This window comes from Onychomys torridus, chromosome 18 (genome assembly GCF_903995425.1).
Source record: "Onychomys torridus chromosome 18, mOncTor1.1, whole genome shotgun sequence".
NCBI lineage: Eukaryota > Metazoa > Chordata > Mammalia > Rodentia > Cricetidae > Onychomys > Onychomys torridus.
In genome coordinates, this window is record NC_050460.1 from 11,800,866 (window position 1) to 12,089,223 (window position 288,358).

At 39.0% G+C, this 288,358-nt stretch overlaps 1 protein-coding gene across 3 annotated transcripts; it reads right to left on the reverse strand.

Annotated features, from left to right (window-relative positions):
• Window positions 1–27,946: 27,946 nt before the first annotated feature.
• On the reverse strand, window positions 27,947–217,500 carry Ptchd4 (patched domain containing 4). Of its 3 annotated transcripts, XM_036168404.1 has the most exons (4): window positions 217,357–217,500; window positions 216,415–217,000; window positions 155,958–156,438; window positions 27,947–37,162 (listed from the first exon to the last, which is right to left on the reverse strand). In XM_036168404.1, the coding sequence occupies exons 1-4, from the start codon at window positions 217,359–217,361 to the stop codon at window positions 35,529–35,531; spliced, it is 2,706 nt and encodes a 901-aa protein (XP_036024297.1). In that variant the 5' UTR covers window positions 217,362–217,500; the 3' UTR covers window positions 27,947–35,528. The 3 variants fall into 3 exon arrangements, with proteins under 3 accessions (XP_036024297.1, XP_036024298.1, XP_036024296.1); XM_036168405.1 differs by lacking the exon at window positions 217,357–217,500 and having other exon boundaries at window positions 216,589–217,016; XM_036168403.1 differs by lacking the exon at window positions 217,357–217,500 and having other exon boundaries at window positions 216,415–217,016.
• Window positions 217,501–288,358: the final 70,858 nt, after the last annotated feature.

Genomic DNA, 288,358 nt, shown 5'->3' on the forward strand with positions numbered 1-288,358 from the left:
CCTCTGATTAAGATGAGCTGACAGTGGCAGGCATATGAAGTAATTCTCTTCTTTGCCCCTCTAAACAAGTCACATTTAGTATTTCTTCAAGGTCATGTTCAATGAAAATGGGACAGGGCTATAGCTCCTTAGGTGTGTACTAATGAGTGGGCATTCTCAGCAGAGGCCTTCTGGCAGAACAGCAAAGCTAACTTATCAAAATGCTTAAGAAAGCAAAATTGCTTTCCAGACAGGAGCTCCAGAAGATTCATGGCCCATCATAACCAGATTTTTCTTTTAGAATATAACAATAAGCCTAACGCAAGAACAGCAATTGCAGGGAAGGCATGCTTTCATAAGCAGAACAGACGTTTCCCCTCTCTCTGTAATTTTCAGTGTTTCTTTCCAACTGGCTTCAGTGTGTGTTAGAAAATGTATGAGAGAAGCCAGTCCTTTCCATTTTGGGGGCAGCAGTTTGAGCGATGCCTGGCAAGCTGTAGTCAAAAGACAATATTACTTCCTCATCTAAACTTTCAATCATTCCTGGCTCACTGGATTCAGAAGACCATGTTACTTCCTCATCTAAACTTCCAATCATTTTAGTCACAACTGGAGGTGTGGAAAAGTAACTTGGTTATCTATTGAGTCAAGAGAATGTAGACAGAATGGATTTACCTGATAGGTATCACATAAAGGCTCACATTTCCAGAATAAGTCTTGCTTTGAGAACATGGTGTGGGCCCAGGCTCTATACTATCCTGGGTTCGAAAAGCTCTCTGAGCCTCAGTTTTTTAACCAGGAATAGAGGGGATCTTTACTTCATTATGTATTCTGGATAGGTAAGTGAGATGAGTTATTGAAATATTGGAAGCATTTAGGACAGTAGTTGGTATCTATTGATTGCTGATGGAAGTGAATACCACCTGTACAGCCACTATGGAAAGTCAGGGTGGTGGCTACTCTGGAAACTGGGCAAAGATCTACCTCAAGATCCAGCTATACCAGTCTTGAGCATATACCCAAATGACTCTACATCCTACTACAGAGACATTTGCTCAACCATATTTATTGCTGCTCCATTAATAGTATCCCAATTAGAAACAGCCTAGATGTCCATCAGTGGATGAATGGATAAAGAAAATGTGGTATGTTTACACAATGGAATGTCACTCAGTTGTTAAAAAGATGAAATCATGAAATTCACAGGTAAGTGAATGGAGCTAGGAAAAGAAAATCATCCTGAGTGAGGTAATTCACACCCCAAAAGACAAACACAGTATGTATTTGCTTATATGTGGATTGCTGTCAATTCTTCAAGCAAGATGGTTAGAATCCACATAGTCACAGAAGTTAGTTATAGAGAAGGGACTGGAGGGGGAGGATCTTCCTAGAAAGTGGAAAGAGCATAGCTAGTTACAAATAGACAGGGGCAGTGGTGGGATCAAATGGCGAGGGGAGGGAAATGAGAGAGATAAGGGAGGGAACATGGGGGGAGCAGCTAAAACTAAGTTTCCTTTGAGGGGTTATGTGGAAACCTAATACTGCAGAAGCTTCTTAAAATATAGACATATATAAAAGAAAATTAAATGCAATCAGGAAATACCTGGAGAGATAAAAGCTGAAACTAGCCATCTCTCACCACTAAACAAAACCTACATGCCAAGGATAGGTTATATCTACTCAAGTTGTCGGCCAGAGGGGCCCCATGGGAACCTCTACACAACCCAGGCATTGACAAGGCTATTGGTTGCTCTCTATAAACTTATGGTAAGGCCCTATTGCTGAAGGCAACACGTACATAACACACTGAACATGGAAAAGTCAAACTGGCACCTACCTAGAGTTTTCACTCTTACTGACTGGTGTTGGTAGTACTGGAAGGTACTCCACATGCTTCCAGAAAAGAAAGGTAAGCACTATCCCAACTGCAGACACTGTGATCTATAGTTGTGACCTTCCTGGAAGATACATTGGTGCAAAAGTGACAAAATGTGGTGGGAGTAACCAGACATTATCTGATTATAGTTAAGGCCCATTCCATGGGATGAAACCCACGCCAGATGCTGCTAGGGTAGACAAGAACCTGAGACCAGATAGGCCATGGGCTTAGGGGGAAAACGATTGTTCTGTTAAAGTAACATAGAAATAAAATGACTCCTCCTAACAACATTCTGCTATATTCATAGATGAATGTCTTGATCAGCCATCATCAGAGAAGCTCCTTCTATGGGTGATGGGAACAAACACAGAGACACACAGTTGGACAACATTGTGAGAGACGTTGAAACACTTAGTCTTAAGAAGGATGTGTGGTGGCTTGAAAAGGATTGGTCCCCAAAGGCTCATAGGTTTGAATGCTTGATTATTAGTGATACTACTAGGAGGTGTGTCCTTGTTGGAGGAAGTGTGTCACTGGGGGTGGGCTTTGGGATTTCAAATACTCAAGCCAGACCCAGTGTCTCTCTCTTCCTGCTCCTGCCATTCCAGATGTAGAACTCTAGGCACCTTCTCTAGCACCATGTCTGCCTGTGCACTGCCATGCTTCCCACCATGAAAATAATGGATTAAAGCTATGGACCTGTAAGCCAGACCCAATTAAGTGTTTTCCTTTATAGAGTTGTCATGGTCATGGTGTTTCTTCACAGCAATAGAAACCCTTACTAAAACAAGATGACTCTATCAAATCCCTTCCCTTAGGGCTCAGCCAACTCAGGAGGCAGAAAGATTGTAAGAACCAGTAGGGATGGAGGACACCAAGGAAACAAGGCCTTCTAGACAAAAATAGGTCTGATGCACATATGAACTCACTGAGGCTGTGGCAGCATGCACAGGGCCGGCACAGATCTAAGCCACATAGAGTCCCAGTGCTGAAGGGGAAGTAGGCACAGCCCGATCCCTCACCCTGAAGCTAGATCCAATTGATAACCACTCAAAGAAGGAAAAGTTAGTTTTCTCCAATGGAAAACAAGTATACAAACTACACTTAAGGCCAGCAGTAGATGGCCAACACAAAACGCACTTAATGGTATTTTTGGAGGCTTTTTTGTTTCATAATGCTTTGTCTGGGCATTTAAAAACATCTTATAGGTCAAAAGCTTATACTTTTTGGCTTTTGATTTTGTTTCTCTATGTTTTCTGCATGTGCAAAAGTGTGTCTCTGCACACTTTTTTTTTCTGCATCTCTGTGTTTTTCTTGTTCTTTTGGCTCTTTCTTTTCTGTTTGTTTTGCCCTATTCTGGTGTGATTATTATTATTAGATTCCTGTTTGTTTTCTAATGAGAGCAAGAAAAGGTGTAGATTTAGGTGGATGGGGAGGTGGGAAAGATCTGGGAAGAGTTGGGTGAGACATAACCACAATCAGAATATATTATATTCAAAAACCATATTTTACATAAGAAAAAGAGGCAGTTTTTTATGATATAAAGAGAAAAAATTCAAAAATTTTTAAACTGAAACTTTGCTTTTTAAAGTGGAATTAATTGCCATTTATCACAAATATAGCACCAAACTATGCCAATATGTTAATTAAAAATACATATGCAATGAGAGACAGAGAGATAGAGATAGAGATAGATAGGTAGGTAGATAGATAGATAGTAGATAGATAGGTAGATAGATAGATAGAAAGATAGATAGATAGATAGAGAATGGGGTTCATGGTGCAGTTATAGATTATATGGACTCATGGACATGTAGGTACAAATCATCACACATAGTGTGGACTGCTAGAGGTTGTAGCCTTGGCTATTTTTGCCAATACTTAATTCTTTGTGTTCTTTGAGCCTGATATTCAGATCTCATTAAATCATGACCTGCTCTTTTAATGTTATGCCTTCATATTCTCAAACCTCAGAATCACATTCTCAAGGCCCAGAAGCCATCTTGACTCCATATGCCTGTGAGGCCTGTGGGAAAAAGGATTCATTCCTCTGGTTGGAAAGAGGCAGGGAGAGGGAGGGGGGAGGGAGGGAGGGAGGGAGGGAGGGAGGGAGGGAGAGAGAGAGAGAGAGAGAGAGAGAGAGAGAGAGAGAGAGAGAGAGAAACTTTAGATATTCAGTGATCAGAGAAAAGCCATTTGATTTGAAGGACTGAACTAATTGGATCTGGGAAATGAACCCTGAGACAATGTGGGGATGATAAATATCATTTCAAGATACTCAGAGAAGGAGCCACTTTCCACAGAGCCTGAGGCTTAGCATTTTCCCTCCAAACAGAGTGCAAACACTGGAGTAAAAAGGACTTGAGGATCAACATAGCTGGACTGTTGTCTGTTCTTCCTTCTCACTCTGCTCTCTAATGAGCTGTTAGATGCAGGCCAGTTTTCATCTCACAAAGAGCATTCCCTGTGGAGGACCAGACCGTTGGGTATTGGAGATTTGGGTTTGTTCTATCCTCCTTCCATATGTTCCTCAGGTTGCTTTGCTTTGGTGATTGGGATGCGCACAGGTCATTATTCATGTACTTGAGCATATAAAATTTCCCAATACTTTCATTTACCTTTTTATCGGGCTGGAAAAACCATATACTACTTTAGCAGAGGACTCAAGTTTCCTTTCCAGCACCAACAATGAGCAGCTTCCAATTGCTTGTGAGTGCACATCCAGGAGAACCTGACACTTCCAGCCTGTGCAGCTGCAAACATGCATGTTCATGTACCAACATTCAGATGCTTGCATAAATATATAACTAAAAATAAAATAAATCTTTAGAAATAATTTTTATATATTTCAGGTATAGTAGACTGTCTCTTTCTGTGTATATATACATATATATCTCTTATTTATAAATACACACATATATATCTAATATGACTATTGATAATATACAACAGACATGTATAATATATAACATAATACATAACACACATACACACCACTATATATAAATAAACACATACAATACACACAAATACATAACACTATATGTAAATACGTACATACAATACATAATACAGTGCATTCATGAAGACTAAATGAAATAATTATATGTGGAAAGGGGGAAAAGAAAGGAGGAAAGAGAGGGAGAGGGATAGATGGAGGGAATGAATGAGGGAGGGAATTTCTCTTATTCTTTTTTTTTTTTTCCTAGACAGATTCTCACCATGTAGCTCTGGATGTCCTGGAACGCAATCTGCTTGCTTTCACCTCTCTAGTGTTGGGATTAGAGAGGTACACCACTATGCCCAGCTGGCAATTTTTACCTATAAGATAATTTACAAGTAACTCACCAAGGGGAGACACAATGGCCTGGGAAGGTCACACTTTTATGCCTTTCTGTCATAGTGATAGCACAATGAAATTGTAATGACAAAGGATCCTGGATTAGGTAGGTCATAAACAACAGACACTTATAAAGGAAACTCACTGCTAACTAGTCTCTTCTTTCTGATCAGAAGATCTGGAGGTACAAAAAAGTGCATCAGACTCCCACAGAGTCTTCTTGAATTCGGTCATGGAATAGATGGCCTGGTTTGGTACCTGGATTCAAAAACATTTAGTTACAAATTGTCACATATGGCATGAACTGCTGGAGGTTGTGGCCTTGGCTATTTCCTGCCAATCGTTAATTCTCTGTGTCCCTTGGGCCTGGTATCCAGATCTCATTAAACCATGGCTCACTACTTGCTCAATGTCAACTCTGTATTCTCAAGGCTCAGGAGTGTCCGACTCCACGTGCCTGTGAGGGCCAAAAGGAAAATGAATGAATTGTCTGGCTGATTTCCAGCATTGTTTGTGGTGCAAAGTGGCCCACCATGAGCCTGTCTTTCCAGGATGTCCTCTGTTTAAGGTAGAACACAGGAAAAGTCCTTGGTATTTAGTTCCTTCCCACATCTCCAGCCACGTCAAGGACTTTCCTAACTAGGAAAAACTGGAAATATTCATGTCTATGACCCTACCTTAAGGTTGAAAAATAACTGCTTGGAAACTATGTGAAAAAAAAATCCTTCCTTGCTTTTAATTTTGCCTTGTTATTGGTGATTATGGCTGAATAAATTAGAGCTTTGGATGACTAAGTTGAAAATAGTTGAAATTAGTATTCCAAGAATATTCCATTCAGTAGATTTTTATCTAGAATCAAAATTAATTTTGACTTATTTAAAAATTTTATCTATCTATTTATTTTTTATTTTGTGAGTTCATTCATGTGCATGTTGTACATACTGTGTGTTTGTGGCAGCCAGAAGACAATTTGTAGGAATAAGTTCTTGCCTTCAAATATGTGAGTTCTGGGCATCTTCAGACTACATGGCAAAATCACTTACCTGGTAAGCCATCTTGCTAGCTTCTTGGATTCTTGGGGCAGGCAAAATATTTCAAATGGGTGAAATTATTCTAGTAAAAAAGAGGACTCACAAAAAGAGAGACAGCCCAATACAAGTTCATGTATCCTGCAGAAAACAGTTATATGCCTATCTCTTGGATCCAAAGCAATTTATTTCTTTTAGTTTAATAAGGGAATTTGAGAAAAGTGAAAGGCTTCCCTTGCTAGCTTTTAGTGCCTAGACTCCACCTTTCCTGATGCTATGGTAGTCTGTTGTGGCCTACCAACCACTTCAGGACTTGGTGGTGTGAAGCAGTGCTTGTCACATGGGTCGCCCATCTGGACTTGGGTCCACGACAAAAGCTGTTCTTGCTGGTACCATTTAAACTGGTGTAAGGTAGCCATGGAAAGAGAAAGTTGGAAGAAAAGGAAATGAAAACCAAAAAGTTGGAGTTGTTTTACTCATTACTCAGTTTATAAGAACTAATAAAATATATTTCATCATCAGTAGTATATAATAAGATAACTTAGTTTGTAACTTGGTCAATACCAAAAATTCCATCTTCCTCATCTCCATAAGACATTGAGAACAGGGATTTGGTTTATAACTTCAAGGGACTGAAGAAAGATTTTTCCATATAATTAATGGAGTGCTGATATTAAGTTTAGGTCCTTATCCCCTACCTCTGGAAACATGAGACAGGTTCAGTAGTTAGGGTGTAAAATACTTCTGACTTCCTCAAGGGTGCACAGGTGGGGGAAAGCTCCAGGCAAGTTGATGGGCTAATATGCATTTAGAAATCAGCAGAAATATATATATATAGTCTTTGTAAGGAAATTTTCCTTCCTCAAGAATGGAAGACATGATAGCAGTAATAATACTTACTATATAAGTAAGTGACAAAAATCCAAGAACTGTACACATTGTTTTGTGCAAACATCTAAGCACAGTATGAGAACATGGAACAAATATTTGATGAGTGGAATCAATGATGAAACAAAAAGATAATTGTCTCTCAATGCATTTCTGTTGCAGTTAAGTCTTCACATTTTAAAATTTTTTTTCTTTAAAGCTTTAGTTCATTTTACATACCAACCACAGATCCCCCTCTCATCCCTCCTCCCTCTCCCCCCATCTTCCCTCCCCACCCCTCATTCCCTTCTCCAACATGGTACGTTCTTCCATGGGGGAGGGACAGCTAAGCCTGGTACATTCAGATGAGGCAGGACCAAGCCCCTCCCCACTTTATCAGGGGAGAGCAAGGTGTCCAACCATAGTAGATGGGATGCAGAGATGCACCAGGGATAGATCCTGAAGCCTTCACATTTTTAAGGGGTAAGAAAGCCTAAGTATTGGATGAGAGAAGTAGCTCTCTGAGTCTTAGACTCAAGTGATTGGTAGATTGAAGATTTAAAGTTGTTGTTGTTGTTGTTGTTTTTAATGCAGAGTTTCATTGTAACTCGGTAGAAAACAAGGAAGGAAATAGGTATTTCACATTATTGTTAGTTATGACCTCCAATTCCCTTCTAAGGTTGTTGGGACCTTAGAATGGATCTAGAAAGTTCTTCAGGTCTGTTCTTGAGAGAGAACAGGTGGATTTCTTTTGGGGGGGGGGGTCATGGCACAGAGATACACTAATGTCCTCCATGAAAAAGCTCTGAGGGAGACCAGAATTATCATGGGTCCCACTGGGTAGTGACTTGTAAAGAAGCTTAAGGCTTGACGAGGATGTTTTCATTACAGGGAGGTCTTCAGTTTCTTCCAGAAGCAAACCCCAGAGGCCATCTTGGTCTTTGTGTTCTTAAACAGAAGTCAGATGGGGGCAAAGCAAGCAGTCAAGGATTTAACTAGAGCGATCAAGGAAGCATGAACACAGTCTCCGAAAAGAGGAAGAGTGGGCTGAAGAGAGCCACAGCAGCCCCAGAGCTTTCAGGCACCGGACATGTGTATCTTCTCTCCCTGTTAGTCAGCCCTAATGGCTCCCTCCCTAGGGTGGCACTTCCAGGGAAGAAATGTGTTTTCTCAGAACCCCATTTGTACCTGGAATCCAAACTGCTAAAAGGAGATGTATTGTATACAAGACTATGTATAGAGGGTTAAACTTTCTGGACATGCTCTCTTGGTGAGGAAGTCCATGAAGTTGGTTTGATCTGATCTAGAGTTCATCACTACCGCCGCCGCCGCCGCCGCCGCCGCCGCCGCCGCCCATTGTCCTTTACATCCTGCTTTCAGGTCTGTAAGCTGACTCACCTAGACAAGTCACCGTCTGCTATCTTCTGTATCTCTGTATCTTCTCTGGAGGGCTCTACCATCACGTATTGTTCTTTAGGTCCTGTTCATTGTTTGGTCTCTCCCAGAGCGAAATTCCTTCATCTCCCTTTCTAAACATAACTCAGTTGTACCCTCACTAACTTCTTAATGTAAGCCATTTAAAAAATTTCTCTGAAGATTGAGCTTATGCTTAGCTTTACCTCAAAGTTGGCATGGGTGAGAACAAATCCAGAAAACGATTTCCTGTCTTTTGAGTGACAGATGATGGCCTCCCAGATTCTATCACAGCCATAGGAAAGTATCCTTGTGACCACACAATATTGTCACATTTGAATCTGTGTTCACTAGGAAAGATTTTGCTGCTGAGACAACCAGGGGCAAGGAGGCAGGCAGTGCTCAGTGGATGGCCACAGTCAGGCTGAACTCAAGGTCAGGGACTGGGGATCTTTGTCCTGACCAACCCATGACTGGAGTATACTTCCTAGACCTTCACCATAGGAAGAGTCACAGCTTTTGGCCTCTGGGTAAAGAGAACCTTTCCTTTGAACTTGGGAACTGTAGAAAAACTCACTGCCTCAGTCTCCCCCAGGAACTGAACTTTTGGCTGACCCTCTGTCAGGCTCCGTGAAGGACAATAGCAAACAGGTCAGGGAGGTCTCTCTCCTCACAAGCCTATAAATGCTTTGCATGGCGTTTTTCTTATTTCTGCTTCCCTTCTCCACTCACATAGATGTGAATTGTCTTTCCTTTGCGCTCTCTTGACTCTGCATGGACTTCAAATAACCTACTATTCAATTTATCACTTTTTAAAATTATGTCGGTCACTCCTTACCAAAATGCATAGGACTTTCCACAGAAAATTAATATCTTGCTGCTCATCTCAGAGTCTACCATGGACTAATTGTTAAACCAAAGATTACTGAGCAAGGACAACTGAACAGAAGATTCAACCGTATCTCAGTGTGGTGGTACCATAAATGGACTTGGAAAAGAATGGAAGATCCTACAAATAGGCACAGTGCTTCTCAACATCCCACAGCCACCAGAGGCCAGGAGAGAGTGTAGATGAGCATCTAAGGAGTAGAAGGACCGTGAGTCCATGTGGAATGTAACGATGACATCTTCATGTCACCAGGTTGAGTGACATTTAGGAATAAAATTTAATAAACACAGGGAAAAAATAAGTAAACTGGCATTGAGCTCTAGCTTCATAATTTATAATAGTTATTGAATATGCTTTTATTCATGAGGACAAGAAGCATCTATGTATCATGCAATTTGTCAAATATCCACAGCTTACAAACTATAGAGTCAGGGTGTGCACACAGGTCTGAGAGTCTCAGAAGATAACTTATCTCTCAGAAAACCAAGGCCATGCCAGGCAAAACCTTCTAGGGAATTTTTCAAATGCAAGATAGCACATGATTACTGGTGTCAAGCACTAAACACGTTAGAACATATAATTTTATGTTTGAGATGTGGTGGACATGATGCATAACTGTGCCCCTCCTGAGAGTAGAAAGGGAGGGCACATGAGTGCTGCAAGAATAACTGGTTGAATATACTATGACTTTGTAAACACACAATAAAAATCAAAGTTGAGATCAGTCTAGTGATCCTCTTTAAGGGTCTAGCAGTGAGGTACTTGTTCACATCATGAATGATTCTCCAAATGTGAAAGAATATAATGGGACTACACAATAAATGTAGGCTGCCTCCATAAATGAATGAGTCTCTTCTGATACAGCAGTAGAAATGGAAAGCACTTGTGACTCAGATGTTTGGAGGGCCTTACAGAAGACCCGAGTCAGGGAAGCTGTCACGGAGGAACCTCTGGGTTTCCTCAAGAAGCCAGGCACTGATGGAGCATGACCACCCAGGCCTTTTCCTTTCCTGAATACTGTCAGGAAATCACCAAGGCATGAATTCTCCAATTTAAATCAGCAAGAAGAGGATCAAAGAGGCATGGACAGTTAGTTAAAAAGGCTCTTGTGAGATCATGGTACCTGCTAGCCTCAACAATTTGATGTGGCTGCCAAGACAGCTAGTGTGGCCATAGCCTTCATGAGGGGGGCCATAAATCCCCACCCCCAGAATAAAACAATATTGATGTGTTAGAATTTCCAGTTCTGGGCAAGATGCTTCCAAACTCCATTAAAGAGCCTTGTCATGTTCACATAGGGTGACCAGTGTGATGGGGTGTCTACAGATCATGTCATCTGAAGTCAGAAGGACTGGAAACTTCATTTTTTCATTTTCTCATGAGGATTTTCTTTAAATATTTGGTGATCTCTTATGTGACCAATAGGTAGATTTATTCTGATTGGACTGAGTGAACTTATACATCAGATCAGCCTAAGGCAGGCATTTCTAACCATTACTTGAGAAAAACTGTTGCTTTTGGAGGAAGTGAGGTTTCCATTGAAAGGTATTTGCACCGGGCAGTGGTGGTGCACACCTTTAATCCTAGGATTTGGGAGGCAGAGACAGGCAGATCTCTGAGTTCAAGGTCAGCCTGGTCTATAGAGTGAGTTCCAGGATAGCCAGGGCTTCACAGAGAAACTTTTTCTTGAAAAAAAAAAAAAAGATATATGCAAGCAGAGCTAGACATTTGGGCATAAGATCCCCAGAACCCACACAAAGGCTGAATGGGTGTTGTGGATGCTTGTAAATTGAGCACCTGTGAGGTAGAGTCAGGGGCTCTCCAGGACAAACTGTCTTGGTAGATTAACTGAAATTGGCAAGTTCATGGTTCAGGGAGAGATTTTGCCTCAACAAACAAAGTGGAAGGTGATGGAGGAAGAAACTGGATTCAGCATCAGGCCTCTATGAACAGACACAACAGTTGGGTATATATGCAAGAATGTGTGCCTGAACACACACAAAAAGAGGCTCAGTATTTGGAGAAAGGATTGCAGCTTTGACTAGAGGCTTAGGCAATACATATCACACAATCTAGAGGAGACACAAGCTGATGAGACACAGGGTCTTCATTTCTGGTATAGTTCAATCAATCAGTAAGAGTTTGCATGTGAGAATTTCTTTAGCCAGATTTCCAGAAGGCGGGGGATTTAGATAGTTTTCATTCATTTTATCGATAAGGACAACCATTGCCATTTAGCCACTTTGACTCTAAGTGGCTTTCAACCTGTGCATTGCAACCCTTTTGAGGGGATCAAACAACCCTTTCAAAGGGATTGTACATTAGGTATCCTGCATACCATATATTCATACTACAGTTATGAAGTAGCAACAAAAATAATTTTATGGTTGGGAGTCACCACAGCATGAAGAATTGTATTAGGGGTCACAGTGTTAGGAAGGTTGAGAAGCTCTGAGTCTTAGAAGCATAGTTACAGGAGCCTCTCTCTGCCTTTGCATTCACTAGTGAATGACTATCCAAACTTTCCAAAGACCTTGGGGCTTCAGAAATAAAGTCAGAGGAATGACAGGCTCCTCTGTTCAGAGGTATGGATCTCATTTGCTCTAGGTATTCAATTTCTGCCTTTGAAGAAAGGGTTCTACAATGGCAAATTCAGAATCCCTGCTTAGCATTTCTTTGTCTGCTGCAGTCTTCATGTGTGTGGGATAATGGCACCGACTCTCTGGATGCATCAGCTGCCTCTTCAATCATCTATCAGCATGAGAACCCAACCGAGAATGAACAAGCAGTACATATTTTGTATTCCCTGGCTCAGATCTGTTATGTTCCTCCCAACTTGCACTTCTACTGTGTCTCTGTTCCAGTTTTCCTATCTTTGTCTATTTCTGTATGTGTACAAATCTAACCACGTCCAATCTTCTCTTATACTATTGAGTCTTGCAATTCATCCCAAACTCTTTTGGCACTGGAAGTGGCCAATCTTCTTCATTTCAGTGGTACATAAAAACTATTTTCATCTCTCAGACTGATGCCACAAGTCACCCCAAATAGTGCTGACCTATTTATTTCTTATTAATATTACAAATGCACTCACAGCTTGCTCTCTCACATCTTTGTCTAGCTTTTTTAGCCCACCCCTTCTCTATAGTGCTTCTCCTCACTGCCCTTCTATACCCAGGTTTCTGGTCCAATTCCCTGTGTAATTGCTCAGTCCAATTATTTGAGTTCTTCCATGCTTGCCTCTTTGTGCCTGTACTTTATTTTTTTTCCTCTTTGAGGCTTAGCAACATCGCCTGCTTTAGGATAAGTTGTAGATTTCATTTTTCAGTGGTTCTGACTGGGGAATGTCTTTCTGTAGTCTGTGAATATGTGTTCCTCTGATTGGTTGATAAATAAAGCTGTTTCGCCAATGGTGAAGCAGAATAAGGTTAGGTGGAACATTCTAGAGAGAGAGAGAGAGAGAGAGAGAGAGAGGAAGAAGACAGAGCAGGGGAGATGCTGCTAGCTGGTGCCATGAGAGGCAAGTTGTAAAGATACCAGTAAGCCACAAGGTACATGGCAAAGTATAGATTTATAGAAATGGGTTAACTTAAGATATAAGAGCTAGTTAACAAGAAGCCTGCCATGGCCATAGTTCAAAAACAATATTAGCCTGTCTGTGTTTATTTGGGTCCAAGCAGCTGCAGGACTGGTGGGTGGGAGAGATTTGTCCAGACCATGGGCCAGGTGGGACATAGGAAAACTTTCAGCTACATGGTTCAGAACTGACAATGAAGATGTAAAACAAGATTTGACTCTAGGGGGTATAGGTGACACCTCCCTGTAGCAAGATTCATTTCTGCTCATTTAGTGATGTTGTCAGCTTTCCAGACACAGGAATATGCAGAACCTGAGGAATTTGCAAGCAAGGTTTCAGGAACATTATCTAAAATGCCTTTTGAAATTTGACTGTATGAACACATTCTTTATATATTCATTTTCCATTCCATATTGGATGATTTTTTTTTATTAAAGCATGATCCTCACAGTTCCTTTTGTGATGAATGAATTAGATATCCACTGATTTTTCCCTTTGCCATTTTTTTGTGTGTATGTACTTGTGGGTGTGTGTGTCTGTAGGCCAGAAGTCAATATTAGATGCCCTTCTTATTCAATCTCAAACTTATTTTCTGAGACAGGGCTTCTCATCTACTCAGCCAGGGTAATTGGTTAATTAGATCCAAGAACCTCCCTGTTTCATTCTACTCATAGTACTGTGGTTCCAGATGTGAGGTACTATGTCCAGCTTTTGTTGTGGGCTGGGAATCGAATTATAGTCCCTGTGCTTGCACAATAGGGTCTTTACAGCTTAAGCCATCTCTCCATCTTCTCTTTATGATTGTATTCATTTTTTACCATACTAATGGTAACTTTAACAATAGTACTTATTGAGGTCTTTATTGTTCAAAGTGCCATCTTTATTCTCCTCTCCTGTGCTAACTTCTACTAAGAACATTATACTCATGGTGAAATATTAGGATATGACATTCCCAGTGTAGTCTGCACAGCAGTCATATCTAGACTGCCAGTGTTGTAAAGTATGAACTAGCTAATTCGTAAGTAAAGATCCACAGGTTATAATGCCAATGTTAAGAGCAGAGACAGGCAGCTTGGTTTTTCATTATCAGGGGCAATAGTATTTATTAACTTGACCAGTTTTGTTTTAATGTTAAAATATTTATCCTGCAGAATGATGCTGAGTTTGAGCTAGCTTGGACTACACAGAGATACCACCCACCAGCCCTCCCACTCTCTGTAACACTGCTTTGAAGCCTGTTATGACATCTGTCCTTTCAGCTATGTATATTTTGGGACATGAGGATTTTCTATTGCGAATAGTTACAACTGATTGACTTTTAAAAAGGGTTTTTGGACTTTAACAGGTTCTGGAAGAGGTGAAAATTATTTCAAGCTATACTTTATTCCAGTTAGAGCAATAATGCATTGCTCCTTGGTGGGGGGTGGTGAGGAAACAATTTATACTTTTGCTAAGTCCTACTAAAGTGATAATGACTAAATGGACTCTTATCACATTTCCAGAGGCATGGTGAGCGGTTATGTGTGTCAACTTGACACAAACTAGAGTCATCTTGGAGGAGGGAGCCTTAGTTGAGGAAAAGTCTCTATTTCAATGGACTGGAGGCAAGTTTGTGGGACATTTTCTTGATTGATGGTTACTGTGGGAGGGCCCAGTGGTGTCACCCCTGAGCATGTGATGCTGGGTTGTATAAGAAAGCAGGCTGAGCAAGCCCTGGGGAGAAAGCCAGTCAGCAGCAATCTTCTCTGGTCTCTGCTTCAATCCTAGTCTCCATGTGTCTTCCTTGAACTTCTGCCCTGGCTTCTCTAAATGACGGACCTTTAAGTCAGCCTGTCTTTCTTCCCCAAGTTGCTTTGGGTCCTTCCATTTATAACAGCAACAAATGTCTAGCTAGAACACTTGGTATAGGAAGCTAGTAGGAACAGGTAAGCCTTCAAGATCAAGGGAGTGTGTTGGGCCCTGACTCTGTTCCTTGAGTAGCTGTTGCCTTGCTTGCTGACCTTGATCAGATGTCCTCCCAATGCTAATTCCCTGCCGGTTTCCTTCCTCCTGAACAGCCTATGGGAGGTTCCTTGTTTGTGTATCCTGCTTTTGGTATAAACAGCTAGGATGCAAGTATGTAAAGTATCGGCAGCAAACTGGGGGTTCTCCCACTGTGCTGTAAGACCTCTTCCCTCCTTCAATAAACTGCATTCAGCATTCTACTGAGATGAATGACCCGCTGTCTTGTCTCTGTTTTTAATCCTCAGCCCCTTGCTCCAACATGGTGAACGGGTGGGAGGTGGCATGGGCGCTACAGGAGTGAAATTACAGTGATGCCCGACCTTCAACTTCATCTTTTGGAGGATTCTTTTTGTTTAGTCTTCCCATTTTCCTCAAACAACTTGTTCCTAGCATAGTGGCAAGTCAGACTCTTTGGAGAAGAAAACATTGCTAATATTTTCCTTACTAATTAATGATTTCATAAGGGATTTGTCAGTGGCCATGCTATCACACATTATTTAGTTCATGCCTTTTTCATTATTCTTACTCATATTTTCTAGGGTGTCTTGGTTGATTATGACTGCCAGCTTGATAGGGTTTAAAATGACCACAGAAACACACCTCTGGGCATTTCTAGAATGGAATTTCTAGACTGGGTTATTAGAGGTGAGAATACCTCTAAATGTGTCAGCATTTCTTGGGTTGGGATCCTGGACTGGAGAAAAAGAAGAGAGCTGAGCAGAATGCACAGATGGCTGTTTCTTGGCACAAGGACACAATGTGACTAGATGCCTCAGACTCCTCCCAGCAGGGTTGACAGCCGTGATGAGCCAGAGTAAACATTTCCTTCCTTCAGTGGTTTTCCTCAGAGACATTGTCTCAGCAAGATGACAAGGAACTCATATACTAAGACACTAGGGTGCTGAAATTCAGTGGTATGGGCATTTTCTCTTTTAGGATATGGGATGGACAAAGATTTGCTAGATATGGACATTTCCCAGAGTTCTTTGGAGGAAGCCTGGCAATGCTAGGGACATGATGTTAGCATTTTGCCCACTTAGGGAGTAGATACAGAAAGTAACTTTTAAGTAAACATGATAATGTCTTTAGTCTAATCAGCTTTTAGTTCCATGGAAGTTCTGGTGTTAGTGTGTTGTGATAGCAGTGAGATGTGACTTCATTGTTTCCATAGTAGTTGGGATTTAACAAGCCCTTAATCCAGGTGTGCTGGCTGCATGCAGTCCCATCTGCAAGCCACAGGCAGGAGGTAAGAAGACCTGGAAATAACTTTTGACACTTTAATAGTGTGCTTCCTTGGAGAAAGAACCACACAATTCATTTTCTTTGACAAAACTTTAATTAGAAAACCAGACTCTTCTGCTTATAAAAATTATACAAGCTGATAAATTCTGGTAAGTTATAGAGAGAATATTTGTATGAACATTTTATACCTAATAAAAAAGTTAAAATGGTTAACAGCATTCATCAGATTGATTTTCTTTTCACATGGTTTTTCTAGTATAAAAAAGCAGTATAGTCATCAACCTTTATATAAATATGTATATACTTATAATAGCTTTTCATATCAGGAATATTCATGTTTAAATAGTGCTACCACTAAGTGGTAATGAATCCAAGCTGCCACAGCTGAAGCAAAGTTTATGATCGAGGCTGCGTAAAGAAACTTTTGAGTCTTTTAGGTCTGGCCAAAATTATCTTTTAGAGAAAACCCAGCTATAACTCACACAGTGGCACTCCACCTTAAAAACATTACTTATAGTTACTGTTGTTTTAGAAGATTCTAGAAGGTTCACATTTTGTTTTCTCTTGTCAGTTTTGTACCAGAGGGATACTGTGTGCTGGTGTGCTGTACTGCCTTTGAAAATAATCTTGGTCCAGCAGAAAAAGGAAATTTTATTTTATTTTTCTCTTTAGATAATAAGAATAGATAGGCATCCACCATGTAGCGATTTTCTTTTAAATGCCGTCTACCAGATCACTATACCACTTAAAAATAACTCGCCTCTTAAAACTTCTGTCCTGGATGGTGTTGGCATCATACTGCCTGACCATGCCAAGATGCAAGAATAGCTTGTGTACCCAATTAATAAACAAGGATGCAGACAGCGTGAATTAGTCTCCTATAACGACATTTCTTTATTACATTCTGATTTTTTTCGGTATTGCCTTGCAAGGCTGGCTTAGTTTCATACCACCTTAACCCATAGTGTTTCCTAGTGTTTAATGTGCTGAATGAGTTAACGGTTCCATACTTTCACCTGGGAGGCGGTAACGACAAAGGTGTAAAGCAAATAATACAATGACAATGGCTCTATGCTGAACACACAGGTATTAAACACACTAATAGATGCCATTAAGCATTCTTTACAAGCCACTAAAGTTTATTTCATTTATAATAGCTTTTGGATCAACCTGCAGTTATGTGCATTCAGGACTGGTTCCTTGAGGAATGAGGGCGGCACATTTATGGACACAGTTACGTGTCTTAGACCCAAATCCATCCAAAACAGTCCTCAATGCATTCCAGTTGGCTTTGCTTGTAAGTGGGAGGGCTTCAGGGTCAGCTCGTTTCCAGATCGATTTAATTGATTGTTCACCTAGTCTCCTGTATGTTCCCTCGAAGCTGTTGGCAGGAATGATTGCAAAGGAGAGACCAGAGGAAAACACCATGTTTGTAGGACAGGAGAGGCTCTCAGGCAGAAACATGGCTAGGTAGCAGGCACCCCCAATTTTAGATGTAAGGGCAGATGCGAGAAGAAAACGATTGTGCCCTGCCATATTCACCACTCTCCACAAGCCATTGCCCTATGTAGGACACACAATGTGTATGGCAGAAATAGCAGTTGAATTCAGATCACCTCGCCTTTAAAGTTCCAGCAGGTAAAAATGTAAGTAGCAATTTCAGCAGACAGCAAGGCAGACACAAAACATTAGAAATAAAAGTTATCGCACATCCTAAGACACTGTTACCTGTAATCATTGATTCACAGAACTTTCCACATGCTAAAAACTGCATATAATTAATAATGCATTTAAAAGCAAATATCTCAATGCCACTTCCTCAACACAACACTTGTTATTTTGGAGAGAATCTATTAACTGAGTCCTAGGACACAAAAGTAGTGAGATCCTGAATGGACAACATGACTATGTTCTATTTTCTGTCTGAGTCCGAATTCCTCTGGATAGAATTAAATGACAATTTTGCCAATGTTAAGGAAAATGAGGCAGGTCTGACATGAGAGAAAACTCACAAGAAGAGAAATTTCTCTGTGAGAGAATAAAAAAAAAGCAGTACCGTTTGTATAGAAAACATCTATCATCCTTAGACCTGAGGTTGTAAACCAATCACTTTCCCCTTAACTCTTCCAGCCGTTAGAGGACTAGTTGTTACCTATCTTCTAGAACCTGTGTTTCGTTATGAGCATCTGATTTAAGACTGAGAAAAAAAATCCTTACTGTGTCCTTGGAAACAGCAGGTGCAATGCTAATAAATTATTCATAGCAGGAAGAAGGCAAGGCTCTAAGCATTGGATGATGTATTGGTCTCGTGCATATGCCAGGCTGGCTTTGTGTGCTTGTGCGCGAAACCCAAAGATTCCAGAAGAAAATGGCTTAGGGTGGGATCTTTTACTTCCTTGTTATAGCAATTATCCATGTTTTACTATTACGGATGCATGCTAACTTTCTCCTGATTCAAATGTATTTCTTTTTCTTTCTATTGACAAGCTAGGATGTGAACACAATGCCTGTGCTACCAAAAGAGATCGTGGCTTTAGTTAATATATAAGCTACCTAGAAATATTTAAAGGATGGTTGGCTATAAGCTAATATTACTGGGAGGGAATTCACAGGCTTTCAAATTCATTGTGAGGTTGCCCATGCCTGTACTTTGGACACTCTGGAAGCAGAGCCTCTCTCGGGTATTTATCTGATACTCAGGAGAATCCAAAAAGAAGTGAGACAGGAAGTGAGAAGGTGGAGGGCAGACTGAATGATGTCTCACCTCCTTCCTGAGTCTTTCACTCAGAGTTGAGGTGTGCAGAGTGCTGGGTGGATCCAACATCTTCTTCAAGGTACCTGAAGTGCATTTCCTTTACAAAACGACAATCTAGTGTCAAGGCTCATAGTTCTCAAGCATGCAAATTACCATGAATCACCTTTTGTGTTTCATTGCTTGTGACCAGTTTCCCCATGAGCATCTTCTAATAGATTACAAGCAACTGAATGGTAGAGACCACACCCTGGAGTCCGTCTTTATCCCCTCCATGATTTAATACAAGTTCAGTTCAGTCATATGATACAAATGCATAAACTCATCTATTAAGAAAAGTAAAGAATAACACAATTTAAAAATAAATGAGCAATTTCGAGCACTTTAGACATGAAAACATACATTAGCTTGGAAATCAATAGACAAGACACATTCTTTCCTGCTAATATTTCATGGTTTATGTCATTGTTTATACTAATTTAGAGATTATAGCCATATGTTCGTAGACTTCTTCATCCTCCTGCAACTCTCTCTCTTTTATTAGTACTTCTACCCAATCTCTTAATAGTTACCTTATCTTCTGATCTCTTTTTTTCTAAACTCACATTTCTGATTTCCCAGAATATTCTTGGTTACTTCACAGGTCCGGGGCTATTAGTGAAGTACAGGTTATAAATAGATCCAAACAGACAAATGACAAGGTTAAACATCCACTAGATGGTTCAAACCATGTGCTTGAGGTATATCCAAGTGGGTAATTATATTAAAATTGTGTTCCCAAAATTTAGTTGCTTCTTCTGTCACAAAATCTTAAGATTATAGACTTGGGAATTTTGTGTGGGTTTTAGGTTAGGTTAAAAGCAGGGATATGATGGCTCTAGTTTTGGAAAATGTTTCATTTAGTTAAAGCAAATGGTTTACTGTTTATCTTCTGCTAAGATATAATTTAGTCCTCTGAACTATTTGAAATTGTTTTGCCTACCATGCAGAATTTGGGATATTGCGGCACATTCCAGATACTTAACAAATATTTTTTGGACGCATGATCCAGTGAATGATATAGGAGCCCATGGTTGCATTTTCTATTCCCTCATGTTAGGTAACTTCCCACATTTCCAACTGATGAGCAGTTTCTTCCAATTAAGAGTTTTTCTGTTTCTTAAACTTTGGCCGTGCCCTCTTGGTGTTAAGGACAACCAAGAGCTGTATTTAGTTATAACACCTAAATAGCAAATGAACAGAATACTACTGGAACATTTTCAGGGGAGCTATGATATCACCTGATACAAAATTTACAATTCCTTATTGTTTTGGTATGTCCACATTGACCTTTGGTGACCCAAGAACTAAAACATCACTTTTGTTAGAAGGCTTAAATAAAATATTCATTTACTGGTCACAACCATCTTCAGCACACACACAATGCTCTCTTGTAGGCAATTCTCTTTTTCTAGTTGTTAAAGTTCCCAAAGGAATAACTTTCTCCAAGTGTGTTAAAACAAAGATTTCCCAACCATATTATAATGAAACTATAACACTTTTCAGAAATATGAAAATATCCATTCATACAGTTGGTTACTTGGAAATTCTTTTTTTCACATCCCTTTTGGTCTGGTCCAACATGGTTTCTATTTAATTACTTTCTTCATCCTGAACTTCTACTGGAATGAAAGGGTAAGTCAGATCTGAGTTGTCTTTGTTGAGGTCCAGACTCTCATTCTAATTACTCAAGCCGATGAGTTGTTTTTCCTTAAGTAGTCTGTCTGTTCTGCAAGTAGTTATCTACAAAGCATCAGTGTTCTTTAGGAAATAACTGGTCTTCACCCTGACCTGAGAATACCTTCTCTCTCAGCTTTCTAATATATACTTATTAATACTCTGGCAACAAGGACACAGTTTTCTAACAAGGCATGACTCAGTGTCTACCAAATGCATGGATAGTAATGTTAAGATGCTCCATGGTCAAATGTATTTGAGAAATGGAATGTTTCTGGTGTGGTGCCAGAGTGCTTCTGGGGAAGCTACCCTTTGCCAGTGTTGAGGACTTTTAAGTTTCTGGTCGCTGTTCTTGATGAAGCAGGGGCAGAAAGATTTTCAAATGCTCTGAGATTTATTGCATGATTTAAGCCTGGAGTGTGTACCTGGAGTCTATGATGGTTAGTATTGGCTGTCAGCTGGACTGAATTGAGAGACAGTTTCTTTGTATAAAAAATGATACAATAATGTTTGACCTTTGCAAACTTCATGTAACATTGCTTGGGATACTTCAGCACCTTGGGAAGATTTATGCAATCAAAAGACCTTTACACTGAAGCTACTGTGTGTTCAGTCTCTTCCATACCATGTGAAAAATAACACTTGGTCTATTTAGCCTAATAGTGTTCTTTCCTCTTTGTTCTTTCTGGTCCTCCTGCCCATTTGACATATGCCATGGCCTTAGAGTTGTCAGATTCAGCAAATTAAAATAGCAGATACATTGCTACATATGCATTTCATATAAGCAACAGAGAGCCTTGCATGGGATCTGCTGTATTGAGAGTATCCATCGTTATCTAATTTCAGGTTTAAGTCAAGTCCTGTGCATTATCTGACACCTTACACATTCTAGTTAAACCCTTTGTACTAGAACCTCTGTAAAAATAATTATCTTTCATGCTATAGGCCTTAGTATGTAATTTTTATTCCTAATAGGAAAAGACTACTTGGCAGATTTGTTACAAACACAGATTCCTTCGTCTTATATCCAGAGATATTAACAGCTTCCCAGAAGAATCTCATCATCAGTTTGATGTGATAAATACTGTCTCAAGTGGGGTGGGCTCCTTTCTGCAGCCTGGAATGCCTTCTACTGAGTAATTAGGCCATGTAGTCTTGTAGATTCATCAGCAACATGTCTTGCGAAACTATTGCTCTTTTTAAACGTCTATCCCTGTGACATAAAAGTGAATGTAGGTTCCACAGGCCAGTGACCTCAGCATCAACGGGGAGCTTGTTAGACATGAAAAAACTTCAGGCCTTATCCCAGACTTCCTGAATTTGAGAGCTGATGGTGAGGTCAGGCATTTAGGTCTGAGTAGTTAGCCAGGAGGCATGGCGCATGCTCAAGCTCGAGAGTCACTGGAATCACTTTCTTTCTCCTAGCTGTGGACAGTTGCTTTGCCTACTGGCTTACCACTCTACAATCCTTGCTGGGCATTTGTACTCTTCTCCTATCTGCAATTACTCTCAGACCCTGGCACATGCATGGTATTTAAAATTTTTCATGGCGTCCAAGGCTTGGTGAGTAATTGAGTTAATGGACAATTATGTAATTTTTGCAACCTGGTGAAAGCTATGACTCAAGGGGTACAGCACAAAGGTAGGCGGATGACCAACCTGCAGCCACCACACTGTGTGGCAAGGGGCCAGTAGATCTCAAAGCGTTTACATTCTTAAGCTGCCACTTACACACACTGTTGTTCTCTGAGGAGCGTGCAAGGAGTGTATGAATGACCCCGATGATGAAGTGCTGTGTTGGCAAGCATGTACTTATAAATGAAGACTAGCATTTCTGGTATTGACAGGAAAGGAGTTGCAGTAAATAGAGGCATTCATTGAATTATGCAACCGCTTTGTGTATGGATATGTTGTGAAAACAACTTTATATACATGTATCTAGTATTAACCAGTGCTGATGGTTACAAACAACAATATCTACATGGTGAAATAAGACATATACTTTACACAAATCTTCCAGAGGAGGTGATTCACGACCAAATCTCAGGTCACAGGAGAGCCAATGATCTTATATCTAAGCCTGAAATGCTAACCTCCCTGAAACACAACATTTTAAGAATCATTTGCTTATCAAGTTAACATGATTGTTACAATTGTAAACATTGCAGACAAATCTAGATGGTACAGATTTCTTAGCTACAAGACATACATATAAGAATATATCATGTGCCTGAGTGTCTATCAGTCTTATAGAAGATCAGATATACTTACTTATTTTTCTAATATTTTCCTTCTTCTTCTTTTGACTCATCTTTTATTTATTGTAGTTAAAGAATTTTGATAATGTAAACCATTTTCCCCTAGTATAAATATGTTAGAGGATCAGATCAACCACTATATAGATAAATAATTTCCTGATTTTTTTTTGTTTTTATTTTTTTAGGCTGATATTTTGTTTTAAGAGCTCTGTAAATAAAACCATGGTACCTGAATGCTCAAATCACAGAAATATGATTATTAAAATAAAATTAGAATATTACAGTGAAGATATTATGCAAAATATGAATGATTGTCTCCTATAGTAGTACCCTACCAAATTTGAAGGTACTTTATTAATTTGAATTAGTACAGAGGCTAATTTTTAATTGTGTGACACCATAAGCTGGTGCTTTGTAGAATAGAAATAAACCTTTGATGTCTATGTTATATTGTGGGTGGAAGCTTTTCCCTCACAGTACTGCATTCATTTTTCTCCCTTTTTTTTTCTCCTTCAATTCCTCACTATCACATCCTTATTTCTGGCCAATAGTATTACATTTTTCCACTGTGACACAATATTCTGCTAACTTATGTCCTTGGGTCCAGGTCTTTTATTACCCAGTCAGCCTAAATTGATATCATTAAAGAATAATATCAGTACTTCTTTTGGCTCTGGTAATAATAATTTTGATAAGGAATTCTTGAGTCCACAGAATTAAATATAAAATCTTTGGTCCCATGTTCATGGGTTCTCATACCAAACTTTCAACTCTTCTTCTGATAAACAGTGAAGCTAAACTGACCTTTGCTCCCATGACTTTGTTGGCTTCCTGTCACATGGGATGTTCAGTCTGTAAGTTTCCCTGTTTTAATGGTAAAAATAATGTACTGTTACTGGATTTGCCTTTACTAGAATTAACTCCTTTACCTTTGGATATGCCATTCAGGATTTAAGTTTCTGACTTATAATAATGGATATCCCCATTATTTTGTTGTGTTAATTTTTCTTTTTGTAACAGGGTCTGGCTATGTTATCAAGAATGATTTTGAGAAATATGCCATTATCCTGCCTCAGCACCCTAAATGGTGGGCTCATAGATATAGTATTATCATTCTTTGTTTGGGACCTTAAGAAGATTTCTCTGCTTAGGGTAATCACTTTGTAAGTGTTCATTGGTTTGTCATGTTTGACCTGTGGTCTAGCTACTAGTTTTGAAATTCAGATGCATAATGGTTCACTAGGGGGACTTGTAAATTACTGACTTCATTGTCTGATATCCAGTCAGGGCACTAAGGATTTTGAAAAATTTCTCTAGGTCATATCGATGACCACAAGACGTTGAAAATCACTGAGTGTGTAAATTCAGACATTATTCAAATCATCCCTTGGGTTGGATTTGTTGACATCTGTCTCCTCAGGCCATTTGGCTGGTGGCTTTAGTGTCTGTCCCAACTCTGTGAACAAAGGACCTTTTCAAATGTTCTGAAAGATAGCCTCTCTATATCAGTTGCAGCCTCATCTCTAACTTGAACTGACATCACTGGTAAATTCTTATTTCACATTCAAAGATTAAAATGTCTTCCTCTTAACTTCCTTTATTACAGTAACAAAAAAATAATTGGGGTTGCTGTTTTATTCGGAATACCAATCATTATGACTAACATTTCAACTATATACAATGAAGTTGTTAATATTCAAATGAGTTATATCTAGACTTAAGAATTATGCACATGTGTTATATTTCACCACAGTTTTAAGAAAAAGTAAAGGTGAATCATATGCAAGTGATTAAAAAAATGATTGAGGGCTGGTGAGATGGCTCAGCTGATAAAGTTGCTTGCAGCCAAGCCTGATGACCTGAGTTCAGTTCTCAGGATGCACGTGATGAAGAGAGAGAACCTACTCCAAAAAAATTGTCCTCTCACCTCCACATATATGGGGTGACATGAGTGTGCTCCTACATACAAAATAATAAATAAATAAAGTAATTAATGTAATAAAATTATAAATATGATTTAGAGCATTTTAATCAACTCATTGTCTTAATTTTTACATGTAGAAGAGGATGAGCAGGTGGAGGGGTAAGCTGTGTGGTTATTTCTCATGCCATGTCATTTGCAATTGGACTTATCTGTACAGACAGCTGTTATACAGGCACACATGAAAAGATGAGGCATTGTGCCACAGCAACAGTGCCGGTTACAATGAACTCTTTCTTGAAACAATCTGTAGAGTAGGACATTAATCCGGGCTTTGTGGTATTATTAACTTGAGTGTAATGGCTGAGTTGCTTTTCTTGGAGGATTTGGGACCCAGTTTATCCAGGTCCTATTTATGGGCTGCACTTTGAGGGCCACCTGATGCATATGATATAAGCATGTAGTGGCTGGCATATGCACAAGCCCTTGCCAGAAACTGGCTCTTGCCACCACTGCATACTAAGTAACAAAAATCTTATGTGATGTTGCTGAGGTTTGAGTACCTGACTTTAATAATAACTACAGAAAAAAAGAAATGAAGACTATTGTGTATGAACATAACTGTAAGCCTGAAAATGTTTTTTAGAAATAATTTTCTTCTTCATGAATGCACTTCTCATTCCAAATAACCCCCTTAGGTCCTGGCAAGCATTTACAGCATCCTTACAATATATTCCATTGCACCTGTATCCATTCTGCGAGGTGGTGCCACAGCCTTAGCCTGCACCACGTGTCCAGTCCTCACCCCTAATACTTTTTCTTCCTCTTCTTGTGCCACATTTAGACTCTTAGTGTAGACGTTCATGATTCTCTCTTTAGTTTCCTTAAATATCACATAAAGGAATTTCCTCTAGCCACCCTGTTGGGAGATCTAACCTTGGTATTCTTCTGAATCCCTTTTTCAGATGTCAGTGTGGGTACCCCTAATAACTGCTGAGTAAATGAACAAGATCCAAGCCATTGAGAGAAGACATAAATAAAATCCAGGCCACGAGGAGTGAAGAGCAGCTTGAAACCTCTTAAGAGATTTAGGTATGTCAAAAATTTTCTGATCTCTTCCAATCTTTTTCCCCCCAAAATGCCAAAATAAACCAATAAGAAGATGCCAAACCAAATCATTCTTTTCAAATATTTAAAAACATTTGCATTTGTTTTAGTTTTATACTGATACGATATTTTAAAATTATATTTAATATCACACTGGGTAAAGTTCTAGGCGGCACCATTGCAGCTTATTGGCAATGGCTATGTGAACCAGCATAAATTTGTTCCTCATTCATGCACAACTGGATAGAAGGGAGAACATCCCAAGAAAACAAGAAATAAAAATATATTCTAGGTATAGTTCTTCACAGGTTGAGTTGGCTAAAAAAATTCACTTTTCATGTAGATCACATGTGTGAAGCTTCAGGCTTCTTTTTTAAAAAACTTTTATCATTGCATATATAATTACTGAATGTTCTCTAAGAGGAATGCCCCGTGTTGTGGCAGCTTCTAAGACTAAACCCTGAGGGGAATTTCTGCCTGATGCACATAAAGTATCAGAGAGCAAAATTTCTCTGAATTGTGTGCTTGCAAGCATGCACACATTGCTATCTTATATTTTACTAAATTCTGACTTCACTTCACACAAGACATGCTTATTCTTAACCAAAGGGAAAGCATTTTAGTTGTTACATGGAAAAATAATTTTACCCGAAGAGGAAAAGAAAGTTAATTACAAATTAAAATATTAAATCCCAGATGGGAAACAGCTAATGAATAAATTAAAAACATTTTCCTCAGAGTAGCAAGAGCATCTTTGTTTTTTAAAAACTGTGAGAAGTTGCCCCAAATGAGACATTCCAAGGCCCATGGCTCTAATTCTGAAAATGCTGTTATTGAGGACAAAGGCTGAGCAGCGATAGCCTTTGATGTGGGCTGTGTGCTCTTAATTTGTTTCCATATTACTTTGTGATTGGTGCACTTAATTCTCATGCATGTGGGCTAACTATGTATTCCTCACAATTCTTAATTTGAATGACTTAGGAGTGATCGCTGACAGCCTGTAATTTCATCCAGATGTGGAGCTGTATGCTCTGAAGTGTAGTAGAGCTCCCTTTCTAAGCCTACATGCTGCCTAAGGGGTCACTGTCTTATTTATTGTTGATGTTCTTCAGTGGTGAGAAAAATGATAAATTAAAGCCTTTTTTAGACCTTTTGTCAGCACAGGAATTCATAAATTAATGCAATAAATTTCAGAGAGAACTGGCTCAGGTAATTTTGGGCAGAATTTATTTGTGCCAACTACACATTACTTCAGATTTTAAATTAGTACAATGATTTTGGTAATAGATTCCTACTTTACATATTGTATAGATATTTATGGACTTAGGGCCTCATAAAAATGTCTTGTAAGACTGCCAAGATGTGTAAATTTGCTTTGATTGGTGAATTATCTTGACTATGTAGGGCTTGCTGATGTACATCATAGTATTATTTTTAGTAAATAATATTATTTCTTTTTTCTTTTATTTTAATTTTATATGCATTGGTATTTTGCTTGCATATATGTTTCTGCGAGGGTGTCAGATCTCCTAGAGCTAGAATTACAGACAGTTATGAGCTGCCATGTGGTTGCTGGGAATTGAACCCTCGTCTTTTGGAAAAGTGATCAGTGCTCTTAACTGCTGAACCATCTCTCCAACCCCAATAAAAATATTCTTAAAATTCAAAGAATGAAAGGATCCAAGAGTTATGGTGCACACCTAGAATCTGGGAGGTTGGCAAGAGGGGGATTATGAGTTCTAGGTCAGGACTAGGATATACACTGAGATCCAGGTCAGCTGGGGCTGCATAGAAAGATCCCATCTCAAATTATTTAACAAGCAAGCAAAAATAACAAAGAAAACAAATCTCCAATGGGGATTAAACCCATGGTTGGGAGTGGTAGCCCATGTTTTTAATCCCAGTACTCTGGAGACAGAGGTGGGGGATCTCTGAGTTCAAGGTCAGTCAGGACTACACAATGAGACCCAGCATCATGAAGCAAAATAAAATAAAACAAAACAGCAAAAATAAAACCATGCATATGTCTATATATAATGAAGCATTTAAAATGCATGGCTTATGCTATGTCACACTGTGAAGTCAATATCTGAAAATATCTTGACAAGATTTGGAAAGAATACAAAATTTGAAAATAACAATGAAGGGAATATTTAGAATACAGTTTCTATTCATCAAGATGTGAGATTCATTCAGTTATTGAATGTACATTTACATGTGAAAATCCAGAGAGAATCTCATTTATTTATTCCTATGACACTGACAAAAGCCTCCCTTTTAAATTATTTTAGTTTGCTTGCCCAGAATGGAAATGCATATAAATTTTGAACATTGACAAAATTTGGGCAAATTGAAAACACTGGAATGACTTTTTAAAGTCATCTTAGTAAGATCTAAGATGTGTATTTGAGCAATCCTCTATTTTAGAGAAGATATTGACACTGAACTAAAAATTAAGTCACACTTTTTGGTATCAAATTTGTTTCCTTCAAGTTTCTGTAAATAAGGTAGCTTTAGGAGTGGAGCCCTGTGTACAGAATTCTGGAACAGGTGTCTTTAATCCATTTGTTGGAACTTGGGAGTGATATACGAAGCTTTTTTTTTTTTTTACAAAAGAATGCAAAGAACCTATATTTAAAGAATACCATATTAATAATCGATTCTCATGTCCAAAGCTAAGTGGCAGTGGTATTTTGCCATGTGGTTTGTAGTGTTAAGATTCTGGAGCCTTACAATTCCATGTGTGTTTTCATTCCTCTTCATTTTGTTGTAGAGAATAGCATCTCACTGAGCCAGGATTGGGAACCAGTGGGTATTTCTTTTGGGAAAGGAAAAGAAATAAAACACTCAGTTTCTATTTTCATGCCTGTGGTTTTTTAAGTCCGAGGGTGAGGTGGTCCTTCCTAGTAGTTTTCTCCTCACTTATTTCATCAGTCAGTGTTTCAGAATCCTAACTGAGGTGAAAATAGTAGTTTCCTACTGGAGGAAAAAAACCCTTAGGATGTAAATGTATCTTTAACATTATTAAAGACACAGATTGATTTTTCCTGTCCACTGAAAGGAAGAGCACATAGGCTGCTCTTTGAAGTTAGTCACAGAGCATTTGGTGACACATCTTGCTGACAGACTGCTGTCTCAAAGTTAATTCTAGGCAATACTCTTTCTAAAGCAGTACTCTTTCTGAATTAATTTTCATTCTCTGGGATGTCCATGAAGAGAACAGCTTCCCCAAGTGATGTCATATTGGTGAATACGTACAGTAAATGGTACACACAGGTAAAGCTGCACACATGGGTGTTCATTTTGCAGCTAGCTTGGTACAAGTTTACAAAGTGAAAGGGCAATAAATGTATTATATTACCATTTAGTCAAAGGCTGTATGCCATTTTATCTTTAAGTATCCCTGTGAGGTAGCTTAGTGAGATCTCTGCCCTTTTCAAACAGTGACAGATTTCCTACTTAAAAGCAAGGAAATCTATTGCTGAAAAGAGATGCATAATTAATGGGAACATATGATAAGCTTGCTGCATAAGCTCTGCAGATACCTTGCAATATTCACACTGGTGAGCAGAAGGTCAGATATTTCAGTAATGGACTTTTATGTTAGAGGAGAGAAGATGCTGGGATATTCTGAATCTATAGAGACACACATGTTTTAGATTATACCAGACATGTCAGACCACAGAAGCTTGTTCTTTTCTTTTTCAAGGACTTTTACTATGGCTGCTAGTACTTGCAATCTACCAGCTCTGGTTGTGGAAGTGATTTCAATTTTCAGTGGGAGATTCTACTTCCTTCTCAAATTTAGATAATGTAGTGTTTCTCACAGTGTGCTGTGGACAATCTTTTCCAAGAATCCAGACTAAATCTATTCAGGACTGGAAAGTGACACATTTGTCATAAGCTCCACTTATCTTTTTCCCACAGCAGTCACTCCTAATACTTTCCAGGAAACTCTTCAATGAAATCTTCCCAAAAAATTAAAACTCTTATTTTTCCACTGGTTTGAGAGAGCCCTGGAGATAATGAAGTCGCTTTAGTAACTGTAAAAACAAAGGAGAAGGAAACCATATCAGGCATGCCATGAGCCACACAGCAAAGTGGAACACAATTACGAATGACTACTACCAGCTCCATCTTGGATGAACAGGAACCCGAGAAATGGAGCAAGAATCACCAAGAGCTTGTGAATCATTCCTACTTTCATGTTCTCAACTTTCTTTTTGCTTTTTAGAATTTTCAAATTAGTTTGACCTATGACAGCTTTCTTAGGGAAAATTCAGCTGGGTGAAATAGTAGGGACTGAATTCCAATAGTTTATAAAAGTGCAAAATTATCAATGATCTTACTTATAAATATTTTGTTGAATTAAAAATACATATCTGGCAGAGGTTCCCAGTGTAGCCTAAGCTCCTATTATCTTGACAACCTAAGGATGTAGAAGAGCTAAGATGCAGTCAATACATTAGCCACATACACTGCAATACTGGTTCCATATATGTCTTTCTTTGAATTGTTTTCCATTTCACAAGAAAAGCAAATGACTTCTTTATTAACAATAGAGAGGAGGCCCTCATTAAATACATAAAAAATGGTCAAAATCATTATATGTATTACAGCATCTGGAAAATGAATACTTTCCTGGGTGTTAATTTGAAGTCTCTTTCCAGAGTCCTTCAGCTTCTTGCTCTCATTCACAAAAGGGTCTATATACATGGTCATGCTTAGAAATCTAGAAGCAGGCTCGGTGTCTGAATCTTCCAGACAAGAGCATGATCTTCAAGTGTGATATAGTTGCACATAGCTATGTTTGCTAGCACCATCTGATCCTCTGTGCTATTTTATAACCTATAGAGTCTAGTATGTAAGGACTTAAGTGATGTCACTCTTTCTATTACACCCACACACTATCTTGATTTCTTAGATGTAGCCTTGTCTGTCTTTCAGTATCTTCCAATTTCATCTAAATGTCATCGACCTGAATTCCAAAACATTTGGAACACAGAGCACTACCTCTTGCTCTCCTGTCTACAACACAACATAGATGAACATTGATCATCAGATACAGAAAGGGAAGTGTGACTATGTTCATATGCAGCACCTGTGTGCTGAATGTCATGAAAATATCTTTCATTTTGGTCTCCATCACTGCAGTCATTTATAAAGAAAAGCTATAAAAGAAAATGTAATTATTTTATGTGCAGTGTATCTGCAGGTCATTGCTGAATGAGGCTGGCATGAGTGCCTGTCACAGAGATGATGCGGAGTTTTGTGTTTACATTTGAGATGGGGAGACTTCAAGGGCATACTAATTGAGCTGTAGATGTTTTGACTTGATGCCATGAAAGTTTGTCATAACTGTTTGTTACTGTTTTTTGTTTGTTTGCTTTTGTTTTGTAACAGGAAGCACAAGAATTTTGTTGTTTTTTAAAAGGGAATGAAAGTGTTCTTGAAATTCCCTTAAAATAAATGAAAACTTTCAGGGTTACCTTTGAAAGAATTGTCAGAACACTGTGCAAACAACAACAGAACTGGCTGAACATAGACTTCCCTCTGGGCAGAGTGAGTAACTCACAGAATTCTCTAGTCCCAGGAGACAACATCACAAGTCCATTCTTAAGGAGTGATAGCTTCTGGTTTACTATGGCCTTAGCCAACCGAGGGCATGTAAGCATGTTTAATCACTGGCTAATGCAGACTGCCTGTTCCTTTACACAAGAGACCAGAGCCAGTGGCCATCTTACTGCAGGCAGCAGCTGTTGACACTACAAGAAGGCAAGTCTCTGATTGCTTCCCTTAGTATGAAGTTTTCTGTGGACTTTAGGCCTTTGTGACCAAAACCCTATGAGACATTTACAATAGGGGGATATGAAAATTTTAATAAAATGTGTAATATCCCTGAAAATAGTGTCTTTAATAATCTACATACATTAGTAACCATGCATGCATTGTGCCATGCATTTCTAACTATTTGGCTATAAAAATATCTGACTGTAAGGACAATATTTACGTCGATGTATAAAAATACACACACATTCTGAATGGCAATAGTTAATCCCCAGCTCTCGTCTAGAAGGATTAGCTTGTTATGATAAAGTGCAATGAATAATTACAGAATGGACATAGCTCTCACACTCAAGTTCAACACACAAGAATGGCTATTATAGCATCCTAGGAGCTTTGTGTGTCACAATTCTTCACTTCACAACATAAGATAAAATGTGGATTTATTTCTATGCAAATTAAATGGAAGTCAATTGGGAGAAAGACAAGCTCTATCATAGACTATTCATGCACAGCCTTCAAAGAGGTTTGTGGTCACCACAGGAACTAACGGGACAATGCATAAGTACACATTCTTTCAACAGACTTACACATGAGGTAAGTTAACCCATGGAACATTTAGATAAATCTTGTCTGATTATTTAGGTGAGTTCCTCTTTGAAGAGAGTAGAACATAAACGACATTCTGATGGGGACACAGTCCAGTTTAAACAAGAAAAGCTGTGGGGTTCACAAGTTTTTTAAAATCTCCCATTTTAAGAAAAAAATGCATTGCAGTAAATTAAAATATTCCACAAATCTAAAAGATTTTCCGCTGATTACTTCTAGTGTTTGAATGGTCCAATAGTATTTAAATTCCTAACTTGAATGCCATCAATATTTCACAAATGGACAAAATGAGCATAAACTGTAAAAACTAGAGAGGGGAGTTTCCATCCTACCAGAAATGGTTGAGAATGGAGGGTTACCTCCAAATCATAACCTCATATTTTAGGGTGCATCTTGATACACAGTAAAGGAATTTTTGGAAATATCTGCTTCACAGTGAGGTTGGAAAGTTTGGATAATGCTTGGTGAGATTTTTCTGGGCTCAAATTACTTCCTAAGACCAAGTCAAGGCATTTTGGGTATTTTATTAACTCTTCCAGAACATGGAGTTTCATTTCAGTTAATTATTGCTACAATTCCTTAGAGAAAATCACGGTGTTCTGGAGAAGATAACATCTCTTCTAAAAATGCTACCACTCTAGCCAGTTGGACAATGAGAAATTTCTGTGTATACTACACATTTGATCCTTGAAGACATCATCTAACACACAAACAAGTCTCTTCCCTTTCAAGTGCATTGGGAGAGATTAAAATTATTGGTTTGGCAGAATATGTGGCTGTATTCCCATAAATCTGGCAATTGGCAAGATTGCCATTTAGCTTGGCAATCATTTTGTTTGTTTGTCTTTGCTTCTGAAATGATTTATCGTAATTATAAAACTCAAATAAGTTAACATTAAATGCAAAATAGGTAGAAGAATGGAGTATCACTGACTACAGCCAGAAATGGAGTGACACGGAATCCTCAATGTCTTAGTGGCCGTCTTTACGAACAGATGCGAATGATAGCAATCTTCATAAATGTTGAGGAACTGAGAAAGAGGAATTCTGTTCTCCAACTCCAAAGACTGCTCAGAAAATTCAACTTCAAATATAAGATCATGGCTTGGAGGTCAACTGTTTGAAATCCAGTTTTCCTTTGTGCAGAAGTTCATGAGATGAAAGGCTGGCCTCAACTGTGACATGATTTTACAGATACAGAGAAAACATCAAATGTAGCTATAGGCAGTTATGTTCCCTACTTAATTCTATAGTTATTGCACTCACAGTCAGGGAGACATTGAAACACAGTGGTCTTAAGGTAGAATAGAACAAATGCCATTCCATAAACTAAAATTTTATTTAACAAATGTCCATTAAAAAAAATCTGCATGGTTTACCAAAGCAGAGCTCTTGCTTCACGAATCTATTAACATCATTTCCAAACACTGTAAAAGGAATGGAATTTTCTAATAGTTCTAGTAATGGTTTGCCTTTTAAGAGTATTAATATTATTAATGCAATTAAATTATACAACCCAAGTTGGTGGGAAATATCAACTTTCTTCGGGAGAAAGAGCTTGCCACCAGATTGTGTCATTGTTGAGCTTTTGTTTTATTTTACCTGGAAATAAATTGCTCCTTAAGGTCCCTACACGGCAAGGAAAAGGAATTTTCTAGTAACTTTCTCCAACATGAAAAACAGCCTTAGTCCATGTAAGTACCCAGCAGGCTGAGTACCTGCCTAGGGCACAGATTTAAACACTAACTCAATGGAAACATTACCTCAGTACATTTTTTTTAAATACAATGAATCCAGCAGCAATTACACATGGTTAGTATGGCCCCTGCAGAGAGCTATGCTTGCTGTAGGAGCTTACTTTCTAGTTAACAAGACAATGATAACTGCAAGAAACTACAAAATGATGCTACAGCCATAGTGATGATGGTCTGGGTTAATGCTCCAAATTTATTCCAAGGAACATACTAGAGTCTATAGAGTTGATACGTTTTTCTTAGACTAAGGACTGTCTGATGCTGGCATGATGAATAGCATTGGCCCATTTTACTGTCTGAGTCTCCCGTGCATTTTCTTTCTCCTGTGTTAATTGCTATCTGCCACAGCCATGTACTTTCATCATCTAAAATGAGAACGCGTAACTTTGGAATGTTATCTCATTCTTCCTTTCTCTCTCACACATATACTGTGTACCCTTACATATGTATACAAGGACAATATGCTTAAAGTGCTCATTTGCAGGTGGGTGAGATATCCATAAGCAGCCATGCTGGCCTTCCAAATACACAGAAATGTTAAAGGTTAATGATAAGTCATCTCAACTACTTTAGGTTTTAAACATTTGTCCACATGCTAACCAACTCAAATACCTTTTGATGTTTTTGTAAAGTCATCCCAAAGTTAGAATCTCAATGACCAACAACATGAAATGTAGAATTTAATGGATTCAAATTTCTATTTATTTTTTTTAATCACACAGTTGAAAACACTCTTGCTGTCTAGACAGTTGAGTTGATTTTAAGTGGACATTTATATATTTTGCATCTCCCCTAGTGAGCTTATATATTTGGCTAAAGCTGATTTGACTTTCTACAGAAAGGCCAGCCTATCTGCAAATGGACACCTTCCTTCACCCAAACACCAATGTACACTGAAGACAAGTATAAGTGTCTATATACTTATATGTACACACAAAAAGAATTGGGTGGTCCTTTGGTTTAGACAGGATTAAATATGTACTTCCCATGTGCATAGGTTTCCTTTGACTGACCTGTTCAAAAAACAAACATGAAAAGTGACGTGGCAATTTAGACATTCCCTATGTCTGTCCTCCCGTCTGGAGACCACCTCTCTTCTCCATTTCTTCTAAGCATTTCTTTTGAATCATTAGCTCTTCCAGCCTTCTGTCTTAACATATGATCCATCCATTCCTTGGGAAAGCTCTAAGAACAGTGTCTGGAAATTCATCTTTTATGGAGAATAAGGTTGCAAAGAACGTTCCCTCCTTTCAGTCCCTCCCCCTGGAAGCAGACCCTCGGACATGCCATGAATAATGCGCTCTTGATCTGACTTGCCTTGTTACCCCTGGCCAGCCCAAGCAGCTGAGGTCTGAGCTTGACTTGCCCTGTATCGTTGTGCAACACTGGAAAAGGAAAAGTCTCCACTCTCAAACTGTGGTGACGTGATCAGGGTTCTCCTGGATTTCTATGCATTCGATTTCCTCTCTCTCCTTTCGTTTGGCACGTTTCTTTTTCTTGTGGTGCTTTTTGGAAGGAGGGAAAAAGGTTAGAAACACAGGTAAGATAACAAAACAGTGCAGAAGCGTGCAACCCCCGGTCAGCAGCAAGCATTTGAACAGTGTAAAGGTCAGGTTTGAAGGCACAAATAGGAGGGGGACCAACCCAATAAGAAAAGAAGTAATGTTTTGCAAAATGGCTGTCCCATGCTCTTGCAGGGAGCGTTTTATACATTGTGTTCTGGTGTGCTCAGTTGCTAATACAAATGTGTAAAGCAGTGGTGCACAGTGGTCAATGGCAAAATTTAAAGTGTAGATAAGGCACAAGATAGAAATGCAATCCATGTCGACATTCCACAAGGTCATTAAGCCCAGAACACCCAGCTCAATTGAGGTGACACTAAGAATGAGCCAGAAGTTTCCCAGAGGATGGATCACTAGGATGAAAGTCAAGATTAACACCAGGAGAACTCCAAAGCCTGCAATCAGAACAGGCACAGTGACTGACAAACTGTAATGGTCTGTGAAAACAAAGGAAGGGTTAAACACGATGAACCGGATGCTCTTAGAGAGAGACAGGGGCCTCAACTTGTCTAGGACTTCAATGACTTCTTTCTGCTTGTCCCTGCTAGTCCTGGCCACAAGATACAAGCGAGAAGCAATGATGTTGTTTTCATCCCCCGCCTTAGAGAAAATGATATCATTCCGAAAATGTTGGAATTCTGGCTTTTTTAAAAACGAGCTTTGTAGGACACTGATGAAGTCAGTCTTGTTATTGGCACTGATGTTGCTGACTTTCAGAAACTGATAATACTGCTCCACCCAGGACACTGCAGTGAACCCACTACAAAGCCTCTGCAAATCCTCCTGGACACTGCTGTTCCAGTACTCAAGGGGTTCATAGACATAGAATCCTATTACAGGGCTATAGTTGCTGAAATATTTTTGCTGAACCATGGCATAGGAAACACTTGGGGAGTCACTGGCTAGTAGGTTGATGATGCTAGCTCCGTCACTGATCTGCAAGCACCCCATGAAGGAGAAGGAGGCATAAATGAGATATAGGATGACCACAAATGGCTTCACATAGATATTGGTAATCCATTCATTGTAATGTTCTCGGAGAAAGTGCTGAATGAAATGGTGCTGGTAAGGGTTTGTCTCATGATGGGATGTTTGTTGGTGCCCATCACTCATTACTGTCTGGAACCACACAGGTTTGCGGTCCAAGTATTCTGCAGAAGGGATCTTACAGCAAAAGATGCTGTGGTATCGATTTTGCTCTAGTTGTCCAGCAAAGACTAGGCAAGAGCCAAAGAAAGAGAAAATGTAGAAGTAGTTCAATAGAATAGAGACACACATATTCTGACAGAAGATCTTCACAGCCTCTATGTTTGTGAAGGGGCTGGCCCCCATACCAAATGTGATGAAGTACAGGGAGCTGGTCATGGTGTAGGTGACCATCACATCTGAATAGGCGTCTGCTACTCTGTCTTTGAAGGGTAAATTCTCTTTGGTTCTCCGCCATCCAGACAGAAGCTCAAATACTCCTTTAGTTCCATGACCTAATGATAAAAGAAAGAAAAAGAATAGTTGGTTTTATTTCCACCTATGGTTCAAGTGGATTTCATATAGATTATTGATATTAAGTGTATGTACTCTATTCTTTGAAGTAGTGTTTTTTTTTGTTGTTTTTTTTTTTTTTTTTTTTTTTTTTGTTCTTATTAGCAACTCCAAGGAACTATTTGGTCCCTATTTACATTTGAGCAAAGATTGAATTTATTGCTATTCTGGGCAAAATAAAATATTCATTATCTATTCTATTTTCCTGTAAGTTGTAGACACACTGCTGTATCCACATGATATTTTCTCCCTGAATGCTCAGTTGTCTTAAGTTGTCAAGAGCAGAGACAGTGACCTGCATCTTTATTATCAATGCACGTGCTTGGATAACTCATCCACAGTCCCTTTAAATGGATTTATGTGCTGATTTATAGAATTATAAGATGATATTAAACATTTGAATGAACACTTTTAAAAATAGTGGTGATAATATGCTTATCATCCATTCATATAGGCTTTTTTGTCATTTTTCTCTTATGGGTGCATGCGTGTTTACAGGTGCATGCACATATATGTGCTGGATATGTTCAGGCCTACAGATGATGTCAGGATTTCTCTTTTATAGTTCTCCATCCTCATTCTTTTGAGGTAGAATCTCTTAATGAAGCCCAGAGCTCACCAATGAAGCATGTATCACTGGCCAGCTTATCCTAGGGAGCCAGTCTCCACCTTCCAATGCCAGATCGTAGATGAGTTGCCATGACCACCTAGCATTTAAGTGGGTTTTGAGGACCTGATTAGAACTCTGGTTCTCTTGCTTGAGCATCGGGCACTTCAAACACTGAGCCTTCTTCCCAGACTCCTTCTATGAATTTAAATGTAAATTAAATAAAATTTCATTATATGTGTGCATGTGTGCTTGTGGTGAGCAGAGGCACAATATGCCCTGGAACTAGAGTTACAGGTGGTTGTGAGCTACATCATGTGGGTCTTCTGCAAATCCAGGTCTTCTTTCGAGAGTATTACGTGCTCTTAATCACACAGTCATCTTTTCAGTCCTAGGATTTTTATTAATTAACACTGGATGCAACTGAAAAAACAGTTTCCTAGGTCACACAAAAGATCCCCAGGCCTAGAGATCACCACAAATGCTTCTTTTGAACCCCTTAAAAGCTTTTATATCCATGGCAACTGAATAAGCACCATTGTTTCCTGTCCGTGGCTGAAGAATACTTCTTTCTAACCAATTTCTGGGCACCCTCATATATATTGTATATAGGAATGAACAGGCAAAGGATTTAGTGAATAAATATTACTTGTAAATCTGGTGTCTGCTCTCAGCTCTATTGGGTCACTTTCAAGAAACTGAGAGGTTGTAAGAAAGAGTTACTTTCTTACTAGCAAAAGAAGAAAGTAGCTGGGGAAGCAAAGATGTTAGACTATAATTGTAATTTCCCCTTTTCCTCCACTTCCTTGAATCTGATCTATCAGTCATCACCCAGAATATATGCATTGGTAACTTTCTGCATGGGTGGAAGTCTTCACAGATTATTCTTCCCATTGTAGGCATAGCAATCCCAAACTTGAACTATTCCTGGGAGCTGACACAAGCTGTGCTTGGGTTGTTCTCCAAGAAATGCCTTAGACAATGATGACGTTGAAGAGCACAGAATGACCCAGTTCACAAAAACCTGCATGATGAATCTTGTATGTTACCTACATACCGGAGTTAGTTAAGAGTTCCACACATGATTCAGTGAGTAGTGCTTTAGCTAAGACATTGCAGTTGCTACAGTCTCAGCACTAGCCCTCTGAGTTTGTATTGGTGGTAGATTCTGTGATTTGATCCCCCCACATTCATTTCCTTCCTTCCTTTTATTTCAGACTTTTTCAACTATGGTGTTGGTATGACACTGACACTGTGCTATACAAGTCAATGTAACTGGAAATCATCCAAGGAGCCAATTGTAAAACCAAAAGGTAGCTTATCCTATCCAGCACTGTGGAGTCACCTGGGAGACCATGAGCTACCTCTCGAGACAACTTGTGAGTTTGTTAGATGTGACTGAATCTCTTCCAAGGGCAATGATGCTTTGCAGGAGAGTGAACATTTATAATATTTTTTATGGATTACTAATGAGTCAGGTTTCATAAGTTTATTTGATGATAGTGTGCATAAATTTAAGTACATATGATGTTAATCTTTGATTTTCAAAGCCTATCAGCTCTCTTTGGGGAGCTATTAGTAATTACTGGTAACCATTAAAGGGAATTAAGCAGTAGAGTTTTTACCTCAAATATAAAACCTTTGGTGTCTTTTTCCTGAGTCTCCTGTCAGGAAAGATGTTATCCTAACAAGCAGAGAGGGTTATGAAACTGTAGATGGGTAAAAGGAAGGATTACCAATATTTTTGGAGGCAATTATTTATTACTTCCCATGTATAATTATAAAGTGAACACTGGTGTTGAAAAAAATTGATGAAACAAATGACTGTTCATTTGTATCTTCTGTAAGACTCATTGACCAAGAGGAATTCTTTCTTTCCTACTCTTTTGACAGCAAAATCTATTATGATAGTGGTTAGGATCATTGAAATAAGACTTTAATTATAGCAACTCTCTTTAGAAAAGAGGACATTAGTTTTTCTTTGTAGTCACTAGGGATAGAAAAGCCACATGGTGCTGAGACTAAATTTGGCTTGCCTTTGTTAATGGTCATTTTAGTGGAGCATTAGCTAGCCTATGTAGGGCAGGTTTTTGCTTTATGTAGTACAAAAGTCTTTGTGTGTGGGACAAAGATGATGGGTCTGTTAGGTTTACATATTCATTGAGAGTAAAAATGTGATCTCTGGGCATGGCATGTTTTATCTTATTTGTAGGGGTAGTGTAGATATTTTACAGGGCTTTTCCATGATACTCACTCTTAGGATTATCACACAGTTTGGTCACTTCTTAGCAACTCAAATTCATAGACTGCCCCAGTAATGGCTGTTGGTTTATGACTTCATGAATTTGGCCGTGACCAGCCTTACCTTCTCAGTTCTGTTCATCCTGTTTTCTGTGTGTCTCATTGCTCCTTGTGCTCATTTGTCTGTTCAAGGTCAGCTCAGTCCTCTTTGTCACAAAACCATATTGGATGATCCCAGCTATGTTGACATTTTTTGGCTTTCTAAAATTCACTTACTTAAGTCCTCAACCACAAGCCAATTAGCTATGGAATGAAAATGTCTCAGGATAAATTCTATTCTGGTTAGGGTGTATAGTCTTCCAAGTTAGGAAATGAATTGCATACTTTGTTCTGGAAAATATTATTTTTATGCAGAATATATCAGACCACTAAAGACATCTAGAACATACCCATTAACATCTTCTGTTTTTGAGACAGGATCTCATGTAGCAAATGCCTGCCAGAATTGTCTATATGGCCAGGATTACCGTGAACTCCAAGCCTCTTTTTTCAACCTCTCTAGTGCTGTAACTCACCACAGAAACTACTAAGTAATGCTGAAGATGAAACTCAGGTCTTTGTGAATGTTAGGTAGGCATTCTACCCACTGACTTACATCTCTAGCCCATTTACTTCTGAATTCTTGACTATAAATAAGCCCTCAAACATATTTTTATATGTTATAAAATAATAAATAAATAGCGCGCGCGCACACACACACACACACACACACACACACATATTTGGAAGTTTTCCTGTGTCTTGGCTGGCTGGCAGTCAGGACAATAGCTCCTACTCATGTTCCCCAAGTAAACACAAAGAGGCTTATATTATTTATAACTGCTTGGCCATTAGCTCAGGCTTATTACTGACTAGCTTTTACACTTAAATTAACCCATAATTCTTATTTATATTTAGCCATGTGGCTTGGTACCTTTTCTCAGTTCTGCCTTGTCATTTTGTTTCCTCTATGTATGGCTGGTGACTCCTGACTTGCCTTTCTCTTCCGAGAATTCTCTTCATCTGCTTGCCCCACCTATACTTCTTGCCTGGCTACTGGCCAATCAGCATTTTATTTATTAACTAATCAGAGCAACACACACTCACAGCATACAGAATGATATCCCACAGCATGTGTGTCTGTCTGTCTATCTATCTGTCTATCTATCTATCTATCTATCTATCTATCTATCTATCTATCTAAAATTATATCAGTATCAATTCTATCCAGAAGAACTGCATACTGTTTAATGCTATGCAAACCAATATACATCTTCCTAGGGCTTTTAAATAAGTCAACACATAAGATGTAAAGGCAAAGAAGAAAACTTTTCTCTACATGTCAGTCATCTCAAGCCGTTTTGACTTGCATGGTCCTGATGAAAGGAGATCACAGTTTCTAATACAACTGTTTTAAAAGTAGGAATATATACATGCAAAAATAGTGTTGGAGCTGGAGAGATGGCTCAGAGGTTAAGAGCACCGGCTGCTCTTCCAGAGGTCCTGAGTTCAATTCCCAGCAACCACATGGTAGCTCCCAATCATCTGTAATGAGCATCCTCTTCTGTGTTCATAATAAATAAATAAATCTTTAAAAAATAGTGTCACTATGATCAAACTGTTAATATTTCTGTAAAAAATAAAGATTCAGGAGCATAATCAAGATGAGAATAGGTCAAAGTGATTTAAAGGTAGATACTATTCATACCATAAATCCAGAGAACAGAACAGCCACTAGATATAGAGGCCAGAAAATGGTGGCACACACGCCTTTAATCCTAGCATTCCAGAGGCAGAGATCCATTTGGATCTCTGTGAGTTCAAAGGCACACTGGGAACAGCTAGGTGTGGTAACAAGAGCCTGTAATCCAAGGAAGTGATGGCAGAATGCAGAAAGGTATTTAAGGTGTGAGGATGAGGAACTAGAGTTGGTTAAGCTTTCAGGCTTTTGAGAAGCAGTTCAGCTGAGATCCATTTGGATAAGAACACAGAGGCTTCCAGTCTGAGGAAACAGGGTCAGCCAAGGAATTGCGAGGTGAGGAAGCTGTGGCTTGTTCTGCTTCTCTGATCTTCCGGCATTCACCCCAATACCTGGCCCCAGGTTTGATTTTATTAATAAGATCTTTTAAGATTTGTGCTACAACAGGCAGATGTGAACTGCACATATGAGCTCACAGCAGATGTAATAGCATGCACAAGACCTGTGCAAGCCCAAGCCACACCAAGTCCCAGAGTGAGGCAAGCTGGGTATGCATTTCTGCCCCGAGCTGAGGAGCAACTGGCAATTTCTGGGTGCTAGGAGAGGAGGATCAGTTTTCCCTAAGAGTTGACCATGCTCCAAAGGAGCACCATATGATAGCACACATTGGCTGTGATGAGAGAAAAAAGGACACAGAGTTGGGTGGTAAGGAAACGGGGTGTGAATACGGGAAGAGTCGAGGGAGTGAGAGTGAATATGATCAAAACACATTTTATTAAATTCTCAGAGAAATATTAAATAATATAAGTTGAACTTATTACATGGAGAAATGAGCATTTGGCTAATGTTTTGTTTGTTTAATGTCAGCATTTACCAATCTTGAGACAATTAGCAACTTTGTGTAATTCTTTACTGTGGGGACTGTCACGTACAGTGCAGAAAGTCTAGTTTTATTCCTGTCCTCTACCTATTCGATCTCAATAGTATACCCACAGTCACAGTAGTAAAATATTACTATGTCTTCATACATTGAAATAAACTCTCTAGGAACAAAACTGCCCTTAATTGAGAATTACTGGCTTAATTGAAAGAAAAGCAAATTACTTACACACATACCTGCTTAATTAATCATCCCTTTCCAGATCACAAAATAGGATACATTTCCAGTGAAAAATTATAAAAGATACAATAATCGCTTATAATGTTTTATATCCCTCAACACCAAAAGCTTCTATTAACAATTTTGAGCATTTCTTTCAGTCTAGTGATTATTTATTCTGTTTTTTACATCAGTAGTATGTCTGTAACCTGTCCACCCACCCACGTATTTATTTTCCCTGACATGCTGATCTGTCTAGCAAGTTTGATAACCACGGACAGTCCATTCTTTTCTGTTTGTTTGTTTGCTTTATCTTCCTGTTTTTTTTTTTTTATACCTGGTGTGTTTTGTTTGTTGGTTTCAATTAGTCCCTACTCTTGTGCTACATTTCTTAATCATCTGCACACTTAAAAGAAGTTGCAACCTCTTCTTCTGTTTATGTAATCATGTCTTTTTTCTTAATGTTCTACCTGAAAGTCTTCAAATTTTGATCATTACCCAAGGCCAGGGCACTATAATCTCAGATGAAGATATATGAATAAAATGTCTGACTTGCCTTATTACATGATGGCCTGAACTTTGACTATTTCTTTCTGCTACTCCAGTCCTGAGTAGTAGTAGGTCTGTCTTACTGTCCTATTAAAATCGTCATCCTTACCTAAGACTGTAGTTAAGTAAGAACAACTTCAATGAAGGTCCTGACTAATTAGAAAACACAGGTAGTATAGTGTGTGTGTGTGTGTGTGTGTGTGTGTGTGTGTGTGTGTGTGTGTGTTTGAGAGAGAGAGAGAGAGAGAGAGAGAGAGAGAGAGTTGTCAACTTGATATGATCTTATCTTGCCCAGTTAGAAAGTCTCAAGCAGGAATTGTCTAGGGCAGATTAGCCTGTGAGGGATTGTCTTCATTATGCTAATTGAGATAGGAGGACTTGCCTGCTGTGGGTGGTGGCATTCCCTGGGCTTGGGATCCTGTGCTGTATGAGTGGAGAAAGCGAGGTAAGCCCAAGCAAGCATGCATTCATTCTCTCTCCACTCTTGACTGTGGCTGTAACATGACTAACATCTTTCAGCTCCTGCCTTGACTTTCCCACAGTGATGAACTGTGACCTGGAATAGTAGACTAATAACCTTTTTTGTTCTTAAAGTTTCTTTTGTCAGAGTGTTTATCACAGCAACCAGAAACAAAACTAAGACAATGTGTGTGCGTGTATGTGTACATAAAATTGTGATTGTTTTTCTTTCATCAGACATCAGTTTGTTCATATAGCAAATTATTAATAAACCCAATGTCAAAAGTACATTTTGCTAATACTGGCAAACTTTGCTCATGATTTTCTTGAATTAGGCTAGTACATATTTGAAAAGCATATTGGGATAATAGAAGTGACACACTTGGGCCAACACTGAATGACTGATGTTTCCTTTGGCAACATTTTATGGAAGAAGAAACAGAAGACTCTTAGAGCTGAGTAGAAGACAAACTGGGAGAAAAATTTGAGGAGAGCTATGAAAGGAAACACCAGACTTGTGTTTATATATGTATGTATTGAATGTCCTGAAAGTCTGAAAGGATACTGTTGTGGACACTTCGTTCTAAGTGAAAACAAATAGAAGCAGCAAACAATAATAAAAACTCACATGCCTGCTGGCACAGGCAATGATTTAATAAGTTCCTCTATTTGTAGTGGAACACATGAAAAATCGATCATTTGGTTCCCATTTTTAGTTATACTAGCGGAAGAGTGCTAAGGCAAATATTTCAATATTTTTTAATAGCTACCATTGTGGTGTGAATATGTAATTTCCTCAAGAAGCTTACATGTTTGAACAGTTCACCCCTAGCTTGTGGTGGTGCTTTGGAAGGGCTAGAACCTTTAGAATATGGAGCCTTGCTGAGGAAGTGAGTCACTGGAGACAGGTCTTTATGTTGGTAGCCTGGCCCTGCTTCCTGCTTGGTCTTTACTTCTTGAGTGCAGATGTAGTGTGACTGGATGCCTCATGGTCCTGTCAACATTCCCTCTCTACCATGATGGGCTGCATCCTTCTCAACCATGATGGGCTGCATCTCAGCTTAAACTGTAAGACTCGATGAATCTTTCCTTTGTTAAATTGCTTCTTGTTAGATATTTAGTAACAGCAAAGAAAAGCAACAAAGACTGTTAGCAGACAAAGCCGATCTCAGTCTTCAAGGAGATCAGCATGAGAATGAGAACTATATGATCTCACGTGAGTCTCAAGTAAACACTCCCCAACAAGCTATGTTTGCATATCATATTGATGTGGTAAAACAGAAAGTGGCTTTTTCCCAAAACAATATTATTCTCTTGTAAATCTAAGATACCTTTTACTTAAAGATGCCACTTTTAAGAAGATCATTTTTATTTTATGTGTATGAGTGTTCTGCCTGCATGTGCACTATCTGTGTGCCTGTTGTCCAGTGAGGCAAAAAGAGGGTGTCAGAACTCCTGGAAATGGAGCAACAGATGGTTGTGAGTTTTCATGTGGGTGCTGAGGACTGAACCTGGGTCTTCTCCAAGAGCAGTCAGTGCTTTTAAACACAGAGCAATATCTCCAGACCCAACTAATCAAAATAAAATAATTTTAAATAGAATCCACTTTGATTGAATCAACTATACTATTATTTTCTCAATATATTCTAGAATGTACCTTCTGTATGTTTATAGTTATTTTAATCATCAGTGGAGTTAGAATTCTCTACATTTGCCTTGGAAAGAGCCCTATGTTGATCTCCCTTCTTTCTTGAACGTGTTTAACTGTCAAAAGTGTATGAGAACTTTACACTTACACTAGAGACACAGACACAGAGGTTGAAAACAATACAACTTATTATGGCATGCTCTAGGGAGACCTTAGCAGTTATTTCTGTTTTGGTTAGCTAATGTATTGGTTTTTGTCAACTTGATACCAATCTATACCTAACTGGGAAGAGGAACTCTTAACTGAGAAAATTCTTCTATAGATAGTCCTGTGATCAAGTAATGTCTTGATGAATAATGCTTGCTGTGGTGGGTCCAGTTCACAGGGGAGAGGTGCCACTCTTGGGCCCATGGTCCTGGATGACAAAATAAAGCAGTTAAAGCAACTCATGGGGAATTAGCCAGTGATCACATTTACACTTTCTTTTCTTTAGTTCGTGATTTTATTTCTGTTTTGTTAGAGACAGGGTGTTTGTATGTAGCCTGACTGGCCTGGAACTAGCTATGCAGATCAAAATGGCCTCAACTTCATAGAGATGCCCCTGCCTTTGCCTCCCAAGTACAATTCTTAATGTGGTCTTTAGTAGAATCTTGATATCTAAGTCTGGTCTTACTTCTAGCTGGCTTCACCCCACTTGGCCAGCCACACGCCTATCCTCTGTGATGTTTCATTACACTCAACAGGAAGTGTCCATTGTTGATCATGTTTCATGATCTTGGGCAAGCACTTGTCCTTTTCATTTTTTAGACCAAACTGTTTGGAATAGAGTAAGCATTTACTAAATGTCTGTGAAACTGAACTGACCAGGTTTAATATCTATTTTAACACATCCTCATTGAAAAAAATTACATTATTATAAATTAACATAAATTAAAACTTATTTTAGTTAACATAAAGATGGTTTAGTTATATTTTATTTACATAATTACTTATGTACTTTATGAATTAATGAAATATGGATTTAATAATACTGTATATAATTACTTTAATAATAAGTAGTATTTATTATTGGTTCTTACATTAATAGCCAACTGCCCTATGTTCAGTGCAAGGTTCCATGGGTGGATGTGATTTGCCTGAATTTACTAAGCAGGACACCTGCTGACTGTTGCCTAATAATTTGTGGTAGAGATGGAGATTGAGGCCAGTGAGGCCCAATTGGAAAATTAGCACATAATTCATGAATCTGGCTGACTTGGTAGTATGACAGGAAATCGAATCTGAATTGAAGAAACTTCTATGTTGCTTTTTGTTTAGTTATAAATACAATTAGAAAGACTTAGGCATTGTGTGTCACACTTTTATTCCCGACATTTAGGAGGCTGTGGCAGGAGGATCACTATGAGTTTGGCACCATCCTGGGCTTCATAGTGAGTTCTTGGGCTACAGAGTGTGACCTCCTCTCAGAAAACCAAACCACTGCAGACCACATCAAACAAGGAAATGGGACTATAATCCACGTTGGTCTAAGTGGTGCTATTTTAGGTGTCTTGTCATCCCCGTGGTATCTGACCTTGATGCTGATCAACACATATTTATATTTTTTCACTAGCTGTCATATAGAATAAATGTTATTATCAAGTCTCACAAAAGTCACTCAGCTCACCAAAGATGTACAAGGCTTTTAAGCTCTTAGTGCTCATATAAACTCAGAAGACATAGGATCTTATTATCTCCTTAATAACAAAAAAAGGAACTGGTTTTCAGAACTGTTGTGTGATTTATATGTGTATTAATGAGTAAGAGAAAAAGAGTCTCATTCTACAGTTCACATTTAATCATTTTGGACTATTTATTTATTTATTTATTTATATTTATATTTGTACAAACACTGCTTAAATCCAGTGTGTGTGTATATATATATATATATATATATATATATATATATATATATATATATATATATATATACAGTTTTCATATCTATACACTGCATATATGTATGTATTATTAATAGCCAAATGCACTTTCATACTTAAATTAGTAAAATTATGTAAGTAATATTATACGATGTAGTGATTAGTTGAATGGTCTCCACAGTAGACTAATGAGTTTGTTCCAGACCTCCTACTTCCTAGCTTTATGACATGTTATTCTTTTTTTCCTCTTTTTATTTCAGTTCTCTCCTCTGTAAAATGGGTTAGCAATGAAGCTTTCCCTTGGAGGGTTTTTGTGCACATGCCCTTGGATCCTACTAAACACTTTGCTTAGAGGAAAACCATCATGCTAGTCCTGATGCTGGTTCCGATGCTTGCCATCAAGAATGTTCCAAATCTTTGTAGCTGGGATGCCATGCCTGTTTCTCTATGTGTTGGTTATGGGTAGCTGTACCACTACAGCTGAGCTGGCTGGGAACCCTGGAACTCTCCTGTTAGCTTTCCTCCCTTCAAAGCCTTAATGCTCCCATGGACTGAAGTCCTCTGTAGAAACAGCATCCATGAAGACTCTGTTCTCCCTGCTAAGGAAGCATGTTGTGGAACTTCTCATTTCTTCTCAGTACCTCTATACCTTCCAAGTTGTACAAAATAAATATACATTGTTTTTTTGAGTGCAAAATAGAAGGCCTGTCAGCTGGGTGCTGACAAGCAGGCCTTGGTCCTCCCGTGAGCTGGCCTGGTGCTCATAACAGGGCTTAGTGTTGTGCTGCTGACTATAATCTCACAAAACAGTACCAGGCATGGGTACTCTGTGGCTTGAGAGATTGAGACCAAATAAATCCCCTGAATGGTCACATATGAATACTAACAAGACAGTATCTCCAAAATACAAAATGGTCCAAATGCCTCCTAGGAAGGGGAGTGAGAGTGGCGGCTGATTCTTTCCTAACCTCAGTTTAGCTCTGCATTCCTGGGTGTAAGAACTCTCAAGATAACTGAGCTGAGACTTCCCCTTCTTCTCGACAGTAACAAACTATAGTCCCTCGAGCACTCTCTCAAATCCTGTAATTCTTGCAAAAAAAAAAAAAATGAAGTTAGTCCATTCAAATACCTTCTTTCTCAAATGCTCCTGCACCTCAGTGATGTAGATTTTCCTCATTACCATCATTCAATGAATCTAAATTTGTAAAATTATCCTGGTCTATTTGGTGGACTTTGGCTTGAGTGTATTGGTACTTTGTGATGAATCTAATTTTGAGGAAATGAAATGTATTAAAGATTTCTTGTTGTCTTACAAACTGATTTCTTTGAGTATAGGAGTTATAACCAAGAACATTAATTGAGAGGAAAGCCCAGGATGATCAACCTATCCAAATCATACCAAAAGGAAGAGGCAGGGCTTGCCCAGGGAAGTAATGTTTTAGTTTGTTCTCATTGAAAGGAGAATGTAAAGTGGGCGTCTGAGAAGAGGGACAATCCGGATAGAGCACTAGAATCACTTGGACGTTATAGGAGGACACTGGGAATCAACTGGAATCAGGTTCATGATTTAGGAAAAAGTGGATGGAGGAATTTAAAGTAGGGTGGAAAACTCAAAGTCATACAGTGGTCAAGAGGGACAGATTGGTAGTTTGCAAGCTAAACACAGCATGCCTTTTCAAAAAATAAGACCCAGAGTAAAGGATTATTTTCCACAGGAAATAAGAAAGAACTTAGAGGAATGAAAAATTAAAATAATGTTAGCATTTATTGAGCTAATGACACTTAAAGTACAGAAATTGATTAGAAAATTTAAGTTATTCGTTTGAAGGTTGTTTCCTGGGTACCTCCCACTAAGAAGACACAGGAAAATGCCATCTCTTTGAAGTTTAATAACTGCTATTTGTCCCATTTGAAAATCATATCACATCCATATGTCTGGATTTAACAGTTCATTAATTGCCAGCTTTGGGGATTTTTAATTCTATAAAGAGTAAAATGGATGATGACTTAGGATTCCTTGTCTCACCAAAAGCTACAGAGTGCTTAAAAAATGTCTTATCTAATCATTAGAAAAATGTATTTGAATTGAAAGGACTCTTACTTGGCAAATTTAAATTAGGTACCATCTCAGTTTCTATTACATATTATTCAAGAGAGAAAATTTTCAGAGTTGCATGATGCTTCATAGCACAAGTGAGTTGGGGGAATTCCAGAGTGGTTTTCCTTCCTTCCTTCCTTCCTTCCTTCCTTCCTTCCTTCCTTCCTTCCTTCCTTCCTTCCTTCCTTTCTCTCTCTCTTTCTTTCTTTCTCAAACATTTTCTCCTGTGAAGAAAGAATGCATGCTTGCAATCACCTCTGAATAGTATGGCCTGTTGCCCATGGAAACTCATTTAACCAAGTAGCTCATGCCTGATATGGCCCCAGTCCTTTGAATTAGTCATTAAATTAGTGAACCAGAACTTCCTTCTTGGTTTTTCTTCTATGAATGAATTAACTTTATTGGAGAAGGTCTTTCTAAAGTACATTGGATCTATATCCTCTCTTTTTCTATCCACCTCTAGAATAAGAAAAAGAAAAAGAAAAGCAATCCACAGAGAGTTACCACTTTTTCATGCACCAGCTATCAGGAGGTGATAGAACTTGGGGGTTTACCATAGGGCTTGGTCCATTTAAGTTCCCTCACTGTGATCTATCAGACGTGTGGCCTTGGGCAAAGGGGCTATTTTGTGGTTCTCCTTGCTAACCTACAGAGAAAGAAACTTGAGCAGTAACCTTTGGAAGGTTGGTGTGTTAGGGGGATATGCCACAGGAGTCAGCCAGTACAAATTTCCCTGGCACATAGCTAGTGCTCATCAGAAGGTTAGCTGTTGGTGGTAAGGGTGTGGTGCTGTTCCAGCCGCTGGGTGCCTCTCAGCCAACAGTAGGCTTCCCTTTCACTGGAAAGTCTCCAGTTCCACCGGCTTCTTGGCGTCTGTCCTCAAGTTTGCTTCTAAGTTATGCTTTACTGCAAAGTCATTTTATCAACAGATAGGTCAGAAAGTGCTTGGTGCTGGAGATGGGTGGAGGGGGGTGAAGAGATGAAAGAGATGACTGGAAGTGGGGTGATTTTGGGGGTCTGGTCTAAACCTGATGCAAGGAAAACTCCCATGAATCTACAAGGATGACACCAGCTAATACTCCTAACAATAATGGACATATAGCCTGAAGCAGCCATCTCCTGTGTCCAGATTGGTGACTACCCCAATTATCATCAGAGAGGCTTCATCCAGCAACTGATAGAAACAGATGCAGAGACCCACAGCCAAACGTTAGGCCAAGCTTGGGGAATTCCACAGAAGAGAGGGAGGAAGAATTGTAGGAAATAGAGGGATCAGAGACATCACAAGAAACCCACAGAAGCAACTAACCTGGGCTCATGGGAGCTCACAGAGACTGAACCAAAAACCAGGGAGCCTGCATGGGAATGACCTAAGCCCTCTACATACATGTGACAGTTGTGTAATTTGTCTATTTGTGGGGCTCTTAACAATGGGAGCCGGGGTTGTCCCTAATGTTTTTTCTGAGACTTGAGAACCTATTCCACATACTGGGTCACCTTGTCCAGTCTAAATACAAGGGGAGATGCTTAGTCTCACTGCAACTTGATATGCCATGTTTTGTTAATATCCATGGGAGACCTGCCCCTTTCTGAACAGAAACAGAGGAGGAGTGGATGAAGATGGGGATGGAGAGAAGGTGGGAGGAAGGAATGGTAGAAGTGGGCAGGAACTGTGGTTGGGATACAAAATAAATAAACAAAAAACAGAAGAAAATTAATTTCCAAAGGCAGAGGTTGCATTTGAACCAGGCAGACCTAAAGTAGGTTTAGATTTTTTTCCTCTTTTTTCACTTTTATTTATTTATTTATTTATTTATTTATTTATTTATTTATTGTCTTAAGAAGTTAGGTGTGGGGAAAAATAATGATAAACAACAGGTTGTAGTTGGCTGCTTTCAACTACTGAGTTATTTTGATGTGTGCTGCTATTCAGAATAAGCCCATGGGGCTGTTCTGTGGCAAGGGGCAAGCCATAAGGGAACTGTCCAGACTTTGAGCTATTCTTTGGCTCACAGAGCAAACTGACATTACTCCTAGAATGCAGCTTGTGGTTCAGCAGGCCCTTTCAGAAATGGTGGAGTATTGGCATCTGGATGTGCCTCTGCCAAGCATAGGTTTCCTTGCCAGTTGAAAAGGCCCCTTCTCAGCTTAGTTTTCTGATGTCTGCCACCGTGGTCTGCAGCTAAGTCCACTGATGGCCTTGACTTTGGTGCCATGGGACTTCATAGGCTGAAGGCGTTCAAGAAAGCATTTGATGTTAATTCTTAAATGTGGAGATGGAGATAAGGAGTGGAAGCATCCTGGAAAGGGATATCAAGTTCAAATTAGAGTGTTTAAACCCAGATTCGTGTACCAGCTGTATTTATTTCTCACTCGATAGCCTTCCACAAGAAGCTACTGTGTATTTAGTTTCCTCATGTGCAGAAACAGATTCAAACATCTATCTCATGGTACTGCTAAGAGTCAAACTCGGCTCCACTGGAAGAGCATCAAAGACTCTAACTAATGAGCCATCTCTCCAGCTCCTATTACTTTCATTTTATAGTAAATTTTGAAATCTGAAAGCCTAATTTCTCGAATTTTCTTTTATTCAACATTGTTTGGGCTAGCCTGAGACCCTTCCCTTCAATATGGAATTTAAGATGACTTTGTCAGTTCCTCAACAAGGCCACTGCAGATTCTGGTGAGGACCATGTTGAGTACTATCTTCTGTCATGAAGCATCCTTTCTACTTATTTATATTTTAATTTCATTCAGCAGGGTTTTTGTTTGTTTGTTTCTGTTTTGGTTTAGTTTTTAGAGAGGAAATGGCACTTTTTTTTTTGGTAAATTTATCCTGGCAGATTTTATTCTCTTTAAAGTCACAATCTGTACAATTATTTTCTTCATCTCATTTTGACATTATTTATTGTTATCATATAAAACACATTGCAATGTACTGATGTTGTATGCTGAAAATAATGCACTTTTCTAAGAGTTCTAATGGCTTTTCAGAGTACTCTTTAAAATTTTCTGGAAAAAAATCATGTTCCAGCTACATAAAAATAGTTTAAATTCGCCCTTTTTATTTGGATATCCTTTATTTTATTTTCTTGCCTAATGGCCCCAGCTAGACCCTGAAGGAACCCCCATAAGGTTAACTGAATATGGGGGCTCTGTAAAATTTGTTAAAAGTAGAATACTTCTGAAGGATGAAAAAGTAATAAAACATTGAGGACAATAAAATCTGCAGGAGTAAACTTACTAACTGAGGGTACAAGAGATTGAGGTAACAGTAGCATGGTTTCCCCAGATTGCCTCACAGGACTTCACACAGCCTCAGGTCTGAACACAACACTTGAAACACATGTGTGTTTGTGGTGCACACACCTGCAGGCAGTGCTAATGAATGCCTGCCGCCTAAAACAAGTCAAGTCTGGATGTCAGCAGAGTTGGTGCTTGTATTCACATTCTTATAGAAAAAGAGAATTTAACCATAGAAAGCCTAGACTTTGGGCACTGTCTTACCATTATTCCTCAGCATTTAAATATCAAAGGAGTGGCCTAGATTTTATTGTGTTAAAATGTTTGATTGACCTGGGTGGTGGTGGCACACGCCTTTAATCCCAGCACTCGGGAGGCAGAGCCAGGCGGATCTCAGTGAGTTCGAGGCCAGCCTGGGCTACCAAGTGAATTCCAGGAAAGGCGCAAAACTACACAGAGAAACCCTGTCTCAAAAAACAAAACAACAAAAAGTTTGATTGGTATAGATGTATGTTTCAGGGCTGACCATTTTGTACTGAACAACCAATCAGTGTGCTTTTCCAGATCACCTCTCCTGCTCCCCACAAATCTTGCATACAAGTAACATTATGTGGACTCAGCAGGCTACAATTAGGAACACATATGTGTATACGTACATATACATACACACATGCAATAACAATTAGTGAACCAAGAGTCCATGAATTTAGAGGAGATGGGGAAGGGGTAGATAGGAGGGTGTAGAGGGAGTAGAGGGAAGGGAGAAATGTAATTAAATTATAATTTCAAAAATTTACAAAAAGGTAATGTTTGATTTTTAAAATTACTGTTTGTTGTTAATTTGATAGCTTGATTTTCATACAAAGTTGTTAAATAAATTTTGGATTAGGATTAAAAGAGAATTTCTGAAATGACCCTAAACACTTCTTACTATGCATTTTGGAAAACTGACATTTTCAAAATTGTTGATTATAAAATAAAAATGTTGATCACATCTGATAAATCTTGAAGAGGCTCTGTGTCTTTTAGTATAAAAACCCAAATGATCAAATTTAATTGTTAAAAAAAATCATGTCCACTTCATTAGTTGTAAATTTGCTTTTTGTCTTTAATATGTAATAAAATTTATACACCAGGAAATTGTTTGTTTGTTTGTTTGTTTTTCGAGAAAGGGTTTCTCTGTGTTTCTTACTTGGTAGCCCAGGCTGGTCTCGAACTCACAGAGATCCACCTGGCTCTGCCTTCTGAGTGCTGGGATTAAAGGCATGTGCCACCACCGCCCGGCTATTTTTTTAATTAATTAATTAATTTATTATGTATACAGTATTGCCTGCATGTGTCCCTGCAGGCCAGAAGAGGGCACCAGATCTTGTAATAGGTGGTTGTGAGCCACCATGTGGGTGCTGGGAATTGAACTCAGGACCTCTGGGAGAGCAGTCAGTGCACTTAACCTCTGAGCCATCTCTCCAGCCCAGAAACTGTTTTAAAATAAATTTCTTTATGGCGTTTTTGTTAGTAAATATTTGATTTGCAAACTTGTTGGATATCTCTCTCTACCCAGAATTACAAGAAAGTTTTGTGCATGAAAAAAATTTCATGTGTAGAAAAGATTTAAGAAGCCTGTGGCTAGAAACAGTAAACATGCCCATCCATGCTCTGGCCCTGACCTTTAGGGAAAAACAGCTCCTGAAGGTCTTTCATCAGTAAGTATGTCTGGCTTTCATGATTTTCTTATAGATGCCTTTCATCAAATTACAGTTCTCTCTAAACTTTTTTATCATATTTATTTACTTCTTTACTTATCCATTCATTCATTCGTGTGTGTGTGTGTGTGTGTGTGTGTGTGTGTGTGTGTGTGTGTGTGTGCACTTGTGCTTGCCATGACACTCATGTAGAAAGGAGAGAACAATTTGTGGGAGTTGGTTTTCTCCTTCTACAATGTGGAAAGTGACAGTTTCATGCTGAGCTGTCTCAGTGGTCTAGAAGTTCCCTTTTATTGCTAGCTTGTAGTCTCTTTGTTTTGTTTAAATCATAAATGGTTGCTAAAATGGCCAAATGCCTTTTGTTTGGGTGGAGACAGTCATGTGTGTTTGGCCTCTATTCTGTTGATACGGTGTATTAATAATTTTGATGTTAACATAATCCATGCTAGGTGTTTTTATGTACAGTGTAAACCCCCCTTGTTACAGTATATAATAGTTTCATATGTTTTTTGTTTTCTTGGGCTGGTGTTTGGTGAGGCACTTAGTTTTTGCATAAATGGTATTGGCCTTGAGTTTTCTTTCCTATTGTGCCTTGCCGGTTTTGGCATCCTGCTAACATCGGTCTCATAGAATGATTTAAGAGTCTTCTCCTTGGGATGCAGAGAAGGCTAAGTGGTTAAGAGTGATGACTGCTATTTCAGAGGACCTTGGTTCCATTCCCAGCACCCACATGGTGGGTGGCTCACAACCATCTGTAGCTTCAGTTCCAGAGGATCTGATGCCCTCTTCTGACCTTTGTGGGCACCAGGCTTGCATGTGGTATATAGACAGACATGTAGGCAAAACACACTGTACACATAAAATGAAATAAAAATAAAAAATGTAAAGTCTTCCCCTTCATTTCAAAGACCTTAAACACAGAAACTCTTATGTTCCAGATAACCTCCTTCATTTTGTTTATAAATTACAGCAATCCAAACTTCCTCATCAGTCTGCACTTAGCAAAGTACCAATGTGATTTGATCCAATTTATTCTCATCACTAAACAGTATTTATAATGCTCCCACATGATTTAAACCAATTTAGCTTTCCCACGAGAGGAGTCAGGTGGGAAAAAGAGAGAGGCTGTGTGGCAGATGTGTGGCAGGTAAGCACAGGGAGAGAGGCCTGAAGGACCCTTGGCATAATGATACTTCACAGATGGTGATGACCATGCCATTCCCCACTCCCCTCCCCCCTTTCTTTTGGACTCTTGCGAAGTGGTCTTCAGAAATGAATTTCAAATTTCTTCTTTCTCTTCACCTTCCCAATGTTGTTTCTCTCCTCTCTCTCTCTCTCTCTCTCTCTCTCTCTCTCTCTCTCTCTCTCTTTCTCTCTCTGTCCTTTCAAAACTAAACAGAGATAAACTATCTAAAGGATCAGAATCAGTATGAGGAAGGTGGTGAGATGGCTCAGGGGGTAAAGGTGTTTGCAGTGCCTGCCTGGTGATGTGAGTTCAATAGTGGGAACACATGTAAAAAAGTGGAAGGAAAAAAAAGCTGTCTTCTGACCCCTACACTTTCACCATGGCACATGTGCTCACTTGTTCACACCCATGATAATTAATAATAATAATAATAATAATAATAATAATAATAATAATGCAATTTGCACAAGAAGCAACTGAAGTTAGAGTAGGTGTTGTTTTCTTATCCTGACTATCATTGGAAACTCAAGGCAGCGGGAACTCGTGGGATTCAATGACCTTAGAACAGGAACAACAGAGTAGCTGTCCTCACAGCCCTCATTGAGCCAGGCTGCATAAAGTCATCTTTTCAGCACTGTGAAAATGCAATCATTTCTTTTCCATGTTTGATGAACACAAATTTAAAAAAAATCAAGTTTGAACAGGCATTTACTCAGCATGGTTCATGTTTTCTGAAAGATTAGAGAGAAGGGGGTTCTGTTATTTCTACTTCGAGAGATTTATAGTCTGAGTAGCAGAAAATAACTATTTAAGAAAGAAATAAGCAGTTAAAACATTTTAAAGACACATTAATCCCAGGACACAGGCCTTGGCTGTTAATGAACAAGGCACTGCAGGTCATGTAGGGGTGAGATGGGCGCTCACAGGGGAAAGGTGGTCTGAAAGAAATGATTCTAAAGCTCACAAATGAAGCTGCAGGTTGATAAAGCCATGGCCAGTGCTGGAGAGAGGGCCCAGAGGGTCATAGAAGTTTCTGCTTTTGCTGAGGAATGGAGTTTGGTCTTCTCAGCACTCAAGTCAGGTGGTTAAGGTCTAAGTGCAGCTCCAGGAGATCTGATGCCCTCTCCTGGCTTCCTTGAGCAACTACACACACACACACACACACACACACACACACACACACACACACACACATCCCTATACCAAATAAAAATAAATCGTTTGAAACAAAAGGTGGCAGATATTAGTGATGAATTCCACTGAAGATTGTTTGGTTGTCCAGGGTTTTCCTCTTTCAAAGCAGCCAATTTAAAAACTGCCAATTAATTTTCCTTTGATTCCACAGAAATAAATTCATATTCTAATCTTTCTTTTTGTTCCTTTTTCATCTTATGGGACATTTTAAATATGTCTTGAGCCAATTTCCTTTGCTCATAGGTAACCTCTGCACACTTGAGAATACTAAAAACAGTTGTATTTCTTTGTTCTAAATTTCTGAGGAAGAAGCATATTCATCCCTTTTCATTCCAATTAACATTATAAAATGAACTGCTACCCTTGGGATTCACTAAAAAGAATTTTCCTGGCATCCTTGTAGTTCAGGGCAAGAGGACTTGTCAGTACATTTACAAATACCCATAACATTTAAGCACAATGTCCCCATACACAATTCCTGTGCATGTATTTAGACAGCAAGTACATCTTTCTCAGTCTTGCAACTTGATTTTCCTCCCTCTTGATCTATCTTGCCAGTAGAGAGGAATAGTAAGGGAGATGCATTCCAAAGTGCACCTCCTCCATGTTTTGTTTCTGCAGCGTTGAGGATAGAGCCTAGGCCTCCTATGTACTTGGTGAGAACTCTGCCATTGAGCTAGACTGAACAGACTCTAACAAACTCTTAAGCATTTTTCATGATCAAAAAGAGGAGCACAGATTTTTGTGGGTAAAAATGGTTGCATTTTCTTAGATATTAAAAAAGAATGAACTTCTTATGAAGACCTTTTTATTCATTGTTTTATTAGGTGTGTATTTACTGATTGGATAATACGAACAAGACATGATTTTACATATGGAGGAGAGGGCAGGGATCAAGACAGAGAGCCCCTTTGCTGTTAGACTTTACATTCTAGTGAGAAAAGCACTAAAAGAAATAAGCTCAGTGTGTTATGTGTTGACAAATCAGAAAACTTAGGCAGAAAGGGAGAATGTGAGTGTTTTGGGGGTAGGGATAGGTGACTTCTATTTTATTTATTTGGTGTTTGAGACAGAGCTCCACTGTGTTGCCTAGTTTTGCCTTAAACTTCAGACCTCAAATGATCATCTTGTCTCACCCTCATGAGTTGCTGAGTTTAGAGTTCTGTGTCACCATTCCCAGCTCAGAGGATTGTTAAGTAAGATGGTCAGTAAATAGCTTGCCGTGAAGATCGTATTTGAAATAAGCGAAGAAGTTGGTAAGTGTAATGGAACAGGGACCTGCATAACATGTTCCAGAGGGTAATAAGGCTATTGGAAATAGTACATGGCATCCTAGGAGTTGGCTTTCAGATTTCCTAGACTAAGAAAGTGGTGGTAGGCTATAGTAGAGTCTGGACTCCTTATCTTCATCTGAAGCTGATTCTTTCCTTTACTAATTTGAGAGATGGAGAGGGTTTGTTTAGGCAGATATTTAATAACTCATGCATGAAACTAGTTGTAATTAACACTGAAAAATAACTATAATGCAGAATAGTGCCTGAGTTCTAGAGTGGCCTCAGAGTAATCTACAAAGTAGACAACAATAGTTAAGCAAGGTATGTGAAAACCAAGTTGCCATTGGAACCATATATAGGCCAGGGACTGCATGATGGATGCCAAGAAGGCTCTTATAGTTAGGAGACTGGGAATCAAGCTTGATGACATGCCTTAAGGGTCTAGTTACTATTATTGGGGCAAGCATTGGGCAAACAACTACTCATTACTAATTCTAGCTTCATACTCCCATCCTCACCCTCTATCTGGTGCATGTTTGGTATGAGGCATGGTTTGAAGTTTGGTATTTCTTTTTCTCCTTAGAATCTGCTTCTGGGACAGTGTTACATCCCCCGCCCCCAAGCAGACACAGCTGATTCTGCTCTTGTGTGCAAAGTAACTCAATGAATGGGCTTGTTAACACTAACATAGTATCACCCTACTGGGGGGGGGGGTTGTCTTTTGAACATGATGTGTATACAATGAAGGCTGAACTATGTAATTTTCCTTTATTCCAGTTTTATGGAACCAAAGAAGTAAGATTGCTACACAGCTTATATAACCCATGCTATGGGAATCTCACCCTGTTTTTTTTGCCAGTATTCTTCAGAAGAAATACCATGGTTTTCACCCAAACAGGCAAATTTAACTCACCAAGGCTTTTGATCATACCTAATTATGCCATGACTCTAAATTCAACCACTTTAGTCTCATATTTCTTACTGACTTCAATGATGAAACAAATATACATTTTAATAACCTCCTTCACAGTGAGTCTAGAAATCTGAAACTGCAGGTGGCTAATGATCTGTGTGAGAAGATTACAATATGTGAATAATGACATAATAATAGTGATGTACATAGAAAAGACACAGTGGTTTCTTCAATTCAAAGCCTTCCTCTCAAGAATACTGCGCAAATCAAATGTGGAATACCTAGCAGGGTGCCTGGTATACAGGGGGTGTGAATGTATAGCTATGGAAATTAAAACCACTATTTATGTTTAGAATGACTCATTTACAGTAATATGAAGTCTCAATGCTCTTTTAAATAATGATGGTCAAAGGAATTCTGGAAGTGAAATGTAATCCTGAGATATAAACCTGCACTGTGGTTTGAGGCAGTTTAAACACCAGAAGGAATACACCTAAGATTCTTAGAGACAACGGACTTTACAAAGCCATGCATGCTGTATAATCTCAGGCAGACATTTAATTAAATATTTTGTTTGCCTCAGATGAAGTATGTTAGTAATATGCAGCAAATACCTACCTCATGGGACAACTGGAAAGACCTCTGTGTAAATCATCTTAGACAAACTGCCTCTTGGTCTGCATTACCAACGTTAGCCTTTACCCATTTAGCTTTAATTCTAGAATTCAGATTTGGTAAGAGTTCAGCTTGCTATCATCCTGTCTGGGCCCTAGATCCAGTTCTTCCTAGTCTGATATCCTTGTGCAAGGTACTTGTATCTGTCTTTAATAACTGCCCATCTGTAAATGAATATTCATCAGTAGTACCTAGCTCATCGGGTTTCTATGTAGATTAAATAAGATGCTACTAATAATGATTTTGATGGTATCTTTGGATATTAGTAAAGTATCAGTAAGGTTAGCTATTATTATTATTTAATTACATTGTTCTTGTGTGTTTTTTTAATTTGTATTAAGTACATAGGAGTTTTGCCTGCATGTATATCTGTGCTCCATGAACATCTGCAATACCCACGGAGGCCAGAAGGTGTCAGACTCCCTGAAATTGGAGTTAAGATGATTATGAACTGCCACATGGATGCTGGAAATTGAACCTAGGTCCTTTGGAAGAACAGCTGATGATTCTGCTGAGCCATCTCTCCAGCTCCTGCTTTGGTATTTTTTAAAAAAAGTGTTCACAATAGTCTTTATGGAAAAGTCAAAGTTTACATGTAAACCATGAGACTCAATGTTTGTAGATCTACCTTGTTTAATCAGTTCAAAATGTAGTAATTCAGACTTTATCTTACATCTGAAAATGACATTCTGTGTAGTGGAAAGTGCTAACCCTAAAAGGCTTGGCTTCTGGAGCGTAATATGGACTCAAAAAATAAATTCTTAAAAGTTGGGGCATTTTTCCAACAATGTGTAGTCTCCAAATTTACTAGTCATTCTCAAGGTAAAATTACACTCCCAATGCTCCCGTGTTAGCTGTCATTAGATTCAGCATGGATAAAGACTTTCTTGTCAATTCTCACTTTGTCTCTGTCTACTTCTCGTTTGCATAGCCCCGGGAGACTGATTTCTACACCATATCAATAGACTGAATGCTTGTCATTTATCTTTGCTCTCGGTCCCCATTCCTCTGTACCTGGCTGTGTATTGTCTGAAGCTGACAGTCTGGAAACTCTATTTTCCATGCTCCCGTGCATCTGGCTCCAGGCTATGTTCAGTGGGAGAAGGTATGAACCAGTGCAAGAATGGAGAGCAATAAAAAGGGGAAGAAATGATTTTTTTTCTTCCTTGATGATTTGGGAGAAATTTTGCAACCCACCAGTGGCTATGGACTTGGATAGTTGTATGAACATTAGCAGTGGTATTGTCTCTAATCATGGCAGCAAATCCAGAACCAGCTGTGACAATATGTCCAAAGCTGTTATAATATAGCAGGTACATACAAGTGCATGGCTCCTGCTTAGCAGTGACATCAATTTCTCACCTCTGGGTACCAAGTTTCCCACTTTGAGTTCTTCCAGACTTTCTTCTGTCCCCAGTTCCTATCATATTTTTATACTTAATTCTCTGCATTACATCCCATGTTGAGATATTTATATTAACTGTATTAGAGATGATATGTATGGGAAGTGTCTCACACAGTTACATGTTTCTCAGCTAGGGAATGTACCAAGTTTAGGGCACAACCTGTGGCTGCACTTAAAGTCTCATATTTTATCACTCATTGGCATAAGTTTGGAAACCTCTGTCCCATAAAATTTCAAAATAAAAGGGAATATTTTTGCTCAGCAGTGAGCTAAATTTCAGTCTCAGCAAGCACAATTTGGAAAAGATAATTGTTTCACCAATATGTAATAATTAACTCAGTTCTTCTCTGGGACCATAGGTTTCCTTCCTCCCACTTAGCACAAGCAAGACTTTTCATGAATGGAGGACCCTAGTGGCACATGTTTCATGAATTGCATTCATGCAGCTTCTTACTGGGATACTGTTTCTTGCCTCTTCTCTACCAGGAAAATAGCTTACTCATTCCTTTAATAGAAAGAAGTTCTTCACACTGCTCAGCTTGTTTCAATCTGGTTGCCAAGCAATCCCATTTTATTTATGATCTTTTAAAATTATTATTGTTGCATGTACACACACACACACACACACACACACACACACACACACACATTTATATACAGCCTACTGAACCCGTTTTGCACTGTTCCTTTGTGAATGTATCCAGGCCTGCCTCCTTGGGATTGGATAGCCTATGTGGGAGCTCATCCTCAGAGGAAATTGATTCTCATTTCCTCAGCAGCCATTGACCACCTGTAGTGCTTCATCCAAAGGTGAGATAATGTGGATTTTCACCTGTCCACATTGACATGTCAACTGGTATTGTCATTAAGCTGATCTTGTTCAGGCAACCACATTGTTGAGAATCCTGGGCCTCTGCCTCATACAATCATTCCACTCCCTCTTGTGCAATTTCCTCTGGGTTCATAATAGTTTTTTATTCTTTCAAAGATTTTTTTTTAACATGCATACAATGAACACTGATTATATCCACCCGCCATTTCCTCCCTCCAGCTCCTCCAGTTCTCTTCATGCCTTCCTGCTGCTAGCTTCAGGTCCTTTAAAAGCCTGCTATTAGTAACTCCCTGAGTCCAGTGACTCATGAGTGCACAGCCGTCCACAGCCACACCCCCAAAGGAGAGTCACTCAGCCACCACCAGCTGCCAATAACTCATTTTAAATCTATAGTTCCTTCAAATTATTATGGAGGAAAGATTATTAATAGAGAGTTTTAAAGCGTGCTTGAGGAGAACTGGAGCTGCCGAGATTGTACATTCTAATTTTTTGGTAGTCTGAGTTGTAACTCACATTTTTATACAGCATGAAGTAAATTGTGATGCCAGCTGTTTCCTGCCTACATACTGAAATACCCTTTATCTACATTGCTGCTCTGGCTTTATCTACATTGACTGTTTCTGAATATCCCTTATTCACTGATTCTCAATCAGTGACAATAACATCCCAATACATTTGTTCCTGTCTATTGTTTTGTCCACATCATATCAAATGAATAATAATGGAGACATTTAGTCAATACAATGAATACATCCAAATATGTGAATGCTGAATATTATGTTCATGGAATAGCTTCTGGAAGAGAAATTTATTTTTCTTATTCTCAACAGTGTGTTCTATGTTTCTTTCAGTTGACATGTAAAATATTTTCATAGCATCATATGATGAATAATTTTGTATGTCAACTTAACCAGGCCACAGAATGCCCAGATATTTGTTTGTCTTTTATTTGAGTGTTTCAGAATGAGATTAAGTCATCGGACTGAGTATATTGTCTTCAGCATGGTTAGGTTGCATTCAATTTGGTTGAAGCCTGAACAGGAAAAGCTCAAAATAGGAAGAATTTGTTGTCTGTCTAACTGTCAAGGTAGTTCAGCACTCGGACTGGCTTTCCTGAATCTACAATTTGTAGAAGGCATATTAGAGATTTCTCAGTTCTGCAACCACATGGAAGAATTCCTTATAATAAAATACTTATCTTGGAAGCTGGAGAGATGGCTTAGTGGTTAAGAGCACTGACTATTTTTCCAGAGTTCCTGAGTTCAATTCCCAGCAATCACTTGGTGGCTCACAACCATCTATAGTGGGGTCTGATGCCCTCTTATTTGTCTTGAGTTTCTTTTTTCTGTTTACCTTCATCAACTTTAAAATTTTTTTTAGAAGACTCTGCCTAGGTTCTTATTAGAATTCATTTCATATTTGAGACAATCAAATACATCTGCCTCAGGTGGTTATTAGTTATATTGAATGGTCTACAATGGCAATTCCACAGCAAAGAAACATAATTAAATGTCATGGATACTTTATTCTCTCTCTTCTTAAAAAGGAATGGCAGAAAACGGTTGCCCCAGGCTCCAGATCACTTGTCAATATGGGTTTCAAAGGCTGATGGTAAATCTTTAAGTACTTCTTTAAGAACATGATATATTGGATATATTTAATGTGTCAGCATTTCTTACATTATTGGGTATGCTGATTTATGATAAGGCATATACTATAAGAGTTACCAACACTGAAGTACAGTCAGAATTTAAGCATATGATAAAGTAGAGAAAAGTTCTTTATGGAGGTCAACCAAATGTGGAGAAATGCACTGGCTTTGGAAGTTCTAATCAGCTTTCATGGAGGAGTGGCAGTTTCCTCAGTTCTGAAGTAAAAAGGTAGGCAGTTACAAAGCTTCAGAGGTGATTAGAAGAGACCAGTATTCAAATCAAAGGAGATTATCTTGCATATAAGAAAATTGCATCTAACACCAAAAGAGTGAAGATCCAGTCATAATGCCATTTGTAAATAATTTGACCGCCAGTTACAGGCTTGGAATTTCTAATTACCTTGTTGATTAAAACACCGACTGGGCTTTTCCTGTTGCTTTTGGTTTGTCCTTTATTCAGACAAAGAAGTACAAAGTACCGGGGGTTGGGGGAGATATTTGACTGGCAAAAGATTAGTAAGAGACTGAAAGAAACCAACGGTTGTGCCACCACAGGAAAAGAAGTGAGAGTTCTGGGAGCTGGGTGCCTGGCGATGTTCTCACATCCTTCTCCATGAACTGCAAGGTTTCCGAGCCATGGTAGCTGAGGTTGATTTCAGTGTATGGTGAATGTGAAAGAGTGTGTGAGTGTGACTAGAGAGATCCACGTTAGTTTCAGGTCTTTAAGCTCCAGGCAGCTAGAGCACAAGGCAGGAGCAAACTCACAGGGGACTGAGGTATAGTGTAGATGAAAGCATCCTTCTCTAGTTTCCTGTCAAGCTGACACAGATGAGGTAATTTTGGAAGAGGAAACCTCAATTAAGAAAAATCTCCCTACCAGATTTTCCCGTGGACAAGTCTCTAGAGCATTTTTTTCTTGATCAGTGACTGATGTGGAGGAACCCAGCTCACTGTGGGTGGTACCATTCCTGGGATGGTGGCCCTGGGTGCTTATAAGAAAGCAGGTTTATTAAGCCATGAGGAGCAAGCCAGTAGGCAGCACTCATCCCTGGCCCCTGCCTCATATCTTTAGGTTCTTACCTTCACAGTCTTGGGTCATTGACTGTGATATGGAACTATGAGCTAATGGAAACTCTCTCCCCACTAAGTTGCATGTTGATGATGGTGTTTTATCACAGCAATAGAAATCTAGCTATGACACTGGGCTTTCCAAGTAGTCAGAAGAGGAGCCTAGGGCATTGTGCAGGTCTTCTGAAAGAACAAGAAGGTTAATGGGAAAAGGAACACAGACTAATAAGGCAAAAACAGACCAGATGAGGTTACACTCCACTCAGAAAAGCATACGCACAAGTGAGTTCCTCAGGTAACCGTAGTGTCTGACAGAAACAATGTAGGGCAGGAAGCACTTTAGTTCTTTATAATTTAAAATATTTTTATAAGTATGTGTGCATGGTTTTGCACATGTGTATAAGTATGCAAACATGTGTGCATGCATGTGCACATGTATGTTTGTGAGCATGGTTGTGTGTGCATGCACACATGTTCAGGTGCCCATGGAGGTCAGCAGAGGATGTTGAGATTTTAGTGTCCATGAGGGTACAGCATGACTGAGCTCATGCTTTAGAAACGTGTGGCAGAAGTTCCTCACATGATGGTAGAAGAGCGTGTGAGACTGAAGCCAGGGATAGGCCCCCATCTGTAAGTGACCTACTTTTGACAGCTGGGCCCTACCTCCTAAAAGTTCCACAGCCTCTCAAAATAGTGCTGCCAGCTGGGGAATAGGCATTGAACACATGAGTCTGTCAGGGGCATTTCAGACCCAGACTACCGCACCATATGCTGGTGAAGCTGGAGAGATGGACTGTTGACCCTCTTTGTAGGAATCCTCACAAACCACCCACATCTTCCATGTGGACACTGTGGATGCCTCTGGCTGTAGGTGGCTCTATTTTGAGTCAGAGCAAGAAAAAGGCTTCCTCTCCACCACCCACAGGTAGCATTTAAGGAGCTATGTCTCTTCTAATCGTTCTTTTCCCTATCATAGAGGAACAGAAATAAGCACCCCTTGGCAAAACTTTCCACTTCCCTTTACACACACACACACACACACACACACACCCCACACATATTCCAAAAGATTAGAAGCACAGAGACATACCACTTCCTTGTTCAAATAGAGTTGATGGTGGCTAATGGGATAGAAGACTGAAGATTTATAGTGAAAACAATTGTTATAATGTCTGAAGCTGACCTGCAATGATAAAATTTGTCTAAATAGTAAAGGCTTATACTGAAGACGATAATTGGAAATACAATAAAATCACGCTGTATTACACTGCCTTTGATTGGAACTCCATAGAATTTTTAGAGAAAAACTTTAGATGACAAAAACAAATCCTTTACTTTAAATCAAGTCTGGCTGTTCTCTTTTTATCTGGTAGAGATTCCTTCTACGAACTAAAGTCTCAATATAAAGTAAGGTTGACCGCACATCAAGTACATTTTCAATGACTCAGTTTATACTAATATCATCTATGGTGCCAAATATAAACAGTACCATGTTATCAAAGACTAAGAATAAAAGAATCAGTTGTTGCTACCCAAATTCTAGCAACACAGAGAAGTTAAGTAAATTTCTCAAAGTCATGTTTTGACTCTAATTTGGAATCTAATGTGTCACTAAAAACCCTACACAATTAAGATAGCAAAAGTCAGACCGATGGAAAAGTCTTGAGTAAGACAAATGGTCTTACACATACGGATCATGCATGTACTAAGTAGGCAGGTACAGGAGAGCAGAAGAAGTCATAAGCCACATCATGCTAGTCCTGAAGTCTTTTCATCCATCTTTCTGTACATATTTCACAATTCTTTTAGAGCATCAAACATCTGGACTGGTCTATCTGTATCCTGTTATGAATTTTCTCAAACACAAATAAAATCAGACGTTTGCTGGAGAAAGGAGATTCAAAGACCCACATATTTAAAAGTGGGTGCGTAGTGTGTATGCTTTGTATGTAGAACCTTGGAAGTCTAAATGAGAATTCCATTTTAGTTTCTTGGAGATGGGCAGGCTTGGAGATACATCTGGGAAAATGAAAGCTCAACTGAGGAATTGCCTTTATTAGATTAGCCTGTAGGCAAGCCTGTGGGACATTTTCTTTATTAATGATTTGTGTGGGAGGGCTTAACCTGGTACTGAGGGTGCCATTCCTGGGCAGGTGGTTTTGGTTTGTATAAAAAGCAGTCTGCCTTCAGACCTCTGGATAAGTGAGACAGTTGATTAGCTTGAACTGTTTGGGAGGCACCCAGGCACCGGGACCTGTCCTTAGTGCATGAGCTGGCTGTTTGGAGCCTGGGGCCTATGCAGGGACACTTTGCTCAGCCTGGTTAAAGGGAGGAGGGGACTGGACCTGCCTGGACTGAATTTACCAGGATGAGCTGAATCCCCAGGGGAGTCCTTGCCCTGGAGGAGATGGGAATGGAGGGGGGGGGGGGAGGAGGGAGGACAGGGGAATCCATGGCTGATATGTAAAATTAAATTAAATTATAAAATAAAAAAAGCAGTCTGAGCAAGTCATAGGGAGTAATTTAATAAGCCCCATTCCTCCATGGTCTCTGATTCACTTCCTGCTTCTAGGTTCCTGCTTGAGTTCCTGCCCTGGCTTCCCTTGATGGATTCTAACCTAAAATCTGAAGTAGACCCTTTCCTACCCAAGTTGCTTTTATAAGCGATTTCTCCCCAAGTCAACTAGTCAATGTTGTCAGATATTTAATTCATTCCTTAGACTGAATCTCAATTGCCATTTCCTCATGCTCTGTGCTGACCTCATTAAAAGAAGTTTCCCTGTGCACCAAGAAGCTCTGTCTCTATTATATTCCAGTGTTTTACTTTGTTTGTAGTATTGATAATCATAACATATTACCTTATTTACTACTTAAATCAAAATTAAGTTAATACTTTCTTCAAGAATCAAGAATCAGGGCACAGACACAATCTGAACAAAGCAATGCCAAACTCTGAAAGTGTTAATAACTCAGCGTCCAATTGTCAGACTCACTCTCACTCCCCCCCCCCCCCCCCCGCCCCAAGCTTGGGTCACTTCTCCAGCTCTGCCCTCTGCAGCACACACAGCTTGTCTTCTAGGCTCCGGCTGGCTCCACTCCACTGCTGCTGCTGTTCTTGGTGGTCATCCCATGGCACTTGTATCTCCAAACCTGTTGGGGTCTTTTGCTGCAACTGGTGTACACTTTCACCATTAGTCTCTCCTGAACCCTCTCTAGGGACTTCAGACCTGCCACACAGCGCCAAGCCTCAACTGCTCTCTATAACCCCTTCACACCTTCAAAACCAGAACCATCTGGGTGACTCTTTCACTACCAAGTTTGGCTGCCAGTATGAGGTACAGCCTTAGACAAGTCTGGAGCACAGCTTCTGTGTGCTGACTCTCAGGAAACACCTTCCAGAAGATTTTTTAGAGACCCTAACAATGCTGGTCTCTTCTTAATCACTGCTAATTTCTCCACTTTAGCTGACTAGTACTGAATATCCCAAGCAGAGCAAATGCCTTCGTAAGATTTCACTTTAGTAGTTCTAGTAGTTTGTTAACCAGAGCTTATTCTTCAGCCCCAGCTAACTAGAACCACAGACACGTCACAAAAAAAGGACTGGTAAAGTCTTTACTTCTTTTTGAAATGTCACAAGCCAGGCTTCCATCGTCTGTACTGCTCTTAAAATTCTTGTCTTCCAAGCCAACAGAACAGCTCACAGAACTTTCAACAATGACTTTTCTAGCCCAAAGTTCCAAAGTCCTTCTACAATCTTCCCTGAAATAACATGGTCAGGTCTATCACAGCAACACCTCACTCCTGCTAGCAACTAACCTTAGTTAGGGTTACTATTACTATGGTGAGACACTGTGACCAAAAACAACTTGCTGTGAGGAAAGGGTTAATTTCACTCACAGTTCCATGTAACAGTTCATTATCAAAAGCATTGAGGGCAGGAGCTCAAGCAGGACAGGAAACTGGAGGCAAGAGTTGATACAGAGGCTATGGCTTGATCACTAATTAAAAAAATGCCTTATAGCTGGATCTTATGAGGGCATTCTCTCAATTGAGGCTCCTTCTTTTCTGATGACTCCAACTTATACCAAATTGATATAAAACAAGCTAATATAGTGGAAAGACGGCTTGGTGGTTAAGGGCATTTGCTGTACAATCATGAGGACCAGAGTTCAGATCCCAGCACCCAGGTAACAAACAGCAGCATATCCTATTTGTTACCAAAGCTCTGATAGTACCAGAGACAGGACAATTACCAGGATTTTCCAGCTTCCAAGCTAGGGAAGAAGACACAAGACTCAAGTATATGGAGAGATTATGCCTCAAAGAAATAGATAAAGAGTGATAGAAGATACCCAGTACTCTCTTATGCCTTCTGCAATGCCTTCACACACACACACACACACACACACACACACACACACACACACACACGAGAGAGAGAGAGAGAGAGAGAGAGAGAGAGAGAGAGAGAGAGAGAGAGAAGGAGAGAGAGAGAGATACACACACTCACCGGCCACAGGCACAGGCACAAATAAACTAACAAATAAAAATTTTAAAAAACTTTGTCCACAGAATAGATTGTGCATAACCTTAGAAATTTCTTACTCTGTGACATAATACCTATAAAAATTCCAACAGAGAATCATATTAGAGAGAATTATTAGAAAGACACAAGCCCAGTCAAGCAAGTTAACCGATGTGAAGAATTAGCCCACAAATTGAGACACTGACTTTTAGCTGGACTTGGCTTCCTTACAGAATGATGGCTACCACCCAAGTGTCAAAGAAAAGGAAAGACAGGAAGACAGGGACCTCCTGAGTACAGCTAAATAGTTTCAGCCGATTGTTCTTAAGATTATAGGGAGAGGAAGGGAGAATAGATGATCACTGAAGGCTGATTCCATTTGCTATGCTGTTGGCTTGGATTCTGAAACAAGGACTAAAGTGTCTGCTGGAGAAGCTGATTCGACACAGTGGGGAAAAAAGAACCAGCCAAACTAAATATTATGTAACATTTCAAGAAATACTATTGTTACCTCATAACAGACATGGCCTCAGTTTAAAACATGCTATTTTGAGACCATGCACTAGTCCCACTGCCCCCAAGATAAAATTGTTACTATTATATTGTTATACAAATTAGTAATTTTTTCTTTGTGGGAGGGATTAGTATGATAAGACAAAATTGAATCAATCTGCTGTAGGGTGAATCTTAAAAGGTCTTATTAATAAAATCAAACCTGGAGCTAGGTACTGGGGTCAATGCTGGAAGATCAGAGAAGCAGAACAAGCCACAGCCACCTCACTTTGCCAATTCTTCATTCCTGATCCTGTTTCCTCAGACTGGAAGCCTCTGAGTCCTCACTGAATCTAAGTTGAACTGCTGCTAAAAGCCTAAAACCTCAACCAGGCTCTAGTTCCTGGTCCTCATGCCTTAAATACCTTTCTGCTTTCAGCCATCACTTCCTGGGATTAAAGGTGTGAGTCACCATGACTGGCTGTTTCCAGTGTGGCTTTGAACTCACAGAGACCCTGATGGGTCTCTGCCTCCAGAATGCTTGGATTAAAGGCGTGTGTGCCACTATTTTTCTGGCCTCTGTATCTAGTGGGTCTTCTGTTCTCTGATCTTAGATAAGTTTATTGGGGTGCACAATATTTTGGGGAACACAATATCACCACAATCTGCTTTAATTTATATTTATTTGTCCAAGATTTAGGACCACTAATTTTTATCTATATGTAAGGCCATATGAACTATGGTAACATTTCCAGCTCTTCTTTACAGTAAGTTGAGATTCTGCCATTATTTGTTGCTACATTAACTGAAAAACTGTTCAACAGATTTTGATAACTTTATTTCATTGGCTGTAGCATGGACCCTCTCTCTTTTCCTGCTTAATACATGGGTGTAATGGCTAGCCTTTCATCTGAGCCATTAGGTAAAGGACTTCCTCTGTGGTTATCTGTTTAAAAGCACATTCATTTCCAGATGTCAGAGGACACCCTATTTCCATGCCTAAACTTTGACATGAGAGAGGAATAGATTTATTGATATCAATGAAATTGCTAGTTTGCAGATATCCATTTCCCTCAGATGAACTCAATCTTAACATAAATGTTACAGTTTAATTTTCAGTTGCTCCCCCAAAGTTTGTATGTTTAAAGGCTTGATCCCTAGGACAGTAGTGTCCAGAGGTGGGAACTTTAGAGGTGAATAGATCATGAGAGTACCAATCTCTCTAATGAATCCATTGATGGATCCTTCATTTAATGGGATATTGGGGAGGACCTAGTTGAAGGAGGTAATTCAGTGTGGGTATACCTTTCGAGAAGGCATATGTCTGTCTGTCTTTATCTCTGTCTCTGTCTCTCTTTCCTCCTGCTACCTTAATCCATGAGCTGAATGGCCTCTTTATCCCCACGCTCTTATTGACATAGTGTTCCTAGTTCACCACAGACCTAAGAGTCATTGGACTGGCCTTGCACTGCAATCTTGGAAAACAGGAGCCAAGATTTAGTATGATTTCCTTCAGGTATTCCCTATCACGATGGAAAGGAGAATTAGCACAGTCATGGCTGAGTTCAACTTCCTATCTCCAAATGGGTATCGGTTTTGAGGTATTCAAGACAATTACCAGAAGGAATGAGGAAACTTATTTGAAACAAAACAAAAACTTCCTTAATATCTTGCTTGAGCTTACTTGATTCTCTGACTCTTCCTTCCCATTTCTTTTCCATCTCACCCCATTTCTCTTTTTACTTCCTTCTATTCTAAATTATCATTATTTGCTTTCCTTCACCAAGGTTGCTTCCAGCACAACATGACTATTAATTTGTATTTTTAACTATACATCACATTTTAAAATAAGTTGTATAAACATAATATCTTTAAAAAAGAGTAGAAATATACATACAGAATACCAAATTGACCTTAAATTTGTATCAATAAACCGAAATTCATACCAATGTAAAGTATTATGAGATTAACAGTTGTTTTGAGGATTAAAGTAGATTCAATAATCTATCCTTTTAAAAATCATTTATATATCATACCCCCTTTTTTCTTTAGAAAGAGATTGATCCTTGGAGGAGTTAGAACGAGAAAATCCTCAAGGTGGTCAAAGCTGCATTGGTTCATGACTTGGCAAGAGGGCTGATGGACTCAGCAAAAGGTGCACTTTCTCAGGTGGATCCACCTCCTCACAGAACATATGGTTTAGCAGGCAGCGTCTGGGCTGAGTTTCAATTCCCATTCATCGTTTTGGCTGTGTGCCCTGTACAATAAACCCTATGCATATCTTTTCAGGAGGCCAGTCCTTTACCTGTAGGCTTGGCTCACCTACAATAGGACTGATTCAAGAAAGCAGATGAGGGTGTCCTTGCTCAGAGCATAGACATTTGGACTCATAACAAGTGTCCATTTTGTTACTGGGTTCCTTGCTTAGATATTGACTCTCTTTGTTTATCTTATTTCCAGTCACATCTAGAAATCCTATCATGGTCCCTTTGTTGATGCATATACTACCATTGCTGACTTACTTTTGTTAATTTCTACTACCCAAGCTTGTCCATTTAGATATTTATTTTACATTGCCAAGCCCTTGTGTATATTTGATGCTTATTGTATCAAGTTAATAGTCTTCCTAAATCTCAAATATTATGGGCTGGTGCTGGACAGAAACATAAGTGTGAGAGGATGCCATGTATAATAACTTGTAAAATTAATCAAATTTACGACCATTAGTTAAATATGTTCACTACAGAAACAACCTTTAAAAGAATCTTTCATACTTAAATTTTAATGCAGAAAATATTCAATAAACTTCCTTAAGTGCTTTAAGGAATATGGTTTTATTTTAATTCTTATATTTGTTTTTAATTAACGTGTATAAGTGTTTTGTTTGTATGTATATATGTGCACTATGTATGTAGAATAGCAACCATGATGGCTCTCTTATAAACATGTGCAGATTGTAAGAAATAAGGCAGGTATCTTATGTGGTACAGTGCATGGCCCATAACATGCATCTTATAACAGACAGCTCAGGATAACTCTGTTCTTAGGTTCCAGAGGAATTTCTAGTGGGTTTGTCCAAACCCTACTTGGAAGAAAATGGCAGTGTGTCTTCAAGCAAAGAACACAGATACAACCATATTGGTGAAATTATTAAGGCCACTCCACGTAGTTAAAAGGGAGGTTTATTTTGTGGGGTAACTTACAAATGAAGGAATAGGTTGTAGGATCTGGCAAAGGTATGGTGCAGTCCAGTGGTGTTCTCTGGAGAACTCTGCTCTGTCTACCTCCAGCTTCCAGGGTTCCAGAACCAAGACAGACCTCCCCTCTCGATCCTGGGTCTTCAGCTTCCTCCCTCAGCCCCGCCTTGTGGGCGTGACCATTACCTAAGCCTCAATGGGGGTTGGAGCTTCCAGGCCAATGCTGGGATGGCTACTCACTACACAACCGTTTGAGGCTAAGGGATTGTTCCCTCTTCCTTTTGCACAAAACATTCAAATATATGTTGAAATGTTGTCTCCTCAAAGAGACTTCTCAGATCGCCTCATGTGAAATAGCACTTAGGATCAGTTTCTTTCCTTTTGTTTTGGCTTGCTTTCCCCCATTATGTTCATAAATAGTATCTCACTGCCCACCAATCCATCTGTCTGTCTGTTCATCCATCTATCCATCCATTGTTCCATCCATCCTCTTTCTGTATGCTATGAATATATGTATTGTTAATGGTCATAGTCAATCTCTTTCCAAAGAAAGAAGTGGGATAAAAGGGATATTAAGAAGGGCAGATTATTGAATCTACTTTAATCCTAAAAACAACTGTTAATCTCAAAATGCTTTACATTGGTATGAATTTTGGTTTAGTGATACAAATTTAAGGTCAATTTGTTATACTGTATGTGTATTTCTACTCTTGTTTAAGATATTATGCTTATACAACTCATTTAAAAATGTGATATATAGTTAAAAATACAAATTGCCGGGCGGTGGTGGCACAGGCCTGTAATCCCAGCACTCGGGAGGCAGAGGCAGGTGGATTTCTGTGAGTTCGAGGCCAGCCTGGTCTACAAAGTGAGTTCTAGGACAACCTCCAAAGCTACAGAGAAACCCTGTCTTGAAAAAAAAATATACAAATTAATAGTTGTTTATAAAAGTCAAACATGTTAGTTAGGTTTTCTAGATATGCAGAAATATATTTCAGATAGATAAGTAATCTTCAAATACTTCAAAGACCTACTGAATATGTCATTTAAAATGTTTTAAGAACTTAAACTTTTCTGGACAATGAGACATGTTTGCTCCTGGCAGCACCAATTACTTCAAAGAGAATGATGGGCATCAAAGAAACTCATTATGGAGTTTGCTTTCAACATGGCAAAGGCTAGTCATTTGGGCAAGAAACCAATATTGTCTGGACTACTTGACAATATATTTTATAAACTGGACATGCAGGACCCATAGGAAAGTGACCACTGAACTTTGCCAAAACAAGGCAAGATGGCCCTTCAGGTTCCTGTTTCATAGAAGAAACTGCCAGACATTCTGCAGGACCAGAGGAAAGTGACTGATGAACTTCGCCAAAATAAGTGAGACAGTTCTTCCAATTTCCAGCTTCACTAAAAAGTATGCTAGAGACTCTAGACCTATCGGCTGAAGATGGATGTCCCAGTGTTAAAAGAGAACTCTAGGTGGCTGTGCAGGCTGCCAGATGTCTCTGTCATTTCCAAAATTTTGGAAATTTTTTGCAATGCACTTCCTGTTTACTGAGGTAATATTATATCCTTCTGGGGTCTTTGATGGAGTTGAAGACTAGATAGTTATAATTATAGTTTTCCTTAGTTATAGTAAAAGGTAAATTAGATATAAAACTTTGGACTCACAAAATAGGATAGATTATAGAATGTTTTTTTTTTTAATCTTGCCAAATTCAAATAGACTAGATATTATAGTTGTAATTCTTGCTTGATAACTGTTTTGTTATATGTAATTTTACTATGTTAAAATGAAATTCTTCCATTTTGATTATACAGAAAAGGGGAAGTACTTTGGGATGTTCTTTCTGTGTTTTGTGAATATGTATTGCTACCATTGGTTAATATGGTTAATAAAGAAGCTGCTTTGGCCTATGGCAAGACAGGCTATAGCCAGGTAGGGAATCCAAGCAAAGATACAGGGAGAAGGAAGGTGGAGTCAGGGAGATACACGGCTTGCCAGAGGAACAAGATGTACTAGAACACAGGTAAAGCCAGGAGACACATGGCAATTCATAGATTAATAGAAATGGCTTAATTTAAGATGTAATAGTCAGCTAGAAATAACCCTGGGCCATAGACCAAACAATTTGTAATTAGTACTAAGCCTCTGAATAATTATTTTATAAGCGGCCAGGTGAGACAAAGGCTTCCGTCTATATCTCTGTTTTTGTATGTCTCTGTCTCTATATGTCTCTCTCCCTCTTTTTGTCTCTCTGTCTCTGGCTCTTTCTTGCTATTATGGAATGGTCTCCTCCCTACTGTTAAAGATGAGAGGAAACACACTTTATGTGGTTCTCTGCTATATTGTAGCATTCAGAAAAAAATGTCAAAAATAAAAAGATGTCCACAATTATTTGCATGAAGATGACACTTAACTCCTAATTTATATTTATGAAAATACCGTTTGTTGCAATGGATGTCTGTAACCACCTTTGCTTTTAAGGAATTTTCCTGGTTATTCTCAGATTTCTTGGCCATGAAAGTTCTTGAATATTTGGTCACTACCCAGGTTGCCTAAGTGGAGTATCTGCTTGTAGGTCTTTGCTGCTTGTAGCCTCCCTAAAGAAGGCCAGAAACATCACAGCTTCTGCACTTTTCACCTGTCTTACATCTCAGAACACATGGCCCGTGGTAAGAACCAGAAATTAGGTGGGAATTCAAAGATCTGTGGCCATCTGCATTGGCTTGCTTTTAGTCCTTTCCCCCTCTCCCAGTACATTCGCATGAGCTGTTCATTCCCTTAGACCCTAAGACAATTCATTAGGGCTTGTTTTCCAATTCACTCCCAGTTGTACATGACTTTTTATTCTTTTAAATCTCATCATTCTCCAGCTGAGGGAAGAACAGTTCCTGAGGATTGATTGTGGGTGCTTCCCTCACTAATGAGCACGCTGGTGTGCAATGACTGCTGCTTTACCTGGGGGCTGGCGGAGAGGTTGCCAGGACTCATGCATTGGGAGCTCCCATTCATTTTCCTTGCCTGTCAAGCCTAGTGAACACAAAATACCACTGTCTGCAAAGGTGCTGGTGCTCAATTCAGCCTTGTTTTCAAAGGGCATTTGAAAGACATTCTGACCTCAATATTGCACGTGCAATTGTAAAGATTCCTTCATAGGATATTATAGCATATATATACACATACATACACACATGCATATGCACTCATGCATGTTTAGCCTTAAACTTTATTCTTTATACCATTACCCTTTATTTATAATCTATATAGTTAGAGAATTGTTGAAACACTCCCTTCTCATTCAAAGTTTATTTTGTGAGATGTGTCAAGCATTGCCCAATGAGTTTCCTCTCAATGGCCCACCCAAAGAGCCCCTTAGGACAGGACTAATGTCCTTGGGCAGAAGCCATTCTTACCTCAGCTTCTTTGGGGACCAATGATTCACAAGGTTTCTACGTGCTGGAAGACTCATTTCCAGGGACTTCACTAAAGAGGTAAGTTCAGCTATACCCATACTGAGCTCACTATAATTAGGTAACTTTTCTCTACATACACTTGCCCTATTACAAGGGGAGAGCTATCAGGGGACGACTATTTAAGTGGCTCCTTCCTTTCAGCTAGCCGCTTACACAGGGCAATTGTGAGTGAAGAGAGGAAAACATGCTATCAGATAGGGTCGTGCCCTATGACCTTTGAGAACGATGCTGAAATGACAAGGTACATATTTCTTGTGGACTATGTTGACCACAAGTTCTAGCTTGCTCCAAATGATGCTGTCCATGTTAGCCAGAGCCCCTTCCCAAAAATTTTATTGGATAACAAATGGAAAGTCAGTGTCTAAAAACTTTTATCCCTTGTATTTAGAAGCGGCAGATTCCAACGTTTGCTTGAAATTTTAATAGATTTTTATCTTGGTTTATAAATAAAATCTTAAAGCACTTCAATAGTGCCTGTTTCATTTCCCAATTTTCATGCAAATAACTTGTAATCTTGTGAAATTAGGAAGGATACTCCCTGCCCAGGCTCTCTCTCTCTCTCTCTCTCTCTCTCTCTCTCTCTCTCTCTCTCTCTCTCTCTCTCTCTGTGTGTGTGTGTGTGTGTGTGTAATGAATTATTGAGACTTTCTCTGTGTAGCCCTGGCCATTCTGGAAGTCACTCTGTAGACCAGGCTGGCCTCTAACTCATAGATCTGCCTGTCTCTGCCTCCCAAGTGCTGGAATTAAAGGTGTGCACTACCACCATCTTGGGAAATGCTGGCTTTCCCAAGCACCCACATCCTTAAAAATTTCCAGTGGTTGAGTTTTAAAGAAAAGATCCCGTACCAGTAAAGAAAGCTCATCTGAGTAATTTTGAAAGGAGTATTGTGTGAGAGAGAGATGAAGGAAAACATCCTCATCAACTCAGGTAGGAGTAGTCTGTGTGATGGGCACACGTTGTCACACAACTATTTCTCTAAATAGGAGTATAGTGAGAGGCATGGAAAAAAAGTTCTCTCAACTGCCCAGGAAGGAAAACGCTTGGAGCTGCATTTGGTATTTGATTAAATCAGACTAATGGGAGCTCAGTATGGGGGCACACGCCTATCATTCTAACACTGGGAGGCCAAGGCATGAAGATCATGAGTTCCAGGCCCTCCTGGGCAATGCAACAAACTCAAGGGCAGTCTGGATGGGGGTGCTTAAAGCAGTCCTATGAAAATTACAGCTTTTTCTCGACATCACTTTCTATATACTTCTTTTCTGACCATGTATCTTTTCACTTTTGTTTTTAGCCTTGTGCATAGCTGTATACTGTTGAGTTATCTATAATTGTATAGCACATCACCACATGTCGTCTAATATGCTATAATTCACATTTATAGTATTCCTGCCTTCTCTATCTGGTTGGGAGTTTCATTAATCATCTACATATAGGGCTTGTTCCAGGTGATAATCAACGAATATATTACTGATGTTGAATGAGTGAACTGATGAGCAATTTGGTGCAAGCAGACTATTACAGTGTTGCTACATAGGTGAAATATTGTAAGTCATCATGGGTTCATCACATGGTGCTGGAAATTTCTAAGTTAAAACACAGTTTGAGCTAAAGCTAGTTATGATTGGGGTGTGTAAAACATTTTAAAATAGCAGAGCTCTAAATGGGGCTGTATTTAGAATGAATTATTATTATTATCAAAGTTGTGAACTGGTGCCCAATGCTTAATTTTAACAACCGGATCATTTTAATCGTGATTGCTCTTTATAAGTAACCAATTATGGAAATTTTTTCTTAAAAACAGTTCAAAATGAAAAATTTGGTACGTAAAGTAATCTGCACAGAAATAGCAGTTCACATTCTACTATGAAAATGTTCTTTTGAATGTGGGATTTAAATTCTGGAAGAAGCTTTAGCAGAAAATAAAGAAGATCTACTTATAACAATTAAAGTGGATTACCAAACATCAAAATCCTTTCTACACCTGGGTGGAAAGTTAGTATTTTTAATTTTATACAGTTATAGTTAATAAAATCATAAGAAGGAAGTATGTCGGATAGACTCACAGGGATGCTTCTGCAGCAGTGCATAGCATTCTCCCTCCTGAACCTTCCAAGCATGTTGAGTCCTTGTCCATTTTTAAGAGGAAGTAACTCAAGAGCTTTCACCTTTCAGTAGGTAAAAACATAAACTGAAAAAACAAAATCACCTCTGCGTTTAATTTATTACAGTGTGGCATCATATGTGTCATATATGATGTGCAATTGTGAATTTCCAGAGAGGATCTCCAGGCTTCCATGAGGGCTTTGAATTGTTGCCTGGAAATGGAGTCTGCCATACCCTGATGCTAATGTATGGTAGATCTGTGGACCAATGCCCAGCATGTACTAACTGTACGTCAGTGTAAGTCACCATGACAATTCTGCTCTTGGTCAGGTATTTGTTTGTGGTTGTATGTTGTATAACCCCAATTTCTGATTGTTCTTCATTTCACCATGGGGTGCTCTCCTCACTGCCCAGGCTTTGGGGGCTGTGTTGACAGAAAGAGTGACCCTGAGGCTAGATCCTCAGCTCACCCGCAGCTCTGAACCTCATTTATGTAAGGCAGAACACACTCACTGTGAAGTAAGAAATCTTGATACTAAACTTCTTTTGACTAATGCATCAATTGCTGTGAACTGTGTTTGAAACTGGGTCATTTGACCTTAAATCAGCTGTCAGAAAATAATAAGACTTTCCTGCAGAAAGAAAAGAAGAAGAAATGGGTAGGAGAAGACACAACACGTTAAGGCAAGCATGGAGGCTTCTGAAAAGGTGAAAGAGAAAAGATGATCAAAATGTGTCTCCCTGCAACATGGAAATTCATAACAAATCTTAGGCAACTGTATGTATAAGGCTGTCTGTGGTGACATATTGTGTACTCTAATAAAATTTTCCAGAATACCATAGAACAGAACAAGCCACTAGATTAAGCATAGAGGCCAGACAGTGGTGGCACACACCTCTAATCCTAGTACTCAGGAGGCAAAGATCTGTCTGGATGTCTGTGAGTTCAAAGCCACCCTGGACTGTATGAGATTGACTCAGTCTAGGTGAGAAACAGAACCAGGCAGTGGTGGGACATACCTTTAATCCCAGCATGTGGGAGTCACATGCCTTTAATCCCAACACTTGAGATCACATGCCTTTGCTTGGGAAGCACACATGCCTTTAATACCAGAAAGTGATGGCTGGGCAGAGAAAGGTATATGAGGCCTGAGGAGATAGGAACTAGAGGCTTTTCAGGGTTAGGAGTCCTAGAGATAAGACGTGGCAGTAGCTTGTTCCTTTGTCTCTCTAATCTTCAGGCAAATTTTATTAGGTTACACAATATATCACCACAGTTGTCACGTTTCTGGGCATCTTGGCACATATTACCATGATTTAATACATTAAAGCAAATACTTTAATTTTTTCATATCAATGAAGCATTCATGAGAGCTATGCATGCTTTGGTAGTCCACTGCACTCACTGAGATTTATAGTCCAGGTGGTACTTTGGCACTAGTTTAATGTTTGAGCATTAACAGGTTCACATTACTAGGGGCAAGTTCTAGACACATTTGTTTTTCCATACTTTAAATATTAGCAGCATACAGGAGTTAACGTAGTCAATAAAGTATGCACCGGACTTTCTGATGTTTCTTTCAGCTACTTGCTACGGAACATGTAAGATGCAACTACACTGAATTTTGATCATGAATTTCTGTACTGTTTTTTTTGTGAATATTTAAAAATATGTAAATATTTAGGAAAATAGAGCAGCAATTACTTGAGGAACCCAGGGCACATTCAATACTGGTTCACACCAGCTAAGGGACTCAAGCGAAAGCAAATGCAATTTGATTCCCTCTCCTGAATATAATGACACCCATTTCCTCCTCTCTGTTTAGTGAAGCATGTCCTCAGAGATAACCAGCAATGTTGTTTATTAATAGCATCACATGCGGCTCAGTAGCTGTCCTAAAACTGTAAATTCCTTATAGAAAGGAACTCTACCCTTTCCCCATGTTGAGTCCCACACAAAATTAGACAGAAATGCTCTACAAATGTATCAAAGGAGGTGTTTGTATAGGGCATCTATTGAATAAGAAAGTGCATTTCATAGGAACACTCTCATCAACATTCAGTGGGCATATCGGAAACACGTATGACACAAAGAGCAGTTCCTATTACCAGAGAAAAGGATTTGGCTCTGACATGTGCAATCAGTAATGTGTTAAATATTCAAGCCTTAATGTGCTCATATTCATGATATAGAATGCTGAGAGTCAGAAGCCAGAGATGAGCGTTGGGTTAGATGCGAGGGAGAAGGGGTCCTGGGAAGTCATGACACAGAATCATGGGTAAGGCAGTGTCTGATTGCAAAAGCGTTGGTGACAACAGAAGATGATAAGCTCCTCTGTGGAAGGTGGATTGAAATACTGGGAAAACACCATATTCTTCCCTATGTTCAAGCAAATTATAAACCTGGATCTCTAAGCTATCCACTGGTGTCCCAGGAAACCTCCGAGGCAAGTTTCTTTTCGTCTTTGAATGGGTCTCCTCTGACTGATCCAAGACATCTGCTATTTGTTCTTACCAGGAAAAAAATTACCTTTAAGGTGTAAAGTGTGTGTGTGTGTGTGTGTGTGTGTGTGTGTGTGTGTGTGTTTACACTGTGCTAAGATAGCTCTTATTTGTGAAATGATTTTAGTCACAATGTAATTGGGTCTATCACTCTGTAAAGTTGTGCCCACCAGATCTTTCCATGTGGATGCTGGGAAGGTTTGAGGAAGGTAGAGGACATGACATTCTCAGTAAGAAGTAAGCGACAAAGGGCTGGATGCAAGAGCTGGGGACACGAGTGTGGGCATGCTCCGAGTAGCCTATGAGTTAGCACCGGAGAGTTCTTGTTAACCGAGCAGGACAAAGAGTTGATGTGCAATGTGGAATATTTGCCAGGTTATTGGAAATGGTAGCATTCTTACTTCCCACGATTTATGAAGTGTAATTGGTATATGTGACACTGGTTTTATATAAGATAGTGTCCTTTTTAGCTAGTTTGTTAACCAACTAACTTCTCTGAGTATCCTGCCTTGAAGTCTTTGTTCATCCCAAACTAACAGGGGTGACATCCATATTCTGAAATCCTCACCAGTCTTGCTTCACTCACACTGTGCCAGGGATTTTTTTTTTATTCTTATCATAGTACATGCAAAAGTCCTTAGGGTCCAGTGGGACACAAACATGCATGTGACATTTTTGCTTTGACAATGTTGTCCATTTTGGGAAGAATTGCTACTTGAATAAACATAGCATCAAGAATGCACAGTGAAGCCAAGTACCTTGAATGGTGGTTAAAAGAATAAGAACTACACACATGAATAAAAGCACACTCGTGGTGGTGGTTTCAGGTGGAGAAACCTAGCAATTACACAGTCGTTACTTTTCGAGAAGCTGTGAAATACTTCCTTTACTTTAAAATGATCTATTAAAGCTTATTTACCAAGTCTGAATAAGATTAAAAATAAAGAAATAATAGGCTCTGTGATGCTATTCTTGGTTGTCAACTTTACTACATCTGGAATGAACTACAGAAATGAAGGGCACACCTGTGAGAGATTTTCTGCTTTGTTTGAAGTGGGTTAATCCACTTCTAGTCCAGACCTTTGAGGTAGGAAGACACACCTTTGATCTGGATCTTGAAGTGGGAAGGCACACCTTTAATCGGGGCTATACTTTCTGCTGGAAGCCTATATAAAGACATAGAAGAAGGAAGCTTTTGCTCTTTGCCTGCTTGTCCTCACCTTGCTAGCCCGTCCATTCCTTCACTTTTACTGGAGCCTACTTTGTCAGGATTCCAGCATATACAGAAGACCAGCTGAGACATCTAGCCTTATGAACTGATTTCTCGGACTTTCTGCTCGCAGTTAGCCATTGTTGGATTAGCTGGATTGCAGCCTGTAAGTCATTTCAGTAAATACCACATCTATATTTATATCTAGCTCTATCTATCTATCTATCTATCTATCTATCTATCTATCTATCTATCATCTACTTACCTATCTATCTACAGAGAGAGAGAGAGAGAGAGAGAGAGAGAGAGAGAGAGAGATTATTAATTCCATAAGTTCCATGACTCTAGTGAACCCTGACTAATACAGACTACTATACTCATTTATGCCGTGTGTTCTTTGACTAAACCTATATTCTCCCTACAGCTTTAGCTTGTGATAGCATAATGCTGGAGCAACAATAGAAGGATAATAAAAACCCTCATGTTTTAGGGGCTAGAAAAGTTTTCCAATTAGTATGTCATGAATCCTCTCAAATATTTTCTAAGTGAGATTAAATAAACAGATAATATCATAATTTAGAGAATATAAGATCTAAAGGCACAGTGATCCATTGACTAAAAAGATTCTCATGTATACCTTGGACAGCCAAGCACTCCATATAAGGATGTTTGAAACATAGACTTCCATTTCCACATAGCATAGAAAGTACTCCTTATTAACATGTGTTAATGTAATACTTGTAGTACAATTTTATGGTATGTATGCATGTATGTATCTCTCCTATATATATATTGTGTCACAATAAAAGTAAAGTGACCTCTCTCTCTCTTTCTCTCTCTCTCTCATACACACAGACACCATTAGTTTTATTGTAACATAATTCCAGCTGGGATGAAGTCAGGTTATTCCTAATACACATCTGTCATAGACTTCCAGTACTCTCCCAGGCTCCTCTCTCTCTCTTAATCAATTAAGGGTAGTTGACTTTTTGAATGTCCTCTATTTTCTATTCTGGGAATTCATTCTAGGTTCCCTTTGTCCTTTTTAGTGACTGTTCTCTTACTTTCAGATTTTTTTTTCACTCTCATGTAGCAATTTGTGTGTGTGTGTGCCTGTGTTTGTGTGTACCTGTGTGTGTGTGTGCCTGTGTTTGTGTGTGCCTGTGTGTGTGTGTGTGTGTGTGTGCCTGTGTGTGTGTGTGTGTGTGTGTGCCTGTGTGTGTGTGTGTGTGTGTGCCTGTGTGTGTATGTGTGTGTGTGCCTGTGTGTGTGTGTGTATGTGTGTGTGTGTGCCTGTGCCTCTGTGTGTGTGTGTGTGTATGTGTGTGTGAGATATTTTAGTTTTTCAAGATTATCCATATTTGGAAGAGTATCACACTTGCCTCTGTGAGCATGTGGAGGCTCTGCAGAGGTCTGTCTTCCTCTCTTTCTCTACTTTAGTTTGGAGACAGGGACTCCTACTGAAGTCAAGTTCACTGATTTGGCTAGACTGGCTGGTTGGACAGTCTCCAGACTCTGCATATCACTGTGATGTCAGTACAAGGATTGAGGATGTTTGTCACCATGCCTGGGGATCTGCTCTCAGATCTTCATGATTAATTGAAAGAACTTTACTCCGTGATTGCAAATCTTAAACTGAACATTTCTAAGCCAATTTTCAGATTTTCTTTGGAGTTTCCAGTCTCATGTGATCCAAAGACTATCAAAGTCTCTTTACTCAAATGCTACAACGCATCAAAAGTCCAACATGTCATGATGGGGTTTAGTAGTATCTTTCCATCCGATTCAACTTCTCCTGTAAAACAGCCATTCACTCTTATGTTCCCCTGAGGAACTTCAAGAATAAAAACCCTTCTTTGTCCCTCTCTTTTCTTCAGCTTCTCTCCAGATCCTCGTTCCTCTGAAGGGTCTACAAAACTCAATGGAATAGGTTAGTGATATGTTGACAAGACACCTCCCTTACTTCTCCTGGGGATATTTTCTTATTATCCTGAGTACATGTCCAATCCTGGGATTCTGGGTACTGGGTCAAGCATTTCAGAGACACGTCTCCTGAACTATAAAATTCAGTTGTCTGCAGTAAAGTCTGTATTGGGTGATTTAATTTAGAACTTGTTAAAAATTGTCGGTCAGAGACGAGATTTTCATCCCTTTCTTCTTACTTCCACAGCCTCTTTCTACTCTGTAGTCATAGAAGTACCTGGATTTTGATCTACTCAAGGCCAGATGGACTTGAATCTCAACCTCTCCCCCTTCATTTTAAAACAGAACCTCAGGGTCTCCCGGACTTCTTTGGAAGAGGGGAAGCTGGAGTGGCTGTGACATCAGGAGTGGAATGTGCTGAAGTGAGTGATCACTTACAATTCCAGAAAAGCTTGCTGATGGAACGCACATACAATAATATTTAATATCCACTGCACAAACATTCCAGCATTAAACAGGCACTTTGGGAGTATTGCATCATACAATTAAATAAATAAACTTTTCAAACTTTGTGGGATTTGTTAACAATAATAACAATAATTTGTTTGATGTATGCTTTTGAAACTTTTCTCAGGGGGCCATGTTACTCACTTTTCATACCCAGCTGGAAGAAAATAATCCAACTTCAAAAGATATTGAACGAGGAAAGACTTATTTTGGCCCATGGTTTTAGGTGTGTCAGTCTGTGGTCATCTCACTTAACTCTTTATAGTCCCATGGCAAGGCAGAAAAATCACCTTAGAAAGGCAAAATGGAGGAAAGTGGTACACGTGTGGCATTAGAAAGAAAAGAGAGATGTGCTGATATTTTAATTGTGCTTAAATATGATTTTTTTTGTATGTTAATAAATAAAGTTTACCTGGAGATCAGAGGTCATAGCGAGCCAGGAATAGAAGTCAGGCAGTGGTAGTCCACACCCTTAATCAGATCACATGGCAGGCAGTCTCTGTATTCAAGGACACAGCCAAGTGTGGTGACACAAGCCTTTAATCCCAGTACCAACCATAGAGACCTGGAGGTCTGTATAGACAGGCAGTGACAAGGAAATCATGTGCCTGGGCTTAGAGCCAATGAGAAGGCAGAACAGGGAAGCAATAAAAACACAAGTCACACAGGAAGAAGCTCTCTCTGGGGAAGCAACAGCAGTGAGGTGGTAAGATAAGGTGGTCGTAGTTCTTTGCTAATTCTCTGATCTCTTCGGCTATTACCCCTGTATTTGGCTCTGTGTTTCTTATTTATTAAGACTGTTTAGAATTTTGGCTACAGAGAGATGAATAGGCAGGCACACCTGATGAAATGCTAGACCCTTCAAAGTCATAGGGCACAACCTCCTTCAAATAGACCCTACTTTTAAGTGTACATAATTTCTGAAGCATTTTCTTTTTCTTAATAGAAATTATGCTAGTGTATAGCATAAAAGGCAATGAAGATACTTCAAGACACTCCAGCCTAGTGCGATCTTGTGAAATAAAATTTTTCCTATAGATTGATTTTACTGAAAGTCAAATCTAGCTCTCAAACTTTGGTGGCAATAAGCTTATGTCAGACTTCAGTTTCTGTGAAGGACTGCTGCTCTTTCCCAGCCAGGAATAGTTCAAAACAACATCTGAAGAAAATAATTCATAACTACTCTCCATGTGATACTTTAAACTCCATTCCTCCAGTAGCCGTCATTTTTAAATTAACTTTTTATTGATTCTTTGCAAATTTCATATCATGCACCACAATCCCACATATCTCCCCATCCTTCTATATCTGCCCTCCTGCCTGCAACCTCTCCCCCTAAAGACAACAAAAATAAAATGATAAAAAAGTAAAATAAAACTAAAGCAAAGCAAAAACATCTCACCATGGAAGCTGCAGTGTGTCATGGTGTGTCGCTCAGTCTGCCCTTTTGCCCAAACAGATTTACTTACAAATGTTTATTGTAATGAGTCATTGATCTGTTTCTAGGTCTCTAGCTTCTGCTACACTATCCATACTGGATCCTCATAGGGACTCCTCTTGGATAACCTCTTGTTATCCTGTGTTATGGAGTTCCTGTAGCTTTGGTTATGCAGGACTGGTCCATTTACATGCTCCAGCAGTTCTCAGATGGGGTAGATGTTGGGGTGGGCCAACTCAAAGCCCTGGATCTGGACTTGAGTGGTAGCTGCGTTGGTCAGCATGCCTATTGTCTTATTCTTGTTCCAGCAGGGCCAACTCTCCTGCTTTGTCTTGGTGAAGGGTAGGACCAGCTTTCCTGCCCTCATTCCTTCAGGGCCAGCTCTCCTGTGTCCACACCACCAGGATCAGCTCTACTGTGCTGCCCAGGAGAGGTTCAGGATCCTGTCTTCCAGAGTGCTGTAGCTGGTGAGAGGTGGAGCCATCTCTCCTGCTGTCAGGGTCAACTCTCCCACCTACCTTAGGCAGCTAGAGGCAGGAGGTAGGTATCTTTCCTATGCCCAAACCATTGCAAAGCCAAAAAGGGGCAGGTGAACTCTACCTTCTAATAGCCCACTCTAGTTATGGTCATCAATGACTTAATCTACTGATGTGGTCAGCACCCTCATGACCCAGTCATCTCAAAATAACACAACTATTGAGGACCATATCTTCAAACATATAGACTTTGAAGAGACACTTTATATCCAGAGCACAATAGAAAAAAAATAATTAAAAAATGTAGGAAAATAAGGATGAATTATGAAATCATTGAAAAAGAAATACTAAGCTAATATATGAGAGAAAAATTAAAAAAATAAAATAAGAAGGAGATGTTAAATGGAAGTTTAAAAAGTACTAAGCAGGTGTTAAAGGGGAAAAATCAATGACACTTGTTAAAGATGTTCAGTGTAAGGACAATTGGGACAGGGTGTCTTAGCATGTGGGGAGAGGATTGGGACTCTACCACAAACATGAAGGAAAAGAGGCAGCTACTGCAAATGAAAAAAAAAAAACAAATGGACAGAAAAGGAATGAAGAGAGATGCACAAGAATAACATATATTCCGTTCCTGTTCACTCAGCGGGACTATGCTGAAGCTTGGTCAGGGTGGTCCCCAGGGCAAGCTATAAAGGAATCTGACAGATATCAAGGGTATAGTATTTTCACTAAATCGACACAGTATAATTCTTGCTAAGACAGGGCTAGAGGAGACAAGAATAGACCTCAAGACTGAGCTTAGTTATAAGGAGAGGTACAGGGAGGCTGACTCAAGTGTGGTCAAAGGACAGTGTAGAGGGTAGAGTAGTGGGTAGCCATCCCAGCTCTGACCTGGAAGCTCCGACCCCCAGTGAGGCTTCAGTAATGGTCACGCCCACAAGGCGGGGCTGAGGGAGGACACTGAAGACCCCGGTTCCAGATGCGTGGCCTCTCTTAGTTCCTGGACCCTGGACGCTGGAGGTAGACTAAGCAGAGTTCTTCAGAGAACACCGCCGGACTGCACCATGCCTTTCATTTGTAAGTTACCCCACAAAATAAATCTCCCTTTTAACTATGTAGAGTGGCCTTAATAATTTCACCAATAGAACAGGGACTTTTTTTATTTTTTCAGGGACAAAGGTACAGGATGGAGGTGAGACAAAAAATAAGTGATTTCCCCAGTAGCTTAAAGAAATGATGAGCCGGGCAGTGGTGGTGCATGCCTTTAATCCCAGCACTCGGGAGGCAGAGCCAGGTAGATCTCTGTGAGTTCGAGGCCAGCCGGGACTACAAAGTGAGTTCAAGGAAAGGTGCAAAGCTACAAGGAGAAACATTGTCTTGAAAAACCAAAAAAAAAAAAAAAAAAAAAAGAAAGAAAGAAAGAAATGATGACTGAGAATGAGATTAATGTGTTTATGATAAAAGAGTACTTGTGCTGATTTCTGACCCCTGACAGACATTTATTATCCTAAGGAGTGTGTACTAGGATGCACTGGATTAAGTTCAAAGCAATACTTCTCAGGAGATTTCATAATGCTACGTTCTAGAATGGCCTAAATCATAAGAGATGGCTCTATGCAGAGAAAAAGCTGAGGAAAGCTAGTTTTGAGGGGCTCACCTGGGAAGGTGTCAGTGCAAGGCTAGCTCTATTTGGTACAGTGTGAAGGTTAAGAACCTGGGCACTGTGGACAAACTGCTTGAGTCTGGAACCTAACCTAACCTGGCTGTGTGTCATTTGATAGTTTATCTCCCTGGCTTTATCTATAAAGCAGGAGCAATATCGTCATCCAACAAACAGATTTATTGTGATGATTAAAATGATGTATATAAAGCCATAGAATATTATAGATGAACAAACTTTTCATGAGTAATCAAAGAAGATATAGAGCATCTATTATGTACTCAATACATGTTCCAGGCCACATGTACAGTAAAAAACATGTCTTCATTACATTCTTCAGTATTTCATTATGGCCAGGAAGCAAGAGTCTGAGATTATTCTTCCTGATAGGAGCCTTGCCTGCAGAAACTTTCTGTGATTGAGCAAAGGAGGAGCCATATGTTGTGATAATATGCCAGGTGTGGTAGTTTCAATGTAATTGGCCCCCATGACCTCATACATAGGGAGTGGCACTATTAGGAGGCATGGCTTTGTTGGAGTAGGTATGGCCTTGTTGGATGGAGGATGTTTGTCACTGTGGGGGCAGGCTTTGAGGTTTCCTATGCTCAAGATACCACCCAGCATCACAGACACTTCCTGTTGCCTTCTGATCGTGACACAGCCAACACCATGTCTGCCTGCATACCAACATTCTCCCTACCATACTGACAATGGACTGAACCTCAGAAACTGCAAGTGAGCTACCACAGTCAAATGTTTTCTTTTATAAGAGTTGCTGTGGTCATGGTGTCTCTTCACAGCAATAGAAACCTTGACTAAGTCATCAGGCAGAGGTTGATGTCTACAGCAAAAGTTCAGGAGCCCAACTAAACACATGATAAAATGAAGTCATTTCCCTGCCATGAGCTCCATAGGTGCTGTAAATAAGTTCAGATGGGGAAACCTACAGATGCATTTGTAAGAACAAGCATAGAAATGCATAATACATATTTTTAGATCTTTATAGTCCATTGGTATGTAATTAAACATTCCCACAAGAGAGTTTTGGGATTCACTAAGACTTTTAAGGGCTAGAATTCTATGCAATAGAGAGGTTGGCTTAGGTAATTTTAACCTGGGTTGTTTTCAAAGTGATTGCTGTGTACTGAACATACTCCTTCCTGACCCTGAGTCTCAATAAGGAATCAACCAAAAAAATGTAAGTGTAGCAAATGGCTAACAGATCCTTTACTCAGACTAGATTCAATTAAACCTTTATGTAGCTGGTGTTGGCCTGCTAGATAGTCAGGGAAGATACAAGTTGACAAAGTACTGTCCTGAGAAATCATAGTTTATTGTTAGTTAGCGTAGTTGACCTAAATATATTCTTTGACAGGGAAACCCACAGAGACAGCTGACCCAAGCTTGTGGGAGCTCACAGAATCTAGATTGACAGCTAGAGTGCCTGCATGGGACCAACCTGCAGCCCTCTGCAAGTGGGTGACAGTTGTGTAGCTTGATCTGTTTGTGGAGCCTAGCAGTGGGACCTGGCTCATGAGCTGACTTTTTGGAACCTATTCTCTATGGTGGGATGCCTTGCTCAACCTTGTTTTGTTGACTCCCATGGGAGACCTTACCCTTTCTTAGGAGTGAATGGGGAAGGGGGTAGATAGGAGGTGGGAGGAGGGAATAGGATGAGAAGAGGGAGGGGAAACTGTGGTTGGTATGTAAAATAAAATAATTTAATAAAAAACTGGTTGAGGCCAATCATCATTGATGATGGAAAAATACTTTATCTAAAATGACAAATATATTACCTATTTTCTTTCTAATTTTTAAAAACAAACTATTACATAAATTTTCTAAACTGCTAGTATTTTACTTTGGTTACCAGGCACCACAAAACAAATGACTTATTTATAAAATGTACCAATTGGTTAACTAGTCATGTTTCAGTTGATTGTTGCCTGCAAACATATAGGATGCTATCTTTACACATTCTTTGTAGATCAGTAAGGTTATCTGCTTATTTAAAATGCTAATGTATTTATTGTAAGCATCTACACCCATGTTATCAAGTTCCTCCCTAAAGGCACTGTGTTCTATTGGTGTAAACTTTCTGAATATTAATAATGTTATATTTGATTTTCAGCACATACACTATGGATCTAAAGCTAGTGACTCTCTATGTACACACACATACAGACACACACACATTTATACATGATTTAGTTAGCAAGTGAGGAGTTAAGCTTGACTAGCTTCCTACTTGGCTCTCTTTTCAAAATTCTTCTTAAATGTCTTTCATAAACTCTCTCCATAAAGTGTTTAGGATTGAACTGAAGTGCCGTGACAGAGAATCAGAAAGCCTCTCTCTGCAGAATTCTAAATTTATACCTTCATTCATTTCCTCACCCACTCTGATTCTGTTAGATTCAGTCCCTGGTGAGGGATGTTATTCACATTTGACAGTGAAACCTATGTCAACTTTAAAGGGAGAGTTTAAATAAAATTTCAAACTTTTAGGAGTTTATAAAGCCCTTACAATTATTGGATATGTATTACATCATTAAATTTTTGAATGTTTCATTCCACTGATGCATAAAATTAAATAAAATTGTCTTCACAATAGCAAAGCAAATTCAATTGAATGTCATTTGTTTATTTGATATTTTTGATTGAGTATTTCATTTTTTATAAGTTGGTCACAGATCAAGAAATCAGGTGTTTTTTTTTTAAAGAATTTCATCAGAAAAATAAACTCATATTCCTTTATGTATTTCCACATACAAAACATATGCTTCCACTCTTATGTTAAAGAAATGAAACTATTGGATCAGTTGGGAACCATATTGTCTCTGTACCACCTCTCTGTAGCTTTAAGTTGTATGTGGGGAGCTTTCATGGTGAGCATAACTCAGAGAAGAAATTAATATGTTGAATCTTTTAAAATGGGAATTATGCCATGGTGCACTTCATTGTTCAGATGCCTGCACGGACTCTAGAGGAGTATCAGTCCTTGGCTCACATTGTGCTTTCTGTCAGCTCTGATTTAGATCGTACTATGGCTAACTCACACATTCTCTTTGGTACACACCAAAGTGCATCACAGGAAAGCTCAAACACTGGAACAGCATTGCTAGGAATGAATCAGAGTCTACATGCTTGCAAAACCTAGCTCAGTGGCTCCAGTTCACTCAAGTCCATCTTTAGCTCATCTTTAGCTCTTCTTATTCATTCAATCATGTATTCAGCAAATGTTTCAATTGCTCTTTAGGGGTCAGGCATTGTTTTAGATGGTATGACACAGTAACGGGAAAAGCGTTCTTGCTCTGTTGGTATTGTTTACTGCTAAGGAATGAGGTGGATAATTAATGACTATAGATAAAGAGCCATGCTTGGTATGAAAAGCGAATGGAAAGAAAGGAAACCAATGAAGCAGATGAAGATGGTAGAGAGTGAAAGTGGTGTGGGAAGGAGACAGTACTGCTATGACTACGTAATGTGACAAGTGACATTGAAGCAGGAAGGCTAGGGACACTGAGACATGTGAATAGGAAAGGGGGGAAAATCTTACTAGAAGAAACAGTAAGTGAAAATCCCCAAGTTAAGAACATGTTTTGGGGAAGCACAGAAACAACTAGAAATGTTGGCACAGCAGGCACTCAGTTGTCCAAGGAGAGAGGTCGATCTTGGTCCCTGTCCGCTACCCTACAAAGCTGAGGTCTTGCCTTGAGGGAGAGAAAAGTCCCTAAGTAATTTGAAGCATGGAGCTGACCTGATTGGATTTCTTTAAGAAGGTCATTAGAGGTGAGCTGGAGAGAACAGTGTGTAGAGAACAATAGAAGACAAAATAGGAGGCTGCTGCTTGACTAAATGAAGGAAGAAAGTGACTTTAAAGGTGGTACTGGTGCAGAATTGGAAGATTCTGAGTTAGATTTTGAAGGTAGATCTCATAGTACTTGGCACATAAAGAAAGACTGTTTGTCCTGGGTTTTATTGAATACCCCAAGTTATTATAATGCTTGAGAGTTCACTTGGTTTTTACATTTTATCTATCTATCTATCTATCTATCTATCTATCTATCTATCTATCTATCTATATTCATCTTTTAGACAAGGTCTCACTATGTAAGCCTAGGGTGGCCTGGAACTCAGGGTGATCCTCTCACCTCAGCACCCTAAGAGCTGGTGTTACAGATGGTCTACCATGCCTAGCTGAGAGCACTGTTGCTTAATATTGAAGTGTTAGAGCTAGGCATAGTGATGCACACCTTTAATCTCAGCACTGTGAAGGCAGAGGCAGGTGAATCTCTATGAGTTTGAGGTCAGTCCGGTCTAAATAGAGAGTTTTAAGGTAGCCAGAGTTACATAACAGAGAGACCCTGTCTCCAAAAACCAACCAACCATACATTCAAGCAAACAAACCCCCCCCCCAAAATGAAGTATTCAGTTTATGATAAATCATGTGGTACTAGGATTATAAACTTTTGAACTTTCAATGATTCTCTCAAACGTGATTATGAATGTACTCTGTAAAGAGGACATGATTATCCCTTGCAAGGCATAGAATATGACAAAAGAAAGCTTTAGATATGCCCATAATCATACATAGTAAAGGTGAATTCAGAATTTCAATAAGTCTTTTGGCTTTTCATCTGATCTTCTTTTTCATAAGCTCAGTCAAGTTTTCTAAGTATAAACAAGTATTCCATAACTTCATTCAATCACTCATCATTCATTAAAAATTCAATGTCATGTACCTTGCACCGTGCTAAATGTCTGAGACACATTAATTAGTCACAGATCCTGATTACTTTGCAGACTACATTAAAGACAAAAAGATTATTAAAAAATATAAAGAATGAGTGTAATAACATGAAGAAACATAAAAATGAGTGTAACAACTAGAGTATGTGTGGTAGTTTGAATGCAATTGGCCCCCATAGTCTCATAGGGAGTGGCACTAACTGGAGGTGAGGCCTTGTTGGAGGAAGTGTGCTCAGGATACTGCACTTTGTGTTAGTCCACTTTCTATTGCCTACGATACAGGACTCTCAGCTATAGTTACAGCAACATGTCTGCCTGCATGCCGCCACACCCTGCCGTGATGGTAATGGACTGAACCTCTGAAACTGTAAGTTGCCACCATGATGAAATATTTTCTTTATGAGAGTTGCCATGGTCATGGTGTCTCCTCACAGCAATAAAATCCCAAACGAAAACAGCATGTAACGACATGACAATGGCAGTAGAAATCAAATCAAATCCAAACAAAAACAAAAACAAGCAAAAGCAAAGTATGATGAAGAGCAGTGGCCTAATAAGGTTGTAAAGTTCACACAGAGATGGCCCAAACAGGTTTATGGAGGTGACTGAATCAAACAGGAGAGCACTATAGGCAGAGGGAATGGTTAGTGTAAAAGTTTCTAAGTCTGGTGTGTTAAAAAAAAGAAATTCGGCAATCCCTTGTGGCTCAGGGGTTAAGAATACACAGTGCTCTTGCCAAGTTAGATTCCCAGCACCTATATCAGATGGCTCACAACTGTCTATAGCATCTTATGCTCTGGAATTGTAAATTGTGATTATAAATGTTTTACTCCAAGGGTTCTCATTACAAGGTAGAAATCGATGGGACCATAGATTTTCTGCTATGCTTTCATCTTAGATTCATATATGACCATGGAGAAAATACTAAACAATACCGTAGGAGGAATCTATAGAGCCATTTCTACTACATCTTGAATGTCGTTGCAACTTCATTGACCATGTAGTGATAGCAACTGACCTTAATATTGAGTTTAAATTACCCAGATGTTCCCAGTATTTTGTTCTATAATTTAGGAAGAAGCATTAGCTCCAGCCAGCTTGGGCTCTGCATTAGTCATGTATTTCCCCCTACAGGATGACTTTCTAAAAAAAAAAAAAAATCTCATAAAGAAAGAGAGAAGCAATTTAACAAATAATTTTCCTTTAATTTCCAAAGGGTGTTCCCCAGAGTTGTTCAGCTGGATATTTTTCAGGCTTTATATCACAAAGCATTAGCCTTTCTAGGTCACTGCACTGCATCTCAGCCTAAAATTAAAACCATAAATACTTAAAGCCTTTACTTCTTCAGCCATTAAAAATGAGCTAAATCAACTGTTTCCTTGGCTACTTTATTGTGCTCATTTGTTTGAAAAACAGTATTTTGAAAAACACAGCTTCGAAGGAGAGACACTAGGAGAATAAGCCACGAGAGGAAACAATGTACATGCTGCTGGTTTTCTTTCCTACTTACTCCTGCTTAGTTTCAAGACTCATGTGATCCTGTGTCCATTCTAAGGGGGAAGGAATAGGCCACCCCACACTAACATGCAAATCAATACTGCGGTATGGGAAAGGTTGCAAGGCTGAATCTCCAATCGCATCTTTTCCAGGGCTGCTCCACAGCGGATCACTAATAGATATTGACTCCCTGACACTGAGTCTAGCATGCATGTCCTCTTGGCCTGCTGACACAGCCACAAAACAGATGGTCTTGGAGCAAAGCCTCCCTGACTTCTTAGTGTACCCCACCGTCAGCCATTTCACATGGCTGTCATCTTTTTCTGCTCCCTTTTGTAGGGTAACAGCTGTACACAGGAACCACATTTCCCAGAGTCCTTGCTAGCAGGTTTGGTGATTTATTCTTTCAATGATACCCACATTTGCAATTTGGGGAGAGAAGAAAGAAAGAAAAAAAAAACTACTTGTGCTCTTCTAGAAAGAGATGGCTGCATATTATATTCACTATACAGGAGACGTATTTGATGGACTATGACAGGAGAGCTATTTGGAGTGGGATGGCTAGGTGAACCTGGCATTTCTTCCTTACTTATTGAAGCCTATGGAGACCATACTTCTTGTTTTCCAGCTCCTAATTCCCTATTATGGAACTAAACTCATTTTTTATTAACATATCCATTCCACTTGACAGAAACTGTGGGTACACCAAGATTGGGTAGAAAGAAATGGCCTGGGTGTTCGAAGGGTGCTACCAGAACCCATCTTGTAATAGGCTGCCCTATAAGAGGCAAAGCCAAAAAGTGGCAAAAACGCATGCCAAAAGATACTAAGTGCTGGAGAATTTAAGCCGAGCGGGAGAAAATTCAAGCTAGTCTAGTGAACTAGGATGGTTGACTTTGGAGACTGTTTGGCCTTGGAGAAGTTATATGAGTTCACTCTGATCATCTGTAAAAGGAGGTTAAAAACAGAACCTACCTCACAGGGATAGTATGTGATTTAAGGGACTAATATTTATAAAGTGCATAGTAAATGGACTGAGATATGTTATTACTATATGATTTTCTTTAAGTGTTAGTTAATATATACATATATTCATATGTTTGGGACAAGAGATAGAAATGCCATAGATATCCATTAATTAAAGAATGGATAATGAAAATGTGACACACAAATGTAATAGAACATTGCTCTTCCATTTAAAAAGAATAAAATCCTATCACTCAAACACCATGGGGCTGGAGATCATGATGTTAAATGGAATACGCAGGGCACAGGAAGGCAGGTACTGCAGGCTTCCATTCATATGTCACCTCTGCCAGGCTGGTCTCCGAGGCATTGAGAATAGAATGACTGTTCCTAAGGACTGGGGAGAGTAGGAGGAGAAAGGAATGAGTGGGGGAATCAGTCCATGCACTAACTTACAGTTGCATTTAAATAATAACTTCTGGTATTCTAGAATATTCATGTAGAATATTCAATTTATTGTATATTTAGGAAACAAGAAAAAGAGTTTTGGATGCTTTCTACCATAAAGGAATGATAAATGTCTGAGGAGATGGATATATAGGCCATGACTTAAATGTTAGATAATGAGCCGGGCGGTGGTGGTGCACACCTTTAATCCCAGCACTCGGGAGGCAAAGGCAGGCAGATCTCTGTGAGTTCAAGGCAAGCCTGGACTACAGAGTGAGTTCCAGGAAAAATGCAAAGCTACACAGAGAAACTCTGTCTTGGAAAACCCCCTACCCCCCCAAAAAAAAGAAAAACATCAGATAATGATTACATGATTACATGCATTAAAACATTACACAACACCCAGTAAATGTGTATGTTAAATATTTTGTATCAGTCAATATAAGTTTAGAAAAATGAATAAAACGTAGGATAAATTGCATACATTGATTGTTCCATTGGTGTTTTTGGACAAATAGACACTAACTGATATACTTCACATTTAGGAATTGTAGACATTTTGAAATTGTGTTGATGACACAATCATATCAGGAAAGCAACAACTGCAGGCCGAGTTCCTTTTGTTTGGGTCAGGCAGCTCCAAGTCTAGGTTCACTGTCTAACAGCCCACCTCAACTGAGAGTGACACATTGTTATGAAACTTGTCCGTTCCCCTAGTTCATGGACTTTGGCTCCCAGTGACTCAGAGCTACTCATATAAAACCAGGCACACACTGAAAGGATGAAGCAGTTCTACCCTCAAAGATGTTCAAAATAGCATAGATGAGAATGCAAAGGGATTCCAACTGCGGAGCTGCCAGCACATCCCAGACAGTGGCACCATCCCCAGCACACACTGGTGGCCTCAGAAAAGCTACCTTGAAAAGGACAGAACTGTCTGGTTCATCATACACGTGTGTAATGTGTTTTAATTAAACCAGTCACTCATTCTCTGCCCTTCACTTTGTCCCCATTCCTCTCAGTACTTTTCCATCCCAACTCCGTGTTATCCTTTAAAAGCTTCATCAGTCCACTCAGTGTGCCTGGACATGCATGGAGATCTTCTACTGGAACATAAGCAGTTAGTCAGGGACTGCACTCCTAAAGAAAATTAACTGTGCTTCCTTCAGCAACCATCAATTGCCCAAAAGCTATCAGCCCAGGGTAGGACTTAGTGAGCCTCTCTGTCAAAAATACTTTCTAGGTTATAATAACTCTTAGGTATGTGACTTTAAAGTTAAAATAACAAAAGTAAACACAAAAAGTGTGCACGCACACACACTCACACATGCACACACACACACACACTGCTGTGTACCAGCTCAGCTTCTAAGGGCAGAAATATTGAGCTGTACATCTCTCTCTACTGCTCCTGTCTCACTTAAAAAGACTGTAAAGGTGTCCCTAAAGTTAGACACACACTTAGCTCGGAAAGTTTAGGTCAACAAAAAATTTGATATTAGAAAGCACGGCTCCTAATTCCCCAGCAAACTAGAGTTTGGTGCTGTCCATCTTTCCTCTCAGACAGTGGTCCGTTTTGCAAAAAGAGGAACACTTTTTGTTAATGGAATATGCCATCCAGGGGAAATGATGGGGAAGATAATGTTTGCCTAATTTTTCCCCTCTCATGTGCATCACTATTTCCTCTGACTGCTAAGAGTTTCAGTAAGCATTTGAGGAAGTCAGCATGGAAGTCAGGTAACCTAAAAAGTGCACTTCCAGATTTTTATGCATAGTGACAGCACACACCAGAACACTGACCTTTCTCACAGACCTTTTGTCAGGGTGTGGAAACCCTCATCTTCACTAATAAAGGTTTTTAACTGGATGTCTTCTGCCTTTCTCCATATTAGTATAGTATGACCTACATGTGAGTGCATGCTTGTACACCCTGAGAGCAAATATGTGTACTATGTGTGTGCAAGTGTCCTCAGAGGCCAGAAGAGGGCATCAGATTCAGATTCCCTGGAGCTGGAGTCACAGATAACTGTGAGCTTTCCTGTGGGTGCTAGGAACTGAACCTGGGTCCTCTGCCGGAACAGCAAGTGCTCTTAACCACTGAGCCATCTCTCCAGATCCTATCATTATATTTTAAAATGGTATAATCAGACAGGTTTACATGAATGGTTCAGATAATCTACATTGTGATTACTTAAATATTTCAATTATTTGTATCCTTTTATTTGGTACTTTTAATTTATCTTGTTCTTTTTTAAAAGTTTGACTACATTTGGCCTTATTTTTTAGTGTTTTCTTCAAATAATTTCCAGTAGTTAAAAGTTATACACACACATCTATTAAGGGCTATTTGAGAAATGTTACTTTGCACGTTTCATTCAAAAGTGTCTAAAATTTATCAATAACTTACTTTTCCCTCAGTTAATGAATATTTTATATTCATGATACTTCCCATTTATATTTCAAAACTTCCTAGACTTTAAGCTAAATCTTGATATTCTGAGCTCTGAGGTAAATTTTTGTTATTGTTTTATATATTCAATGTTTTACTATTTATTAATAAGCTCATGCAGGTTTCACACCCATATTTGTCTTAATTAGTTAATACAATACATTTGAGATCATTCTCTTTTTGAATTATTAATCAACTATATTAATTTATTTTTATTAAATCTATTTAGTCTGAAAATGCCATTATTTTATCCATATATGAGAGACTCTTTTGTCCTTGTTGGCCATTTAATTCCGTGTTGGCAGTTTTTTTGTTTTTGTTTTTTTTTTTAATTTTTTTCTTGATTATTATGTGTTTTTAATTTTATACATCAGCCATGGGTTCCCCTGTCCTCCCCCACCCGCCCCCAAACCCACCTTCCCCCAGTCCCTCCCCTCCATTCCCATGTCCTCCAGGATCAAGGCACCCCTGGGGATTCATTTAAACCTGGTGGATTCAGTACAGGCAGGTCCTGTCACCTCCTTCCAGACTGAGCAAAGTGTCCCTGTGTAAGCCCAAGGTGTCAAACAGCCAGGTCATGCACTAAGGACAGGTCCTGGTCCCACAGACTGGGTGCCTCCCAAACAGTTCAAGCTATTCAATTGTCTCACTTATCCAGAGGGCCTGATTCAGCTGGGGGCTCCACAGCCTTTGGTTCATAATTCATGTGCTTCCATTCATTTGGCTATTTGTCCATGTGCTTTTTGCAATCTTGGATTCAACAATTCACGCTCTTGCAGACCCTCCTCTTTCTCGACAGTTGGACACCTGGAGCTCCATCTGGGGCCTGGCTGAGGATCTCTGCATCCACTTCCATCAGTTATTGGATGAGAGTTCCAGCTCGACTGTTAGGGTGTTTGGCCATCTGATCACCAGACTAGGTCAGATCAGGCTTTCTCTCAACCATTGCCAGCAGTCTACAGAGGATGTATCATTGTGGATTTTTGGGGACCTCTCCAGCACTCTGCCTATTCCTGTTCTCATGTGGTCTTCATTTATCATGGTCTGTTATTCCTCATTCTCCCTTTCTGTTCTTGATCCAGCTGGAATCTCCTGCTCCCCTAAGCTTTCTTTCCCTCAAATCTTGCCCTTCATTACTCCCACTGTCGTCCAGGGTGTTCATGTAGATCTCATCCATTTCTCTGTCATTGGGTGATCCTTGGGTCTTTCCTAGGGTCCTGTTTTCTAGGTAGCCTCCCTGGAGTTGTGTATCAGTCTAGTCGTCTTTGTTTTACATCTAGTATCCTCCTATGAGTGAGTACATACCATGTTTGTCCTTCTGAGTCTGGGTTACCTCACTCAGGATGATTTTTTCTAGATCCATCCATTTGCCTACAAACCTCATGATGTCATTGTTTTTCTCTGCTGAGTAGTACTCCATTGTGTATATGTACCATATTTTCTTTATCCATTCTTCAGTTGAAGGGCATCTAGGTTGTTTCCAGGTTCTGGCTATTACAAACAATGCTGATATGAACATAGCTGAGCAAATGCCCTTGTGGTATGATTGAACATTCCTTGGGTATATGCCCAAGAGTGCTATAGCTGGGTCTTAGGGGAGATGGATTCCCAATTTTCTAAGGAAGTGCCATATTGATTTCCAAAGTGGCTGTACAAGCTTGCATACGCACCAGCAGTGGAGGAGAGTTCCCCTTGCTCCACATCCTCTCCAGCATAAGCTGTCTTCTGTGCTTTTGATCTTAGCCATTCTGACAGGTGTAAGGTGGTATCTCAGAGTCATTTTGATTTGCATTTCCCGGATAATTAGGGATGTTGAGCAATTCCTTAAATGTCTTTCAGCCATTTGAGATTCCTCTGTGGAGAATTCTCTGTTTAGTTCTATAGCCCATTTCTTAGTTGGACTGTTGGGCATTTTGATGTCTAATTTCTTGAGTTCTTTATATATTCTGGATATCAGCCCTCTGTCAGATGTAGAGTTGGTGAAGACCTTTTCCCATTCTGTAGGCTGTCGCTTTGTCTTGTTGACTGTGTCCTTTGCTCTACAAAAGCTTCTCATTTTCAACAGGTCCCATTGATTGATTGTTTCTCTCAGTGTCTGTGCTACTGGTGTTATATTTAGAACGTGATCTCCAGTGCCAATGCGTTCAAGAGTACTTCCTACTTTCTCTACTATCAGGTTCAGAGTAGCTGGATTTATGTTGAGGTCTTTGATCCACTTGGATTTAAGTTTTGTGCATGGTGACAGATATGGATCTATTTGCAGCCTTCTACACATTGACATCCAGTTATGCCAGCACCATTTGTTGAAGATGCTTTCTTTTTTCCATTGTACATTTTTGGCTTCTTTGTCAAAAATTATATGTTCATAGGTGTGCGGGTTAATGTCAGGGTCTTCAATTCGATTTCATTGGTCCACATGTCAGTTTTTATGCCAGTACCAAGCCGTTTTTATTACAGGGGATTGTGATGCCTCCAGAGGTTGTTTTATTGTACAGGATTCTTCTGGCTATCCTGGGTTTTTTGTTTTTCCATATGAAGTTGAGTATTATTCTTTCCAGATCTGTGAAGAATTGTGTTGGTAATTTGATGGGAATTGTGTTGAATCTGCAGATTGCTTTTGTTAAGATCGCCATTTTTACTATGTTAATCCTGCCTGTCCATGAGCATGGGAGATCTTTCCATTTTCTGACATCTTCTTCAGTTTCTTTTTGCAGGGACTTAAAGTTCTTGTCATATAAGTCCTTCACATGCTTAGTTAGCATAACCACAAGGTATTTTATATCATTTGTGGCTATTGTAAAGGGTGATGTATCTCTGATTTCCTTCTCAGCCTGTTTGTCTACTGTATATAGAAGGGCTACTGATTTTTTTGAGTTGATCTTGTATCCTGCAATGTTGCTGAAGGTTTTTATTAGCTGTATCAGTTCCTTGGTTGAATTTTTGGGGTCACTCATGTATACTAATATGTCATCTGCAAATAGGGAGAGCTTGACTTCTTCCTTTCCAATTTGTATCCCCTTAATCTCTTTATGTTGTCTTATAGCTCTGGCTAGAACTTCAAGTACTATATTGAATAAGTATGGGGAGAGGGGACAGCCTTGCCTCGTTCCTGATTCTAGTGGTATTGCTTTGAGTTTCTCTCCATTTAATTTGATGTTGGCTGTTGGCTTGCTGTAGATTGCCTTTATTATGTTTAGGTATGTTCCCTGTATTCCTGATTGCTGCAAGACCTTTATCATGAAGGGGTGTTGGATTTTGTCAAATGCCTTTTCTGCATCTAGTGAGATGATCATGTGGTTTTTTTCTTTGAGTTTGTTTATATGGTGTATTGCATTGGCAGACTTTTGTATGCTGAACCACCCTTGCATCCCTGGGATGAAGCTTACTTGATCATGGTGGATAATTGTTTTGATGTGTTCTTGGAGTCTGTTGGCAGTTTTTTTCTCAGTGCACTAAATTCCACTCTACAGTCTGCTGTTCAAGCATCAATTTAAATTTGTGTCCCCTTTATGTCTTGTTTGTCTCTATTTGACTTCAAAATGCTCTCTCTGTCTTCTGTGCTTCGTAACGTGCTTCTAAGTGGTGGGATACAGTGTTTTCTTATTTACACCACTCAAGAGCTTCTGGAATCCCTCATTCTCTTAACAGTTGTTTGTTTGTCTGAGGTTCTGCACGTACCTGACTGGTCTTTTACTTGTAATGTATTTTCTCTTTGACTACAGGATTTCCAACACTGCAGCCCCAGTCATCTCCCAGAATAGTGGGCTTTTCCCCTTTCAGTGGCTTCATAGAAAGCTCACAGTGTCCCTGCATTCCTGAAAATTCAATTCGTATTTAAGAAAATGGAAAATAAGTAAGTTATCAAACTAGTACAGTTGACTAGACCAATAACTTTATGTTTCTGAAATCATGAAAGGGGCATGATGATGTCAGAAGTTGAGGACACTAGCATGACTGTGAATGGCTGGCCTCTGCCTCTTTTAGATAAGTTGTCAGGACTGGCCTATGTAGAAGACAATATGAAGAGGAGATTGGAATGATCAGAAGGTGGATTTAGGTAGGTTGCAAGTCGAGGGAAGTATGAATAGAGCGTAAGACCTTAAAGTTAGCTTTAGGATTTGATCAACACCTGTCAAGTCTCTGTGGTTGGGACATAATAAGCGAATGATTTTAGCAGATATGACCAAGTAGGGAAAATGGTTCTTTCCTGTGGTTTAAAGTTTTCCTGTGTCCTGGCCCTGCCAGAGGTTGGGACAACTTTACATGGGTCTGAGCGGTTGCAGACTGGGTGGGACACAGGAAAACTTCCAGCTACACTTTCCAGACTCCATAGGTGCCTTGGTGTATATGCCTCCTCCTTCTCTCTGCCGAGAAGATTCATTGGTGTGACTAAGTGCACAGGTTTCCTGGCAGAAGATACAGAGCCACAGGTAGTAAGTCTGCAGGAGGGAGAAGGTATTTGGGGAATTTCTACACTGACTCTGTTTGAGGAGTCACTATGGATGACCATGTCCTTTACTCAAGGTCACAATTCTTGACAGGCAGCTCTTTGCATGTGACTCTTCCCTGCCTCTCCTATGATTCCTAGACCCTGCCTTTGACCCTGCAGAACCAGCAGTGCTCCAGTCTGCCCTACTTAATGGCCTTGGCTGTCAATAAGTTTTGAGTTCCCACACTCTGCTCATGCTTCTTCATCTAAATCCACCCCAAAGCCCAATCTGAACAGTCTTTTCCTGAGAGGTCCTAAGTAATGCCATAAATAACTTACAGTGGTGATAATGATTTTGACAAAGCTCTGAAGGGTTGGAAGGTGGTATGTTGCATGGTGTCAATCACAGCTTTAAAATCACTGGCTTCAATGTGGAGCACAGAAGCTGGGTTGGGAGCAAGGCTCAGGACATTAGTTTGGATCTCATGAATCTGGGCTTTTGGGTGATTATTGACAGAAGTATCTCTAGTATGGAGCAATGTAGATGTGAACTGGATAAAAACATGTTTTGATAAATTGATAGATACGATGGTCTATTGATGTCTAGGAATGTAAGTAAGAAGCACTGTTTTAAATGTGGAAGACTCCACAATATACATGGAACGTAAAATACTAGATGTTGCATAGGGACTGAGGAGGTAGAGGAAAGGCTGATTTTTAAAAGTTGGGAAGGTGAAGAAAAACAACAAGAAGAGAATGAGATGTATCAGACTGAGTTGAACGAAAAAGGTCAGGAGACACAGGGTCTTAAAAGGTAAATAATAAAGGAATGCTCAACATTGAGTAGATTGGATCTGGCAAGGTCAGACTCATTGTTGACCTTGTCAATATTGTTGATGGAATGATGGGCACAAACTCCCAATCAAAGGAAGTAGAAAAGAGAAAAACAGGAGTGAAATAATACAGTGCAATACTACAGATGGATGGGGTGAGGCATAACATCCATTGTTCTATCATTCAAATAGGAGCTAAAAGAGCATGGTATGCAGGGAAATCAAAATGCATTATTCCAAAGCCTAGTTTATCCTTAGGCTTAAAGGGCCATTGATAAGAGATAGCCCAGGATGCTGGGTGGTGTCTTACATTATTATGGCAACTTTATAGAACTTGCCTGTTTATCAGTCAGAGAGCTACATTACACAGTGTTTGAGCCTGTATGACCTGTGCTGGACAGTGTCTAGGTTCCATGTCATATTAGTTACACCAGCAGAGAACAGAAGCACATTGAGGCAGCCACGTGAGTACCAGACCTTTCTCCCCTTCCTTACTACCTTCCCCTTTTTCAACTTGCCTAATATTTTTTTCTGTGTTGTTCTCACTTTTCTCCTGATCACTTTTTAATATAAGTTTCCTGGGTTAAAGGGATAGAGGAGAAAGTTATCAGCGAAAGTCACAGACAGCTAGGTTTGTTTTTATTAGAAGGGCCAAGAAGTAATATCTTTTCAGGGGAAATATCCCAACGGTATGGAAAGAAGGAAGAGAGGAGGTAGTTATTAAAGAGTAAGTTTGAGATGTAGTTTGAAGGGATTCTGGGATTTTTGTATTCTGAGATTTGGGGAGGGGTGAGCAATAAGAAGTTGGCTTACAGAGATCTCTTGCAGTTTAAAATACTAAAATCAAAGTAAAACAAAGTTTTTAGAGTTTTTCTATCAATCAGTCTCCTTTGGCACTTTGGTGAAATTTGAGTAGACACCTAAAACTGTTGTTTTTTTTTTTTTTTTTTTTTTTTCCCCATGGCGGAGTAACATCTCCCTTATTGGGATGGTGTGAAGTCTGGATTTAGTAGCTATAACTTATTATGGATGCAGTTCTCTGTTTCCTGTCTCTCCTCCACATGATTTGTTACTTTATTTGCTTGGTAGTACTCTCTCATGACTAACTAGCACAGGGTACATCTGCAGAGCAGGAGCCTTACCCACTCGGAACTGCCCAGGTTTCTATCATTAGAACAGCTCCCACACTTGTTTTGGTGACTCCCCATGGGAGGCCTTACCTTCTTTTAGGAGGGAATGAGGGGTAGGTGGGTGGGAGGGAAGACTGGAGGGGTGGGAAGAGGGAAGAGATGGATCTGTGATTGGTATGTAAAATGAATAAAAAATTTCTTAATTAAAAAAAGAAACAAAAAAGTTTTTAAATATTTGATCAAGGAGCTTTCAGCCCCTCCCCCCGACTTTCATTTTGGGACAAATTGTATAATATGATAGAATTTTTAACACAGGAATTACTTGAGTAACTAAAATAGCCCGATCCTAAGCAAAGAAGGGTGAATTTTATTTTTCCTTTTCAATTCTAATCTGGATCTCCTTTATCTCTCTAGAGATCCTTATTTAATTCCTGGTATAATATTTGATCAGGTATTTGTCTGCTAGAAAACTGGAGAATAGAAAAGTTGTGTGACAATGAATGTCAAAGAGACTGGATGATGAACCTGCACATTATAATAATCTTGGAAAAGTTGCCCAAGATCAAAGGGGGAAAATGAGTTTGAAATATCACACAGTATACAAAAACAATACCAAAATTTACAGTTACTAGGAAGTTATGAACTAGAACATAGCACTAAATTTAAAAAAAAAAATATGTTTAGAATAGGAACAAAGCAAGATATCTGAATGTGCCACCATCTCACTAGTCAAGGGAGAGGTACACCAGGTCTAAGAGGCTGATCATGAGCATGGATTTGAAAAAAGATTAGTGTGAACCAGACAGAAAATCTTGTAAGAAAGTGTTGATGAAATTGAGTGGTTTTGGTGCAAGATAATTTATATTTATTTCCTTGACAAAACATGTGAGTGCACATGTGTGTACCTGTTTGTGGAGGCCAGAATTTAACCTAAGGCATCTCTCTTCAGCAGCTGCCAACATTTGCTTGAGAAAGTTTTTCAAATTGACCTGGAACTCAACATTGGTTAGGCTGGCTGGCAAATGATCGTCAAGAGATCCACCTCCACAACAGACCATTGCACTTGGATTTTTAACATGAGTTCTGGAGATCAAATTCAGATTCTCATGTCTGAAGAAAGCACTTTACTGGATCAGCCCCCTACCCACATTTATCAGAATGTTGATTTTCTACACATGTTTGGATGTAAGCTTTCAAAGTGGAGCTCCTAAAAAGCACAGTTAATTGTCTCCTGGGCTGTAATTCCGCAAAAGCATCTTATTTATCTCTCCTGGCTTAAGGACCCAATCTCTTTGTAATTATTTGCTGTGATTCCATCAACATGAAAGATGCACTTGTCCAGGAGATGCTCTTCCTTTTCATCTTAGTGTCTATAAAAGTACACAGCACATAGAGATGCTCAGAAATTATATACATATAATATTATATGGACTGAGAAGATTGCATCTACACACACACACACACACACACACACACACACACACACACACACTCATGTATGTAATAACAATCCAAGAAAGAGGCCAGAGACCATACATTTGAAAGAGAGCAAGGGGTCCTATCAAGGAGGAATTGGAGGGAGGAAAGGAAAGGGGAGAAATGCTATAATTATATTTTAATTTCAAAAAGTAAAAAATTAAAATAACTGTAGAATAAATATGTACACAAATGCATATGAATGTAAATATATATACATTCTCCTCTATAGGACACCTTGCTCAATAGGGCCCCTTGCCCTCTTTCAAATGTATGGTCTCTGGCCTCTTTCTCTGATTGTTATTACATATATGAATGTGTGTGCGCGTGCACGTGTGTGTGTGCCTGTGCGTGCGTGTGCATGTGCGTATGCGCGTGCGCACGTGCGCGGGTGTGTGCGTGTGTGCATGTGTGTGTGCGCGCGCGCGCGTGTGTGTGTGTGTGTGTGTGTGTGTGTGTGTGTGTGTGTGTGTGTGTGTGCATGTGTAGACACAATCTTCTCAGCACATACAGACTTTAAAGTTGAGTGCTGTAAGTTTACTTTATCTAGTACTGTAGAAAACAGCATACAAGGACAATAGTGATAAGAATGGGAATGTCTTAAATGTAACACTGGAGTATGCTTTCCAGAACACAAGATTCTCCAGAATAACTTTAGGTTATGGAAAATGGTCCTTCTGAGAGTTTTTAGCAACTTCAGTGCACTGAGAAAAACCTCTGCCAACATGGAATTAAATGGCCAGGAACAACAATAGAAACATCTCTCGTATATGGAGAAAAAAAATCACATTTTCAGACTAAATAGGTTTAATAAAAATAAATTAATACTAAAACATAGCTGATGAATAATTCAAAAGTGAAAATTATCTCAAATGTATTATATTAATTAATTGAGACAAATATGGTGTGAAAGCTGCATGAACTTACTGATAAATAGTAAGCATTGACTATATAAAACAACCGAAGTTATTACAGAGCTCAAAATATCAAGATTGAGCTAAAAGTCTGGGAATTTTTGACAGTCAGCCATTAAAAAAGTTTAGGGTATTCGCCGAAAGCTAAAACTTCTATATTTCAGATGAAATGTTATTGAAAGAGCTAAGTACACATAAGGGCAGGGTCTGCTGTTTGCTGAATCTGCTTTTGAGGTCAATGAGCTTTTAACTAAGAAGCATCTTTTTACACTTCAGAGTTTACCCTTTTTATCCTGGTTAGGGTACAATGAAACAGCCTCTTCACTGGGCATCCCGGGCAGGATTTCCCACTGCACAAAGCGCTCAAGATATTCTTAAAGGAAAGATTCTAGCACGAATGCCAAGATGGTATTATATTGGTTAAGGTAGTCACTGAGAAATTAGAATTAAAGTGTACAAAAGAGAGGGCAAAAAAGGAATTGTTGAAAGCAAGCAAGGCCATGATTATCTTATCCAAAGCGATTTGTATGTGTTCCATTAAAAAACAAGTAGTATTGGGTGATGTCCTGATGTGACTGAAATAATTTCCTAGGCAAACGCTGGCTGCTTAGTTTACTAGTTACATAAAATGTTATCTGTTCCAAGCTGGAACCTTCATTTAATTTTGAATGCCGTCTGACAAAGTGAAATGCAGGAGCAGAGGATCCAGGAAGCTGAATGAGCTCAAGATCGCAGCAGCTTTTGAATGTATATTTTCCCCCAACATTCTGTGTACAAATTTACATCCTAATTCAACATTTAAGAAAAGCTACAGTTGAGCTCCATGCTTTTGATTTTGACATAATCTATTCCATTTTATGATGGAAAAAGACTCAGTACTTAGCAGTTTACTAATGAATTGGAATTGGTTGAGAAAAACATGTACAGTTTTTTGTTTATTTGTTTTCCATTGGAAAAATTCCAGCTTTTCATCCATGCATTGAATGTGTTAACCTGCTCAGTGCAAACTTATTGCTAATGTTTTGAAACAGAATGAATAACTAAGGTGCAAATTATTCTTTCAGAGAATCTGTATCTAGTGAAAGAGGTGGACATGAATACCAAAAGGACATTAAAGAGAGGTAGACATCCCCAGAGGAGTATAGCGCTTTAATGCATGATATTTCCAGGTATCTGATAGTATCATCAGCACTGTCAGCATTAGTGTGCTACATTGCATTTTCTAAAAATTGTCACAATGGCAGTCTCCTCATACTTTGTTCTAGAACTTTACTATTCTTTTCTTTAATATGTAGATCGTTTCTTCTCTTCTTGACTTTGGATAGGCTCTTGTGATGATTTCAAAATATAAAATGTGGAGTTGGGTGTAGTGGTACATGCCTTTAATCCCAGCACTTGCGAGGCAGAGGCAGGTGGATCTCTGAGTTTGAGGCCAGCCTAGTCTACAGAGTGAGTTCCAGGACAGCCAGGACCACACAGAAAAACTCTGTATCAAAAAACCCAAACCTAAACCAAAAAAAAAAACCCAAACAAACAAACAAACAAACAAACAAAAAACCCAAAACCCAAAACCAAAAACAAAACACCAACAAAAACAAAACAAAACAAACAAACAAAAAACATGAGAGAAGCAACAGTGTGTAATATCTTATGCCAGATTATTAGAAACTGTATTATAGATTCCGTCTGGCTTTCTCTCTCTTGGGTTACATTTAGACCAGCTGTCATGCTGTGAAGAAACCCAAGCTCCATGGGAAGGGGAGGTATCTTGGCTGCTTGCCCTGGCAGCAACAATTGTCCAACATATGAGTGAGAATGTCTTCACTTGATTTTCACACTTGGTCTTTGAGCAAGACTATTGGTCTGATGGGTTTGAATTTTACTAGTTCCTAGGGTTCAAGAATAAGTAGATTTCTTCCATTTAGATTTAGGACTACATCAGTATACATCAATGCTGAGAAGGTCTGCCCATTGGAAACTGAAAAGAACCAATTCCATACTGATGTTCAAAATCATATCGTGAGAAACAATTGATATTTCATATAATCTTCTCTAAATTTTAATAGAAAACTCTAATCTTTTGTAACAAATTGAGAAGTTACAGAGCATAAATTATTTTTTCCTAGACATTTTGCTTGTGATATTTCTACTATAGGTAGGTGTATTGAGCATGTATTAATCAGGCCAGAGTGGTTTATACTGTGGTAACAGACAAATCTAAAAATTGCACTGATTTTGACTTTTACTTCTGGAAAAGACATAGTAACAAGGATCAGATTTCCCATTCTCTTCTTCACTTAAAACAGATCCCACATGAAAAAACTCACACAGGAAAACTGCAGAAAATGGTTTTTAGTGTTTAGACATCAGAAGATTCAAGACAATGGTTCTTGAGAAATGAAGAAGTAAAGGTGTGACTCTATTATTTGTAGCATACCACCCTGAGAGAAATTCCAGTCTATAGTACAGAAGGGAAAACTCCAGGAAGAGTCTTGAATATTCTTTGAGTTGAGGGGTTGCTAATAGTATGAGGATGTCATGCTGGGTAGTGTTTGCAAAATAAAATACTGGAGAAAAATGTAGTTATGTAGAATGAACTCTCAGAATCTATAAAATATTTATGAGTACATGTAAGAAAATCACCTTCAATGGGGGAAGGGGAAGCATTCAAAAGAAATAGAGAAAACTGAGCCTGTGTTCAGTTAGGCTAATGAATAGTGTCAGTCAACCACCAGCCGTGCTGGAAAACTATAGTTGATAAGTCATGGTGTAAAGATTATGCATCATAGTGGGAATGTTGAGCCCTATCAGGGTTGTCCTGCCTTTTGAGATTTTTGACAGTACGTTAGCAACAAAGGTGTTGAGCAATATTCATTGTTATTCTGGAATGCATGTGGCCTACAGGCACCATGCCTGGGTTCACCTGACAATATTAATGCAAAATTGAAAGAACATAAGACTTCTGGTAAATAAATGCTGCCCTCATATAAATCTCTGCAATAGTTATAGTAATGCAAAGGTAACCTTTGGCATCTAATAAAAATATAACCAAGCATCAAGGGAAGTGGAAAAATGCATTCCATAATGAACATAAAAATTAACTACTTGAAGCTAAACCCTGCTGAGAGTGATGGTGTATTGCTGTAATCTCAACTTTCAGGATACTGAAGTAGAAGAATTCAAAGTCAGCCTGCACTGTGCAAGGAGACACCATCTTAAAAGAATTAAATATAAACAAAGCAGAAGTGGATGTTTATATTAGTTAAAAGTCATGTGTATGCCATGGACTATGAGTACTAAGACAGCTGAAAGCAACCTGAATCACACAATATCCTGTCAGAGTCCAGAACAGGAGAGCAAAGAAGAAAAGTAATTGAAGACACAGTGGCCAAAATTTGATGAAAACTAAAAGCTATAAACCAAGTGATCTAACATTCTCAAATATAGGAAACATGAGGAAAACTATACAAAGTTACATTGTTGTTAAAGTAGTCAGGGTCAGGAGCAAAGAAAATCTTAAAAGCTATAAAATGGGGGAGGGTATATTTCATACCGAATACAAAATTAAGATGACAGATAATTTTTCACTGGAAAGATGGTAAGACAGTGAAGAAATATCATTGAAACACTTTGTCTTAGTAAGAGTTTCTATTGCTGTGAAGAGACACCATGACCATGGCAACTCTTATAAAGGAAAAACATTTAATTGGGGTGGCTCACATTTTCAGAGATTTAGTCCATTATCCTCGTGGTGCAACATGGTGGAGTGCAGGCAGACATGGTGCTGGAGAAGCAGCTGAGTGTCCTTTATTTTGCAGGCAACAGGAAGTGAGCTAAGATACTGGGTGGTGACTTGAGCATATATGAGACCTCAAAGCCTGCCTCCATGGTGACACACTTCCTCCAACAAGATCATACCTAGTACAAAATGGTCACACCTCCTGATATTGCCACTCCCTTTGGGGGCCATTTTCTTTCAAACCACTACACACTTAAAGGAAAAAAGAAAGAAAAAAAAGCATCTGCCATTCTAGAATTCTGTACCTGAAGAAAATAGCGAAAATAAATGGAAAAACAAAACCTTCACAGAAAAAGTTACAAGGTGTGCTGGTCTCAGGAGAGCTGGCCCTGCACCTTGCCTGGACAGTGCAGGAGAGCTGTCAGGCTGACCAACTCAGCTACTACCCAGGCTCTTATCCAGAGCTTTGAGATGGCCCACCCCAATATCTATTCAATCTATGAGCTGTTGGAGCACATGAAGGGGCCAGTTCTGCAGAACTGAAGTTGTAAGATCTCCATGCCTTAGGGCAACAGCAAGATATCTGAAAGGTGCCTTGGTATCAGTGGTGTAGAGGAAGCCAGAAGCCTTGAACCAGACCAATGACTCATTACAATGAACATTTGCAAGCAAACTGGTTGGACCAAAGGGTAGACTGTGTGACACAGCTTCCATAGAGAGATTTTTAAAAATTTTTATTTTCTATTTTCTTTTGTGGGGATTATACAAGTGGAAGATGGATAGGGAAGGATTTGGAAATGAGTGGGATTGGGGTGCATGATGTGAAATTCACAAAGAATCAACAAAAATAATTGTGGGGAAAAAACCAAAACAACCAAATCAAACCAAACCCAAATCAAGATGTGCTGGTTAGTTTTTATTGTCAACTTGACACAACCTAGAAAGAAGGAACTTCAGTTAAATAATTTACCCAGATCAGACTGACCTGTGGCCAGTCTTGGTAGGAAATTGTCTTCACTGATAATTGATAAGAGAAGGCTTAGCCCATTGTGAGTGGAGCAATCCTCAGGAAGACAGGCTTAGCTGTGTCAGAAAGTTAGCGGAGCCAATGCATGAGCCAGTGAGTAACATTCCTCACCAGGTTCTGCAGCAGTCCTGACTGATTTCCTGCAATGATGGACTGTGCCCAGGAAGTGTAATCTAAAATAAACCTTCCCTCCCTAAGTTGCTTTGATTAAAGAGTTTTGTTTTTGTTTTTGTTTTTGTTTTTTTAAGTCACAGCAGTAGAATGAAACTAGAACAGAAGGTCTTTGAGCAGAAAAAGAAGATAGCTGAAGGAATACAGGATTATAAACAGGCTCGAGGAATAGGAGTTATATGGACAAATGCTGATAATTTTTCTTCCATAAATACTTGTCAAAGATAATTGGCTGTTTATAAAAAATGATAAAACACAATAATAAGGCCCCAAAGGCCAAAACTGAAGCACTATGTGTGAGCTTAGACTTTAAGATGGTATAAGCTCCCCCAAGGGTAGACTGCATAAACTTAAAGATGTGCTATGATTCAAAAGTTCTGAAGTGCCCACTTGAACAATCATAAGAAAAAGCCCACAAGAACTGTAACTAATGACCTAAGCAAGGGAATAAGATGACACAGCAAGAGCCTTCATTATGCATGGAGGTAGATAAACAGTGTTCGTGAGGGTGTAAACTCTTGGTGAGAATGCCAAATGGGGAAAGAACTTGGTCCAGCTGCTTGGACACTCAAAGAAAAATTTGAAATAGAATTTTTCCTATGATTCATCAGTCTCACTTCTGTACTAACAGAAAAGGAAATTTGTATTCAAGCAATACCTGTGCTCCCTTGTTCATAGCAGCTTCATTCTTAGGTACCAAGTGGGGAAAGAAATCTAATTGTCTATGGATAGATGAATAAGGAAAACTTGGTGTACATAGGCAATTGGATATTAATTCAGCCTTGAGATGTATGGAGTGCTCACACATTTGACTTCATGAATGAGCCTGGAGGACATCCTTTAAGTAAAGCCAGCCAGTCACTGAAGAAAATTGTGCATAAATCCTCTAAAAGGCACCGTCTTTAGTGGCCAGACTCAGAGACACAAACATGAGCGCAGTGGTGCCCCTCAATAGATGTAAAGTTTCATTTCCGAGAGAAAGTGGAGAGAATGGGTTCTAGATACTTGTACAATATTGTGCCCTTGGCTAACAATCTTCTATACACACTTACAAACTTATTCTTCAGATAAGACACAAGAGGAGACAGGCCGTATGTGTCTTACCTGAAGAATAAAGATTCAGAAGGAGATACTTTGAGGCATGGAGGACCCTGTGTCTGCTGTAGCACAGTAAGTGCAGGTGTTATCCGTGGTCTTCCATAAACCTCTCATAATTAGAATAGACATCACTCTAGCTCACGTGCATTGGTCAGATCTAAACACATGGACCTGATTGACCGTGACAATTAAAGGACTGAGAATCTGTGGTAGGCATCTAAGTGTTTACCATGGACTGAAAATAATATTCCATGCTACTTTTTGGAGGGTTTTTATTTGTTTTCTTTGGGGAAGAAATATTGATAGACAGTTTTAAATATCTCAAATACACAGAAATCATCTAACTTTCAGTACCTAGAATAGCACTTTTATACAAAGTAGTTTTATGATGGAAATGTGTGGTTTAATCACGTTGTAGTTATGTCAACACCATAAGCTCTGCATTCTGTGAAATGGTTTATTTGATTGCTTGAGAGCAGCAGTAACTTTTCAGTAATTAGCAGAACATACTCTATTCCAAGTTCAATTGGAATCTCTTTTTATTTCCCATGCAGTATGTTAACACTGTGTTGGACGGCCTTGTGAAGAGTTAACAACAGCACATTCAAATATCTCTTTTTGCTAAAGGAAATACCTTCTGGAAGATTGATAACAGTGATTAGTGAATAAATGTTTCTGTTTGTAAAAGCACTCCTGTCACTCATTAGCTAGACAACAATTTCCTTTCATTGCTATTCAGATTTATCTAATGGAGCACAAATGGGTAAACTTTTTAAATGAAAAATTGTGCTTTGGAGCAATGTTTATTGATACGCATGCTTTAGTAAGCAACTTCCAGCATTCTGAACATGTGTTAAATTCAGATGACTTTTAATTGAAGCATGTCAGAACACATTTGAACATAGATTTCATTTTCCATGAAAATCATTGCAAAGCAAAAACATCTTTTGTAGCTGTACAGGCTGGAAATGATTGCTTATCACGTTGATATTCTAACGTGTATGACAACTGTTTACCGTTGAAGAGACTAGGGAAAATAAACACTTTATGCCATTCTTTTTTTAAAGGTGTATTTTTTTTTAATTATTTTTAGTTAAGAGTGTGTATGTATGTGTGTGTGGGTATGTGCATGTGAATGCAGGTGCTCATGGAGGCGAGGGTGTGTGATTGGGTTTTGTCAATTTGATGCGAACTTGGGTGAGCTGGAAAGAGGGAATTTCAACTGTGAAATGTCTCCAAATGCTTGGCCTGTAGGAAAGTCTGGGGGGCATTTTCTTGATTAATGATTCCACTAAAGATTACAGTAATATGTCTGTGGTTAGCAATATAGTATAGCACACAGTTGAGGTCATATTGTGTTTTTATTTGAAGGATAGTGAACCAAAGGTAGCTAGTTTGGAGTATGAAGGATTTTACATCTGCTGTAGCACAGCAAGAGCGGATATCATATGTGGGCTTTCATAACCTTGCTTACCCCACTGTGAGCAATGCTTACCCCATTGTGGGTGGTGCTTACCACACTGTGGGTGGTGTTTACCCCATTGTGGGTGGTTCTTACTCTACTGTGGGTGGTGCTTACCACACTGCGGGTGGTGCTGTCCCTGGGCAGGTGGCCTTAGGAGGTATAAGAAAGGAAGCTGAGGGCCTGGAAAATTGACTCAGTGGTTAGGAATACTTGTTGCTCTTCAGAGGACTGGGATTCAGTTCTCAGCATCCACATGGTGGCACCACTTCCAGGGAATCTGATGCCTCTGCTCCCTAATTTGGATGTGATGTACATATGTACATGTAGACCCAACATTCATACCCATAAAATAAATTTTAAAAAAAATTAAGAAAAAGAAAGGTAGCTAAATGTAAGTCTGGAGAGCAGGCCAGCAGCACAGTCTCTATTCCTGCTTTCATGTTCCTGCCATGCTTGGTTCCTGCCTTGCTTGGGTTCCTGCCTTGGCTTCTTCCCTCAGTAATGGACTATAATCTGGGTGTATAATCTAAACAAACCTTTTCTTCTCAAGTGATTTTTTGTTATAGCTTTTGTTTATTTGTTTTGTTTTTAAATCATAGCAATAAAAAGCAAACCAATACAGAGAGGCATTTGGTCTCTTATGAAATTGGAGTTATAGGTGGCTGTTGAGCTGTACAGCTTGGAGAATGAGAACTGAGCTCAAGGCCTGTGAAAGACCAGTGTGTTCTCTTGACCACTGAGTCATGTATCTAGTCTCTCATGTAAATCTAAAAAGCAAGAAATATGTTGCTTTAATTTTAGCTTGCCAGTTTTAAATATTGATCAAGGATACATGCATATACTTAACAACAGTTGAGAAATGCTCGTTTTTCATGGTCTGAATTATACTTCAAATTGATAGGCAGATTTTCTACCTCTTCATTGGATAATGAGGAAAACAACATAGACAGGGACTATGAATAAAATGCAGGCAAACAAAACTAGAGTAACTGACCATCTAATATATCCAGTCCCTTCACGTCAAGATTTCAGGGGTATGGAGGGGCTTGGGTTTGTTTTCATGTGAGAGGGATCTGTTCTGACATCTATAAAAGTGGTCTCTGTCCCTGTGAGTATGCATGACTTGATAGAGTCCAGTTTTAAATTTAATGGTCTAGATAATATCCTTGGATATCTAATATTTATAGGCATCTACCAGAAAAACTGAAAACAAAATTTTTAAATGATTAGTGAGCTATCCTGAGAAGTTAAGCTTTTCTCCTTTGCATTAAATTGAGCCAGGTATGATAGCTCATACAACTAACCCAGGTGCTGGAGTAGCTGAAGCTCTGAGTTTGAGGCCAGTGAGATCATTGTCTCAAAACAAACAAACAAAACAAAACATTCACTGCTTATCATAGATGTATCTGTATGTAAACAAAAATTCCATTTAAATTCAACTGTTAGTATACTTGAAGATGCTGTAAGTTCACAAGGTCTCATCCCAATGAAGAGCTATAGGCATCAGTGGTTCCTGAGAGATGGAGAATCAGATTTTCCCAGGGATTGGCTTTCTGGTTGGTTATCTAGTTACTGTCAGTCCTGGGCACTTGAGTAACACTAAATGGATTCAGTAGTATAGATTTGATTATATACAAACATGTATGTAGATACAATAATTAAAGAAGCAGATGTCATTAATTTGCAAGACACTGAGGGAGAACATGGGAGGAATTGGAAGAGAAGAACAGAGTGAATGATGTAAATATAGCATTCATGCATGAAATTCTCAAAAAAATAAATTTAAAAGGGTTAGTAGACTTGAATTCTAAGGTAATTACATTAAATATATATTAAATGTCACTAGCATGAAAACAGAAAAAGAACTGAAAAAAATCAAAAAAACAGAAAAAGAAATTAAACAGAATTAGGTAGGTATTAGGAGATTTCTTTTTCAAAGAGCCTGAAGAATTTCCAAATGGGTAATTATCATTTTACTTCAAGCCAGTATAAATAAAAATTCAGTAAACTTAGAATCCTCAGAAAGAGAATCTCCAATTAAAGTTGGCACAATGCAATTTTCTACTCTAATCTTCTTTGAAATTACCAATATTAAGAACAAATTAAATGACAAAGAACTTATCCTCAGTGGAACAGGAATAGTTTCACCACCCAAACAATACAGGAGGAGTAAAATATTGTCAAGCATAGACCAAAGCAAGTCAAGGTGAGAAAATCAACCCAAACCTCTCTCCAAAACCTTCTGTAGCTCACACTGCTCCCTCAACATTGTCTCACCCTCTGGGTGAGTGTGGGAAAAGGGGAGGGCTCTCATGTGCCCACAGTTATGTTCCCTCCATGTGAGTTGGATTTCTTCTGGTTTAAGGAAACCCATAGAAGGCAGGGAAAAGTAAGCATGGAGAGTGATTTCAAAGACAGCAGATTGGGCCTATATATTTGTGCTGGAGCCTCAACAAGAGAAGAGATTATTTTATTTTACTATATAAAATCTATTATAAGCAAAGCAATTGGAGAGACATACTAGCAATTGTTAATGGAGAGGTATATGGAAAGCATGGGGAGAACAATCATTGATGGAGTAAAGGGAAGGGTGTTTTCAAGACAAGTGGTTCTTAACCAGTGCCTCCCTACCTGCCACACGCGCATCACATGAAAAGTGATTATCGTGCAAATGCTCAGCTATGACTCCTGACTCTTCTTGTTTTAACTAACTCCAATCCCATACTAAAATTCAAATAGTGGTGACCCAGAAAAACTGACTGGTCCAAGAGGCCCACTGTCAAACAGACATGGGCATGAAGTCCATGAAGTCCTCCCACTGGCTACATTTAAACATCTGGCACAAAGGGGATCACAAGAGATTTGAAGAAAGTCTTGAAATTTGAAACTCAAATAACCAAAGAGCATGGAGAAGGTGTGATGCTGACTAGAACCTTCAGAGCCTTAAGTGGTCTCACAAGGAAGCTAAGTGAAGACATTGAACCCCTCAATTCTGATCAGGTGATTTAAAAGGGGCAACAAGGCCTTTTTAAATGTCCAGTTGAATGAAAGTATGGTGATCAAGGTATGATTGCTGAAATTAAAAATGGGACCTTTAAGAAAAAAATGTGTCATCTGAGTTCAAATGGCCTCCTTTGTGCTCAGCATAAAATTCAATAAAAAGAAAAAAAAAATCCTGGCATCTATTCTGAACCTGAATCTTCAGGGAACCAGGCTTGAGAGCAATGGTGGAAAGTGATATATAAAATCTAGGAAATCAAATGACTTTGGCATGGATGCAGACAACTGGTAATAGGAAAATGCTTGTATTCAGAAATAACAGTTTTTCTTCTCCATACAAAGATTCTAAATTTTTGTTATTTTTATTGCATGTCTCAAAGTATGACTATGTGGAGGTATATGCATGTGAGTCTAGACATTTGAAGAGGCAAGAGGTATTGGATCTCCCTGGAGTTGGAGTCCAGGCTGTTGTGAATTGCCGTTTGTGGACTCTAGGAACCAAACTTGTGTCCTCTGCGAGAGCGGTACTTGATTTTAACCTCTAAGTCTTCTCTCCAGCTCTGAGAAAAAAATGTTTTGACTGTTGTTCAGCCACACAACCCAAAGAACAGAAATTTAAGAATTAACAGATATACAGGATCTCATATACATACACATCACTCTCCTTTACTCAAAATTTCTTCTATTTAAAGCAAGAATATCTTGTTTTTTTACATAGTAAATGTCTCCTATGCAAGAAGACATGGGATTTGGACCACCATTAGGACTGAGAAGAGGGCTCTCAGGGTGATACCTAAATGATAGTGCGAGGAGGGGACAGTTCTACAGATGTAGGGTAAACAGCAGAGGGCTCTGAAGAGCAGGAGGTGCCAGAAATAAAGTCACAGAGGAAAAAATGGACTCCACATAACATTAAATTTGAGAAGGCATAGTAATAAGGACATAAAAGGAAAGTCAATTACTAACCTGAAAGGAACACAATAAACAAGAGGGAACTCTAATTATGGATTAGCTTTTGAAAAATACATGGACACAGTAACATGAACCTGAATCATTGGGTTTAAAGGAATATGTAATTAGATGAGATTAGGGGGACATGTGTGCTAGAAATGATGTTGAGTGTGTGAAGATGTCACAGCCCAGTCAGGGAAGTCAACAATGAACATTATTAAATGGTCACAAAACAGAAGAACTGTGTGTGGGTTCAGTGAAGGAATGATGGTTGGCTTGTCCATTTAAATGGAAATGTTTGTAAAAAAGCATATGATAGCAAGGTTCAGAAGCTGGGAAAGGGCACTATAAGAGAGTAACATGTGCTAGCTCAAACATGTTTTGCAGTGGAGAAAAATTAAGGGATGACCTCGAAGAGAAAACAGGTTTTGAAACTCTCTATTCTCTTCATATTTTTGCCTTTATTCTCTTGTCTATAAACATTCTAGAAATAATTTTCCCTTAAGTGTTTTGGGCTTTATAGTAGAATATTTTTGTTCCAAACATTTTAGTTTTAAAAATATGCATGAAACAAAATGTCCAAATATCTGAGATTATTTCTCATTTAAATATCCATCTATCTCTCCACCCATCCATTCATCTATCCATTGATCCATCCAACCGTGATGTCTGCATATATAATAAGTGAGAAATACTCAGATGAAGATTCGTTAAGTGTTAATGATAATTATTCTAAGAGGTGACATGGGGTTATTTTCAACTTCTTTTGTGTTTGTTAGTTTTATATTATAATGATCTCAGTTCTAAAGCATCTGTAGAGATTTGAGAAGAAAAGACTGTAGAGTTTTATACAATAATGATCATAGTTTTAAAGCATCTGTGGAGAGCTGAAATTAAAAGATTGTCTTTTAATGGATTTTGTTGCTTCATGTTGTTGAATGAGGCTATCTTTTCCACGTCATTCTGTGTGATGATTTCATTATATGCTTTTAGTACTCTTCAAATCATGTCCCTTGTTTCATGTTGATCATTTCCTCACTTATTATTTTTTCTCCATATACACATCATTATCTTTTTTATCCTTATGAGTTGTGTTTAACTCATACCGTTATTTCTAACATTGTGTTTGTAATTGTGCATTCTGCACATACCAGCCGAATGGCCATATTTTTCAATAGTTATTTTACTGTAATGAATTTTCCTCCATCAGAAGGATCTGTATTTATGTTTAATTAGCTCTTAGGCTTTTAGTAAGGATGATTGTGGAAGGCTAAATTTTGGAGTTATATTTGGGATTTTCTGCATCTCCTGAAACAAAGGGAGCATCAATAATAAGAGATTATATAGGAGAAACGCCAGGGACAATCATTTTACATTTGCTAGTTCCCAGCCTCCATTCCTGAAGGAAAATGGGATATGTTGGCTTAACATTTCCTCTGGTTCTAGCAGCTGGCATTGGCTGAGCCTTTCTTGCCCTTGTTTCCAGGACTAGGTTGTTTACCCCTCTGTGTGTCCTAAGATCTTTTGTGCTTTCAAGGAGACAAATATATTAGTGATAATTGAACATGGATTCTGGGAGCAATAAGCACTTCAGATTTCAAAGATAAGACTATGTTTTGACTCTGTGCCAATAGGCAAAGACCTTGCTTCTGAAAACCCAGGCTTCTCAGTCCGACACTGTGGATATCTGGGAGTGGGTCTTACTTTTCTGGGGCTTTTGGATGTATTTAAAGCTGTTTTTCTGCTTACCCACCAGTGCTACTCCTCCTTCCCCATCAATCAGAACTGTTTTCAGATATTGTTGAAGATCCCACATGAGCTAAACTAGTTAAGAACACTGTGATAATCTATGACAATATTTGATCTTAGAAAACAGATTATTTATTTCTTTGCAGATTTTTCTTTCTAATTACGTTTAACGTGAGCTAACACTAATGTTGACTTTTATTGGCTGAACAAAAATGATTGACAAGGAAATACGTTGGTGGTAGATGTAAAATTATTAGCTGAAACAAAACCCACCCAAAATTTGATGTACTTTGTACTTATCACATTGTTACAAGCAAGCTATGGTATATAAAGTCAAAAGATACCATTCAAGATACTGTGGACTCAATGATGTAAAAGAAAGAGAACTGATTCATCTTATCTAGGAAGCTTTCACATCCTCCAATCCTAGCTAAGGAACACCTTTAAAATTCTCTTCTAACAATCTTCCTGCTCCCTCTTACACAATGAAGTCAGTAAAAGCAAAGGGTAATGGTTGTCCAAAGAGAAAGAGTGTCTGCTGAAGGTGACAGGGCAGTTGCACGTGTGAACTGAGAGCAGATGGAACTGCACACAGAAGACCTGTCCACTCTCAAGTCTGCCCAAATCCTAGCAGGTAGAGAGCAGAGGGTCTCAAAGCACCAGTGCTGTTGGGGGTGGGAGTCGATTTTCTCAGGAATGTGGCCCCTGAGAGGCTAACCATGCTCCTGTCTATGGTCCTACATCCATGCATATATAGTCACACTCGGTGGACTCTGTGGGTTTATAAGAAAAATACATGAAGTTGGAAGAGGAAAGTAGTGAAGAGGAATTAGAGGGGAGGTATTGGTGTTGGATCTGATCAAAACACATTGTATAAATTCTCCAACAACAAAAACGTCTTTAAAAATCAGTTCATCATACACATACACATATGTATGCATGCATGCACATTCACACACACACTCATGCACGAATGCACACATACACACTCACATGTACATGCACAACTCTCTTCTTAGTGCACCATTGCCTTTATTATCTACTCTGTTTCTTGAAGTTATAGGGTGTTTCTTGTTTCCATCATATACCAACTGGAAACATATTTTGCCCCATATTGTGGGCTAATTGTATAGTTATTGAATAAGTACAAGAATGATTAATCCACTCGGGAAATCTTTTCCATTAAAGCTTCTAACACTAATGTTTTATCCTGATGTAGGCAGGTATTTGTACAAATGCTAAAGTTTTCCTGGTTTCTTGACATTTGTATTTACAGCATTTTTTTCCCTCCAACAATTTGTCATTTTCTGGTGTTTCCTAGTTATTTATACTGCCTGGCTTTGGATCTACCACTTTTGTTCAGGGAAGTTGTCCTTAATGTTTTGTCACCACCATGAACTCTGTCTTCTCTTGCATACACCCAAGGAAGTACCACTGTTGCACTGATGTACCCTTTTCCTTATTGTATTACTACTTACAGCTTTTGGTTAAGCTGGCGTCTTCCTTGCGCCAATCTAGTGAACTGTTCTAGCGTGGGGATACCTTTCCCTTTGAAAGTTCACAGTGTGGCCTGTGTTTCGGCTTTTCCTGCACATCTCAGGCCATTTGCACACAACGCAAATGTCAGGAGAGATGGTCACACAACACTGCCAAGACTGCTCCTAAAGGAAGTCTTCCAGCATCTCTTCTCTGCTTGCTGCTTTTAGGGCATCCTGAGACTTGGGTGCTTCACCTGCCCTGGCCTTCTGGTTGGTGATGTAATCTAAAGTCTGTTAAAGACCACATCACTCTAAAATCCCTCAGAGTCTTTCCTCTGCTAAAGTGATTCCCCAGAGTACAAATCTTTTTGATGCTCTTTGCTCAGTTTGTGAATGGAGATTCTAAACTCCTGGGAAGCCTTCCTTAAGCATACGTCAGCTAAGAAACAAGTTTACTTCTATTTCTCTCTCTTGAGTAAGGCCAAAGGCCCAATTCTATTTTCCCAGAAGAAAAACATGAGTTCCTTATAGCCTTCACAGATCTCAATTCCCATATGGGCAATGAATCCCCCCCCCCATGTGGCTAGGAGTCTGTAAAAATATCACTGCATCAGCCAGGCGGTGGTGGTGCATGCCTTTAATCCCAGCACTCAGGAGGCAGAGCCAAGTGGATCTCTGTGAGTTCGAGGCCAGCCTGGTCTACAGAGTGAGATCCAGGAAAGGCACAAAGCTACACAGAAAAACCCTGTCTCAATAAACCAATAAATCACTGCATCAATATATTCAGAGATGTTTAGCTTATATAAACAGGTTATTACACATTCACAATTTAAAGAACATATCCCACTTAAATAGGAAAGAATATGAATGGGTAACTTACAAAAGAAAAACAAGTTTGTATTTCCATTAAGAATTTAAAAGCTCAGTTATATCAATTCCAATAATAAAATAACATTTGCCATTAAAGCAAAAATTTCAACAATGTTTAAATATCCAAACATGTAAAAGAGAAGCTATTTTATTTTTATACACAAGAATATTAAGCCTGAAAGGGAAATGCTTCTATTTTTATACACAGGAATATTAAACCAGAAAAGAAGATTCCCCAGGGCCCTCACACTGAACAAAGCTAAACCTATGACTTTTAGTTTTTAAGTGTATACACACCCTCATGCACACACACAAACCAGAGCAAATCAAACAGAATCATGGTTTGTAAGCATGTCAGCATGCTGCAGGGTTTATCTTACTGTGGAAAATGCACTCAGGCTGCTATCTAGCGAGGTCAGCACATCAATCACCTTTGCTTTCCTCACCTCTGTTTTTAGTTGGGTTCTCCCATCCTCAACCTTCTTTTCTCCACAGTGTTCATCTTTATTGAAATCTCACTGACATTTGTTCACCAAGGGTTTTTCCTAAAGAAAATGAATTTGGTAATCTGACTTCTCCAAATCATGCTTTGAATCCACCTGCTTACTATCAATGCTGATTACTAAATTTCTTTGGTCGAGGTGGAATATTGTCATGTACTTAAATAAAGTTGTTCAAAATAAATTACTAAAATTCACATATAGTTCTATTTAAGACTGTAGATTTCTTGGTGAAAATTCAAAGTAAAAACGATAAATTTGCTGGGCAGTGGTGGCGCATGCCTTTAATCCCAGCACTTGGGAGGCAGAGCCAGGTGGATCTCTGTGAGTTTGAGGCCAGCCTGGGCTACCAAGTGAGCCCCAGGAAAGGTGCAAAGCTACACAGAGAAACCCTGTCTCGGAAAAACCAAAAACAACAAAAAAAAATGATAAATTTAATGAAAAACTGAAAGAACAGAAGTTTAACTTCAATTTCAATGCTAATTATTAAATGTCTGCCTATTGTTTCCCACAACAGAATGAAAGGTATATAGGTCTCACTACCTCATCCTCCTCCTTAATTGTTAATTATTTGTGTATGTTTGTGTATATGTTTGCATATACAAAGATATATGTATGCACACACATGTGTGCAAGCATGTGCATGTATGCGAGCACATGCGCGTACATGTGCGCGCGCATAATAATGGGTATTCTGTCGCTCAGCATTGGTGACTTTGGTTCTGTCTTTGAGGCAATTTTATCTTAGCTTCTTGTCTGAGTTTTATTTTGATTCTTCTTTTTATAGCTGCACTTAAAAAATAAACGTGTTTCCTATTTCAGAGACAGTCACATGTGCTCCATCCTGAGATGTCACAGGTACATCACATGTCTTTTCCCTCATGCCGGTGGTGGCAGGCACTTTGGTTTCCCTTTTTCTTACTTTCTTCAGAGCCGTGTTTTGTTGCTGTACCAGTGTTTTTATCTCCATCTCAATCACCACGTCTCCAGTTGCTTTCCTGTTTTGTCTTTCTGGTGTGATTTTCTCATCCGTCTTCTCATTTCTAAGGGTATTTCCTTTCAAGCTTATATTACATTCTGTTGCTTCCAAAGTAGCTCATTTTTCTTTTTTTATTTAAAAGTTTTATTTATTTTTTCCATTTTACATACCAACCACAGTTCCCCCTCCCACCCCTCCCGCTCACCTCCCCGACTCCTCAGAGACAGTTAAGCCTCCCATGGGGAGTCAACAAAGTCTAGCCTATCAAGTTGAGGCAGGATCAAGCCCCTCCCCCTGTATCTTGTAGGGAATGGGTTCCAAAAAGCCAGTTCATGCACTGGGGATAAATCCTGGTCCTCTTGCCAGTGGTCCCACATGCTGCCCAAGCCACATAACTGTCACCCACATTCCACAGCTGTCGGTCCAGTAGCTCATTTTTCTAATAATTTTTTTCTAGATTTTGTGTGCTGTGTCAGCTTTTCTCTTGCTGTCTCATCAGCTTAACTGGTTTCCTTTGTGTCTACTCTATTTCTGTGATCTTGGGATCAGGGTGTTCATATCCTTTCTAAAGTAGGCTTAGACGTTTTCTGTTTCTTGGGCCAGACAGCTTATTGTTGTGTGCTATTGTTTCTTTGTTTATTACACGAACGGACTTTTGTCTCCAGTGACTTTGCGAACATCAAGAGGATGCTTGGCAGGGAAAGGTGGGCTCATCCTCAAGTTTAAATTTGGTCCAGCTCACTTAAAATCTCCTGCAGTGGATCTGCTGACTTCCCTGTTGATTGCACATCTCCACACACACAACTTTTGGTGGTGGGGGAGTCATTGTGACTTTGGAAGTTGCTCATAAGTGCTGTGCTCTTCAGATCAGTTGGAATATGCATTGCCACCCTTCTGCTTCTCATCCAGGCTAGTCTTCCTCAGTGTGGACTACTTCACTTTCCTCCAACTTTTCGAACGTTTTACATTTTACTATGCTATCTCTCCTAAGGTGTACCTTGGCTCCTACATCTCATGCATCTATTAATAAGATGACTTTGTGCACGTCTCATAACCACAACACTTACCTGCCAGGAAATCACCAGCCTGGCATAAATCCAAGGAGATACACAAATGTTGATTTGCATTCATTTTAATCCAGCGAAGCAGATAGTCTTCTCTGTTGAACTTTGATTGTGGTTGTTGGGTTGCTTCCATTGGTGAGTAAAGAATGGGCCAATTAAATGGTCTGAGGTAACATCTCTAAGGAGAAGCATGGCTACTGGTCAAGTTGATACCAAAACCACTTCCTTGTGAATTTTCTCCAGTAAACAAACCATGACCTGATCCATATTGTTTCTGGCCTCTTTGTGGTGCTAAATATTATTTCTTATATCAGCTTATAACCCTAATCATAGTTATTTTTCATATGTGTGTTATCCATGACAAATAAGTCACCCTCTTTACCTAGCATGTTCTCCAACAGATAACAAATGTTCAACTAGACTTTTGAATAAAAGGATGAACTAACTCATGAGTGTAATGTACACTGGCCCTCAAAGAAAGGTATGCCATCTTACAGGGCCTCTGCTATATGAAGATAAGCAATGTTAATTTCTTTAAAATATCCGTAAAGTCATACATGCTATATGCACAACAAGTAGAAAGTGAATACAATCTTGGTGCCTAGGTAACAGGATTGAATTCAGGCAACAAATGCAGAGAAACTTTCCAAGACTGACTCCATAGAGTTTATTTCTATGGGAGTTTGCAATGGAACAGCAAAGCACACGTCCATACAGACCAATGAAAGCTGAGCAGTCAAGGGCAGATGTGCTGGATCTGAGATGGAGGGTGGAACATGAACCTTGTCATGTTCTAAAGCATGCAAGCCTTTGTTTGCTTTTCCAGAAGGGAAATTAGCTTTCATTATATTAAACAATGTGACTGAAGAAAATTTTTATGATGCCCTTTGGAAAGTGAGTGCAAAGCTTATGTATGACTCAACCTGTGTCCCCAAATTTCAGAAGAGAAAGCTTTGGCTTTGGGTGGCATAAATATTTAATTTTCTTTCTGTTCAGACAAAGGAGCAATTTAATTTAAAATAAAAATTAAAAAAAATAAAAATCAAGGCAATAACTTTTTTTTTTTAAAGATTTTTGTTTTTCTGTTCAGGAAGGCACTGGTGCTATTTCAAGACCTGGGGGTAAGTAACTAAGATTTTCATATGAGCACAGCTTTGGCAGATATTCACCCATAATTCTACACCTGAAAGGACACTGTTTGCTAATAAATCACTTTATGACTTTAAGCACTTGGGCAATCCCGTAATTGTGCTTATGATCTAAAATAAAAAGTATACGGGCAGCAAATATGGCTGGAGATGTTCTACCAGTGGTGAAACAGAGATAACTTATGAGTGAAATTTTCACTTTAATTCTAAGGGCAAATTTTCATGCCGTATATTTTGTCAAGATTTTCTGGATGACTTTAATACAAGCATAAGGCTCCCTCAGTGCTCTACAACGACGGACATAACATGGAAATCCCAAATATATTTGGTCATGACAATAAATCTTCATTGAGTTGTTGTTGCGCTGTTGTTGGTAGTGGTGATGGTGATGGTGATAGTGATGGTGTGTGTGTGTGTGTGTGTGTGTGTGTGTGTGTGTGTGTGTGTGTGCCAGTATATATGAGGGTATAGGTGCATGTATATATAGGTGTGAAGTCAGAGGTCACCTTAAGTATCTTCCTCAGTCACTATTCACCTTGTTTTATGAAACAGGTCTCAGTGGTCTAGGACTTGCTGGCTTGGCTAGATTGGCTAGCCAGCAAGCTGGAGGGATCTTTGCCACTGTTGCAATGGAATTATAAGTGTGTGTGTTGCCCTAACTCTTTTTTTGAGTGCTGGGGACTGAACTCACATCTTCACGCTAGCATGGCAAGTGTTTGACTGAGAGCCATCTCCGCAGCCCTCATTTATTTCACGAAATGACTTGTGCTCTCCAAGAATAATTTCCCTCTTCCTGTGAGTCCCTGGAACTCCTCGGAGAAGCCGCTCACTAGGGTCAGGTTCCTGCCTACTCTTTGCTTTGCTCCCATCTGAAGGGCTCCTTTTAGCTGGTATAGCTGCAAGCTTTCCTATGCCGAGGACTGGTTTTCTATGCCATGAATAAATGCCGAAAAGGGAACCACAGCACCAAGTAAAGGACATGCTAAAATCTATAAATGATGTGAAGACAAACGTTAAGATACAGATGGAAAGTTATGTAGTAACGAGCTAGCATGGTATAGTATTTCAAGGTGGCAATAAAACTATTTGCAGTAGCAGAGCATATGGATAGTAAGTCACTGTATGAAAGCCATTTATTTTGTCTTAAAACATTTTAACATTATTAGGTAAAAATAATAAAAAGAGCAATCCATAATACAAATATCCATATTTAATTTTGTCACTTAAAATGAATCATCTGGTAGAAGGTGAAGAAATGTCTTTAATTAAATGAAATTCATGCTGATGTAATTATTTATATGGTGTCTCCATCCTTAGATAAGTTCCTGTTTCTATGCCCTGTTTTGTACTGTTAATTTAAGGAAACAAAGGCTGTCATTTCAGTGGGAAGATTTTCATTTAAAACGTGTCACTTTTGTAACTGCCTTATCCATAGAGTGTACATCAGGAGGAAAATGTAGGGTGATGTCACGTCATATTGAAAACAGTTTTTTAAATTTGCATTTTCAGTTGGTTATATTTTCAGCATTTACATTATGTCCTTTTTTTTTTTTTACATTTTCCATTTTATTTTTATGTGTATGAGTATATGTACAGCTGTGTGTGCAGCACCCTGCAGGCCAGAAGAAGGACTGGATCCCTTGGGCTGGCATTACAGGAGGTTGTAAGCAGCTGGCATGGGTGATGAGAACTGACCCCTTGTCTTTCCATGAACAGCAAATGTTCTTAATTGCTGGATCAGGTCTCCAGCCCCTAAATTATTTCTTAAAAGAGTCAAAAGCCAACTGACATCATGGTACATTACAGTTTATACTGAACTGAGCAATTGTATGTATATTGGAAAATTATTAGTATGGTTTATTATTAACACATAATAATGTTAATACAATATAATATGTTATCTTTCTCTTTTAAGAAATGAAAACTATATATGAGATTTAAAAGTATGTGGCAGACGGTCTGAGGTGTGTTTATTATTGAACTTTAATCATTCTAAGTAATTAGCCACTTTTAATGATATGAAGAGACAATGTGCTAGGGACAGATAATGTAGATGGAACCTGAGCTGTGGAATTTGAGTCCAGCTGCATTTGTTAATTCCCTCTGTAGCCATTCAAATTTTACATATATCAATATATTGATTTATAACAATTTCCATATTGTAGTTAGAGTTTTCCTGCCTGGCCCATTCAGGACAAATCTCTCTTACCCGCCAGACCCAACCAAGAAAGCACGCAAAAACTTATATTGCTTATAAACTGTATGGCCGTGGCAGGCTGCTTGTTATTTACCTTTTTTTATCTTAAATTAACCCATTTCTGTTAGTCTATACTTTGCCACATGGCTTGTGGCTTACCAGTGTCTTTACATGTTGCTTTTCATGGCGGCTGCTGCCAGCTGCATTTGTTAATTCCCTCTGTAGTCGTTAAAATTTTATATATATCATTATATTGATTTATAACAATTTCCATATATTATTTTTGTGAGAAATGATTTCATTAACACATGTCCGATATGCATCCTTGGTATCTTGTAAGTGCTCTGATTCCAGGACCACAAAATCTGGCTTTCAGATGTGTCCAATAGAGGTGTCATGTTTATAAAAAAAAGTATAAGTGCTTTTTCTTTCAGAGAGTACATATATTATTCAGCAAACAGATCCCCACCAGTCCCTACTGTTCTATGAGAGTATGCTATGCATATCAGTTAGCAGTGGTGAGCCTAAGACACAGGATTTCAGAGCCCTTTGAATGGATTAGTGTGTCGCTGCTCCTATCCGTCTGCAGCTGCCTTACTCTCATGATGTCACTGGGCTTGTTCCCCTAGTGGAACTAAGAGTGTTTTTGGTAGATGTGGGCTCACCAAACTCTAGCACAGAATAAAAAAAAAATTGTCTTCTTGAAGTGAAATCAGTTAAGAGGGAGGGTACAGAGTGGAAAAGGGAGAGAGAATAGATAAATTACACTAAGGTATAAGATGAATGTTTCTTGGGTCCCACCAAGCTCCTGCAGTCCCATGGCCCTCTTTTCTGTTTGCTTGTTTGTTTTTTTGTTTTGTTTTTCGAGACAGGGTTTCTTTGTATAGCTTTGTGCCTTTCCTAGATCTCGCTCTGTAGACCAGGCTGGCCTCAAACTCACAGAGATCTGCTTGGCTCTGCCTCCCGAGTGCTGCGATTAAAGGCGTGAGCCACCACCGCCCAGCCTGTGGCCCTCTTATAAAATAATCATTCAGAGCCTTAATATTATTTTTAACTGCTTGGCCAATTAGCTCAGGCTTATTACTGACTAGCTCTTACACTTAAATTAACCCATAATTCTTATTTATGTTTAGCCATGTGGCTTGGTACCTTTTCTCAATTGTGCCTTGTCATCTTGCTTCCTCTATGTCTGGTTGGTGACTCCTAACTCATCCCTTCCTCTTCCCAGAATTCTCATCTGCTTGCCCCACCTATACTTCCTGCCTGGCTACTGGCCAATCAGCATTTTATTTATTAACCAATCAGAGCAACATATATTCACAGCATACAAAATGACATTCCATAGCACTAAGGATGATTGAAAAAGTCATAGGGAATCATATTATTTTATTACTTAAATTACATATATGCATGTATCTATACATATATGTTGAAGTTATGCCACTTGAAGTGATAATACTCCTCCAAAAAACCATAGACTATCTAACAATAATAACAACAAGAACCCATAATACCAGGCATGGTATCTTTTTGAGTTGTTTGTTGCTCATGACATTTCAAGAGATCCACCAAACAATATAGGGTATTGTCACAACCCTTGGTTCCCTCTCAGAAATCAAAGGTCAGACTCTATTCCTAAAGATACTCTATTCTGAATAAAAAGTAGTTGGAGTGATCAAGCTTGAACATACCTAGAAGACTCTTCCCTGAGGATTATCTCTAATAGTATCAGAAGAAGCTACACAATCTGCTAAGAAAGAAAAGCAATCAACAGCCCTACCAAGCTTTGTAATGTCTATGAACCACAACAATAACTACCATGATGAAATACTCTGAAAGGTGCAATAGTGGCACTTATATCCTAGGAGTAACCAACAGTCACCTAATAGGACATAAGCACAGCTAAATTGGTGGGCATTCATATCCAGCACTGTAAACCTAGATCTAATCATACATAGTTAGGACACAGATGAGAACTTCCTACTGTTACTCTCTTAAACCAATACAACCTCTAACTGCATTATAAATACTTATCCCTATTCTCACAGGTCAGTATAGTTCTCACTTGTCATCAAAGATGTTTCTTTTCACAGCACACAAAGACCATTATAGACAGCTGACTGATCAAGGTGCAGAGAACAACTGATCATGGATACTCATCCCAATAGATACCTATACAACAACATTTAAGCCCCAGATAACATCACTGAAGATGGGGCAGAAATATTGTAAGAGGCAAAATACTAGTTTGTCTGTGATGATACAGTGTCTTCTATATAGGACAGGGAAGTTGCACCTATGAAATCTCAACAATATAGTTGCTTAAACAAGACCTGAAGAAAAAGATAACAGCAGTTGATACACCAATGTGGATTGGGGAAATCTCATCAGGCCCTAATCCTAAATGAAGAGCTATAGTCAATTGATGGCTACTAAGGGAGAGAGAATGAGTCTTCTCCAGGGATGAGCCCCATGATAGATTATCCAATCCTGCTGAATGGTCAGCTGTAAGTGCATATACCTATGAGCAACACTAAATGAAATCGTCACACACACACCACACACACACACACACACACACACACTCTCTCTCTCTCTCTCTCTATATATATATATATATATATATAGAGAGAGAGAGAGAGAGAGAGGGAGAGAGAAAGGTCATGAATTTGAGAAGGAGTGGGGAAGGAGACATGGGAGAAAGGAGGGGAAAATAATGTGAAGACTACTCATGTATGAAGTTTTCAAAAAACATACATTTGGGTCAATTGAGGGTGAGCACTATAATGTGTAGTGTGTGATCTCTAAATTAAGCACAAAATGTTGGGATCAGGTGATATGATAAACATAGATATGTTGTTATCTCTGCTGCCTATTCTGGCGTCTGTCTTCCAAAATAGGTGAGTTATAGAATTAGCCTAGATGTTCATTACCAGATGAACGGATAAAGAATGTTCATGATAAATACCCTATGGCATTTTATTCAGATGTAAAGAATAAAATTATGTCATTTGCTGGAAAGTGGATGGGACTTGAAGGAAGTGATAAGTTAAATAAGCTATTGTTAGAAAAACAAATATTGCTTACTTTTTATTCAAATGCTGAATGTGGAATATGAATTATATATGACATGCAAATAGAAGGAGGCTTCTTAGGCAGAAGAAAGGGGTTGTGGGAAGAGTGAAGGTAACAAGATAAAGGAGTAGTGGCCATGACCAAAAAGTCTAATATATATAATATATTGAAATGAATCCTATCACTGTAAACCATGAATACATACTACTAAAATGAAAAAAAAATGGAATATTAGAATATGTTAATTTAATTCAAAATACAGACAAAGAATGAAAAATAATGCCAACACTAACATATGTGTGTGAGGACATGTAAGAAATGCTGCATAAAACCCATTACTTTACATGCTAATTAAAAATATTCATAAGAAAATGATAAAGAAAATATGGAAGATATAAATTAATTATTGTCAAAATTATCTTTGAGCTAATAAAGGAATGGACTCCTCTCCTAACTCCCTGGAAAACATTGTCACATTTGGCAAATTGTCGCATTTGGCTGTGACAATTAGCAAGAGAGATGTGGGAATCCTAAGAGCCCAGTGTTAGTGGAACACAAAGTGTATATTTAATATTTATGAGGGAAAGAATGTCAGGAACTAGATTTATGTCAAATCTGGCTTTAAAGACATGAACATTTGTAGACATAAAGGCACTTTAAACTGATAACATAGTCCATTCTAATTCTAAAGGCACTTTAAGCTGATAACATAGTCCATTCAGTATAAAGACAGAAAGCACATAGGCCTTTTGCACGCATGCAGTGAAGTAGATAGCGAAGTTACAGAGAAAAGCTGAAGGTGACCACTGTAAAAGCAAGGAGCCCAGTGATCACAGGGAGCTGGTTGTGCTTAGAATGAGCCCCAGGAGACTGCAGCAAGACTCATAATATTTTACTTCTTCCACTGAGCGGGAATCTTACATGCATTAAAATGTTGACATTAATAAAGGTAAGGTGGATAAAGATTTTATACATTTTTCTACATGCATAGAAATTCTCGATTTGGCATTAAATGGGAAAGCAGGTTGAATATGGGACAGACATATAAAGAACCACCCCATTTTTGGTTTGTATTTCTCTATGTTTGTGCATTTATCTAAGCATCAATTGACCTGGGCAAAGGCTATATTCACTGACTGCTGTCTCAGGTAGTGGTTTTATACTGCTTCTCTGTCTTCCTATAACAAATGTGCATTATTTTCTCAATAAGGTAAAAATGAATTTAAGAAAACCCTACCATACTGACAGGTAATAGTATGCAGACTGAGAAGGATGTACTGATGGACTTAGGAATATATATTTGTTATGTACCAGCAATCAATGCAAACATAGGCCATGACTTTGAAAGAGAGCAAGGGGGAGCATACAGGAGGGTCTGGAGGGAGGAAAGGGAAGGGGGAAATGATGTAGTTATAGTACAATCTCAAAAAACTGATTAATTCAGAAAAATAAATTTAATCCCTACTGTGTAGGAACAGAAAATACTGTTTCTGGAAGAGCAGAGCTTGGTGGAGGGTTATGTGTCACTGTGGAAAATGGAGAATGAGTGGCTTTGTGTAGCATGAGACACAGATACTCAAAGAGAAGGAAATGCTTGAAAAGCAGCAACACGAAGAGGCCTTCAGGATGAGGGTGGACAACAGATTAAGAGAAGCCTCCAATGCCAGGAGAGAGTGCCAGCGCTATTTTTATCTGCGGAAGCACAGGAATCACGGCAGAAAATAAGGACAGGCAGCTAGCTGCTTTTATATATATCTGGAAACTCTGACTTTAAAGGCAATGTTTTTATATCCAACTACTTTTAGCTTAAACTAGGTATATGAAAGAAAATAGCCACCGCGATCTGAAAGCAACCCTTGGGACACAGTGTTCTTCAAGGTATCATCCCCCGTTCTTACTTCTTTGAGAAGATAGTTGCTTTTAATGACCACCTCATCTTTAACCAAGAGTGATGATAAAAACATGAATCATTTCTCAAAGGGCAGATTTATCACAATAATGGACATATTTAAAAAAATAAATAAAAAGTCGGCATGGAAGCTTTGGCCTGAAAATCTCAGCTTACTAGGGGAAGCATATCCCAGGAATTATGAAAGGCGATAAATTGTGACTCCAGCCTGGTCCCTGAAAAGAGATACAATATGCAATGAATTAAAGGTGATGTGAACTTGAGATGGACAGAGGGCAAAGTGTCCATGTGCAGGGCAATGTCTGTAGTCAGGTAGATAATGCAGGCTCTCTGTTAGGACCATTGATGGTTAGGATATGATTTGGTAGAGAGTGGCATCAATTGCCCATGGAATTTGGTTGACAACACCTAACATAAATGAATGGGCTTCTGAGAAGTACTTCAAATTCAGCAGGTTACTGGGATGCCCTTATCATAGGCAGGCAAATTTTAAGAGGCTCGGAAGGACATAGATTTCCTTAGGTGGTGTGATTATACACTTACATTAAGGAACTGTTTTTTGTAGATATGGTCAGAGCCAATGAAAAAAACAATAGAAACAAAGGATGTTGGTAATAGATTTTCTGTACCCCAATAATAGGCTTCTCCACAGATCCAGTAAACCAAATCCAGCCGAATTAAAAAGTAAAAGACCAGGTTTATTTTGAGTGAAGCAACTCCTGGATGAGTCTTCCAGGCCCGAGATTAAGTAAAGGAAGGCACTTATGTACCCTGTAGTTGAGTGGTGATGACGTGTCTGCCACAAGTTGGGTTTGTGCCCAATTATAATGCTCTAGGCCAGGATTAAACAACTGGCAACTTTAGGTGAGGAGCCACCACAGTTACCAAAAATGCTGATCCCTGATCCGGGCTTTCTCTGAGAGGGTGGGATTTGGAGAGAGAGAAATCCAGCTTTTGAAGGAATCGAGCTGGAGCTTCCTGCCGAACATTTGGTATCTTCATATGATCAAGGGCAGGAAGTTGTTAGGACTATTAAGTCCTAAGGGAAAAAGGCTTTGAATGGTGTGATCAGTGAGACTAGTGAGAGCCGAGGGTCTCTAAACTCAGTCACCTTTACATTCATTCTTTGAGGAAATGAAAGCTTTTATGTTCACATACATAAGGCTGTGTCTGGAAGGCTGAGTGAGTTGCCTCTGCAGAGTCATTGCCAAAGAAACAAAGCCATAGCAAGACAGGTAGGACCTGGAGAGAGCTCTTTGTCTCTCTCTCTCTCTCTCTGCCTTCCTCTCACCTTTTTTAGTCAGTCTTATTGACCAAACAAAACAAAAAGCCTGGAGGAGAGAGTGAAGGAGAGAGTGTCATCCAGACCCTAGAAGGAAATAACTAATCCAGAGCAAGGATCAGGAAATAGAAAGATGGGAAGAAAGTATGGTGTGATAGTTGAAAGAGAATCTAGCACTTCTGGGAGTTCAAAGCTGAAGCCCAGGGTATATAGTGGGTCAATGGCAGAGCAGCTCCTCATTCCAGCAGCACAAAATAACTTCAAATACCTCCCACACTAGGCCAGGCCCTGTTCTACTCACCGAGGGTACCGAAATAGTCTCAATCTCTTAATGTGGGCTTTGAAACTCAGCAGGGAGGTAGAAACAGTCATGTAAACAAGCACACAGAGAAAGCAGAAGAGGAAGCTGTTCAGCCATCCCTGAGTTGGGAGGCTATTTTTTCTTTAAGTCATAATGAGAGAGCCCTGAAAATTAGAATAAATGAAAGCCCCTGGGAATTTCTAGAAAAAAGAATATCATGAGACAGGAAATAGTCTTGTGTTGGTGGACATAAAAAGGTTTAATTTGATCAGAGCAACGGATGTAAAGGTGATTGAACTTAGAAGCTCTGTAGAGGCAACAAAACTCATTAGCCTCCTTGGATGAACCACTGTCCCTGGGCCAGACTGCTATCAGAGCACAGCAGTGCTGAGCAGTGTAATTACATCTTGTTGGTGACACTGTTGAGATAGGATTGGAGAGATTCAGCAAGATTCTCACCACATGCTAGGAGCTTGGGTTTTTCATTTCTTCAGAATAACATTCAAACTTCGAGGGACCATTGCAAGAAACCAGCTGAAGTAATGCAACCCTGAGAACACTGTCATTGGGGGATTATGGGGCCAGGCAGTGGGAAAGAACCCCAGGCCCTCTGAAACGGGAAGAAGGTCACTCATTCGAGATTAAACACATTTGATCAGCGTGGGAATAACAAAGAAAGATTGTCTCCCAGTCTCAACAGAAATTGTACCTGTTTAGTTCATAGCAAGCCATACTGATCCATTTAGAGACTGCTTCGCAACACAAAAGGGAGAGGTTGCCATAGACTGGTAGACTCTAGCAAAATGGGCAGCTCTCCAGCATGTTGAGAGATTTCCCAGGATGAATCTGGGAGACAAAGAGGAGGGATGTTGACAGTAGTTTTGAGATCTTAGATATTTATAAGATGTCCCTGAAGGAACTCTGGCCAGCCTGGACCTGGCAAACATGGCTCTGGCAGGCCTTACCTTTCTCCCACATTCCTTCTGCCTTCTGAAAAACATCAGATCACATTCCTAAAGCTAACCACTAACATCTATTCCCTTATGGACACTTCCTCCTCCAGAGGCTGACTACCAAGGTCCTGCTATCAATGTGTGGAGGTGGTCCAGCAAAGACCACCTTTGGACCACCTAATTAGCATGGCCAATTAAAATTAAACACCTAACATCGGGTTTCCCCTTTACCTTTATAAACTGCCATTTTCCTGTGGGCCATATCTGTCTCCTCTCTATCCAGAGGCAGTCCTTTGTCCTCCCGAACAAATACCGCTGCCTCCTTTTCCTTGTTCTTTCCCCCTCTCCCTCATCTTCTATCTCCTGTCTTTGTCTCTTATTTCCTGCTCTTTGTCCCTCTGGAGACAAAGATTGAGATTTTGGTCTTGGGGGTATCCTGAGCTGACACTGATACTTCCCGTCCCCTTGCTGTAGTTCATGGCCATGACAAAGCCTTTTTAGTATTTTACACAGTGAGCAAAAGGAAAGCCTTGTTAGGAGTTATGTGTAATCTACTGTTTGGAAAGATTACCAGAACACAAGTTCTGGATAACATTTTTATCTCTTATCAACTTGGTTAATGGGGTCATAACATTACAATTCTGATGCTGTGTCTTTATCCTAATCTATACGACAGACGTTGGAAAACAGTGAAACTAAAGATCATAATCGAATCTCTAGGCACTCTTTTTGCATTCCTCATGGTAATCCTGGGCTCTTACTTCCTGCCACCTTGTAAAGGAAGTCCATCTGTGTATAAGAGGGAAGTTTGGGGTGTGCAATAAACATCACACCTGCAGAAACACGTCAAAGAGAACAAACAGGAAGTATGACATCTAGAGCACAGCCATTCAGGTTAGGAGCACATTTAGTTTGATTCTACATTCCATAATATTATGAAAGAGGCGGCATAGGCATGTGTGTGTGTGTGTGTTTACCGTTTCCTCCTTTCTTCTCCCTCCTCTTCCCTTTCCCCTTTTCTTTCCTACCCTCTCTCATCCCCCCCTTCTTTCTTTTGTGATACAAAAGTAAACCCACATTCACTTTCCCTTAAACAAATGTTGAAATGTGGACAACATGAAGAACACTGAGAGGCAGGAGCGGGCAGCTGGAAGTCCAGCTGCCTTTGCTCTTCTCAGAATCCTGAGAAGCCTCCAGTGCTCTGCTGAGAACAGCTATAGACTGAGCCATCTAGAAGAGGGAAGAAATGCAGGTTCTGACCCTTGACCCACAACAGAGCACAGAATGGATTTGATGGCTTCACTTAATTATTGAATAGAAATGCCAGCCCTTACTTACTTCTAGGCAAATAAGGAGCTGATTTGCATGATTAAACAGCCAGCAGAACACTTTTCTATACCAAAAGAAGCACCAAAGAAAAGATAAAACCTTTAAACAAAACTTTCATATTTGGAATCTAAAATTGCCTTAACACTTTCAAAGACTTTTCAAGTAAATGAAAAATTTTGAATGAGTTTCAAGTTTCTTTCTTAGATTTTCATCCCTGCCTGAAGAAGCCCACACCTGTGAACTAGTAGAATAATAAAACATTATTCCAGACATAATTTTTCACAAAGGTAACCAAAGCCACCTAATTGGACTTAAGGCCCCCTCATAGCTGGTACTGGCAACCTCACTTCTTTGTGACTGGTGAAGTCATGGGCCCTAGAGGAGAACCAGCTGTTCATATTCTGACCTGCCCCCTGAAATCCCACCCCTTAGCACTGCCCTGCATCCTGAGGTAAAAGCCTCATTTTAAGGAAAAATCCTTCCCCTTCCTCTCTCTCCTGCTCTCTTTCTACCCCACCATGGAGCATCCCTTCTTTTCTTTTCTTCTCTTCTCTTCTCTTCCTCTATCTCCTTTTTGTCTTTCTGTATCTTTATCTCTATATTATAATAAACTCTTTCTGCATAGATGCAGCTCCTGGGTTATGAATGCTTGCATGGTGTGTCTCAACCACTGCCTGCTGCTGCATTTGCCCAGCACCTGCCCAGCATGCCAGAATGCTTGCCTGCACAGGTGGGGTACCCTGGCCAGCCAGAGTCCCTTGGGTTCATGTATCATAACACCAACTACTTCCCTAGATCAGTGTCATTCCAATTTCATCCTCAACATCTCACCTCAGGTAAGAGTAGCTCTCAGCTGTTGAGGACTATTTAGCCATGTAAAGGTGTGTTCCGTTTGTTTATGCTGCATTTGTTTACTTATGTAAAAATTGTTGCTTTGCTTATCTAAAGCAGCTGATTAATAAGTAGCTGAACAGCCAGTAAAAAGCTGAACAGCCAATAGCTAGGCAGTAGAGAGATAGGCAGGGCTGGTGGATGGAGAGAATAAGTAGGAGGAGGAATCTAGGCTCGGGAAAGCAGGATAGAATGAAGAAGAAAGAGAGGGAAATGCCAGGGGCCAGCCAGGCAGCTGCCAGCCAACCAGACACAGAGTAGGACATACAGAATGAAAGGTAAAAAGCCCAGAGGCAATGTGGGTAAAAAAAATAAAACAGGTTAATTTAAGTTATAAGAGCTAGTAGGACAAGCATAAGATAAGGTAGAGCATTCATAATTAAGAATAAGCTCTGAGTCATGATTTGGAAGCTGGTTGGTGGCCCAAGAGAAAGCCTATCATACTAGCCCTCATCATAAAGAAGCTTATTCCTGCAACAGACAAAGACCACCCACAAATACACAACTGGAAAAAAATCATCAGAGAAAATATGATTATGGGGTGCCTAGCTCCAACTGATGCACCTATAACAAACCCTATACCTAAGGCTAAGGGAACGTTGTGGAAGAGGGGGTGGCAAGTATATAAGAGGCAGAGGATCAATACTGCCATTGCAAGATAACATCTTCTCTAAGTGACAGGGTATTAAACCCATAAGATCTTAACAAAATGGTGACTTGAGACATAATGACAGTTTGACATGCCAACTTGGATGGGGGAAATCTCACAAGCTCGCACCCCTCCTTGTGTAGTTAGAGACAATCAGTAGCTGCTGAGAGAAGGAGAATCAGTCTTCTCCAGGGATGAGGCTCCTAACTGGTTATCCAATAGCAACTGGTCATTGGTAAACACTAACTGGACTCAGCAGGCTGTATGTACATATACATATATGTGTTACCATAGTAATTACAGCAGAAATCATGTAGATGAGAGAGAGTAGAGGGAATGTAAACTGTTGGAGGGGAGAGAACAGAACGTGGGTGGAAATGATGCGAATAAAGTACTCATGTATGAAATGTTCAAAAGTAATTAAATAATATTAAAACAGAAGTTAATTGCTAAGGACACCAATTATAACCCAAGCATTGTAACAGCATTATTAATGTACACAAACTAAGAATGTCCTTTGAGCCCAGAGAGGAAAAGAAGCAAGATGTAATAGAATGCTAGAGGGTGCATCCACCAGCTCAGTCAGTGTTAAAATGAGTCTTCACTACCAACACAGTTTCCCAACCCTACAGAGGCTGAGCCCTTCTGCACTCTCTGTCTCCCTGTTTTGTGATCTTATTTACTTTTATCTGATGAACTGGGTTGTTTGTCTTGTTTCTTCCATACCCTGGCCCTTTTGTTCCTAAAAATAGCTTAATCTACTAACAGGTCATCCAGACAAAAACTAAACAGAGAAGTAATGGAGCTAGCAAAAGTTATAAACCAAATGACTCTAACAGATATCTACAGAATGTTTCACCCAAATACAAAAGAAGATACACTCTTCTCAGCATCACATGGAACTTTCTCCAAAATTGACTGCATACTCAGTCACAAAGCAAATTTTAACAGATACAAGAAAATTGAAATAACCTCCTGAATCCTCTCAGACTACCAGGGATTAAAGCTGGATTTCAACAATAACAAAAACAATAGAAAACCTGCAAAAACATGGAAACTGAACAACTCTCTAGTGAGTGACTAATGCATCAAGACAGAAATAAAGAAAGGAATTAAAGACTTTCTATATTTCAATGAAAATGAAGGCACAACAATACCCAAACTTATGGGACACATTGAAAGCAGTGCTAAGAGGAAAGTTTATAGCTCTAAGTGCCTACATAAAAACTGGAGAGATCTCATAGTAACAACTTTACAGCACACCAGAAAGTTTGAGAACAAAAGCAAGCAAATGTACCCAAGAGGATTAGATGGCAGGAAATAATCAAACTAAGGGCTGAAATCAATAAAATAGAAACAAAGAACAATACAAAGAACCAATGAAACAAAGAGTTGGTTCTTTGAGAAAATCAGCAAGATAGACAAACCCTTATCCAACTAACAAAAAGACCGAGAAAGAATATCCAGACTAACAAAAATCAGAATCACAAAGGGGGCATAGCAACAGAAACCGAGGAAATTCTAAGAATCATTAAGTCAAACTTTAAAAACCTATACTGAACAAAATTGGAAAATCTAAAAGAAGTAGATAATCTTCTCAATAGCTACTGCTTACCAAAGTTAAACCAAGCTCAGATGAACAACTTAAATGAACATATAACCTCTATGGAAATAGAGGTTAAAAGACTTCCAACCCCCCCTCCCCCCCGCAAAAAAGCCTGGGGCAAGATGGTTTTATCACAGAATTCTACCAGACTTTCAAAGAAGAGTTAAATCAAAACTCCTTGAATTATTCCACAAAATAGAAACACAAGGAATATTATCAAATTCATTTTATGAGGCCACAGTTACCCTGACACCATTATAGACCAATTTCCCTTATGAACATAGACGCAAAAATACTCAACAAAATATTTGCAAACAGAATCCAAGAACTCATCAAAATGATCATCCACCATGATCAAGTAGGCTTCATTCCTGAGATGCAGGGGTGGTTCAACATAAGAAAATCAGTCAATGCAATCCACCCTATAAACAAACTGAAAGAAAAAAATCACACGATCATCTCATTAGATGTTAAAAAAACCTTTGACAAAATCCAATACCCCTTCATGATAAAGACTTGGAGAGATAGGGATACAAGGGATAAGACAACAAAAGGTGATCAAGGAGACACAAATTGGAAGGAAGAAGTCAAAGTATTACTCACAGAAGGTATGATAGTATATATAAGCAATCCCCAAAATTCTACCAGAGAACTCCAACAGCTGAGAAACATCTTCAGTGAAGTGGCTGGATACAAAATTAATTAAAAAAAAAAATCAGTAACCTTCCTATATAGAAATGACAACTGGACCTAGAAAGAAATTGGGTAAACAACATCCTCTACAGTTGCCAGAAACAATATAAACTATCTTGTTGTAACCCTAATGAAGCAAGTGAAAGACTTACATGACAAAAGCTTCAGACCTTTGAAGAAAGAAATCAAAGAAGATATCAAAAGACAAAAAGATTCCTATACTCATAGATTGGTAGGATCGCCATACTAAAAATGGCCATCTGACCAAAAACAAGGTATAAATTAAACACAATCCCCATCAAAAATTCCAACACAATTCTTTACTGACTTTGAAAGAATAATACTCAACTTCATGTGGAAAAACAAAATACCCAGGATAGCTAAAACAATCCTGTACAATAGAGGAATTTCTGGAGGTATCACCATCCCTGATTTCAAGCTGTAATGCAGAGCCACAGTAATAAAAACTGCATGGTATTGGCATAAAAACAGACACATTGATCACTAGAATTGAATCAAAGACCCAGACATAAAATTCACACAGCTATGGACACCTGATTTTTTAAAATAAAGAAGCCAGAAATACACAATGAAAAAAATCATCTTCAACAAATGTTGCTTGTCTAACTGGATGTGTGCATGTAGAAGAAAATAGATCCATATTTATCACCCTGCACAAAACTCAAGTTTAACTGGATCAAAGACCTCAACATAGAAGCAGCACACTGAATCTGATAGATGAGAAAGTAGGGGATAATCTTAAACACATTGGCACAGGAGACAACTTTCTGACTAGAACTGATAGCACAGATACTAACAATAACAATCAATAAATGGGACTTTATGAAACTGAAAAATTCCTGTAAGGCAAAGGACACTGTCAATAGGACAAAATGACAGCCTACAGAATGGGAAAAGATTTTCACTATCCATATCTGATAAAGGAATAATATCCAGACTATATAAATAACTCAAGAAACTAAGCATCAACAAACCAAATAATCCCATTGAAAATGGGGTAGATATCTAAACAGAGAATTTTCAATAGAGAGATCTCAATTAGCTGAAAAAACAGTTAATGAACTTAATGTTCAACATCCTTAGCCTTCAAGAAATGCAAATCCAGATGAAAAACAAAAGTGACAGGTGAGGATATGGAGCAAGGGGAACGCTCCTCCATTGCTGGTGGGAATGCAAACTTGTATAGCCAAATGGAAATCAGTATGGTGGTTCATCAGAAAATTGAGAGCTGATCGACCTCAAGATCCAGGGATACGACTCTTGAGCATAGACTTAAAGACTCCATCCTACCACAAGGACATTTGCTCAACTATGGTCATAATGGCTTTATTCATAATAGCCAGAAACTGGAAACAACCTAGATGTCCCTCAAGTGAAGAATAGATAAAGAAAATGTGGTACATTTACACAATGAAGTGTTAATAAGCTGTTAAAAACAACACCATGAAATTTCCAGGAAGATGAATAGAACTAGAATATGAATCATTCTGAGCAAAGCAACCCAGACCAAGAAAGACAAACATGATATGTACTCACTTAAAAGTGGATATTAGCTGTAAAGATAATCATGCTACAATTCACAGACCCAGAGAGGCAAAAAACAAAAACAAAAACAAAAACAAAACCCAAAACAAAAAAAAAAAAAACCCAAAAACAAACAAAAAAACACAACCCCCCCCAAAAACAAACAAACAAACAAACAAAGAAACAAAGAACGCTCTAGGGGAAATGAATGGATCTCTGGGGAAGGGGAAATTATGCTGGTGGACCTGGTTAGGTGAGGATGGGAACAGGAGGAATCAGGTGGGGGAGGGAGAGACAACTGGAATTGAGGGGTATTTGTAGGTGATATGGGAACCTAGTGCAATGGAAACTTCCTAGAACCTATGAGGGTGACTCTAGAGTGGATAATCAGTAATGGAAGATAGAAGATAAAGAGTCTGAACTGGCCATCTTCTGTAACCAGACAAGGCATCCAGTGTTGGGACTGAGACAGCAAATGAGCCATGAAACCTTTCACCCACAACTTGTCTTGCCTGCAAGATGTGCTGGGGCAATGGTAGTTCAGAGCTTGTTGGAATGGCTAACCAATCACTGGCCTAACTTGAGACCCATGTCACAAGAGACAGCCCATGCCTGACACTGTCTGGATTGGCAGAAACTGGAAGCTGGTGGCCCAGAGATCTAGGATAGAACCAAACATGATTTGCAAAAAAAAAAAGTTAATGAAATGATTCCTAATAATAAGATAATCTGCTATACTCATAGATTAGTGCCTAGCCCAATTATTATCAAAGGGGCTTCCTCTGGCAGCTAATTGGAGGAGATACAAAGCCAAACATTAGTCAGAGCTTGGGAGAATACTGAAAAAGGGTGAGAGGAAGGATTATAAGAGCTAGAGGGGTCAAGGACACCAGGAGAGCAGGGCCCACAGAATCAACCAAGCAGGGCTCATAGGGACTCAAAGAAACTGAAGCAGCAATCATAGATCCTCCATGGGTATGTGCTAGGTCCTCTGCATGCATGCAATGGTTGTGTAGCTTGGGGTTTCTATGGGACTGCTAACAGTGGGAGTAGGGGTGGTGGTGTCTCTTTTGCCTGCTGTTAGGATTCATTTCCTTCTGCTGGGTTGCGTTGTCCAACCTTGATATGAGGGTTTGTCTTATTGCATCTTGTTATGCTGTATTCAGTTGATATCCCTGAAAGGCCTGCTCTTTTCTGAAGAGAAACAGAGGAGCAGTGGATGGGGGGGGGTTGGAAGAGTGGAGGGAGGGGAGGCTGTGGTCAGGATGTACTGTACAAAAGAGGAATAAATAAAAAGAAAGGATAAATTAACTTTTATAAAGTTTGATGAGAATGCCATTCTGTATGCTTTGACTGTGTGTTGCTCTGATTTATTTGATAAATAAAATGTTAATTGGCCAGTAGCCAGGCAGGAAGTATAGTACAGGCAGGATAAGCAGAGAGGAGAATACTGGGAACAGAAAGGCTGAGTGAAGAGTTGCCAGCCAGACACAGAGGAAGCAAGTTGTGAAGGCAAAACTGAGAAAAGGCACCAAGCCACATGGCAAAACAAAAATAAGAATTATGGGTTAATTTAAGCATAAGAGTTAGTCAGTGGCAGGCCTGAGCTAATGGGTGAGCAATTTTAATTAATATAAGCCTCTATGTATTTACATGGGTCTGAGCAGCCAAGGACCAGGAAAGACACAGAAAAACTTCAGCTACAAAAGTTTGTTTCTTTTTTTTAAAAGCTTAATCTAATATAATCTGTTCTTTCTGGTAAAAGTACCTCCATTTCCTTCAGTAGTTTTTCATTTGTCTCTGTCTTTCATTGTGTCATCTCAAAGAATGTCTTTAGATACTGAACTAATACAACACAAATTCCCATTTCATGCTGATTTATGTTGTTAACTATGATATTGTTTAGATTTTTCATTTTAAATGGGAACCATGCCTGGACTAATCACTCACCTGTACCTACTCTTATTCCCATTTAGGGTGAGTCAATCATGGCAAAAGCAAACAGCAACATCTGCTTCCTAGGAAATGTAAACTTAGAGGTGTACTCAGGTACTCTAAGTGTGACATCTAACAAGCCATGTCCACAGCCCTGGCTTGAATATTAGAGTTTTGCCTTGGCTTATGTGAAAAAAAGCTCAATCTTAAAAAGAAATTCAGAGAATGAAGAATAGGATAAGAGCTGGAAAGGGAAGGGTGAGTAGCATGGAAGGGAATATGCTCAATGCACAATATGTACTTGTATCAAAATGTCCTCCCACAGCACAGTACCATGCATACTGGATAGACAATGAAAAAAAGTTTTTAAATGGAAAGGGCTGGAGATATGGCTCAGTAATAGTAAAAATACTTGCTATGTAAGGGGAAAGGCCTGAGTTTGAATCTCTGTAAATCTTAAAACCATAGTGGTAGTCTACAGTCCTTTTGTTCCTGTGGAGTGAAGCAAGAACAGTAGAATCCATGGAAGCTAGCAGGCCATGTAACTTGGCATCCATAGTGGACAAACAAAGGACAACCACAACACAACCCAAAGAACAGAGACCCTATTTCCAAGCGAGAGGAAGACAGGACAACCTGCAGAAGACATTGGCATACATGGACCACATTCACAGAAAACATGTGTGTACATAAGCACACACAGAGACGTAGACACACACACACACACACACACACACACACACACACACACACACACAGGACACAAGTGGGGGAGAGGGAGGAAAAAAATGAAAGTAAAAAGTAACCAACAATTTAGATACAGAGGTATTTTATACATGTAGAAGTTAAAATGTTTCAGAAAATCAGGTACACTCATCTCCCAGTGGCTCTTCAGTTCTTAGGAGGCAGTCCTCTAGGACAGCCAAATAAGTATAAGGCTTCTTTTTTCTATGTCAATATTCCCTTGTATTAGGTGAAAGAGTATGAAAACTCTAGCTTAAAGATTGATTTTACATAGGAAATAAAATTTCACTGTTAGAGTAAGTTTTGCCTGCTAAGGGCTCTATTTTCTCATTGGAAATGAGAAAGCAATGACATGAGCTTTGCTGAGTTCTCAGGGTGAGAACGGCAGTGTGGACTTTGAAGCAGCTCTGTAGAGATTCACGTTCTGCCTGGCAATTACAGCTGCCCCATGTCAGAAATATTTTTCTTGGCACATTCTGACTTGACAGCCAAGTCAGTTATAATTAACAAAGATTGTTGAGGCTGTGTCTGATGGACATGTCGTTGAGGACAGCTCAGAAGTCCAGGTTGGGAGACTTGAAGCTCTCTTGTACATCCATCGTTCTACCACGTAATGAATAAATTGCAGCTTCACTCATTTCCCTATCTGCTTAACATTCACTCTTGATTCATCAACTGATCCAAGAACTAAAAATAGAGGCACCACAAACTGCACAGTGTGAGGCATATTTACATGTATTTCCAGAGTATTTACACAAATTAAATTCTTCAGAACTGGTCTACATGCTTCTCACTCTGATTAAAATTTTGTTATTTAACAGTGTTCTTCATTCCAAAATTCAGTACAGTGCTTGAACAAGTACTTGAGCAAATACATATGCAAAAATTGAGGATGGAGTCTACCGAGCAGTGGTTCTCAACCTTTGGGCTGTGACTGCCATGGAGGTGGGTGTCAAATGACCTTTTCATAGGGGTTGTGTATCAGATATCCTGCATATCAGATGTTTACATTATGATTCAAAACGTAGCAAAATTACAGTTATGATGTAGCTGCGAAATAATTTTATGGGTTGCAGCATTAGGAAGGTTGAGAACCACTGCTATATTGTAAAGGAACCTTAAGAAATCAGGAGTTAGCCTATAATTCTAACTAATTTTGATAACATTATAAACAAAGAGTACATCCTATTCAATGCTACCTCCAATATCTGACAAAACCTTTAAGTTTTTTTAGGCTGAGATCTTCCTTTTCTCCCTTCAAAAAAATCTATCAAAACAAGGAAGTGGATGTGGTGGTCAGCTTTAATTCCACAACCTGGAATCACCTGGGAAGAGAGGCTAATGAGCGATGCTCTACACTGAGTTGGCCTGGAGGCATGACTGGGAGAAACTGTCTTTACTAAGTTTATTAACGTGGGTGGCACCGGTTCTAGGTGTGTGAGGATCCTCATGAGAGTAGAGTGATTGAGTTGAGCATAAGCAAGTAAGCATGTATGCAGTCATTTCTTTCTGTTATTTAATGTGGGGGTGTCATGACTAGCTGTCCTCACGCTCCTAGTGCTGTGACTTCCTCTTAGTAATGGACTGTAATCTGGAATTGTGAACTAAAATAACTAAAATAAACCTCTTCTCCCTAAATTGTTTTTTTGTCAGAGTATCTCATAGCAAATAGAAAAGAAACCATGGCAGTGAGATGATGTCTTTATTATTATTATTATTATTATTATTATTATTATTATTATTATTTTGGTTTTTTGATACAGGGTTTCTCTGTGTAGCTTTGGAGGCTGTCCTAGATCTTGCTATGTAAACGAGGCTGGCCTTGAACTCACAGAGATCCACCTGGCTCTGCCATCACCGCCCAGCAAATGCTTGTTTCTTTTTTTAAAAATATTTTTTAAAAGATTTATTTATTTATTATGTATACAGCATGTATGACTGCAAGCCAGAAGAGGGCACCAGATCTCATTACAGATGGTTGTGAGGTACCATGTGGTTGCTGGGAATTGAACTCAGGACCTCTGGAAGAGCAGTCAGTGCTCTTAACCTCTGAGCCATCTCTCCAGCCCTCATCTTAATTATTAAAATGGACTCATGAGGGCCATGTCAAAGCTTGGAAGGAACAGAGGACAATGTAAGTAAATTGAAATTGAACAATGGCATACACAACACATTAAGACTTCTAATTCAAAACCAAACAAAATTGTAGACATCCTATTCTGAGAATGCTAAGAGTTAGGAAACCAGCCACAAGTCAGTGCTCAAGTATGCCCACTGTGTGCTTTAGACAACGGCAATGATGTCAAATAGTCACAGCTGCACTCCTCAATGAGGGAAATTCTAGATAAGATGCCATGGAGCATGTGACACAAGCATGATAAACAAAGGGAATACAATCCTTTCCTAACTCTACTCCCAATAAGACCAGGTGCTATTTTCATCTCTGATGAGTTCTTCCAGCCGCCTCCTTTGCTAATATTACCCACTTTGGCACCATACTGTGTTTAAGATATTAATCCAAAGAATATTCTAGACACTGTCTTATAAGACAATATTCACAGTAGCCCGTGTTAGGAAATTTATTTTACATCATGCCCCTTTGTATACTTATATATGAAACTTGAGAAAAAATATGTTACCGAGCACCTTATGTAGCAGTTTCTTATATTTACCTTCCCTCCTTTCTTCTCAGTGAAATAAAAATGATGTTCATGACACATATTGGTTTAACGATCCTCTAATACATCATAAACCATTTGAAAAACACTAGCAGGCCATTTGATCATTAATTCTATGTACATTTGTTAAGTCTAGTCTTTACCAGATGCTGTTTATTATCATGGGAAGTAACTGAATGGAACAAGGTGACTGCATATTTTAAAGGGATTTGCATTCTGGTGAGGGAAGGTAGATAACAAGTTAAAAAGTATACACTTAGACAATGATGAATCCCCAGAAGACTGCTGAAGCAAGAAGAGATGGGAAATATTCATGATCTTGCATCGAGTTGTAAGGAATACCCTAACTACAAATGTTATGTATGGAGAATGGCTTATAAGATATAGGAAGCAGGAAGACAGAGAAGGAAGGGAGAAGAGAAAGAAAGATGTAGGATGAGATGGAGGAAGAGGAGAAGGTAAAAGGAAAAAAGAAGAGGAGGAAAAAGAGGAAGAGGAAGAAGAGGAGGAGATGGGAGCTGAAGAGGAGGTGAGGGAAAAAGGATGAAGCGGAGGAAGAAGTAGAGGGAGAGAAAGGAGGAGGATGAGGAAGAAGAGGAGAAGGGAAGGGGAGAGATTACTGGAACTTGGACATCTTTTACTTTGATTAGATGAGAAGCTGGGGGGGGCATTATGACTATTGCCATACATCTCTCATAATGGAATACTAAATATTATGCAAGAGACTCAGTTCTTTCCTTGGGAATCATATTCCCATACAATTCTATACATTCCCTGTATGACCATTTTCTGATCCTTCCCAAAGCTCTGAAAGGTGCTGTTCAAGACATACTCCCAACTCAAAGATTCATTTCTTCCCAAGTCCCTTTTTTAGATAGATCTAAAGCAGTGGTTCTCAACCTGTGGGTCATCACCCCTCTGTGAATCAAACCACCTATTCATAGCAGATATCCTATCAGATATTTACATTACAATTCATAACAGTGGCAAAATTATAGTTATAAAGTAGCCATGAAATAATTTTATGGTTGGGGGAGTCAATACAATATGAAGAACTGTATTAAAGGATCACAGTATTAGGATGGTTGAGAACCACTACTTTAAGAGTCTTGCTTTAAGGAAAACTGGCTGCTCCTTGTATATGTACCCAAAGAAAGTTCTAGTCTATTTCCTTGTGTTACTGGGATTGAGAGTCTTACAAGTACTGTAGTATGAAATTTAATAGGTCTTTTAATAAAAAAAACTCAGAGCTAGGTCTTGGGGTAAATTATGAAAGATCAGAGAGACAAGGGAACAAGCCACACCCACCTCTTGTCTTTAGGACTTCTCAGCCTGAAAAGCCTTCAGTTCCTGTCTCCTCAAGCCTTATGTACCTTTCTCTGCCCAGCCATCACTTCGTGTCTCAATTTTCCTAATGCTGGGATTAAAGGCATGTGTGCTTCCCAAGCAAAGGCATGAGGTCTCAAGTATTGGGATTAAATTTGAGTGCCACCACTGCCTGGGTCTGTTTCTCTCCTAGACTGAGTCAATCTTATGTAATCCAAGATGGCTTTGAATTCCTGAGTGCTAGGATCAAAGGTGTGTGCTACCACTACCTGACATCTATGTTTAATCTAGTTGCTTGTTCTGTCTTCTGATCTTTAGGCAAATTTTATTAGAGTACACAATATATCACCACAAGTACCATTCTTCATCCTCAGGGATGGTCACAGATGTCATATTTTATCTTGTCTGAAAACCTCACACTTCTGAATTACATATCACATATTGTACAAATTATCCTTGGTGTGTTTTAACTTCTTTACAGATTGCAGGGACAGTTTCTCCTTTTTGTTAATGGTTTGTTAGTAATTCAGTGTACTTGTGGTCACAGCTACTATCATAGTTTTTGGTGATATTATTTTCCTTGGGGTAAAATCCATTGTATATCAAGCCTGTTTGGTCCCATAAAATCCCAAAGTCCTCAGTCCTACACTTGTTTCCCATACCAGAAAGAGCAGAATGTAGCTTTTTCACTAGAATAATCTCTCCTGAGAAACCTTTGCATCAAGTACCTCTAGATTCTACTTTATTTTTTTTTTGCTCACTCACATTATGAGTCTAAAAAGAACGCATCTTCTAAAGACTGCCAGAATAGTAGCTCTTGTTCCACACCCTCCTCTGAAATGTTATCCTGCCAAGAATCTCTTTAAGATATGGAGTCCTACTGTCCCATTCTTTAACCCTGCTTGGCCCTAGTGATTGGTATGCAGCCAGGTGAATATGACAGTTTTGATGTGATGCAAGTTCTGTATGTTGGCCAGACTTGCATCTTCTGCATAGCTTTCTTGAAATACATTTTCTAGGAGACCCTTGATCGCATATAAGAAGTCTAACTATTCAGAGAATATCATGGTGATAAGGATACATTTACATACTCAGTTCAACAGTCCAAGATGAAACCATCCTTCAGAGATCCAAGATTCAGTACCAACCATGTGAACAAGATCATATTTGCTCTAGCCCAGCTCTGTCCAATGTGAGCACATGCTCCAAGACAACTAGCTATGAGTGTGGCCCAACACAAAATGGTGAACATTAAAATTTTTTTGTATGCATGTTATTTAGGATTTTTTTTTCTGATCAAATTCAACTTCTTCACTCAGTTACTTGTGGTTGGGGGCTTAAAAGTTCAGCATTTTTGCTCATTCATTAGTTTATTAAAATCGTGAACACTAACATCAACTGAAGCCACAGAGGAAAACTTCCACATGCAGGCTCCCATGCCTTCATCAGCCCACTGAATGGCTCTATCCTGGTATTGTTTCTTTCCTTTACTATAGACCGGCTATGGCCTTAGATAAAGCCAATGACCCACCTGTGATCTAGAGGCAGAACCTTCTCTCCTCCTTTTGTAATTTCATCTTTTCTTTCTGTTTCACTCTGAAGTTTTCCTTCTTTTGACCATCTCCAATCACACATAAACATCCTTGCTTTCCATTTAAAGCAAATAATGCAAAGGTAGTTTGCAGTGTTCTTACTCACTGTCATTCTTTGGCCTACCTTGCTGAACATCTTTAAATGACCCTTTCACCTTCACCATTCTCCAAAGCAGTTCTTGTCAAAGTAATCCCTGGCCTTCAGATCGATGAATCAGAGGCCACTTCCTCTTCTTAGTTCTCACAGGATATAAGACACTAGAAGCTTTTATATCATTGGTATCTTGCTCCTCGGGAACATCTTTACTTTGCTTCCAGCACACTATTCTATTTGGTTTGCAGGCTTCTTCCCTGTCAAATGATTTTTATTGTTCATTTTTCTGGATCATCCTATCTTCTCAGTCTTAAATATTGGTTGTTCTAGGCTTGATCCAAAGACATTTGCTTTGGTCTATAGTCATCTGTCTAGTTGACCTTAGCAGATTTTCAAACTATTTAATATTACATGAGAAGTGACTAGTATCTCCAGCTCCAACTTCCATATATGATATCTGAACCCAGATTCCACACAGTCTTGTATATCTAGTCCAATCCACATTTCTGAAGTTGGATGCCTAATGGGTATATCTGGCTTAACAGATACAAAAGTAACCTTTTGATTACTTTAACCTTAACACTTGACTCATTTTTTCCAAGACCTTCTTAGCAGTCAGTGGCAACTGCAGTCTATTAATTATTCACTCTGCCAACCTTGGGGTTACCCTTGACACCTCGTTCTCTTATGGGGCATATGCAGTCATCAGTGAATCCTGTCTATTGACTTTTGGGTACCTGTTCTGAATTGAATCCATTTTTACTGTTGTCACTGCTCTGATGCTGTTGTGTTATCACTGTATGCCAGGAATGTTCTGTGATCACTTTTTGCCTTATTCTTGCTCTTTTGAGACTGAAGTACACAACACAATCAAAGACTCTTTCAAAAAGGTATCAGAACGTACCTTCTTGTCTCAAAATGCTTCAGATAGTATTTATTTCACCCAGTTTACACTTCTTTATTATGTTGTCCCACCACTCCCTTCTCTTGGACCTGTGTGTAAAATCCATGAGGGTAAGGACTTGATTTACTCTATTCATAGCCTTTGAGTCTATAATCCTAAGTATCTTGAGTCTAATAGTATTCAGTAAATATCCACCGATAAGTAAGTTAAGGTGGGCTTTGAGACACATACAAGCTTATATCTATAAACTTCAAGCCTACCTGCAAAAACCAAGTTCTGTGTATGGTGACGAGTGTGTGAAGACAACTAATGTGAGACTCAGCACAAACTCAGAGTGAGCAGAAAAATACAAGTGAGCCAAGGCTACATATACTCTGGCAACTATGGAAAGTCAGAACATGGCACTTTTTTGTGGTATTAGCTCAAATTCCTCCTTCCATAAAGAGGGAATTTATGCATGGTAAGCAAATAAAAACCTCTAAAACAAAAAGGTAAATAATGACTTTTCAATTTAACTGGTGGAATCCTCAGTGTTTTATTCTTGAATAGAAGAAGGCCATTAAGCTTGAATCATTTCAGGCATTTAAAAATTCTGGATTTGCTCAGTGTTGAGAGACTATGTACCTATAACCATCTTTTATAAGCACAAATATGGAGCATGTAACTTGACAAATAAAACTTTGCTTAAGGGAACATCAAGAAAAATTATGAAAACCAGAATTGGCTTTAAAAAGGAAGGATATTTAGATACATTCTATGTGCCTCTGAAATGACACTGGGGCATCAAATGGATCAAAAATAAACAATGGATACAAAAGGAAGACACAAGATTAAAGACATGTCAGATATGTTCTTCTTTGGTTTATGAAGCAGGCACCATAACTGACATATGCAGTTTGGAGAATCAGCTTTGATGAGGGTGAAGGATTTTGAGTCTTGGCACACAAATCCTTCCAGGATCACGGAATAAATTGTCATGATTTGTTGTTGTTGTTGTTGTTTGCTGCTTTCTTTTTTTGTCAACGTGACACAAACTTGGGTCGTCTGGGAAGAGGGAACCTCAGTGGAAAACATTCCTCCATCAGAATGGTATGTAGGCATGTCTGTGGGGCCAGTTTTAAATTAATGGTTAATGTAGGAGGGCCCAATTAACCCCTGTGGAGCTGTCCTTAGATCCTGGGAAGTGTATGAAAGGCTCCTGAATGTTAAGCCTGGAGAGCAAATGAATAAGCAGCATTGCTCTATGGCCTCTGACACAGTTCCTCCCTCCAGGTTCCTGCCTTGACTTCTCCTCATGGTGAAATATGATGTGAAAACCTAAGTCAAATAAACTCATGCACCCCCAGGTTGCTTTTGGTCATGATTTATCACAGCAACAGAAAGCTAACTAGGACAAAAATAGAGGTTTCCAAGAAGTATTGGGCTTCCTCCCGTATACTACTGATTTTAGATGATGTAGCAGCCTAGGAATTTCATAACATACTTCACCAGAGGGTTTGCATCAACCAGCGTCATGCATGCCACCAGCAAATATGTATTTGACAAACAGAATTTATTTATATTTAACGTCACGTTCTTCTTCAGCACCTCCACAGCCATGTGTTTTCTGTGACTCATAGCTCTGCTTATCTGATGCTCTGTATGCAAGGGTGTGATATTCCTATCAGTAAGTCAATCTCTGTCTCTGTCTCTCTCTGTCTCTTTGTCTCTGTCTCTCTCAGGTTAGAGGTTGGAGATTAATATAAACCCTGCAATTTGAAAAAAAAAATGTCAAATTTCTACCTTCAATGAATGAGAAAATGAATAATTCTGTGGCATCTTCAGACTGAATACTGAGTAGCCCCAATTCTTCATTTTCTATGTGAAGAACCAGAGCAAACTGATATTACTGAGTGTTCAGTATCACACACAGTGTAAGTAGAAAACTGGGGTGGAAACAGACTCCTGATGCTGATGGAGCAGGATTTTTAAACATGTGCTTGTGGATCTTTCACTGCCTTGACTTCAGAGCACAGCAGACACATTCCTCTTAGAACTGCAGGGGCATTGAGAATACACACTGAGCTATCTTCTTAAGTTCATGCTCACAGTGTCCAGAGTTGATTTGTGGTTCTAAAGGTCAGTGGATAGGCACAAAATGCATGCTGTACATCTGGACTTCTCAATCACTACTGTTTTTAGTGTTCTTGCTATTAGGGATGAAAATAACACTTTGCCCTTGTAGGGCTGACATTACAATCTAGCATTAGTATAGGTAGTTTCCCACCTTATTTGTATAGAATGTATAATTCTATCCTTTTCTGAAAAGTATCTTTCTATTTCATGATTAGGATGCCACTGGTTTTGACCAGGCTTGAGCAAGCCATGACTTACTTGGGAATCTTACTGTGATTCTTAGAAATTTTGTGTTAATTTTCAAGTCAAGAAAAGACTGGAATGTTTAGAAAAAATAAAATATATAAATGATTCAGTCTTAGACTCATATTTATCACTGGAGGCATTATATTTTACATGTTTTTTCGGAAAGGGTATTTTTATTAGCTAATGAATATGCATTTGTGATGATAGGGAAAATCCCAAAGACTCAATTTCATGAAGCCAAGGGCTGTTTCTTATCATTGTGGAATTCACTGCCCTTTCATAAAATGTAACCCACTAACACTTGTATCTATTTGTTGAGTGTTTACTTTCAACTAGTATCTTTCATTACACTCTCTCAAAATAAAAAGCAATCATTTGAAGAGCTTCCATTAGTATTCTATGAAAGAAGTGGATGCTTAAGTTAGATTCCCAGTATAGACATCTGACCTCAGCTTGTACAATTTGTGTGCCCTTCATTCATTTACAAATATGCTTGTGAAGGTAAAAAGAAATAGGTGCTTGGCCCACTTAAAGAGCTTTCTGCACACATACCTGCATATTTAACATTTAATAATGAAACTCATTTACAACTGACTTTAAGCTAGTACATCAAAAGTCGTTCTTCACAGCATAAGAATCTCTTGGTCGTGCCAAGTCACCAGGTCACTACCTGGAGGTTCAGTTTCTGAATCGTTACACACACAATTATACCACCTAGAACAGAACCTTTCGAAGACCACAGATATAACCACCATCTCCCCTTTATCCACAAGACACATCTGTCCTGTTACTGAGTCCTCACTCATGTTTTATTCCCAGAACAAATCCGTACACGTATACCACATACATGCATGCACACATGCAACCTTTTTATTCTTAGGAATCATTTATGTTTGGCTGGGAGAAAATTCATAATCTTAATTAAGGATGATTACTAATTTATTTTCTCCAGAGATAAACACATAAACTGGATAATATATCTAAGTGGCATCAGACAGGTTTTTTTTTTTTTTTAATATTTACTCAGGTAATAGAATAGAGTAGGTTCTGTGTAAAACTACCAAATGAGTTGGAGTTCCTGTTAGAAGATCTTTGAGATTAAGATGCATTAGTTGTTCTTAGACTTTTCATTTGTCACTATTATTAACAATTATGATACTATCATTGAGGATAACTATGATTAGGGCCACAAAATTCTGTTGGAAACAAGCATCAGCTCTCCTTAGTTTAAAGTCAGATACTTCTAACCTACCAGCTCTGAAGAAACTGAGTAAAGAATTGCCATATTGTGTAATTTAAAGACTTCTGAAATCATCAGATTAAAGGGAAGGATGGTTTGATTATTGCATAATGTCCTTTGAAGGCCTCAACAAAGTCAGACAAACTCTAAGGAAAAATTTACACAACCACACAGACACACCCAAGCAAAACTACAACAGATTTCCACCTGAGAAGTCAAGAAAGTACTACCTTGCCCCAAACCAGCCAGACTCCGATTACCACAAGGATGGATAGTTACCCATGGCGAAGAAAGGGATTCCCAGCAGGGTGGAGTTGTACTTCCCATCAGTGATGAAGAAGATTCCGGCGGCAGTGGCAATGGAAATGCATACCGTGAGCACCCCCAGGAGGCCAAGGAAGGGCTTACTGCGCAAGCAGTCCTTCATGGAGCTGGACAGGGTGGCCGTGGTCAGGATCAACACAAGGCTCACCAGGACCTTGCTTCTGGCCAGGATGCTGGTCTTATGAAAGTCTCTCCAGAGGCTAAAAGATGCCAGAGAGTACAGTTGGAGGTCTTGGTGCTCCTCCTGGAGCTTCCTCATAAGCTTACAGAACTCATTCTCCCACTTCTCCCCTATGAGGTCTTGAGTGGCAGAACCATAGGTCTGGAGGTAGTAGGTGATTTGAATGGCTCTGGCTGACTTGACCCGCTGGTCTTTGCTGTTTGGCACTTCTGCTACCCCGCCCAGCTGGTGTCCAATAAAACTGTTCCTCCCATCCTTGAAAACAGAAAGAGGGGAGACTTCAGTTACCAGAAGGATGCACATTCCAAGGAACAGTTTCTTATTCTAAGTGAAGAAGCACAAGAAAGGCAAAGAGAGGTACTGGTGATTGTGGAATTGATGTGGGTGGAGAGGAGAGTCAGGATTTTATTCTTAACCTTTTGGTGCTGTGTGGGAAACCCTGTGGGACTAACAAGAATAAAGACATTGGAGATGGTGTCACAAAAGCTACACCAGACTTGCTTCTGTAGCAATCTAGTCACATTCCTTAAGAGCAGATCAAGTTTATGATTTATGTTTAGCTGTAAGTAGAACATGGCATGAGGCTCACCCTGGACCATGCTAAAGACATGGAGTATATTTTCCTTCAATGAGATACACCTTTCCTCCCAGAATTCCTGGCCCCAGCTCTATCCTGGTGAGCCCCCATGAAGTTCCACTGGTCTACAACCCTCCTGTGGTGTGAGTCAGTCTGCCTCTTCCTTTCAGACATTGGCCAGAACGTAAATAAGCCTTTCCCCCCTGATACTTTGGGTTTTCTTACTTTCTCTAAAGCCTCCTTCCCTGCCATATATCTAGCCAATGTGCTAGCTTCATTGACATTTTTTTCTTCTGTCTTTCTTCTTGTCTCCTCTATCAGTTTCGGATATTTAGTTTGCCCTGGGTGTTTTCCTTTTAAATTGTAAGAAAAATCATCTTTGAGCTTCAAAACTTAAAAAATAACATCCTGTATATAAATATGTTAAACTTTCCAGAATCGATATTGGCACCAACATGAAGACAAGAACAGTCTTACTTCCTTACATTAGTGAGGTTAAAATGCACAGTTGAGAATAGGATAAGCACCTTTCTAAAAGCTAGTGTGATATTGAAACAACTTTCACATGTGATACCAGCACTTGCTGGGTCTATACAATCTTCCTCCCAACACCCAAATCTTTCTCAAACTTATCTTCTGCTATAAATAAATTCCCAAAGAAGCTGAGAAGATTCTCAGGTTGTGTCACCGAATGGTGTCCTAGCTTCCATGTTGGACTTGAGGAAGTGTGGACAAGATCATCGTCCTAGGAATTGGGTAAACAAAGCAGTCATTCCTCCTTAAAGCACACTTAGATGGACATAGAGTTGCCAGTTATTCTCATCCAATGCGGATGCTCCCTGACAGCCATCATGAAATTTTAATCTAATTGGAAATTTTATTTTTGTCACAGTTGTCCCCACACTTTAATGGTAATGGTTCATAGAACATTGAGCTCAACAGCAGGCTTCAGGATGATTTATAGGCTTGAAAATACACATTGATATCGGGTGAAATGTAGGCACAAAAGGAAATTTATGTTCCAGGTAGTTTGTATGTGAATGGAGTCAGGGAAGATAGTCTCACAAAGGTATAACAGAGTTGATTCTTAGCAAGGAACAGTTCTCTCTAGAGACCAGTAAGCAAGGGCAGCAGAACACTGACCTCTGTGCTGACCATAGGTGTTTACATAGAACTACTAGGCATCTAGCTAGCACTTGAGATAATTATCCTGGATTTGTTGAATCCAGACACCAAAATGTGAGGCACTTATTTGCATTTTGCTTTTAACATGCACAAAAGTAACCCTAATGTTTCAGCATGTATTGCAAACACAAAAAGTTGGAGATATTTAGAGAATGCAAGTTCAACTTGGAGAATGATCAAACATTGAACAATACACAGTCATTCTGTATGCCTCCATGTGAAATGGTTACAACCAACTTAAGAAACCAGACCGCTGGGGAAAGGTGGCACATGCCTTTAATCCCAGAACTTGGGAGGCAGAGGCAGGTGAATCTCTGTGAGTTCGAGGCTAGTCTGATTTACAGAGCTAGTCCCAGGACAGCCAGGTCTATGAAGAGAAACCCTGTCTTGAAAACTACAAAAAAAGAAAGAAAGAAGGAAAGGAAGAAAGGAAGGAAGGAAGGAAGGAAGGAAGGAAGGAAGGAAGGAAGGAAGCCAAACTTGACCAAAACTTGACCAAACCCAAATGAACAAGTTATTTCTTGACAACAGTTTGATTGTGGGTTCTCCCTTGGTGATCAACTGATGCCATGGGGTCTTTGTAATCTTACTATTTCTTTTCTTTATAAAAACTCAACTGGGGCTGGAGAGATGGCTCAGTGGTTAAAAGCCCTGGCTGCTCTTCCAGAACCCAGAAGGTAGCATATGACCATCTGTAACTCCAGTTCCAGGAGATCTGACTCTTCTTCTTGTCTCCAGGGGCACATGACACTCACTTGGTGCACAGAACTACATGCAGGCAAAACACCTACATGCATAAAATTTAAAAAAAAAAGTAAAAAAAAAATCAAACTGAAAGTTTGGCTGTAAGTTTCCTTGTTTAAACCCATTGATTGGATCTTGCAAAGAGGGTTGGCAAGCTTGGAGGAAAGAGACGTGAATCATACCTAAGAACTGAGTGATTGTGGATATAGTTTGTGTTTGTTCACTGTACCCAAATTGCTCACTTATTTGGTGTATTTTTACATAAAAATTGACATAATGTTTTGGTTTAATTTTCTTTCCATTCTATGGCTTTGAAATTCTGTCTTTATTTAAATGTGTGTGTCTGATTATCTGAGAAAGCCATATCCCCATATCCTCAAAGTTCTGTTTCTTTTTAAGAATTTCTTGCTTTGTCTTAGCTCATTTCCATCATTAAAAAGACCTCTGGGAAACTTTAGCAGCAGTGCAGAGAGTTATGTGTCCCTCAGGTCTCACTTGGAGATCATAGTAGACAAGGAAGGCCCTGACTGTATGTCTGGACAAAAGTCAAAATTTTAAAGATGTATAGCTTTTTAAATAGTCAAGTTTTATTGAGTTTGACCAGCTGCCAACCTTCCTTTTGAAATTGCCTAATTTTCACTTTTTAATAAAAATGCCTTATAAGAGATGCACCTTTGGTATATCTTCTTTTGTTATATTTAAGTAATAAGAATGAATTACTGGTCCATGTTTAAAGCTATGCACCTGTACAATATAAATGAGGTGTGTTGATATCCTGGATCAAGACTCCATTAGATGATTACAACATGTATATGCAGTTGACTCAGCTAACATACCCACTACAGTCTTTAGAAACCCAATCATACACATTACGGGCATGAGACCCTTCTACTTTTGGGTAAGAGTAGCAAAGAGTTCCTCTTCTCAAGGTAATCAATCATTACATACTTCTAAGTAGGAGAAACTAAGAATGAATGCAGCAAACATTCTATGTCTTGTGGAGAACTTCCTTGGAGTCACCGTACACTCAGTCAGGTCAATGCAATGAAGGTGATGTGACTTGAGTTGCACCGTGGAACTCATTCTAATCAGGGGAAATTTCTATGTAGTTCATTGCCTGTGTCTTCTTCAGTTGTCTTAACTTAAGAGGAGGAGATACGAGTATATGAAGTAATGAATATAGGCTATAGAAGTAAGTTTTCAGTTCTCCTATTCTATGAAAGAAAACTACCTATACAAAGAGTTTGAAGAGACCTGAATGTCAGAAATGCTGTTCATCCTAGTCATAGGTAGAACTTTTATTTGTTAGGTGAGTAAACCTAGATGTTTAGAAAACGCATAACTGTTAGTTCCTACTCAGATCTTCTGACACCAACTCCAATCCTTTCTAGACCTTCATGGTGCTAAAGCAGAGAAACCACTTTGACTCATGTATCAAAACTTTATTTTACCTGTGGATTCCCCTTTCCAATTTCTCTCTTTTTAATCTAAGGCAGCCTGTCAGATGAAGTATTGCCTGTAATTTGACTCAATCTCTTCATTTCTCATAGCAAAGTATTCACAAATTTTGAAATTTCTACGAACATAGGAGTCTAATGTTACCATAAAGGTATGTGTTATTATTTTTTTTAATGGCAGGATGGTAGCATGCTGACTTCAGTGTTGCTTTATTTCAGTGCTGGACTGAGCACAGTTGTTATGTCAACAACACAAGATGACTTCAGTCTCCGCTTGGATCATGGTCTGATTCTGCTGTTCCCCATGTACTCTCTATGTCATAGGCAGAACCTACTCAGTCAATTGGAAATGAGAGAGACCACATCATCTCTGCAACTGATCCTTCCACGGGTTTGTGCTTACACTAGGCCTGTCACAGGAGCCCTTTATTAGGCCTGCAGAGCAATGATGCATGGCCACAGCTTGAGATGTCTTTTGACCCCACCTGCTGTTCTCCTGCCTCATTTGCCCCTTCTTCTCCTCCCGGTTTCTCTTCCTCCTTGAGCACATCAAGTTAATTTCCACCTCCAGGTCTGTGTCTGGTGTACCCTTTGCTTTGAATATTTCCCCATTTTCTTCTTAAATCCAAGACCACTTCCTGCTATGGATGTCTTAGCTTTAAACAACAACAACAACAACAACAACCTATTTAAATCATAATCTAAACTGGACACCCTGTTTTGCGAAGTCAGGCCTTTGCATTGCCCTATTTTATGAGCTTCCTGCTAATGATATCTACCTGAGAAAATTATATATAGTCATTTAATTACTCCTTTTCTGTCCCTTCAGTTAGAGTACACACTAGCTGAGAGCCATGACCTTTCTGGGTTTGCTTACTGAGAACTTCCCTGGAGCCTTAAACAAGCCCATTCTCTGCATAGCATTTGCTAACTGAGTGAACTCACCTTTAGGTGTAAATCACTAACCACATTATATTTTAGAGAGAGTTTTTGCCAACACTGGGTAATTTGAAATGTTCTCCTCTTTTCAATCTCTTCAGTTTCTTGTGTCATTTCCCCAGCCACGTATTACTTACTGTTCAGCATTCACTATCATCTAGCACTTGCAGGATAGTAAGTCACTACCGGTGACAGCAGACAGGGGCCTCAGTGAGTGCAAGACAGCCAGAGAAGAAGCATTTGCATGCAATAGGGCCTGAAGGCAAAGGATACAGGATGTTCAAAGAACCAAAGGAGTGATAAGATGTGAGGTTGGGGAGGAAATAGTGCTCCTTCAGCATTGCCTTCTTCTTCTTCTTCTTCTTCTTCTTCTTCTTCTTCTTCTTCTTCTTCTTCTTCTTCTTCTTCTTTTCTTGGTAATTGTTTATTTAGCTTACTACTTCACAAATAAGCATATTTATGTGGGTTTCCTTCTACTTCTGTTCTTACATCTTTTTTTTTTTAATTCTGAGAAACTTATTTGCAATGTCAAATTGAAAGCAACAAAAAATTCACATATTTCAATATAGTTCTACGCAATATATATTCAGTACATTACAGGTCTTTCTAGACTAAAGAAAATAGACAGGAATCAGGTCATGTCTCCTTTCATAACATAGACCTGATAGATCAAGAACAGAAAGGGAGAACGAGGAATAACAGACCATGATAAATGAAGACCACATGAGAACAGGAATAGGCAGAGTGCTGGAGAGGTCCCCAGAAATCCACAATGATACATCCTCTGTAGACTGCTGGCAATGGCCGAGAGAAACTCTGATCTGACCTAGTCTGGTGATCAGATGGCCAAACACCCTAACAGTCATGCTGGAACTCTCATCCAATAACTGATGGAAGTAGATGCAGAGATCCTCAGCCAGGCCCCAGGTGGAGCACCAGGTGTCCAATTGTTGAGAAAGAGGAGGGACTGTAACAGCACTGCCTTCTTAAGGGAAAAGGTTTGTAGTTCAGTATCAAAGCATGGGTGAGTTTATTCAGGAGAAAGTTTCATGCTTTTTTTAATTCTTACACTCACGAACTATGGCTAAAGATTTGGGGGGGTCAGGATGACTCTGAAGCAAATCATTCAGCTAGGAAACCCTGCAGGATTTCAGACTCTGGATGCAGCATAAGAAAAATGCCAGCCACGGCAGTCTCTGGTAGGTAAATTGTTGCAAGGACAATCAATAAAATCACAGGTCACAATGCTGTCTCACAGTCATAAAGCATTGCATCACAGTCTCTGTCCAGTAACAGTGATGCAGGAGAAATATCCCTGGATCCTCTAGATAGCACTGAAGGCTACTACTCTGAAACCTTCAAATTACTTCCAGCCAATCCACACCTCTACAGTGGAGGGGGAATTAAACTCAGAGTAAAGATCAGAGAATACGTTCTCACAGAGACAGGAGAATGTAGAGATATTCATGCTGTAGACAACCGTGCAAAGCATAAAAGCACTCAACAGTGCTTTGACATGGTAAGGAACCAAGCCAACTAGCTGCTTCTTTGGATGCTGGGTTAACATCCAATAGTTTTGTGGCTGTGAAACAATTGGTCAGTACAGCTCCTGGCCAAGGCAGTTGTAATACAGATTTCATTGATTTCCAAGGAGGTAGGTGCTACAAGGGTGTTATAAACTTTCAGATGGTCAACTGCCTTTTATTAATGAAAAGTAAGTTTTCCTGCATTCATACCAAGGAGCTCAAAATAGTTTAGAAAGAATAATCAGATTTTGTTTATTTTTATAAATAATATTTCTGTCATATTTCCTAACATATTTTTTGTTTCATTCCCCTTTGTAAAATGTAAATACAAAATAGGATTAAATGAAATAATCAATTATCTTGATTTTCCATCACAGGATTTCATATTTGGAAGGAATAAGCAAGTAATGAGAAAACAACTTCCTACAAGGTATTTGATTAAAGAATAATAAAAAAGTCATTTTCTAGATGAGGTCTTTAAAGCATTAAAATGCCCTTAAGAGAGAATAAATGTAATCCCTTTTGTCATATTTTAAGCTAAGAAAGTGCAGTATTTCAGATTGTTTTTCAGAGAGGAAGGTTAAAAAAAATAAACACAAGGTTTCCATGCTGCTGAAATAAAACAAAAATGTTAGCCTACCAGAATATAAAATAATTTTAACAGAGCATGTCAGCATTATCAGTGTACTGAACTGGTTGGAATGATTTAATCCAATTAACAAACTCAAAGATTTAGGATCCTGACCTGGATTTTATAGGCTGTTCCCCATTATTCTCTGAGGAAGGGTACTACTGAAGGGGCTTCAAGGCATCAGTGGGGCCAAAAGAGAGTAAGCAAGCACAAGCAAGGTGGCAGCTGCAGGAGCACAGTGATGGCTTCATTCATGTTGCTGGCTCCAGTGGTCTCATTCCTAACACAGCTGTGCATACTTGGGGATAATTGGTGAATGTATTTGAAAGAGAGGATGTGCAAAATAGTGGTTATATGAAAAGACTCGAGAGGCCACCTACGATGCTTAGGGTCCCTGCACCAAGCCTGACAAGGAGTATGGGTGTCTTAAGCTCATTGGGTATAATAAGATTTATTACTACTTAAAACAATTGAAGGCTCTACCTTGTGAGGTCATTTCTGTAGTCTATAAAATAAGAATTTTACGGTCTTGTGAAGGTCAGATATGTTAATATAAGGTATGATTAGTGCTCACATAGAGGTGGGGATTGTTCTTATTAATATGCAACACATGGGTATTTATATAATACTGTTTATTCGCTTAGTCATTTAATGTTATTCTCCACTTGCAAGCAGGTGTCTATGGGGTCAAGAATACAGGAACAGGACAAAGTCATAGGAATTTAATTCCTACTTCTGCTACAATAAGCAGGTGAAAAGGGTTGCTTCCTGTTTTGTCTTTTCTCCCAGTAAGGCAAAAAAGTTTGGCTTATATTATCTCTGAAGTTCAAAGGTACTCTTCATTAAATTATGTCCTGTTTTTTGTTTGGTTTGTTTCACTTTTGTTTGCTTGGATTTTGTTGTTGTTGTTGTTTTCAACTTGACAGAGCTAGTGTTATTTGGGAAGATGAATCTCAGTTGAGAAAAAGGCCACAATCAGATAGGCTTGGATGCAAATTTGTCGGACATTCTCTTGATATTGATTGATGTGGGAGGGTCCAGCTCACTGGGAGACAATGGCACTCCCCGGCTGGTGGTCCAGGGATTTATAAGAAAGCGGGCTGAACAAGCCAGTGAGCAGCACTCCTCCATGGCCTCTGCATCAGCTCCTGCCTCCAGTTCCTGCCTTGAATTCCACCGTGACTTCTCTTCATGATGGGCTACACCTGAAGCTGAAATAAACTTCTTCCCAAGTTCCTTTTGGCCATGGTGTTTATCACAGCAATAGAAACCAAATGATTCCTCAGTGGTGGAGATATCAGCTACTACAAGGCAAGCTAGATTCATCTGCTTTATTGTGATAAAATGGAAAGAAGAAGAATGGGAAATCAACATAACCTGCGCCCATTTCCATAGCAACAAGAAGTGTTATCACTTTCTAAATCTGGACAAAGTCACTTCTTTCTTTTCCCTTCAGTAATATCCAGAGAGATGCCTTAAATAACAACAAAAAGAAACTTGTTCCCTTTCTCTAAGATGTAGATGGTCAGTAACCCAAATGGAACTAATCAATTTCTTAGGTAAGTAAAGGTCTTTTACTCTTCAGATCCCTATCAAATCAGCTCTGCCATATTTCCTTAATACACAATAGCATACAGACATTGAATTTTTTCTGTTTATGATAACTGTTCCTATAAATTTATAAACTGAATGTAAACACAGTTATTACCTGTATTAAATGTGTATTATATTGGTGAGGGCAGAAGACATATATAGGAAGGATAAGGATCCCCCCCCCCAAAAAAAAGGTAGCAGTTCCATTTTTGTCCTGGGCCAAATGCTAAAGATGTGCTCAGTCCTGTCTTGCATGGAGAATGGAGGTGTCAGAAGACAGTTCTCTCTCTCTCTCTCTCTCTCTCTCTCTCTCTCTCTCTCTCTCTCTCTTGTGTGTGTGTGTGTGTGTGTGTGTGTGTGCAAATAATTGAACTTATAGTCTAAAATATGTTAGACAAGTGTACACCTGCTATATTCCCAACCCTATCTCTAATATTTTATCATTCTTTTCCTAAATATCACTACCTGCATGGGTCCATAAGTCAGTGTGTGATTAACATTCTAGTCTCGATGATAATACCTTCTGAGAACAGCTTTCAGATTTTCACAGTGGAAATGGGTAATACTTGTTTTCTAATTTCAACCCATCTCTTAAGTGATCTAAAAGACTCAACTTTTGAGGAACAAATGCTACAGTAGCTTTGATAGTGATATTAGGGTTCTGTTGAGCCCCACTGAGGAAAAAGCTATTGTCTTCTAATCAAATGAAAAAAAATCATGTCCTGGATGGAGACATGCTCCAAAGATTAAAACATAACATATTAGTGTCTCCCTCTCTTAACAGTTATTCCAGCTGGGACTGACAATTAGCTGGCCTTGAGAGAGATCACCCCTTGGAAAGTCTGATTCACCTAAGTCCATGCAAAGAAGATGGGAAGAATAGTTATCCCGTCAATGAGATAATGTGCTTCTCTTTTTCAGAATCCCCTCTCCTCACCTGGTACAGCCACTTGCAGAGACTCCACCATCAGCACTATGGTCTGCCAGCTTTTCTGTGTTATTTAGAAAAGCACAACGTTTTCTTTTGCTTTTCTCTATCTCATTTTCTTTTGGACATTGGCCAAGGCCTAAGAATGCTCTTGAGACACTCTGGGCTTTCAGAGTCTCTTTTCTCTAGAGGCTCCCTCTCCTTCTGCCACTCAATTCTGGCTTGTCTTGTCTGCTGTTCCATTACTAAATCTTCCTGTTTTCTCCCTCCCTCTTTCCATATCCCTCCTCATGGCAACTGCCAGATTTACATCTTCCCAGCCCTATTTTTTCATACTCTAAAATTTTTCCTTTAAATTCATTTCAAAAATCTTTATTTATGAGACTAGGAACCAAAGAGAAAAAACCCCACTCTTGCCATAATGATATAGAAATTAATATTTTGTTTCATTGTAGCTCATATTAGTGATCTTATCACCCACATCTCCACTAAAAACATTATTGTTTTTTTTCCCTCAGGTAAGTTGTTCACAAAGGAATCATAATGGCTACTCAAGGATGAGTATTTTACATCTATAAGTTTATCACTGTGATGCTGACCTGCTTTAAAGAAGCTCACTGACACCTAAATGAGCATGTGAGGAACACTCCAAGTCCCTGTGTCTAGTGATGCCCCCACCCTTTGGTAGAAGTATTGAAAGTCTCACCATTATACTCCCTTTTTTGGAGAAAGATTATTTCCCCTTATAAAGCTCTGTTTATAACCATAGGTCCTATAATGAATATGGTACTTAGGCTATCAGCTCCTGAGCTGAAAAATAGATCATATTGACAAATTACAGGGGAAAACTCAGAGTAGAGTTCAAACATTCTTTAAACAGGGAGAAGATAAGGTCCTGTTGTTGAAAATACTATGCACATTGGACATGTGATCTCGACTGCACCTTCCCTAAAAGACTGCTAAGGACTAACTTTTGCATTTCCAGAACTTTCCAAACAAGCTGACAAAAGAGGGAAGCAACCAATAGCTCTACCTAGCCTCTAAATCACAGTAATGACCAGTATGGCAAGATTTCCTTATGGCTCAGTAGTAGCACGAATATCTTGGTGGTAACTAACAACCGTCTAATTGGATTTAATTCCCCCTTAACAGGAAAGGAATCACACCTGGTACTAGAAACCTATCCAACTACCAAGGGCTAGTGAGTTCATGGGTCTTAGACCAGAACTTATAGTCTCACTTAACTAGACCAGCATAATTCCTAACTGTATTCTAACCCCTTCTCCTTAAACCCACAGATAAGTGCATCTCCCACCCCTCATCAAAGAAGCTTCTCTTTGCCAACAACAGAGACCATCAGAGAAACGCACAACTGGTCAAAACTCAGAGAACACTCGATCATCGGCTGTTCATCCCCAATCGATACATCTACAGCACAACTCCTACACCCAAGGCTTAGGGGACATCACAGAAGAGGGAAGCAGGAAGATGGTAAGTGTCAAAGGACCAGTAAGTCAGCTCTGAGGCTGTGTCTTTTAGAAATGACAGAGACTATTCACCCATGACACCTCAACAGTATGGCTGCCTGAATAAGACCTGAAAAAGGACAACACCAACAGATGTGCTAACGTGGAAGGGGGCAATCTCAAGGGACCCCCATCCTTAAACAAAGACCTACAGGCAATTAAGAAATTTTGAGGGTGAGATGTATTCTTCCCCAGGGATGAAGCCCCTAATTGGTTATCTATAACCAAGTGGTAAGCACTGACAATATACATATACAAGCAACCCACTAAATGGGTTTAGTAGCAATTATGTATCTATGTATGTATCAATTAAAGAAAAAGAGGCCATGAATTTGAAAGGATGTAAGGGGGCACATGGGAAGGGCTGGAGGAAGGACAGTGTTACAGTTATATTTTTTATAAAAAAAATGTTTAAATAAAAAATATCATCTAAGCAATGAAAAAGTTAGGAAAATCAGGAAAAAATCAAGCATTGCAGATATTTACATTAGACTTGAGTCTAATTAGACTAAGTGAACATATCTAGGTAGGTATCTAGATGTTTCACATGGGTGGAAACAAATAAAAAGGCAGACTCATTCATTTGTTCAAATAGTCAGTGGGCCCAAGATAGAGCACTGAATTGAATAGTACAATTACTTACTTTAGAGACTTCGTGGCTGTGGGATGAAATATAAGAGTGAGGGAGGAGTAATAAGTAGGTAGGGGTATCTATATCTATCTATCTATCTATCTATCTATCTATCTATCTATCTATCATCCCTCTATCATTTATATACCTATGTATCTGATACAGGTTAACATAAAGTACTAAGAGAACATTAAGAAGGAATTTTAGGAAGGCACTAGGAAGGCTTTTCAGAGGAGTAGCAATGAGATTTTTCCTGGCCTGTGTACATAGAAAACAACACTATGCATAAGGCCTCCAGAAAAGTGTAAGTACATTGTATTTCTGGAACATCCAGAATGGCTGGAATCTGCAATGTGAGGGTTGGGGTAACAATGAAATTGGAACAGACAGTGATTGCAATATAAAGAACTGAACTTCTGGACGGAACTGTGTACTAGAGAGGGAAGATGACATATATACCATATATATATGTACATATGCATATTTTGTCTTTCTCACAGCTTCCTCTAAAGCATATTACCTAACATTGTGTGAGCCTTAGAAAGATATTTTTAAGCATCTTCTGGAATACACACTATTCTGAAAATAAATGTCTCCACACCTGTGTTTTTTCCCCAAGAACTACCTCTTGTGGAGTGTTAAAGGCATTTTAGAAAAATTTTGCCTCTTACAGATGTAGGAGTTGTTGAAAATTGTATAGATTTCCCATCATGCCAACGTATTAAAAATATCTGTATTAAGTGTTTGGGGAGGCAGATTGCTGGGTATGAAAAACATGATAAAGACAAATACACGGAAAAATGCATTTTCTCCCTTAGAAGAGTTTATGCTTTTGTTACAGGAACAAAGCACATAAATACAATGACGAAAGAATAAAACATGAGGAACATTGTGGAACTGAGGAGTGTTAGAGAATGTAGGTATGTGCTAGTGCTGCAAAATCACACACATGAAGTATGACCCATTGAAAGTGTGCGCACACATATCAGCATTCCAAAGAAAAGCACTGGCTTATACTTGGTACAAGACTTCCAAGTCATTTTATATTATTTTGAAAACTGACCCCTCTTGAGTCATCTACAAAAGTAACAGAGCAATGTGTCATTGGAACAGAGCAAAGAGGTAGACTGAGATGAGAGGAATAAATTAGGTGTGACACTTCAAGTTTCACATAGAACAGAATGGCAGTGGAGGAGGTGGGGGGGGCCCAGGAATCAGCATCCCCTCATTCCTAGCTCAAATTCTAAACAATGAATTCATCAGGACATTTCAGCCTTCTTCATGATGGACTGTGGTTTTGCCCATCAAGGTACAATTAGTAGTGCATTCTATTGAAAGTCATAGGCAAGTGTCAGTAGATTCCCAGTATTAAGGGTAGGGTAAAATCCTAAAATGCTTAATCTCTGAGATGATCTGACCTTGCACTTGGCTAAATACTGTTTTCTTGGTGAAGAAAATCTCATGAATTTGGTGGCCCAATAAGACTTACCTTTTTTGAGCAGTTACTATGCATAAAACATCCTGAAAAAACGAATATGGCTTATATATTTTCTTGAGTTATCTAAATAGCTATAATTATAAGACTTCTAGAATTATTAAATTAAATCAAACTACTGGGAAATATGACATTGGTTTATGTAATCTAGAAGTAATGTTAGAAATTAGAAAATGCAACTTTCTAATTTTTATTTTCTATTCATTTTCAGATGTATTGACTATGCATTCAAAGAGACCTCTTTGGATACTTAATATGTATCTCCATTAACTTCTGAGTTTAGTGGAGACAAGGAATGCAGATCGTACCTTTCCTTACGTCAAAGAAACAGACACTGTGTGAAAGAATGTGAAGTCAAGAATTTAGCCTTTGTCTGCAGCTGTGGTTGAGTTTGGCTGTCCCTTATTCCTCTGGTAAAACACCAGTGCCAGCCTTGGGTCTTTACCAAGTCAATTCAGACCTCAACACTTTATTGTTTTCCATCAACACACGTCTCATCTCTTCCTTGGCTCATCACTTACTTCTCTTCCCTCCCCCTTTCTCTTTCACTGTCTCAGAACCTTCCTCCCCATGATATTGCCTTTTCCCTTCTGAATCTGTCCTTCTGCTATCTGAAAGTCAACTACCTTAAACTCACAATGAGGCATAATTATTGAACTCTGTCAGCAAAATGCTAGATAAAAGATGCAACACTTGCTTAAGTCTAATTTATCACCACTGAATTACCTTTTCTTGGTAATCCCCCAGAGGACAGGCATGCTTTGAAATTACAGTCTGTGATACACATCCTAATGAGATCCCTACAATTGATCACTACTATGACCAATGTATTCTACCTCAGTTATGAAAATAATTGAATGCCATTTGATAAAACCAAGGAGGTGAGTGTTCTCTTGTCTTGCAGCTCCATGTGGGAGCTGAATATCATTTTTCTCAGTACGAAGAATGAGAGTATAACCGCTTAGCTCTGCCGCTGTGTTGGCCGTCCCTGCGCTGGTGAGGTGTATATACATTGGAAAACAGCCGTACATGTTATCTGGAAGAGGGACATCCCAAGGCCTCAGGAAAGGGAACCTTACAAAGAAAACACCCAGATATTTGAGTTAAAAAACTCACTCTAGAGTAAAGCACTCTTGGTGGGTTTTTAAAATAATATTTTGCTCCATTGCAAAAGATGAATCAACACTCATTAAAAATTTAAGAAATAGTTTCTCTTTTTTATTTCTTCAGAGATAAAACAAACCTCTTTCAGGTTGTTTTTGTTTACAGTTAACACTAAAATTAGTTCCAAATCAAACTAAGTGTGTTGTAAGCTGGAAATTAGATCAGAAACACATTAAATTATGTATAATAACAGTTTACTAATTTTAGTGAAGAAGGCAAAAGTTCATGTAATTTTATTGTTTAAATGAGAATAGTTCACAGAAAAATTCCCCACTTTCCAAAAATTGTATATCCTTGTGAAGATTTTCAGTTCATAATATTCACAAATTACATATTTCTTTTGATCACACACCCACATATTTACTTAGAAAAAATGGTAGCCTTAGAAATCCAAGTGGTTGTAACAGAGGTATAAGTAGTGTTAATACAGGATTTGTTTAGATTTCTATGCAATAAGGGGAAATATTAAGTTAGACAGTTGCATCAGAATGAAAGCCATTCTTGTGAAAACAATAATAAAAAAGAGGCCAAATTTAAGCAGACCAACCCGCCCTGTGGCCCTGAGGGTTTTCTTCCCTTCACTACATACTCTTGGATTGCTTTTCTTTCTAATAGCACAAAAATACCCCTACTCCCTGTGTCGTCCCAATGAAACCTCATCCTAGCTCACTGCATTTGGAGCCTAGACTTTGATCCAAATAGCCTCTCTCCATTTGATTTTAGTTTTAGCAGCTTAATTTCTCATAATCCGACAATCAATACTTCTCTTCAATAAATTACTGCTGCTCTTTTTAAAGGATAAAACTTCAGCATAAAGAATTCTTACAAACCCTCTTTTATAACATTCTAGGAAATGCACTGAGCTGTCTTGCCCACTCTTCAGAAGGAAGACCCACTGTACACAGTAGAGGTCCCAGGGCTTGGTTCCAGTGTTGAAGGCAGGCCACTCTGGCCTCTCAGGCAACGTGCCTAGAAATAGTGGCATGGTTTTCAGTTCAAGAGCTTTGGGCTGCAATGGTCATTTGCCCATGTGTTACTACTCCGGGCTCTTCTAACTTCTTTCACATGCTCTGGTCCTTCTTCAGCTATAAATTGAGATTGTAGAGCTTATAAGCTTCATTATCAGAGTCAAGTTTGATATTTGAAGAGGGCTGGCATCCTGTGTATTATTTTTGTGAAACCTATATCAACAGTTAACTAATTAGAAAGCAGTAGCTGAATGATTCACTGATCTTGATAACATGAATTAAAACAGACCATGGCTCTTGACACCAAAAAGCTCCCATCAGCCCCGGCTTGCTATACTAACAAAGAACGTTTCTAGGGTTCTTTAAATAGGGTATATGTAGCTAAGATGAGGAATGAAAGATCTAGATCAGGGCTGATGCAGGCCTGGAGATTTGCTCTCAATACCGCTTAGAGCTTGCTTCTAGGTCAGTGAAAGTTTGCAGAACAATTTTGAAGGGAAACATAAAGAAGACAGGTCACACGCCTCTGTGAGGTACTTTAGGTGACCACCTGGCCAGGGGTCTTCACAAACAAGGAAGACAGTTCATTATCAGAGCAAACCCAGCAATGCTGATACAACTCAGCTCAGAGAGTCAGGCCATTTTCCCTGCTTCATGGCAGGGATGCCAAGATCCCTTGGGATGCAGCGTCGGAGAAACCTGTCAGCATTACCATCTGCTTTATTCCAGATGCTAAGCAGGTGGAACTTCAAGGTGTGACAGGTTCCATAGACAGGCAGTGTCTGCAGTCTGTGGAATGTTCTGGAAGCCAGAAAGAAAGGTGGAAAATCCAAACCTGACTCCACAGTTGTAAGAGGAAGGGGGGGAAACTGCGGTCGGGATGTAAAGTAAATGAATACATTTAATAAAATTATATTGATTATTAAAAAAGTGAAAGAAAGTCCCCCCACCCCACTGGAGGTTCCTGTAACTAAAAGCATTAGCGGAGGCACAAAGGAGTCTCTCATGGTTTCTTTCTTAAAAAAAAAAAAAAAAAAAAAAAAAGAACTATCTTGCTAGACATGGTAGCGCACACCTTTAATCCCAGCTTGGGTGAAGGTTGGGCAGGGGATCGCTGTAAGGTTAAGGCCAACCAACCTGGTCTACACAGTGAATTCTAGGATAACCGGTACTGTGTGGAGAGATCATGTCTCAAAAGACAAAATGCTCATCTTTAATTTCATATATAAGATGGAGTATGTTAAAGTCAGAGAGACTGATCAGTTTCTCCTGGTAGTTAGAGCTCCATAATTTGAACACTGGACTAGATTTTTCAGAGAAATATGTTTCATCAAGATAATTTGCTGCAAACTTTGACTTTAATGTATTTGTTTCCACACAATATTTCATTGATATACATATATATACACATATGTATATATATGCGCTGTACATATTATAAAGGTATGTTTAAGAAGTCCAATAGACAGAATTTGGTGACTAATTGAATGTGTGAAATAGAAGATGGAAGAGTAAAGCGGGGCTGGAAGTGTAGCTCAGTGGTAGAGCCCTCACTTTGCATGCACGAAGCCCTAGCTTCAATCCCCAGTTCAGTTCAAAAAAGGAAGAAAAATGTCCCATTTTTATTGCTTAGGAAGTTGAATGGATATTTGATATGCACTGGTGTCATTTTATCACTTATAATTCCAGTGATTATTTCTAACATTACATACCACATGAATAAATAAATGTCTTAGTTCTGTCTCTAGCTCCTGAGAGATGGTGTTTTGTTGCTGTTTGTTTGCTTTTCCTCTGGATGCTTTGACAAGAACTCTGAGCCAATTGCTCTATTGTTAAAGAGACTCTTGCAAAACACTCCTACATGTAATCTGAAAAGCCAGCCCCTCGGAACTGTGAAAACAAGTGGACCAATGAGAATTTCCAGAGATACAAGAATAATGGATGGGTTCATGAAAATGTAAGCTGAGATTCAAGTAAAACAAGTCCTCTGTGGGATTTTTATAAATGCTTGGTATTTTTTAAGTACTTTTTAAAATTATTATTATTATTATACTTGTGTTTTAATTTTACACATCAGCCATGGGTTCCCTTGTCCTCCCCTCTCTCGCCCCTACGCCCACCTTCCCCCATCCCATCCCCTCCATTCCCATCTCCTCCAGGGCCAAGACTCCCCTGGAGATTCATTTAAACCTGGTGGATTCAGTGCAGGCAGGTCCAGTCCCCCACTTCCAGACTGAGCAAAGTGTCCCTGTGTAAGCCCAAGGTTCCAAACAGCCAGCTCATGCACTAAGGACAGGTCCTGGTCCCACAGCCTGGGGGCCTCCCAAACAGTTCAAGCTATTCAATTGTCTCACTTATCCAAAGGGCCTGGTCCAGCTGGGGGCTCCACAGCCCCTGGTTCATAACTCATGTGCTTCCATTTGTTTGGCTATTTGTCCCTGTGCTTTTTGCAATCTTGGTCTCAACAATTCATGCTCTTACAGTCCCTCCTCTTTTTTTTTTTTCGACAGTTGGACACCTGGAGCTCCACCTGGGGCCTGGCTGAGGATCTCTGCATTCACTTCCATCAGCTATTGGATGAGAGTTCCAGCATGACTGTTAGGGTGGTTAGCCATCTGATCACCAGACTAGGTCAGATCAGGCTTTCTCTCGACCATTGCCAGCAGTCTACAGAGGATGTATCATTGTGGATTTCTGGGACCTCTCCAGCACTCTGCCTATTCCTGTTCTCATGTGGTCTTCATTTATCATGGTCTGTTATTCCTCATTCTCCCTTTCTGTTCTTGATCCAGCTGGGATCTCCTGCTCCTAACCCTTTACAATAGCCACAAATGATATAAAATACCTTGGGGTTACTCTAACTAAGCATGTGAAGGACCTATATGACAAGAACTTTAAGTCCCTGAAAAAAGAAATTGAAGAAGATGTCAGAAAATGGAAAGATCTCCCATGCTCATGGATAGGCAGGATTAACATAGTAAAAATGGCGATCTTACCAAAAGCAATCTACAGATTCAACGCAATCCCCATCAAATTACCAATACAATTCTTCACAGATCTGGAAAGAATAATACTCAACTTCATATGGAAAATGCTTGGTATTTAACCCAGACCCTCACATATGGTTGATGGGGCCTCAGTTGTTGAGCTACATCCCAAACCCAACATTTTTTTTTCTATCCCTGAGACAAGTCTCACTATGAAACCAGATAACCTCAAACTCCTGGTCCTCCTTCCTCAGCTTCCCAAGCCCTGGATTACCAGTGTGCAACACTGTACCTGACTCCAGTGAATATTTGTTAAGAAAAAAATTATGATATATCAGTATCCAATGGCATGTTTTTCCAAGGATAGCAGCTACTGTAATAAGATTCTAACTCATAGGAGTAAGAGCATAACACTGAGAAAATTCATAACAAAATAATATTGCAACTTAGCATAGCATTGTTTCATAGAGAGTCCTCATTAATGAACTATTTCATCCAGTAAACAGAGAGGAAATGGATGCCAGCTTGTTGGCTGACATGTGCTGAGCTATCTCAGAATAATTTTTTTCTTGGCTCTGGGCTGAAAATGCACTTATATTTTCTAATTCATTAAAATAAAAGTAACCTGGATCCTACATTGTCTCTAACTGGAAAATTCTTCCAGTGCTCTTAAAAGGGAATTTCTCTCTCTGTGTGTGTGTCTCTCTGTCTCTGTCTCTCTGTCTCTCTCTCTCTCGTTTTTCGAGACAGGGTTTCTCTGTGTAGCTTTGGAGCCTTTAAATGAGAAATTTGCATCTCATTATAAGGATGTACCTCTGTTCTTGACGGGGCTACCCATCCTCAGGAGTCTGTGCTCGATATATAGTAATGACATATTCTGAAAAAGTTATCCTAGATATTAAAAAATGTTAAAAGAGAACAAATATTTTAAAAAGAACACACATTCTTCTGTGTACAATAAAGAAAATTGTTAGAAGTGACTTCAGAGATTTCCTGTTTTATGACCAGGCATCTGGAAAGATAGACCTATTGATGAAAAAAATGGTGTTAGATTAGGTGTGGAATATGTAAGGATTACTTTGTAAATAGGTAGCTTGTTTATTCAGGGCCACTTGAGTGGCAGATTTTAAGCAGGAAATGGCAATCTCTCTGCCTCTGTCTTTTCCTGTCTGTGTGTACATGTGTGTATGTTTGTTTGTGCTGGGAGGGAATACTTCCAAAATTCGAACTTCATTTAACATGAAAACAATTTGAATAGACAGAAGTAAAACTAAGCTATGAGAAATTAACAAAAAAAAAGAGCTCCTGTTTATGAAACAATAGCATATTGTGTGGGGAGCAATTTGACAATACATTTGCTGGTGCGAATAAAACAGATTTTCAAACTGGATCAATATGAGCATTAAAGCTCCAGCATTTCTGAGAAACACAATAATTTAAACAATTTTTTTCTTTTTGTATATGGGATAGTCAAAAATGTTAGACATAACCAACATTTCTGATAAACTTAAGCTGAAAGAAATCTGTTTCCTCTGGTCCTAGGCTATTTTCTGTATCATTCCTATGGCATTTCTCATTATATTTTCAAGATTTTTCTTCCTTTCTTCATGGAAAACTCCCTAAAGGCAGGATAAAGGAGTCATGGTTTTGTTTTATAATTGTCTATCATATGTATCTTCTCAAAAGTTAAACAAAGAGACAAGTATGTCTCATTAGATTAAATTATTTTCTTTGCATGGTATTTGCTTTTCTAAACAGGAAAGATGGTTATGAGTATGTAAAGAAACCCATTAGCTTTCCAATTAGCATATGTAATTTCCAAGTCTGAAACCTGCTGACAGTCACATTTCAGAAGGTGCTTTGCACAACCTTCTTCCATCATTATGGAAATCCTATCCACCTGAACTTGTCCTTTGGTGTGGGTAGTTCTCAGGAAGCTGGAGCAGCACCAGGGCCTTTGAAAGAAAACTGTGATGTTTTGTCTTCTTTCCATCATCCCGTGTGGTCATCTTTGCAGCCCAGTTCTCTATTCTATCCTTCTATGACTTTCAAGATGGGCTATGCGAGTGTCTGCCTCCATTCAATAGCAGTACATGTCTCCATGGACACTGTGTTGGATGTGCCTCTTCATCAAGTGGCATAGGCCTCCATCTTCTTCTTTGGACTTACAGTAGGTTTTGTAGACTCCAATTGCAAACCATACTCTAGATCTCAGACCTGAACTTCTTCACAGGGTGTGTCAATGAAGGTAGCCGTTAAGACACAAGGACTTACTGAGAAGTCTACATACTCACACATGGAAACTTACAATGCCACATCATACTAACAGATAAGGGCAAAACATGAATGTTCCTAGAAGATGAATGAGGCCCAGGTAATTAATATTTTTATATAAAATTGGTAATCAGAATGATGTCAGGCATATTTGCATGGTTTCTGCCTTCTCTCAAAAATCTCTTTGCACTGATTTTCATAGCCTTCCAATCACCTCTTAGTTGTCCCTGAAACCTTTACAATTAGTTGCTAATCTCCTTTTAGTAGACAAAGTAGGTAACAACATTCCCCAAGAGATCACTGTTAAGAATATCACTGAACAGTAGTGATCGGCTAGGATGCTGCACCTTTCCCATGAGCAGGATTGCCCACAGGAGATTCTATTACTCTGGAAATGGTTATCCACTAAATAGACAGATTTTGAAAAGTCAAACATGATTTATGAAGCATCATGAGCACTGAACTTTTAAGGAAGCCCTGAAAGCCAAAGGAAGCTTGAGTATATTGTAAAGCTCTGACTAAAACTAGCCATGATATTTGCCAACTCAATTACATATAGTTTTTATATATTTATTATATATATTATTTATTTATTTAATACAAACTGGTACATTTACCTTACCATGGTAGGCTATAAATATGTAGGTTCATACCTCATTAATGGCATGTGTAGATAAAGAGAGATGTCTAAGGACAGTCATTACCAGGTAACTACATGTGGTTGCCAAAGCTGGTAGATGGGACATAAAACAAAGCTGATTGGGGGTAAGAAATATTTAAAATAATGTTTATGTTTTAGGATCTTGTAGATTTAGAGTGTTAATATTTAAATAGAACTTGGAAATCTCACACAGATCCATTTCAGAAACAGCTGAGAGAGTGCCAAGGTGGGAGAAATGGTGTTCTCAGAGTTACCACCTATCTGTTCTGGTGCAGTTATGTTCATTTACACCTGAACCACACTGGAACCTTTCTGCCTCTGTCAGCAGCTCCACGACCCTGGACCTGACTGCCACAGGCACCATCCCTTATTAGAACACATTCTGTTTGTCGTCAATGAAAACATTGCATTTACTTCTTAACCACCTCATTCTTCAAGTGATGATTAAGAGATGAAATGTCTTGAACAGTGAACAATAATAAAATTCTGGTTGATGGTATCTGAGAGTATGCTACCTTAGCAAGGATCCCTGACCACTGTTCCTTCCAGAACCCTTTGGCCTTACAAAGAATCTGCATTTATATATCACTCCAAAAGAAAAAGGGGATGAATTTCTCATGAAATTCAAACTCCATTATCACAGTGCTTTATGATTCTTACTACAATGCAATCCAAGTAGAGAATGTAAATTATTTTACCTTTCTCCCTTATTTCATATTCTTTTCCTACATTATCTCTGTGGTAGACAAATAAGAACTTCATCATATTGCAGAAAAATGCATTCAGACATCATGTTTCATATACATAATATGCCATATAGATTTTGGCTTGAATAATGATAAGACACAAATAAACAGCAACAGTTCAAACTCTATCATTTATGATGAAAAATTATGAGGATGAGGTGGGTCACTGTGAACTGGGAAATTAATAACCATAGAATGTAGATATTCCTAATATAGTGGTATTCAGAAAGTGCTTGTAAGGGACAGATATAGCTCAGGGGCAAAAGGCTTCCATAGAGTGATCAAATCCTGGATTATCCACTGTATAACAAAGCATGCTCTCTGGACGAGAGTGATCAAATCCTGGATTTTATCCACTGTATAACAAAGCACGCTCTCTGGACGAGAGTGATCAAATCCTGGATTTTATCCACTGTATAACAAAGCACGCTCTCTGGACGAGAGTGATCAAATCCTGGATTATCCACTGTACAACAAAGCACGCTCTCTGGACGTCAGGAATTCAGGGGGTGAGACTTAGTGAGGACGGGTTTTATTAAGCAGCGAGAGGAGTTGGAGGGACCAGGATCCTATCCTTGACAAAACTGTGTTCAAACTTCTGTTCCGAACAGTTTTAAAAGCAGACCCTACTCTTTGGTCCTCTGTGTTAATGCATACAACTGTAGGAATTTTACAAATGTTCTGCCAGCTGTTTGTGAAGAATGCCTTAAAGTTGACCCAGGATGCCCTATCCTCAACTAAGATCATCCTGGATGTCTGCCTCCATTCACTGGGTCCCTCATTCTCTACCATCTCTCCAGGTAATGTCTGATTGGCAAGAATCTTACCAGGTCAGGTTAGTTAGTCCTCCAGATGTTTCCTCTTGGTGAATTTTACCCAGAAATCCTTTCGATTGTTCCTTGGTTTGTAAATCCCCACCTTCCTGTGTGATGCTTAGAATTGACTTCAGTCTTTCTTCCCTTTCTGTTCACCACTATGCTGGGGTCCCTATACCTGTTCATGACACTGGCAAATCAGTCTTCCTCACCATCCTTCATTGACTGTGTCATAGCATACCTTTGTCTTTAGCGAATGTATGCTCAGGTTTGAGAATCTCTGCCCTTGGATGCCCTTCTCCAGTCCTTGCAATGTCAGCTTAACGTTAATAAGTCAAGGCTGGTATGAGAAACATGAGGAAATAATTGGTTTTGGCTCCTGAGACATTAAAAATTCACATGTGAGTCCAGAGACAGCAAGAGAAGCCAATGAAATAAACACAATGTACAGGAGGAAAAGACTACAAAGAAGTTGGACTGAGGGTTTTGGTCATGTGATAGTTTTAATTGTAAACTTGATACAATGTGGAATTGTCAACTTGATGCCTGGAAAGAGTATTTTATGGAGAGAGGGCCTAGATCAGTTGGCCTGTGGGCATGTCTGTAGGGGATTGTCTTGAGTACATTAATTGAAGGGGGAAGATCCTGCTCATTATAGATAATATATGGGATTGGGTCCAGCAGTAGAGGAAGTGAACTGATCAATAGCCATGAATTGATTCCTTTTTCTCTTTACTCTTGACTATGGTTGTGACTGACTTGGCTCAAGTTCTTCCCTTGTCCCCCCTGCAGTCAGACTGCAACCTGGAATTCTCAGCCTAAATACTTCCTACCCCTCTAGGTTACTTTTCTCAGAGCATTTTGATGGTGCAACAGGAAGTGAAAGGAGCTCAGGCAGGTAGGTGGAAATAGGTAGTTAATGAAGCTAGGGACAAGCTGAATATTGAGCAAGGCTCTAGAAGCCAGGGGTCCCTTTATTCATAAAGAATGTGCACACAGATGCCTTGTCTTCACCTCTTTTTAAAAATCTCATTTCGATCAAGCTGGGCTTAGTCAGACATGACATTGTGACCTTCAGAATGGGGGAATTTAGGAAGTTTAAAAAGAAAATGTTGTCATGAAACTGTATAACAGAAAATGGAAGGCCAAAGGTTGGCAATGTCTTGAAAACATTGTTCACATTGTGCTAACACAAGCAGTTCTGCCGAGGGAGAGAAAATAGGACAACCTCTAGAACCCATTGACCCACGGAGTCTCCAGTGAACTTAACTCTTAACAGGGAGTCCAAAGAACAGACTGAAAGCATTTAAAGAACATCATGAGTCTATAAAAATAGTGTTCAAAGGCCAAACTTAAAACCAGCGGCCATGTGCTAAAAGTATGGAAAAATCGCTCAGGTTTATTTGTGTTGTTTTTTTCTCACTTGGGTCAAGATTAGAGATGACATAATCTCAGGGATTTGACTGGGAACATAACTCCTGGTGTCTCAGCAAATGAAAAACTAAAGACGAATACAGTGTTTTAGGATTTTGCCCCTTCTTTCAATAACACTAGATGTGAGGCTGGAAAGTATTTCAGTTGCCAGAGTTCTTACCATGAAAGCATGAGGACCTCCATTCAACCTCCAGAGCACAAGTAAAAATACAGGTATGATGGCACATGCTTATAATCCCAGAGCTGAGGAAGTAGAGACAAGCAGATCCCTGAGGTTTATGGCACCCCAGCCTACTTGGCAAGCTCTAGGATAATGAATGAGAGACCCTGTCTCAAAAAACAAGGTGAATAGTTCCTTAATAATGATACCCAAGGTTGACCTCTGGCCTCCACATGCATGTTCACACACATGTAAGCACATTCATGCACCCCATAGACATATGCACACACAAAAATAATGTGAGGGGTGAGGAACAGATGGGATTGAAGATGGATAAAAGCATTGGTAAATGATGGCTGTACATTATAGACATCTTCTAACATAGGTTATTTGCCCACCTGCTCTTCTAAGAGATCCCAAGGAAATACTGGGTTATCCACAATGATATTAATGAAACCACAGAGAACAGTGTAACAGGAACTTGGTTTAATTTCAGTTTGATAAAAGGAGAAAATGAGTTTCTTACATCTGTCTGTGAAGAATGATTTTGTTGTGACTTTAAAATATCAGGGAAGGGTTGTTGACAACTTAAAATGAGAAGTAAGCATAAATTAAAATATTCCTTGAGCTGCAGTTTTTACTTTGCTTTTCTTTAATAGGACCCCCCAGCACACCTGAGCTTCTTTAAGTCACATCTGAAAAGGGCTCTTATTACAGTGACAAGACTGTAATTCCTCACATGAGAACATAACCCAGGAGAATGACTGTTCTGCTTGGTTTTTATTATCAACTTGATAAATCAGGAGTCACCTGGGAGGAAGGAACTTCCATTTAAGAAATGTTCAGATCAGATTGGCCTATAGGCATGTGAGGGCGTAGTCTTGGTTGCTAACTGATGAAGAATGACCCAGGTTACTGTCAGTAATGTCATCCTTAGACAAGTAGTCCGGGGTTACATAGTATAAGAAAATTAGCCTGAAGAGATAGAGACAGAGGCAGAGACAGACAGACAGACAAACACGCATTCACATGACACACACAGAGAGAGAGAGAGAGAGAGAGAGAGAGAGAGAGAGAGAGAGAGAGAGAGAGAGAGAGAGATCCAAAGAACAAGGAACATAAAGGCTCATAAACATTAGAAAAAAATAGGTTTTGAAATTATAACTCAATGAAAAAGACACCGCGGCAAAGCAGAAGGATCAGTTAATGCTAAGCAAATCAACATGGATGAATAACACATAGTTGAGTAAGTGACATATTGTAGAATCCTATTCATGCAAAAGACCAAGAATGTACAAGTGCCAACATATTATCTAGGGATGTATGTTCATAGAGAAAAACCATAGAGGAAAACAAGAGGAAGGGAGTATTCTGTTATTGTGACTAGAGAGGAGGAAAAGGGGTATAATCTGACAGATGCCAGATGGATGTAGAGCTCCTTGCAGTAGCTTGGTGCTTGAACAAATATTTTTGTTTTTTCTTTTTCTTTGTCTTTAAATTATTTTGGAAAGGAATTTTATGTTATATTTCCCATGCAAAGGGAGCAAAGACAATCTTTGGGACATTTCATTTTTTCCTGCCCTTCTGCCCACTTGTCATTTACCACATCCTTAGTGTTAGTTGCCCTCCCCAACATGTAAAACTCTTTCTCATCATGCTCATTCCTTCCATCACATCACTTGTGTTTCACTATTCCTCTTCCCTTAACATGTTTCTTCCCCAATGGTTCCTCTCCAGTTTCCTATATTTTACAAGTGTTCCATGTTAAACACACAAGTCTAAAGATTTGGTCCTAAGATCCATATCCGATTGAGAACATGAGACAGTTGTCCTGGGTCTGGGTTTCCTCAGTAAGTATAATGCTTTCCAGTTCCATCCATTTACCTGCAGATTCCATATTTCATTTTTATTACAGCTGAATAAAATTCCATTGTATATACGTACCATATTTTCAATATCTGTCTACCAGTTAGTGGACATCTAGGCTTTTGTGTGTTCTAGCTATTGTGAGCAGAGTAGCTAGGAACACTGATCAGCCTGTTCTTTGTAATTGGAAGTAGAGTCCTTGGCAATGTGTCCAGAAGTGGTACAGCTGAGTCATATAGTAGGTCTTTTTCTCGTGTTTGAGGAATCTCCACAGTGTCTGCATCAGTTTATACTCCTACCAACAGTGTCTGAGGTGCTCCCTTCCTCACAGCCCTGCAAGCATTTGTTGTCTTTTGTCTTTTTACTTAATCTTACCATTTTGACTGGGGTAAGATGAAATCTCAGGGTAGTTTTACATGAACTCCTTTTAAAAATATTCTTTAGCCACTTGTATTTCTTCTTCTGAGAATCCTCAGTTCAGTTGTTTAGCCCACGTTTTAATTGGGGTATTTGTTTTCTTGGTGTTTAGATTTTTGAAAACTTTGTATACTCCAGACAGGAGAATAATTGGCAAATGGATAGTTGGCAAAGAGTTTTTCCCATCTCTTTAGTAGGTGGCCTCTTTAGTCATTTAACAATTTCTTCTGTAGTACAGAAGTTTTGTTATTTCATGAAGTCCAACTTGATGACCATATTTTCTGGGCAAGTGGAGTGCTATTCAGAAAGCCCTTACTCAGCCTATGTCCTCAAGTGATCTCACTAGTCTTCCATAGTCTAGGGGCTCAGGACTAACACTTGGATCTTTGATGCATTTTGAATTGGTTTATGTGTAGAGGGAGAGTGAAGAATCAACTTTCATTTCCCTATTTGTAGATATCTAGGCTATCTGTGGTCTTTTTTGTTTCCATATGAATTTTCAAATAGATTCTTTTCAATTTCTGTGCAGACTTGCTTTGGTATTTTGATGAGGATTGCACATAATCTGCAGATTGCCTTTTTGCAATACTAACCTACCAATCCATATGCGTGTGAGATCTCTCCATCTTCTGGTGTCTCATTTAGCTACTTTTGTGTTTAACAGTTTTCATTGTATAGATCTTTAACTTCTTTGGTTAGGTTTATCCCAAGGTATTGTATTCATTTGGAGGTTTATGTGAATGGGTTTGTTTCCTATTTTTCTTCTCACTCCATCTTTTGTATAGAGGTGGGCTACTGATTTTGATATATTAATTTTGTAACCTGCCATTTTGCTGAAGTGTTTATCAGCTCTAGGAGTTTCCTTGTAGAGTTTTAGGATCTCTCATGTAGTAGACTATATCATCTGCAAATAGGGATACTTTGACTTTTTCCTTTTCTATCTGAATACTTTTTTATTTCTTTCTCTTATTGCTCTAGCTAGGACTCCACTACCATACTGAGTAGGAATGGCGAAAGTTGACAACCTTGTCTTGTCCTCAATTATAACAGGAATGCTACAAACTTTCTTCATCTAACAAGATGGTTTGTCATAGATAGTCAATTATCCTGTAATCTACACATCTCTTTTTCCTTCCCACACATATCTTTTTTATACATTTTTATGTATGTATGATATGTTACACAATTAAAATGTAGGGTGAACATCTCATGATTTGTAAACATGAAGAAAAAGCACCAGGAATGAAAAACTTATGTTCCTTTTCAATATGCTGCTTTAAGCCATAGCATGAGATTAAGTATGATTTTTTTTCAGAGGCATTTTGGACAGGACTCTCCTCAAACTTACTGAGTGATTCAATGAATGTTTTATGATTTTTATCAGGAGAAAGTATGACATATATATCAACTTTGAAGCTAATAAGAAAATGCAATAGATATGGCCTTGGCTACAACCGAGGCTGTATTCAAACTCACCACTTAGCTGAAGCTGAACTTGAACTCTTGATCCCCTTCTTCTATATTCTATACATTCTAGGTGCTAGGATTCATAGATGTAAGCTTCCACATGTGACCTGCTTCTCACCCTTGGGCACACAGAAGGATAATCTGTAAGTCCTGCAAAACTGCAGACTCTGGTTTGGTAAGTTTTGGATATGGCTTGGTTCTTTGTTTCTGATATGCTACAAGTGATTCTGAGGCTATGGGTGTCCCTTTTCTCACCATCTATCTCTCTCTGTTGTATACCCATATATGTATGTGTGTAAGAGCAGGATATCAGGTGTCCTATTCTTTCACTTTCTACCTTTTTCCCCAGACAGGCAATAAATTAACAATTCTTGATTCTCCTGTCTCCACTCCTTATATTGCTATATTACAGGAATGGTCACAGCCATGCCTAACTTCTGTTTTTCATGGGTTCTGGGATCTAAACTCCAATTCTCATGCTTGCACAGCAATTATCCATTAAGCCATCTCATCAGACTCAATGGATGTCACTTTGAGTACTATAGTATGGGCAGTAGTCAAGGCCCTGCATGATCTAAGAACTCGATGATATTATTCTAATTCTTATTTCAGGGATATAGGTATGTCAGTCTCATAATTCTGAAGCCATGTCACTCTTCCTCACAGGTTTGTAAGGAACATTTGTCAATCCTCTTCACTGACATTCATGTTTACATCTTACATTCCTTCGTCTTTAACTGCAGTGAATGTAATTCTTCCATCATGAAAAGTGACAATGGGTCCCTATTAAAAACCCACCTTGAAGTTTTTTCTTTTATAAAGTAAAGTAGCAAAAAGTATACTCTGGCATACACTTTGGTTGAGGCAGCTTCCTCTTGCCTGCAGTGATCGACAGCTGCCAGGCTGATTTATGTCAGAGAAATCAAGGGAAGAAAAAAATGGTTGAGTGTTGTTTGCTTGTCTCTATAATTAATGAATTAGAAAGACCTACAGATATAAGTTAGGTTTTGGAGGAGCAGCTTGTCGTGAAGGAATATTTTACTGGAAATACAGGATGGTAAGCATGACAAAAGCAAAAGCACTGATCGTTTTCTGCATGCCAGATCCAGATATTTTGGTAGATGCTCTGAAATAATTACCTTGATAATTCTGTGATATGAGGATTACTCTTATTTTTAATTCCTATTTTCAGAGCGATATGAAGAGGCTTTTCCAATGCAATACATCTCATAATAGAAGCTGTCAAGTTTAGAATTCAGCCTTCCCATTTGTAAGACTGATGTTCAGTGTGGTCCAGCATTCTACCTCCTCACTACAGCAGCTAGAAAAAGCAAAGGCTTATTTTGGTGACTCATCAGTAAAGGTAACAGGTAGTTAAGGGAATTCAGAAATGTCTTTAAAATCATGTCTTTAGGGATTAGGTATGGCTGAGTGCTTGCTGAGTGTGCACCAGACCTGGGTTCAATCCCTAATACCACCCAAAATATCAGAATTACCTCCTTGTCATATATAAAAATGTATGATATCAACTGTAAATACCAGTTTTTACTAGAATCCACATGCTCCATCTTTATGTGCTGGCTAGTTTTATGTCAACAGCACAAGAAGGGAAGAAAGAAAACCTCAACTGAGAAATTGCTCCTTCTCTACTGGCCTATGAAGCATTTTTTAAAATTGCTGTTTGACATGGAGAGTACAACTCACTGTGGGTCATGCCACCCCTGGGCACCAGTTCTGTTAGTAATATAGGTAGGAGAGAAAGTGAATCAGGTACATTTTGGACTTACCAAATAGGATAGATAATGGAATATTTTCTCCGAATTTGTCAAATATGAATGGACATTTTTTAGGTATTTATTGCTTGTATATATGGTATATAGTTATTGTACTTTTGTATATAGTTTTTCTTATATTAGTTATAACTTTTTTCCTTTTTATTAAAATAGAAAAGGGGAAATATGGTGATATTTTATTTGTACTGAAATGTGATTTTATTTGTATGTTAATAAAGTTGCCTTGGGGTCAGAACAAGCCATAGCAGAAGCTGTGCAGTGGTGGTTGCATGCCTTTAATCCCAGCACTTGGTAGGCAGAGCCAGGTGGATCTTTATGTGTTCAAGCATGGAGACACATGCCTTTAATCTCAATACCAACCATAGAAGACCTGGAGGTCTGTATAGACAAGCAGTGATGAGGAGGTCATGTGGTTAGGTTTACAACCAATGAGAAGGCAGAACAGAAAGTCTATATAAAAGACAGGACACAGGAAGTAGGTCTTTTGCGGAGAGGAAAGACATCAGCGGCAGTGAAGGGTAAGGTTTTCAGCTCTCAGCTATTGCTCTGACCTCTTGGCTATTAACTCTGTATTTGGCTCTGTGTTTCTTATTTACAAGATGGTTACGGTGGTCCTGGTTACTGTAAGAGGGAAGTCTGAGCAAGCCACGTGGAGTAAATCATGAGGAGTGATCTTCCATGGACTCTGTGTCAGTTCCTGCCTTGACTTTTTTGAATGATGGACTATGAGATGGAGTAAGCTCTTCCCTGACAAGTTGGTTTTTGTTGTGGTGGGTTTTTTTTTTTTTTTTTTTTTTTTTTTAAGAGCAATAGAAACCCTAAAGAAGACAGCTTACTTACTTATCAATCACAAACTTCTATGGATTATGGTGAGATGAGTTTTATTTTAAAACTAATTCTTATGAAACAGTAGTAGCAGTTCAGCTTAGTGAAAAACTAGTTCATAGAATGGAAGATATAGAGAAGGCTGGTGTCCACCCAGGATATAACTGATTAGACTCCAAGTTTTCACAGTGTTTTATCAATGTTGTTATTGTCCATTCAGTTTTATTTCCCCCACATTTACCTTCCATGATGTGAGAGTTAATTTTCATGTCAACTTGACCAGAGTTAAAACCACCATGGTTACAAACTTCTGATTGTGTCTATAACGGTGTTTTCAGAAAGCTTTAACAAAGTAGAAAGGATGCACCCTGAATGTTAGCAGCACTATTCCATGAACTGTGGTCACATATTTAATAAAAAGGAGAAAGCAAGCTGAGCACCATCGTTCATCTCTCCCTGCTTTGTGACTGTAGATACAATTGCCTCAACTCCCATTGTCACGCTTTATTTACCATGATGGAGGGTGCCCTCAAACTGTGAGTGACAATAAGCCATCCCTTCTCCTGCAGTTGCTGTGTGTCAGATATTTTGTCACTCAATAACAACAACAACAACAACAACAACAACAACAACAACAACAAAAGAGACTGATACATCTACTTAGCAATATAGGATAGCAGCTTTTAGGTCATATCAGAAAAATTAACTTCAAATATCTTGAAATCTGCCTCTTACCAAGTGTCAGGTAAATAAAGTTACTATGGTAAGGCTATCAAAGGATGTGCTGCACACTCACTCTATGGGATATGCTAAAATCTCTCTCCAGCACCAATTTAAACACAAGAGATCTACACAAATATCCATATCAGTTTAGCCCTTTCAGAGCATTCCCTATTAAACTGACTTACTGATACCCTCTCTGTCTTTATCACAGAATACTGACAGCCAAAGCTACATATAATTTACTTCTGTGCTTCCAAAAATGTTCCTGGTCTTTTCAATCATCATATCAACTGTCTATGATTCAATGATGAGGGAAAACTCATTTCTAATGAAAAGGTTATGCTCTTTCTTAGTCTTATAAAGTATCTAGAAAAGATATCTGAATTTGAAGTCAAAATCCAAATCCTGACCTCCAAATACTGGATTTCTACATGAGAGTAAAAATGACTCCATTACACTTCAAACATGGAGTCAGTTTTGTGTTTTAACCTCTCCTCCCTAGCTTTGTGCCCTTTAATAAACAACTCCTTGAAATCATTCTATGCCATCTATAAAGAGGTATTACTGCAATATAATGCAGTGTGACAGAGCAGGAAATAGTACAATGCACCTCCATGCAAAATAAACAGAAATGTAAAATTCACCCCTGGTTGGAGAACGACATCCCCACCCTGCAATTCTCTGTTAAAGTGAGTCCATTAGATGGGCTGAAAGGTGCTGCAGAATATCAGCTCAGCACTCTGGATAGAGAAAAGGACTGGAATAATCATGGCTGCCCTTTCCAACCAATTCTCTGACCTAATTTGTTTTTCTAGACGTTGTTTGCTGGACTGATCTTTGAGACATCCTGTCCCAAAACTACACTGCAGTTTCCTCCTTCTACCCTGCAAATATATTCTGTGTTTTCCAGGTCTTGCTTAATTCAAAACATTAGGTAGACATCTGACACCAAGAAAACTTAATAAATATATCAATCAATAAAGTGCTTAATTGGAAACAATTGACAAGAAAATCCAGCACTTCAATCAGATGCCTGACTTTTCTCATTGGCTTAATTTTTACCATCAAGCAGTAGCTAGAAAGAGTCACACAGAAGACTAAAATGATGCAAGGCAGTGGTCATAGGTCTAGCTCCTTAGCAGACATGCCAAACACACATGGTGATTTTCTACCATGTAAAGGGTTGAAAGTAATAGTAGCTGTGCTGGCTAGTTTTATGTCAATTTCACACAAGCTAGAGTCATTTCAGAAGATGGAAGCTTGACTGAGAAAATGCCTCCACCAGCCTGGCAAGACTGTGGCAGATTTTTATTAATTGGTGGTTTATATGGGAGTTCCTAGATCACTGTGGGGTAGGAGTGGTGGTGCCAACCCTGGGCTAGCTGTCCTGGAGCTATAAGAAAACCAGCTGAACAATCTATGAAAGAGCAAGCCAGTAAGCAGCATCCCCTCCTGGCTTCTGCTTTAGTTCCTGCCTCCAGGTTACTGTCTTGGGTTCCTGCTGTGGGATAATGCTTTTGTACACAGATTTAATAAAACACTGATTAGCCAATAGCCAGGCAGGAAGTATAGGTGGGGTGAGAAGACTAAAGGAATTCTGGGAAGAAGAACGCTGAGTCAGGAGTCACCAGCCAGACACAGAGGAAGCAAGATGACAAGGCAGAACTGAGGAAAGGTACCAAGCCTCATGGCTAAACATAGATGAGAATTATGGGCTAGTTTAAATGTAAGAGCTAGTCAATAATAAGCCTGAGCTAATGGCCATACAGTTTGTAAATATTAAGCCTCTGTGTGTTTATTTGGGTCTGAGTGGCTGCAGGACCAGGCAGGAGAGATTTATCCTGACCATAGGGCCCAGGCAGGACTAGATAAACTTCCAACTACAGGTTCATGCCTTCACTACTCTAGATGATGGACTACAAGCTGTAAGATGAAAGAAACCCTTCCCTCCCTAGATCATATGTTCTATTATAACTATAAATCCTAAGACAGTGGCTAAGTTGATATTATAGGGAAAAATAGAAGAGTGGGGTCTAGAGAAACAGTCTTATTAGAAAAGATCCAGAGAGATAGGCATATTAAAGTCATTCATAGTTAGGAAAGTATGAACGGAGCTTTAACACAGACAAACACACAAAGGCCCCTCAAAACTTTTCTACATTCATTCTATGGTTTCCTGTAGTACTTATGCCCAAATTCTAATTAATTGGTGTGAACTTTTCTTTTACACAGCCACACTATTAGTGGTGTCTTAATGCCAACTGAGAGACAAACTCATATGATATACATCACTCATTCTTCATAAGAGTATTTAATAATTCATTTATGATAAGAAGTGGCATTTTTAACTTTCATAATAAAAAGACCTTGATTTTGAGCATTAAGCCTCCATTTTCCCATTTGATTCTCCATTTCATTTGGTTCTCAAGTGACGCCTCATGCACACCCTCCCTGTCTGTGTATTTCCTTAGTCTTACTTTGTGTCATTAGCAGAATAGCTTACACTACAGGTATACTGTAAGGGGTTCATTTGAACAACAAGACATGGATAAGATCTCAGACCCCAAAAATGTCATCACTCTTAATTCAAATGCTCATGATTGCTGGTCCATGTTCAGTGACTCTACCAGATGTCACCCCAAATAGGTGCTAAGCTCATAGCAATATTCATAAATGAAAACATGCTTCCAGATGCCAACTATTTATAAAGTTGAGGCTGTCTTCCTTCTGGTAAGGGGTAGGTGGGGATGAAGCCTATGGGGACTGTGGCAGTTATGTTACGGCTCCAGAAAATCTAATGAAGATGTGCCACTTAAGCTAAAGGTAGAAACATCCTTGATCCAAAATCTACAGTAAAATTGGGTCTAGCATGATGTAAAGCTGCAGGGGGTCTGTGGAAGGGAGTGCAAGAGAAAGGAAGAGAGTGGGATCCTTGTTTTTCCTGACTGTGTTTTACAAGGCCTGGCAAAAGTTGTACAGTAGAGACCATTCCCCTTGTTAACTACATGCTGATATGTTATGTAGTTTCATTAATATTTTAATCTCTGTGCTTGTATCCCTAGGCAATTTCAAGACAGGAGCTTTTTTTTTCCATAAAGAAGGAAAAATTTGACATTTTTCTGCCTAAAATTTTCAACACATCACCATGAAGGTATTTTCAGGTCATTCTGTAATGTTCCTCTTCATAACTCTTCCTTTTATGGTTCACGAATGACTTCTCAACTGGACACAGAATGGAATAATAGCCTGTATTTGTCAAATATTTTTTAATAGAATAGGTCTTTTCTTTTAAAATTACTGTTTTTTGCATTTTAAAATAAAATATAAATACATTACTTTCCCAATTTGCTTCCCTCCCTCCAGCCCCCTCCTAGGCCACTCCTCATTCTCAAACTGATAGCCTCTTTTTCTTTGATTAGTATCATTACATATATGACTGCTATGGGAGAATTAGCCTCTACCAGGGATAAGCTCCATGGCTGGTTATCTAACACAAAGTGGATTGCCCTATGCAGTTTTTCTGTTGTTTGTAAAGTTTAGTTATAGATTGTGTTTTATAAAGATAGAAAGAAAACCTAGATAGACACACAAACCATATTTGTGGCTGGCAATACAAGACACCTAGTAGAAGTATTTAAGAATTATTCATGAGAATTAATAGAAATGTTATGCCTAGCCAGGTGGTGGTGGTGGTGATGGTGGTGGTGGTGGTGGTGGCTGTGGCAGCGGCGGCGGCAGCAGCAGCAGCAGCAGCAGCAGCACACACCTTTAATCCCAGCACTCGGGAGGCAGAGGCAGGCGGATCTCTGTGAGTTCAAGACCAGCCTGGTCTCCAAGTGAGTTCCAGGAAAGGTGAAAAGCTACACAGAGAAACCCTCTCAAAAAACCAAAAAGAAAAAAAAAAAAAAAGAAATGTTATGTCATTTAATATTTTGAAAACAATGCTTATTTTTTCTTTTAAAAATATAAAGCAGGGGTGGGGATTTAGCTCAGTGGTAGAGCGCTTGCTGGGTTCGATCTTCAGCTCAAAAAAAAAAAAGATTTTGCCGGGCAGTGGTGGCGGCGCATGCCTGTAATCCCGGCAGAGCCTGGTGGATCTCTGTGAGTTCGAGGCCTGCCTGGTCTCCAAAGCGAGTTCCAGGAAAGGCACAAAGCTACACAGAAAAACCCTGTCTCGAAAAACAAAACAAACAAACAAACAAACAAACAAACAAACTATATTTATATATTTATATATTTATATATTTATAGCAAGTTCAACAAATTACAGCCTATATATAAAATCAGCCCCCCTTTAAAAAAATGTCTTAATGGGAGACAGCCATGATTATTTGCTTAGATGCCTTTGTATTTTACTGAAAAGTCTGCTGATGGATAGCATACGAAAGTAAAATGTGTGCATCTCAGTTTTTTCAACCCCTACTTTCATTGTGCTTAGAAATGTCTTCTACTAAAATGAGTAACATATACAATACTCAGGTTCAAGTCTCCAAATGTGCTTTGCCACACATTCCAAATGACACCTACAAAATCCTCTCAAATCACATCTTGTTAGGTAAAAGTGTCATTGGATGTCAACGCAACAGTATCTTAAAATACTGTTCTTATTATAAGAATAAGAAATTGTGGTTTTAAGCGCAGCTTTTGAAAACAAATTTTATCTTCATGTTCCCACATCAAACCGTTAAGAGACCACGCATCTCCCTACATTACAGGACATATAGCATTCCTTACAGACAAACAGCTAAGTTTCCCTTGACCTGTTATGACACACTTCCCATCTCTGCCACAGTGTTTTATTATATGTTGTCAGCTCTCCGTGTCATCCTTACATCCATCATATGAGAAGAGGAGGATTCTAAAGATGTCACCCCTGGCTCCAGTCAGCTCTGCATCCAATCATCCAGAGGAGACAGCTGCATGTCATATTTCTAAAAATATCTTTTTTGGGGTGATAAATTTTACTAACAACCTCTAGAGTTAGAACATTTTGCTTAGCTCTGATTACTTACCACAGTACAAGTCCACTCCCTCCTCTACCTCAGAAGAAATACCCCGTTAAAAAAGTTTAAGCTGTAATAGTTCTAAAACATCAACAGGTTTTCATTAGTATATCACCGGGGATACACCATTGAAGGATGTATCTAGTTTCCAGATGTTGTATCCACCACCACATAGTCAGACCTTTGTCTGTGTGATTCCACAGATGAGTATTTTGGATCAAATCTATCTTTGTTTCCTTTGGGGTTTGGGTTGGTCAGATTTTTGTTAATACAAGTTAGAGTCATCTGGAAAGAGGGAGCCTCACTGGAAGGAGGGGCCTCACTGAATATACTCACCAGATTGCTTCTGGGAGAGTTTGTGGGGTATTCATTTGATTAATAATGTTATGGCAGGGTGCAGCACACTTTGGGTGGTGTCATCTCTGGGATTGTGCTGCTGGGCTGTATAGGAAAGCAGGCTGAGCAAGCCATGGTGTTCAAGGCACTAAGCAGCATTCTTTCATGGTCTCTGCTCTGGCTTCTGCCTCCAGGTGTCTTCCTTGAGTTCCTACCCTAACTTCCCTTCATGATAGACTGTAGACTCTAAAAAAATAAATAAATAAAAATAAATCTTTTGTTCCCCACGTTAATTTTGGCCATGGCATTTATCACAGCAACTGTAATCTCATTGAAACAGGGTCTGTAACAGGTGATGTTAAAAAGGAGATTATCACTGTTGTCTATGTTGAATGAATGTCTAAATTTATAAGGTGTATAAAGTTTATACCATGATGTTAGCTATAGAGTTGGACACAGTGGTGAATGTCTTAATCTCAGCACTTGCTTTAAGCGTGAAGTCACTGTGGTCTGTTACATAGTGAGTGAATGCTAGACAATTCAGGACTACATAGCAGGACCTTGTTTTTTTTTTTTTTGTTTTTTTCTTTTTAAAGCAAAGCCAAAAGCTATATCCTTGCTGGTTGATATGTTCTGGTTGACTTATGACTAAGAAGTCCTGATGAACTCACAATTTGTTTGAAGAGGACATTAAAAAAATCATTGAAAATACAAACCCGAGCAGTCAAGTTGTGAATTTCCCAAATAAGATAGTCCAAGGACACAAATATGTTATCAGAAAACATAAATCAGAACATAATCCTAGAACTGACCTTCTTTGAACTAATTCAGTTTAGTATGATTTAGAATATCTTTTCTTTCTGGCTACATACTTTCATTTTTTATTCTTGAGTCATTGGCTTCAAGACATTTATCTGGCTTTAAATCCTCATTCATTTCTTTGGAGGCTGATTATTTGCAGAATAATTTAAAAAATTATTTTATGTGTAAGAGTGTTTTGCAGGCATGCATGCCTGTGCACCCTGTGTGTTCAGTGCTCATGGAGGCCAGAAGAGGGTGTTGGACTCCCTGGAACTAGGGTTACAGACAGCTATGAGTCTCCATGTGGGTGCTGGGAATTAAACAAGGGTCCTCTGGAAGTGAGGGCTCTAAGTCTCTGAGTGATCTTGTTAGCTCTTCTTTATAGACTAAATTAACTCAAGGTGAGAAGAGTTTTGCTTGGAAGCCTCTGTTTACAAAACTAGGGATGTCCATCTAGTCTCCTTTGAATGGGATTCTGACCGATAAGAACTGCTAACTATGTGCCCAGCTCTTGATTTCACTTTAAACCAATCACATATGTAATTAATAGGATGCGCTGATTCTTTTAACTTTTTTTATTAGCTATAATACTCAGTATTTCCATATGTTTTACTGTAGTGACTGTATTTTTTCTAGGGATATTTATTTCAGTCTTCTGCAGAAATTTCTAATTTTGTTTCATTGTGTATTTCTAAATTTATATGTATCATATATTTCTCAATTGTTCTGACATTTGAAGGCCCTATAACTTATCTGTTACCCATAACATATGCAAGACAATATCTGGTTTATGATACAACCTGTCAACTTTTCAAATGAAATAAAATTCAAATATGTTTCCAGAGGAACCACAATAAAATGGAAACTCATTTGGATTAAATGTTCTTCTTTGGGGTGCACTAAAGGCAGCTGTGAATTCAAGAATTTGCAGTTTCTCAGGTTATTCCTAACTTCTAAAGTAGAGAATAGCTCGGATGCTCATAAAGCCCCCTGAGCACTACTACCATAAGCTGAATATTGCTTGTTGTGTCGGGAATTCATTATCAGAGCCTGACTATCGAGCTGCATGGCTCATGGGTCCCATAAACAGAATGCTTTTCCTTTTTTGTTCTTCTAATTGAAGAAAGAGTTTAACAATTGAACTGAAATTGAAGATTTTGTTTCCTAGAATGCTCCCTCCTTTTTACCTGCTCTGAGAGCTACAGTGTTTATCTATCTATCTATCTATCTATCTATCTATCTATCTATCTATTTTTCTGATAGACTACAGTTGTACAAACCATACCTGGGCAGTTTTCAGATGAGAATTTAAGTTTTTGTAGATGTATCCACATAGATGGTCTAGGTTGTGGAAATCTCCCCAGATAAAGAATTTAATTATCACTTAGAAGCTTGAATTGCCTCTATAGCAGATTGCCGTGACTATGTGTAGAATTCTGTTACCTTTTGCTTTTCTCTACATTTGCTCTCAGGAGAACTAAACACAAAAAAATGAAAAGCCTGACTAACAGAAATGTTTGCTTTGATTTTGTAACATATGGCATCACCTGTTCAAATCGGCTAGGTCACAAAACATGAATGTTTCCTTAGTTTCCATCTGAAAAATTCTCATTTGCAACACACAGTCAATGATTCTTGCTTAGACCAAGTGACAGCAGCCTGAATGATTTGCTCTTCCTGAAAGAATATGTTAAAATTCTAATATGCATGTATGTTTGTGGAGATGGGGTCCTTGGGAGGTGATTAGGTGAGAGGGGGTGGTTCTCACCCCATCCACTGCATGAGGACACACAGACAGAAAGAGTAGTCCACAGACCAAGAAGGGGGCCATCATGGGATGGGAATATCTCTATACTGACCTTGGACTTGTCAACATCCAGAACAGTGAGAGATAAATGCTGCTTGTTTAAACTACTTTCTTTACTGATGACTTTGTTACAGCAGCCTAAAGAGACTAGACATGAGTACACATATAGTTAACACACAGATGGACCTTGTCATGTGTAGACGTGTGTCATTAGTATGGAAAATGGACACTTTGGTGAGAGGAGAACCTTGTTTCGAAGGGTAAAATTAGAAGTTCTAGGATTACTAGTTACCTAAAAGCCTGATAATGAACATCTGAAACAGGCTGTCAGAGAAGCAGAGGAGTTTCCTAAGTAACACAAAACCCAAGACAAGATTCAAACAGAAAGATAATTTGGATTGAAATAGATTATGCAATAAAAAGCCAAATGTGAAAACAGAAACTCCAAGGAGAAATATCTATTGCCAAGCAGCCAATCAAATGCTGTGTTTGCTACAGATTACACTGGGACAGATGGTTCTGGCTTCCAGGCTCACCTTCTGGGTCCAGAGGAAAAGTGTTTTTTAGAGAGGTCAAAATATTTCATTTGAAAATTGAACTACTCACATGAGTGACACAAGTCTGACACCGTAAATAAAGTGTGTAAAGGATGACCTCTGCTTAGCCGTTTATGAGACTCTCCTGGGACAACCTATTGTGCCCATGTTACCAAATCAGGGAAAATCAAGTTAGTAAATAGCATTTTTTTTTTAAATGACTTCTAAGTCTGTGGAGGAAGGTCTCTGTGATTTAGTAGGCCTTTCCTTCCTTGCTACCAGTGACTAGGTTTACAATATTACCTTGAGGATTTAGCATCTCAACTAGCTGTTTCCCAATGTAAGGAAGAGGAATAATTTACCATCCCGAAAGCACCAGCTGTGCTTTCTTCCTGGGACTGAGCTTCCCCTACCAGGAGGATTTACAATTGAAACAGGTTTTCAATCTAAACAGGAGTACAATGTTGACAAGTGAACAAGCCTGGGGAGTTTTTCTTTAGGGGAAAAAGACATATTTGTGAGTATTTCTCAGTGGCTCTCACTGGACATCTAGAAATTCTGCAGAGGTTGGTGTCCCACCTCCTGCCAAGGAGACTAAATCTTCCTGACACGCAGGCATATACCCCCCAAGACGACACAGGCAAAATGCAAGATTTAGGTCAGGGGCCAGAAATTCTTTCCTGACAGCCAGTCTTAGGGAAGGACAGAGATCTGAAGGAATGGATTTCCCGAGCGTTCACTGGATGAGAATAGAGGGGCTCAGCAGGGGGTTACTTCATACCTCTGAGAACACTGGCAACATCTTCAGATTTGTTTTTATCTGTCCCAAATTGAGGCAGGAAGGAAACATTACAAGCATCTGATCGGCAGAGGCAAGTACCCTGCTGGATCTCCCTCAAAGGAAGACTTTTCCATTTCCAAGGATCAATAAAGGTTAAGAAACCCTGGTCTGAATAAAGAGCTCACACAGTTTAGGGTTCACTTAAATAAAGGCATACTTGAAGTTCTTAAGACAAACAACTACTTGAAGGCTTTCTGTGGCTCCTTCATTCACCTAACATAACCTCACAAAGTAAAACCATCCTCTTCTGTTTGTCTACTGAAGATAAAAGGGTCACTTTCTCACCCAAGTAAGAATACTATAAAGATTGCCCCCCCCCCCCGCCCGAATGCTTTCCTTGTATTTTTCTGTCTTGATTTCAATGTTTCTGTCTTGATTTCAATAATGTTTTTGAAAGCAGCTTAAATCCCCCTTCATCCTAAAAGCCTCATTGGACAGTACAATGATTTCTTGTCCTCTACCCTCTCTACAGTACAAGATAGTATAGATAGGACAACAGTGTCTATATCCCTTAACAGGCATTTATTGCATTGTAGACTCAATATATCTATGTGACAGGTCAGTTAACTTGTAAAGTCACTGCTAGTTGGGTTACTACTTCCTATTGGTTTGAAAACACATAAGCCATTATTGTTTTGCACAAAGGATGGGCTCCATAAATATTTATTCAGCATATCTTCAAATATGATGGACACCTGCAGGTTAGAAGACTTTAGTTGCCCATTTCTCTGAGTGTCAGAAGTTGTGTTCACAAAGCTACATCTATTATAGTCTTGTCTACAGTGGCTTATAGACTACAAAGCCACAGCGGACTCTGATTTCTGGCCTTCATAAAATGAGAAATCAGTATGATTTACTAGAATAAGAAGAATTGTTTAAGGTTATTCTATATCATTAATGGAAAAAGGAACAATAACATATCATAATAAAGAGAAATAGTTTTATAATAGTGAAGGGCTGTGTTATTAGTCAGGTTTATGAGTTCCGTAGATGAGTATTCCAAGGAGCATGGCAGAAATTCGATCAATTAAATGGGGTGCACATAAATTTCACTTAATAAAACTGACTAAATTACTTCTGGAAAAGGGCTATAGGGAACATAGTTTTATGAGTTCTCGGAGTAGGAGAATTTGATCATCTGGTGAATACTTTTCAACTTCTAATTTGAGTTTCCCGTGAAAACCATTAGGAATAGCCAGAAGTCGTATGAGCAGCCCAAAGCAAGACCAAGAGACAGATGTGGTGGCCCATGGCCAGTAATGAGAAAAGTAAATAAAAGTACTGGCTCCATCCGGTTTGAATGGACTTTGATAAATTATTTAACTCTCTGTTCCTCAGTTTCCCATTGTTAAAAATGAGACTACAATGTTGTGTGATATTGTGTTTGTGCTCTGACAAATAAAGCTTGCCTGGAGATCAGAGGGCAGAGCTAGCTACTAGTTAACCAGAGAGACCAGGCAGTGGTGGCACACACCTTTAATCCCAGCACTTGGGAGGAGAAAGCAGGAAGATCGGGAGTTCAGGGCCCCCCTGGACTACATGAGATTGAACCAGTCTAAAAAAGAAATAGAGCCAGGTGGTGGTGGCTCACAACTTTGATCTCAGCACTCAGGAGGTGGAGACAGGGATATAAGGCAGATGGAGACAGAATCTCTGACTTCATTCAGTCTGAGGATTCATAGAGACAGAATCTACCCATTCAATCTGAGGATTTGTAGAGACAGGAGTACCCATTTGGTCTGAGTTTTTGTAGAGGTAAGAAGTCTCTAGTGGCTTGGCTGCTCTGCTTCTCTGATCTTTCAGCTTTCACTCTAACATCTGACTCTGGGATGTTATTTAAGACTAATTAGGATCCTGCTTCACTATAATAGTGAGAGACAACTAAGTTGGTTCATGTGTAGTTATCTAGAGCAGGGCCTGACAAAAATGACATAGAGTACTTGGTTCATTTGAGCACCCACTTCCATGCATAGTAAAGCTAACTCCATGGGTCTGCATCATATATGACTTGTTAGATATTTCTGCCTTTAAAATGTTTAATGAAAGAGATTTCACTACCTACAGCTTTAGTGTGTTTGAATTAAAGAAAACAAGTAAATATTAGTAATCAGAGAATTGAATTACTGAGACATGTAAAAAAAAAAAAGATCGAATCATATGACAGTCAGGTAAGAATGTCTGTGGTTCCCAGACATCTGTGGTGATGACTATTTAATGTTGCACTCAAAACATTAATACAAAGAATCAATGTGAAATCTACACATGTCTATAGCTTATTTCTTAACACAAAGGCTCAGAGACTTATGATTTGTAACCATTAATTCTCTGAAAAATATATCACAAAATCTTGCAGTTAATAAAATGTGATTTTTTTTCTTGTAGAAAATTTTTATCCACTCTGTTCTAAAAAAAGTTTAATGTGACCTTTTTATTAAAAGTGTAAAAATGATTCATTTGTTGAGTGGGAATAAAATGATGACTTACCATTCAAGTGGACATTAAGAAATGTTTTTGAAACCAGGTATTACATAAAACAAGCTAGAAACTAACTTTTTATTTCCTGTCCTTTTTTAAAATGCACAAACTTGAAGCTTTGTAGTTTCTCCATCTTCACCATAAATGTATCACAATTTATAAAAGACATCTTATAAACATGCTTCACTTTTGCTAATCAAATAATGCCATGGTTATTTTAGCAGTCATTACATACTATGGGGAAAGCCAGAAGCTGGATGATTTGGGGGCACTCATGGAAAGTTCCACTCTGAAACAATCTTCTAGCCAGCTCCTGTGGATGATTAATAACTTTGGTGGTTTTTCATCTTGATATTTCTTGGTCCCTACCCATAATAACTTTATGTTTTGTTTTCATTTTTCTATCTATAAAATTATTGGTAATTTTATGCTGACTTCATAACCTTCAAAGAAACTGATCACAGCAAAATATCTCCCTGCTTACAAGGTACAGCTTTCCACTAACCTCGATTTTAACTAATACATTTTGAAAGGAAAGCATTCATTACCAATGGAAATAAGCCTCTCTGAAAGACTTTTCCTACTAGCAATACCCTTTTACAAAAGCCAATTTGATCATAAAGCTCTTGAGGAAGTTGAAACCAAAGCTTCATCAGTTTTATATTCCTTGGAGTTCTGGATCATTCTGGATTAACATCTAATACTGAAGCACTGAGGCTGAGTTTCTAAATTCCTACTTATGTATTCTCCTTCCTGAATGGATGGTGTATTTCTGGCAAAAGCCTACAACTATGGCTATAACCAGACACTAGCACTTAATGCAGAATGTCTAATAGTGTAAGTATAGAATATGTATCTCGTCAAAAAAAGCTACTCATTGAAATAAATGTGGTGACAAGAGCATTCAGGACAGGGATGATCTTCCAATCTCTGTAATGACCATGTACTCTATGGGGTTGAGTCTTAGCAGACTCATGACTGTGCCCCACTTAAAAGCGTTTTCTGTGAAGCACTGAAAGCAAAGGTAAGAGGCTAAGACTGAGGCCCATGTGTAACAGACTGCCTAAGCAGTGAATAGAATGATGAGAAAGTATAACTATATTTTCAACATCACAAGGAGAGAATGGTACAAGAAAGAAATGCATCTTTTACAGGAAAGAGATTGATCCAGGGATCACTAAGTCACATAATGTAAGCCAAACTCAGAAAGACAAGCGTCACATGCTTTCTCTCATATGTGAAGTTCAGGAGAAAAGATATGAAATAAAAAAGTACTTATTGATGCTACAGAGGTAGGAAAATGTCAAGCAGAGATTGTAAAATGAGATAGGGCAATATGGGGATGAATATCACCAAACATGTGACATGAATGAAGTCCATATTGCTAGGGGAAAAAAACACAGTTATGACCAGGGTTCTTCTCTACTGGAGAAAGAATAACTAGAATATCTTGTTTTAAATTACTATGAGGAAAGCTTCCTTCTAGAGAGATACTACCTAGTGAGATGACAATAGAGGACTCTTACATAATACAAAGCTTCCTAAATAAAGCATTGTGGATCTATTTTTAAATGCTATGTTGTAGATGTTATTTCCTCAATGTAATCACAACTACTTAACATGTGACATTTGAAAGTAGTACACAGAAGAGGAAATAATCCCATTTTTACATAGTTTTGGAAAATATAATATGGATATGGATTCAGGTTTATTAAGTGATTTTGCCATTTTGCCAAAAATAAAGTACTTAATATGAAGGTGGCAGTTATCAACAGCTTGTGGTGGATGCTACATCACTCATGTTGACCAACTAAACATCCATTCACCCCATTTATAACCATCATCTAAAAATAATAGGAGAATAAGGGTGTGATTTGTGAGCCCACTGGAAAACAAATGGAAAGGCTTTCTTGTGACCCAAGGAAGGCACTTAGACTGTATAGCTGAACTACTTTAAATATTTGTTACTGTTTAGTGAACATGCATTTTCTTTAATTAGACATCCAGTAAATGCTGTTTTAAGATGGGTTGACTTGTAACCATGATCCCTCCAGGGGACTTGTATGTATTAGCTGTACAACTCAAGTTGTAAATGCATCAAGAGAAAACTGGAGGCTGGAGAGATGGCTCAGAGGTTAAGAGCACTGACTGCTCTTCCAAAGGACCTGAGTTAAATTCCCAGCACCCACATGTTGGCTCACAACCATCTGTAATGAGATCGGGCACCTTCTTCTGTGTACATAATAAATAAATAAATAAATAAACAAATAAATAAATAAATAAATAAATAAATCTTAAAAGAAGAAAAGAAAAAACTGTATGGTTATTTTCACAGGTGAAGAGGAAAAAGAAAAGATGTGCAACTTGGCTGAGGATTTTCTCCTCCATTGTGTTTAAATAGAAATTGGTGGCACTTCATTTATTCTTCTTCTTTTGAAACAGGGTCTCATGTAGACCCAGCTGGCCTGGACCTTGAACTTCTGTTCTTCCTGCCCTCACCTCCCAAGTGCTAGGGTTCCAGGAATACACATGCTTGTTCATGTGGTGCTGAGGATTGTACGCAGGGCTTAGTGCATACTAGGCAAGGGTGTTACCAACTGAACTCCACCGTTGTCCCTTTTAAATTCTTAATATGAAGCATTCCATACTCAAAGTGGCAATTAAAAACACCAAGAGTTAATCTACCCAACCTTTCACTGGAGAAACATTTCTTTATCTGCTATCATGTGGCTAGCTAAAGCATAGGTGAACAATGGGTATTATGTAAGAATGCATTTCCAAGTGACAGACACTAGCCACCTTAGGCTGTGTATGACTTAGATTATCTTGATGTAAGTTGGGGAGCTAATAACAATTAAATAAAAATCAAAGGTCTGCTTCAAGTTCTAGTATTGTTACTCTTGTGAACTCTCGAGGGTTATCACATCTATGTGTTCCACCATGACAGTAACTATTTACCATACAACTGAAATTTTTAAAATTAATCTCTTTATACAAATCCATTAAGCAAGTATGTCTTTCAAGTAAAGATGATATATTTCCCCAATGATGAGCAATTCAGGACATCTTTGGTGCATAACAAATTGATTAAGATGTTCTATTTTGTTCAGTCAGTTTCAGATTAGGTAAACATAGAAGAGGATAGGGTCACTTTCATTAGCCACACAGATGCAGTGCAGGCAGCTTACCGAGGAAGAAAGTGGTACTACTAAGTTCAGGGCATTCATTCCTGTTTTTGAAACCCCAAGATGAATAAAGCTTAGTTTCTGCAGGAGCATCATGGGTCCTCACTAATACATCTGATCCTCTCATTTTATGTGCTAAAGAGCTGGGCAAACTCAGTCATTTTTAGGTCTAAATTTCCCAATCTGATTGTCCACTGGAATCACTTAAGTGTATGAAAATACCAGCGCTCAGCTCCTTTCCCCTAGATTCTGACTTAATGGATCTGAGGAGAAGCCAGGGTATCAGGGAACTAGAAAAATTCTGATGTATTTCTCTGGAGAATCATTGAGTTTCACCAACTGAAAGGTAGTGAAAACTAGTTCTCAGTTTGATAAGCCACAAGGTACTCTTAGAAGCTTAATCTTGGCTGTGGTCCTTAAAAATGTATAGCATTTCAAGCTGGCTTATAAATAACTTAGGTCCTCCTGATGTCTATTCAAGGTCTCTCCTGGGATAATGCTACCCAGGAGTCTGTTGACATATATTTATATTTCACATGCATAAATAGTTATACTTACAGAAGTAGCATTCAAAATCATATAATAAGTTCTCTACCTAAAACTCCTATTAATGAGCCAAAAGATTTTGCTTTCTTCTTTATGCTTATTAAAGATTTAAAAAAATCCTAGAAGTGTTCTAGAGTGAGCAGTAGCACTACCAACTGAATTTATGTGAAACTGATAAAATGATATTATGACTATGTTTACAAAAGTATGGAAATAAAAAAGGATCAAACAGATATCCACCCTATGATAACAACTATATATTTTATTGTTAGAACTGGATTTTTAAAAATTGGCTTGGTGAATGACTTTTCATTTGATTCTCTCATATTCCTGTGATATTGTCATTACAAGTTTATATTAATAAAAATGTTAAAGCTGATGAAAAAACTACTAGGTGCTGGAAATTACACATAGCATGATTATTAATAAGGAATTAATTATTTTACACAGAAAAGAGGAAGGACAGTTGTGTAGCTTGATCTGTTTAAGGGGCACCTGGCAGTAGGATCAGGATCCATCCCTGGTGCATGAGCTAGCTTTTTGGAACCCATTAACTATGGTGGGACATCTTGCACAGCCTCAATGCAGGGGAAGGGGCTTGGACCTGCCTCAACTGAGTGTACCAGGCCTTGCTGACTCCCCATGGGAGGCTTTACCTTTTTAGAGGAAGGTAGAAGGGGTGGGATGGGGAAAGGCTGGAGGAGGGAGGGAGGAGGGAATAGGGGCATCTGTGGTTGATATGTAAAATGAATAAAATATTTCTTAATAAAGAAAAAAAAGGAAGGATAAAGAAGTTAAGTAATGTATTCAAAATCACAAAAGTAAAAAATGGAATTGAACACAAAATTTGTTCAATTCTTATTTTAAAAACTAGTCTTGGAGTTTGGGTATGGTGGTGCATGCCTATGATTACTGTATACACATGGAGGCAGGAGGATCAGAAGTTCAAGGTTATCCTCCATTCCTTTATGACTTCAAGGCTAGGCTGGAGTATAAGACCCCAACACAAATAAACAAGCAAAGAATCAGGAGACAGATTCAATCCTTAATTATTAATTAGCATTATAATAATTAGGTTAGTTGTTATTATTTTAATCTCCAAAGACAAAGAATTTACCTTTATAAAGCAGTGCCTACTGTAGGATACACCATCAGATTGCTAAGGAATTCCAACCACTTTAATGCCATCAATAAATAATCAGTGTACCAAGAACAGGGAAAGTTAGGAAGCAGATAGCACTTAACACTGCAGCCATTAATTACTAAAATATTCTACCAGGGGATTGCCTGATGATTAAGGTAACACCACCATACAAGACAAACAAACTTAAGTTTTAAGTGTAAAACTTAAACATAGTTTAGGAAAAGACACTCTGACAAGACATTTTTTAAAAAGTGAAAGCATCTAGTTTCACAGCCCCAAAGAAGTCCACTTCCTTAGAAATAGTCTCTAAGATGAAACAAAAATAGCTAAAAAGAATGAATTGACAACACGTGTCCAGTTGCTAATATCGGCTTTATGTGCTATTCCCTGAGAGAGGGTGTACTATCTATGAAAGGGGGTCATTAAACTAGTTCAGACCCTCAGCTTCTCTAAGGCCTCCAGGGAGCTCCAGCAAGGTGTTTGTCCCCAGGGGCACCTCCTCTGCCCTAATGTCCCTGTTCTTGTGGCCTGTGATGCAGTCTATACCTCATCTACCCATGTCTTTGTACTTTGAAGATCATTCTGTATGTCTAACTGTATGGGAAGGTGAGTCATGGGAAGGGAGGAATGACAAGCTGGGCTTTTGCCATGTGGAATGGGTACCACAAGAGAGCTGCACATGGGACATTAGGATCGTGTGGGAAAAGAACGATGATGAAGACTATCAGGCAACCCAAACCAACATTAATGAGAATCTTCTTTTTAAAAACACATTTGCTTCATTTTATGAAATATTTCTTCTATATGTAAGACTGTCTTTCAATATTATGGAGAAGCTATAAATATGAGCAAGATATGGCTTCTAACCTTAAGACATTTATAATCCTGGAGAAATGATTTTTAATGATATTTTAAACATTTTAAATGATATATATACTTATTGCTATTGTTGCAAAGATGTCCAGAGCATGTATCATCTTTGTTTTTAGTAAAAGGTTTCATTCATAGAATGGGTTCCCAGCTCTTCTAAAAATGTAAGGTGGTAGTTAGTATTTCCAGCCTACAAATTATATGTATAAACACCCATCATGTATTTTCCATTAATCAATCTTCCTTTAAAATCACTTTCATTTTATCATAGTTAAAATATATGATAAAAGGTATTTAGGCTAAGAGGACTGTCACTCAGTAGTCTATCAGAATTAGTAGAACAATAAATGTAATGGTTTTCTGAGGCCAGAATATGTAAATGAGGTCACATCATGAGTGATTTAAATTTCACTTGCTCACTTCCCCACCTGAATAAGACTCTGGTCCTTTCAGAAATTTATGTGTCCATTTCTGGAAACATTCAGAATAACTTTTATTTGTTTGCAGCTAGACTTCCCTTGCCTTCCTTTCTACTTCTCTGGATAGTTGGAGATGAACAAGCATTAGAATTGGGGCTGGGGAAATTTCAGTTCCCTAACTTAGACTCAGCTCTTCCCTCAGAGCCAATGGGAAGCTCCAGACTGTTCTACTCCGTTACAATGCAAGAGATAAAACAAAGCAGGGCCTGTTCCTATTTTCATAGCAGGGCCTTCAAACCTTTCCTGGGGAAGAAAGAGTTGGTCCTGGTAGCCCAGTGCCAAATCTTCAAACGTGTTTCTATGAATTCAGACGATGTAGTACTTACCACGTATGCCTACTATCTTTTTGAATAAAATTTAATCAGCTATCTTATATTTTTATTTGTTAAATTTGGCAACTCTATCTAGTGTTATATACATGTGATTCTCTCTACAGCCTCTCGTGAACTGAGGCCACGTAGACAGATGGCAAAGTATCTTTCTGGTTTTCTGCCACTTCTTCCTTTCTCAAATCTAAAACTATGTTCCTTGCTCTTTGTGTATTTTGTAGTCACTCATGAAGATAATTTTCAATGTGTTTCAGGTGGTATCTCTCTTCAGAACTAACTCATAGCTGCAGGATGTTAGCATGACCTGAATGAGCTTTTCCTTATTTTATTATAACCTTCCCCGAGGGTTTACCTTAGCAACTTCCATTTTGTTGACTAGATCTTTCCAAGCAAATTAATTTATATAAAGAGGTCTCCTAACCCTATTATTAGTTCACCAGGCACATACAGACTCACTTTAAATCCATAATGCAAATTAGACAGAGATGAGAATTCCCTACAGTACATAAGTGTGCTTTATGTATCTAAATATCTTTGCAACGTTCCATAAGGAAAAAAAAAATGGCTTGGATGTTTAGCATTTCAGAGACATGTAATTTTGACACTGTAAAAGATAACCCAAGCCAAAGAAATTATTTGGGTGAAGTAAAAGAACAGAAACACTTGCTGGCTTAGCTTTTGTGCTGCATATGATACAATATGGTCTGAAACTACAAGCAAGGTTGGAGGCTTCACAGAGTTCTTAGCAGTCGTGGCCAAGAGATGGTAGTTTGTTTTATAACAGAAGCTCTTGTGTGTGTTTCTTAAAGGAAAATACATTTGGAAGAGTGTAGCTAGAGTTATCTCCAGGACATCCCACACCAAGAGAGGCATATAACTGTGTCACACAGACTAGTTTGTCTGAGAAGTTATTAATGCAAAATCAGAGACAGAGGTACAGTAGGCAAAAAGGAGTGAAGATCAAAGGTGGAAACCATGAGTACAAAGAGGAAAAAGAGCCTGAGAAGAAGACATCAGTCCCCAACCTTGGTGAACTATTATAAACATTAGGGGAGATTTTTAAGTTCACAATGCCCTGGCTGCTCCTAGATGAATATCTCATTGTCTCAAGAGATGAAGCCCATGCAGAGTATTTTAAAAGCCCTTTCAATGTCTCCTATATTCAGCCAATACTTCAAGTTCTAGCTCCATGGTTCTGACACTTTTAGGACTGGCTGAGCTCTAGCTCCAGAGTTTCACCAAAAACAGAATGAGGTCTGCAAATCTGGATTTATAGCAAATTCCTGAGTGATGTTAATGTTGTTGGTTCATAGGCATGTGCTTTGAAATACAATAATCAGTTATTGCTGTGTCTATAAATAAATAGGTGCGAGGAGGCAGATCAAAGTGTTACTCATTCAAGGCTGGGTCCCCGAGTTTGGGGGCATGGCAAAATGGAGAATACCATGATAAGAGTCATATGTATGAATGAATACGGCAGCTCTTTGGATGGATGAAAATACTGAAAGAAGAGAGAGGGAAAATGACTTGTTTGCTGAACAAAAGTCAACTATGTGAAAAACAGAATGGACAGCAAGCCACTATGGTGCAGAGAGCCATAATATTGGAGCAGACAGGAATAGGTTAAGGCTAGCTCTGTTGAGACAGTCATAAAAATAAAACCCCCCAGGTACTTTTAGACCTAGCTGCACACAGAGTCCAAGGTATGATAGTACCCTTTTTTAAAATTCTTTCTTATTCTCTGTCAAAGGTCACATTTGGAACGATGAGCTTGTTGGCAGCTCCAGATTGGCTGTGTAAAAGGCACACGAGCTCCATCCCACTTCACTTTGTAGGGAGTTAGGGAGAGATTCTGTAAACTTCTAGTCATGAAATCAAGATGGTTGTTTCTTTTGATAATTACTTCTCAAAAAGAATTTACTTAGCAAATTCTATAGGTCTTCAGGGTAATATGATGCTTGTTACAAATTTACACTGGACCCAGCAGTGTCCTCAGGAAGCACCCTATGCCCTTTCTTCTCAGAGTGTGCTTCTTAGAAGAGAAACATTTAGCATCTTTTGTGAGCTTGCTAAACATGAAATCTTAACTCATGCTGGATTCCTCAAGCAGACGATGCATCTTTAATGATATCCCCAAAGTGACAACTCTACTTTATAAAACACTCATGAAGGTATACCAACTCATTTTATTTACTCAATACCGAAAGGAAACTGATTTATAAATAATCTTAAAATGGACTCCAAGTCATAGAATTAACAAAAGTAGAGAGAAGACAGACATATATCTAGATATTCTGGGTCCACGAACTTTGATCTCAAGGAATTATCAATATGTTCCTAACACCTTCATGGCTGTTACTCTATAATTTCCACCCATGGTGGCTTTTGTTCAGTGTTTCCAAAGTACCCCAATCTCCTAATCAAATGTTTGTCTCTACAAACATCTAAGTCACCCTACTCATATAAATGCCTTCTCACTCTTCACAGCTCAGCTCCCAGCCATTTCTTCAGAAAGTAGTTTTTAACACCACAAGACTTGATACCTACTCTTACAATATCATGTGTTTTTCACCCATGGTAATCTGTAATTATGAATTATATGTATAATTTTTGTCTTTCTCAGGGAGTTAGCACCACATCTTATTTACTTCCAGCTGAACTCTCAGTGGGCAATACAGTGCCTGACACTGAGCAGACACAATATTTACCTGAATGAATGTGTTTTCAAATGTCTTTGAATTTTACCCATACAATGTAATATGTATCTCACCACATCAGTATGGTCAATACTGACAGCTAGAATTGAGCAATCTTAGTTGTTAAGTCATTAAAAGATCCTGTCACTCAAAGAGTGGTATAAACTTTGATGCTGAATTCTAAACATTCAGTGAGACCCGCATCTGCTGCAAACATCCAAATCTACATCAAGGGCTTTCTGAAACTGTGAGAATGCTTGAAACACATTTCTGGCTTTCCAGGACCCAGAGCCTAAAGTCTTTCCTTAGAATCTATGGAACATAAATCCAGGACCCTAGCCCAGAACCAAAATCCATGATGCTCATTTCCTTGTATAAAATGGCACTCTGCATTTACAGAACGTATATGCATCTTCCTGTGTATCATCGTATTCTTCCTTTTTATTTCTATGCTTTAAATAATCTTGGGAATACTTACAATAGCTAACACACTGCAAGCACCATATAAAATAATTAATGAATGTTGCTTAGGGAATAATGAAAATAAAAAGCCTATATAGGTATGTGGTAGAGTTACAATCTAATGTTTTCCATCAGCGGTTGGTTAACTCTCCAGCTTCTGAGCTCAGAGACCTCACTCTGCCTGCAGTTTTTGTGACAACAGCAGTGAGTTAGATGATCATAGGCAGGACCTCTCACTTTGCAGGGTAGCTCCTGAGAGGGAACACCGGCTGTTCCATTCCAAATCCTTTACCAAACACAGACTTTTGTTTGCTGAGTGCAGCTCATTAGGTACCTTTCAGAGGCCTGGATTGCTCAGCACGACAAAGAATGAGTCTTGATTTCAGTGAGGAACTCTGAAAACTCACGGATTACCATGTTCAAGGCACACTACAGTCCCTCTGATTTTAGTTTCACCTTCCTCAGATAGTCTCGCTCCCATGTGTGCTTCCTGTGTGTCGCATTCTCTGAGGCTGTTACTGCACCCATGAGAGAAGAGCTCAGCACGGGACGGCTATTCAGTGCCTGCAAACAAGCCTGAGAGATGCTGCTCTGTAAAAGAGCTGGATCGAATTTTACTCTTTTCAGGCTTTGCTGAATGACTGTAATCAGCTTTAAGCGTCACCAAGTTACTGGCCCAACTCTACAGGACAAAGGCGAGTAGTTACATAGAACAGTTACCCAATAATCTGCCACACACTTCCTTGATGTTTCCCTACACTAACCTATTTTCTGTTAACATTTCTGATTTGAAGCAAATACATGACAGGCTAAATTCAAGTCATGGATTAAAAATGTCAAGGCCCACCTTAGGACTAAGACAGGGACATCTCAAACTCTGAAGTGAGCATAGAGAAGAAACTGAAGTGTAATTCATGATCTTGGGGGAATAATCTAGAAATTTGCAATTTTCAAGTGTCATCTTTAAAAATTTTTATGTTGAGCACAACCCATGAATGTCTGAACATGACTGAAAGAGGTCTGAATATATGCTGATCAGTTTTAAAACTGAATTAAAAGCAATGTGGCCCAATCATGTTGCAATAGCCAGTGGGTGAAAAATTCCAAATGTTACCCAAATGTATTGTAAATAGTTGCTGTACTAAAAATTTTGAAGTTGAAATGATGAAAGAAAACTCATTACAGTGAATTATGCCTTAAAGTAGCAGAAGAGGCAAAGGCTTGTCTTCTAAAGGGTGCCGGGAACGTTAGGCCCTTCCTGCACATCTATCACACCACTGACTTCCATTCCCACTTCTGTTCCTAGCCACTGATGTCCTGAAGCCTCAAGGAACTCCTCAGACAAGCTAAGAGTATCGAAATGAGAAAAAGAGTGTAGGAAATTAACCCTCCCTCCCTTCCCTTTTTATCCATTCATTCATTTATTTCTTAAGTGCTTCCTTTAAAATATTGTATTAAGTAAGGTGACCCAGACTCAGAAAGACAAGAAATGCAACCTCTCTTACACACAGATTTTTAAAGAGGATGTGAGTATGTTATAGACTATAAAACTTGTAGGAGACTGCGGGGTGGGGGGAGGGGGAGGACTACAGGAGGGATAGCAATAGACACATGTGACAGAATAGAAAGGAATCTACTGGAGGTGTAAGAACACAAGAGGGTAAGTGGAGTGCAGAGGAGCAAAGGCAAAAATAAGAATCAATATAAACAAACTTTTCTAGAAGTTCAATAATGAAATCTAATACTTTGCATGCTCATTAAAAATGTTTGTAAAAAAGCACAGTGTATTAAAAAAAGCAATGTGCCTAAGTACATGAAAGCATAATAATTTAATTTGATTTAATGTAAGTCTTTGCTGCAGCCAGTGAGCAGAAGGTAGGCCCCAATACTGAGAATGTTTGATCACAATCTGTGTACTCAAGATTAAGGAATCAATAAATTCTTGGTATGTTAGCTAGAATTTATGCACAATAATTTAGTTAGGAACCCATGATCAATGTTTTTCAATAGCATCATTCAAATCTACTGCAAATCCACTATGATAACACCTACTATGTGTAGGAATGTCTCCCAGCACTCGTAAAGAACTTTGCTGGGTAACAAGAATTCCTGCAATTTCTTGGCCTGGCTCTGTTAATTTTCCACATAAAAAAACCCCCAAAACCTGACATCTAAATTTATGGTGAGATCAGTCAGTCACTAACCTGTCTTCAAAAGAATTAGCACTGGAAATGAGGTCTCCTGAACATTTCTCCATGTAAATTGCATTGAATTAGCTTTTGCTATCTCATTAATTCTCCCCCCCCCCCCCCCCCGACACCTGTTGGTGCTAGGGAAGCCAGAAAAGCACAAGTTTCCTTGACACATAAGCCCCTGGCTCAAAACCATGGGTCACCTTCAGCTTTCTCACCTTTAGCTGATCCTAGATGCAAACTCCTGGTGGTTCTTAGCCGAGGGGACATAACATCAAAGGAGAAGTCATGTGCCAATGAGTAGTTTGCTCAGTTTGCAGCATCTGCCATGTTAGGTACAGAGTAGGAGTTTGCCTTGACTGCAGTGCCATCCTGCCATCTTTTTAGGAGCCAGTCACTCACAGCAAGCAAAGGGGTAATGTGGAAATGGTTCGCTCCACCTTTCCTTCTCTCTCTCTCTCTCTCTCTCTCTCTCTCTCTCTCTCTCTTTCTCTCTTTCTTTGTGAAAAAGACTACTGTAAATTGTTAACAGAGAACAGTTAGGAAAATGATAAGACCAATAGCGTGTTGTAATTAGGCTTTGGAACTACACAGATCTGGGCTTAAGTCTGAGCATGAATATATGCACTAACTTGAGGATTACAAGGAAATTATCCAAGCTCCCTGTTTTATTCCTATAAAATGGGAAAGCAATTTGTAAGTTTATATAAACTAAATGACACATAACATCTTTGGAAACCTTTAGGATACAAAGGAAATATTTAATATGGTAGCAACTTTTCTCCCTTATTGGAAGGCAGAATCAGAAAGTTAAGTTTAAATCACAATACCTGAAAATTATATATATATATATGTGTATAATATTATATACATATATGTGTGTGTGTGTGTGTGTGTGTGTGTGTGTGTGTGTGTGTGTGTATGAGATTTTAGACTAAATTAGGAGTAGAAGTAAAAACTGCCGACCATAGCTTTTCAATTTGGCTCTAGTTCCCCTTCCACTGAGATCAGAACTATATAATTAACTGCAACACCTTCTAAAACTGGATAATGTACTTAAGAAGCACTGTCTTCTGTTGATGGTCAGGAACGTGTATCTTTGCTCCTATTTATAAAGGTGCTATGCTGATGTACATACTGATTTTTAAAATGTGTCCAGATATATGGAAGTTAGTGTAATTTAAAGGGAGAGATAGGCTGCAGAGAAATCTGATCTGAGTTACTCCTTTCTAGTAGTAGCAAAGTTGCTGAGATCTAGGACCCCTTTATCTGCACTATATTTGCTTTAACTGTATGGAATTGGGGCTACCTGAGAATTGCCACTTCCATGAGTAGAAAGCTGAGATTACAATGACTTGTCTAAGAAGCAGGGTCACATGATCTGTAATCACCCAAGCTGCCTGCATGATAATGAACACATTTATTACAATCTAGCACAGCTCATAAATACAGAATTGTATAACAATTGGCAGGAATTTTACTTAAAAACTCAGTCTGGCCCCATAGCATTACTGTACCTCATGTGTATATTTAACAATTGTATGTGTACGTAGCCACAATGAACTACTTTACCTAACGTATATATATTTAATTGTTGTGTATGCATATATATATATGTATGTATTGAGTCTTTCAATTATGAGGTTAAAAAACACTTTAGAAACATCTGTAAAACAAATAATATCTTTAAAATGGAAGCATGTCACAAAGGCTGGTAATAATTTTGTGACACTGAATGAACAATTGATTACTAAACTAGTCAATCAGTATTCACTGTAAATATTGTCTTTAGAGATGTAGTCAAGATTGAGGAAGAGAAAAGGAGTGCACAAAGGAAGTCAGACATGGCCCATGGGCTCATTTGAGGCTACCCCATAGAGATCAGTACCAAGTAAAGACTACAGCATTCATATTATGTAGTGTTTTTCTGATGTTACAGCTTTTTCTGTATTTTCAAAGCATGTATCAATCTGATTACCTCTGTGGTTCTGTAGACCAAGTGCTGCTTTTTTCACATTGGATATATTTAATCTCCCAGGTGGATTTTTCCATTTTGGCCAATTTATGTGACCCTGCTTGTCTGAATCACATTTTCAGGATTATTATGTTCACCAGATCTAAATCTTTCTGAGTTCAGGAAGGCCAGCTATTTTAGTACTTTGATCATCACAACTCAGGTTTTTGATGACTCCCCCCTGTCAATCAGTGCTTACCTATCATCATTCCATGTCCAGCCCTCACCTACTGCCCCTTTGAAGCCAAGTGATTGACAGTTCCCTTTCACACTGTCCAGCTACTACTATTCATCTTGCCATTTCCCCAAACTTGTGATTCCTTCCTACTATTGGATTTCCCAGAAGTTTTTAATACTGGACAGAGGTGGGAATAATAGTAAGGCAGAGCTGAACAAAATGAATTAAAAAACTAAAATGTACGTGTGAAATTTCCCCTCTCATCTTTAAAAACAGTAGTGATCAAACTTTTGAGTACCAACATCATGGAGATACACCTCAAGACACATGGCCACACATGAATTAAAATTATTTGAAAACAATACACAATCAAAACAAGCCATCTCATTTTACTCTCAGCCAGAGAGTTCTGCTCCTGAGGTTCCCTAGAGTCTCTGTGGCAGAATTCTACATTTTGGTGGTACTTACAGAATTGTGTTTTATATTGCATGAGCACCAGTGAGATTATGTCTAGTCTTGAGAGGGTTTGTTGTTCTCAGAATACCTGAAAAGGCTCATTTACTCCAACATAGCTCAAAGTCACCCTCCCCCTTGAAGCCATAAACACAGACTCAAACCAGCACACTTGAGAAAAGATGAATGATAGGATAAAGCTAAATAAGAACATCAGCCCATATGTGATAGTCCTGTCCCTTCTGTAGGTAACAGACTAATTCTATTACTCAATAAACTTGAAGTGAGTTACACCTTTTCTTTATGATTACTCATAGAGTTCTGCCTATACATCCATTAACCATGCAATCAGTCAGTCAGTCAGAAAGTGTGTATAGAAGATGTACTTTAGGCCAGCATGGTGTTGGCTCAAGAGTGCACACAACAATTGCAGAGCCTGTGCTGGCAAGTTACTCTTGTCTTGGTGAATGGAAACTCTGACATCTGCTGCCTTGAAGCTCACTGGAAGTAACAGCAGTTATCTTGCCATAATTCAATCTCATGTGCCTAGAAGACTGTGCAGAAATAAACAGGCGCAACTAATAACTCCTGGACAAATAAAAAGAATACCACATAGATTGGTATTGTAAATGTCAAGATGATATCATCACACCAACAAAATGTATACAGCTGCTGACTGGATGATGTCCTTCCACTTGGAGAGTACTGCTGAATAAAGGTGATTGAGACATAACTAACTACACATATTAATGACATGCAAACTTGACTCAATAGGGAAAACACACTGAAGTGTGACTATGATGCAGCTCAAATCTTTCTTTATACGATTGACACCAAAAAGAACTGGGTTAGGACTATGGGTGAGAAAGACCACCTCTCCACCACATCCTTTCCTTAGCAAGCAATGATGGTGATGGTGAAGGAGTGGGGAAATGAAAAACATGCTGCCCAACCACAGATCTCCATCATGCTCTCTCAGTAGCACAAAGCAGGCAAGCCCTTCACCAAGCTAATGACTCATCTTTCTGCTTTCCTTAAACCTCAGAGGGGCTGCTCAGTTTGGTAAAGCTGAGACCTGGGCAGCCTCTGGATCCCTGCAAACAAAATACAATGCTCAAAGGAGGCAAGGCAAAGCTATCATTAGTTTCTAACCATACTAAATTGTTGCTTAACTCAGGAAACATCCATTTTCTCTTAAAAGTCCTGAGGAAATCATTTGCATTTTCTACGCTGGTGACTGTTAAATAGATAAATGGGCATTGTGATATTCTGTACTGATCTTTCCAGTTCCATGATCTCCATAGAAGAGCATACACACACAGACCCACATACATCATTTTCTTCTTGGGGAACACCTGTCTTGGGAGTTCTTAGAGGCATAGCTTCTAAGCACGAATAGGGTCAAGCACACAAATGGTGCAGTGAGTCTTTTGGAAGTCACATTTGTCCCTGAGACTTCAGTCACCTGCAGACTGCATGCCTCATTGGCTGCAGCATCTGAGTCCTGACAGTGGAGAATGAGTTCAGGAATCTCATTGTGTGTCAAAATTTGACTTGAGAGTCCAAACAGTATGGCAATTTAATGTTGAAATGCCTTGTATTTTCTGCTGATTGTGAACTTTTTTCCTTACTTTTGTTATTTGGCAGCTGTAATCAATCTTCTTTGGGTCTGGGATACTTTATGGGATAGAAAGAGCATACTAAGGAAACTAAGGCATCAGTTAAGCACACATACCTGTTCTGATTCATAGAAAATTCCTACTTCTTTTGCTATGCAAGCTCTCATGCACACACACACACACACACACACACACACACAATTCCTGGAATGCCACATTCATAACCTGCAGACATAACCACAAGGCAGCAAAATTCCACAACCACACCTGTAAAAATTCAAGCCAGGCGGAAGATGAGAAAAGGTGAATATGATACCAGGTGAATGTGTAATCAGTAATAAGAAATACATTGAGCCCCATTATGAAAAGAAATCCCCCAATTGTTCAGGACACCCCCTCCCCCTTCCATCCACTGATTTATTAACCCTGAACAAAGATGTAACTGCAGGGTCTCAGAAACTTTTTTTTTCTTTTTCTTTTCTTTTCTTTTTCTTTTTCTTTTTTTTTTTTTTTTTTGTATTTGATTTGGCTTTGAATTTCTTATCTAGTTGTACCGTTCATTGCACATTTTCTTTGCTCAGTTGCCCATCATTTCCCCTCCACCCCTCCAGAAATGAAAGAAGCCGTAGCCTCTGAGCTTTAAGGATGAGACCTCTGCATTTTCTTTGCTTGTTTAGGGCAAGAAATGAAGTGCCGCCTCTTTAAGTGGCAGAAGCATGCAGGAGGAGCATACCTTTAATTTAGTGTTGGGATACCTTACTTGCACCCTGGCTGTTGTCTTATTGGAGACGGCAGCCTGCCTGAGATCCTCTAGCACTGAAATAATATCATCCAGCACGCATTTCTTATCCTGATTTCTCAATACACATAGATGGGAAAAAGTATAATTATAGCCCTTGTGGTTCACCTTCATTTCCAGCACGGCTCGGTGGGTCTGCAGGATCCCCTCAGCCTGGAGCAAAATATTGTCCCCGGGTGAGGAGAGGAGGATCACCCTGCCATACCTCCCAGGGGTGTGTAAGTCCGAATAGAGCTGGCTTTTGGACTGGTCCAGGGGGAAAAGGCTGCTGGCTAGGCTGCGCTCGATCTTGGCCAGGCTGTGGCTGGGAGCAACCAGGCGCTCCAGGTCGCCCTCGGTCTGGAAGCGATTGAGCGCGCTGAGGCCGAAGGTGATGGTCAGGACTGCCGGCACGGTGAGGAAAAAGACCGGGTGCCGGCTCACGCACAAGCCCAGCCTGTGGCAGAATGACTGGAGCCCTCTGCGAAGCACCTGCCGCAGCATCCTCCACCAGATCCAGCTCGCAGGCGCTCCCGGCCGTCTTAAAAAGCACATGTGACATGTGTAAGCGCTGGGGCTACCCCTCTCTCCCCCATCCCATTTCCCCCCGGAGATCAGCCCCCCCTCCCACCTCCGCCACCGCCTCCTCCCCGCCCCCTCCCCGCGCACACCCCGCAACCACCGCTCCGCCCGGTCTTCCCCCCGGCCCCACCTCCATGCGCTCTTACTACTCTTTCAAACACTGCAGCAAGTTGCAGCAAGGCCGGCAAGTCTCAAGTCTCGGGAGCGCGCGTGCCCCCCCACCCCCGGACGGCGGGCGCTGCGGGGGGTGGCAGGGCCCACCCGGTGTCCCCGGCCTCCCCGTACCCTGGCCGGCGCGAGCGCGCTGCCTCTCACCGCATGAGCCGCGTCCCCTAGCTCTAGCCCTTCTTCATGTCGCTGCTGCAGTCCCCCCGGCCTCCCTCGCTGGAGGTGGCGGTTCTGTGCGGAGCGTCCCACAAATGTGGATTTCCTCTCTGTCCCGGTGGGGTTCGGTGTCTCACTGGGACCATGTGCCTCGCGGTGTTGTAAGAAGCAGACATGTGCCCCGTGGCGCGGAGGGAGGGCGGGAGTAGAAGAGGGGGGTGGTGGTGATGGTGGCAGCAAAGCTTTTCTCTTTTTAAGATGCTGACAGTTATTTTTAGAGTTTTGTTTTCCTTCTCTTCCCGGCTGGAGTGAATGGAAGAGGAAAGGGTGATGGAGCTGCTGGCCGGCGGGAGCAAGGACCATCAGAGCCTAGGAGGGAGGGGCTCCACGCCTCCTCCAGAGGGCACATTTCAAGGCTCCTCTTAGAGCCCCGTGCCCTCGAATTCTGTCTTTTGGCCAAAAAAAGGGAGCAGAGAGGATGATGCTGCATTTTCAACATTCCACAAAGCAAATGCCCTCCTTGCAACACTTTCCAGGCTGCCTTGCCACAAGCTCTAAGCTGAGGCCTGCCAGAGACCCCATCTATGCCAGTGATTGGGGCTCCATAGACCTCTTCATCATCGCTCTGGAGGTTGGGGAGGAAGCCTTTACCAATAGAAGTGTGTGTGTGTGTGTGTGTGTGTGTGTGTGTGTGTGTGTGTGTGAGACACAGGCAGTGTGTCTTCTTCCTAAGTATTATACTCACATTCTGTAAACTTGAGGGTTCAGAACCTAAAGTTTTTAGTACTGGCTTCTGCGCCCCCCCCCCCCCCCTTTCCTTATCACAGTCGCTTCAGGACTTTTAGTTTAGGATAATTTTCTTCTGTCAACCCAATTTCAGAAGTAAAACTTTCGGAGACGCAGCTGGCAGTTTCGTCTGATGAAAGAGAGCTAGGTGGGCAGGGGGCAATATACTACAGATCTTGCAGAAAACACTAAGTCTCCATCATAGAGAAAGAAAGCTCCCATAATGCTGCCCTCGGTGCTCCTAAGTGCTGCCCTCAGTGTGCCTAAGTGTGAAGGGCAGGGACTCTCACCAGCAGACCAGATCACTTTCAAACGTGTATGTAATTTTAAAGTTGCTAGGCTATTCATAAGTTCCTGATCTGGGGTAAAAATCAAGCAAACAAACATACAAACAAGATGAAGAAATTCTGTGAACAAGTTGTGCAATTTGATTATGAACTGATTTTTCCAGCTCGGAATAACTTCCATAGAGAAGACAGGGTCTCAAGGGACGCTTTTTGCTCACTTTCTCGGTAAAAACCAGGGACCCTTTTCCATTAGATGTCTACAGGGGTACACATCTCACCACACAAACAAGCTAATGGGCCCATCTTCTAAATAGATACTTCATTCATTCATTCATTCATTCATTCATTCATTCATTTATTTATTATTTATTATTATTTATTTATTTATTTGTTTGTTTATTTATTTATTTTCATTAGAAGTGATCCCTCAGATAAGACAGCAAATAAAATAGCCTAGTCTAAGAGAAAAGATAATATTTAAGAACCAGAATTTATAGGACTGCGTAGATGAGATTGTAGAAAAATTCCAGCCTTATAAAACTGGAAACGATAGTGGTGACTGTGTTGGGAAACAGTTTCTGTAATATTCTTGATGTTTCCCTAGGCAGTCCAAGCTACAAACGTCTTCACATCTAAGGCCTTTCCAGTTGTCCTGGAAGGTCATTCTACTGTTAGACTGACACTCCTTGTGTTCCACTGAAGCCAATGTCTTTGCAATATTCCTCTCTCTCCCTCAAAGGGAAGCCTTTTTCCCCCCAACTATCAGATTTTTTAAACCATTTATAATGTGTTCCATCAGTGCCACATGATCCAAAACTTTTGGTTACGCAGCAAAAAAAGAAAAGTATTTATATCAGGGTTAGAGAGATGGCGCATCAGTTAACAGTGTACATCATTGCAGTGGATCTGGGTTCAGTTTGCAGCACTTACCTGGTGGCTCACAACCATCAGCAACTCCAGATCCAGGAAAGCCATTGCCTTCTGCTGAGCTCCACAGGCACCAAGCATGCGTGTGGTACACATGCACACGTTCAGGAAAAACACTCATATACACAGACACTAAGTGAATCTTAAGTATTAGAATATCTACAACCATTTTCTTCAGTCTCTTTATTATATTAAATATACTTGGTCAGATTTTTCGTATGCATTTTTCTAAGAAACTGTCTTAAAATAACAACAGTAAAATTTGGGGATGGATTCTGTTCAATAAGTTGCATATTCTGTTTTGTAAACAAGGACCCTAGACAGTAGGGAGATTAGGGGACTTCGAGGCTACATCCAGAGTTAATGCTGAGGCTGGAACTGATATCTGGGTATTTTCTTTCTCAGTGCATCATGTTTCCACTGTTATCAACAGTAGACATTCACCTCACTTCTTACAATACACAATATGTCACAATTATTCTGTCCTAGCTTTTTCTTTGCACTTCCTTCACTACCTCGCCTAATAGATCCATCATAATTTGGGGGAAAGATTATAATATATAATTGACTAAAAGTGAGGTATAATGGCTTGCTAAAATGAATGACTGTTATAAATAGACATTGTGTAGAATTATAATACATGGAAATACATTCATTCACTGTTAAGTGAAAATTATATGCAGTATGAAGTCACCTGGAAAGATAAAGGCATATATTCACAAATGAAAGATAAAGGGGGCATTAAAATGTTTCTATTTATAATTTGATGATGATATTGATGGTGATAAAATAAAAATGGCTTAATTTTAGACATTTTTAGATTGCAGGAAGATGACTTCAAACTATCATCCAATTTCTTCCATTATTAATATATTAGTACAGTATATTTGATATAGTTATTTCTTCAGTTTCTAACTCATGTCCTTTTTCTGTCCCACGATCCCATCTACAAACCCACATAATATTTTGGTGTCCTTTTGTTGGGACAGTGTCTCAGACAGTCCTTGCTTTTGATTGATCTACTTTTAGAATTTTTCCCTAATGGGAACTATGGGATATTTCTCTCAGGATTAAATGCGATTTGATGAAGGAAGAGCATAGAGAGAAAGTGCTGCTTTTGAATCCCATCAAAGATGTGTTCTATAAATATGACTCTTAATGTGAACCCAACTGCTTGCCTGGATTCATGCTTATCAGCTTCCTTCATTGTGAAATAAACCAAATTCCATACTATACTTTTGAGGGGGAAATTGCTATGTGCAGCTACTCTAGAGGTGTGGAGAACTAGCCTTTCCTCCTTCCTCCTTGAAGCTGGGACTGCAAATCATTTGAAATTGGTCTATGCAGGATACTGGTCTATTTTACAGTGTTATTCTATTTAGCTTTTATGTACCTTCATATAAACCTATATATATTTCTTTGCACTTTGCTTTATAATTATAGACTATTTGATTGTTGAAATGATTTTAAATTTAGCCCTTGACCATACTTTTGGTTAACCACTTGACTCCTGTGTCTCTTTGACACACCCTATTGTGATGGGATGCCCTTTTTCTATTTTAAAAAACATTCATATAAAAAAAATCATTACTTTATAATCTTACAAGATGTTCCTGGCTCACCCTGTATCTTTTCCACAACTGTTTCTAGAATGAGCCACCTTTTCTAGAAGTCTTAAATATTTTTGTTTTGATTGTATTGTTTTGAGAATTATATCAGAAACAAATGTTTGTCCGTTTGTTTGCTGATTGCCATTCTTTTTAGCCCTTTTCAGTAGACAGAGATGGATATATGTATACACATATTCTACACGTATGTCCTTCGTTACTATGTTAAACTAATAACAAGAACATTTACATTGGTGCCTCTTGCTGTACTATATTATGACACAGATTGTTGCAGTCCATCCTTCTTGCTAACCTGTAACCAGAATTCCACAGTGAAAAACCTGGCTTTTGAGGTGACTTTCAAATTGCTTTTTTTCTCTATGATAAAATGTATCAATTCTTATTAGAAAAATTTGCTTAAATGAAGACAGAAGTGTCTAGTTTCCCCTAATTTTGATACTTTTGAGAATGTAGCGTTAAATGCTACCAGAGATTCATTAGAAATACAAATTATATGCTAAGATGAGGGGAAATTAGAAATGACCAACCTATAGAATGCTAATCTTCACCAAAACATCAGTGAATATGAATCACATGATAATTCTTGCAAACATGACTTAAAATAAAGCTTAATAGAAAGCTAAGAGCAGCTGTATTTAGGAATGTACACGTAACAGGACAATAATCAATAATGTTTAATTCACACAGCTTTCATTATTTAGTGTATTGGTCAATATCAGTTTTCAAGACTTAGAGCCAAATTGGAATTTATTTGGTGGTTTTTTTTTTTTTTTTTTTTTTTTTTAGAAGGGGCCTCAGGAGACACAAAGTGCTTCCACAATTCACTTCCAGGATGTTCCGAGTGAGGTGCTCGATTCTCAGACCCTCACTTTGCTTATTTGTAAATCTGGATTGCATTAACTCACCTATTCAGGGCTGGCACACAATGCTGCAAGTCTGCTGAGCTGACCTTGTTAACAGTAGCAACTATAACAAGCCTCCAAATCTTATCAGATATAAGACAAAAATTTATATGGTGCTCAAAGTTAATATTTATTGTGGCTATTCCTGGGTGGCAGGGGAAGGGAGAAGACAGGGGTGTGGTTCTGTGTTCACTAACTTTCAACTAGTGACATTCAAGGTTGCTCCTGGGGTCATTTCCTAGCCAAGCAAATGAAAGGGAAACAAGAATGGAGGTGCCCTTCAGGAAGGTGTGATGGCTTGGGCAGAGACTGGCAAGCATCGCTTTTTGCTACGTTCCTCAGACTAGAACCTAATCTCTGGTAGGAGGCTTTGGGATGCAGTATAGCTATGGCTCTCAAAAGGGTCAATAAATGCAAGGATCAGGCAACAAATTCTCCCACCATCCTCCTATGTTCTCTGACATCGTCCACCCAGGCTGTCTGCTGTGTACTCAGTCTAATATATGACTTCCTTAGGACATTTCACCCAGGCCTTGTTTAGCTAGCACCCTGTGAGCAAGGCCAGCCAAGAGCTTCATGAAACCATTTTCTAGCCTTCAGTGGCGGTTTCAAGGAGTCTTCATTCCTAAGATTAGCAGTACCTATTGTTTGGGATTGTTACATCCCAGAAACCTACACTTTTTATAAATTATATATAAAGAGAGAGAGGGGGGAGAGGGAGGGAAGGAGGGAGGAAGGGAGGGAGGGAGGGAGAGAGAGAGAGAGAGACAGAGACAGAGACAGAGAGAGAGACAGAGAGAGAGAGAATTCTGAATTCTTCAACATTTTGGATATTTCCAGTTGCAGCTGACTCAATTAATAAGGAGATTTCTTATCTCACACACATCATAAGACAGGACAAAGAACGACAGAGACAGAACTAGTTGATTCGGAGATTCAAAGGCATTTTTAGAAACCAAGGTCCTCTCCCTCATCTGGGTTGGCATTTTGTGCTGGTGTTGCTCACAAACAAGGCATGCAGGCCAAACAAGATTCAGAGGAAGAAGAAACGGCTTTAGACTGTATGTGTCTTCAAAGAGTAAAGAAACCTTTCCCAGAAGACTCCCTGTGGAGTTCTTGGTAAGTCTTATTTCCCGTGCCTATGTCTAGATGAATCACTAGCAGTAGGAATGATAACACTGTAATTGGCTTAGGCCAACCTGGACTCTTTTATTGGGCTGGGAATGGGGCCAGCTCCATCCCTGAGCTTGCTGTCATGTGTGAAGTTTATCTTGGGGTGTTTTGGGTTAGAGCAACATTTCTCTTGGAAGAAGTATGTTATGGTGCAGGTGTTTGGATATCTGGCAGGCAACAGTAACCCCGAGCATATTTTTCTGCACAAAGAAGATTTGTTTTAAGAGAATCTGGTTTTTTGTTATTTGAAAATACATTTTAAAAGGAAATAATAATAATAAATAAATAATTTCTTATTTTAATTTTCTTTTTGTCATTTTTGCAAAGTTTTATAATATGATAGAAAGAAAATCTAGTTATTTAAATAATATACAAACATATTATTCTCTTGGAAAACCTAGCTCTCATAATCACATGAGGTAGATCTTACTGATATTTGGAATCTCTGCAAATATCTTGTCTTTGTCAGAAGTTTGATTAGGATCTGGAGCTGGGGAGAAAGCTCAGTGGGTAAGAGCACTAGCTATAGACCTGAGTTCAAGTCTACATCATCCATACAAAATGTGGATATGGTAACAAATGCCACAGAATAGAAGGGGCTGGAGATGGACAGATCCTGGGAGCTAATGCTATATGCTTAAAACCTGAACTAAACACCCTTTTCATTCTAGTAGCAAATATTCCATTAGATAGTATTAAAGGAGGGAAGACCATATTGACCTGTGAGTTATAAGCACAGACATTTTCACAGAACGTGTGTGTGTGTGTGTGTGTGTGTGTGTGTGTGTGTGTGTGTGTGTTAAGGTAACTGATATTTAGACTCAGGCCATCACACATGCCAAAACAAGCTCTTTATATCATGGCCTATATTCCTATCTCCCAAACTAGTACTTTTTAGAGGTAGAAAAATGGATAGTGTTATGGAAAAACAGCAATTAGTCAAGAGGTAGTTTTACCTTAATGATCAGCATCCAGTCCTCTTTACCACCGCTTCACCTTGGCCAAACCATTGCATGTGAACCGACGTTAGCTTTTCATCTGTAAGCTAGTGTAAAGCTGTGGGCTTGAATTAGATGCTTATTAACATCCCTCCTGCTCTGACTTCATGATGATCTGGAGATGGCATTATCTTCCTGGATTTCTCACATGCTGACAAGCAGTAGCCTTTGGTCCCTGCTCAAATCTCAGCTTACCTTTGTAGTTCTCGGTGACTTGTACATGTGTATGATAGCAAAGGATTAAAAGTGGCCCAGAATGCAAGAACACGAACTTTGGTATTGCTCTGTAAAAGATTAAGGTGGCAAAATGACCTAAAATATGGCCACAAGAAGAATAGCTAGGCTGAAGAATCAATTCTTCTGCCATATCATATTATAGCGTGGAGTCTTCCTGGATCAACTGATAAAGGCTACCTACTTCTGTGTCCACAGGAGGTTTTCAACTACTTCAATAGACAGTTTCTAATCTGGGGAAAAGGTGGTTACATATAAAAATGTGTCTTGAACTTGTTTTTGTTTGTTTTGTTTTTCCTTCTTAAATCCAAATGAAATACAAGTCAGTCAGTTTTGGACCCAAAATAACTTATTTTCTAAATTTCGTCTTCTTTCTTTTTTTCTGATAGGAATTCACTTTTCTTCCTTGGAAGTCTGCTTAACACAACTTTATTCAAATTACTCTAAAATATATTTCATTCTCCTGGATGAACTCATGAGTACATTTCTGACATATCATCACCAAATTATACACATTTTCTTCACAAACTTAAACTAATATTCAGATCAGGTTATGTTGGATGATGAGCTATGCTTTCAGTGGTGTTCACTGCCCAGAGAGATGCTTGCTCCTTCAAGATAAGTTGCCAATGGATGTGCCATCCTAACCATGAAAAATAGTATTTTCCAGCTGAAAAGGCTGTTCTCCATGTGAACCCTGAAAAGTAAAGCTAGCAAAGCCATTGCTTGAGTTGAAGTAGGCCTCGGAGTCCTGTTAAAGAGTTATTCTGTGTTACTATAGACGCTAGTGCTTTTAACAAAGGTCCATATTGTTATTGCCCTATCAATAGCAACGTTTGTCTTCATGTCACTGGAAAGAGAGCACTTTAGCAGGAGAGCTTTGATTGTCTATGCCCTTGTTTTGGGTGGAAGAAAGGGCAATATAAACAGTGAAAGTGGGACTTGAGGGGAGGGTTGGCATAGACAGAGGGGTCCAACCCATTGGGGAAGAACATGTGAACATTGATACTGTTTGTAAGAAAAAAGTATGGGATTATTATGAAAACACCAGATGTTTTTAACCATTTCATTATTTCTTTTATTTCCTAAAACTAATATGATTTATTACTTACACCTGTGGGGGGTGTTTCCACTGTGCAACCCTACCCGTACATAAAGTATCACTGCTCTGAAAACTCGTGTCTGGGTTCTGAGTACCTTTCCACTTGATACTACTACATATTGTTCAAAAGGTGAAACTCACTGTTAACCTTGAAACGTCAGATGAAAGAACCATTTGACCTATCATGATTTTTTAATGATTTTACAATTTATATAAGCATTTAATGTCAACATATATAGGAATATATAATTACATAATTTCCCTCTCCCCTTTTCCATTTCAACCCTCTATAAATGGTTTTTAATTTAATTAACTAGAAATAGTGTGTGTGTGTGTGTGTGTGTGTGTGTGTGTGTGTGTGCCTGTGTGTTATCTGCCATGTGTGTACAGTTGCCTGTGATTGCAAGAAGATCCCCTAGAACTGGAGTTACCATGGTTATGAGCCACCCTATATGAGTTCTGGAAGTCAAACCTGGGACCTCCAGGAAGAGCACCAAGCATTATTAAATACAGGCATCTCTCCAGCCTCTTATCTATAATTTTTACCTTGCCTCTTGTAATGATTTTGTCCTTCTAGAATGTAGAAATAGAGAAGAAATGGAAGACCTGGATTCCAGATTCAATCAAACCTATACAAAATCTGTGGCTTTGCTTCAAATAGAGTTTTCTTACTGGGGAAACAGATTTCTTCAGAAATAATAGACATTAAATGACATTAGACAACAGACAAACTCAGATAAAGTTTGACATTCAAACATTTGGCTTTCAGCCTGTCAACAAAAGAGAATTCTAAAATGAATGACCTTTGGGAGATATCTAGCCTTTTAGTTAGAAAAAGAAATGCAAGCTCATATTCAAGTGGAAACGTTTTTTAAAATGAACTTCACATAACAGTTTGTGTGTAAGTAGACAACACTTCTCCAGAAAATATGGAGGCTAAGACTCTGGATATTTAGAGGTCTTGTTGACATGGGTAAAATCAATAGTCACACACAAAAATTGTAGTGGAATTTCTTTCTGTCCTGCTCATGTTTAGAAAAGGATATTTTCTTACTGAACTGATTTAAAATTTATTGTGATCTTCACTGCTCTAAAGTAATCCATGCCTACCTTCCACATAGGATAGGAAAAGGAAGGAACTGTGCCTTACAAAACACTCCATATTCTGAAAAAGGAATCTGCACATACACATACACAACACATATGTTTTATGTTATTGATTCCTTACCACACCTCTTATTAATAGTTTGCTTGTTCTGAGTTAACTACCACCCCAACCCAGATGCCCTTGGAGTAGTACAAGGTTGACACCAGCAGAAATTAAATAGACCCAATGCTTGAAGAAGTGAGTGAGTCTGCACATCCACCAAATGACGGATTAGTGTGCAGACGATAACTAGATGGGAGGCAGAGCCATCACCACTCTTAGAAATATGGCCGACCACCTGACCAGAAGAGCAGGACTATGCGCCAGAATCACTGGTTGCCTTTGTTTCTCCTGTCTTCTCTCTACACAGTTGGCTGGCTGCAGCTGAGACAGAAGGTTGTTTCTAAGGTGTTAAACCTTGCTGTCTTCCCAGACTGCTGGTTCTCTAAGTGTAGAGTGGCACTTACAGATTCACTTTCTGTCTCTATTCATAGCCTCTGTAGTGATAGGCAGTGAGGGACTAAGCAACACACTGGCTTGGGCTTAATGAAGTCAATGCCTAGTCCACAGAAATTTTTTGGTTTCAATGCCTAGTCAGCATAAATCTTCAGTTTCCAGGTAATTTGGGGGTAATAGTAATATGTAATAACACAGTAGCAGGACAATTCATTCAGAAGTGCTCTCAAAAAGGATTTATTTAGGCAAATCTAAGAAATGACAGAAGCACAAATGTCCCATAGCAAGTTCCCTCTGACTCTGAAGGTTAGACTGTGCAGCCCATGACACGGTTGTGGTCCAGGGTGTGTCCACTCTCCGTTCTCCATCATCTTTGCTTGGACTTTACTTCTCTTCTGCTACCTGTAGCGACCTCTGGTGATAACAGGTTATCTTGGTCTTTGTGATTATTTTTCTTGCATGGAGCACTATGTGCTTTCAGGAACTGGTTCCTTTCATGGTGGTTTTTGAGATATGAACAAATTCACTGTAGCCAGCACGTAAATTCAAAGGCAGGATTAATAAAAGAAGATTCTGAATCAACGAGCAGGTGTGAGATGTTGAAGATGCGAGAAGCCAAGTTCATTTAGCACACCCATCAAAGAATTACAAAACAATTGGAATCTTCCAGAGAAATAAAAAGCTTGCTACTTTCAAGGGGTGTGCATTTCTTAGGTGAGGTGAAGTTATAGAATTGGAACTTCCTTTTTGTTTAAAGAGCGCTTCATATTTCTGAACAATGTTTCTAGAACTCTCTATTCATGGACTTACCACTTTTTACCCTTGCTTTTTCATTGTTTCTTTACTGTCCCCACAAAATGCAATCAATTTGATAGACCTAATTTTAATTATATTTCTTTTCTCAATATAATATGTGTGCATTGTGAAATCATCAAAGTGCATATAAGCAATAATGCTAAAAATAGCTATCACTTACATTGTTTGTAATTTTATGCAGATGGATTTCTCTCATTCAACCAAGCCCTTATTATATATATTTGGCTTAGTTCCAAATTTCTACTGCTTTTAATGTTGCAGAGTAGAGAAACACTGTTATTGAGTGTAAGCACACATATAGATTCCTAGAGGTAAAAGAAACAATATATTTGGGTACATTTTCAGGTTTTGTTTGTTTGTTTTTCAGCTTTTGGAACTTACTGTTAAGTGTTGTTCCAGCATATCTACATGAAAATATGTTTCTTGTAGAAAATGTTGTTTTATGATGTTAAAGCACAGGAAGTACATGTATTGGGTAAACTTGAGGATAATATATATATATATATATATATATATATATATATATATATATATTTATTTATTTATTATGTATACAATGTTCTGCCTGCATGTATGCCTGGAGGCCAGAAGAGGGCACCAGATCTCATTACAGATGGTTGTGAGCCACCATGTGGTTGCTGGGAATTGAACTCAGGACCTCTGGAAGAGCAACCAGTGCTCTAAACCTCTGAGCCATCTCTCCAGCCTATATGTTTTATATAACGGGATGTAACAAAAATCTCCATGCACTGCTTTACCATGTAAAAGAATGGGTTCTCATTACATGATTTTAATAACATGATAGGGCTCTAACTTTTAATACAAAGCACTGTTCTTTCCCCAGTCCTCTACTGTATCCCCTTCTCATATCTAACTTCTTCTTCCTCCTTCCAGCAGACTCCCTTCTGCCTTCATGCCATATGTTATCTGTCCCGCATAGACTACTGTTTTCGTTTCATAGTCTCCTGTCATAAACTTTTAATTATTAAACTTTGACATATATATTTAGATGGCCACCACAGTCACACAATCTCTTCAAAGATGATAACACTGTGAAATAATTATGTTTGTGAATTTGTTATAGTGATGTCTAAAAAACACATCCGGGGTTCAGATTTAGTGTTCTGTTTTACCATGTTGATAGCTAATTGTTTATCTTGAATTAGGTTTTGTCTAATTCATTTGGAAACATTCGTTTATACATTGTTTAAACCCAGTGTGTAAAGCCTGAGTTTCTTCAACATAAAGGCATCTTGGAAGACATTGCTATAGTCTATTTGATACCTGTCCTGATATTTGACTTGTACATAAGATAACATGTGGATTAGTCGTTTTAATTGGAGGTTTTGTGGAAGATTTTCAGTTGTATAGCTAACTGGAATATTAAATACAAAAATTCCTAGACACTTTCATCACAGCCAGGAAATTCCCACTGAAGTTGTGTTAAGTCATTGTCAACTTGTATAAGAATGAAGACTAGATAAGTGTTTTAATTTTCCATAGCACAAGGCATGTGCAGCATCTGCCACTGTATGATTCACACAAAAATTATTTTTGTGGGAGTGATTACTAAAATGTATTTCAAAATCAGTATTAGTCTTTCTTACTGCTCATCCAGGAACATTACTGAGTCCGTGAGGAAAATGACATTAACTTACTATCAAACCTTTTCAGTGTTCGGTAACAGTGTTTGAGAATACTTGTTCAGAGACAATTTAGTCTGGGATCTGATCTCAAACTCACCCAGTGGTTGAACCCTTAGTAAACTTGCTGTTGACATTACTGACCCAATGACAGCATACATTCACATACTTCTCTGACAAGTAACTGCTGATGACTAATAAGGTGAATAACTCAGGTTTTAAGCATCTTAAAGTTCTATAACTTTGTAAACTTATAAATAGCAAAGCCTTTGGCACTTCACATATATTCTCGATACCATCACTTAAAACACATCTTGGTCTCAACAATGGGCTTACACAGGGACACTTTGCTCAGCCTGAAAGGAGGGGACTGGACCTGCCTGTACTGAATCCACCAGGTTTAAATGAATCCCCAGGGGTGTCTTGGCCCTGGAGGAGATGGGAATGGAGGGGAGGGGATGGGGGGAAGGTGGAGGCGGGGGCGGGAGGGAGGAGGACAGGGGAACTCATGGCTGATGTGTAAAATTAAAACACAATTATAATAAATTTTTTAAAAAAAGGAAAAGAAAAAAAAAACACGTCTTAGTAGATTCCACTTCAGGCAATATTGAATTAGTGTTTTCTCAGCTTCATTTGAAAATATCCTCTCTTTTGTTTTACAAAGATGTTGGTAAAAGTCAATGATACAGTCATGTCAAGCTCTCCACCGACCTCTCCAACAAGAAATAGTTGACTTATGGGAGTAACATCTTACTTCACAAGAGCCTAGGAAAACCACTGTGATCATTCTCCTCATTCTTAAACTGACTACTGAGACCACTGCCAATCTTTTCAACTCTTTGATCTTGCTAAGACATTGAGAAAACTTGGTGTGTTCTTCCCTGGGGAAAACTATTTCTCTCACTCCAGCATTTCTTAATTACCTATAGATCTTTGTGTAGGCTTGAGGCTTCTTGGTCTGTCTCCTTGATTGCATATCTAGTACTGCTGTCATTGTTCAGCTCATGCATAGGCAGTCATGTTGGTGAGACTGCACGTGTAGTGTTAGCCATTTCTAGGAGACAAAAATCTCACAGCAAACTCCCTGATCCATTGGGTCTTAAAATTGGTTTTCCATTACTAAATGATCAGTCCTGAAAATATACATGAAATTTACATTATGTAGACTGAACAGGCTATAGTGTGTGTGTGTGTGTGTGTGTGTGTGTGTGTGTGTGTGTGTAAACAACAATTAATGAAAAAAGAAGCAATGAATTTGAAAGAGAAAAGGTGATGAATATGGGACAGTTTGGAGGGAGGAAAGACAAGTGGGAAATGATGTAATTATAACCTCAAAAAATAAATGAAGTTATTTTAAAAGTTGATAATCTTAATTGCCCCCTCTGTATTTTTCAGCTGCCACAATCATAATGGTGCACAAGTCCACACAAGGAAATGTATTACCTCAGTTTGGTTGGAGAGTGAACTGCTGAGAAATTTGGCTGTGGCTTCATTTCTGCCTTTTATTTTATAAACACAGTCTGTTGAGAAGAGATATCCACTCAAAATTCCTGCTTGACCTGATCACTGTTTTTCAGAGATGTGATGAAAGCTTAATTCAGAATTGTCCACATTTTATTCTTTTAGCTTCCCTTTGGCACCAATGATTTAAAGAGTTATTTTGCTTTCTTTGTTGACAGTGAATTATCCACACTTCATTGCACCGTAACACTACCATGTGCAGCATCTACTTTCTTCTTTCTGTTTGCCATGACCTAAAACAATAAAAAGTATGATGAAGTACTGCTCATGGCAGTAAAGATGCTGTGGAACTGCAGCTGTGTTTAGGTGATTTGCTGTGATGTAAGTAGCAGGGCCAAGCCACCAGAGTTCAAAGTCTGGACTGTTACAACTGTTCAACTCTGTTGTTGTGACACCAAAAAACTATGAGTAGTGTGCAAAATACTAGTATGGTGAACCCTTAATTATGGATGTGTACATCTGAATTTCATGCCAATTTTCACATGGCATACTTTAATTTTTTTCTTCATCAATTTACAAAAGGCAAATTCTATTTTTAGCACATAATTTATATAAAGCTAGCAGGCTGAATGTAGCTTGCAGGTTCTGTGCTGAAGGTCTATTTCTAAATTAGGTAGGATGAACCTACTATTTTGTTGTTGTTTGTATTTTAGTGTTTTCCCTTTCTATTCTTCAGTGGGAACTGGCATGGCAGATGGGTATTTGGATCCGAAAAGGAAAGGGCATTCAGGTATTTTCAAGACCAATACAAATCAACTATGAATTCCATGTCTGCTTTGAGCAGGGAACAGCAAAACTGTGTAAATGAGAAGTGGCATTTGTATCTTTCCCATTAGCTTTTCTTACTTTAATCTTGAGTGAGTGAGCTTCAGATTAATAAGGTGAGAGACTATCTATGGAGAGAAATATAACACCTGTAAAGAGATCAATCATTTATACCATACATTCTTTTATTAAGGCCCCAAACAGTTTTAAATTTATTAATATCTTCATATACTTTCCATCACAATTTGTAGTTCAATATTTGGCTTTTGTAGCAAATTGAAGACAATGATAAAATCTATTTTAATTAAATTTATTTGAAATCTGGAGCATAGATTCCCCTCCCTCCTCTCCTCTCATTCCCTTTTCCACATCCACTCTGCACCAACCTCCCAATCCACTCCTCCCCTGTTTTTGTTAAGAAAGGGGCAGGCCTCCAACTGAGATCAACAAAGCATGGCATATCAAGTTGCAGTAAGACTAAGCACCTCCTATTGTATTAAGGCTGGGCAAGGTGACCAAGTAGGAGGAGTAGGGTCCTAAAGGCCAGTGAAAGAGTCAGAGACAGCGACTGTTCCCACTGTTAGGAGTACCACAAGAAGACCAAGCTACACAACTGTCATATATATATATGTGGAGGGTCTAGGTCAGATTCATGTAGGCTCCCTGGTTGTCAGTTCAGACACTGTGAGTTCATACAAGCCCAGGTTAGTTGTTTCTGTGGGTTTTCTTGTGATGTCCTTGACCCCTCTGACTCCTAAAGTCCTTCCTCTCTCTTCAGCAGAATTCCCCAAGCTTGGCCTAATCTTTGGCTGTGGGTCTCCACATCTGTTTTCATCAGTCACTGAATGAAGGCTCTTTGATGACAATTGGGCTATACACTGATCTATGCGTATAGCAGAATTTTGTTAGGCATCATTATGTTGACGCTTTTTTCCTCCAATCATGTTAGATTCTATCCTAGGTCACTGGGCCATCAGCCTCTGGGTCCTAGCATTCCAGGTAGTGTCAGAATGGGTTCCCTTTCCTGGCATGGGTCTCAGACTGGACCAGTCATTGGTTGGCTGATCCCACAATTTCTGAACAACCCAGCACATTTCATAGGCAGGAAAGATTGTAGGTCAAAGGCTGTGTGGCTGGTTCGTGTCCCAGTTCCTCCACTGAAAGTCTTGCCTGATCACAGGAGCCAGTTCAAGCTATGTTCTTAATGGGGGTCATCCCTGTAGATTCCTGGGAGTTTCCCTTGCACCAGGTTTCTATCTGACCCCCAAACGCAACCCCTCTTCCAGTCATCTTTCTCAGCACTCTCCCCCTTTCTCTTACCTCAAACCCAACTGGAGGCAGGTGGAGATGGGACACTGTACAATCTTTGTGGCTTTTTTTGTTTTATTCAGTATTCTTTTTTATTGGTGCATATTCATTGTACTAGGCCTCATAAAGATATTTTTGTATTAATATACATAAATGGTGTACTTGGAGGAGACTCCACCCATGTATTCCCCCCCAATAGTTCTCTTTGATTGGCATGAACAGTTTCACACCGACTTTTATGTTATCTATACATTCTTAATTTTATGTATCTATATACAATCCAGTTTTTGTTGTCTCATAAATACTAAAATTTGACTTACAATTTTGTTGTCCTGGGATTGTTTTGTTCATTATTTTATTTTTCTTTGAGGCAGGGCCTCCCTCTGTTGCCTATGCTGGCCTTGACCTTCCGGGCTCATAGGATCCTCCAGCTTGAGCCTCCCAAGTGTGACAAGTACATGGCACTACATCTAGTTTAAATGTTCTTTTCTAAAAGACAAAAATACCAAGTTTCCCTTTTGCATTATAAATCTTTAGCTACTACACTGTTGAAATTATATTGGTGAAATTAAATGTTATAGCACAATTTGTTCAAAGTGGACTTAAAACTGTGGTAGAGCAGTGTGCCATTTAAAACATTGAAATGGTAGACATGGAGGATCTGTCAATTCTTCCATTAAACACCGGCTACTCTCCTCCTCCCTATGCCTGTCTGTTTCGGACTACTTGTTTAACTATGTAAAGATGTGTTGCATTTGTTTATGTTGTGGAATATTTGTTTAACTATGTGAAGATGTGTTGCATTTGTTTAATTGTGTAAAGATGTGTTGCTGTTTTACCTTGCCTGCCTAAGGCACCTGATTGGTCTAATGAAAAGCTAAATGGCCAATATCAAGGGGGGAGGTATAGGCAGAACTTCTGGGCAAAGAAAGAGTAGGAGGAGGAATTTGTGAGGAAGAAAAAGAAAGAAAAAGACACCAGGGGCCAGACAGACAGACCTGGAGGAAACAGAAAAGTAGGACATAAAGAATGAAATAAATGTAAAAAGTATCGAGACAAAATGTAGATGAATAATGTTAAATTAATTAAAAAGAGCTAGGTAACAAGCCTAAGCTAAGGCTGAGCTCTCATAATTAATAATAAGTCTCTATGTCTTTATTTGGGAGCTGGATGATGGCCCAAAGAAAATTCCATCTACACCTGTCTCTTTATGTTATGATGCTGTACAATACTGGTTCAGGACAGGGCTAATCTGAGACTAGAACAACTATAAAATGGAATTTAATGTCAGACTCTTGTGACTGTCTCTCATTATATATTCCTTGGATCTATTCATTACCTATAGCTAAGTATCTGAACACTAAGTATCTGAAATTTTGTTTCCTACTTTTTTACCCTATGACATATGTTCAAACCAGTGACTGTATTTCTCAGTAATTAAAAAAAAATAAATTTGATAAGCCAAGTTGTCGATTAGTAAAACACTAACAATGTTAATGATATTGGTCACAATAATGACTGTTTATGAGAATGTTCTTAAGAGCTAAGAACTTTACATACACTATATTATTTAATTTAATAGTTGCAGTCAGAAGTCCTAGGTAGTAATATTATTAACTATTACTAAGTTATTAGGTGAATGATTTGAGGCTCCAAGAAGATAAATGACTTCTTAAGGTCCTATAGCCACTAGGTGGCAGAATCTGGATCCAAATCCAGATGTCCCTAATCCACAAACCCACAAAGCTGATGAGACAAATGAAAATTCCCTAACTATCCAAAAGGAATTATCTTGCTATGATAAGAACTACAGTTTATTTCATAACCCAGGGATTATGAGCGAGTCAATCAAGACAAAGTGCCCAAAATGGAAGTACAAATAAAAGGTCAACTGAAAGAAGAATTGCCTAGCACACAAGAGGTGAGTCATGGTCTGTGCTTTGTCATTTCTGTGGTGGTACTTTTGTTTCTGCCTATTAGAAAGTCTTATACTTAATTATGGAATAATTTATATACAATAAACTACATCCATTTTAAAGTGAAAAAAGACAAGGTCAATTATAACATACATCTATCTACACTTTCAATGGAATGGTTATATGGTGAATCTTGGGCAGTTTGATTTCAGATAAGGGATACAATACATACATCACTTTGACATATAAACAAATACCTTCTCAGTAATACTATGAACTTTATTTTATAGTATACAATTACCTACCTGAATTGAAACTTTAGCCAACAATTGCATTTTATTTCAAAGTCAAATTTTGGAATGGACATGTCACATTATAGGACCATCAATAAGGGAAGTGTTGGTAGATCTGATAACATAAAAGAAAACTTTTAGTTTTTGAGGTCATATTTCATGTGTTCTTTTAGGAAGACTGGGTTTCCTCAATCACTACTGATAAATTTTCAGCCCTGAACACATTAATTTATGACAAGCACAAATTCTGAAATAAATATGACTTACAGTTTGTGATGTTTCCTTTTTTCATAAAAAGTTGACATTTTGTTATTTGTTTAATGGATATTTTCCAGTGGTTAAACATAGAGGAAACACAATCAGCATATGAGATGAGTGCTCTTATGTTCGAGTGGCTTTATAAATGCGAATATGAAGTTATTGAAGGTGACTTGTCATTTAAAAACCATACTTTGAAAAACCTGTAAAATCCAGTAAATCCTCCGAGAATACCACTTAATGTTCGAGGGACTAAAAGATTGTGCTTTTAGCTCAAGGGGGATTTCACAAAGATGAAATTACCTGTCTTTTCTCCCAATGCAGAGGCTCTGCCCAAATCTCTGGTTTAAAGAAATATGAGTGATGAGCACATTGACACAAGCTTGCTGGTGTTGAAGACAGAAGGATTCCATGCCACAGTGCATCAAGTGACAGCAATGCCACCAGAGATTCCCAAACACGAACAGTAATTAAATACCATAGCAGCACAATCATTTACACCAACTTTCTTCCAACACAGACATGGTTTTAAAGACACACTGAATATTGTTGATTTCATGATTTGCATAATTTATTCTTGAAGTTTCAGGCAGTTTGGGCCACTCGTTAAATGGTAGAATACAATACCCCTAATTAAGGTAGAATAATACAGGTCAGACTGTCTCCTCCATTCACCCAAGAGTCATCTCTGGCTATGCCCACATATAATTTCATTGTTGTTGTTTTAATAGATTCTGATGATTAGGAATAAAAATGTCTACATCTTTTAATGGATTTAATCGTATGGTCATTTAAAAGCTAACTGATGATGATATTCATCATAGATGTGATCATGAGTCTTTTGGAAACCTACAAGTAACTTAATGATTAAACTAGCATTCATCAACAAAGCTCCAATTGCTGAATTTTTCTATTACATATTATTTTGTTTTGTTATGTTTTTTAAATACCATTTTGTTCATAAATGTAAATTGCTTAGTTATCAATTTAAAAGTAGATACATACAAAGCCGATAAAAATATTTAAAATTTTTTAAGTCAGCATATAAAATAATGAATTATTTTATGGAATTAATTTTTTCCTTAATAATTTAATACATGTATACAAAGTATTATGATCACATCCATACCTATTCCTCTTCTCCAACTCCTTCCATATTCTCCCAACATACCTTATTACCAACTTCATGTCTATGTGTGTATGATGTATGTGTCTAAAATATCAACCACTGTGTCTAGTTAGTGTTGCCTATGTGTGCATGGGTGTGAGTCATCCACTGAAGCATGGGTGACCTACGAAGGTCACAACTGCAAAGAAAATAGCTCTCATTCCCTCACCCTCATCAATGGCCAATAGATTCTGACTGGCTTGATCTTGTATAGGCGACCTCAGCTGCTGTGAAATCATGACTTTAAGAGCTGTACTATGTCCAGGGGACATTGTCTAGAAGCACTCCTGCCTGTTGGCTGTGGGAGCAGTGGTGCATATTGATAAAGATGTCCCATTTAGGATTGAACACATTATGAGCTTTTCAACCATGCTTTGCTCTCATTCATCAACTTCCAAGACTCACCTTCTTGCCCATTCCCCACATTTTTGGTTGCTTTTCTTCTTTTCTTTGCTTCCATATTATCCCTTCTGCTCACCTGTCATATTTTGACCAAAAGCAAAAAACAAAAATCAAGCTCTTTTTTTTTTTTCCATAACAGTATGTGTTCCAATTATCAGTAACCATGAGAATCCTGATTCTGTGTCTTAAATTGGAATGTCATGTCTAAATTATACCCCATCTGATGTCTTTACATTGATTCAGGCTTTAATTACTCAAATGAAATTATTTCACATTTTTTTCCAGATCTTTTTCTTTAATTATTTCCACCTGCCTTCTTTGATGGAATTCTCTTTGGATGAGGAGTCAGTTGGCTTGTTTCCTTCAGTGTCCATCACCACTTTGCCAGTTTCTCAGGGCAGTTCCCTTATTTCAGTGCTTACTACATGTTCAGTTCATATTACTTTTTAATATAACAATATGTATTATTACATATTATTATATATCAATACATACTAGCTAATTGAGAACCTACACTGATAAACACTCATTATTGTCTGCTTAAATTTGAGAGTGGGTAATATATTTGTCAGGAAAAAACTTAAATGTAAAAAAACATTAAGCAAATGTATTCAAAAATGTAAATAATTCCTTTGGTTTCTGCTTGTCTACCATATTTTAGGTCAATAATTACAAGTCAACATTGTTATTTTTAGGTGATTGGGGGTATTGGTCTGGAAGAAATCATTCCCAGGGAAGCTCCAATCTGCTGGGCACCTCAGTGTAGAATGCTTAAACTTGCTTTGTGCTTATTCTGTTAGACAGCCTCCTTCCCAGTATATTTCATTGTCATCTTTCAAGTTAGCATACAATGTGATGTATTTCACTATGGCATTTCTACACACACCTTTGTTTGTTTGTTTTTGTCGAGACAGGGTTTCTCTATGTAGTTTTGATGCTTGTCCTGGATCTCGCTCTGTAGACCAGGTTGGCCTCAAACTCACAGAGATCCATCCATCCGCCTGACTCTGCCTCCCCAGTGCTGGAATTAAAGGCATGTGCCATCGCCTCCCAGGCCCACACATAAATCTAAATATATTACTTTATAAATCCTTCTGCCCTGTACCATCTTCCTGTTCTCCTCTCTGGCCTCTTCCTTCCTGAGATTCCTCCTGATTCCATATTAACCAATTCCATTATTCTCTTTTATTCCTCCACACATACCTTCCCCGCTTAAGATAATCTCTGTCCTTGGATAATATTTTTGATGGCTTAAAAAAAAAAATGACTCCCACTGATAAATACTACCTGTGCCAAAACTGAAGCGTATCTCTTTCAAAGCTTGTAACATTTTTTACTAGCTTCAAAAATATTTACATAAAGAGAAAATAACTATTACATGATAAAATAAGGTTACCAATGGACATAGAATTCTGTCATCATTGTGCACAGATTATAGGCACTCAAAAATACAAACAGTAATATTAATAAAAAATGAACATTGGTTCAAAAATGCATTAAGTCACTAAAAGAAATTATTTGTAATGCCCATCAATTTTTTACTTAAGTCTTGAGTTGATGGCTTCTCTTATGCCAGAAGTAAAGTTACAAAAGTGTCTTCAGCCGTCCTTTAAATGGCAAAGTGACCACAATACTAAATATGACCATTTTCACAATTTTAACTTATTACAAAGTTTTCATGCTCACACTTCAATCATTTCCACCATAACCACTTTTTCTACGTCATTTTTAAAAATAATCCTGTGGCAGCAGCTTGGAGCAGTGTCCGTCCGTATTAGCAGAACTTGCTGTCTGTCTCCTTCTGGGAGGACATTCTGCAAGGGTTAGACAAATCCCAGCAAAATTACCATCATTGTCTAGGTTAAGTGAGAAAAACTGTACAAAGAAGTCCAAACATTTATATTTTTGTACATTTCATTAATGTATTTCAAACTGGCATGTTTTTTACAATTTTATACCCATTAATAAAGCAAAAGCAGCATTATTTTCACTTAGACACTGGTGGCAGTAATAAAAAGTATAGAAGGCCCCATGGAGTAGAGTCACCGTACTCAAAACCTGAACCTAACAGTGCCCGAAGGGGTCCCAGACTCACCATGGCTCTTTTATTATCACTGCACAGCATGGGAGAGGGAGCCTGAAGAGAGTACTGCAGGTAAGAGGGCATACTAACCTTCCAGAAGACCTGAGTGCTGCTCAGGAACACCTGTAACCCTGCTCTGGGGTATCATGCCCTCTTCTGGCCTCCCTGTGCACTGCATGCAATACCCATTCTCAAACACAGACACACAAAAAAACGTAAAGTAAAAATCTTATAAAACAAACAACAAACCATGGTGGGATGCAGTTCACACCTGCTCTGGCAGTTCTGTGGCACGATTTGGTACTGCATACTAGGTTATGGCCTTCAGTCAACATTTCAGACTGCAGCGATGAGGCCTCTTGTCAAAGAAGCAGCTGTATGATTCATTATGCTCAGCAAATAATGAGGATGTAAAAAAATAATTAAAACTCGGCACTGTGGCTAAAGAGCCACTGGCTATGAGTCACAGACCTGCTACTCAGTCATGGAATAATTATGCAATGATTGTGATTTTTTTTTTTTTTTGATTATCTATTAGCTGAGGCAAAATAAAAAAGAATTAGATTCATAATGTATTAACAGTCTTGAGATAAAAACTAGTGGCTGGACAATCACTTTAGTTAAATAAGTAGCTAAAATTGGAGCATCAAACAGGTTTGCTGTGCTGAGGCCGGAAGTTAAATGGGCTGGTCAGAACTGCCTGAGGTTCCAGGGACTCCTCTACCCTGAATGGAAAGGGCCCCAGGAGGGCAAGTTTGCTTGTGGGAGCTGTTGTCTTAGGGTTGGAATTTCAGGAATGCTTTTACTCTCCACTCCCTGGAGTCTCTGGCCTCCAGGTGGAATTCTCCTTTCTCTTTCTGTTTCGGGCGATGCTGGGGATGCCGCTCAGAGCAGCTGTCCCTGGGCACAACAGACCTCCCTGGCATGCTTCATTTAATAAAAATAGGGTTTGTTGGCACCAGCATAAAACCTTTCATCCTTAGGTCTTAAATTATTTCAAAAACATTAATTCTTGCAGAACTCCTGCGAGGCACATATTACAGAGTCACAGTTTCATGGAGGCTTGGAGAGAAAGGAAATTTCAGATACCATCTGTTTCAAACCCCTGTGTGTTTCAGATGAAAAACTGAAATCTCAAAGGAGAAGTAACTTGTCCAAGAAGTGCTCTTTTTAAAGAGTGCATGTTTGAGTCAGTTAGATTAATCATTCCAAGCCAGAGTTATGTTTTAATTACTGTAAAAGTAAAATGTTAAGTTTCATTTCTTAGTTTGGGCATTCATGTAATTTTTCTTTCTTCCTTCCTCTTTTTTTTTTTTTTTTTTGAAGTAGAACAAATGGTTGGAGGTAACGTCCTGAGGTAGTTTATAAATTGATATGTCAATAGTCTGTAAAGACTGAAAGTAGAACAAGGTGTGATACTGTTATAGCTTGAATAAAACAAATGTCCCCTATTGGTACATATATTTGCATATTTGGTATCCAGTTGGTGGCCCTGTTTGAAGATAGTATGGGAAGTTCAGGAGTTCGAGCCTTGCTAGGGAAAGTATGTCTTTGGGGGCTGATTTGAGGATTTATAGCCTGTCTTACTTTCTATCTCCCCTTTCTGCTTTCTGTTTATGGATGAAAATGTGATCAGCCAGTTTCCTGTTCCTGCTGTCATGCCATGTCTTTCCCACCTTTGTGGACTCTTTCTCTCTGGAGCACAAACCCTTCCTTTCTTAAGTTGCCTTTGGTCATAGTGCATATCACAGCAACAGAGAAGTACCCAATACAGATTCCATCAAGCTGAAGAAGCAACTGTGTGGTAACTTAGCTTCAAAGCATGGAAGAAATAAAGAAATTAACTGCTCCTCCTATTTAAAATGTTAAACCCAGTCTCATCACGTATTCTGTCGCCTCTTTCCACCTGTCTGCTTTAAGGATGAAATATTTTGGGAGAAGATGGAAGCTGGTCAACAAGGAGACTGCCAATCCCTGAGTCTGAGTCAGCATGATCGCAATTTCACCACGGCAGCTTACTATCCATTTGGAAGAAGAAAGAATGGCATTTACACTGATGAAATGAAATCCCCATCAGTTAGAGGCATATTCAAAGACTTGAGTGCTTATAAGCCACAGAAAAGTGTCTTATGCCTACATCAGTTTATCATAAAGTTAATGAACATGTAATAGTAAACATTATATTGTTAATGACATATACAAACAACATCTATTGTATAATTAATGTACAATAATATACAATGATGGGCAAAAAGGAATTGAAATAAGAGCACACCAAAAAAGAGAATGCTGTTCCTGTGTTAAATCTTGATATGTTGATTTCCAGAAGGTCCACATATCAAAAGTTATCATATTACACACCACACACACACACACACACACACACACACACACACACAGTGAAACATACAGTTTTAAAAAGGAGACAATGTGGGTGGTAGATAATCTACCACACTCAGAATGTGTAGTGGTTTTAGCAAATGCTTCTTTGGGTAGCATCTAAGAACGTTGGACTCCCCAGCACAGATCTCTCTTCCTCATGCTAAACAGAGAAACTAGCTTGTAATGACAGCTACAGAGGGAATCAACTATTCCATCTCAGTGAAGCACAGAGGTCTAGACTGCACTGGTAGAGCAGCAAAGGCTGTGCATCTCTTAACACTAACTGTCTGATTGTGGAATTAGACCTCATAGTCCCCACAAAAGTGGAACAAACATATGCTACATATCACATACTAAAAAGATGAAGTTACCTAAAAATAGTTACAATATTTTTTATTTCTATTGTACAAGGTTTTAGGGATTTAAAGATAAGTAGGAAGTGGTCTCTTCTCCCTAGAAACTTGAGACAGATAGTAGATTGATACATAGGTAGGAAGAGACAAAAATCTACAATAGATAGCTGAAATATCACAATGATGTTATGGAAAGAATACAGTAGAGTGCAAAGAGGGGAGAAACTCATCTAAAGCTTGGAGAGAAGGCATTTCCTTTGCCACTTGAAGAAGAAATATTTCACCAGTGACAGGAGTCCAGAGGTTGACTATTAGAGAACTGTACAGAAGACAGGCACGAAAAAAGAACACAGTGTGTGGAAGACGTCCCGAAATGAATTGTGCCTGGTGGCAAGGGCAGCATGGGAACATAAATCTGAAGTCATTTGGGACCGTCTGTTGCTGTGCTATAAAAGACTGATCTAAAAGCTCCTTGGGAAGGACCAGGTTTATTCCAGGTTACACCTCTCAGGCCACTACACACTACAGGAGTTTAGCACAGGAACTCACTGCAGGCATGTGGGAGGAGGAACTCAAGCAGAGACCACAGAACTTTGCTGCTTCCTTCCTTGCTTGTTTTTATGGCTTTCTCAGACTGCTTTCTTATAGCACCTAGGACACCAGCCCAGCTGTGGTACCATCCACAGTGAGCAGGGCCCTCCCACATCAATCACCTATGAAGAAAATGAACCATTGTCTTTCCTATAATTTGGTGGGGGTAGTTTTTCAGTTTAGAGTTCTTCTTCCAAAATGACTATAGCTCTGTCAACTTGACATAAAATTCACCAGCATAGCAATATTGAGAATGCCTTGGAAAACCTAAACATAACAGAAACATAAGGACTTTTACTTATTAAAAAGTGTATAATGAATTGTAAAATAAGCATTAATATATATTGTACCAGATTAGGAGATGCTAATTAATACATTAAATAATCAATGCAAAAAGAGATCTATTAAATAGTTGACATTTTAAAAATTGTTTTCTATTTTTTATTGACAATAACTGAATATATTTATAGGATATGGTATAATATTTTGATATATGAATAGTTTACTAATAATCAGATTATAATAACTGACCTATCCATCATCTCAGATATTTATAATTTTTTTGTATTGTGACTACTATAATATTTACTAGCTATCCTGAGATACACATTGTTGACATTCATAGTTGTTTTACTATGCCAGAGAACACAGAATTCATATCCAATAGTTTCCCTATAATATTAAATATTCTGTCTTCATCTTTTCCTCCTCCACATATTTTTCTAGGCTCTGGAAACCACTCTTTTAATATGTAATTTAATGAAAATAACTTTTTTATTACCAATAAAATTGAAGTGATATAAACAACAATTGATAGAAAACAGAATTAAAAGTTCATAATTTTATTCCCTATTAAAATGATTTTTCAATATAAATCTAGGTAAATTTATGGCAAGCACTCATCTATATATTTTACTTAATAAAAAGTTTACTACTAGTGCATGATCAGCAATCAAAAAATTTCTTTAAAATTTTGACTAAATTTAGCTACATTTTGGGAAATAAACATAGGAGGTATATGACAGAGACCTGCCAGAGACTCCCCAAAGAAATCAAGCTGTAGCCATTGCCCTTAGTTGTCCACTGTAACTAGATAACAAGATCCTATTGCTGAAGACAATACATTGCTGAAGACCTCTTTGAATACAAGGCACCAAGAAATCAAGCTTAGAGGGAGCTGGAATCTTCATGATAAGTAACATTTGTAGTTCTGGAAGGTGCTATGAAGTCTGCTGGGGGAGAAAATGTGGCAATAGTCTAACCAAGTTGTGGGCCTTGAATGCTCCAGATCTGACCTGCCAGACAAGATATACCCACTGTTCCAGGAACATCCAACTTCTTCCAGTTGGATCTTACACTCATTCAATGGGAAGGAATACATGCCTGATACCATAACCCTTTTCAAAAGTCTATGGATAGAGAGATCTCAGACCTTATAGAAGATTCTATAACTAATACTTTGATAAAAGGTTGTGTAATTAAACTGTTTCTCAATATCTATATTTAGACTCCTAGACATGTACATCTCTCAGCCTTAGGCACAGAAGCTTCTTTTGGCAGGGCATGATGGTCGAATCAGAGACACATTAAGCTGTCAGGTGCTGAGAATAAGGAAGTGCTGAATATTCATTCCCTAAAAGGGACATTAATATCATCCACCCATTCATCCGTCCATAAATACCTGTTATAAGCTTTTAAGTAAGGCATAATATGACACTAAAGACAAACTAGTAATAAATCGAATAATTATAACAATGCACTGTAATAAAATTTTCAAAATCCCTACTTGAAAGTTGGGAACTCATTGCTAAGGATAATAGTGTGCTCAGAACAAAAGCACAATACTGTAGTGACTACAATATTGCAAATACATATGGCTCAGACAGCTACTAAGTGGCTGAAAGGGCAGGTAGTCTATAAAATATGGATATACTGGACAAAGTGGTGATTTATGACCACAGCAGGATGGCATGGGACAATGAGATTTGATCATGTACTTTGAATAGTTTCTAATGTAAAGTGTGTGAATTATTTATGTCTGGATTTTTTCATCTAATATTTGTAGATCCTAAATTGATCACAAGTAAATGAAACTGAAAAAAGCCAAATTCTAGGTGGGGACTAGATATAGAGTAGAAACCTTGGGTATAGAAAAATGTTTTTCCCTGAGTGGAACCAGATGTTTTTTTTAATTACCCTTGAAGTTTTCAAAGACTACTGAGATATCCAACACATGCACACAATTTCTTGAGTTGGTGTTGTTCAGCATTGATTTTGCTGTTAGGATGATTTGATTAAGCATAGAGTTACAGAATAATAACTTTAAGTTATTTACTTGATTCTAATAATTTCTTCATTGTCAAATGGCAATACCATTATAATTCAAATATAAGATCTTTGTGATGTTTTAATGAAACAATAATTACAAAATATACAGCATAGACTTGGTATACAATAGACACCCTACAATCAGATATTGTAGTTGTTTTTATCTGCATGTAAAAAGCCTTGAAATTGCTGCAGTGTGGAAAGACTTGCTCTTTCATACTGGACACACACAGTTCTATGTTGGACAGGATTGAATTGAATGCCAAGCTACCTGGCTTTTACCACAACCCTGAAAAGTGGTAACTTGATGTCTCTGATCTTTAGAATTTAAAAAAAGTTCATAAAATTAGAGACCCAGTGTCAATAACAGTCCAAGAATGGAGTTGTGCAAGGAGAGAGTTGTGCAAGGAGAGAGTTGTGCAAGGGGAAAGTTGTGCAAGGGGAAAGTTGTGCAAGGGGAAAGTTGTGCAAGGGGAGTTCTGAGTGCTTGTGAGCAAACTACAAGAAAACAAGACAAGAGTTGTGACCTCAGTTTCTTAAAAAAAACCCATAGAATCATTCTTGGAATGTGCTTTTGTGCCCCTCCCTGTTGTAAGGGATAGGAGTGAGTTTACTTTATATTATTCATTACAACTGGCTGTTGTTATTTGTTTACATGCTTCCATGGAAAAGCATGTTTGGGCCATGTGCAGCTTGTCTTTCTTTAAACTCGTGAGAGAGAACTTTGCTCATAAGACCTTTCTTAACCCTCGGGGTATAAATTATCTGATGTTCTGAATAAAGTTGGCTACTGCATGAGACTTCAGTCAGCCTCTTTTATGGGCTCCATGCTCCCAGGTCTCACCCACACTAGTGCAGCTTCTGGATTTAATTCTGAGGAATCCTAGAAAATCAGGGATTTTCCTCATTGATCCTCATTGGTGGGAGAAAAGAGGAGGAACTCACCCCTCCCTGTCCACCTGTCAATTTGTTTCATGCAGAAACAAATTTGCATTTCAATTCTGAATTATTTGGAAGGATTTTGCTTACTCAGAGTACCTTGCACCTGTGTAACCATGAAAACCCTCAGTTTCACATGAAAGCTTCCATTAAAACCCCATAGACTGAATACTTTTAAGAACCAGTTTTTAAAAGGAAACTCCAAAAATTATTCATGAATATAACTTTTTAAAGATGGAAAAATTAGATTTTTATTGTTGCAGAAATTCCTGTCATATATGATAAGCACAATTCCTAACAATTTTATGTACTTTTAGTTTAATTTTTATGGATATCTTCTTTAAAAGTCCACATTATTTCACCTTAAAGACAAGGAATTTGAAAACTAAAGATACTTCATTTATAGAGAAATAAATGGTAGATTTGGAAAATAGAAATAAATTCAACCAAAATGAAAATATCAGGCTCATTTCTTTATAATGAATTAATAGTTAGTGAAAAGATAAGTAATAGAACAGAAATAGTCTAAGGTGCTGTTGTGTGACAGCAATTTTCCTGGGGAGGTACAACACACATCTCCTCACCCCAGATAGGGACCTCACCACAGACCAAAGTGTGGAGACCACCAGAATCTAACTTTGGTGAACCAATGATGTTTTTTGCTGTTACTTACAGGAATATGGGTGAGGGTTACTTACAAGAGCAGAAATGACTCAGAGGCACACAGGTCATCAAGCATCCCTCCCCTCCAACATGGGCAACAATTCTTAAAAGCTGAAACTTGGAGGACATTGCACAGCCTGCAGTCAGAAGAACAGGTTGGAGAATGTCCTTTCCAATGGACTTCATTGGCCTTAGCTTCTTCTAGGCATGCCAGCTGGTTTCATAGGCAGCGTTTTCTTTGCAGCTTGGTTTATCAGAAAGTCCTTTTGGCAGCTTGTCTTGTGTGGAAGTACTCTCAGCCATCTTTATTGTTCACTTTTGGAAGGGATGGGGTATAGTGAATCTGGTCAGTTTCAGTCACTTCCTCAAGCTATTTTGAGTTGTTTAACTTTGGTTTTAATGAGCTTCCCCACTGCAGGATAGAATGTTTCAGTCTCAGAGAAAACGGTTACACAAACAGGCATCATCCAACCTTTGTTTATCAAGTCCATCTTTGGTCTACCTTTGGATGGCTTCATTCAACCAAGTTTCACTGACTGTTTCCTCTTTGTCTAGCATCTTTGCAATGAATAGGACATAGCCAGTGTCTGCTAGAAGATCTCAGAAGAGAGCTGTCATAAACAGAGGGACTTGATAATAGTTGAGTTGTGATAGGGGGACAAAATCAGAGAAGTTTTAAATTATACAAGTTAAGTTCTCCCATCTATGAACACTAATGGTTCACCTTTCTGGATATCTAGGAAATAGCATAGACAAGCCACAAATCAGGGAGAGGGTAAAAGTAACCTTTAATATATGTTTCAGAAGAAGATAGTAGAGAACAAAGACCAGCTTAGTCACTTCAGTCACTGAGTTCCTGTACGGAATCCAGAACGCAGCATCAGTGAGGATGCTACAATCACCTAAGATGACATTCTTCAGCATGGAACAACCTCTGAAGACATCTTAAGTAGTACCAACTTCACATTTCCCAATACAAAGTACAGCATATGATGCTGGATACACAGCAGCCAATTAAGGAGTCATATTAGCTTTACTGATGACAGAAGCCAGCTAAATGGATGGAGGCAAGCACTGGAGCTTCATGATGAAATTATCATTTTCAGTGTAGCGACTAAGCTATGGTGGCCCTACATACTGTTACTTAGTTCTTATAGAAGGTGTTCTTTCCAACAAGATTCCTTTCTGATTCTTGTTAACTCTAGATGGTCTTGTCCTTATTGGAATGAAAAAATTGAAAACAGAAACAGAGCCATTGAAATTACTCAGTAAAACAGGGTGTTGTGCCTTGTGCTATTTGTGAAGATTTAAAGAGATGAGCAGAGCCCTTAAAAGTCTCAAACTCAAAACAATGAAATTTCAAGCTTTGCTGTAATTTTATCATTGTTTCTCTTCTGGAATTGGTATGATAGAGGATCTCATTGCTCTTCCTTTTGTTTGAGAAGCTTCTTCCTTCCTGATAGTAATGAGGTTGGCATCACTAACACAAACCTGATCCAGATTTCCAGTATGCCTTTGGAGAGGGCTTGGAGCCACAGGGTCTCCACTAGTTGCTGCCAGCCCACAGTATTCCAGTCCTTAAAGGGACCCCTGCTTCCTCTGAGATTAGTTGTTAGCTTAGCTGGACATGTGGTAAGGGACCTTTGTAAGAGGCAGGCCTGAACACTTCCAAAATCTCTACTTTTCTGGGATTTGGCAAAATAATTCTATTTCTTGCATCATAGGGGTAACTCAAAGCTTCTTGCTTGCTGCTTCTGTAATGCACGCTCTGTGTGCAAGATGTCAATAATACAGAAGCATCAGGCATCCATTCTACAGGATAACTATAACACGAAGTCTGTATGAGAAGTGGGCTAACTGAGAAGGAAAGCCACTGTGTGTTTATGTGGAAAGAAATAATCAACACAGTCCTATCCATCTCAGAACTCCTGACAATGACTTATGTTTGGACATGTTTTCTGTAGTATAATAAAACACTGTACCCATAGGTTCATAGCAAAAGAAAATAATTTTGATGCTAGTCTTAGGACAGAGTCTCTGCAGCCAAGTCTTACCACTATCTCACAGCACATCTGAGCCAAACCTTCTGGCCTCTCTGAGTTTCTAGGCCAGTGGTTCTTAACCTTCCTAATGCTGTAACCCTTTTATATAGTTCCTCATGTAGTGGTGACCCGCCTCTCCAACCCCCCCCCGCCCCCCCCCCCCGCCACACATACCATAAAATTATTTCCCTGCTACTTCCTAATTATAATTATGCTATTGGTATGAATCTTAGTGTATATCTGATATGCAAGATATTTGATATGTGACCCCCCAAAATAGTTGCACTCCCAAGTTGAGAACCACTGTTCTAGGCCATGCTATGAGTAGTACTTCCTGAATTAAGTACTCAGAACTTAAAATGTAGTTCATTACAGACAAACAATATATCCCAGAGTACTTAGGGACATGCTTTTTATGCAAACAAGTACCTACTATAAATAGATTTTCTACCACTAACCTCATTAGAACCAGCAATGTTGGCCTTAGTTAATGTGGCTCAACAGTGTGGGATGCATAGATGCTTTCCAATAGCAAGCTAAATCCAGATAAAATTTCTGTTACTGGTAATAAATGCACAAAGAAGAACATAGCAAAAGCCAATACTGTTAGATGCAACCAGAAACAAGCTGCAACGTCTACTCTGAAGAGCCAGGTGGAAGAGGGAGAAACCAAAACAGCTGAGACATCTGCTGTTCGTGGAATTGGATACAGTTGCTTGGAGAGACCTAGCTATGAGTAAAAAGATGTCAATGTATATATTATAAAGTGCCTATGAGTAAGGTATGGTAGTCATGTGAGGGCCTTGCTTCTTTCTCTAGTAACAGACTCTCTCTTTCTAATAGGGGTGATCCAACTCCCAACAGACAACTACTGAACCAAGATAATCAAAATTAGAGACATCTGAATTATTTTCTGCCACATTGTCTTACCATGAGAGAGATGAAAGAGTCTCTTTGGTTCACCTTAAAACTGGGAGTTAAAAGACTATGAACCTAAATTGGGAGTCAAAAATACCATGAACCTAAATCCACCACTAAGCAAAATTTGCAACGGCCAGAAGAAACAATGCTGCAGAGAATGAGCTAAGCTTGGCAACAGAAGGCAGAATTTCCCTGCCACTGGCTGAGTCCTGATATTCTGCCAGCTATGAAACCATGTGCTTCTCTCGTTGTCCTATTTCCTGGCAACAGACTGGACACAAACATGTGCACATGTTTCTCTAATATTTTCAGTCATGAATAGCTCACTTTAAAATAGAGAATCCTGATCTAAAATTCAAGGGTAGAATGACTGTACTGTCAAGAGGGAAGGGTACATCTACTGCCTAAAATAATTTAGTATATGATTTTATTAGATTAAAATAATTACAACCATAAAATAAATAATCACAACATTTTGAAAGTAATGAAAAGAGCTACAAAGGCTTAAATGTTCCCCTAATTGACAGAGAATATTGGTTTGGGTAAAAAAAAAACCAAAAGAGAGAAAACAAGAAAAAGGCAAATAACTCAAATATTGTATAAATGCTGTTTTTAAGAGGTATCTTCTTAGTAAATTGATACTATCTCACCATGAGAGAGATGAAAGTGTCTCTTTGGTTCACCTTAAAATTAAGAGTCAAAATACTATTGTAACACCAATCTTAAAAGTTCTTATTAATAAAAAACATAGAGCCAGGTATTGGGGTGAATGCTGAAAGATCAGAGAAATAGAACAAGCCACAGCCAATGTCACCTCAACAATTCCTCAGTTGATGCTGTTTCCTGAGACTGGAAGCCTCTGAGTCCTCATCTAATGGATATCAGCTGAACTGCTGCTAAAAGCCTAAAAGCTTAATAAAGGCTCTAGTTCCTGGTCCTCACACCTTATATACCTTTCTGCTTCCTGCCATCACTCCCTGGGATTAAAGGCATGTGTCACCACCATGCTTGACTATTTGCAGTGTGGCTCTGAACTCACAGAGATCCGGATGGATCCCTGCCTCTGGAATGCTAGGATTAAAGGTGTGTGTGTGCCACCATTTTCTGGCCTCCATGTCTATCTAGTGGCTGTCCTGTTCTCTGACCCCAGATAAGTTTATTATTATGTAAAATATATTGGAGGACACAATATCACCACATAATATGAACCTAAATCCCTCACTAAGCAAAATTTGCAACAGCCAGAAAATACAGATGGGAGCCTTCAAGATGGTTCAGTGGGTCAGCATGCTCGCCTCCAAGCTTCATGACTTTAAATCAAACCACATGGTGGAAGGAGAGAGTTGACTCCTGCAGGTTACCTCCACAAATACACCATGGCATAAATGCATTCAAATAAATAAATAAAATTTAAAAAATACAGGATAGAAAATGCCAGGCAAGTGCTCTTTTGTGTTACTAATGTATGCTAATTAAAAAGGAAAAAAACACTGGTAAGGCAATATTGATAAAACAGATTCAATGTCAAAGATGCTTATCTGACACAGAAGCCTACTTTGTCGTGGCACAGACACAAAGTCCATTTTACTACAGGCCACATTCAGGAGCCATTATTCTGGTGGCATCAGTTTAAAAGATCCAAAGCAAACCTGATGACTCACAAGGGGACAAGTCGATGACAACGTGAGGTAAGTGCCAGCACATCCTCCCAGAAGCTTTCTGGTCAAGTGCATCTAACAGTGCAAGCAGCCAGGGTTCACACGATGGGCCTTTCATCGTCCTTCACAATTGTTCAGTGGAGCTACTTCTTTACTTTTCTCTGCTCAGATAAATCACATTTGCCATAAATGAACAATTGCCATTTACATTAATTTACCAAGCAGTCAGTGCAACCAAATACAGTGTCCAGTCTTAAGTCACCATCAAATTCCCATCTAATTTCGGCATCTTCTTTTCTCTCTCGTTGGCAATGCTGCTGGCATACCAGGGAGGGGAACAGATGGCTTCCTCTCAATTTGGCCTCCAAGTTCTTTAACTCCCTTGCCCCTTTTCTAGGATTGGGTCATGCTCTACATGCTTAATCATCAGAGAACAGAAATATAAATCATGGTGAGAGAGAGAGAGAGAGAGAGAGAGAGAGAGAGAGAGAGAGAGAGAGAGAGAGAGACAGAGAGAGAGAGAGAGAGACAGAGAGAGACAGAGAGACAGAGAGAAAGAGAGAGGACTCAGGCGAGAGAGTGGACAATATAGATTTCCTACATACTGTGGACAAAATGAACTGAAACAGCCATGATGGGGAACAGTGTGCAGGTTTCTCAGAAATTAAATATTTGACTACCACATGGTCTAGCAATCTCCCTCAGAATTCCAGAGAAGCAGCTGGAGAGCCATGGCAATGCCGTTCTTAAGAGTTGAGCTATGGAATCAATTACCAGTGAAGAAAATGCAGCATGTATTAGCCTTTAATAAGACAGACTTCCTGACATTTGTAATTATAAGATTAAACTAGAAGGTATCATTGCTAACAGGAATAGATGATCATTGAAAGAAGAACCCTGTATAATCTCAGTTATGTGTGAATTTTGTTTTTAAGGCACACACAGAAACAGTAGAGCCATAGCCATAGGGCGGAGGAAATGGAAATGTTCAAATGGGGAGAGAAGGTCATGTTGGTCAAAGATAGAAGGCTGCGGATCTGTACAAAGAATAAATGTATGGTATAGCATAACTGTTACAGCATGACTGAGATGTAAAATGGAAGTTTCCTAAGACAGTAGAGTTTAGTTTTTGTTTTTTTTTTTTTCATAGAAGTGGCTGTGTCCAATGGTAAATTTCTTCACTTGACTGTAATAATGTCTGTATTATGTCCATATGCATAACAAACATCATGTTCAACTCAAACACAGCACAACAAATCTATTGGGGGATGCGGAGATGCAGAGTGGCTTGGGAAAAGAGGGATGGGGAGTGGGAGGAAGGAGGAGGGGGGAATCTGTGGATAGTATGTGTAGTGAAAAAATAATATAATAAATAATAAAAGAAAAATGTTATAATAGAAGTGGTCTTATAGATAGTTGAAAAGTAGATTTAAAAAAAAACCAACTTAATTCACATAGTTTTTCTTGTATAAAAACCCTATGTGGTGGCTGGCTACAGCTGGATCCAGCTTGGGTCTTCTGAAAGGAGTCTCTACTGTGGGTTTGCACAAGATGGTCAGTGAATCCCTAATAAGGAGACCTGGTAACACAGTCTCTTTTCTGAGATCAGGGGTCAGGACCTACAGCTGTAGGTCTTGGAGATGGTATCAAAGATGGCCTTGGCAAGTTGTCCAGGGTGGCAGTACAGACCCTGGCTGATGTACAGACCCTGGCTGATGTGTAGCAGTCATCAATACCAGCCACATAAGTAGCTTCTTGGGCACAGGAACAGAGACAATGTCAGTGCATCTTGGGGCAAGGATGAGAAATGCCCCGGCCAGTGGGGTTTCAATGGGGGTGACCCACCTGTGGGAGTGAATGAAAGGAACAAGGGACACAAGAGACGATAGCAAAACAGGATTCTGATCAAGCTGCAAATTTTATTTTCCTCTGCAAGGCTTATATAGCATAGGAGTGGAGGGGGCAGGAAGGAGGGAAGGGGAAAGGACATGGAAGGGTTGCAAGACATGGGAGACGTGCAGATTGTGCAACTGCAGGATGTTGGCTAAGGTCACTGGTCAGGGGCCATTTGTTCTGTTGCTAGGCTACCTGACCATGGAATGCTCTTTACATTTGGTTATCATGGCACCTGACTGTGGAATGTCTTCTTATCTTTGGGAGCCTCTGGTTAGTAAACAGGTGTTACTGCTCTGGGGAAGGGCAGTGGTCTTATGACTTGTTCTCTGGCCTAGCTAGTACTTTTCCATGGTTCATGTTTGGTTCCTGACATCTTGGTCCCTGACAGAGATGCCCCAACACAGAGCTACAATGGCTTGTCACTTGGCATGGAACAGTATGGGGCTTACCAATCTTGTTCCCCCAGAAGCCTCTCTGCACAGGGAGAGTAGAAAGCTTGGCCAAGGTGATGGCAGTAGCTACCTCTTTGGAGCACTTAACACCAAGACCAACATCACCATTGTAGTCCCCAATAGTGAAAAAAGACTTGAACTTGGTCTGCTGGCCAGCCTGAGTCTGCTCTGCACTGGCATGATCTATACAACCTCTCCCTTTAGGGATGAGCCCAGGAAAAAAAATCAATACAGTCAGATTCCTTAATGGGTGGGGAGAACAGGTAGATCTCTTCTAGGAACTTGACCTTCATGTCCTTAACCAGGTGGCTCAGCTTGGTGATGGGAATCCTCTCCTTCTCTTCAACTTTACCTCTTCCAACCCTGTAGCCTCCACCAAGAATTGGGCCTCTTTGGAATCCTCCATGGACGTCTCCTCTGACTCCTAATGTTGCTCCCTGCTTGTCCTCTGGGCCCTCTTGCTACACCTTCATCATCCTCCATTTGGTGCTTTACCAAGGAAAAAGAAGCAAAAAGTAGAAATTTTATTTGCTAATAAATGTAAATGGATCAATTTGATCTCATGGATAATTAGGAAGAAAAGCAAATTAAAACAATGAGTGTCATTTTCTGCTTAGGTAACTGGAGAAAAATGAAACTGGGATTAGAGTAGTTACTGGAAGAACTGAAACTCATTGGAGACCATGATGCTGTGATGTTTGCTAGAGAATGGAATCTGTTAAGGTCAAAGCAGTGCCTTCTTTATGACTCAGTTTCATGTCTGGAAAGGCTCATTTATTTGCACAAAGGATGTCCAATTGTTGGAGAATATTATTTTAAGGTGTGTTACTTTTGTTTATGTTGCATTTGTTTAACTCTGTGAAGCTGTGTTACTATGCCTGTTTAAAATATCTGATGGTGGGGTTTGGGGATTGCTGTGGATATCGCTCTGTGTAAATAAAGTTCTGATTGGCCAGTGGCCAGACAGGAAGTATAGGCGGGACAAGAGAGAAGAGAATTCTGGGAAGTAGAAGACTGGGGAGAGACACTGCCAGCTGCCGCCATGAGAAGCAACGTGTAAAGACACCGGTAAGCCACAAGCCACGTGGCAAAGAATAGATTAACAGAAATGGGTTAATTTAAGATAGAAGAAGCAGATAACAAGAAGCCTGCCACAGCCATACAGTTTCTAAACAATGTAAATTTCTGTGTGCTTACTTGGTTAGGTCTGAGAGACTGTGGGACTGGTGGGTAAGAGAGATTTGTCCTGACTGGGCCAGGCAGGAAAACTCTAACTACAAATGGCGCCCAATGTGTTGGCAAGAATTGCCACCTAAAACCTGAGAAAAAAGATTCTAAAACGGAGCTAAAAACAGCTTGCTAGTTGTCTCTCTCAAGTTAGCGGCAGCCTGCCGGTTTGAGCTACTGTGGCGAGTTTCTGGCTTGTGTGTCTGACCTGCAGTATGGCGGGAATGAGGAGTCTACAAGCAGCACTTTGCTCTGCTGCATGATGGATTTAGCCTTTGCCAGTTTAAAAAAAAAAAGATTTCTAGGCTATGCACTGCTTTGATAGAACTGCTTCTGATAGTTGATGATACACATGACTCCAGATCCAGAGGTGGAGGTAAACGGTACCACCGCCACTTTGGAAAGCTGAGGTGGGTGGAGCAGCATTTCAGTCTTACAAAGATGGATATTACACAAAAAATCTGGTTTGTCTTGTCTTTGGGATTTTTAACTACAGAAAAAGATTTGATTGTAAAAGCTGTTGAGTTAAATAAATATGTAAATTTTAAAGACACCTTGACTTCAAAATTTGGATATAAGGATATGTTGCTTTGGAAAGGAATCTCTGCTTTTGTTTCCACAGAAAGCCAGAGGCTGTGGATTTGTTCCAGATTAAGATACATCAGGTTTGATCAGCCAAGACCACCTGAAAGGTCTCCAATGACACCATGGCCCAGATGATCCGACATCCAGAATGGTTTCAAGGCAACTGGCTCAGAGGTTCACCCTAATGGACTACTCCATAATCCTAAAATTTTCTTTATGTCCCCATAAGATACAGCGCCCCCTTCCAGCAGGAAGTAGTAGGAGAAACTACGTCCACATTCCCAAAATTATCAAGCTGGCTTTGGAGATGGAATTGGCTCACTCCTTCTCTAAACCCAGACATATTGCTAAAAGAAAAGGTTAAGAGCTTCTTATGTCCCAAATCAGAAGAGCCCTCTGGTATGAGACAGAGAAAAACCACTATTTTATTTAAAACAGGTTGATTATAAATGCAATCTCTTTCTAAAGATAAAAAGGTGATATGATATAGATATGATAGGATGAAAGGGTAGATTAATGAACTTACTTCTAAAGAACAACAACTCATTTAAAATGTTTTACATTGGTATAGATTTTAGTCTATTGATACAAACTTAAAGTTAATTTTGTTATACTGTATGTATATTTCTAATCGTGTTTAAGGTATTATGTTTGTATAGCTCATTTTAAATTGAAATGGATAATTAAAAATAGATTAATAATTAGTCATCTATGATAATGATACTCGTAGCCATGTTAGTTAAGTCTTCTAGATATACATAGACATATTTCAGATAGGTAATCTTCAAATACTTCAAAGACCTACAGAATATGACATTTAAAATACTTTTAAAATTTAGACACTCTGGACAGTGAGACATGTCTGCTCCTGGCAGCACCGATTTACTTCAGAGAGGAGGATGGGCATTGAAGACACTTCATATGGAGTTTATCTTCACCTTGGCAAAAATAGCCATTTGGGCAAGAAACTGTTCTTGCCTGGACTGCTCGATCAACTGGACATACAGGACCTATAGAAAGGTAACCACTGAGCTTTGCTTGACAAAATGGTCCTTCAGGTTCCTGCTTCGCAAAGAAAACTGCCAGACATTCTACAGGAGACTAAGAAAAATGACCAAGAGACTCTAGCCTTGTGGGCTAAAAACAAATGCCCCAACTTTACAAAGGAACATTAGGTGACTGTCCAGGCTGCCAGCTGACTCTGTCTACTCTTACAAGACTCCTAAAAAATGTTTACATCCTTCCCCCGGTTCTCAGGTAATATTATATCCTTCTGAGGTTGTTGATGTGGTGGAAAAATAGATAGTTATAATTTCCTCAGTTATAATAAAAGGTAAGTTAGATATAAAACCTTAAACTCACAAATATAAGATAGATAGGATATCTTCTTTAATATTGTACCTGTAATTCTTGCTTGATAATTGTTTTGTTATATGTACTTTTACTATGTAAAAGTTAAAACCATCCTTTAAAAAAAAGAAAAGGGGAAGTGCTGTGGATATCGCTCTGTGTAAATAAAGTTCTGATTGGCCAGTGGCCAGACAGGAAGTATAGGCGGGACAAGAGAGAAGAGAATTCTGGGAAGTAGAAGACTGGGGAGAGACACTGCCAGCTGCCGCCATGAGAAGCAACGTGTAAAGACACCGGTAAGCCACAAGCCACGTGGCAAAGAATAGATTAACAGAAATGGGTTAATTTAATATAGAAGAAGCAGATAACAAGAAGCCTGCCACAGCCATACAGTTTCTAAACAATGTAAGTTTCTATGTGCTTACTTGGTTAGGTCTGAGAGACTGTGGGACTGGTGGGTAGGAGAGATTTGTCCTGACTGGGCCAGGCAGAAAAACTCTAACTACAGGGGATTTAGCTCAGTGGTAGAGCACTTGCCTAGCAAGCGTAAGGCCCTGCGTTCGATCCTCAGCTTCACATACAAAAAAAAAATCTGATGGTCTAATATAAAATTGAATGGCCAATAGCAAGGCAAGAGAAAGGATAGGAGGGACTGACAGGCAGAGAGAATAAATAGAAGGAGAAATTTGGGAGGGAAAAAGAAGATGTAGCCAGAGAAGGAGGAGGACACCAGGGGCTAGCCATGCAGCCAGCCACAAAGTAAGAGTAGAAAAGTATACAGAAGTAAGGAAATGAAAAAGCCTAGAGGCAAAATATAGATGAGATAATTTAAAGTTAAGGAAAGCTGCCTGAAAACAAGCCAAGCTAAGGCGGGCATTTATAATTAAGAATAAGCCTCCATGTATGATTTATTTGGGAGCTGAGTGGTGAGGCCCCCAAAAGAGCAAAAACAAACAACACTCAATAATATTTATTTTGATATTACTGGTAGCATCCAAAAATGGGGCAAAATTAACTTTATGCTGTCAGGAAAATTTGGGGTTCCTATTTGAGTTCTTAATCTAATCAGTAAAGAATATAGGAATGGATTAAAAAGGAACAATGTTATTAGATCTGGGGGAGAAAACAAGAGTGGATAAAATAGAAATCCTGGAAGCCTTCAGGATAAGGGAGATGGGGAGAAAAACATGTAGAAACCATGAGAAATCCAAGGAAAGCATGCTTAGGCTTTTGACTGGTTTCAAAAAAAGACAAAGAGAAAGAAAAGGAAAAACATACTTAGTGCCAGTCCATGGACTTTTGTTCAGAGAGTACACAATTTCAGATTTTTAGGTCTTAGAACACAAGAACACAACAAGGACATGTGGTTAAGAAATAGAAATAGAGATAATTAAGAAATGGAAAGCACTCCTGAGATTAGCACTGGGCTAGTGGACTAAGAGAAAAAAAGCCCCCAAAGTTATGGGCCATGAAGATATAAACCTTTATAGAACATTTTCATAGAACCAGCACTTTTTACATTTGTATATCGCAGGCTTTTTTTTTTTTCAGGCATGATCTTGGTACAAGGGAAACTGGGTTCCCCTCTTGGAATTCTCAGTCTTATCAACAATAGAATTTAAGAATGGACTTGAAGGGAAGCTCAAGGACAACTTTATTTTAATTTAGAAGAAATATCCCAGGGCAGGTAAGCTGACAATTTCAACAACTTCCCAGAGGAGAATTGAGGAGAGAAGGAAAAACCATGCCATTTGAGTTGAGGCAGAATGGTGGACAATCACATGATGATAGTCAGCCTCATGATGGGGAGGTAAAGTTTAGAGGAAGAGTGGAGAAAAACCCCAAAAGGTAGGAGAAAGGATTCATAGGCTCTGATCAGTATGTGGGAGGCAGGAAAGAGAAGAAAAAGAAAATGTACCTATCTGAGGACTCAAAATGTGGGTAGATGTTGCTGGATCCTAATGGCTCCCTCAGGGGAAGGAGTGAGAAGGCACAGCATCAATGGCTCAGACAGTGGGAGTCAGTTGAAGGCAAACAACAAACTCATTTGTTTAATAACAGGAAAGGCCTTATATACCCTCCTCCCAGCACCCAGCCTGTGTCACAATCTGGTGGCATTGTGTTGTCATCCCTCATTGGTTGGATATGATCAGGAACTGTGACAGTGACCAGGATCTCTGACAGTGTCTGCTGCTAGACCCTCAGGCAAACTTCAAGTTGGCTCATAAGGAAGTACGTTATGTGCATGCCTTGGTAACTGGTTTGAGCTAATTTCTTTGATCCTATGGGCCTGTACTAATACAGGTAGACACAAAAGACTCTCACAGTGGCTTGGAGAGACTGTGCTAGAGGCTGGGAATTCTGGTAAGGAAAGATACAATATCTCATCAGAGGTTAATTATTCCTCCTACTTCTTTAGCATGTCTTAAAGTGAGCCTGCCTTTCTCATGGGACATCGTTACCACTCAGAGGTACATTCCATTCTTTTGGCTAAGAGGCAGCAGCTTTTCCTTACTGGGCCTTAAATGGTATTATAACACTTTGTTCATCAGATGAAACCCAGGTAAAGAACTTCTGGTCTTCCTCTGCAAACTGGCTTTTTCAGGTTGATCTTGATGCTACAGTCTGCAGTCCCTTACTTCTGCCCCTGTTCTGTGGTTATCAGGCAGAGGGCTTGAGGACAGCAGGAGAACACAGCCACAGAATCAACTAAGCAGGGCACTTTGGGGCTCACAAAGACTGAAGCAGCAATTACAGTCTACATAGGTCTGCATTAGGTTCTCTGCACACATGCCATAGTTTTTTTTACCTTTTCTTTTGTGGGACTCCTAACAGTAGGCATGGAGGTGTCTCTGACTCTTTTGCTCACTCTCAGGATCCTTTGCTTTCTCCTGGGTTGCCTTATGCATTGATATGAGGGTTTGTGCCTAGTCTTGTTGTACCTTGTTATGCCATGTTCAGTTTTTATCACTGGGAGGTCTACTCTTTTCTGAAGGGAAACAGAGGAGCAGTGGATCTAGGAGAGAGGGTATGTGGGTGGGAAGAGGAGGCTGAGAGGAGTGGAGGAAGGGGAGGATGTGCTCAGGATATACTGTATAAAAGAAGGATAAATATAAAGAAAAAAAAAACAAAGTTGGTGCTATCTAATTGCCTATATACAAACATTGCACACAATGCCTGACACTTTCTAAAAGTTAGCTTGCTTTGCCTTCATTATAGAATTGTCAATTTTAGGGAGGCAGTGTGTTTATTTCATATACTGTTGAATTCTTTCCACCTGACATGTGGTAGGTACATATTAATGAGATGATCCTTCTAAAGCTGCAAAGTTCATGCTTCTGTATCATCATTCAATATCCATTCTCCATCTTGCTCTGACTACTCAGAGGCTGATATGGGGTCCCCTCTCCTTTTGGCTTTCAGTTTGAATTAGCCTATGAAAACACTAACAGAACTGCAGAATGACATTTATTTCTGGAACCTACACTCCGATGCCACTGGTAGCCATTGTATACCTCTGCCTATGGCCAGGCTTTTGCTGGGCAGGTCTAGGCAAGCTGCACATGGCCATGTTTTCAGAGGATTCTGGTAAGAAAATGATTCTCTACCTTTGTTCTCAATATTATGCATGATAATTTATTTCTTGAGTTGTAAATACCCAAGTACTTCACATCCCCTGTAGGTTCCCTTTATCTCAATTATATATTTCTTATAAGAATCACCAATGATATAGAAATTGTGAAGTATTATAAACATATTAATAGTGTGAAGCAGTATATCTACATACATTACTTATAAATTACATATATTGGCATATAAAATATATAACATAAATGTTATATATAAACATATATTTGTATTACATTTATATTATATATTATACATATTATACACACATAATTGCACAATGGATATCTTTATTTTTAATCATTTTTTCTGTGTGTGTTTGTGCCTGAGTGATTGTATGCTGTATGTGCTCTGGTACATAGAGAGGCCAGAAGAGGGTGTCAGATTCTCTGGAAATGGAATTACAGGGGTGTTGAGTCTCCTGACATGGATTTTTGAAACCAAACTCAGATCCTCTAGAAGAGCACCAAGTAATCTTAATGGCTGAGCCACCTCTCTAGATGAAAGGATGTGTTCATTTTAAAAAGTCCTCCACATCAACCTAAGTATCAATTATCCACAATAATGAAGATTTGTCATGTTTTATTTTAATGTTCTTTCTTACATTAATTTATTTAAACATAAAGCACATGATAATAAAATTATGTTAATGTATAATATGTTCTTGGAAAATTCAGTGACCTAAAAACGGGCTTTAACTATCAAAACACAAGACCTTGAAAATCCTTGATAACCTCTGCCAACACAAGAGCATTGTGACATCGGTCCTTTGTTATACAAAGTGCTATCTGGCTACCTCTCAAAGAGAAAGGATTCCTTGGGGACGTAGGGTTTCTATTACTGTGAAGAGACACCATGACCATAGCAACTTATAAAGGAAAAACATTTAGTTGGGGTGGCTCACATTTTCAGAGGTTTAGTCTATGATCATCATGGTGCAACATGGTGCTATACAGGTAGACATGGTGCTGGAGAAGTAGCTGAGTTTACATCTTGGCTTGCAGACAATAGCAAGAGGTCTATCTCACTGGGCGTGTCTTGAACATATATGAGACCCCAAAGTCTGCCTCCATAGTAGCATACTTCCTCCAACAAGACCATGCCTACTCCAACAAAGTCACACCTCCTAATAGCGCCACCCTCTTTAGGGGCCATTTTCTTTCCAACCACCACACATGGCAACACCGACTGGCCATTTGTAGCTCTATCAACATCATGCATGAAAGTAATTCATTTACTGTTACACACTGTCTTAAAAACTGATAATCAGAGTAGAAGACATGGTGTTGGAATTGGTAAAGGGAGGCAATCCTCATTTGTTTACACATGGGTAAGACATCTGCCATTTTCAAATATCTAGAAAGTGATATGAAACATTATGTCGGAAATGTCTACTGCTACGGGCTATGAATTTTTATGAACAAAAGACACATTTATCTTTTAATTTTGTAACTTTCTATATTACTAAGATTAATTACTCTAACTCTACTCATATTTTCTTACTAGATGATCCAATTCAAATACAATTTTATTTGCAAATAATGAGATTATCTGTAGTGGAATTCTGACAATTTTTTGATAATTCCATAGGATAGAAAAAGGGGGAAATGATAATTTTATTTTACACCTAGTTTTCTGAGAGTTCTCTCTTAATGAAGCCAAACAAAAAGAGGGGGGATTTACACAAGGGTTATTACTAGGACTGCTGAATTGATAGTGCAGAAAGGAGGCTCTATGCAGAGCCTCTGCATCTAAAGCAACAGAGCCAGGAGAGTTCTGTGCTGCTAGCATAAGGCAGCAAGACAAACTATATTTGGGCTCTAGAGAGATGGGTCAACCAATTGAGAGCATTTGCTGGTCTTCAAGGGGACTGGGTTTGTTTTCTCGTAATCACAAAACTTACAACTGCCTATAAGCCCAGCTGTCTGATACCTTCTTCAGCCACTGGAGACACCTGCATGCAAGTAGTGCTCAGAAACTCACATACACTCTTTCTCCCTCCCTTTCTCTCTCCTTCTGTCTCTCTCTCCCTTTCTCTCTCTCTCTCTCTCTCTCTCTCTCACACACACACATACACACACACAACTCTGTTGAGAAGGTTCTTGGCTGTGCTTACATCTTGTTTCTCACACTCTTTTATCTAACAGTTGAAGTCTAATCTCATCTAATCAGAGTTGAAGTCTTATATTAAGGTCTTTAATATATTTATAGTTTTAAACAACTACAAAGACTAGAATAAAATATTCAAACAAGCTAATCAATAAATGGGCTAATAGACAGTTCTCAAGAGACAAAACACAAGTGGCCAATAAAATATGAAAAATACATTCAGCTTCACTAGCTATCAGGAAAATGTCAATCAATACTACACTGAGGGTCTCCCTTACCCTATTCAGAAAGTTGATCATTAAGAAAACAGCAAAGGATGTAGACAGAAGAGAACTCTTTCACGCTGTGGGTGGAATGTAAACTGCTGTAGCTAATATGGGTGTTGATACTGAAGTTTCTAAGAAAAAAATAGATTTCAATATGACACCACTATACCACACTTGGGTATTTATCAAGATAATTGCAACTCAACACATCACAGAGATGCTTTCATATCAGTGATTAATGAATTATTATTCATAATAACTACATTGGGGAACCCACCTGGGTGTCTAACAACAGAGGAATGGAGAATGTCATACATTTACACAGTGGAAATTTTTTTCAGACATAAAAAAAAGAACAAACTCACATTGTTTAAAAGAAAATTGAATAATCACAGTAAGAGAGTTAAGCCAGTCTCAGAAAGACAAATAACTTGTGATTTCTCTGATTTCTGATTCATTGATTTTATGTAGATATATAAAATCATATATGTGTGTGTGTGTGTGTGTGTGTGTGTGTGTGTGTGTGTGTGTGTGATATGAAATAAAATTAAAACTGTCTAGAGGGATAATGGGAATTATTGGGAGGGGAAGGCTGACAGTAGATAAGGTAGGGGAGTATTGAAAGAATATGCTCATCATATACATACTTAAAAATAATAAAAAATAAAACACATTTAAAACAAAAAATAAAACCTAATCTATCTCAATAAAAAGGCCACTCCTATAACTGTTTAGGAAACTGATTCAGAATAATTCAAATTCTGTCTGTTCCCTACTTTCATTTTTAAATTATTCTTTGAAAATTGTATGTAGGGTACAATGTATCTTGATAACATTCATCCTCCCTCTGCCCTTCCAACTCTATGGGCACCCCAATACATATTTACCCCAAATTTGTGTCTTTCATATACATAATATATATTAGAAATATATTATATATATGAAATATACAATGAAATATGTAGTGGGTAGCCATCCCAGCATTGGCCTGGAAGTTCCAACCCCCATTGAGGCTTCGGTAATGGTCACGCCCACAAGGCGGGGCTGAGGGAGGAAGCTGAAGACCCAGGATCCAGACGGGAGGTCTCTCTTGGTTCTGGGACCCTGGACGCTGGAGGTAGACCGAACAGAATTCTCCAGAGAACACCACTGGGACTGCACCATACCTTTCCCAGACTCTACAACCTATCCCTTCATTTGTATGTTACCCCACAAAATAAACCTCCCTTTTAACTACGTGGAGTGGCTTTAATAATTTCACCAAAAGAAATACACATATATGTGTATGTATATATAATCTCCCACTGAGTCCAATTAGTGATCTGTGTATGCAAATGATGTGGAGCTAACCACTGGGCATAGGCAGTCTACCAGAGTCCCCCACATTTAAGGAAAAACCACTGTCTTTATCCCAGCAGCTATCACCTGTATGACTCCTCATCTAGGCATAGGGCTTTGGGAGCCTCTCACACATATGAACTGAAATTTAAACTGGGTTGACCTTGTGCAGGTGTTGTTCCGTTAACCACAGCTGCAGCGAATTCATGCGTGCACCTGCACTGTTCTGTAAGGAAGACAGCATTTCCCATCATTCCTTCCATTCTCTGCTCTCATCCCCTCACATCTGCTCCCAAGGTGTTTCCTGAACTGTGAAGCAGAGGAGGTTGATACAGATGTCAGTTTATAGCTGAGCGTGTATAATCCCTTAATCTTAGAAATTTGAGTAATTATGAGTCTCTGTATTAACCCCCACCCACTGCATAAAAACAAAATAAACACACACATACACACATACACACACACACACACACACACACACACACACACACACACAGAGAGAGAGAGAGAGAGAGAGAGAGAGAGAGAGAGAGAGAGCTTTGACCAAGATTGAAAGCAGCAAACTCTAAGGGTAAAAAACACGAATAGTTAGGTGGTAGCTTTATAACGTGATCACTTAGCAAACCAGCTGTAGTACGTTTCCCCCTAGTGTTTGTAACCTCTGCAGATTTACAACACCAGACAGTACTTTCCTCCTGTGAAGCAAATTCAATTATAAAGCGATTGTCTACTCACATAACAGTCATGCCACTGTTGCAGAAGAAAGAATACGGTGCCTGGTATGTCAGCATTGCAGTGTGAAGAGTCCAGTGTTTGGTAAGACAATTAGTGTCTTTTCTCCCTCAGCAGCCTGCATAGTGCCTCCTAGTACTATGAAAGATAGCCAACAAGGAGAAAGTTTCCTGGTCAATAAGAGACCAAAAAGAGTAGTGTCTTCTGCAATAGAATCTTATCAATTAATTATAATGGACAACCAAGAGCAATGGTAATAGAACATACAATACCTCTGTGACCTCCCTGACAAACACCAAGAGAGGTAACTCTGTTACACTGTCCAAAGTGGTCTTGGAGGCTAAGGATGTCAGGGGCTAAGCAAGGTTGGGGCTAGTTAGTCCTAGATGAAGAAGGATCCCTTTGCACTTAATATCTTTCTGGTTTCTGCTAACAGATCAGACTTAGGCTATGCCTCTGTTACCATGGAAGCTGATTTTCCATGGGTCATTGACTTGTTTTGATTCTGGGACCTTATACAGCTGTTCAAACAGTATGAAGAGGCTTCTGCAAACAATCCTGGTTGCTTTCTTTCTGGTCTTGGCCCCTGAAGTTAAAAAGAAATAACTATTGTATCGTCGTGGTGCCAGACATGCTTGGGAACTGGTTGAAAGAACAGATGTTCTTGTTCCCACCTCAATACGATACTGGAAATGTTTTACCTTTGAATTCAGAATCACTGGGCTACCTTTGGGTTTAGAGATGCCCTAGGGAGCTGAGCACAAATTGTTCCCTTTTGAGAAGTCTGTTTAGAGGTTCAAGACCTTCAGTTCTAAATTGACTTTTAAGAGAAATGTCTGTGGAAATATTTTTCCTAACTTGCCACTTTCATCACTATATGAAACTTTCTCATTTCATTGCAAGGATTAGAGGAAAAAAGAGAGTCACAACTGTAATTCCAGCTAATCAGTACCTTTCCCAAAGTTAGCTTAAAGACCTCACTGCATTCTTGGGCATATATTAGAGGGTGACCTCTTCCTCATTGCCACTAGGGATGATCAAACAAGTAAAAATTAAAAAAAAACTTTGATATGAAATTGCTGTAGTTTTGTTATTAAAATAAAAAAAAACATAAACCCAACTGAGTGGCACTCAATTGAAATAGACAAAAATGGAATACTATTAAAATTAATCTACAGAAACAGCTCATGCATTGCTTTAAATATTTTTTAAAGTATATTTCTAACAATATCTCATTGCTTAAAAGGTAAGTTTGATAGGTTATTACTAATATGTTTTTATCTTTTCCTAGTCTTGCCACTTCTGATTTCCTGAGTATAAAAATAATTTTTGAATTTGAAAGTAATAACAGAAAAGAACAATTGTTTTGAAAGGTAGGTTTTGAAGTCAGGCAGATCTAAATCTTAATCTTAGCCTGTTTCAGTGGGGAGGATAATAACTACTTTGTTAAAATTGAAGGGTGAACCAGTGAGATACCTGGCCAGTGGCTAAATGCATGTACTTTCAATTCTGATGACCTGAGGACTCACATGGTAAATGGAGGGAATTAACTCACTCATGTTATCTTCTGTCCTCCACAGGCATGCGCTGACATGAGGGCCTCCCTTCGTGTAAATAAATATAATAATTAAAAATACATGGAGTCATGTACTTCAAAATATTTGTTTTTATTAATATGCATGTTGTTATAGCAGTGTGGGTATTTGCCGTGAATATGGATGCCAGTGGAGGTCCAAAGACATCATCAGATCCCCTGGAGCCACATGATGTGGGTGCTGGAACTGAACTCAGGTCTTCTGGCAAAGCAGCAAGTGCTTTTCCCTGCTGAGTCATCTCTCTGGGCATGAATTCATGTTCATTAAGAGCATGATATGATATAAGTTGAACATCTTTTGTTTTTGTTTTTTCATTTATTGAAAATAGATTTTTTTTTCCATAAATATTCCCTGATTAAGATTTCCCCAACTACTCCCAGTTCATTCATACCTTCCATCTAATCCAGATCAACACCATTTCTGTCTCTCCTTAGAAAACAAATATCATCTAAGGAATAATAACAAAATAAAATGATTGGTGAAATTATTAAGGCCACTCCACGTAGTTAAAAGGGAGGTTTATTTAGTGGCGTAACTTACAAGTGAAAGGATAGGTAGGTCGCAGAGTCTGGGAAAGGTGTAGCGCAGTCGGCAGTGTTCTCTGGAGAACTCTGCTCAGTCTACCTCCAGCGTCCAGGGTCCAGGAACCAAGAGACTCCCCTGCATCCGGATCCTGGGTCTTCAGTGTCCTTTCTCAGCCCCGCCTTGTAGGTGTGACCATTACTGAAGGAAGCCTCAATGGGGATTGGAACTTCCAGGTCAAAGCTGGAATGGCTACCCACTACATAAAATCAAACAAATTGGAAGACCACAGAACAACCAAAAAATTTTTTTTTTCAAAGAAAAAAGCACAAAAATGCACAGACACATGTTCTTATGCATAGGAATCCCATTAAAAACCCCGAACTTGACATAATATAATATGTACACAATGGGCACTCATTCTACCTCCCTTTCACAGGGTTCCCTGAGTCATGATGGGAAGGACTTGATGGAGACATCCCATTTAGGGATGAGTGTTCCACGTTCTCTCAATCTCTACATTTCATCTGACTATGGGTCTCTGCATTTCTTCCCATCTGTTACAGGAAGAAATTTCTTTGATGATGGCTGAGCAAGGCATAGATCTGTGAGTATATCAGAATGTTGTTAGGGGTCATTTTATTGCTATGTTCTTTTAGCATAACATATGCTATGTTGTTTTACCCTAGGGCCATTCAGGTTCTTGGCCACCCACACACTGTCTGGTACCTCATGGAGTGGGTCTTAGTCAAATCAGATAGTGGTTGGTTGCTCGCACAAGCTTTGTGCCAGTATTGTACCACTATCTTGCAGGTGGGTCACCATTGTATACCAAAGGGTTTGTGGTTGGGTTGATGTTTACATTTACCTTTGTTAATATGTGGAGCACCTTCCCTTAATACGAATACTAGCCAGTAGTGGTGAAGACTCTAGGTAGGCACCAGCTTGACTTCGCCATGTTCAATGAGTTAGGTAGGTGTTTACTTCATCAATAGGGCCTTAATTGTACTTTGTGGGAAGTCTCCAACAGCCTTGGCAATAGCCTGGGTTGTTTGGGGGCTCCCATCGGACCACTTTGGCCAACAACTCAATTCAATATAACCCATTCCTGGCACTGAGAGCTTCATTTAGTGACAAGAGATGGCCAGTTGGTACTCCTCCTGTTGTTGGGTGATTTCATTCAGCTCACCTTCATATATGTATATATTTTAGACAACTTCTGCTGTATTATGCAATCCATCCATGGTCCTTCGATTTAGCTGTCCCTTCCCATGTGCCTTCTTTCTCCTCTTATTTCCTCCTCCCTATCTGATCTGCCCATTTTAGTATCATGTCGCCCCTTTTCTCTCTATCCATAACTGCATTCTATTTTCCTTCCTCTAATCTCTACCTAATGTCTGTGATTATACTGTAGCTTACCAATGACTTAACAGCTGACATCTACATATATGTAAATACATACCATTGACTTTCTGGTTTGAGTTACCTCACTCATGATGATTGTTTTTTTCTAGTTCCATGCATTTGCCTGTGAATTTAATGATTTCACTTTAAAAAAAAAAAAAAAGTGGTTGAGTAATATTCCATTTTGTAAATGTACCACATATTCTTTCTCTGTTTTTCCACTGATGGTCATCTAGTCTGTTTCCAGTCTCTAGCAGCAGCAATGAGCATGTTGAGCAAGTGTCTCTATAGTAGGATGAATTGTCCTTTTGGTGTATGCCCAAGAGTGGTATAGCTGGATCTTGAGATAGATAGATCCCCATCTTTCTGATGAATGGCTACACTGATTTACACAGTGGCTGTGCAAGTTTGCACTCCCACCAGCAATGGATGAGTGTTTTTCTTACTCCACATCCTTACCAGCATGAGTTGCTTTTTGTTTTATATATCGTGGCCATTCTGACTTGTCTAAGGTGAAATCTCAAAGTAGTTTTGCTGATGAAGAATGTTGAACATGTCTTTAATGTTTCTCAGCCATTTGAGTTTTCTTTTTGAGAATTCTCCCCTACATTTTTTAATTGGGTTGTTTTCTTGATGTCTACATTTTGAGTTCTTTATGCATTTTGAATATTAGCACTCTATGGGATGTATAGTTGATAAAAGTATTTTCCCATTCTCTAGGTTACTGCTTTGTATGAATGATGGTGTCCTTTATCTTACAGAAGGTTTTCAGTTTCTTGAGGTATAATTTATTAATTGCTGTCCTTAGAGACTGTGCTATTGGTGTTCTGTTCAGAGTCATTTCCTGTGCCAATGAGTTCAAGATTAGTTCCCACTTTCTCTCTTACCACATCCAGTACATCTAGCCTTACGTTGAGGTCTTTGATCCATCTGGAGTAGTTTTATACAGGATAATGAGTATAGATCTATCTGCATTTTCCTACATGAAGTCATTCAATTTGACCAGCATCATTTGTTGAAGATGCTTTTTTTTTCCCCACTATTTTTGCTAGCCTGAGATATCTGCAGTTTCTTTATGCAGGCACCTACTACTATGAGCTTTTCTCTTAGCACCGTTTTCATTGGGTCCCATAAGTTTGGGTATATTGTGCTTTCATTTCATTGAATTGGAAGTCTTTAACTTTTTTTTCTTTTTTTTCTGCCTTGACCCAGTGATCACTCAATAAAGAATTGTTCAGTTTCCATGCATTTGTAGGATTTTTTTGTTTGTTGTTGTTTTCTGTTTTTGTTGATATCCAGCTTTAATACACAGTGGTCTGATAGGCTACAAGTGATTATTGCAACTTTCTTGTATCTATGTAGACTTTTTTTGTGACTGAATATGTGGTCAATTTTGGAGAAAGTTCCATGAGGTGCTGAGAAGAAGGTACATTCTTTTGTATTTGGATGAAATGTTATGTAGATATCTATTAGATCCATTTGGTTTATAATGTCCATTATTTCTCTGTGTAGTGTTTTTTTTTGGCTATCCTGTCCAGTGGTGAGAGTAGGGTATTAAAGTCTTGCACTACTTATGTGCGCAGTTCAATGTGTGATTAAAGTTTTAGTAATGTTTCTTTTACAAATGTGAGTGCCCTTGCCTTTGGGTCATAGATATTCAGGTTTTAAGTGACATATTAGTGGATTTTTCCTTTGATGAGTATGAAATGTCCTTTTCCACCTCTTTTGATTAATTTTGGTTTGAAGTCTATTTTGTCAGAAATTAAAATGGCTACACCAGCTTGTTTTTCAAGCCCATTTGTTTGAATTACCCTTTTTTCCATTCTTTTACCCTGAAATGTTGTCTAGCCCTTATGTTACTGTGTGTTTCTTGGATGTAGCAGAAGAATAGATACTTTTTCCAATTCATTCTGTTATTCTGTGTCCTTTTTAGTGAATTGAAACCATTGATGTGAGAGTTATCAATGAGAAGTGTTTGTTGATTCCTATTAGTTTGTTGTTTTGATGTTGGCTTTTCTTCCCCTTTCTTTTGATTTGCTGGTCTGATATTATTTATTCTTTGTGTTTTCTGGGATGTAGTCAGCCTCTTCAGGTTAAATTTTCCTTCTATAGCCTCCTGTAGGGCTGTATTTGTGCACAGAAACTGATTAAATTCAGTTCTATCAAGCCACCTTTCTTTCTCCCTCTATTGTGATTGGAAATATTGTTGGGTATAATGATCTGGACTGGCACCTGCGGTCTCTTAGAGTTTGTAGAACATCTCTCCAGGCCTTTCTGGCTTTGAAAGTTTCCATTGAAAAGTCAGGTGTTATTGTAATAGGTCTGCTTTATATGTCATTTGTTCTTTTTCCCTTGTAACTTTTATAAGCTTTCTTTGTTCTGTATGTTTTGTATTTTAATTATTATGTGACATTGTAGAATTTCTTTTCTGGTTCTCTATCTTTGGTGTTCTATATGATTCTGGTATCTTGATAGACACCTGTTTCCTTAGGTTGTGGAAATTTTCTTCTATTATTTTGTTGAAAATATTTTCTGTGTCTTTGAATTGGTTTCTTCTCCTTTCTCTCTTCCCATTATTTGTAGAGTTGGTCTTTTCATAGTGCCCCAGGTTTTGTGGATGCTTTGTGCCTGATTTCCTTTAAATTTAACATTTTTTTTTAACCAAAGTATCTTGTATTCTTTTATCTTGTCTTCAGTGCCTGAGATTCTCTTCATCATCTCTTATATTCTTTTGGCAAGTCTTGGCTCTAGTTCCCTATTCAAGTTCCTAAATTTTCATTTCCAGTTTTCTTTCAGGTTTGGTTTTCATCACTGATTCCACTTCCACTTGCAAGTCTTGAACTTTATTCCTTTCTCTCCACTGTTTGTGTTTTCATAGGTTTCTTTTGTGAATTATTTATGCCATCTTTTAGGACTCTTGTAATACATTGATAATGGCTATTTTGAAGTCCTTGTCTTGTGATTCAGGTATATTCCATTTTTCAGGAACGACTGTGGTAGTGTTGCTGGGCATTAGTGGAGGATACATATTGTCCTGGCTGTTATTGTTTGTGTTTTTATGCTGTTTAGGCTTGTGGGTTTGGGAATGTTTGTAATTCTAGGTGCTGATATCTAGTCTTGTCTTTTTTGGGTGGGTGTTTTTTTCCTCAGTTTCTGTTGCCCTTTCTGGTTCTAAGGAGAGTGTTGTGGTTGTGTGTTTCCTAATAGGGGATGCTTCTGACAGGTTGACATAGATGTTTTCCTCAATTATTCTTCACCTTATTCTTTGATACAGTGTCTCTCACAGAACCTAGAGCCTAACAATTGAATAAACTAACTAGTTGGTAAGCCCAAGAGAGCCTCTTGCTCCAGAATCCTCTCAGGTTCTTGGATTATAAGTGCACACCATCCTTTCCAATTTTTCACATGTGTGCTGGGGTCTGGATTCAGATCTTCATGTTTATATGAAGCACTTTAACATAATATTGAGCTACCTTCCCAGCCCCAGGATATTCTTTTGACTCATAATATTTCTCCACTAGATGCTTGCTATGAGCTCAATGTTTGTGTTGTCCCCAAATTTCCGCATTAGGATCCTAATTCTGAAGGTCATGATAATACATGGTTGGGTATGTTTACAAGGAGTTTCTTTTTATTTTGTTCTTTTGTTTTTTTATTTAGTTATTTTGTTCTTCATTTCTCAAGAGACCAGTGTTTTGAAGTTCATGATAACTTTTCTATAGTTTCCAATTTTACATTTACATCTTAAGCTTCTCATTATGCCTTAAAGTATACTAAACAGTATTGCTTCCTTAATTCTTTCCTTCCTTCCCTCCTTCCTTCCTTCCTTCCTTCCTTCCTTCCTTCCTTTCTTTCTTTCTTTTCTTATAATTTCAGGGGAAACACTGCAGACTGTTTCTTTGTCACATCTGGTTCACCTTTAATTCTTATAGTCTGTGGAACTACAGAACACACACACAAAAAAATAAAAGCTTGAATACTAATACATAAAGCTTCCCAGGGGCTTGGGGTATGGCCCATGCAAACCCAATTAAAAAACCAAAATCTTAGTGTTTTCTACAGTATGAGCTGTGTCTCTGAGGATGTAGCCCTTTCATGTTTCAGATTACCTTGAGCTCAATCAAGAATCCCCAATGCTATAATCCCTTAGGTTAGATTTTTGCATAATTACCCTGCTGATTAAAATGAACATTTGGATGGGCCACACTTTGCAAATGTCATCCCTGTTCACTTACATTTCTCCTTCCCCATTCCCATCTGACTAACCTGGTAATTTCTACTGTTCTGAACCTTTTACGAAGGTGACTTTATTCTATGGTGTTTTCAGTAGGTTAGATCTTGTCTTTCTTGAGACATGAATTAAAATGACTGTTTTAGATTTTAACCATTTTTTAATTTTATGTGTATGAATATTTGACTGAATACATATAGATGCACCAGGGAGTTTCTTTTCTTTTCTTTTATTCTTCTTTTTTTTGGGGGGGGGAGGGCAGGGTTTCTTTATGTAACCTTGGCTGTCCTGGAACTTGATCTGTAGACCAGGCTGGTCTTGGACAGAGATCTGTGCTGTGGGATAATGCTTTTGTACACTGGTTTAATAAAACACTGATTGTCTATTTTTAAAATCTCTTTTAGATACTAAAAATAAACATTCTGTAACATCTGATGACACAAATTTAATATGTAATAATTCATTTAAGTTTGATGATATTTCTGAGTCACTTGGTACAAACATAAAAATATTTTTATTGGTCCTTTGAGAATTTCATACATGCATATAATATATTTTGATCATATTTACATCCACTTGTCTTCTTCATTCCTTCCAGATATCACCTTTTCCCTTTCCAAAATATGTGTCCTCTGTGTATTTCCTTTTTCTATTACTCATGTCCACTTTATGCTGCTTCTATACTCACAGGAGTGTGCCCATCCACCAGACCACAAACCACTTACAGAGGCCACATCACTAAATAGAACTGACCCTCCCTCCCTTAGAAGCTGTCAGCTTCCCTTAGCTCCTCAGTTAGAGGTGGGGGCTTGTGATCTCCTTTATGCTGGAGGGTTGGCTGGATGCATCTCGTGCAATTCTTGCACAGGCAAACAAAGCTGCTGTGAGTTCATGAGTGCTGCTGCTGTCCTTTCTCATCCAGAAGATACAGTTTCACTCTGGTCCTCCCTGACCTCTGGAGCTTTTTGTCTTTCTGCCTTCCCTTTTATGATAGTGCCTGCGTTTTGGTTGGAGGAAAAATTCTGATAGAGGTGTCATGCTTGTGAGGTGCAACCACTTTTCCTTCGTTTTCCAGAGAAGGAAAGCATGACTCATGGGAGAAAGATTAACTGCTCTGAGATTCATGAAAAGACCTATTGACTCACGCGGAAACCTGGTTCCACGCCTTCAGTGAGCTTTACCTCCGTCATCACATAAGGACAATCTTCAGGAAATGTTCATTTTCAATTATTGGTAGGCAAAGGCAAAGAAATCCATAGGAATCAGGGATGAGGATGAACCCACACCAAAGACAACTTAAGACAGCATCAGTACCAGCTCAGCACGGAAGTAAGCTGCTTTCTTCTGTTTCTTTGAACTACTAGATGGCTGTATTATTCTTGAATCTGCCTGTAAGTCATAATATTTCTCATTTGCTCCAAGACTGTTTGTATATGAGTCATACTTTTAACACACAATAGCTCTAAACCCATGAAAATATTCTTGCATGAAGTCACCTCTCCACTTGAGTGACGTGGCTCTGGCTCTGCCTTCATTTTGGGCTGCCAGGTCTAGTGACCTCATTTTCTCCTGGTTTTGATGCTGACATTTGATTATGACTTAGAGTTACTTTTGTATATCCCTTTCTGGCCCTGAGGAACTTGATGATCTCACCAACATTTGTCTCTGCCCTTAAGTACTCTGAATCTTGCTATTTTTCTTTTTTTTTTTTTTTTTAAATTTCACCAATCTTTGTTTGAGCCAAGGTCAAATCCACACCATCATATTTGAATGATCTAAAAGGCAGTTGTCCAGGGTCACATGACTGCTTCCTAGAAAAAGTCTGAGACATGGAGCAGCGTGGTGCTACGTGGAAGACTATGCTTTGGAGGTAAATGTTTAAAGAAGAAAACGGAATACATACCAAAGCAGGAAGGGCTGACAAACCTTGAGATTGAAATTGAGGCTTGATTGAGGAGATTTACTGAATCAGTCTTTGAAATTTTCCCAAACATAGTTTTGGCCTTAGGTTTTGCATCTGTTCTTCCCCACACTCAGCTCAGTCATTGGACAGCCCTCAGGCCAGGGTTGGCTTTTTGACAAGAAGACACCTGTAGCCAGCTGAGGACAGTTCTAGTCTATCAGTATGATATTCCTGGCAGATGGGGGTGAGGTTCATGGTACTGACTTGGTCCAGGTGTGACTCCAGAGAGTCCTCTTTGCTGATCTAAAATCCAGAAGGAAATAGTAATGTCAAGTGGGAAATAGGAGAATCACAAAGCTGTTTGCTGGTCACCACATGAGAAGTCCTTCCTTACTTGTCTCAGAAGTGAGTCACAACTGTCAAACCTTTTTTAAAAACAGGCTTTATTTTCATCTCTGTGTATGTGTGTGTATATCACATGTGTGCAGGTATCTGTGGAGGCCAGCAGGGTGTGTTAGACCTCCTGGACTTGGTTGTTGTGAGTCTCTTGACTTGGGTATTAGAAACTGAACTCAGGTCCTCTAGAACTACAGCATGGATTCTTAACTACTGAGCATCTCTCTTGCCTGAATGACAGTTCTTAATTCTTAAAGAGCTACTGTTCCTGTGTTCCTGGGACTTCCCATCCTCTGCAGTTAATTTAAGCCACTTTCAGGATACAACTTTCCTTTTCCACTTATTCAAAGTTTCTTATTTGTTTATAAAAAAAATGTGACATCAGTTTTGTCATCTACAAATTTTGCACATATCATTTAAAAAATAAAAGTAACATTTTAAATAATTAACAAACTTAATTCTTATATTTTTCCTTCCCATGTCTTCTTAAAAAGTTGTCTGAACTTAATGTGTAACTTGAAAGTTATACTGACACACCATTTTATAAAACTTCAGTACATAATCATGTCACTTTGTGAGGAAGAAAAAAATAGTGCCTAATAGTTGTTTGTGATTTCAAATTGAGAAAAAATCATGACAGAAGAAATGTGTATCAGATCCAAACCGAATGTCTTGAAATCCTAGGATGGCTATTTGCTAGCTGTGAAAGTTGGGGGAAGCTGTTTGCTCAATCTGCATCCCAGTTTTCTTATTTATAGTACAAATAATCATTCCTTTCCTCACTGGCTTGTTTCGAAGATTAAATGAGTCAATGTGTACAAGTTGTTTCCAAATGATACCTTGCAACAAAGTAGAAGCTACAAGTTTTGTAGTATGTTTGTGCTTTACAAATAAGACCAATTTAGACACTATAACATGTGGTTAAAATAAACAGCGTTTTTCAATCTAGCATCTTCATTTTGTCCTGAGAAAAAGATTGTGGAACCATGACTTTAGGTAGAAACTCTTAAAGCATAAATAGAATCTGTGTCTCCAGAAACTGAATTTCCCAGGGCTGAGTGTTCCTGGGAAGCTTTCTTCTGGAAAAAGCTGCTGCAAATTTCCCTGATAAGCCAGGTGGAAAGAAGGGGCTGAACTCTGTACAGTCCCAGCAATAGAACTTACTTTATCACAATGTGCACTTTAAATCAAGAGACAGTGAAAACACCTGGTTCACACAATAAATGATTTACTGAATGCTACTACATGGGAATAGGCAGATAGAAACTAAAACAAGTTCTTGATTTTCCTTCTCTGAAAAAGAAACAGAAATTCTTTGTGGTTTAGATAATAACTCTTTTTATATAGTAAAGAATGGCATGGAACCTTATTTTGGATACAGGCTCTTGTCCGGACATGGTGCCATTGAAAAGTGAGGGTACCACTAAGAGGTGGTGCTTAGTGGGAGATCTTCATATCATTGGAAGTATGCTGCTGAAGGGATTTTGGGATCTGGCCACTTCATTGTTTTTTCTTTGACTTTCCAATCAGGTGGTGATGGGCTATGCTCTGCAGAATGGTTCTGCCGTATGTCCTATGGACTGAAAACCTGCAACACCATGAACCACAGTCAACCTCCCTTCATATAAGCTGGTTAGCCCAGATACTTGCTATAGTGACAGAAAACTGACATATTAGATACCAAAATACCTAGTTTAAATTTTATTTATTTATTTTTCAGTGGGAGTGTGTGTGTGTGTGTGTGTGTGTGTGTGAGAGAGAGAGAGAGAGAGAGAGAGAGAGAGAGAGAGAGAGAGAGAGAGAGAGAGAAGGTTCTCTCCTTCCATCATATGGGTATCATGAACTGAACTTAGTTTCTCAGGTTTGGCAGCAGGTGCCTTTACCTGATGAGCTATCTTTCTGGTTACTGTGATTTGCTCAACAGATGTGTTTTTCAAGTGATCCATTTTAGGAGAACTAGGCAGAGAGTTTGTGGTTCAAAAGACTGAAACCTTTGATTAAATGCAAACAAGGCTTACTGTTGTTTACACATGGTCCTAAGTTGGAAACAGAGAGGGGCCTGCCATCCTACTTATTCAGAGGTGAGGGCACCAAAGGCTTATAGGGAGAGATTTACATCTAGCTTTATAAATGACTGAATGGAAACTCAGAAATTTAAAGTGAGTTTTTGACTAATAAGATACAGTGTTAGCAACAGGGATTTTGTATTCTGTTTTTGTTTCTGTCATTCTCCAAGGGAGACTCTTGAAACCCTTTCTATGTCCAACCAGAAAGTTCAGATGCCAAGCAGACAAGCCTTGAAAAGTCAGATCATGACACAGACAATGCTTTTAACAGAAACTGGTGACTTCCCCTCTCTCCATGTGAAAATCAAACTGGGTCATTTACTTTGTCCTCCCTTTTCAAGAGGCATCACAGACTGATATAATAAATGTACTTAAGCAAGGCAATTACCCAAATGTTCCTTTAGACATGCAAATTTAATGGCCTATTTCTATAGTGCCTGGAAGTAAGTCTTTGTGAAATTACAGTTATGAGTGCATTTGAAGTTATCTTAAAAGGTTGCCTTCCTCTTAAAGGGGTAAAAAAAAGAGAGAGAGAGAGCATTAGAGAAGCAGGCATTTGGGACAGCTGATACTAAATAAGAAGTTTCTCCCTCTGTCAATATTATAGCCTATACACTCCCATTTTGCATTTCTTCCTTCAATTGACACTCAACAAAATCTTTGGTCCTGTGTTTTCATTTAGAGACTAAAAGCTAAATTAATCTTTTTTGGGAGTTGTCTAAGGGCAAGGAAGCAAAGGAAAAGAAATTACATGATCAAAGGTGTTCTCTTGGCTGAGTTTAACCTAACAGGGAAGGGGTTGAGTGACAGAGATGGAGGCTGATGTCCTTGTTTACTTAGGACTTTTGAGGAATCTGGGAATGGAGTGTTGTGTTGGAACCCCTGAGACAAACACCAGATTAGGAATGTGAAAGATGGTCTTGTTTAGACAGGAAACCTAGGGCCCTACAACCCAGCATCAGAGACTAACATATGTAACTCCTGATTGGATGTGGTAGTTCCATGACTGAAGACATAGCTATATGTTATGGTAATTGTGATTTGCTCAACAGATGTGTCCTTCAAGTGATATTTTTTTATTTTTATTATATTTGTGTTTTAATTTTACACATTAACCATGGGTTCCCCTGTCTTCCCTCCTCTCGACCCCATGTTCTCCCCAGCACCTCCCCTCCATTCCCATCTCCTTCAGGGCCAAGAACCCCCTGGGAAATCAATTCAACCTGGAGGATTAAGTACAGGTAGGTCCAGTCCCCTCCTTCTAGGCCTAGCAAAGTATCCCTGTATAAGCCCAAGGTTCCAAACAGCCAGCTCATGCACTAAGGATAGGTCTGGGTCCCACTGCCTGGGTGCCTCCCAAACAGTTCAAGCTATTCAATTGTCTCACTTATCCAGAGGGCCTGATCCAGTTGGGGGCTCAACAGCTTGTGGTTCATAATTCAAGTGTTTCCATTAGTTTGGCTATTTGTCCCTGTGCTTTTCCAATCTTGGTCTCAACAATTCACACTCTTATAGTCCCTCCTCTTTCTTGACAATTGGACTCCTGAAGCTCCACCTGGGGCCTGGCCAAGGATCTCTGCATCTACTTCCTTCAGTTGTTGGATGAGAGTTCCAGCATGACTGATAGGGTGTTTGGCCATCTGATCACCAGACTAGGTCAGATCAGGCTTTCTCTCCACCATTGCCAGTAGTCTACAGTGAATGTATCATTGTGGATATCTGGGGACCTCTCTAGCACTTTGCTTCTTCCTATTCTTATGTGGTCTTCATTTATCATGGTCTGATATTCCTTGTTTTCCCTTTCTGTTCTTGATCCAGCTGGGATCTCCTGCTCCCTTAAGTTCTCTTTCCCTTAAAACTTGCCCTTCATTACTCCAAATGTCATTCAGGTTGTTCATGTAGATCTCATCCATTTCTCTGTTATTGTGTCTTTCCTAGGGTCCCATTTTCTAGGTAGCCTCCCTGGAGTTGTGTAACAGTCTAGTCATCTTTGTTTTATATCTAATATCCTCCTATGAGTGAGTACATACCATGTTTGTCTTTCTGAGTCTGGGTTACCTCACTCAGGATGATTTTTTTCTAGATCCATCCATTTGCCTGCAAACCTCATGATGGCATTGTTTTTCTCTGATGAGTAGTACTCCATTGTGTATATGTACCATATTTTCTATATCCATTCTTCAGTTGAAGGGCATCTAGGTTGTTTCCAGGTTCTGGCTATTACAAAAAATGCTGATATGAACATAGTTGAGCAAATGCACTTGTGGTATGATTGAGCATTCCTTGGGTATATGCCCAAGAGTGCTACAGCTGGGTCTTGGTGGAGATGGATTCCCAATTTTCTAAGGAAGCACCATATTGATTTCCTAATTGGCTGTACAAGCTTGCATTCCCACCAGCATTGGAGGAGAGTTCCCCTTGCTCCACATCCTCTCCAGCATAAGCTGTCTTCAGTGTTTTTGATCTTAGCTGTTCTGACAGGTGTAAGGTAGTATCTCAGAATCATTTTGATTTACATTTCCCGGGTAATTAGGGATGTTGAGCACTTCCTTAAATGTCTTTCAGACATTTGAACTTCCTCTGTGGAGAATTCTCTGTTTAGTTCTTATAGCCCATTTCTTAATTGGACTGTTGGGCATTTTGATGTCTAATTTCTTGAGTTCTTTATATATTCTGGATATCAGCCCTCTGACAGATGTGGGGTTGGTGAAGACCTTTTCCCATTCTGTAGGCTGTCACTTTGTTTTGTTGACCATGTCCTTTGCTCTACAAAAGCTTCTCAGTTTCAACAGGTCTCATTGATTGATTATTTCTCTCAATGTCTGTGCTACTGTTGTTATATTTAGAAAGTGATCTCCTTTGCCAATGTGTTCAAGACTACTTCCTACTTTCTCTTCTATCAGGTTCAGAGTAACTGGATTTATGTTGAGGTCTTTGATCCACTTGGACTTAAGTTTTGTGCATGGTGACAGATATGGATTTATTTGTAGCCTTCTATACGTTGACATCAAGTTGTGCCAGCACCATTTGTTGAAGATGCTTTCTTTTATCCATTGTACATTTTTGGCTTCTTTGTCAAAAATTATATGTTCCTAGGTATTTGGGTTAATGTCAGGGTCTTCAATTTGATTCCATTGGTCCACATGTTGGTTTTTCTGCCAGTACCAAGCTGTTTTTATTATGGTAGCTCTATAGTAGAGCTTGAGGTCGGGGATTGTGATGCCTCCAGAGGTTGTTTTATTGTACAGGATTCTTTTGGCTATCCTGGGTTTTTTGTTTTTCCATATGAAGTTGAGTATTATTCTTTCCAGGTCTGTGAACAATTATGTTGGTAATTTGATGGGAATTGCGTTGAATCTGTAGATTGCTTTTGTTAAGATCGCCATTGCCATTTTTACTATGTTAATCCTGCCTATCCATGAGCATGGGAGATCTTTCCATTTTCTGACATCTTCTTCAATTTCTTTATTCAAGGACTTAAAGTTCTTGTCATATAGGTCCTTCACATGCTTAGTTAGAGTAACCCCAAGGTATTTTATATCATTTGTGGCTATTGTAAAGGGTGATGTATCTCTGATTTCCTTCTCAGCCTGTTTGACTATTGTATATAGGAGGGCTACTGATTTTTTTGAGTTGCTCTTGTTTGTATCCTGCTATGTTGTTGAAGGTGTTTATAAGCTATATCAGTTCCTTGGTTGAATTTTTGGGGTCACTAATGTATACTATCATGTCATCTGCAAAATAGGGAAAGGTTGACTTCTTCCTTTCCAAATTGTATCCCCTTAATCTCCTTATGTTGTCTTATTGCTCTGGCTAGAACTTCAAGTACTATATTGAATAAGTATGGGGAGAGCAGACAGCCTTGCCTTGTTCCTGATTTTAGTGGTATTGCTTTGAGTTTCTCTCCATTTAATTTGATGTTGGCTGTTAGCTTGCTGTAGATTGCCTTTATTATGTTTAGGTATGTTCCCTGTATTCCTGATCGCTCCAAGACCTTTATCATGAAGGGGTGTTGGATTTTGTCAAATGCCATTTCTGCATCTAGTGAAATGATCATGTGGTTTTTTTCTTTGAGTTTGTTTATATGGTGTATTGCATTGGCAGACTTTTGTATGCTGAACCACCCTTGCATCCCTGGGATGAAGCCGACTTGATCATGGTGGATAATTGTTTTGATGTGTTCTTGGAGTCTGTTCGCCAGAATTTTATTGAGTATTTTTGCATCAATATTCATGAGGGAGATCAGTCTGTAGTTCTCTTTCTTTCTGTGTTGCATCTTTGTTTGCTTTAGGAATCAGGGTAATTGTAGCCTCATAGAAGGAGTTTGGTAATATTCCTTCTGCTTCTATTGTGTGGAACAATTTAAAGAGTATTGGTATTAAGTCTTCTTTGAAGATCTGGTAGAATTCTGCAGTGAAACTATCTGGTCCTGGGCTTTTTTGGTTGGGAGACTTTTAATGACTGATTCTATTTCCTTTGAGGTTATTGGGTTATTTAAATGGTTTATCTAGTCTTGATTCAACTTAGGAATCTGGTACCTATCCAGAAAAGTATCCATTTCTTTTAGATTTTCCAGTTTTGTGGAGTAGAGGTTTTTGAAGTATGACCTGATGATTCACTGGGTTTCCTCATTGTCTGTTGTTATGTCCCCCTTTTCATTTCTGATTTTGTTAATTTGGATGATCTCTCTCTGTTAGGGACCAAGATGTCAGTAACCAAACATGAACCATGGAAACTACTAGCTAGACCAAAGAACAAGTCATAAGCCCCTTCCCAGAGCAGCAACCAGAGGCCTCCAAAGTTAAGAGAACATCCCATAGTCAGGTGCCATGACAAGCGAACATAAAGAGCATTCCAGGGTCAGGTAGCCTAGCAACAGAATAAACTTCCCCTGACCAGTGACCTTAGCCGACAGCTCGCAGTTGCACTATCTGCCTCACATGTCTTGCACCCCTTCCATGTTCTACACGCCCCTTTTCCCTCCTTCCTGCCCCTTTCCCCCTTATGCTATATAAGCCATGTGGTGTAGTTAGAGTTTTCCTCCCTGGCCCAGTCAGGACAAATCTCTCTTACCCGCCAGTTCCAGTCACTCAGACTCAACCAAGAAAGCACACAGAAACTTACATTGTTTAGAAACTGTATGGCTGTGGCAGGCTTCTTGTTATCTACTTCTTCTATCTTAAATTAACCCATTTCTGTTAGTCTATACTTTGCCACATGGCTTGTGGCTTACCAGTGTCTTTACATGTTGCTTTTCATGGCGGCGGCTGGCGGTGTCTCTTTCCAGCCTTCTACTTCCCAGAATTCTCTTCTCTCTTGTCCCGCCTATACTTCCTGCCTGGCCACTGGCCAATCAGAACTTTATTTACACAGAGCACTATCCACAGCAATGTGGAGAGAAATAAAGTTTGGTGGCTTGATCAGAATACTGTCTTACTGCTGTCTCTTGTGTTGCCCTTCCCTTTCATTCTCTCCCACAGGTGGGTCGCCCCTCGTTGACACCCCGCTGGCCAGGGCATCTCTCTGTCTTTTGGTTAGTTTGGATTAGGGCTTGTCTATCTTGTTGATCTTCTCAAAGAACCAACTCTTTGTTTTATTAATTTTTTGTATTGTTCTCTTTATTTCTATTTTATTGATTTCAGCTCTCAATTTGATAATTTCCTGGTGTCTGTTCCTCTTGGGAGACTTTGTTTCTTTTTGTTCTAGAGCTTTCAGGTGTGCTGTTAAGTCACTAGTGTGAGATTTCTCCAACCTCTTTATGTGGGCTTTTAGTACTATGAATTTCCTTCTTAGCACTGCTTTCATAGTGTCCCATAAGTTTGTGTATGTGGTGTTTTCATTTTCATCTACCTCTAGGATGTCTTTAATTTCTTTCCTTCTTTCTTCTTTAACCCATTGGTGATTCAGTTGAGCATTATTCAGTTTCCATGAGATTGTAGGTTTTCTGTAGCTTTTTTTTTTGTTGATATCTAACTTTAAACCATGGTGGTCTGATACAACACAGTGGGTTATTCCAATTGTTTTGTATCTGTTGAGATTTGCTTTGTGGCCAAGTATGTGGTCGATTTTAGAGAAGGTTCCATGGGGTGCTGAGAAGAAGGTGTATTCTTTTTTGTTCAGGTGGAATGTTCTGTAGATATCGATTAAGTCCATTTGAGTCATAACATCAGTTAAGTCCATTATTTCTCTGTTAAGTTTCAATTTATCAGATCTGTCCAGAGGTGAAAGTTAGGTGTTGAAGTCTCCCACTATTAATGTGTGTGGTTTTATATGCAATTTAAGCTTTAGTAATGTTTCTTTTACATATGTGGGTGCCCTTGTGTTTGGGGCATAAATGTTCAGAATTCAAACTTCATCTTGGTGGATCTTTCCTGTGATGAGTATGTAATGTCCTTCATCATCTCTTTTGATTGATTTTAGTTTTAAGTCTATTTTGCTAGATATTAGGATGGCTACACCAGCTTTCTTCTTAAGACCATTTGATTGGAAAGTCTTTTCCCAGCCTTTTATTCTTAGGAGGTATCTATCTTTGAATTTGAGGTGTGTTTCTTGTATGCAGCAGAAAGATGGGTCCTGTTTTCATATCCATTCTGTTAGTCTGTGTCTTTTTATAGGTGAATTAAGTCCATTGATATTAAGTGATATTAATGACCAGTGATTGTTCATTCCTGTTGTTATTTTTATTTTTTGATGGTGGTGGTGGTGTGTACTTCTTTTCTTTGGGGTTTACTGCTGTGGTGTTATCCATTGCCTGTGTTTTTGAGGGTGTATCTGACATCCTTAGGTTGGAATTTTCCTTCTAGTGCTTTCTGTAGGGCTGGGTTTGTGGATAAGTATTGTTGAAATGTGGTTTTGTCTTGGAAGGTCTTGTTCACTCCATCTATGATGATTGAAAGTTTTAATGGGTATATTAGTGTAGGCTGGCATCCATGGTCTCTTAGTGTCTGCATTATATCTGTCCAGGTCCTTCTGGCTTTCAAAGTCTCCATTGAGAAATCGGGTGTTATTCTGATGGGTTTGCCTTTATAAGTCACTTGGCCTTTTCCCTTTGCTGCCCTTAATATTCTTTCTTTATTCTGTACATTTAGTTGTTTAATTATTATGTGGCAAGGGGACTTTTTTGGGGAGTCTAGTCTGTTTGGTGTTCTATAGGCTTCTTGTATCGTCATAGGTATTTCCTTCTTTAAGTTGGGAAAGTTTTCTTCTATGATCTTGTTAAATATATTTTCTGTGCCTTTGAGTTGGTATTCTTCTCCTTCTTCTATCCCTATTATTCATAGGTTTGGTCTTTTCATGGTGTCCCAAATTTCTTGGACATTTTGGGTCATGACTTTGTTCGTTTTAGTGTTTTCTTTGACTGATGAATCTATTTCTTCTACCCTATCTTTAACACTAGAGATCCTGTCTTCCATCTCTTGCATTCTGTTGGTTATACTTTCCTCTGAAGTTCTTGTTTGTTTACTCAGATTTTCTATTTCCATCATTCCTACTGCTAGTGTCTTCTTCATTTTTTCTATTTCCCTCTTTAGGTCTTGGACTGTTTCCCTCATCTGTTTCATTGCTTTTTCATGATTTTCTTTCAGGGACTTATTGTTTTCTTCTGCTTCATTTGTCCTTTCCTCTGTTTTTTTTTTTTTTTTTTTTGAGACTGGGTTTCTCTGTGTAGATTTGTGCCTTTCTTGGAACTCACTTGGTAGCCCAGGCTGGCCTCAAACTCACAGAGATCTTTCCTCCCGTTTTTTTTTATACCGTTCTTCCCATTTTTTATTTGTCTGTTCCTCCATTTTATTTTTGATTTATTCTATATAAGGCTCTAGCCTCTTCATCATGTTACTTATAAGGTTGTTTTCTTCTTCTTCCATTCCATGATGTTCAGGTCTAGCTGTTGGAGGAGGGCTAGATTCTGGTGATGCTGTATTGCTCTTTATTTTGTTGTATGTACTTCTGCTTTGACATCTGCCCATCTCCTTGTGGATTCCTTCTTGGTCTTATCAGTGCACTTGGTCCAGACAGAGCTGACAGATTTAGGGAGCCTCTCTCTGGTCCAGATGGAAGCTCTGGGCCAAATGGGAGCTCTGGTCCAGAGGAGAGTGCTGGCCGGATGGGAGCTAGGGGCTGGACTCTGAGTCTCAGGAAGTCCCTGGGGTCTTCTTCTCTTGTCCAGATGGGAGCTCCTCTTGTCCACTTGGGAGTTCTGGGGCAGGATGGAAGCTGGGGGCTGGTTTCTAAGTCTCCTGAAGTGGCTGGTGTCTCTCTGGTCCAGATGGAAGTTCCAGGGCAGATGGGAGCTGGGGGCTGGTCTCTGAGTCTAGGAAGTGGCTGGGGTTTCAGGCAGATGGTTGTGGGGCAGGGTGTGGAGATTGCAGGGTCTGCCTGCAGTCTTGGAAAAGGGGAGCCCTCCCACAGAGCCCGCCGAATGGCTGGAAACTGGGGCCAAGTTCGGCTGGTCCTCCCGGGATGGCTGGTGCCCAGGGGTGGGTCCTAGAGGCAGGGGCCTCTCTGACTGTAGCCTCAGGCACCCACCTCTGGGCAAGATGGGAGTTCTGGGGCTGGATTCAAGTGATATATTTGAGGATAGAACTAGGCAGAGAGTTTGTGGTTCAAACAACTAAGACCTTTAATTGAATGCAAACTGTGTCTTGATCTAGGAATTTCTTGACTCCAGGACTATGAGAAAGAAAATTGTGTTTATTATAAACTCCTCAACCCCAGATAGTCTGTTATAGCCACACAGAACAAATAGAGGTGGCTTAATTGTCCCAGTGACTCTTTTCACAATTTTCTATGTCAATAAGTGCAATTTTATAATGTGAAATACATTAGTTTTATCTTAGAGTATTTATATGTATAACATGAAGTAAAGGGCAGTTTCCTTCCATGAAAGGACATCTCTACAGTGTGTATGCCAAAAGGATATCTAATCTCTGAATTTTGATAGCTCCAAATTCTTATTCATAGTCAATAACTTGTATTGACACCTAACTCAGTCCTTGATGGCCTTGATCCTATGTACATTCTGCCAAACTGTACCAGTATAGTTAGGCATCTGTGTAACATGCTTCCAGGTATCTGATGATAACATTTATACCCACATCCCTTCTGACTCAAGTACATTTTTCCAGTTGTCTCTGGGAACTCCAACTATTTTGCTTGTCTTTGTCTTTCATTATTTTAGTCTCTTTCTACTGATTATATTTAATATACTGCTCATGATGATGCACAGTTATCTGGATAGCCCAAACTTAGTTATTTCCTCTGTTAGTAAATATAAGGCTTGACTCTACTTTTGAAAGTGGTAACAAGTCATACACAGTGAATGCAGTTAATGGAGAGAAAATCATTTTATAATCTCTGCAGCTTCCTTCTGTTGAAAAGGGGAATAGAATTATGAATTGTAGATATGTTCTTCTGATACATTAAATATATCCCACAAATCCTGTGGTATAGACATAATATTATTGCTTTCATTATGTAGAAGAATTTAGTGAGGCTCAAAGGAGTTATATTATTTGACTGAAACACACAACTAGCATGTGACACAGTATGAATATCCCCCTTACCAATTCCTGTGTATGTGTGGGTCTGTATTTCTCTTGCTGTATGTATAACTCAAACAGAAATTTCTACAGCTTTGAGAGTTCAGTAGCTGTGCTGGTTAGTTTTTTTTTTTGTCTACTTCATACACAAGCTAGAGGTATATGGGAAGGGGAACTTTATTTGGGAAAATACCTTCTTCAGATTGGCTAGGCAAGTCTGTGGGGATATTTGTTGATTATTGATTGATGTGTGAGAGCCCAGTCCATTATGGGCAGTGCCGTCCCTGAACATGTGGTCTTGAATATATAAGAGAGGAAAAATGGGCAAGTCATTAAGCAGCATTCTTCTGTGGTCTCTGATTCAGTGCCAGCTCTCAGGTCCCTGCCTTGAGTACCTGTCTTTTCTACCTTTCAAAGTAGGAAAACAAACCCTTTCCTTTCCAAGTTGCTTTTGGTTATGGTGTTTATCATGGCAATAAAAACCAGACTAGAAGAGAAGCATATTACAAGACTGAATACACATAAGAAACTAGCCTTACAAAATGTATTCATGTGTGTGTATATGTATATTTATATGTATGTGCACATATGTGTACATATCTGTATATGTATACATGTATGTATGTTTATGTGTAGATGTGCACATGTGTATATGTGTGCATTTGTGTGTATCATTATCATTTAAATCATTGTGCTTGGTTTTGCTATGACCAAAAGTCAATCTTGAAATTATTTCCAAATTAATGATTAACATTCCAATTTCATTTGACATTGATGATTATGGTGGTTTGAATACGAATGGCCCTCATGGCTCATAAATTTGATTGCTTGGTTATTAGGAAGTGGCACTACTTGAGAGAAATTAGGAGGTATAGCCTTGTTGAAGTAGGTGTGGCCTTGTTGGAGGGAGCGTGTCACTGAAGGTGGGCTTTGTGTTTCAAAACCTTAACTAGGCCTTGTCTCTTTCTTCCGGCTACCTGTGGATCCAGATGTAGGATATTCAGCTCCTTGTCTTGGACCATGTCTGCTTGTGTGTTGCCATGCTTCCCACCATGCTGATGATGTACAAAGTCTCTGAAACTGTAAGCCAGTCTGAATGAAATGGTTTTCTTTATAAGAGTTGCCATGGGCATAGTGTCTCTTTAAAGCAATAGAAAATCAACTAAGACAATGATTAAATTAATGATTTCATGAAGATAAATAACATCTGAAAGAAGACTTCCTCAAAGAAGCCCAGGACAGTGTCAGTTTTTCCCAAGAGTTCGTTGGTTCATTTGCAGTCTAGAAACCTCACAAAGACAGAAGTGTGGTGACAATGTCTGAATCATTTGTCTCACTTGTTAAGAACATTTTTACTTAAGAGACAGACTAAAAACAGATGAGCTAGAGTTGGAAGGAGGAGAGGTGAACTAAATTTTCCTCTTATTTACATTTTATAAATCCAAATGATCTTTCATCAAATTGCAAATAGAGATGCTAATGCTGGAACTTCATGAGTGAATGTTCATTTCACATCTTACTTTACTAAGCAGATTGAGACTGATTCAAAATTTCAGTATATGAGCATGCACTATTTATATGTTACTACATTATTAAAGTAGCATTTTTAAAAGACTCTAAGTATGAATCATGCTGATTCTTGTTAAACAATCTTTTTAATGGTCTCAATAAACTTACAAATAATCACTGGTTTACATTTGTGCACACAGTGTGCATTTGTGGACAGTTTTTTCTATATCCATTGTTGAAATTAGTAAATCTAAAGCAAAGGAGTTTAGGATGAGACTGAATATTTCTGAGTCTTTGAAGATTATCAAATACCTCTTCCATACTGAGTGACAGCAGCTGTTTCACACAGTTCTCATCCTCTGCCCAGGAGTGAGCACCTGAACATTTATAAATAGAAAGACATCATGTGACCCATCATAGCCCTCATCTGTTACATAAATAATCAGAGACTTAAAGAGGCAATATGACTTTCCCAAGATCATGCACTTAGTTCACAGTATAACTGAACTTAAGCTTTAGATTTTTTTCCCATAACCTCATCATTACTACCTACTGGAAT

What these genes read in the sequence shown, in the direction of transcription:
- Ptchd4 (XM_036168403.1), bottom strand. Translation starts at nt 217,014, where the DNA reads ATGTGCTTTTTAAGACGGCCGGGAGCGCCTGCGAGCTGGATCTGGTGG. An exon ending in ATCCCAACACTAAATTAAAG is followed by an intron (nt 156,439 to 216,414) that starts GTATGCTCCTCC and finishes TCTGTTTTCAAG; the next exon opens with GATGGGAGGAACAGTTTTAT. An exon ending in AATCCCTTTCTTCGCCATGG is followed by an intron (nt 37,163 to 155,957) that starts GTAACTATCCAT and finishes TTTTATCATTAG; the next exon opens with GTCATGGAACTAAAGGAGTA.